Genomic DNA, 282,219 nt, shown 5'->3' with positions numbered 1-282,219 from the left:
TCAAAATCCATTGCTTTTACCATCATTAAGGAATAAAAAGAAACCAAATGTATTCAATGCTAGCAACAAACATAGGTTATGTTTAGGATAAAAAAACACCTTAAGAGTGCCTATATTTAGCCTTGGTCCAAAGTGCCTGAAGACCTGGCCTTCATGGGTGGTCTCACTGTTTCACTGGAGTTTGCATGCAGTCAAGTCTCCAAAAAAGTGTGATTCTCTATGCAACCATATGACTTGCAGAAGTGGTGTCAGAGGCAAGGACCAGTCACAATAAAGATCTCTCTCTGTTGTGGCTGGTGTAAGGGATGAGTAAACTTTTTGGACTTCTGCGTCTGAGAAAACATTGTAAAATGCTTTACTTAGAATACATTTTCTTCTTGGAAAGTGTGTCAAAGTTCAAACTGCTTGTCCACTATGAGAGAACTCTTTCTTTTGAGTGAACTCCTTGGCTCTTTGAATTGTCCAGCACCCAGTGGATGCCTTCTCTTATTACAGCCAGGACAAAATATGTAATGGATTTTAGCAGATCCCCTCCCACCCCTGCCGATAGGTAAAGGAGGCTAATACTGCTTGTGAAAAAAAAAAAATCATGCACATAGTTTCTCATTCTGATCACAAGGCAAAGCCAAGTATGATGGAAGCATTTGCATTTTCCCTCTGAACTGATTTGTTGTATATATATTACTGTTTGCAGCAACAAAGATGCCATTGTAATGTAAAAATGTCAGTCATCAGGTTGAATTTGTAGTTGTAGTTATCTGATTATATAAAAAGAAATGCTGAAGAACTGTAAAACTCTCAAATATTTATTCAGCAAAAAAGCTGAATCCCATAGACTCTTCCTTCACCATGCATGCACATGTGCATGTTTCTTGTATACTATTCAGTGTGTACTGCTTTTTATAGCATAGTTTGTGTAATTTGTTAGTTTGATTTACTGTATTATTTCCTGTGTATGGAACTATCCTGAAGTAAGTGCCATTTTGTGGGTAGCAAAGTATTTGAGTGCATCTCACCACCTCCAATGTGTCAGCTAGATCTATTGCACAACTATTAATGGCATGTTCAGAAGAACTTTTACACTAATATTGAAATTCTTTTAAGACCATATTTAGCTTTGGCAAATGTTTCCCACATGTCTTTGAGAGGCAGTCCATCTTTTGATGTTTATATTTGCCATCTGGATATGTCAGCTTTGTGCAACAGAAGTATGAAATGGTGCAAGTAAATCTCAAGAAGTGGAAAGAACATTTTAAAAGGTTTACAAACAAATGTACCCATAAATAGTATATAAAAATGAATGCATAATGGTGTGGACATACTTTTTTGGCAAGTCACTCTACAGTCTGAATTTTTAAAAAATCTTATTGCTACAGATATCCCGAAAGGAATTTTAAGGAAATTTTATAAGAGAAAGAATATACATTGTAGCTTTTTGTTTGTTAATTTTATGCATATGATCATATGTTCTGTATGATCAAGCTCACATTTCTTCCAGTACTTCTTATAAAGAGGCAGATTTCCTGATTTTCATGGATTTTCCCACACAACTTTTGTGGAAAATATTTGAACAAAGGATAAACTACATATAAAACATTAAAAAATCCTTGGTTCCTCAGACAGGCAAATGCAAGAGTTATGCATTATGCTGTTGCCATTACTCTTTGTACTTACAAGAACTGAATGCAGAATCTGTTTTCCTTGTACTCGGCTACAACTCAGATAAGCATCAGGAGGGATTAAATATAACCGTGTAAAGGACGTAACCTCCTGTTACACTGCAGTAGGTTTGTTTTGCCACCAGCTACTGCAGGATAACATGAAATAACAGGTAAAACACATCCAGTTGAACTTCATAATTTCTGTAATGTGGAATATTTGAAGCCATAGCCATGTTAAGTATAATTAGATGCAACCAATGGTTGTACACCACACAACAATTAGCTTGCAGAAAGCCTGGCTGGCTTTCACTAGAAATGTGTTAAAGTTCTTTCCAGTTATTTATGCTGTTGAGATAGGCAGAGCCATATACAGTTCTCAGAAGTGATATGCATTCATCTGTGTTTATATCATCAGGAAAGGCACTGCCATCTGCCCTTAGCAATTCTCTCTCTACTCTTTGCTCTTTGTAAGATGAGCCCAGCTTCAATGTCATGTTACAATTTATTGCTAGTGATCTGCTTTGAGTTGTTTTCTGGTCACCAGTAGTTTGTTTGGATTCCATTTTTTCTTGTGTGTTGCCTGGTGTCACTCTGGGACTTGGGCTTGTCAGACTTATTTTATACATCATTAGCTCAGCAGTGCAGGGGATGATTACTTTCTCATAAACAAGTAATTCTTTCTCGGAAGACATGTGTAAATCTTGGCTGTTGAGACAGTGCTTTTTGCAAATTTCCTTGAAAGTCAAAAACTCAGGATTTTATTCTTCATTGCCTCACACCTCTCGCTGTCATTTAAACTCCTGCCAAAGAACATCACTGAAGCAGCAGCTCTGCACTCTGCATCTTCAACCTTTGAGACTGCTGCTTTGTAATCTTGATGTCCTTGTACACAAGACTTGTTTACTTTTCTTATGTCATCCCAAGTTCATTTCCTTTAATGATCAAAAGTCCATGGCACGGTTTAGCCCTGAAAAGGACTGATACTACAGCCCTTGCTGCATTGCTCAGTGTAACTAGGGCAGAGGCCAGCTGGGCAGCAGCCAGTGCCTGGCTCCAGCATTTGAGAGCTGGGAAGCTCTAAGGTGAAACATTATTGGACACACTTGAGAACTAGAGGCTGTAAATAGAATAAAGCAAATAAAAACATTCAGAAAAATGAGAGCCGCAAGAACTGGGCTCTTTCCAAACACTCTTCCTTTTTTGTTTTTTTACAAAGTCTTCATTTCATTTGTAGGGTAATACAAGTTCTAGATCTTGGCTCTGCCCTTTCCACAGCACAACATGTGCTCAATTCTTCTTCTGTCCTATTTCTTCTTGTGATATAGTTTGCTGAAAGGCTCTGGTATGTAGCTGTTAAAGTTCATAACAAAGTGGCTGGTGGGTCAGGACACAGCAATTTTACAAGTGTATTTGGTGGGCCTCAGTGGTCATCTGCCATTTGTGCCCCAGGGGACTCATTTTCATAATTTGAGAGCTGCTCTATCATTGAAACTTATAAGAACTTGGAGCATTCACTGCTGCTCCATATTTCTCCAAAGAGAAACAATCAAAGTTTATTGTAGAATAATTTCTCCAAAGTCCTGTTCTGTTCCTGTTTTGCTGGTGTTCTCCTAGTACAGCAGTGTCTGCTGTTAATAGGGAACCCAGGCTCACAGGGAAACAGGTACATTGTGGCAGCAGCAAAGTTGTCAACCATCACTCCACAATCCAAACTCGTCAACAAGCTTGTATTAACCAAGCTGTCAGCCTGACTCAAAGCCTTTTCCATTCAATTTTTATGTCTTCTTGATTTCCCAACTTCATTTTTCCACAATGAGCTCTCCCCGTCATTATCAAGAGCAGCACTTCCTGGAGTAATCTGGAAGAAACTTTGTGATTCCTTTGCCTTCCATTTATAACATTTTATTTTAATAAAAACTTGATTTTTTTTTTCAATCTCCCTTCACTGTAGCAATATCATTGAAGGAATGTGTGTTCTACTCATGTAAGGGAAAATTGTTCCTCCTGTCATTTATTTGTGAAATTCCAATAGTGTTTGCTTTATTTAATGGCTGCACAAATTACCTCCCAGGGGAGGCTGCAGATTTAATAAATCTTATGTCCCTTGGCATAATTAGCTTCTCTCTTGGTTTCTTGTTAGCCATTCATCCTTGTGCAAGGTGTATATCCACTTTTAGAAGGAGTATATATTTGGGATTCAGAAGCATTTTACCTTCATGCACAAAAACTTACAGTGACCCTAAAGCCATTCCAGCAACACTGTACTTCTGGCCAAAGCTGTCTTTTGGTGTGACCCACTTGCAGAGGTGACTGGCATACCTGCAGTGTAGAACTACACAACCCTTCCAGATGTGCACTGGCCCTACAGGAATAGACAAGTCATGATGGAGAATCAAAATCCTTACCAGTGGAGACCAAGCTGGTAATACCTAGAGCAACACTTCCACAAGCACTTCAGAGAAGTTTACACCCTTAGGTCCCCATAAAGGACTTTTGTGGTTGAGATTTTGAAGGGGACAGAGAGTCCCTTGGTGGAATTGTGTGGGAGTGAGCATACATCATAGCCAGTGGGTTCCTACTGTGATGGAAACAGGACTCAGACCACGACTCCATGAAAGGAATCATCAAGGCACTGATAACTGCAGGTATTTGCATCTCTGACATTTGTCTCTGTCCCTGCCAGTGCTGCTGCAGGCTGGCCCTTTGGTCTACCAGCTTAAAAAAGCAATTCTGGGGGTAAATAATGTGCTGACTTTTCAAAGCTGGACCAGTTTTTCAATCACTCCCACAAAGAGCTGGATTGGCCTCCCAATGGAGTGTTGCATTGTAATTTGGGGACTGGAGACTTGTGATCAAGATGGATAGAGAAGGATAGAGAGGGGCTCTGTGGTTTTGCAGCCCATCTTCTTGGTGGTTATGTTCCAGATATGGAAACATATTCTTACTGAAGCAGATTTACTGGGGTGCTCAAGAGAGAATGACTGTTCTGCAGTCTGTGTGTAAGGGTGAGTTACCACATAACATGCACAGGAACTACAAAATGAAATATCCAAATGTATGACTGCCTCTGTTCATCCTTAAAAACACACTTTAAAATATTACTTCATGAGAGGCTGCAAGAAAGAAGCCAGAGCAAAAGGAAAAACTGGAATAATTCACAACTGTCAGTTAGAAAGTGATGCAGTATGTCAAAAAAGTAGAGACTTTATGAAAGCCAACTACGCACTGCAGTCATTTATGCTTAGTAAAGCTTGTAACTATTGCTGTACATAGAAGGATAGCAAATAATTAACATAAAACTGGTTAGTTATTACTTGGGCATGGAGCCAAAGCATGTTATGGCTGATTTACTGTAAAGGCTTATCTGCACTCGAGCTGTTCCCGCCCTTGCTCTGGTACCAGCATGGCTTCACTTGTGGCTGCAATTGCAGGAGCTCTTGTTGGACCAGGCAGGGGCACTTTTACTGCCATGTGGCCCAATCTGCTTGTGCAGCCATGTGTGCAGAGAGCAGTGCACGGGTCTGTGTTTTACAGCCTTTCCTTAGAAATGGCTTTAGTATGCACACCAACAGTCAGCACATAAAAATAATTTCCATCAAGTGATTTGGGGATATAGGAAAGACAGATTTCAAGGCTTGTTATTATGCTACTGTGATGGGCTTTAAAAAGGAAACATTTTTCCTAGCATGTTATAAATATCTCATCATGCCATTATGATCAAAGACTAGGAAACCATCACGGCTGTGCGTGAGAAAGGCAACATTGCAGTAACATAAAATCTCTCACTCTCTTTTGTTTTCCTGGTGGATTGTTGCAAGAAGGAAAACTTGCTAATGTCCAGACATTTTCTTGCCCTTTTTTAAAAATCCGATTTTTTTTCTTGTTTACCTTAGAAACTGGGGCTTTGTTTATGGTGTGTTCTGTGCTGTGAAGCACATGGAAATACAGGCAGTCCCTGCTTGAGCAGGCTCCTTACTCACTGATCTACTCTAAGGCTATATACCCACAGGGGAACCTGGGCTTGGGTTTGGTGACAAAGCCAACACATGTACGTGTCTCAGAGGACTCAGGCATTTGAGAACATAAGCTTAAGTTTCTAAAAGTAAGCAAGGAGTTAAACAATAAACCATATCAAGTAGCCTGTTTATTACCACATGGCCGTTTCCACTGCTGTTCTCCATAAAGTTGTGCCAGCACTTTCATTTTAAACATTGTTTTTCATTAGTTTATATAATACAGCTGTAAATATTTTTTCAGGCTCAAACTTGGAATTTAAAGGGAGAAACTAGGAAAAAACCACACCCCTGACTACTCTGCATTTGAATGATATAAAAGTGAAACTGCTGGGAGTATTGCATGGGATGGGTATGTCCATGCCAATAAAAGCTTTGGATAAACAAGTGGAGGATGTACAAAGCCATCTCTGCAGATGTCCTCTATGAGGCAGATGTCCCAGAAAAGACCAGGGAATGAGCCTGTATGTTGAATCTTGAACTAGAATGGAAGAGCTCAGTAAACAAAATACCAACACTGTAATGCTGAAGGAATATAATTAGTCACCACATTCTTGACTTGTGCTCTCTGGTATTTCCATTGTAAACATGGATTGTTTTCATCAAGCATAAGGACAACCGTGGATACAACCGTGTGTCCTTGTGTAAGTGGCAAGCATCAAGGATCTGATCACTGAGGCTGACATCCTACAAGACAACTAAACCATCGAACAGCCCAGTAGGAACCTAGCCTCTTCTTTACCCAGCCTGCCTAGTTTCTACCAGGCTAGTGAGCTCAGTTACTCTGGTGAAGCCTCCAAATGCTAGAGCCAACACAAGTGAAATGGCTCAAGCAAAGACCCTCTTGACAGCACCTACTGATGTAGCTCAGTTTCTTTGCATCACCAACCTGGGAACATCTTCCAAGGGGGACATTTTGTTGGTAGCAGTGCTGAGCAGCTGTTTCCCCTTGCCCTGCACCCCGTGCCACCTGTCTGAGGGGCTGGCACAGCTGTTTGTGCAGCCAGGCAGTGAGCTGTGCCAGGGAACATCCCTGTGCTGGCTGTTTCCTAAGGCTCTTTACTGCATGGTTACACAAATTGTCGGGCTGGTGCAACTCAGGAGGCTGCAGGGAGGCACGACTGATCAGCTGATGGGGACAGGGTAAACAGCAACTGCTAGAGCCAGTTCCAAAGCAGTAGTGAGACCAAAAGCCAAACCACAGGCTCAAGTTATTTACAGTCCTTTCCATTGGCTTCAGTGAACAACAGTTAGTCCACCTGTTGCAACATCAAATCCCAGTAAGACTGAAATCAGTGAACAATCCTTTTCCCTATGATTTCAATTGATCTATACTTAGAGTAAAAAACTTACTGAAGTTTTGATGTGATCTGTGAAGGTCCCATCTGAGGGCATTTGGAGTGGGTACTAAAATATCGTTCGGGTAGCAACCCATAGATTTTTATCCCACTTCCTGGCTCATTCACCATGGTCTCTGTTGTGACTAGGGATGATGTAAAATAATATGAAAGCAAGTTCCTTCAATCTGAACCATAGGGGAAATAAAAAAACATGGCTGACAGAGGCTCCTATGCATCCAGCTCAGCTGAGAACACAGGCTGGGAAAAAAAGCACCTGATATGTGGGACATGTCCACTGAAAGAGAGCATCCAGTCTTCCTCATGCTACGCCACATACTCTGTGATGGTGTTGTTTTAGCAGTTGTGCAGAGAAAGTCCCATGCGGGGTCCCTAAAAGCCATCATGGACTTGACCACCTGGGTAGGTCAGTACATTAATAAAAAGCCTCTTGCATTAAACTGAAATGAAGAGCAGCTCTCCAAATCCATCAAAGGAAGTCCAACACATGGGTGTTAAAACAATGGGCCCTTTAGGTGCATAGCTCTTGTCTACAGCAGGATTACTAAACCTCATTTATTTTTGACTTGTTTTGAATCTAGGTGCCCACTATCCAGGGCAAGTATTAAAGTTTTGGCCAGGAACGCCCTAGGTGTGGAGATACCAAATTATAATTCCTGCATCAGCCTGTGAGGGCTTGGTTCTTTAGAAGGAGGTTTCAAGCACCCCTAGAAAAAAAATTAGAGAAAACAACTTGATGTCTTTGGCAGGAAGATTTGTTTTGCAGTCCCATTTTTCCCATCTGAAAAATGCCTACAATTACACCTAACCTATCAGAAAAGCTCTGAGGCTTGATTAGTGTGTGCAAAGCCCATCAGTGTGTACATGGAGAAGTCTGTAGCCCTGAGAAAGGAAGGAATGAGGTGGCCCAATAACTCTGCAGTGAGTCAGTAACATTACCTAATCTATAGTACAGCTGTGGCACACAGGATACTCTCCATAAACACACTGCCTTATCACCTGCTTGTTGGGAAGGGTGAGCTGGTTCAGCTAAAATAAGAACAGGAATAAACCTGTGTCCAACAGCACTCCCATCTTACCTCCGGTTATGCTCCAGTGCTCCCTGTCCTGAGTGAAATGAACTCCCAGAGGTTTTTTTTCCTTGAGGTATTAATTATTTCATTGAACAAAAGGAGGGAGGATGAAAATAACCCAGAGAAATGGATGTTTGTGCAGTGTTTACACCAAGGTTTCCAAGCTGATATACAGCAATAAATATCAGGGACCAGCTGCTTCCTTTCTTACGAGTCCACGTGGAGATGGCGACTCCCTCCAGATCTCCCCTGGGAAACACTGGATCAAAGCATTATTTTAAAAAAGAAATAAAGGATGTCAGCAAACAGAGGTGGACTTTGCATTATTCCTGTCTTGTTTTCCCTTTTATAGTCCACCAAGTTCCATGGCTGCATTCATGGGGACTCATGAAACCATCTGGCCCACGGAGGCTTTGCCTCCACTGGAGTTACGTCCTGCTTCCCACCACCCTGTGGAAAGAAGGGGACCAAACATTGAAGCACAGCACAAGGGCTCAGCAGATGTTGGTTCTCAAGTCTAGGGGATATGTTATGTGTCCTGTGTCACATCACTGTAGCTCATGTGTGGTGTGAGGGTAAGAGCACCTTGTCACCTCTGAAGAATGCTCCAAACTCCTTAGAGCTGGGTAGGTGGAAGATCACAGAGAGAGATGCTTAGGAAGTGCACGACTCCAGACATCTTAAGACTGCAGGCAACGAGTGCTTTATGTATTATTTTGGTTATTATATGGCATTTTATATTGCAGGAGAGATCAGATGTGCTAGAAATTATACAAACTGATAGGGTAGTACGGTCTCTGTCACTAGGGAGCATTTTTAAAAAATAAAAGAGATGAGTCTGGGGGAAGGTAATACTCTGTCTTACAAATACGTATCAGAGTAATGATGAGAGTTCTTGCACTTGCTCATAGATCTCACCCAGAAAAATATACTTGTAGCAGAATTGTTAATCTGGGCTTTCCTGCTGGGATCCGTTTTGTTTAGAAATCCAGTTTTTTAACCAGAAACAGATCATCAGAATAGAAATGAGAAGGAGGGGAAGGGCTACCTAGTAAGGGTATAAGAAAATAAGAAAATGGGAATAAGGAAGGAACAGAAGAAAGAAAGAAGATAATAGAATAGAAAAGCTTTTCATTTGAGAACATTAGCATAGGGAGATTACAGAGTACAGAGTTAGGAAGGTGCAGTTGTAAAGTAGGGACAATTGCCATTGGTAGTTTAGGAAAAAAATTAAAAATAGCCAGAATTTTAAACATGTGTAAATGGTGGCTTCATGAGCTCTAGAGGCATCAGAAAAAAAACTGGTGACCACTGGGACTAAGACTGGGGCACTACCTGAGCAAGGGCAGAAGAGGATGCTGCTACCCCTTCCCACACTGCTTCCCATCAGTTTTGTTAAGTCTGTTCTTAGAGTAGTTGCTCCTAAGACCACCTGTCTTGATCCAAGCAGTCTTGCACGCCAGTGCTGAGAAATGTGCAAAATACAAAGTAAATCCATTTGCAGTTGTCCTTCATTTCAGTGAAGTCCCAAACCAAATCTGGGTCTATGCTTGAGTTTTAAGAGGAACTGATGCCAGGGACAAGCATTTCTTAGGTGCAGTTTTCCTCACTTACTGAATAGCTCTCCAAAGTCATTTTTCCCTGAGCAGTGTTCAAGAAAGCCAGGCCTGTCCTTCCATAAAACACCACTCCCAAATCTTAGTTTCTTCCTTGCTTCCACTAGAAATGACATACCATCTCTTCTCTGATTTTTCTCCTTTCTTTCCATTTCCTATGCACATGCACCCTTCGGTCTGCAAAGAGTCCTAGAAAAGCTCTTTGTACTCAGTGATGCCTCCTGCTTGGGTCACTCTGCATCCCCACTGCCACTTCAGAGGTATCAACCATTCAAGAAGGAATAAGAAACCTCCAGGTGTAAAGCAATACTCTGAACCTGGGAGACTGGGAGAGGGGGAAGGAGAAGCATGGTCATTTTTAACCTGGATTGATTCCCTTGCCCACTTCATGCTGCAGCCTCACAGACACTTGCATCAGTGGAGCAGGCAATGGCATGGAATTGGTGGGTGGGGGATCTGTGCTGCTGGATGTTCCTTGCCAAAAAGACAAAGGTGGTACATGGATGTGCTCTGCCCTGCTCAGCCCATCCCTGCTGGCCGGTGGCTTCTGTTGCACTTCTCCAAAATGAACCCTTCCTTCCTCCTTTCACGTGGGGAGTTCATGGCAGCTGGAGTTGAGAGTTTTTAATTCCCACAGAACACCAGGGGTGTATAAGCTCAAGGTGACACTGTTTTAGCTGAGTTGTGTTGGCCCATCACACAGATGAGGGTGTGTTTGACTGTGCTGACTGCTCTTACAGCATTATCTTAAGTTTTGTCACATCAGGTGATGTTGGTAGGGGGCAGTTGTTGAAATCAGATGATCATATGTTAATCCCAGCTTTCTTTTTCCTTTCTTAAAGCAAGCTTGTGGCAGCAAAATAAGGGAAGCCTGACAGCATGGCACAAAGCCTGAAACATTTGAAGACCCATAAAACACATTTCAAATGAACACATTTTGTAAAATCTCATTAGTTTTTGAGGCTTGATTCATGACAGCTGAATCCTCAGGACTGGCAATATTCATATAATGTAAAAGAGCTATAAACATTAAAGAAGTAAAAATGCACAAAGCTTCTACATCAGTCACCAGCTGCAGCCAAGCTATGGCTCATTGGAATTTATTGCAGCGTCTTCAAGCGGAGCAAGTGGTGAAGTGCTGCTATTACTTCTGATTACAAATGGACTGGGTAAGAGCACTGGTGCTATAAACACCCCATTACAGAATGGGCTGCACAGTACAACACCTACTATATTAATAACATTCAATTCTTCAGATTCGAAAATAGTGCTCTTAGGAAGAAAAGCAATTGCATTCTAGTCTGACACCTAAAAGGAAATGTGGGAAGGAAATAACTGTAACTGGCACAGCTAATAATGGATTATGATGTTACCCTCCTGGGAACTGGAGGGAATTGTCCTGCACTTTAGATTGGAACTAGCCTGCTTTCTCAAACATAAATCTGCGTTAATCCTTCTAAAAGCTAAAAAAAAAAAAAAAAAAAAAAAAAAAAAAAAGCCCAGGTGAGCTTTTGGTTCCCATGGAGCTCCTCTGTGCCATTTTGATGAAAGAAAAGGATCAGAAAGCTGCCACTGTGGTTCATCTGAAAGCACCCCTCTGACAAGGGAACCAGAGACATCCCTGCTACCTCCCCCACACACAGTGTCTCCACACCTGCTGACAACAAGAAGAGGCTGGAGCAACATGCCCTTTGGTAGGCTTTACCTAACACAATGATCCCTCAAGGCCTTTGGCAATTCCAAGATTAGAGGGCTCGGCTGAACACAGAAGCTGCACCAATTTAACTTATATCATGGCTTTGATTTGCATTCCCAGAGCCAGCTCAAGGTGTGGTTTCACAGGTTCCTCTGTTCCCATCCCCTTGCCAGAGGTCTGTCTCTCCCAGCAGAGCTGGTGGCCATGGCCCTGGGTGCTCATCTCAGCTGGTTTTGTGCAAAAAACCCCACAAACCTTCCCACACACCTGCCTTCATCAGCCACCCGTGGGAGGGCACTGGACTTTTGCCCTGAAGGAACTGGGGCACAGGGAGGCTCGTTTCTGCCAGCTCACAGCACGATGATGATGACGGCAGCACAAGCGCTGAGTAAACACCTGAGGAGGGGACTCCTCCAACATAGCAGCAAGGGTTGTCAGACTTTGGCAGTCAGCACAGCTGCTCCACAGCCCCTGGGAGTTCAAACCCTTCCTCTCCCACACCCCAGCATCATGCCAGGCCACATGACTGTGGGATAGCAGGAGAGGAAGGGAATGCTCTCTGTCTCATCCCATGATTCTTTAACTGCTGAAATTCAGGCAGGAGGAGCAAAGTGAGGCTTTAGGTATCACGTCCCACTGGTGGATCTCAAAGGGGTTTTGGAAGTAGATAGTTTTAAACCCATTGCATAGACACTGCACCGATGGCATTGAGCAGATGGCTGATGTGATGAAGGCCATCTAGCAAGCAAATTACAGAGCTGGGAAAAAATGTTACCTTAGACCCTTTCCAGTAACCCACTTACTTCACAGAGCCTCCAGCTATGAACTCCTCTGGCAGAGACAGACCATAGTTAAATGCTTGCATCTCCCTCCTGTCCCCTATCCAGGCATCAGCCTTTAACCAAACCTGCCCTATCCTTGCCTAGGCCCCCTTCCACCACCCAGATCATGCACAAGTGGCCTTACATGACTGCACTCACCCTCATACACCCTGGAGGAGTGGGACGGGACATATTCATGCTTTTAGACACACCGGTTTATTCATCCCAGACCAACCTTGCATATTTGGTTAAATTGATGAGACATTATACATGGGCTACAACAAAAAACCCCATAACCTCTGGGAAATAAAATGGCTGAAGAGAGGCCTAAAGGTTTGTTTAAACCTTTGTCCTGTCATTTTTTCAGACTAAGTAGTGCATGAGCACAGCTGAAGATCCAGCCTATTTTGTAGCAAGTGTAGATTTAATAAATCTGTCTCAACTCCAGTTGTACAATGAGAAGCTGTTATAATAGGAGGAAATCGGCTGAGCTCATATTCTTCCCTGAGACAAAAGTTCTGGGCACAGCTAGATGAGAAAATAGCTACAGCTTTTTCTAAAGAGCCAGTGAAATAAAATCACCAGAGGAAGTACTCCAAAACCCTTCAATACAGCAAACTATGTAGGTAAGCAGTACAAGCAAAGATTACATCATTGCCAGAAACAACCAAATAGCCCCATCAAGGTAATTACAAAGTATGAGGCAAACAGCTGGATCAGGGTATGAGTAAATATTGCTAAACCAGAATACTGAACATGTTATCCTGGAGAACAGAATGGGAGCATTTCAAGGCATATGTTAATTCATCAGCTCTCACCAGTATTCTTGATCAGAAGTGCTTGTGTTTCCATAGTGCCTTGGGAAGCTGTGAACATCAAAGCCCAGACATACACATACATCCAGGTCCACCAGCTCTACCAGGCAGGGATGAATCTCCAGCAAGCAGATGATAACAAATAGCAGGAAGCCCATGAAAATACATCTTAAGCTAGCTCTGGGAACAGGAATCAAAGCCACAGTTTAAGCTACTTTGATTCAGCCTCTGTGTAGAGACTAGAAACTGAAAATCAAAGTGGGGCTTGGTACCTTTTTAAAGGAGCCAATTCATCACAGCCTAAATGAAAAGAGTTAGTCGCTCCCACAGAAGTGCAGGTACAATTCTCAGCTGAGATGTGAGAAGCTCTTTTCTCTTTTCAGAGCTGGTTACACAAAGAAATTTACTTTGAAACATGTGGTGCCTCAATGTAATTGCTTCACATAAACCAGTGTGCAGGAGCAGCCTCCAAATGAGCACAGGGCTTCTTCCCGAGTCATTGTTTCTGCTTGGAGAAAAAGAGCGAGGATGCTTCAGCTGGACACCAGGGTACCTGGTGGAGTAGCTAGGTGTGGGATAGCTACAGTGGCACCCAGTGGGGCAGGTGACAGGGCATAGCCAGAAGTCACAAATTTCCACCCAGATGTTCACACCATCAAATCTCTGTGATTCACCTCCTGGGTGTTGTCATTGTTCAAGTTACCAGCAAATCCCTATGAAGAAACCAGCTCTCCCCAGAGTAACTGGGGGTGGTGGCCATCACTGTGGGGACACTTGGCATACCAGTGGCAGACAGCTGCAAGTTTTCCAGACAGGCACTACTCTTCCATGTAATTTTAGCTGCCATTTTCCCAGCTTCATCTTCCTCACCCAGCAGCAGTGCCACAAGTACAAGGATGCAGAGGAGAAGCAGAAGGAGTTCAATACAGTTCTCTTCTGGTACAAGTGCATTTCATATGTCTTCCCTCCTTGTTGTGAGCTTGGGAGAATGGAGAGGAGTATGCTGAGGGCCACCACTGGCCCACAGAGCGTGCTTCAAGGTGTGAAAAGGCACTTTTCTCTTGTATTTGCAGGGTTCCCCAGATGGAGGAGGAATGATGCATCTGACTCCATGTTCTTAAAAGGCTAATTTATTATTTTATGATACTATATTATATTAAAGAATACTATACTAAACTATACTAAAAAATACAGAAAGGATCTTACAGAAGGCTAGAAAGATAATAATGAAAACTTGTGACTCCTTCCAGAGTCCCAACACAGCTTGACTGTGATTGGTCATTAAGTCAAAACAAATCACATGAAACCAATCAAACAACCAGCTGTTGGATAAACAATCTCCAAACACATTCCAAAGCAGCAAAACACAGGAAAAGCAAATGAGATAATATTGTTTTCCTTTTTCTCTGAGGCTTCTCAGCTTCCCAGGAGAAGAATCCTGGGCAAGGGGATTTTTCCAGAAAATATGACAGTGACACTTTTCCACATGCAGTTACCTGAGAGATATTGCATCAGACTGTCTACTCAAAAGGACACAGCCATCACCATCCAGAAAGGTGGTGTCAAGGCAGCATGTGGAAATCCCCAGGTCTTGGAGTATTGTTTGTGTCACCTGTGAGGATCCCTCATTTCACTGGCCTGGCACAGCCCTTGCTGTTGTTATGCCTGAGCCAAGGCTTGCTCTTACCAAATACAACCAGGTGCAGGTATCTGGGTGCAGCCCTGGCCTCGATGGGGCAGACTACCCAAGAACAGGATCACTCCTGCCTCCCTGGACCAGCCCCGTCTTGGGCTATACCACTGATGGTACCTCAAGCCCCACAGCTTTCCAGTACAACTTCATGTGGGAGTTGTCTGCTCTGCTTCAGGCCTTCTGAAAACCTCAAAAGAGGTCTTGGCTTTACAGTGTATGCAATTCACCAGATTGTCACCTGACTCCACTGCTGGAAAAAAAGAGGACTGACATCCCACCTAAAAGTGTCATTAGCACTGCCAGGGTTTCTTCTTTAGTTTTAGAAGGTTCTGTGAACACCCTCTATGTGTGGCTCAGTAAGGTGTTGGTGGGACATCTGGGCCATAGAAAAACCCATTTAATGACTGCAGGAGCAGTGACAGGCCAGCAGCACAGTGCAGTTCCCCACCACTACAAGCTGTGTGGAGACCCCAGCCAGGCTCCATGAGCTGAGGGTGATTGCTCCCCTCACTGCACCAGAGAGAGAGGGACTGGCCTCAGCTGGAGACCAGGGTTTAGATGCTATGAGGCTGGCTTAGCAGCCTGTGTTCATCCATCAGAGTGGCACTTTCCAGAGCATGTGTCAGACAGCCCTCCTCCACTGATGCTGAGAGCAACACCTTGGATACAGGCCTGTCATAATACTGGGAATATTTGTCATGATTTATGGTATGCAGTGTCACTAATACAGGGACATAAACTGATGAGCTCTGTGAGACCTCTCCTTTGCTATGATGTGCAAGTTCTGCATGCTTGGCAAGCTTTTATTATTTTTAAATAAAATGGGGGATGTCAATTAACTGTGGGAAATATGTCAGCCTTTGTTAATGCACTTTGTACTCCTTTATTAATTTTTCATACTGCCATGGATGCAAGTCTGCTTGGGGAAATACCAGTCCTACACAGTGCATTTCCCTGCAGGGTCCTATGTTGGGAGGAGGGAGTGGAGAAGAGGGGGAGGCTCTCTGTTATTGCTCAGTAAGACTTTCAAAGTGCCTGTGTACACTCATGGGTGTATAAAACTGGGCAACTTGTGCATAATCAGTTTGAGTGCCTGAGTCCTGGCCTGTGGGGCCTCTCTCCCTGCCTGCAGCATCATTCTAAAAGCTTAGGTTCTTTTCTAGGTCATGATCAATTTTATATATTGGATTACATGTTGGATAATGCTGGTGCATTAAAAAAAAGTAAAATTCAGCTTTAAAATTACAAATATTAGAAAAAAGTTTATTCTCCCTGGAAAGTGCAGTGCTTTAATGCTGTGCAAACGGAGCAAAGGCAAGGGGCTTAATAAAGGACAAAGGAGATTCTGGTATAAGAGCTGAGTGCTCTTGACATGCTGTGGGGAGTCCTGCAGTGTGTGTGACCAGCTTTCTTTTCCAGGAATTTTGGAAACATGTGGCATGGTGTGACGTGGCTCTGTAATCTGCTCACAACATCAAAGGTGGATCCACCTCCATGAACAGTTTTTGCACTGGTTCTTTGACAAGGGGGAGATCTTTCTTTCATTCCCTGGACTCTGCTCCTCCCAGAGCATCACACCCCTGTCCTGCACATTTCCACATTTCTCTGGGCTCAGATAAGGTCACCAAATGTTTCTTTCTTTGTTTTTCCCTTTCTTCATTCTCAGGTCCTCTCAGGCCCAGATCTTGAGATCTGTGATCTCAAGGAGTGTGAGCCTGGAAAGGAGCAAAGTCAAAACCCTGAATTTTGCAAGAGTGAACATCCAGCTCTTTAAGGAGTTGGTGAATAAGATTCACTGGGAAACTGTCCTTAAGGACAGAGGTGATGACCAGTGCTGGCAGCTCTTCAAGGCCCCTTTTCTTAGAGTGCAGAAGTGCTCTTCCAGTGTGTAGGAAATAAGGCAAGGCAGGCCAGAAACTGACATGGATTAGCTCCTCAGACTGAGGTGTAAGAAAGAAATGCACTGCCAGTGGAAGCAGAGACAGGTGACCTGGGGAGAGTACAGGGACACGGTTCATATGTCTAGGAATGGGGTCAGGACAGCCAAGGCAAAGCTGGAACAGGACTTGGCAAGAGATGTAAGGAATTACAAGAAGGGATTCCATAAGGACATAGGTCAGAAAAGAAAAGGCCAAGGAGAGTGTAGCCCCTGTGATAAGAAAAAAGGGTGACAGTGTTATGGAGAAGGCTGAGGTAGTCCATGAGTTGTCTCAATCTTCACTGACAGTCAGGCTTCCCACTTCTCTCCAATCCCTGACCCTCTGGGTGGGTAGGAGGGAGTGAAGCCCCTCCCTGTATAAGTGAAGATCAGTTCAGGATCACTCAATGAAGCTGAATAGCCACAAATCTACAGGATCTGAGGAGATGCATCTCAGGGTCCTGAAGGAACTGGTCAATGTTGTTGCTAAGCCACTCTCCATCATATTTGAAAACTCATGGTGGTCAGGTGAAGTCCTTGGTGACCAGAAAACTGGAGACATCACTCCCATTTTTAAAAATGGGAAAAGGAAGATCCAGGGAACTACAGAGCAGCTGATCCTGGGAACACCATGGTGCAGAACCTCCTAGACAATCTGCTAAAGCACATAAAAAAGAAGGAGGTGTCAGCCAGTACATCTCTACTGAGAGCAAATCACGCCTGATCAATCTGGTGGCCTGTGTTGGAGTGATGGCAAGAGTTGATAAGAGAAGACCAAAAGACATCAGTTATGTAGTCTTCTGTTAGGCCTTTGGTATGGTCCAGCATGATTTCTTTATCTCCAAATTGTAGAGACATGGATTTGATGGGTGTACCATTGAGTGGATAAGGAATTGGCTGGATGAATGCAGCCAGAGAGTTGTGATCAATGGCTTTGTGTCTAGGAGGAGGCCAGCAAGGAGCTGTGTCCCTCAGGGCCCTGTCTTGGGACCAGTGCTCCTCAGCATCTTCATCAGTGACACAGACAGTGAGGTCAAGCTCACCTTCATCATGTTTGCAGATGAGCTGAAGCTGAGCACTACAGATGACCCAAAAGAAGGACAGGGTCACCTCCATGGAGACCTGGACAGACTCGAGAAGTGGCCCATGAGAACTTCCTGAAATTCAACGAGTCCAAATGCAAAGGGCTGCACCTGGTTCAGAGCAATCCCAGATATAAGCACAGATTGGAAGAAGTCATTGAGATCAGTCCCACAGCAAAGGACTTGGATGTTCTCAGGGATGAAAGCTGGGCATGAGCCAAGAGTGTGTGCTCACAGCCCAGAAAGCTGACAGCATCCTGGACTACCTCAAAGGAAGTGTGGCCAGCACATCAAGGGAGGCAGTTCTCCCCTTCTACCCTGCCCCACGAGGTCACCACCTGGAGTACAGCTGAGAAGAAAGATATGGACCTGTTAGAGTGGGTCTAGAGAAGGGCCATGAATATGGTCAGAGGAATGGAGTACCTCCACTACAAAGACAGGCTGATGTTCTGCCTCAGCAAGTTGGAGATAGTAAAAAATTGGGGAACCCAGAGAAGGCACTGTGCTTTGGGCACCTGAAATGCTGCCTGCCTCCCTTGCAGCCCTGCTCTGAGTCCAAATGGCCTTTAATGCTATTTTTTCATGAATCTAAAGGCTCATGGAAGTAACCTTATCAAAGCCTTACCAACAGGACTCTGCAGTGTATGTCCTACTTGGACTCCCTACACTTCTTCTGAGAGAGAAATATCACTTAAAAAATGTTAGCAATAGGTAAATGGCATGACAGGACAATGAGATGGCTCAGGAGGGTGAATGCCAGAGTGAAGGATTCAGCTTTAACACAACATGGAGGTATGGGAGGAGGCCCACAGGGAACCACCAGTTGCCACAGGGCAACTTATCCTGGAGGGTTATTCAGGGTTCTCTGAGTTGCAGTGCTCTCTATAGGTGTAGATGCCCTCCTGGCCCCAAAGTAAATGTGTATCTGTAAAAATACTGTGCATTTCATAGGTGACATTGCTGTAAGGAATCATGCCTTTCAGTGTTGTGCAGTGTTTGGATGGCCTAGACACCTGAGAGATGCTGCACAGCCTGCTCTGTGAGGGCTTTGTGGCAAGATCTTTAAATGTCCTGGCCTCCACACGCTGGTATTTAAAGGTCAGTTGTATTCTGAAAAGTTACCTTGATAGGCATAGTGAAAATTTGTCTTTCTAATCATCAAATTTCCCTAGCTAACAACAGAATATGTTAATTTCCAGATGTGCCAGTTCAGGGTAAGTTCAGCAGAGAAAGCCAGAGCAGCTTTTTCTGCGTCCTCAGTAGTAAGGTCTGTGTAAAAAAGGCTTCCAATTCTGCAAATGTGACTGGAGTAGAAATGTGCTATCTTGGGTGAAGAAGTTCTGCAGCCTTAGCTGGCATAAAATGTAGCAAATCCTTATTTTAGCGAGTGAATTCCCCAGATGTGCCTGGGAACAAGTCAACTGACTACAAAAGATCTATTTATCCACCATGACTATTTAGAGTAAAACTGCACTTTGAAGTTTGGTAGGCACTTCTGCAATAGAGGGGTTTGCCCTGATGTCCTTGGCCAAAAATAGTGGCTTATTTTTGTCCTGCTAACACATGCCAGCTGGCTGCCACCCTCCATTCCTGACGCAGCTGCATTTCAGTTCTGCTGTTTATGTAAAGTTTGTGCAGTGTGATTTAGGGTCCTTTGGGATGAAATGTACTATGTAAATATAAACTCTTATTTCCAATGCCTTTCTGTAGCCATTGAGGGCCTAATTCATCCCACCACGCAGGGGTTTACACCAAGACTTGGCCCAACAGATGCAGATCCCAGCACTGTCTGGCACCCAGTGGTTCAGTGTCTGGGGGAAGCTCCCCTGAGCAGCTTCTGGAAACACCACGGGGCTGCTCAGTGTCCCAGCACCCAGCCCCAGCTTGGCCCAGGATTTGGAGCATCCGAGTGGAAAACTCTTTGGAAGACAAGGGTTTTGTTTGGCATTTTACTACATAAGCTTGTTTTTTGCTAACAGATTAGAATCTCGATTTGAAGCTTTGCATATTCCTTCACACTAGGCTGTAGGATAGTTTGGATTCATGTGGTTAATTTACCAATACAGCTGAGCAAGTGTTAAGGAATAGGGTAGGCTACAGCCATGTAAGTGCTTCTCTTGCAAGGTCAGATATCCCCATAATTGGGAATAGTGTGCAAATATATTGCTTTCAAGCAAGTAAACAAAGAAACAAGCCCTGCTGAGGAATTGGAAGAACTGTGAACCTGGTCCAGTTTGATTATATCTTGCCATCTCTTGACAAGTATGGGCCTATCCCAGACTACATGCAACACATATCCATAATTCACACTACACAATACCAAATGCAACATTTGCAACATAGCAAAGCAGATAATCTGCAAGATATAGCTGCCTATTTAAATAGTGTCCTGAATATTTATCCATAAGAATTTCCATGTCACTTCAGCTGTAGAGAGAGTGGAAAAATGTGGGGAAAAAAAAAAAGTAAAGGCAAAGTTTGAAAGTCCAGGATGGAAAACTCAGGGGTCTAGGATCACCTGCCTAACACAGCCTCCCAGCAGTTTAGTCAGGGATGTTCAGCATCCCCTGACTGAAGCAGAAATTACTTTGAATAACAAGAGGTTTCCCATAGATTTTAGAAGCTACAAAACATGGAGCAAACTTCATGTGCCTTAACAGCAGGTGAAGTTGAAATTTCACCTGTGCCCAGCCAGCAGCAACTTCTACCAGCCCAGACAGAGCCTGTGACATGAAATCACATCCCCATATTTGTGAGTTGATAAGCAGAATGGTTTTCAGATTTCCAGCTACACCTCCTGCAGATGATTCAACTCCAGTGAATGTCTCTGCCTCCAAGAGCAGCAGAGTGGGGCAAACCTGAAAGTGGGTCTCTTTCCCCATAAGTCTCTCTCCTTTGTAATGAATTCAGTTTTCACATGTGCAATAGCAGCAGCACATACTCTCAGGCTGAGCCTTTCATGTGCACTTTGAATTGGCACTGCAGCCACACAAGGGGCAGGAAAGGGGAGCTGCCTCAGACAGAGGCTGCTGAGGATCTCCTTGTCAAAACTCAAACATGAAAGGACACTTGTGGACTTCTGTCCTAGGCAAGAAAAATTACAGTCAGAAGGAGCTTGCTATGCCTGGTACAAAATGCTGATATTTGCTCATTAGAGCAGGGAGGTGAGGTCTCCTTCTTGCTTCTGGGAACACCTTGGTCACCCACAAAACTCCTTGTAAGCATTGGGACACCATTTTGAAGATGACCAGACACCTTTTTCAGACAGGCTACTGGGACTTCACAAAGCAGGTGGGAATATTGCACCAAGAATTAAAACCTGGAGCAGCTGAATTTACAACAACCAGTAAGATTACACTGAACATTGAAAATGCAGAGTAAATATAATCCAGATCTCCAAGCCAGAGATGCCATCCTGCTGCATTTATGGGATGATGCAGCCCACTCCAGCAGAACCTGTCCCCCTCCTGGAGACGGACTCACTTGTCTAAAGGCAGAGATGCCATGCCCATCAAACCTGGATCAACTCCACCTGCTGTCAAGTCCCACCAAAGCCCATGTAATCACCTTTTGCAGTTTCCTTGAGCCTGACTGGATTCCCATTGGCTCCCACAGTATGTGCTGGAAGGTGAGATCTGCTCCCTGTGCTGTTCTCCACCAGCAGGACACACTGTGTCTTGTTTTCCCCTTGCAAATTCAGGGAAAGAGGGAAATTATTGGATTTCTTCAAAGGTGCCCATGACTGTTTGAGGTTACCTGGTCCCAGGGAAAAAGATGGAAGTGTTCTGTACCCTTTCCCATTTTTCTCTGTATCTCCATTGCTGCACCAATCTTTGAGCATATTAGCTAAAAAGGAATTGCAGAGGAGCTTAGGAGACTATTTTGAGTCCAAATGAGCTCAGAACAGTGAGGAGCAGACACTGGCTGCAATGGTGATGCTCACAGACCTCCAGGACTGGGGTGACTATGACTCCCATGCTGGTCCTTTGGCTTTAATCTGGTACTGTGAAATGTGAACCGGTCCTTCAGACAAAACAAAAATAAAATTAAGTATTGCCAGAACCCTGTCATATCCAGAGAGAGATGAAAGACTGTACTGCACGTTACCTGTGCCTTCCTGCTACAGAGGTTCACAGTGAGCACATCACCATCACTGAAATACAGGACTGGTGCCAACATGACACATTTTTAGCAGAAGTGCACAAAAGGGAATTACCTCTTTTAAAAAACCCCTCTTCCTCTCCCAGGAGCAATCCTAGCTCATTTTTTGTCTCCAGGATTCCCTCTCCTCCTTACACTCACAATGTTTTTACCTTTTTTTTTTCTCCTGTTTGGCAAAGAAGAGTTGTTAATCCTCACGGGAGTTATAGGGCAGCAGAAGGTGTACCAGAGGCTGCCGAAGGGGCAGTGGTGTGTAGTTTGCCTGTCTCTGGTGTCAGCTGGGTTTGGGATGAGTCAGGAAGATGAGTTAGGTAACAAACAAGTGGGAGAGCTAATAGACCAGTTGGTAGCAGCAAGGGTGCGTCCGCTGCTGACTCAGAGACCTAATCAATGTCTTATCATTTCTCACGCCTTCCAGCTCCAGCCTCAAACCTCCAAGGGTTCTCATCAGGGCATTAATTCCTCCTTCTCATCTTCATCAGGAGCATGCACTCGAGCCCTCTGCGTGGGAAACAGACACATCTTCTCCATGAGGCAGAAACACCCAGCCATTGGTTGCACCCATCAGCTAATGGATGGACAATATCCCAGCCAGTTGTACCTAGGTACAGAATGCAGATTTATTATCCCCAGTTGCAAGCACTATCAGGAGCCCAAGGAATTATTGGATATATTTTATAATGAAATAAAGAGATTGTAAGGGAAATGGAACCTCAAAGGAAGAAGTTCAGACATCCTAAAGACAACAAGCAGAGGTACCTAGGAGGATGCATATTATGCTTAAACACAAGTCCGTCAGAGGCAGCTGAGTCCCATGCCACAGAATAAGATCACCTCTTATCACACACCTTGGTGTCATTCTAGGAGAGCTGTGAAGATTCACCTGAAGATCCATTGTGAAGGCTGGAAGTCATATTGTCAAAAGACTTGTCCTGAGCAGAAAGACACAGGATGAATTCTAACCCAGTGCTGTGCACGTGAACCTTCTTGTCTGGAAGGGAGCCATGCTGCAAGACTCCCCAGCACCAGGCTCAAGTAGGGCCCTCTTTGGCTCCTTGGTGGCACACATGGGCACCTCCTCAGGCTCTTTTCTTGCCCTTGTCTTTTTCCTCACCTGCTCTCTGTGGCCCTTCACTCTGGGCAGGGTTGTGATGGTTGCTGATTGCTGCTGGTCATTTCAGTCCTTTTAGTTCCCTCAATGTGTCTGACCCTGCCCTATCCTGGACACGGCTATGAATTATGTTCCTTCTTCATATCTTGCCCCAGCTTTAATTCTATTTTCTCTCCCTCTCCCTCAGTCTCCAAAGTGCTTGGCATATGTCTTTCATCTACCTGGTGTGGGCTCCATGGGTATGCAATGGGCACAGAAGCTAATTAGTGACTGATGGGTTTTAAATTTAACCTCATGGTGCAGCCATGCCTTGAATGTAAATGAGGCACGTGCTTTTGGGTGAACATGTGGGGTCCTTTGAGAGCACTTCAGAGGAGACCGACCTGCTGCTCAGGACAGGTAAGACCTCTGCAAAAAACCTCTGAAATACTCAGAAGACTTAATGTGTGCTACTCACACACTGCTCTGAAAACTTCCCTCTGTGCTCAGCTACTTGCAGCAGCAGAAGTGCATGAAAATGTGAAAAGTGAAAAATTTACTATGAATCTTTAGAAAGGGATCTATGGGCAAATTTGGAGGAGTTGGTCGAGCTTTTAGATGTCATCCATTTCTGACCCCCCTCTGGCCCTATTTACTCAAAGAAATTGAGTTTGAACAAAAGGAGTAAAATCAAGGAAAAGATGCTTCTAAAGCGAAGCTATTAACAATAAATAAAATGAGAAAACAAATCAGAATAAAGTAAGTGCATCAAGATGATCTCAATAATCTCAACACAAAACCAGTTAATCCTTCTAAGCGTTAAGAGAGGCTCTTCAGGAAGCAGCTGTCCCTTTGGTTACAAACACACTAGAGTCAATTTAGCATGGAAACTGGAGCTGCTTAAATAGTTTACTTTTGAGACATTACTATCTAATGTTCACATCACAGAGCCAGTTATAAAGCTCCCGTCTTAGATTTCCGTTCTCACATGGAAGGTAACCCTTTCCTCCCCTCTGCCAGCAGATTCCAACAGATGACACATTGCAACAGAACAACTCTAATAAACAGATTTTTGACAGGTCATATTAGCCAGAAACTATCTGGGGCAACGGCAAGGGCTCTTTTAGCACAAAATATTTTTTCTTTATGTGCCAACATTTAAATTTAAAATATTTTCTTCAGAGTACAAGTTTTAGGGACAGACACATGCATGCATGCACACAGCAATGCTTTCATAGCATAGAGTGAAGTCTAAGAAAGTCCAGAAATTTCCCAGACATCAAACACACACAGCAAACATTGATAAAGAAGCCACTTCCCAGAGGACTGGGCCTGGAGCTGCAGTCAGGGACACAGCAGATGTCCTCTTGGCTCAGTGCTTCTCCTGCACAGACCTTGTTTGGGCACTGGCTGGGAAGCAGGAGTCAGGGACAACACAATCAGCAGAGTTTTGACAATGTCTCTTTAAAACAACTGTATTTGGGGGGACTGGAGATCCACTCTTCTCTCAACAGGCTCATTGGCCTTAAAGGTGAGATATCCCAGCCTGGCCCTTTGGGCTGGTGAACTTTGCTTCCTCGGCCTGGTGACACCTCCCTCCCCTGGCTGCAAGCAGATCTGCTGCAAGGACTCATTTGGAGCTACCCCAGATTTGAACTTAGCAAGTGGCAGGTTGGGGAAAATCCCATTTACATCCACAGAATAAAAAGCATTTGCTGCCTTATAGAGCAGACACTGCACGTCTACAAACAATTCCCTTCCCTAAGCCTTCGTTTCCCTCTCTCTCCCCTGTTTTGTAATTAAAACAAATTGACATGCAAGATGTTTCCTGAAGATTTTGGCATAGTCTTATCTGGATAAAAGGTCTCATGATGACTCTGTTGCCAACTTATAGAAATTTCAACACAAAACTATTCTATAAAAATAGCTGCTTGCCAGGGTTTGTTTGTTTTCATCCCAACCACTGCTTGACATTCCCTCATCTGCAAAAATAAACGTGTACAATTTATTACTTCTGTCATCATTCTTCTCCTAAAGAAGGCAACTTACAGTCAGCGTTCTATTTTGGAAACAAGCTAGAAGTCAAGCACTTTGTCTCTTGTACACTTTGAGAGTAGCAAAACTTGCTAGTTATTTCTTTGCTGACTTAGCCTCTGAGCAATCTTGGGCAGGCTGCCTGAAGCTTCCACAGCTGATTCCAAAACCTCTTGTACCCCACCAAGAGGTACAGCAGCAGCCCTTTGCAGAAGGAGTGGCCTTGGGGTTTCCAAGGGGCTGGGATCTTACCACCATCCCCTGAGGAGACTGGCCTGGCTGAAGGGCAAGGGACAGGGAGCAGGGGCTGAGCCCTGAGAGCTTTGCCCAAGGGCGATGCTTCCTATTCCTGAGCACAGCCCTGCTGATGGGCACTGTGCAGCAGTGATGCAGTGTCACCCTGTGCCATATCCTGAGGGAAAGGCAGAGAGAGAGAACAGAGCCATCATGTTTCCCCCTCCACAGCTGGCTGCCCTTCTTTCCCACATTTTGGAGAAGCAGTGATGATAGCACCACTCCAATACTGTTATTATACTACAATATAATAAAAATGTTTATTCTGTGCTCTGGAATCCTACATTCTTGGCCTTGCCCTGCAGGATAGAATCCTTGTCTCTCATCCAGACACTTTGGAATCTGAGGGTGAACAATTCAGTGGGTGTGGGTGGACTCACTTTTCTGTCCTCCATCACAGACTTGTTTTGTGACAAGGAAAAGATGTTCAGAGCTACAGAGCCCAGTTGGCTCATCCTTTGAAAACCAGACCCTAAACCTCTTGGGCCTGAGCTCTCCATCTTCAGTTAGTGAAAGAAACACTTCCCTGTGTCCTGTTGAGAAATGTATTCAAGACTGAGGAGCACTTGGTGGTGGGGACAGATGCTCCCTGTAACCTGGGGTTTACTGCCTTAGGGTGTCTGGGTGCTCTTGGTGGGTCAGGACCACCCCCACTGGTGGACCCTGAGCCCCTGCTGCCACTCTGGCTTTGTGGGGCCACAAGGAGCAGAGGGATTTGGTGGGTGAAGCAAGGGGCTGGAGGTGAGCTTCACCCAGGGCTCATGGCAAGGGCAGCCCCAGCAAGAGGAAGCAGGCCCACGGCTTCCTCACACCAAAGAGGAGGGAAAGAGAAGATTCAGAACCAGTCACCTGCTATAAACATTAAAGGGATTTTGCATGCTTATGTTTTTTTTCCTCAGAGGAAAATTATGCTGCTTTAGGTTGCCATGGTTTCTGGTTTCCCTGGTTACCTCTCAGTATGGAGTAGGGGATGAGAGATGAGGGGAGGGAAGGAGGAGCCAAAAAAGACAGGGGCCAATTACAAAGATCCTGAGCAAGGCAGATGATGTCAGCAGGCCTTTTTTCCCAGGAAAAAGAACAAAAAGAATGGATGTTTCTCGGCAAGGATGGTGGCTGTGTTTTTTACCCTTTGATGTTTTATAATTCAAAAGGGGGAGAAGATTATACAACAAAATTAATCACCAGTGAAAACCTACAGCCTAGTGTTTAGTACCTCCTTAAACTTAGAAGCAAGAGGACCATTGGTGAGAGAACTATGATGGAAAATAAGAAATCACAGCAATGGGAGTACCTGGGACCATGTGCAGACCGGCAGGCAAGGCCAGGCTGCTGGTAATGGCTTTTGCAATGAACCATTGCAGCCAGGCAGGAGAAAAGTGTTAATGCAACTCCAGCTCCAGAGAGCTCCAGCACAGCACTCCTGGCCAGCCCCACCTGCAGAGCCTCATGCAGATCATCTCCTTCCAAAAATCAACAGGACAATGTATGCAAGAAAGGCTTCCTTACATGGCCAAGTCCCCAGTCCTTAGTGAAAGTCCCTTGCTGCTTTCAAGTGGTCAAGCTTTGAGTAAGGACTAAACCAAGCCTGTGTAAACCCTCTTTATACAACCACATGTTTCAGTGGCTGGACAAGAAATCCAATCTGATCCCAGTGGCAGGATGCCAATAATCCTCTCACCTTTCTCTTAATATCCTGTGACTCAGTGATATATGTCAGGCCATTTAAGCCCCAGCAGCAGAGTTCAGGTGCTGTGCCAATTATATTGAGTGGATGGGGAGATATGCTAGTTGAACAAGAAATAGGTCAGAGGAACGATTTGGCTAATAAATTATATTAATGAAAAGTTCTTTTGGGAGCTGTTTGGTTTGTAGTTCTGCAGAGGAGAAGAGGGTCAGCAGGAGCAAAGAGAAAAATGGGAGGACCTGGCAGTAGACCTCAGCAGAGCAATGAATGGGCAATGGAGAAGATGGGAAATAGGATGAACTGAGCACATCTGGTCCTTGTGGCACAGACCCTGCTATAATGGCACTGAACAGTCTCCACAGGGCACAGAGGTGCTTGGGCTAGCTTGTGTTGAGGGCAAAACTGCTGCCCTAACTGAGCTTCTCTGCCCAGGCCAAAATAGACAGTTTCTCATCAAGGCTACTTAACTGGGATTCAGTGTCTAACCAGCTCAAGCAATATTGCCCTCCAGCCCAGGCACTGTCTCACTTAGCACTGGGCATCTTTGTACAGAGCTTCATTCACCCCATAGAAACATCTACATCCCTGTCCAAAATCTGCTCATGTCAAGTCTTTCAAAGCTGGGCTTTGAATCAAATCCAAGTCTGGTGTCTAGATATAGAGTTAGAAAAACTGAAATAGCTGCCAGGAGCACATAGAATCCTTAGGTTGCCTTCATCAGCAGCTCACTTTGAAACGATTCCTAAGGACCGCTCTGTTGTGTTCTAATTGATGGGGTTTGGAAGTGCAGGAGAGAGTTTCTCTGCAGACTCCTGTGGCTGTTTGTGTTCTACCTGTAGATAAACCAAGACAAAACACACCTTCCAAAGGTACTAATGGCAATCTATTGAAGGTCCTACAGGGAGGACAAAATGTTGGACAAAAATTACAAAAATTAGTAAAAAAGGTATCTTTGGAGTTTCAAAGTTATGTTGTCATCACCACAAAAGAAAGAGTAGAGATTAGTGACATCTAATTTTAGGTGTTTTGAAGTTAGATGACTGCTGCCAGCATTGAGAGGAGGGCAGCCGGGACTGTGCACCTTCGAGCTGTCTCTCCTGGGCACCTCTTGTAGATTGGGATAAAGCCTCTCCTGGTGGTGCCTGTTTCTTTCCACCATTTTCAGACAAAAGCCTGTTTCTTTCCACCATTTTCAGACAAAGCCCAGCAAACTGATTTTAGTTATCTGATGTTGAGTGCACCATGTCAGATGTACAAGGTCCACCTGTACATTCTGTGATGGCTGTTGACAAAGGAGCGTCCCCTGTCCCCAGAGCTCCTGCTGATTATGCCCAGGCCTGAAACTCCTCATGGCAACCAGGGAGAAAACTGATGCTAGCAGGAGATGGGCAGGGAAAGGAACACCTCCATACAGAGAAGATAGTCTGGATTTCTAGTTTCTCATTTCTGTCTGCCATACAGCATCCAGTCCACAAAGTTTATTGCATATTGTTGGTGAATTTAATTTAGGGCTGATGCTGAGTGAACCACAGAAACAGAGGCTTCATCAGAGCACTTATTTTTGTAGTGAGATTTGAAGAAGTAGTTTGAAAAATAATCTCCAGCATTCATGAGCTGTTATAAATTGGTTCTTTTATGTATTAGAGACAGGGCAATAAATGCCAAAGGGGATTTACTGGTTATTGCTGCTCTGATAAAAGGGTCATTAAGAGTTGTAAAAGCCTAAACGATAATGGGGAGATGTTGTAAATGCTGTAAGTGAATAGAATGAAAGAACATGATATACCCGTCAGCTGAGGTCACTTCCTAATAGTTTATAACCCTCCTCCAAACACTGAAGAGAAATCTGGGTTTGTCCAGCCAGGCAACTGAAAATTCCCATCAGTCACCCCAAGCTGAGCTCCTGGAGCTTCCTAAGCAGCAGCTGACTGACAAGCATCCTGAAAAAGCCCAAGGCAGCAGAGTAAGTCTCTATACCTTGTGGGAACTGCTCTCTGAAAGGGCAAGTATGGGGCATGGGGGTGTGTCATATGTGGTACAGCACCAGGGGCTGTTCTGAGAAAGGCCCTAAAATGGTTGTGTGGAAGAACAGACCTACATGCCCCAAATCTTCACCTCTGATGCAGACAAGCCTCATCCTCCTCTTAACCAGCAGGTCTGCCAGCTATTTGCTTTATCTGCTCTGCACACAGCATCTAACCAATAAATCCCATCAAAATTTAAATGTGAAAATCATTTTAAAATGAACACCATCAATTCCCACAGCTTGTTATTAGCAGCACTGCTGAAAGCATCTGTTATTAAGGCCTTCAGCATGTCCCTTAGGAGCCTTGTTTTCTGTTGTTTATGATTTTGTCAAACTTGAACTAAATTTTTTCATTCTGAATCTCTGTCTCCTGCTGAATTACTGTCGAACATTTCAGACAGAACACTACAGCTGTGAGGCTAGAGGAAAAGACATCATTTTGTCTGTGTTAAAGTAAGACACTAGGTGACTTTTTCTTTGAGGAGGGCTAATTTTTCTGTACTCAGAAGTCTGTCATGATAGCATGATTTATTTTCAGTAATCTGCTTTTCTGCAATTTCACAGGGAAATCAGGGAAATTATGTTCTTTGGCAGTTAAAAAAATCAGCAGTACATGACATCTGATTTGCTGGGTGTGCTCCAGCCCAAGGTGGCCATGACCTTACCTGCAGGTACAGGAGAGAATGTCAGTCCAGCAAGGGCTAGATGTCAGATCTAAGGGGAGATTGTAATTTTAGATCCCTAATACAAGCTGTGAATGTAGCCATAAAGAAGAAGTCGCCCAGTATGAATGCAGAGCTGTGAGAGATGATTTACATCTCTCTTGATTTACAGAATATAGGTGGGATAAGTTGTGAGGAGAGATAGAGGAGGTTTACATCAGGGCAAGAAATTGTGGATGGAGATGGAGAGTCTGTGCAGGAGGCTTTGAATTTGCTGGTGAGTTGGGTGGGCTTCTCTGCAGTAGCACCCGAGGGAACTGCCCTTGGTTTGCCCTCCCCACTCCCTTGTGTGGGTAAAACACCCCCTCTCCTACCCCTTGGGAGTGTTATTGCAATTGTCAGGTCAAACAGCTGCAGATGGGAAATGATGAGGACTCTGCACATCTTGTATTTTGCTGAGCTACTCCAGCAATACAATCGTATGAAAAATCCTGATAGGAATAAGTAGCAGTCTCCAAAGCAGGGTTTGAAGAGTGTACACTAACCAAGGGCTGGGCACACTCAGCACAGAGTAAACAAACAGCTCATCCTGAGCACCAGGGCAGGAGAAAACACCAGTGGGTGATCATGTGGCTAGAGATAAATATATCATAAATCATTTGCTACCAGGAAACAAATGTCAGTTGAGTAAGCATCCTAATTCTGGCATTTCTTAAATTTTCAGTGTTTGCCTTTGCAACCTAATCATGCTTTTGGCTTCTGTGATACATTTGATATCACTGCATGTTGAGACACTGCAGACTGTCTCTGACCTAGTAAGTGAGGCACGTCAGATTTATTCCCATAACAAGCCTTGAGCAGGCACACTGCAGACCTGTTCTCTGCAGCAGATGAGCTAAGGAGCTTGGCATTTCACCTGGCCTTAATTCCCCCAGACCAGTCAAGGCTCCTTGTGACACCTGATGGAATGCAGAAACTCTCTGGAGCCCAGCTTGGTTAGTAACTTGTGTGCTCTGGGAGGTACTGTAAGTACCTTGAAATATCGATTTCACACACGTAAACTAATCTGAAGAGGATTAAAAGATTGGTTGGCATTTGAGCAAACAAGAAGGATAGTTTTTTCCTAGGGGGATCTATGAGTCATCTTTTATTTGACAAGACAGACAACTTTCAGATATTACAATACATCTTGAAAATACTTTTAAAGCCTTGATTTATTTTAATCCAAAGAGAACTGTTGTTGACTAAACCTGGTCTTAAAATCTTTTCATGTTTTGGTCAGGAGCAAGTACAATGATGCATTTTACAGCTTCACTATAGAATATAAGGAATAAATAATTGCTGAATGTCACATGAAATGAGAAGTTATTCTTTGAATTATTTAAAGAATACTCACAAATAAGGAATTTGTGTAGAGAAAATAGGGACAACTATGCATACACAATAGGGGAAAAGTTTGTCAATAAAATAGTATGAACAGCTATAAATTGTAAATAACTGTAAACAACATTTTAAAAACAAGTAACAGTATCAGAGGTTTCTCAGACAAATATCTTCAAGTAATTGACTAATTATGACATCAGTCAGAAAAAAATCAGACCAGTCCCAGCCCAGCAAATTATCAGCATCCTCAGATAGGATAGCCTCATTTCCAGGGCACCACTGAGAACAGCCAAACAAGTTGGTTCTGTTTTACATTTAAATTTTGTTTTCTTGTTGTTATAAATTGTATGCTGTTGATTTGGTTTACAGCGCTTATGGTTACGCTACTTACAAGCAGCATGACTGTAACTTCATCCAAGAAAATGATTGTGGATTTATTTACAAGATATTCATTTACACTTGTGTAATTGAGTAGAGAATTCTCCTCCAACCTGTATGTTCTCACCTGGCATTCTTCCTGTTTGCTTGCTTTTAATTACTTCTAATATGCATACTAATGCTCTTAATAACTTGGCTCATGAAATCTACATCTGCAGTGGGCTTTTAATTTACAGCTTGAGTGGTATTGTTTTAATTTCCTTCTTTCCAATAACAAAGCAGCTACTGATGCTTCAGATGTGATCAGAGGATTAAAACATTCCTTGGGTGTGCAATGGGGTGCTCGTTGCTGTACCAGTACCTTTCCTGGAGTGAGGCTGGAGCACACACAGGACAACCCTGCACTTGTAGTGGTCAGCACTTCATCCACTGACAAGCCCTGAGAGTCCTTTGTGCATAAATGAACCTTGTTCCAACAGCTTGTTCTCTTTATCGTGTATGCTTCTTGACTCCTGTGTGCCTTTCCTTTTCCACATTTAAAACAATCTCACAACCTTCATGGAAAGCCATCCACCACCTCTGCCCCAAGCCCTGCCTGTGGCTGCTGTTTGTCCCTTTACTCAGGTGGCAGTGTGGCTTTCACAGCCCACAGCATAGCAGGAGCTTCCCAGGCACCAAGGAACCTCTCATCTGGGCATTGGCTTAGAAGGCAGGAGTGTAACATAATGGGGATACATTCGCTTTCATGGTTTCAAGTCTTTCCAAGTTTCTATCTAATCATGAAGGTTGGGAATTTGCTTGCATTTCTTTTTTTTTTTTTTTTAAACAGAAGGCAAATCAGAAGTATAACTGAGATTATTCACCAGGCACGTGACTTCTGGAATGTGAGTTAAAAGCAAAACATAAAATGAATATAATGCTTCAGAAGTCAAGAGAAGTAGAACCACTGCAAAGAATAATTTGTGGATTACTTTTATTGTGTTACACAAAAAATAATCAATAAAAGTAAATGAATTCTGAGGTCACATAACAAATAATGATTGTGACAGATAATCTACACTGTAAAAAGTTCTAGGTTTGGTCCAGATTTTTAAATATAAACTAGTTTTCTGAGAAACAATGTTTTATATACATGCACTTTAAAAGCTCTTTAACTCTGCTGTACTATGTGGAGTAAATAAAAATCAGGCTCTGTATTTACATACACTGAATGTGCACCATAATGTGTTTTGAGAGTTAATAATGCATGAAGGGTGCTCAAGGTAGAGGTGGAAGCTTGGCCTCTGGTTGCTGAAAACTTCTGAGATGCAAAGGGGGTCATGCAGGTTTAACTGTTACCTGAGAGCTTCTTCTGGGGTTTGCTGGTTTGTTGTTTAAAAATAAAACAATTTTAAAAAGTTTTTTAGAAAGCAAAGTGAGAGAAAGGTTTCAAGTGAAACAAATACCAGCGTAAAGAAAGATTATACCACAATGTAACAAATTTATATTTATTTTCCTTCTACATTAAATATATTGTAATTAAATAAAATAAATCTCTTAAAAATAAACTACTGAGAAGATGTTCATAGAAGCTTTGTGAACTACTCCATCAATAACATACTAGACAATGCATGCTGTATAATCTCCTTAGCCCCCTATGTACCCTTGACCAGCAATCTGTGCTTGCTGGTGTTAAGTCTTTTTCTCTCTTTCTAAGCCCCGAAGTTGTGTTCCTCAGGCACAATTCACGTGGTTCCTCGCACTTTTGCCAGCCAGCTCCCTCAGAACGGGGTGAATGACTCCCAGGAGACTCCTGTCCCTCTCCATTTGCTCAGGGGGAGCCGGGATGATGAGCTGGAGCAGCACACAGGCTCTCAGGATAGGAGAGAGGAATCCTACCCCTCCTCCCAGTAACTCTCATTTCCTGGTTTTCCCGGGATTAAACAGTGCTGAACTGTTTGGCCCCAGAGGAAGAAGGAGGAAACAGAACAACAAAGGAGAAATCTGATTCCAGTGGGAGCTGTTGATGAAAAGCATTTAGGCAGAGCTTTAAAAGGGAGGTAGAAATACTCACTTGTGTCTCATTTCAAGTGACACACATCAATAAAGCAGTGCAAAAGCAAAGAGATCTGCTGACCTTCAGAGCAGAGCTTCCATGGGAAACACATTTTCTGATTTGGCTCAGGTATGTCAGGAGTCATTAAATCAGGAAATTATAAAACTGAAGGCTGGTGCTGTTGGGAATCAGAAGGGAGCACAAAAATGGAGGAATTCTGTACTGATCAATTTAATAAAAAATAGTTGCAGTTTGAGAGCTGACAAGCAATCAAATAAGATCAAAGTTCTCCCACAATGGCTGGCATCAGATGGGGCATGGAGTTTGCTAGGTGGGGAAGGCTGCCCTGCCCTTCTCCACCAGGAACATGTTTGTTGACAAATATATTAATTCAAGGTCCCAAATGACTTCAGTATTTCAGGCCACTAGCCTGATCCTCAACTCCTGTTGAAGCTTTGTTTATCAGTGCTAACAATCTGTTTTGCAAGGCCAGCCTTTATTTTGGCTGATATACTGTATTCCCAAAGGCTGATGTAACATGGGTCACAAATGTCTGGTGACAAATCTCTTCCATCCTCTCTAATTTCCATGTGAAATCAACTTACATATATCTCAGATTATATACAGCCAAGCAAGGAGACGGTGTCTTGGCACAAGCACGTTTAAATCCCCCAGGTGCAAGGAAGGAGAAACACAGATTCATTAGAGTAATAATGTTTCAGCCTTCTAGGGATGAGGTCAAACGAGAGCAGCAGAGCCCTGGCTAACAGGAGAGCAGATCTTATGTACACAGGAGCTATCACTAAGCCTTCTGACATGTGTCTGTTGAGGGAAAATATCCACCTTATCACTGAACATTTCACAGGGCAAGAAATGTGCATTGGACAGTGTCGCATGAGTAGGATTTTATTTTTTTCAGTCTAAATTTGCTTTCTTAGCTTATTTACCTTTGAACCTGGTCAGCAAGTAGTGAGTTCTGTCAATCTGTATGTTTACACCAATTGAAAAATGCTGTATTATTTTGGCACTTAGCAATTGTGTATTTACTGAGAATCCTTTCTTTGTAATGATGGAAATTCAGTGTTTAGGGTAGGAACTGTTCACTGGAATCAAGCCTGGAAACTGCAAGGGTGCATGCCAGAATGCTGCCCACTTCTTTAGAGTCAATGAAAATGTGCATTCTCCTTAATACACTACCACACATTAGTATGGTTTTTATAGACTAAAAGCTGCTGCTGAAAATGACAAAGCAAACTGAAAAGTGCCTCTAATATCTAGGTTGGAACGTGTTGCCAGAACATTCCTGAGAAACTGGAGCCTCCTGGGAGCAGTGTAGGTGGCATTTACTCACTTTGGAGCCCCAGTGTTTACACCAAATTGCATTTCCTTGCCACTGCGCATGCCAGAGCCTGCCTTAATTTAGACTCTGCCCTCATAAGACCCTGAACTCCCTCCACTGCTCCCTATTGCAGGCACAAGCAGCAGCCAGAATCTTTCAGGACTGGTCTCAAAAGCCTCTTTCCCATTCACTCAATTCAGCAGAATTTCATGACATATACATTAACTTGGATTTAATTTGATACTTCTCCAAATGCCAACTGCAAAAACAGGGCTGAGGAGGAGGAGGAGGGAAGAAAACTCCACAAGCAAGTGTGATACCTGCAGGCCAACAGTTCCATTAACCTTCCCAGGCACTCTTGTTTTCTAGCAGTCTATCAGTTTTCTCCCTATTTATATGTACTCTTTGCCTGGGTCATAAAGTGTCTAAATGAAAATTTGTCGCAGGGACTGGCTATTGATTTGCAATCCTGCACATCTGGAAGACATGACCCTAAAAGAATGTCCATTCTTTGAACTAATGAAAATTTAAACTCTTGCATAAAATAAATTGTTTCAGGATAAAATTACCTGACATTTTGAATGAACACCGGGTTTGTTTTATAGGTAAATCCTCTTTACAAAATACACCAGAGAAGTTTCAGTGATATTTGTGGGGCTGATTGATTGAATTCAGTGAAGCCACACTGGAGGCTTACAGCAATTAATGACACCCTCCTAAGTTTATTGCAGAGAATGGTTACATGACAGCTGCTTCTCAGGGTCCCTGATGCCAATGGGATGGATACTATAGTAGTCTCTCTTAAGATCCAGAATTTTTTCTGTGAATGAAACAAGCTAGTCCATGACCGAGCAATTCAAGTAAACTCTCCCTCTGGGAGGGAGTCCAGGTTTCTCCCTCTGTCACTTTGTGTTTCATTCAGTCAAATCTCTGCCAAAACCACAGAGTTCAAGGACTAAGCGTAAATTTCCTGTCAATTCCTGTCCAAGTCGTTGCTGCTGACATCATGACTCACTGAAGAGGAAGATATTATCTACCTTTGTCAACAAACATCATTCTTCTTGCAATTCCTAGGGCAGGACCAACTCTTCTCCTGTAAAGTCAGAGTTATGTAAAGTTGGGAAGGATATTTAACAAATTACTTTAACATGATGTACACAAGAAAAAAAACAGTGCAGCCAGCTAAGGCCAACTACAAAGCCTGGTTTCATCAGATTCTCCCATCACAAGAACCATACAAACATTTGGCACTTTCACTAGCACTGTGCACCAACATGTTGACTCTTTGCTCATCTGAACTGTACATAAATTAATTTCTCCATGAGTTTCTGTCCTAGGCTGATGTTATGATGCTTGTATCCCCATTCATGTGTTCTGTTTATGCTGGCTATCATGTTCTGTGCCTTCAAGACTGGCTCTGAAGAGTGAAAGTTTTGTTTTGGTTTCTTATCAGCCGCTCCCCCACGGCTGGCGAGACACAGAGACGGGGCAGTACATAGTGCTGCTTTTGCTTTTATGCTTTTGCTTTTCGCTTTGCTCTCTCTCTTGCTCTTGCTTCTGCTTTGCTTCTGCTTGCTCTTGCTTCTGCTTATTAGCTAGTTTAGCTAAACAATCCAAATTTCTTCCTGGACTGTTTCTCCTTTCCTTTTTTTGGACCTACTTGAACCTGCTCCAGACTGGGACCTGGGAACCCCGAGAGTTTGCACCCTGTGGCTGCAGCAGCTGCCCCAGCGCCGGAGGGACTGAGAACAGAGCGACCACCCCCGAGAGAGACTTTCTGAATTTGTCATCTTTTTCAGAGCGGTGAAAGAGTGGTGTCATCTGGTACTGTTCATTTTGTGTCCTGGGGGTGCTGTGCCTGTTAAATAAATAGGTTCTTTCCACTTCCCTCCAAGGAATTCTTCCCAAACCAGTTGTGGGGAGGGGCCATGTAGGTTTGCTTTCTGGTGGGCCCCCCCGCCCTCCCCCTTTGCAGATTCTCTCCCAAATTTGCCCTAAACCACAACAATTTCTTAATGATACATCTTGTAGAAGCTCAAAAAGAAATATGCAACTGCAAAAATGAGCCCAAGGTGAGTGGCATAAAGGGAAGGAGGGGGATACTTCACATGGAGGAGGAACAAAAGAGTCAAATCATGGTTTGTATGCACAGATTTGTTACCCCAACTGATAAAAATGCATCTTTCAAGAAGAGGATGAATCAGTCTGCAAACAAGCTAGTGATATTCTAGTAACACTGTGAGACTTGACAAGTGGAGTAAATCATTCCACTTCTTCAGACAACCCAGTTTTATCACTGGATCTATCTCTCATCTTCATTAATTACTATTGAAATTGCAGGCAGTAATCCATTTACATAGAACAAGCAGGAAGCTGAGTATTCAAAGTGTGATGAATCAGTGCTTTAACTAGCCAAAACATGACAGGCAAAGCTTGCTGCCGTCACTGGTGATTCCCAAGAAAAGCATCTATGTAACTGAACAGTTATACATAATTACACAGTGACAGGCATCCTGCTCACACACTAGGTCTGTTTGTTCTCTGCATTTCTCATAGTGCCCCGTGTCTCATAAAAGCAGTTATACAGGCTGATACCGGTAAAATTAATAATTTCAAATGGGGTCATTCAACTCAGACAACTCCTGGCTTGGAAAGCATCAGCTCTGGAAATGAAGTCAAAGCTTGGCAATGCTGGCTGGGATTGAAAAAAAGCTGAGGAAACTGAACTGCCCTTCTAGAGGAATCACACTTCTCTGTAACAAATGGCCTGGCTTATGTTTCCTCCTTGGAAAATTACAGCTGGGATTATCAGAGCTGCTTCAGAGTCAAGAATCTGCATCCCAGATGGAAGTTGCGCTCTCCCATCCCTTGCCAAGTATAGTCCCATTCACTTCTTTTTCTGCTGTCTAGGAAATCCTAGCAGACAAGCAGTAGCTTGGTAATAGCTAACCTGCCTGGTAGGAGTGCATTTTGCCTGTGCTGGAGTCATTTCTACTCACTCCAGTGAAAAGCAGCACCAGCTGCAAAGGGCTGCTTCAGCCCAAGCTGTTTTAATAACACTAGATGCAGCTTTTGAGAAGGGATCTCATGTCTGCTTAGTGTTTGGACTATGACTTGTATTACTGATTTATAATCTTCAAGTATCAGGCCAAATTGCTTCCTGCTTAAAGTTGGAACCCCATCAAAAGCAGTGACATCGCCCTTTCTTCTGCCAGCTGTAACACGGTCAGACAAGAATGTGGGGCTAAGACTGCTGGTTGCTATGTTGGGATAGGAGATGTGCCTGACCAGTGTATTTAGTAAGACATTAAGATACATTAAAGATCATATTGCTCCACTTCTCTGAAAAATACTTATATAAAAAAGGCCAGCACAATATCTCAAGACCAATTTCCTAGATGCAATCAGTCATTCCTGCTGATGTCAGTACCAGGGATGGGGTTTCAGTGACTCCAGTCATGCTAGGCCTGCCCTTCAGGGACAAGAGTGCCTGAAAAGAGGCCTGAATTCTGGTGCTAGCTTTGTACCAGCTGAAGTGTTTGCTAAGCCCTCATCATCAGCACCTGTGTGATGACACCAACTCTCTGCCATTACTCAAGGTGTGTTACCACTGGAAGCTGGGGAATGTGCTGCTCCTGGTCAAGCAGCTGATGAATGGTGAGGATGCTGCACAGGGAGGCAAGGGATGAGGCTGCCTTTCCATGTTGGCAGGGCAGGCTGTGTGGGGACCAGCACCTTCACCCTCAGAAATACAGCCCAAACAGCTGGGCACCAGAGACAAAAGAGCCTCCAGACTCTGAAATCTGCAGGGGATGTTTAAAGAAACAAAGAGTATCAAACCCGGGAAGAGTGAGAAAGGGGAAATACAGCTCTGACCAATCATAGAGAAAACAAGCATAGCTCTGACTCAGCAGAAATTACAGTGAAATCAAAGATGTGGGCAGCAAGGGTTGTTGTCATTAGTAATAAAAAAAACCCTAAGTGCAGTTTAGTAAGAGCTGACCAATATACTAGGTGGCAAAGTATGAGTCAAAGCAAGTGCAGAGCTGTGAGTCATCCACCTCAAAGGGCTTTATCCTTGGATAAAAGTCAAAGAGACAGCTCAGGGAGAAAAAAGGAGTGTAGGAAAGGACAGAGACAATTGCAGAGCAATGGGCTTCCTCACAGAGCAGAGGCCACGTGGAGGGCAAGGCAGCTATCAGCCAGTAATGCTTCCTTACTGTTATTTCTGTATACATTTCACAAATACAGGGGTCAGCCTCCTTCTCTGGGGAACTTCACCTGCAGCACAAACAAGAAGTAGAGCAAGATCAGAAAGAGGGAAGTGGTACAGAAAGCAAGTCACATCACTAAGGGTGTGTGTTTGTGTCTGTGTGTGTTTGAAGGAACAAATATTTATCAGGACTTTTCTCCTGCAGTCCATTTACCAAGACTTTATTACTGATACAGTGCTCTGCAGGAGCAATACAGCAATTAGTCAGCTGACATGGCTTTGTCTTATAAAGTAAGATGAAAAGCAAGAAACTAAATTACAGGTCAGATAAAGGCAACTGTGATAAGGATCAATGCCATTTAAGAGGGTGAAAACACAGAGAAGGAACTCTTTCAGGTGGGATGGAGAGAGGAAAAAAAAAGGGATGGAGAAGATGATGAGATGGTTAGAAGGACGTAGAAGAGAAAGTGCACAGGATGAGAGGCTGTCGAGCATCACACATGTCTAAACACAGGGTGACATGAGTTAGTTCTAGATTACAGGGAAGCACAAGGAGTGACAGGAAGAAGCAAAGAAAATGAATATGCAGGATCTCATGCTGCTTCAAGGACAGTAAATACAAGAGGCAGGGTAGAAAGAACAGGAAGATGGTCATGGCAATCACATCTGTAGTGTCTTCCATCTGCGGAGGGACTGTTTAAAGAAATTCCAAAGGCCTTAGGAGAAAACAAAACACAGATTTACCACCAGAGGATTGAAGCTAAGAGAGAATTGAGACAAAGCATGTTTCCATGTCCACAGCTCAGTTTCAGAGTCCAAATCTAAATCAGCTCCCTTGATTTAATGAGTATTTTCCATGTTTTACAATACAGCAGATGACCATAGAACCTGGCTCACTTACATCCTAGGCAAGGCAGGCATGAACTCAAGCAATCAAAACCAATGGAGGCTGTGCTGAAATAAGATAGGAAAAAAATTAAATAGGTGGGAAAAAATCCCAAAGGTTCTATATATTTTGTGTAACTTAATTTTCTTATGACCTCCTAGGTCCAGTTTTCAGTAATGCTTCCACATTATCACTATCCCTCAATATCCCCTCACTTATTCCCTTGCAGTCCCTGTATCAGGTGGGAGCGCACACCTTTCCAACTTTAAGCAAAATTCTGGTCTCACAAACACTTTTGTAGGCAGTACTTTTTTACACTTTGATAGAAGATATACAGCTTTGGGGAGAGAAGAATGTGAAATAATTAAAATAAGGAAAATCTTTGGATACTGAGAATCCAGAACCGTAAGTTAGCAGCCTGAAAATTAACCCTACAAAAGGCTGAAATTAGTAGAATGGGTGAAGTATCCACAGTTGTTACCTGATTATTGAAACTTTACAAATATTTTTAGGCACGGGATTTTTAACATACAAAAATATAACCTGGTTTGTTTACAAAATAAACAACTACATATTTTTAAAAAATTCTGTGTAATAACAAACATGCCCAGTATTAATGCATTACACTAAGGTCTGTATCTGTCTCCTGTCAACAATCTCTAAAGGAGAGAAAGAATGATTGTTAAACTGGAAAGCATCAGTACCATGAACTTGTAAATAAAAAGGAAAATTATGTCTGCAGGGCTTAGAAATAATATGTAAACAGAGAACAAATGCCATCATGCAGATACATGATGCATGTTTGTACAGAGAAAGCTTAGAAAAAGAACACAACATCCTCGTATTTATTCATTGTAATGTATTACAGCACAATGTTTAGGCCACATAATAAGCTGTCAAATGAAATAACTTTCATATATTAGTTGAGGAACGTATTTTGGAAGATTGAAGTGCAACAGTAATAACATTTTCAACATTACCTTAACAATCATTTCAGCATGTGCATTCTGGGAGAAAGAAACTTGCATGAAAAATGATTTTTGATTCTCCCACCTTCAAATGTGCAATTTTTTTCCTTAGGAAAAAAGGAAAATTGAGTGAGCAGGCTGGATTTTTCACTTCTCTGCTAACTATGCATGTAAATAACTTGATATGCATTTATAATTTTACTGAAATCAAGGTGTGGGATGATCCATATTGGAGCATCAGAAGAAAACTGAAGTTGCACAATAAATGCAACAAGGTACACTATAAAACAACAGGTACAAAGAAGGCGTAAGAAAAAACATCTAGAGGACAATGGAGCAATTGTTTATTTTATGTCTGTCCATGTACTGATGGTCTGAGCACAAATATTTGAAACAATTACTGTTCTTTTCATTGCAATGATTATGGTTGCTTATTCCAGTAACTTTAAAAAACCCTACACAAACAAACAAAAAACCCAGCTTGAACATGATGCATTAGAAATGCAATGGATAATTTGTGGATCATTAAAAACATAAGTAACTCCTTTCACTATTCAATAAATCAACAACTGCAGAAGTATTTTAGATTTTATTAAAAAATCCAGGAAACTTATAAATCTCATTTTACACTCCAACAGGACACACATATTGGTTTAGTTTTTCCTTGCAGCTGCCAGACAAGCAATCAGTTTTCCAGCAGCTGCTCAGCCATTGGCCTGACTGTAGGTCAGGAGACATGCAGCATCCAAGGGGCAATTCCCACAAACCTCCAAGGGACAACTCCCACAGACCTCCAAGGGACAATTCCCACAAACCTCTTCCGTAGAAGAGTGACCAGTTCTTTAATCACAGAATCAATTAGTTTTGAAAAGGCCTCTGAGATCATCGAGACCAATCTCTGACCAAACACCACCATGTCAACTAGACCCGGGCACCAAGTGCCCCGTCCAGTCCTTCCTTACACACCTCCAGGGACACTGATTCCACCACGTCCTGGGCAGCCCGTTCTAATGTCTAATCAGCCTTTTTGTGAAAAATTTCCTCCAGATGTCCAACCTAAACCTTCTCTGGCACAGCTTGAGGCCCTGTCCTCTCCTCCTACCCCTGGCTGCCCGGGAAAAGACGCTTCCATGGCTACAACCTCCTTTCAGGCACCCGTAGAGAGCCTTAGGGTCACCCCGAGCCTCCTCTTGTCCACGCTCTCTGGAGGCCCGGTCCCTCTGGAGCGGCACCAACCGCGGCGGTTGGGGCTGCGCGGCGGTGCGGGCAGCGGTGCTGCGGAGCTCCCGCACGGGAGCCCTGAGGCCGCCCGGCAGCGCCCCGGTGCGCCCCTGCACGTCCGCTGTGGCCGCTGTGCCCCGGAACGCCCGGTGCGCCCGCTGTGCCCCCGTACATTCGCTGTGCCCCGGTGCAGAGGCGCCCGGCGCGCTCGCTGTGGCCCTGAACGTTCGCTGCGTCCCGGTGCGCCGCCGCTCGGCTCCGGCCGCCCGCCGCGCTCCGCAGCCGCAGTTCCGGCGGTGGGAGGAAGCGCGGGGCCGCTCCGCTCCGCTCCGCTCGCCGGGGGATGCGGGAGCGCTCCCGCCCCCGCGGCCGGCGGGAGGCGGGCGGCGGCGCGGGCGGGGCGGACGCGTCGCCCCGCAGAGAGCGGCGGGGGGAGCCAGCGGCGGGCTGCGGGCACGGGCCGGCCATGGAGGAAGGTGAGGGGCGGCTCCTCAGGCCGCGGAGCCGGAGCCGGGCGGAGGCGGTCGGGGCCAGGCCAGGCCGCGGGCTCGGGCCGGCGGTGTGGCCGCCCCTCGCGGTTTGTGCCAGGGCACGGACGGAGCTGAAGCACTGGGCTGCAGGACACAGGCGGCCTCCCGGGCCCAGCCCGCCCCGGCGGCCCCTCGGGCCCCAGCCCAGCCCGAGGCAGCCCGTCCTTTGCAGCCCCAAGAGGGAGGCCGGGCCGCTCTCTGGGGCACTTGGGGTCTTTTTCTCTTCCCTCGCCTGGCATTGTCTGTGGGCAGAGCGCCCGGGGCAGCATCTGTGGGCTCCGTGGATGCTTCCGTTAGTGTGCTTTCTCTTTGGGCATCCTTCCGTATGTTTTAGTCAGTCTTCTTTCTCGTTTCGTTAAGTATTAGAGAGCATCCAAAAGAGGGCTGCGAAGGTGGTCAAGGGCCTTGAGGGGAAGCTGTATGAGGAGCAGCTGAAGTCACTTGGTTTGGTCAGACTGGAGAAGATTGACGGAGACCTCCAGCTTGCTCAGGAGGGGAAGAGGAGGGGCAGATACTGATCTCTTTTCTGTGGTGACGAGTGACAGGACCCGAGGGAATGGCCTGAAGCTGCGAATGGAGGGTTTAGGTTGGTAATTAGGAAGAGGTTCTTTACCCAGGGGCGGTTGGGCGCTGGAACAGGCTCCCCAGGGAAGTGGACGCAGCACTAAGCCTGATAGAGTGCAAGAAGCGCTTTGACAGTGCTCTCAGGCACATGGTGTGATGATTGAGGTGTCCTGTGCAGGGTTAAGAAGTGGACTTGGATCATCTTCGCAGGTACCTTCCAATTCAGTGCATTCTGAGATTCTGTTTCATTTTAAGCCCCTACACAAGCATTTTTCTCCATGTCTTTTCAGTGCAAACCCCCTTTTTAGGGGTTATGAGATGGCATTTAGTTTTCTTGGAGAAATCAGCAGAAATAAAACTGTTAATAGGTACCCAGAAAAATGCAGAAGCAAAACAAGCATATGCAAATCTGTCCCATGGCATATTCCAGCCTCCCAGCTGTTCTCAGCAGGGGTACTTTCTGAGTTGCACATGGTTTCTGTATGTTTAGGAGTCTCCAGCTGCTTGTCCTCCACAACTGTGTCCGTATTCTTATGAATCTGTGCAAACTCTTGGTTTACAGAACATTCTTTCAGTAGGAGTGTTCTGCGTGAAGGTGATGTGCAATGAGCTGGTTCTTTTTAGCATGACTCATTAGATTTGTTTGAGAACTTTTTGTATTAGAAAAGGTGAATCACTGCTCTCTATTCAGTGTGTTTGTGCACTTCACTAACTAGTAGACGTCTGGCATGTTTGTGTTGGTCATCCTCTTTTCTAGACTGAGGCATCTTCAATTTGCTTCCTTGTTCCTTGTATGGAAGCCATTGCACAACTTAAATCACCCTCATGGCCTTTCTCTGAATGTTTCCCAGCTCTATCTTACCATTCTTTAAATGAGAAGACAAAAATTACAGACAGTGCTCAATTAGTAGGTGGAAAGTAGATAAGTATAGTGGCACAAAGTAGGAATGAGTTATATTTTTCTGCAATAGAAACACAAAAATAAGTGGAATGCATGTTTTCTGAACAAGAACTTGTTCAAACTGGGGACTTACAGGGAACTGTAAGTTCCCTGTAAGCAGATGAGAAGCAGATGAAAAATTATGTGCTGGATAGAGAGTTACTAGAGGCTGTGTCATCAGTTCAAAATTCTAGATAATTCTTAGTTGTTACCTTGTTTGACTTTCACATCACTCTGTTTGAAGGATTTGTTGAAGTGAAAACAGCATTTTTCTTGTTTGTGGCAGCAGCAAGAAACAGAAGTAACTCACATCTTTTTGTGTTATTGCTTTGAGGCAGAATATGTTGAGCAGTCTTCAAAACCGAGGTGAAGATCTTTTGCTGATTGAGATGTTGTTTCAGAAGTAGAATTTTAAACTGTTACTTCCTTGGGAGCTTTCTCTTACTGCTTGAAATGCTATACTTTATAAGTTTGTTACACTTCTGCTATGGTTCACTTCTCTGCCAGAGAAGCAAAGGCCTTTTCCTCCAGTGATCTCAGTGCTGTTGCTTTGGTCATAACTAGAATGACAGGGGCACTCACTTGTCATTCCAAGCACATATCTGCCCACTTTTGTGATCTAGGATTTTCTTCCAGTGCTTTATTTTGCATGGTACAAATGATTTTTAACTGCAGTGCACTTGGTGTTTGCATTGCTGATAAACTTCTCATATACATGTCATGAAGAGATGCTGGTGTACATTTCATTTTGGATTGGCATGAAGATAAATGTGATACTGAACACCCTAAGCCTTGTGTTGTTTAGACTCTTTCCAGTTCTTGTCTTGTTTAAGAAGGTAGACATTTTCTGTTCATTCATGAAAATGTTACCATTGAGATCTTGGTTTGCTCAGAATGATTTATAATTTGCTCTGTTAAGACACTGGTGTCCTATACAGGCAGACATCACTTTAACCATTTATATTTCTCTCTCTAGTTTCTAACTTTTAGATTTAATAGCCGGGAATTAAAAATAGACTGAATTAGAATTGAAGTAATTAATATACAACCAGAGTACTTAAAAGCTTTGTTGTGGGGTGTGAAGATTGACACTTCAAGTTTGAAGTTGGATGGATTTATGAAGGAGCTGTGTTAAGTCCAGAGGAAAATTGGTGGCTGCAAAATTTCAAGCAATGTTGGACAGTAGGTCAAGCAGGAGAGCTAAAAATTCTGGAGCGTGAATTACAGTTAAATCTTTACATTACACTTCCAGAATGATGTAAATGTTGTGGAATATCTTTAATATAGGAATTATAAAATACTTTTTGCAATGAGTCTTTTTGTATTCACAGACCTGCAGTCAGTGAATTAGCCTCATTGCCTTTCAGACTGTAAAATAAATGGACCAGGACTTCAAATTGCTGCTGCTCACAAAAAAGTGAACAGAAGCCCTTGGTCTTGTGATGTGATCTATGTGACTGAACTAACTGGGCTTTTAAATTATGTGTTAGACTAAATATTCGTAAATCTGCTTAGTTCCAGTAGATCCAAAAGCAGGAAAAAAGTGATATTACATTTACTTTATAAAAGCCTTTGCTATATAAATAATAGGCATCTCAATTTAAAAGTAATGGACTAGTCAGTTTTTGTATTACACTGCTACAGCTGCAGAAAAACTAGGATGAGGAATTGGCACCAGTTTCTCCCAGTGTCTGCATCAACTTATCTAAACTACTGATTTTCTTCATTTGTGTTCACCAAATGGAATAAACCAGTTAGCTTCCAGTTTGGCTTTTGGGTAATCCCAGAGTGTGGCCTCAAGAGAATACTGTCGTTTTTTCTAAGGAATAACATAAGAATTGATTTCTATGGTGTTATATTATTATTTTAGTTGGGCATATGACGTCCTTTAATTGAGTCTTTGTCACATATATCATCCATGGGATTGAATCAGTAGCAGCAACTGGCTGCTACCTGCTGCTGTGTGGATTTCCCAGTGTGATTTTATGTATTGTGTTGCAATAACTTAAAAAAAATGTCTTCAGGGGCAGCAGACCTGCGACAGAGAAAGAAACAAAACTGCACAGAATCTGACAAAATGGCTCCAGAGGAGAGAAACAAAGAAAATTCAAAGCTGGGAAGGTCGCCAAAATGTAAGCTACAGAATTTTTAGCTGACTTTTGATTGTTTTTTTCATTATTCTCTTACATTTTATGGGAAGATATTTGTAGCACAGTAATTTATAACACACTTACTTTGAATTAGGTTTTTGAATATTTTGAGGGAAAACAGGCATGCACATTGGAGTTCTTTAATAATGACATTTTATGCGTTGGAGGGTGAAATGGTAGTCTTGGACTGTTTCAGGCTTGAGGAGGTAGAGGCAGGGGAGTTAAGAAATTTATTATTACTATTTGCATACAAATAAATATTTTTATTGTTTCTGGAATGATCTTCTGGTTGGAAGCTGATACCATGAAGTAATGGTACTGAAACAAGAACAGACAAAAAGTCCTTAGAGCTTTTCAAGAAACAGAACTAAAACTAGGTATAAGTTTAGGCAAGTGCTCACCAAACTACCAAAAGCTTTTATGTTAAAAGTACATACTAACTCAAAGGAGATACAGGTGTAGTAGACACCCTTTGAATGAGTTTGGTAAAATTCAGATCCGTTTGTTCTTATATTCAAAAACAGAATGGAAAATAGAATGTCTCAGAAATTATGTTAGATGCAGTATACCACCTCTGTCTGTTAATGTCTTTAAGTTTGTGGTGTTTTGGGTAGAATCTAGAGTTTGCTCTGTTTATCTGGAAGAGGCTTTTCCTTCTTGGAATTCATTTGACAACAAAGCTTGCTGGAGAAAATTTGCAGTGTAGTGTGTTGAATATTTTGTCTGTGAAACAATGATAACAACTGGGAAAGAAAACTACAGGACGGGAGTAACAAACCAGTTTTCAATGTATCTGTGCTGCTGATGGTATGATAATTCTCATGCCAGTAGGTTCACTTGTTGTTCAGAAGTAAGAGTCGTGTTTAGGCTGTGCTGTTTGTTTCTCAGTGCTCTGGACTATTTTATCTTTCCCACTGTTCATTTTCAGATATGTTAATCCAGCGTTTTGCAAAGCTTTTCTTTGGCTGTCTCGCGGCAGTCACCAGTGGGATGATGTATGCTGTGTACCTCTCCACATATCATGAACGGAAATTCTGGTTTTCCAGCAGGCAGGTAAAGATAAACTACTGAAACAAAAGCCAAATTGTGTCCTTGAAATCAAATCTGATCCATGTCATGTTGAAACTACTTGCAGTCCTGTGTCCTTCTGCTGAGGCCTCTGTCTTTGAAACAGCTTCTATTTGTCTTCTTTATTTTCTTTTTTTTCCCTCCTGCTAACAGTTGTCGTGGTTTGTCATGCTTTTGTATGTTTTTCCATGTCACCCTTTATCCTTAAAATACCTTTCTAAAATATAAAAAAGTAACTGAAGCATACTGGGATTGCAGAAGCTACTCAACAGGAATATGTGTTGGGCTTTTTGGGGTGTTTTTTGTTTTGTTTTGGTTTTGGGGGATTTTTTGTGTTTTATGGTTGGTTGGTTTGGTTTGGTTTGGTTTTCTTAAGAACTCCATTATTAAGTGAAGTATAGAAAGTTGAATGAAATTTGGGCTTGTGGATATGAAAAGATCCTGTGGATTTTGTGCTGACTTACAATGTGGATTTGAGTTGCTCTGATTCCAAGCATGTTTGCTAAGTTACAGAGAGTATTATGTACCTGGTAGAAATGCTGTGAAGATTAATGTTTTGTGGAATATTTTGAAGATGTACAGTGAAGTCATAACCATGTACCATGTTACAAAACTGGTCTATCTGGAAATATATTGTCTTTGGAAAGAGATTGCAGGAGATTAATTTCTTTTTTTTTTTTCCTAGGAACTTGAACGAGAAATTACATTTCAGGGTGACAGTGCCATTTATTACTCATTCTATAAAGAACTGCTAAAGGCTCCTTCCTTTGAAAGAGGTACAAAACTCATTTGTTTTATTAGCTTTGAAAAGTCCTGTTCACTTTGAAGACAGTAAAAAACTCCTGCAGACTGGGGAGACTAATTTTATTCTCTTATGTAGGTATATTGGTCAGATAAATGAAAAACCACACACTGTCCTAACTTTTCAGTGCCTTTTCAAAAGCAGTATTTAACTATCCTGTATTCCAGCAGATTGCCTTTAATTGATACTCTAGGATAGGGTTAATAATACTCTTATTATGCCCTGTGTCAGAATTATCATTGGGTTTGCCTGTGTCACAATAGTGGATTTTTCTGCCATGTAAATATAATTTATGTTGAATTTGGGAATGAGGGATGAAAATAACTGTTTTCCATCCTCTGTCAGAAGACAGAACAGTTTCTGTCACAAGCTGATCCGCTCCATCCTGTCCCTGCCAGAAGTTTTTAATCTTGTCAGCTGTGATGGATAGATGCTGATGAGCACTGAGTGGTGGGGACAGAAAGGAACAGGAAGGAGAACAGACTGGATGACAATGATCTCTCCTTCCTTTGTGCTCCTGCTCTTTACCCTGCACTGGGTAAAGAGCTCTGGAGCTCTCTGGCCCTGGGTCCCTATACCAAAAGGAAACTAAAGCAGTGAAAAGAAGGAGCACTTCCATGCTTGTTCAGTGAGTTCAGAATGCACTGCACTAGCATGGGACTGGAGCTCAGGAGAGAAGAGGATGGACTGCCCTATCTTGCAGTGGTCTGCCACTGAATTAGTTCAGTCCTTTTGTGAAACCTCACTGAAGCCAGTAAAACTAAACTTTGTGGTTAGTGTTTTATTGGTTGAACAGTTTCCCAGCTGAAATGTAGCACATCAGCAATATCTGAAGTCTTTGGTACACTGAGTGCCTCATGTCCTCTGGGGATATTGCCCATGCTGTGAGTGGGTGGACTGCAGGCCTCATTCAGGGATGCTGTCTCTGCAAACAGGTAGACTCGTGTCTACAAGGTATTACAAGGCATCTAGTCTTCAAGAGTGTATTACAGCTGAACCAGTTGTAAATCCTGAAAGACCTGGTTTGGCCTACAGAGAACCAGCTGCAGACCATACACCAAGATAGGCTCAGAGCTGGAAACAGTTGTCTGTTTGACTATTGTATTGTTTTTGAGGCTTTTGTTCTCCTCCCCCATATCTTGATTTGGGTTGGTTTTGCTCTTCTCTCTATTGTTCTAAGTATTGACAAGTCTTTTCTTTATTTATAACATTTTGAAATGATCTTGGAATGATCCTTCAAGTATGGCAGCTTCAATTCCACCTTAACCCCATAGAAAGGCACATTGTGTTTGGTGAAGGATTCTTAGAAATCTCAGAAATGCCGAGCTGAAAGGGGTGATGAGGCCATCATACCTCACATCCTTCTGGAGACAGGTTTAACACATCCTGCTCATCCCTGTTAGATCTCACTCCTTAAGGTCTTCCTGTGAAGGTGATCTCTAGGAATGTAGTTCCAGGACTGCATCAATGTGTTACTGAAAAGGCTGTGCTTCAGATGATAAGTTTTGGGCCTTCTATTTAAGGACTAGATGAAAAAAGGGTAATAGCTTTCTAGCTAGATCAGTAGGTGGAATGACATCTAACACAGAAGTTTCTCCTTCCTTTTAAACTAGGTGTGGTGAATCAGTCCCTGCCTTTGAATACACTTTAGCCTCTTTTAGGAACAGCAGTAGTAAGTGATTCCAGGAATAATTTTTTTTTGTCTGTAGGTGTTTATGAATTGACGCACAACAATAAGACAATATCACTGAAGACCATAAATGCTGTCCAGCAAATGACTTTGTACCCAGAGTTGATTGCCAGTGTTTTATATCAAGCATCTGGTAGCGAAGTATGTGCATTTTTCCTACTTTCTGTACTTGCATTATGATTGTGTCTCTGTGTGTGTGTATGAGACTTTCTGTGCTGTATCCAACTAATTCATACATTTTTTGTTGAATGAGTTGAGCTAAGGCTCTCACCAGGTCCAGATTCTCCTCAGTCTCAATTCTGATCAGTCTCTGGCATAGGACTTTGGGGGTTTAACACTAAGCAGTAACTTTTTCTCCTATTCTTTACTTCTACAGACTGCTTAGAAATGTCAGGAGTATTTGTGCTATCCATTAAAAACAGGAAAGTTAGTTAACTCCTTTGGAGTACAGAATTCTGTTAATAGTGGTACCTGTCTGCCCATTCTCATAGGGAAAAACACTTCTGTAGATGAACCTTTTGTCAGTTTCTACTCTACTCAGGCTTTGTTCTGCTTATGCTGTGTACTTGTGTCCGCTCTCATTATCTTTCCTTTTTTATTATTTACTTTTTTTGGAATAATTTTTGCCACATCTTTACTTCTTCAAGTTCTTCCCTTTTATAACTTCTACTAGTAGTCCTCTGAACTTCATATCCCACTGTAGGCATAGATTTATTAAATCTGACACATAGAGTGTTCAAGCTAAAGCAAATTCAAAAATCATGGCACTGGCAAGCTGAGTCCTGAAGTGTGCACTTAATTCACACTGCTTTGTTCTTCCCCATGTTTTATTTGAACCCCAAATGAAGGCATGCCCAGTACTTTTCTAAAATAGGAGGCATCTCTTACCTGTTTGTAAAGCACCTAGCACATTGTTAGCAGTAACAAATTGTAAATAGTAATAATTTCCAGCTTCAGCTCAGTTGCCACTATGTCTCTTCGTTTTTATTTGTAATTTCAGGAAGTTATTGAACCAGTGTATTTCTACATTGGTATAGTTTTTGGACTGCAGGGAATTTATGTGACTGCATTGTTTGTAACCAGTTGGGTTATGAGTGGGACTTGGCTGGCAGGAATGCTGACTGTAGCATGGTTCATTATTAACAGGTAAGAAAAACATCTTTATACAATCTAGTTTGTCAATAAGGAATTTTAAAATATTAGTGGATTGAAGTGATTTTAATTAGTGGATTGAATTGCTTTTATTAGGCTTTGTGTTCTCACTGTGAGAGCAAAATCTTATGGTGAATAGAAAACATTTCTAAGAGATTAATTGATTCTCATGATGATTTTTTTAATGGAAAGGCCTCCTGTTGTCCAAACCATCCACATTACCAGTTGAACTGACTTTATGTATGTGTTTGAATACAGGAGTATTCACGTACAATTTCATTTTTCAAAAATATTCCTCAGAAGGCTTAGTTTTGTGCTGATGAAGAATGAAGACAAATACCCAAAACAGCTGTAAAACAGAGCTGCACTCTCTGGCCAGCTCTAAATGTTTTGGCAGTTTTCTGGTAGCATAGAAAGAAATGATCAAGTTGCATTTTTTTGGTAAAGAATATTTGATTTTTTCAAAATCTTCTTTTTGTAGTGGGTTTTTCCTGCAAAATGATATTTTCTTAGATAATCTTAATATCAAGACTTTTTTATTTTAAAACAACTCACTTGGAATTCCCCTTATGAAGCCCCACAATAATAAGGAGCCTCATTTGAGCAATGAAAACCTATGATCATGCTCTTGATTTGTCACCATGGAGCTCTGGGGCTTTCTGTGAACTTGAGAGCACTTGAAATAAAAGAACTATGGAGCAAAATGTTAAAGATATACCTTTAAAGTTGAACTGTTGGGAAGCATCTTCTAGGAGTGTGAAGTCATCATGACAGAATCTGTGATTAGTAGCTGAAAATACTGTTCATCAAGCTGGTGTGAACAGTGGAAAGTAGGAAAAATGGTGAATAAATCTGTAATTTTTTTCAGCAGTGAATAAGATTAAACAGTGTCAACAAAATGAAAGGTTTAGTAGTTAAAAAAGCTTTGAATATGCCTCTGTAAGAGGCTTCAGAGGAAAAAATGAAAGGTAATGCTTTTAAATACCTAAATGATAAAGGAGCTTGAGGCTCCTTTTTAAAGGCATAGTAGACACAAAGCAGACTATGTACCTCTGAGACTGGTGCCTTTGAGTACATTTGAAGCGTGGCTTGTGCTTCTGAGTCACTTTAGCACTTTTAAAAACTTTCATCTACACCTCTAATTGTGTGGATACTGTCAAGTCATTCCATGAGAAAACCCTGCATGCTCCCCATCCGTCTATCTCTTGTTTTGCTGGGCAGAATTTTTCCCTTTAGACAAAATATTTGCTGCTGCTGCTGTGAGGGAGCACCAGTTTGTATCTTATGTTGTGATCAACTACCTAAACCACTTGTTTAAAAGATATTGTATGAGAAATGAAAGGAATCTATTCTCTCAGCTATGAGCTGATTTTCATTGCAGGTCAGAAAAGGCTTGAGGCAGATTGTTTTGCCTTCAGTCCTAAAAATGCCAGCTAACATGGAAACCTGCTAAATGGATGAGTAAAGATTGGGCCTTTCGTGCTGTTAATAAATTGGTGAACTGTATCAGCAGCAAAATTGTGTCAGTGTTACTTTGCACCAAAATCAGGAAAAGTTTGCTTGCAAGGCCACATTTACAACTAGAAGTGGCATTTAGGCTTTCCTTGATATTCTTGTACAACAAATATTTTAATATTTTTGTTTCTTTGTACTTTATTCTAGAACAGACACAACAAGAATTGATTATTCCATACCATCAAGAGAAAATTGGGCTTTGCCATATTTTGCATGTCAAGTAGCAGCTCTCACAGGCTATTTAAAAAAGAACCTAAACTGTTCTGCTGAGGTAAAGCAAAATTAGTTTTTTAATAAAGAGCTGTGGGTAAAACTGTACTCTAGGTTAGTTACTTCTGCTATTGTTGCCCTTCTGGGCAGAAAACAGTAGAAGTTTTGTTTCTTTTTTTCAAAAAAGCCAGTTGAATTTCACCTAGGCATGTGCAGTTTTTGCTAAACAACTTGTGCCCTACCTTATTTTGTCCTCAGGAGGGTTCAGAGAGAACAGTGTGGTAATGGGCCATGTGCTGCTTGTTTTTGAATAAACAGAGGCAGAATTTTTCTCATGTAAACTGTTTTTCTTGAAGAAGATCGTTCTTACTTTCTTACCCCGACTCTGTCTTTAAAATATTTCTTCTGATTGGCTTGAAATGTTTTTGAATATTTCAGTAATTACTTTCTTCCATCTGAAAGTTAAGCATGTCCAAAGTCAGTATTTTAATTATTTCCCTAAACAATAATTAATTTCTGTAGTTTATGTTTTAATGACCTCTCAGTTACTTGACAGACATGCATGGGTACAAAATTAATGCTTTTTCTTTTCTTTTTTTCCTTCTAGAAGTTTTGTTATCTTCTGGTGAATGCCTCAACATACACCTTCATGATGATGTGGGAATACAGTCATTATCTCCTGTTTGTCCAGGCTGTTTCTCTTTTCCTGCTAGACAGCTTTGCCCTAGCACAGACAGAGAAGGTATTGGAACTTCTCAGCCTCCTGACAGCTGGGGACTTAGAGGCAGCCTCTGAGGTGCCTGCCATTCCTACTGCACAAGGCTGAGTGACGAGTGTCTTGCAGCCTGGGCCCAGCTGAAGTGCATGTGATATCCATCAGAAGAATAAAATAACTTCAAACTAAGTCTCTTTTGGACTGCTGTGTTTGGGATAGAAGCTAAACAAAGCTTCTGAGACCTAAAGCATCCTTGGAGAGCTAAAAGAGTGATGAATGATATTCCTCCATTTTGGGCTAGCTGCCTCTTCTCTCTCCTATTCACAGAAGGGTGGGCAGACCAAAGATGTTCTTTGTTGGCTCTGTGCAGTTAAAGGGCTCATTTTCACCCTCAGTGGCCTGTCCTGCACTGCTTTGCCAATAAATAGATTTGACAGATGTTGAGGGAAAATTGATTTTTTTGAATACAAGAAAGTATTTAAATTTATTCTGCAAAATGGCTCTTAGAAATGTTGCAACAATAAGGTGTTCTTATGCTGCCTGTTGCAGTTGTAAATATGCTGTTTTGTACATGCATGCTTTTTGGTTTTGTTAGATATCAAACTGCATGCAATTCTAATTCTTCACCTCTTCTTTCAGTTTCTTTTTATTCTGTTCCTCAGCAGTGGGAAATGTTTGATCTATTGTAGTTCAAAGCAGAGCGTATAAGGGAAAAAATGGGTATTTTGGTAAAAGTCTGAAGAATCAAGCATCAAGGTTTATAACATCTGCTTATCAAGTAGTAAATAACAGCAAGTATAGATAACAGTCTGAGAATTCATTCCTGAGACAGGTTAATGAACAAGTTATTTTGAGGGCGAGAAAACCACCTGTTTACAGATGAGCTCTGTCACAAACTGTGTGTTCTTACTGGTGCATTGTAGTTACTGCTTTGTGTGCTTCATTACTAGATGGGGAGACCTCCTAAAGTACTCCTGCTTATGGTGTTTTTACAGAATTACTGTGAAGTGATTGTCCTTTAGTTACTGAGGCTGACCAGGATCATTTTGATGTGCAATGCTTTCCAGAGCCCTGCTAGATTCATGAGTTGAAGGATTGAGATCCATTAATCTCCTGATTAACAGGGGAAGTGAGCTATCTACTGGTCTAAAAAATAGGATTTATATCCACTGTAGTTTTATCTTATTGTTTCTTTTTTTCTTCAACAGGTGCACGAGGTATACAGAATCTACCTGTTTTCTGTCATTGTGGGGTACCTTCTGCAGTTTGAAAATTCAGCCTTACTAGTGTCACCATTACTGAGTCTTGTGGTAGCTTTAATGCTCTCCAAATCCCTTCAGGTAAGTAGACTTTCTTCTAATGCTGAGTCTAGTTTTAAAATTTAAACTGAACTCCAAAATTATACAGCATTCTTTAAATATTTTTGCAGATGAATATGAAAAAAAGCACATTTGTGTCAAGATTGCTGAAAATAATGTATATTTATTTGGTACTTACAGTAGCAGTGACACTAAACTTCTTATTAAAGGTAAGATTCCTCTGAAAAATTGATTTTAATTTCAGAATCTAAATTAAAAGTTGCAGATACATCTTGAAAAAATATTTTGAAATGTTGCTTACCTTATTGATATGACAGTTCATAGCTTAATTCATAGTTAGTATGAGTCCTAAAAATTGAATCATTTTGTAGCAACTCAAACAGCTTCGTCTTGTTGTGGTTTTGGTCTTCTGGGTTGAAACAGTTTAGAAATACTCTTTTAAAGGACATTTTATCTGTTTCATAAATATGTGGTTTGCTATAACTTGAATGGCCTCTACAGACTAGTCTGAATATTAATACAATATTCTTGGGCATGGTGACACAATAGCCAGGAGCAAGTATGAGTGGTCCTAGGGTAGATAATAGTTTTCAAGTACATTTCAAGTAGAACATGGGAGCAGAGGCTTTCCCTTTGTGTAGGGGTCAGTTAGGAATTGAGATTACACAGTGGGATTTTAGCCTGGTCTTGTATTTTGATTAGCAATTCCCTCTTGCTGGCCTTTTACACATATTATTGTGTTTTTCTTCTATGCCTCAAACTCATCATGGTTGTGTTAATTAACAGTATGAACTTAAAAGTAAAGAAACTACTGAACCCTAGAAGGCTTGAAAGAATGCTCACATGTAATTATTTTCCTCTGCCATTCAGAATGACTAGCCTTGCTGTATCTCCAGGAAAATAAAATCCAACCTTGAAATATAGGAGTTAAATTACAGTTTTGAGTAAGAGGAGTAAGTTACAGAACTTTAGGCAGCTCAGACAGTCTGTGTGAAGATTACAAATGCTCATGACTTCTGCTCAGCTGCAGTTTTATTTTCTAGTGGAGCCAAGCACAGCACTCTTAGGCTTGCTTGGGAGTAAGTCTGGGCCTGTTTTTCATGATCATTTTTACACTGCTCAGTAGTCTTTTGACAACTTATTGGCAGCTTTTCACTTGTCCTCCTGATGTGGTATGGGAGTGGAATGAAGGGAATAATATTCTCAAGGAAACCCTAAATGTAGATTTATTGAAGATTACAATGCTATACCAGTACCTTAATTAGCACACTTAATCAATTTTGTTAGTTTTAACTAAATCTTGAATAGTTGATTGTTACCTGACGTTTTGTAATTTGAATGACTGTGAAAACTGTTTCCAGCATTTTGTGTGATTTTTCTCTGCTAAATTAATTTTCAGATGTTCATTCCTCATAAAGAAAATGGGCATTTGCTGAAGTTCATTGAAGTAAAACTTGGCTTAAACACAACTAAGTAAGTTTATTTAAACTCTTTACACTTCCCAAGATATCAAAACTTTTGAAACTGCTCTGAGAAGTGTAACGTTTCAGTGGCTTGTGAGAGTTTTATAGAGGAGCTAGGGAAATAGTTTAGTTATTTGTTGTCTGGTAAGATTGAAGTAAAAAAATATGCACATACAGAATTTACTTAGGGTATTGAGGTTTCTGAGGCACTTCAGTATTTTTCATGCCTTAGGGTGAAAGCATTTCATGGATTTTTGTTCTCTTGTGATGTTGAAGAATGAAAACTTTCTGTATCCTGTCTAGTGTTTCTAATAAGACTTGAAAGCAAAGATAATAGGGTAAAGGTGGCAGTATGAGCTTTTTATAGCCTGGAAAAAAGGCTCTGGAAAGAGTCATGAACTATTGATACTATCTCAAAAGAGGCTTGTGTTTGTGGGTACCCCCAATATTCCCTTTATGTTTTGGAAGAAATTAGGACAAGGGACATCTTAATAGTCAGAGGGAATTGTGATTCTAAGAAAAAACATTAGTATCTGTAAAAGAGTTGGATGTTGGACTGCAAGATGTCATGGCAACAGATTTTCTGGAAAACTTCCAATGGAGTGTTAGTAAGGACTGACACACTCCTGGACCCAAGCCAAGATTTGCAATTCCATGCAGGAATTGGAACTCTCTCTGAAGAACTGCATCTCTCTTACAAAAAGCTACTTCACAGCCTTTCAGGGGAGCAAGTGGAAAATGACATCACACCCAACTGAAACTGTTGGGGAACTTTTGGAGGACAAGATGTAGGGATGTTGACTGTGATGCATCGTTTATCACACACACATACTCATTCTTAAGTGTTTTGCAAGAAAACAAAGGACTCCTGGTCAGGATTTCAGTTTATTCAGCTCCCAGGTATTTATAGATTTCCCTCTTTTTCCCCCTGTGGCCTTGCTAATATCACTTTACAGACTCTGCAGTGAAGCCAGAGACTGAGACAAACTGGGTGCCTTTACGCTGGAACACTGTGTAACTATGTATTGGAATTATGATTTGCAGCACAAGAGCTTCAAGATCTCTCTTTTAAGGCCAGCTGGGACATGCCCACCTGTTAATCTTTAAACTGATTCTGTCTAATTGAAAGTGGTTCTGTCCTCTAGTCTTCCCTTGGGAGATAATGAAAGAGGGAGGGAGGCAAAACACAGTAAGACAAGAATGCATTCCCAGCACTGCGTGCTGCACCAGTTCCAGTTGAGAATACACACTGACAGTGCTTCTGAGCAGAGGGTATTATCTTCCTGCTTGCTAACTGAGGAAGAAGAATGATGAAGTGGCTTCAGCTACAGAACTAGAATTTCAACATTAAAGATTTTATTCCTGGCAGTGTCTCAGGCTTCTTTGTGATCTCAGATGACCACTTTCCTTTCTTTGTCTCCTTGTTTGGAATGAGGACAAGCATACCTTCTTGCATCAATATCTCTAAAATCTTAATCCACCGTGACAACAAGATTCTTTTGGTCCCCATAATGGAGTTATGTAGGAGGTTGGGCTTTTGTGATATAAAGGATTTGTAGTCTGGTCTCTTCAGATCACAGATACTTTTTGGGAAGATGGACTTTTGGCAGTTACTTTAAAGAGTATTTGCAAAGCAGTTTCAAATGATAAAAAGATAACGTCAAAGATGAATTTCAGATAGTTTCCTATGACATGAATCGGTTAAACTGCAATTGTTTTGTGCTGGGTTGTTGGGGTTTTTTTCCTAATCTATGGGATATTATTATTGTTTTTAATGGAATGTTTTTGCCTTACTAGGAATTTTACAATGAATTGGCTCCTTTGTCAAGAATCTCTTCAGGCACCCTCCCAAGACTTTTTTTTGCGACTAACACAGTCATCACTGTTGCCTTTTTATATTTTAGTATTAATTATCTGCCTTTTTTCTGTAACTCAGGTCATTTTTAGGAGAATTTGGTAAGTAACTTGTTTATGTGAAAAATAAGTTAAAAATAAGAGGCTCCTGGATGCCTCAGGGAATGGTAATCATGTTTGTTGCTCCAAAGTTTATTTTACCACTGAACTTGTCAGGGTGTGAGTGCCAGTGGGAAGGCCCACAAGAGCCTCCTAAAGAAAAGTCTTTTAGTGAGGAGGTTCTTGAGCAACCCTCCTGTCAGAACAGGGAGTTGTCATTGGTTTGTTTCCCTGCAGATGTAATTCCTGCTGAGCTCTGGCTAATGTTTGCTGATGTGTTTGTCTCTTCCCACTGACAGAGAAATATGTTATATCTGTAATTCTCCTTCCAACAGCAAAGTTATCTAATTGTTGCTAGAATTTGTTTTTCTGTATTGCATTTGGGGTTTTTGGGTTTTTTTCAAGTTTACATGTTGAGAAAGATGAGATGGGTGGAGCTGAGAGGGCTTTGGATTTCTAATGCCTCACTGTTGTTTTTTAAAAACACTTGTTTACTGTGATAAAGTCCACTAGCCTTTGCTGCTTGGAACAGAACTGAAGTAAAACTGACTCAATTAGTTTTAGCTTCACAGTGATTCACAGTTGCCTTGAGAGGAGGGGTAGTGGAACTGTCCTTGTAAAAAGACTAAGAATACCAACACTGTAGATCCTAGTATAATTTGTCTTGGAAACTCAGTGGTTAGGAAATTATCTCTTCCTGGTAGAAGATGAATGGTGTAACTTCTCAGATACTGGAACGAATTTCTCACTTGTCTGCAGCAAAAATCAATAGGTTTATTTCAAGGATGAAGGCTTCTAACAGATAAAGATTATGCTGCTGTAAATGAAAATGTTTGTCAGGTTGGATGTGTGATAGGATATTCAGAACAACAGAGCAAACTTCTTATTGTTTGCTAGTGGTTGAAATAACTATTTATTACTTTGTAATGAGCAGTGACTACATTATGTCCAACACCTTTTTAAAGAAAATCTTAAAATAAACCTTTTCCTCTCTCTCTTTTTTTTTTAAGTTTTTGAATCAGTTAATAATCTCAAAATATAATTTCTAATTTTCATAAGGAAGCTTATTATAAAAATGTAAACAGAAATCACATCATGGTAGAAGGAAGTGTTATTTATTCTATGCCTTGCTATCTTGTTAGTAGAAAACCTTTCACTGCAAGATTTTGGCTATGATTTTTATTTATTATATATAATTAGACTTTATAATAATGTGACTATAAGCTACTTTTGTTGTCTTTGTTGTACACATATTCCATACACAATTATCATCCTGCAGATTCTATAATTCTTTACCGTGCTATTGGTAAGAAGGAGTGTGAAATGCATGTTCAGCATGATTTGTCTGAATGTTTGTAGAGTGTACATGCTCTTATATTAGACTGTCTCTTGGTGCTGGATTACCTTAAAGTAAGATTTGTAGTCATAAGCAGTGATCCCATTGTATTAATTGACAGCCATTGCTTCAGAGAGGTTGCAATCTAAATCAAGGGACAGTGGGTACTGATAGGTCAGTGATCAAGAACAAAAAGCAAGTGAACAGTGCAATAATATTATATGCTATGATATGGAATGATCTCAGTGCACTGCTGACTTAAAAGTATTTTTATTGGCACCTTTTCCTGGGATAATATCTGAATTAAGTGATGTCTCATTTTCTCCAACTGCAGTGGTGAACCACTGAAAGAGACAGTTAAACTTGAGGATGGTCGAATTGGAGAGAGGCCAGAAATAGTTTATCATGTAATTCACACAATTTTGCTTGGTTGTCTAGCGATGTGTTTGGAAGGGTAAGTCTGATTTTGATGTATCTCTTTTGAAATCAACAGAGTTCCTTGCTGGACATGATGCACTGTTTACCCCTTTGAAATCACCCTTTTTCAGAAATAATTTTGGCATAGAGTGATACTACTAAGGAGTAGTCAAAATAATTTTGATTATAAATTTGATATGGCTATATGAACACTTGTGCTTGATCTCTTGAACATGTTTTCCAAGCTTTTATGCAGCCAAGGTCCAAGACATTAATTGAATCACATTTAAATCACTTTCCTTATGGTATTTAGTATAGAACTGTGCTGTAATTATTTTTAGCAAGAACTTGTGTAGTGTTTTGATGAACAGAATAGTGCTGGAATATTGGGACGTGGAAGATTCCTTATCCATCTTCTTGTGTGTAGGCTACCATGAAGTGTACCTCTGCTTGACACGTTAAAGCAGTAGCAGAACTAGTTTCAAAAGTATTGTGTTAGTCCTTAAAGCTAGAGAATCTGATGTTTGGAAGACATTGTTGTTCTAGTCTTTTTATCAGCTTAATCAGCTTGAAGATGTCAGACTTGTGTTTTTATTAGGCTCCTCATCTTAAAATCTAAATATTCACAAATGTTGCCTAAAGTGAGCAGACTGTTTTGTTATCCTGTAGTTTTTCTAAGTTGACTAGTCTACGCTTAAGAGTTAATTAAATATTTTCCTTTCCTTTCTTCAGGAAGTCCCTTATAGTACATTGTCTGTACAGCTTTGTCAAATAGCTGCTTTTTATCCCTTCTTGGCTGGAAAAGCAGCCTAGTGACTCTACTATTCTCTTTGTTTTTCTTTCATCCTCCCCTGAGCTCTGTGAAGGATTTTGTCATCTTTTACCTTGGATCTTGCTCCTCCATCTCACAGCAGATAATCAGGTGCCAGCTCTTCTGCTAGAGATTTCTTGGTTTACCCTCCAGTACCATCAAAGTTGACCTCAGATTGTCTGAACATCCAGACTGTTACTGGCATGAGAAAAAAATCAGAATGTTTTTATAATAGTTTGAGTACAGAGGCATACACAGGGTCCCAACTAAGTTATTGCAGTGTTTTTCAGAATGAAATATCTATGGACACCTTATGTTTGTATGCTTGCTGCATTTGGTGTGTGTTCTCCTGAACTTTGGATGACGCTTTTCAAGTGGCTTCGACTGAAAGCTGTGCACCCAATACTGCTGGTGAGTTGCTGTTGCCAAAGTTGTGGAAAATACAGCTAGCAGGTATATAGCTTGGCAAACAAGAAGTACCTAAGACCCATGAAAGAACCCATGAAAGCAACAGGTTGTTCTGTGAGCAGTGGATTGCATATGGTCTGCTTTTTCTGTCTTTTCTTCTTAGTGTCATTTGCTCTCTGGTACCTGGTGATAAAGTTGCTTTCACACTACAACCTTTCCTCATAAAAAGCAGAGCTGTCTTCATCTGCCTTTCACTCTTCTCAATTTCTTTTAGCAAATATTTGAGACCTCAATCTCTCTTTCATATCTAGTTGGGATTGGTTAAGAAGGTCATGCACTTTTTAGGAGGAATGCAGGAGAAAAAGTACTGGTGCACAGGGAAGGCGTAAGCTTTGTTTCACTGAGAAATGGGTCTTTAAATGGTGTAGTAAGGTGAATATAACTGCTGAGAGTAAACTGCTTCACAAGAAATGGTAAGTTGAATTACTTTGTATAAGATTTGTTCATGTATGGCCATTATAGAGCAGTGTTGTGACTGAAGATAAGCTTGTGTTACAGAGCAAACAACTCCCCTGCTTCCAACCCTAGCTTTATTCTCAATATGACAAAAGTTGCTTTGTGTGATTTTTAGCAGATTTGTGCATTGGTTTTAATAATAAAATAGGGATAGGATATTGTTTACCCTAAATTCAAGAGGCTTATAGGAATAAATATATTACACTTAGATGTTCATTATGTCTCCTGTGAAAATACCATACACTATATCAGAAACATTGACTGTGTTCTTTCAGTCAAGGAGTAACAATATGTTCAGCTACATGGTAAGCACATTCTTTTATATACTTTGTGTTTTCCGTGATGTAGACCTGTTTTTTCACTATTAACACAGTAGATGTGTTAGTAGCTTAATATCAAAGGAATGCCTTGTGTGCATTCCTTACCAAATGTTTTCTGTACCATAGAAGCTATTTTCTCCTTGCAAAGCAAAAATTGCATCAGCTAGAATGATGGTATGCTGAGAGATGGGTTTCTGGGTCTTGCATATCAATAATGCTAATCTGAACAAGATCAGAGGTTTGAAATGCTTGGTCTCATAGCATTTGAATGTGAGGTGTTTACCTTCTTCTGTTCCCTACGTCATGTGCACATGGAATCATTGTTAATTACTTCAGTAGTAATTAACTGTCCCTAAAGTTGATGGTAAAGTTTTTGTGAGTCAAATGAAGCCTTCCATGGTAAATTAGGCAAAATCTTGTTTGAGGAAATTTTTTTGCCTGGTAGAAAACCACAAAGATTCACCTACTGTCACTCTGAGGTTTCAGGCATAAATATTGCTATAAATATTGCTCACTGTATGAGCAGAATCAACAGACACCTCAGAGCTGGAGAGTGGTGCATAATCCATTTTCTCTAACATGTACTTTCTAGGCTCTTATTCTGAGTATGGCAGTTCCCACTATAATTGGATTCAGCTTGTGGAAAGAGGTAAGAAAAGTTCCTTTGTGGAGTTTTCTTTGTATGTTGGCACAATATGAGTCAAAATGATGAGCAAATATAATGAAATGTACTCAGTGAAATTAAATATATGTGAGGAAATTGAAGGTGTCATCCATTGAAAATATGTTTCATTTAAAAAAAAAAACTTCGCTTTTTTCAGTATAAGGTATTAACGTATTTGACAATTTAATTTTTTAATGATCGCTTATTGTAATTAAATTTAAATGAAGACTTTATTATAGTCAGCTGTTAAACTTTGGATGTATAAACTGACTCAACAAAGAAAATGCTGCCAAATGAAAACTCAGGATATTGAAAACTATGTTGCCTCAATCTTAGTTTTAGTGAAAAGACATAAAGTTAGGTGAAGTAAAATTACAGGAGGCTATATGCAAATAAACTGTTTGCAAAGCTCCCATCAAATTATAATGGAGTTAAATTCTTTGTGCAGACCATTCTGTCGAGGTGTGTACCTACTACAATACAGGGGAAGAAAAGACACAGATGTTTCCACGTTTAAAATGAATACTTTATTGCAAGTCACAGACAGACTGGGAGCGGAGTATTTGGAAATTATTTTTTAAGCTCCTGTGAGTGCAAAAAATATGTGAAACGTCCCATGAAGTGTAATCCTCTGCTATACTGGCACAGCTTTAAAATAGTTTGACTAGTCTGAGAATTCATATATAGAAGCCAGTATTGCCCGACAGTATTTTAACAGATTTTGCAACATCTATCTTACATTGCAACTAAATTTTCTATTGTAGCCTGACTTTTTACATGTTTTTGATGAAGCAATAGATACTGTCTGTAAAAAAAGCTAGAGTTGCTCAAAAGAGTTATGAAATCTATTACAATAGAGGAAACGAGTGTAGTTACCCAAGTAATTCCTTTCCAGATTGTTTTAATTAAAGCAGTAGCAGTGTGGGGTTTTGGACTCTAGAGGGCTTCATCCATTGTTGATCCAGCTTCTGCTTTTAAGCAGTGGTGGACAGTTTGCTCTCCAGGCTCACAACTCGTCCCTGTGGTTGGGAATGTTGATTACAAGTAACAGAGCAGCAAAAATGCCTTGAGCATGATCTGTTACCATGGCTATACAAGGCTGACTGTATAGCTCAGTATCTTTTTGCTTGGCTGCCTTCTGTCTGTGTCTGGCATAGTCCCTCCTCTAACTAGGTTTTTCCAGGTGCTGTGATGAGTGAAGCAGGTTCTCCTTGGGGTGGCAGTTGCAGTTCCTCTTTCCATCCCTCTGTTCTGGGAGTAGTTCCAGTGTATGTGTAACAGCAGTGCTGTTTGTCCCTGACACAAACCTGTGGCAGGTCTTCTTGTGCTGATTGTAGACTGCTGCCACTTGAGAGCTGAGTTGTCCAGGTAATGGGGGTGGAAAGTCCTCAGTTAAAAGCAGGCTCCCACTTCTGTCTGTCCACTGTGGCTGTCCCAATGTAAGTTGTCTCTTTAATATGGCAGAGTCTGTAAACATCATTCTCTTCCAAAAGAGCTGACATCCAGAACTCAGCATTTACAACAGCATGTACATGTACCTGTTCCAGCCCCTCAAGGCTGGCCAGTTTCCAGCCATGGCTTTTTCAGATAAATGCACTAAATGGCTCAAGGACTTAGAAAATTTCCCATCTTAGTAAAGAAGGACCTCAAACTTGACAGGGTAGGGAAGCCATGATGCAGGGCTGCAAGCTGGCCTGGTTTGAAAGAGGTGGTATTCTATCTCACAGAATCCCTCCTTTTCCCAAAATGTTTTTCAAGAGCATAAACTGAGATATCCCACTTCACACAATGTAATGTGCTCGTCTTCACTGCAGTGATTGAAGTCAGAAGCGAGTTTGGGAACATTACCAGGGCTCTTCTAGGAAGTTTCTTCTCTTCTCTCTTGCTTGCATAACACCTTTCCTTCAAGACACAATAGTCCAATCCTTCCTGCTCAGGCAGGTTTACCATGAGAGATTTATCATCTTCTTGGTTTAGTGCCCTTATTTGTAGACATTTGCATATGACCACCTGAACTATGGTTTTGATGCATTTAAGGCCTCTTGATGTTCATGAAGGTTGTTGCTGCTACTTATTTATTTATTTTTAATTATAAGTATTCTAATGAAAGAGAGAGAGAGAGATGAGAACTTTGGTTTAACATACTTATTTTGGAGAGGGACTTCTGCTGTCAGGTAAGTAAATGTAAGCTGAGTTTTGCAAAATATTCAAGCAAAAGTACCAGTCAGGGGGAAAACTGTTGAAACCCATTTCTGTTGTGTCAATTAAAGCCTTAATGTAATGTGATGCTCTGTAGATAATTTTTTAAACTGTAAGTAACCAAAAACATTTCCATCAGTTTTTCCCTAGAATAATGACAGAGCTTACAGAACTGCAAGAATTCTATGATCCTGATACAGTAGAACTTATGACATGGATAAGGTAAGCATAGAGTCCAACATTTCTATTTTACTGCTTTTTGTAAGGGTATTTTTATCTCAGCAATTTGTGGAGCTACCTCTGTCAAGCTGGGTTTTCCCTTGGCATTCAATGATACATGGGGGAACAAGTTTTCTATTTTAAGTGTGGTATTGTTCCCATAAAAGAAACTGGAGTTTATTATGGATTACAAGAGAAGATCCTGGAACACACAAGCAAGTCATGTTTAATGTTGTTGCAGACCTAGTTTCTAAATAGCAGGATCTTAGATCTTGCTAACATTTAATTAGATTACAGGATTCATGTTGATTGTAATGCCAAAAGCCCTGAGATGTTATGTGCCTGAGCCAATAAAATGAAATGGCTGAATGTGAGGATTTAGAGACTTTTGTCAGGATACATGTGTTATTCAGACTTCCCCTTTGACCACAGCTAGTATGGAGCTATGTTATACAGCTCATACTGAGCATATACACAGCTAATAGCAAGTCAAGTTATTTTCACAGATTTATTTTTTTTACCACCAAAGGTTTCAGAATTGCATTCTGCCTCATTCAATTTAACTTCAAACTATGTCATTAGGAACTGTGCTTTTCTGAAAATTAGATCCCTTGTGTTCAGATAACTTAGCTTTAACTGTATTTTTTAGAATATTGCTTTTTGTATTTATGTAGTCTTTAATGTCAACCTGTTCATCTTCACAAAAGGCAGGGCTGGTAATTAGTGTTCCAGCCAATTTCTTCTTCTTGTTGTAGTAGTGTATGTTGTTTGTCGCTGCTGTAGCTCTTCAAGGCAGCAAGTGGAATAATGCCAAGTACCTAATGGCTTTTATGTTAGTCTGCATATACTTCAAGTACGTAATTAATCATGGTGAATTTCATTGAGATTCACTCAGCTACGAGCAATTTGACTACCTTATCTGTAGCAGCTGTTCTTATTTTTAAAGAAAATAAGGATTTTTTTTTCTTATGGATATACTTAGCTATCCACATTGAAATTTTAATTCAATGTCATTATTACAGTATATTTTCTCAAAGTCTTCTCTCTGATAATACAAATTTAATTTGAATTTTCTCTACAGAAGTTGCCAAAGTCTGTAATAAAGTGTGACAATGACTGTTTTCTTTCACTAATACAGAAATACAAATAGTCAAAAAATACCAAACCCAGAAACCTGATTACTGTAGACATTATTCTGCATGCTGACATTATTTTCTCATAGATGATGAAGTACATGATCAGAGCTTACATATTAAATACATACTAGAGATCAAGTTACAACAATCACAAATCATTCCAAGATAACATCATGTTGTTTCTCCTTGTACCTACCCCCTCTCTCCCAAGCTTGTTTTGTCACGAGTTGGCAGCCATTCAGAAACGCAGAACTTGGATCCATTCCAGGACCACTCTGAATGGTGCTCAGTGGATTGCATGAGGGGAGAACAACCATGAGCCCTTGCCCCAGCAGGAACCCCTCCTTTCAAACTCCTATTGCTGCAGGTCTGCCCTTTCCCTCGCAGAAAAAGCACTGCCACAGCAACACCATCACCAGCTGTAACGAGAGCCCCAGTGATACTTGCACCTGCTCCAGTTCATTCTGCAGCCCCCTGGCAGATCCCACACACAGTTGATAAAGTTGTTGGATGAGTGCATGCAGTACTCAGGTTGTGTTGGTGTTGCTTTTGCAGACGCCAGGCTCCCGTGGCTGCTGTGTTTGCAGGCAGCCCACAGCTCATGGGTGTGATTAAGCTCTGTACAGGATGGATGGTGTCGAGCCTGCCTTTGTATAATGATGATGATCTTCTGAAAAGAAATGAGAATGTGAGTATCCAATTCCACAAATGTGGCATCTCACAGGAACTGTCTTCCTCTTCACTCAAATATAATGCAAAAAAATCGAATGTATTAGAAGGGAAGAGGACATAGGAGTCCTGTGGACATGGAAGGGATTATCAAGTATATTATCAGTTCTTCACTCTGCACAGAAACAAATCATTATCAAAATATCATTTCTGAAGACTTTTCAGGCCACTTGGAGTATGTAAGATGAGAACTTGCCATCATCAGAGATAAATACTTCCCATTCAGCTGGCCATTGCCTCACTGATTTCAAAACCAAACCTTTTATAACTTGTGTACATATAGTTTGTCATTGCAGATAGGTCATTTTGGGGGGTGTGTGTGTCCCACAAGGTATCACTGATTTTTGCATTGCATGAACATGTTTTCTTAATTTATAGATTTATCAGATCTATTCAAAGAGGTCAGCTGAGGATATTTATAAGATACTCACATCTTACAAAGCCAACTTTCTGGTTATTGAAGATTCAATTTGCAATGAAGTGGGACCTGTAAGAGGATGTAGAGTTAAAGATCTGTTGGATATTGCTAATGGTCATGTAAGTATTGGTGAGAAGAAATGAATGTTTGAATGCATAAATAATTAAATTGAAAATAAATCTTATAATGCTGGTCTTATTTTTCTTATTGTAATTGACATGTAGACAAAACTCAAGTTTTAAAGGTGATCAGTTAAGTTTTGGATTGTCTATAACTTGTAATCTTACCTGATTCTATTAACTGCCCTAATCCCTCCTAACACATGAGTATCTAGCTCTGCTGCTTTTCTGACAATCAGTAAATACCATTTAACTATATATAAATATTCAAGACTGACACCTGAATAGGTTGTTACAAAAGCAGTGAAGTCCTGCCTCAGAAGGCCTTCTTTAGTAGCTTTGAAGATGAAATTTGGATAAACTAAAATGGATAAACTCAGTTCTTCTAAAACTGGCTGGCATTAGAACCAGCCTGCCATTTAGTTCAGTACAGACTGTTTGGTTCTGATGAGGGTGCAAGTCTATTCAGTTCAGCCTTGCAGATGGGTTAGCACACCAACAGATAGTTTAAACCACATCTGCTAGAAAGGCTGGTTGAATAAACTGCACCATGAATGCTGCTTCAGTCATTGACATGTTCTGTCTGTCTGGATGTTGGTGTGCTGCTCTTGCTGCTTAAATAGGGAGTAGGATGGGGTTTATAAGGTGATCTTACTGCCACTTGTTCATTGGCTTCTTGGAAATCCAGCAAAAATTTTGGTTTTATAAAGGCAGGGGGTGGCCTTAAACTCACTTAGAATTTCATTGCTCATTCTCACATCAACAAGAGGGAGTTGCCAGTTACCTCTAAGCAATATAGGAGTGGTATGTTATTAGGGGGTTACTCTATATTTCCCCAGGAATCTACAGCTGGTGTCAGTTTCATTTCTAGGTTTCCTAACTACTTTATCCAGGAAGGATATTGTCCCCATTTTTCTTTTAACTTCCTTACCATTGCTGAAATCTATTATTTCTTTCCTAGTCTTGCTGCTAAAATCATGTATGCTGTGATTATTGCTGCTAAAATCATGTATGCTGTGATTATTCCAGGATATATCCAATATACTGTACCATAACTGTGTGTGTCTGAATAACCTCCATGTTTGTTAATCTGCATGTTACCTCTCAGTTTCTTCTCAGATCTGTGTTTGCATGAGTAAGTTCCTGTTTCCTCAGGATTCCATGCCCACATACTCCTGCATCTCTCATCTCCATGCTTCCTGCATGCTTCTCTCTCACACATAAGCTTGATAATCCTTCTTGTGTTTTCTGTTGTGGTTTTTGTTTTTGTTTTTGTTTTTTTTGTGGGGAGTGGTTGGTTTGGGTATATTCGGGTATTTTTCAGAAAACTGACATAATTTGTTCTGTAAAGTTAATAAAGTTTATTGTCTCAGGAAGCTTTAAACAAATCTCTCAGTTTGCTTGCTAACAAAATTTGTTTGAGTCATATTGGAAAATTATCAAGATACTCCAAAGTAGTGGAAGCTAGTGAATACATATTTGGAAACTGCAGTGCAGCATTTACTTACTCCCAAAGTAGGTGAGACAGTGGGCAGACAGTGTGTTGACAGGTCTGTGGATGTGTTTTGAATTGCTGTGTTTAAGAAGATAAGTACTGCTTTATAGCTTGTGCTATATCCTGTATCCTAGTCCAATATCTTGTTTCTGACACTGGCTGAGAGCACAGGTTTACTGATAGGGAAAGACAAATGTTTTCCAGCAGTCTGTTGCTGAAGGACTGTAGCTCAGGGCAATTATCTTTGTGTTTGGAAGCCACTGGTGGATTTTTCTTCATGAGTTTGTCCTACCACGTTTTTTTTTAAACTGTGTAAATTTGTGGCATCAGAAGGAATAATGAAGGGATTTCTTCAGGGATATCAGACAGTAGATCCTAGAATGCAGTTTGCTTCCAAGTCACTTGGTTGGAAATTGTAGGGAGATGTGTGTGTGTGTCTTTGGTCTTTATTAGGGATGTCAAACTTACTTGGCCTGGGAAAGGTAATTGGGATTTTAGTTTCCTTCATACTGGTATGCTCTGTGCAGGTCAGGTTTGAACTACTGGGAAAACAGGGCGTGTGCATAATTTCCACTGCTGTTGTTCTTTATAATATGAACCAAGTACACTGGTTTTAATGTCTGCTACCTTGATAAAGGGATTAATTCCTTTGTCAAGGTAGCAGACATTAAAACCAGTGTACTTGGTTCATATGATAAAGGCTTTTTTGCGTGGTTAAACAAATTACAGGGGAATATGTTTTCAGTTTATTGGAACTGTACAATGTGGAAATTAATTGTCTATCATAAATGAAATTTACAGAATACAAAAGTTAATTAAATGTTCAGAATTACATTCTGTAATCACTTATCTTCAGTACTGTAATTAGGTCTTTTTCTTTCTGACAGGTGGTTTGTGAGGAAGGTGACAACTATGCCTACTCAAAGTATGGACGATTTTGTCATGAAATCAAAATGAACTATTCTCCATATGTGAATTACTTCACTCGAGTATACTGGAATAGATCCTACTTTGTATATAGAATCAACACTGTGATATCCTTCCAGTCCTGAAAAAGCATGCAAGCTTCTTTCTGAGGATTGATTGTGAATGAATTTCAGTTGGAAAAGTTCCTTTTGAGCAAGGAAGTCTATTTTTGCAGATAGATGTGTACACATGCGGTGTACTGACAACTTTACTCTACCAAACTGAAATTCTTTGATCTACAGATCAGCTGACACATATACCATCCTTGAAGGAAATGGGAACATTTATCAGTTTTACAGTCTCTACAATGTGCTACAGTCTTCCATGTTTTTACGTTTTTCTTCCCATTAGAAATCATCTTAATCTTCATGTAAATGCGATTTCTAACTTTAGTGTTAGAGAGTTGATATGCATAGACATCAGTAAATACAGAAAAATTATTTAAAGAGCTTGTTACAGTCATATAGCTTTTAATTTTTAGCAAGAAAGCAATCACTATCCCAAGTCTTTTCAAGTAAGTGTTTGGATTTTTAGTTTGGGATTTCTTTTTGTTTTGTTTTAATTCTTCCTGTCTTCCATGGTAAACATTTCTGTGTTTCTCAAACACACATTATACATCTTATGTGTAGCTATATAGTTTTTATAAATCATATAAGGAAGATTTTACTTAAACCACACTTCACTGATTAAGGCACTGATCTCTACATTGTTGTCTCTGTTGTCTACAGAGACATGTTGGTGGAAATGCTAGGAATTAGACCTAGCAATGGGAGCCGACAAGCTCAGATCTTCAGTTTGGAAAGAACTTGTCTTCAGCATTTCTCTACACTTAAGTGTTTGTGTGTGTATGCATAAGTGTGTCTTTCTTAGCAGCCACCAGAATGGGCCAGTATACCACAGTATGCCACACTTGTTTTCAGGCAAGTGTAGCAGGACAACCAGGTTTGCTACTGAGACTTCTGCACTTCACTTTCACCCCCTGTGTGTGTGCTGGTGTGTGTGTGTGTGTGTGTGTGGACAGACGGGTGATACTCATTTCATTCAACTTATTATGCAATAGCTATATTAAGATTGTGCCATAACTGTCATTTAATCTACTATAATCACCACCATTAATAAATAATGGTACAGGTGTTCATAGCTATTTTTATATCAATTATGCAAATACACAGATCTTTGAAAATTTGGCAAAGTACTCTGCGGTTTTGCTTTCCTCTAAAATTTGTTCTATGCCCCTCTTTGCCTCTACAACTCCTTTTCTTAACAAATGATCTGTTCATCCTGTTTGTTGCTGGCTGATAGACTTTCAAGAAAATGAATGATGTTATAATTACAAGTCTGGGCCTAAACCTAGTGTTGAGAATGGAAACTCCAATAAAAGGTAACAGTAGCTTTGCTTAATGTAGGTGTAACTGGACAAAAAGACAGGACTAAGTTTTGGAAGAAGTTGCTCACCCCTTAGGAGTTACCTGCAGTTACAAATTAATGTAACACCTGGCCCAGAGACCAGTCTATCAGGCATGTGGGAATGATTCTTTGGAGCCCAGATGTCTTTAATGAAGGATCTGGGAAAATAGGATGAACCCTCAGCTGAAAAATCTGCAAACCATTCTGCAAGTGGAAGCTGCAAAACAATCCTTAGTGCAAATCGGAGATTTTAACTCTGAAATTATTAGGAACTGCAGCATGTTGTTGTATGTGCATGATTCTTCTCTGCTCTATGCAGATACACTTGCTTATTTTACACTGACACATAGTGCTGAGATTTTTTTAAAACTTGTTATCACTTTTGGAGTGATTTTAAAGAAAAAAGCTTTATTGTTGTAAAAGCCAACATGTCTGTAATCTGTTTTTTACTTTCAGTTATATTTTTAGGCGTATGAGTCTTGACAAAATGTTAAATTATGCATTTTATTTCAAAGAATAGATAAATCCATCGAATATATGGGATGTCACTGAGAGAAACACTTATCCATATAACTGAGTTACAAGTTATAAGTAAATATCCTTTCTGGGCATACAGACATCATGTTGGAGATAGTGTGTACCTGTGTGTCTGCTGGAGTGCAGGCTGCATGTATTTGCTTGTGCACAAGTGCATGTTTTACTGCACTGGGCTGTTTCAGACTGCTCAGTTATCGTATACCAACAGAAGCCTATGTATTAACTTGAGCTATGGCAGGCCTGCAGGAACCCCTTCTGTATGTGTGGATATAGATGTAATATTTGAAAGTAAGTTTACAGTTCCTTTTCCAGTTTAGGTTTATTTGAATCACTGTCAAGATATTACATGTCTGTGTGTTGGTCATTTAATCTCTTGAAGTTAGAAATTCATGAATATCACTTCATATCAGCAATAAGGCATTCCAGGTGCAAACTTCAGGATTACAACTGTAATTGGGTAGATGAAGTTGCAGAACTTCTGGCTTCATGCCTTAGACTGCCATGCTGAGCTGTAACATTCAGCTGTCCTTGGCTGCCTGTTGTGTTTCACTGCAATGTTGTGTGTGTTACCATGTAGAACATAGTTTGAACACATACATGTAGAGCACACATATTAAGAAAACCACAACTGAGGCCACCCACACATCTAAACAAAACTGTCTTGTATCATGTTGGCCTTTATACATGTTTAAATGAATGAGTTGAACTTTATTTGAACTGTGACATAATTACTGTATTAATTTTGTCATAGTTTTTAAGATGTATTCTTGATACTTCAATTGATTCTGCTTTAGGAGAATCATTTAAGATTTTTACCTTGCTTTTTATATTAGAGAAAATTATATTGCAGCACCATTGGCACAGCAGCCTTAAGTAACAGAAGGAGCCTTTTATTTGGGACAACATTGTGGTTGTTCCTGTAAAAAGGTAGAATTAAAACAAGTGACTGAAAGAATCATATTTTACAAAGAAAGTGAATTAATTTCTTATCCAGCCATGGACTAGCAAAAATACTGTCTAATCTCTGGCTTCTGTGAAAAATAATAAGTTCCAGTGATATCCCTCAGTGGGACAACAATAGGGCATAATTACACCAGACTTGTGCGGACAACCCTGGCTTGGTTTTCAACCAGAACACAGGTTTAACTCCCTGAAAGAGTTGTGGGAAAGTTTTACAAATTTTGATCTGCTTTGCTGTAGATGTTGCAATTCAGTTGAAACATGTGCCTTGCAAGCTTTTATTAAACAAACAAAAACCTCAATTCATGTTTCTTTTTGTGAAGATTTTTTTTAAATTCCTGTCCCTCTGATTTCTAGAGTTTCTGTTGTGTCTTAATATGCCAGCCTCTGAGGATGCCCAGGTGATGCAGCTGGGATGTGTTCCAGCCATCTAACAGCTGTTCACTGGGAAGAATGAGAATTGGAATAGCAGTTTGTGTGACTGTTCTGCTGGCTTATTTCCTCCTTCACATTTCCACTTTCTGATATACTTGATCTTAGTAAATGCAACAAAATTACCTTGAAAAAATAAATTAGTATAGTATTTTCAGGCACCCACCTGTTATCCTTAGACTTGTGAATCAAAGTTTGACCAACCCACAGCTAAACTAACATACACAGTTTTGTCTTAATCTTAAAAAAATGCTCTTTCACTTCCTAAATTACCACATACTTGAACTCAGATTTGACAGGAGATGCTTGAGACTAAGGAAAGGTATTTCTGAGCATAAACTTCTATTCATATTATTTTAAAAAAACATTGGTTTAATTTCTTCCAAAGTAAATGGAAATGCAATTTAATACAACACAATCTTAAATACATTTTCCATGGGGGTTTGGGAATAAGAAGATACACAAATGTGGAAGAAAGAGGGCCAAAAGGTTTCACAGGCATTGAAAATTCTTCCAACTGTTTGCTCTGGTGGCATTACTATATACTGAAAGGTAGAGGCTAGGGACCAAATCTTGTTCTTACCACCTTAATTTCACTAAGTCATCTTCAAGTGTCCAGACCTTGTGACATTCCATCAGCTTTTCCATGCGATTCACATGAAAAGGAGCTGCAAGATGAGGTTGTAGGGATTGTTAGTTATCCTTGAAATACTTATTAAAACTTCATATAAGCTGTCCTTCAACCAAAACTCCAACAGGAGAAGGTGTAGGCTGTGCTTGTGAATGCCTGGGCGTGTGCACACATGATGTGTTTGCATCTATAGGTGTCTCTTTTACTGTTGTGTTTTGGAGATGGAATGAGGAACTTCTCTTATCCCTAATGGGGATTGAATCTGTAAGTCTGGTAAATATTGATGGGCAGGTGGACTCTGGAGTAGTGTGGTATTGGAGATGAAAGAGAAGCAGAACTTTATTCCAACACAAGCAATATTTTCATGTGAAGTAATACCTCAACATAAATCTGCAGAATCATGCTTTAATATTCTTTTTAAAACCTAACTTTAGAGGGGAAGAGTGGGAATTCTAAGACATGCCTTGTGTGTTATCTTAATCTTTTCTACTTCATCAGTACAGTTAAAAAACACCATTATGTTGCTGCACTCTATGCCAAATGCAGAGCTAGTGATGCCTAAAGGTCTTCTGAATTGTATTGTACCTCAACAGTGTGTTTAAATGTAATTAATCTGGCAATGGTTTTGGTTTCAGCACAGTTAAATGTATGTATTTCTGCCTTTCAAGTGATGTTTAAGGTTACCTATTTATTTGAGGGGACAGAAGGTTTAATGCCTTTCAAAGATTCAAACTTGTTTACTTCAGTAATGCAGAGGAATTATTGGTGGTGCTTTACTTGTTCACAGTGACGTTCAGCAGTAATGTATGTGGCATATGGACTTATCTATGTGCAGCTATTTAATAACAAGTCTAAGGAATACAATTGCTTTTATCCTGTTTGTTGTCTTGGACAGTTTTTTATCAAAATAATGTATACATAGTAAATATTTTTCTCTTGTAACAATTTTTTTTTTCTGTAGAAAAAAAAATTCAATAAAAGCCAAGTCCAGAAAGTATGGATTGTTTGGGACACAAACCATTTTATCCTTTGAGAAATCAAGGGAAGACTGTGCAGCATGGCTCAAAAGTCTGTCTTGACAGGCATCATAAACAGTCTTGCAGCTCTTGAGGACAAGCAGCCTGCTCAGACTGGATCCATATGTCGTGCTGACTGTGGCTGCCTGTTGAGACACACTTGTGTGATGATGAACAGCAAAATGTGAGCTGCTTCATATGGAATTACTGAACTCTGTGACTTTCTCTCTAAAGATCTTCCTACAGCAAGCACGTCACCTGGAAATAAAGTGCTATGCAATGTCACATGCTTACTGATTTAATTTTTTTTAATCTACTAATGTATTATCTGCCTTGAATTTTTACAGATCATGATTACATATTTTAGAGCCCTCTAGTGTTTTATACAATATTATTAGTAGGAATCTTTGAATGAATATTACTTTGTAATAATTTAGCATGTAATGATACAAAATCTTGATTTTTTTTTTTTAGTTAAATTCTAAAGACGGTACAAATACCCTACAGAGCATATCTCCAAAACCAGATCATTTAGCACCTGAAAAAGAATCACATATTTACATCTTTAATTTATAATGATTTTGAGTTTGAGCATTTATCAGACTGCTTTGTTTTAGGCTAGTCAGGAAATGAGCTGATGTTGAAGTATCCAAGTTTAGCCATTCAAGTAACAGGCTCTATGGTTGCTTAGCTCAAAGGGGAATGGAGCTTCCTGGCAGCAGGAAATTCATGTTGGTATCTGTGTACTTTTCTGTGCCTTTATGCAAAACTGAGACTGTAGTTACTAGCTGTGAAACAGAGAACATTCTGTTACATATAATACAATTTGTATTGGTATATGTCTATAAATAGATGTTTTATGTGAGTCTGTATCTCTGTACAAAATACATATTCTGTTTATAATCAGTGATTCAGAGGTGTTAGGTAAAAGTACTGTTGGTTTGGATTATTTTCCACCTAAATAGTGGTTCTGGAATCTGCTTGTTGGACCTAATTTCCCAGATTTTTCAACTTTTGCAGTGACCCAGCCTATCATACTTCAACCCTTGTATGCTTTCAGGTTGCTTAGGTAATAAATGTCATTGATGTTTTTTAATGGTGATGAGATGCATCTTGTTATGAATTAAACTGCATATATAGAATATACCAACATTAAGCAATCCTGAGAATTACAGAACTGTTCAGTGGGTTGTAACACACCATCAGTACATTTGCTTTCAGAACCTTGAACAGCTTTACAATGCCTTAGAATTCTTCTGTTTCACAGTTACACTGTACTGTCTGCTGTCAAGCCATGACTCCTGCTGCTGCTGTACTGACTGGGAATGGAAAGACCCAAAACATGTTAAGATTGACTTTATTTTTAAACTGCAATAAATACCAGAGAATTCTGTAAGGTGAGGGTGAATGTAAAGTGATGCCTTAAGCTATTCTCCACTCTGAAGCAAGTTGGAAAAGGACAGGTAAGAATGCAGCTCCATTCTTCACTGCCTCATGTTACAGTCTCCATGAGACTCTGAGCACAGAGGCTGTGGTCTCCCTGGAGTTAACTGCTGGGTGCACCTCTGGTTTCCCTGGCTGATCCGACTTCAGCTCTGGGCAGTAAGACAAAATCACTGCAGCAGAAGTGACTAAACCATTTATGCAATTTGGAAAGGTACATTAAAATCAAGCCTGTTTTTAATTTCATCATGAAAACCTCTTCCTGAAACACACACAGTCCTGAAGCACTAACAGTCATTTTCATCTATTTCAGCATTGTTAACACTTTGATAAATGCTGCTCCTTTCTTTTTTCCTTTCCTTTTTTTTTTTTTTCTTTTTCTCTCCTCCCAAGTTGGCCCATTTTATGACAATCTGAGCTGCAGTCTGAACTGCTGGCTGTATTCCAGGGGCTTGTCCCAGCTGTGAGGCAGGGACAGAGAAAGGCTGTTGGGCTTGCTGATGTTTTGGCCTCAGAATGGCAGTACTTAGATTTAGTGATTGCAGGTCACAGTACTCAGTTCACTAGATCAGCTTTGTTTAAGAAGAACCCTAAAACTAAATTTCACTATGATTCTTTGGCAATAGAAGCTGACACTGTCCTGAAGGTATCTGTGTTGTTTCAGACAATATCGAAGGAGTTTATTTATTTGTATTTATTACTTTTCTATATTGTTTCCTACTGAAGCCAAGAACCATCTCCACTGTCTTTATTGAGAAGTTCTTTTGGATTAACTGTGGATCAGTCTCTGTGGATTCTGCTTCAGTTTTGCAGGAAGAGACAAGTTCCTTTAGAAAACACAGCTACACTCAAGTGTGTTTGCATCTCTAAATGGCAGGGTAGGATCTGTGGCCACAAATATCTGTACATTTGTTTTGTTGTCACACAGGTTTTGTGTAACTGGATGTCAAAAATAACACAATTGTGCTAGTGAGTATCCACAAGGTGAGCTTGGCTCTGGTTGTGCTCTGTGAGGTGTGCCCTAAATTCTGGCAATGGGAGTGACATGCAGGAAAAGCCTGAAATTCCATCACCAAAATGCTGTGTTAATGTATTAGAAATACATTGAGTTCATAGGGTGGGAGGGAATACTGTGAATAAAATATAGTTTGTATCTTCCCAGGCTGTAGGGGAAACTGCATGTTTCTACGTGCTTGAATAGAAGAGAATAGAAAAGGTAGTGTGTCCTGTAATGTAGGCTAAAAACAGGAACTTGATTTTGAAAGGATTTAATTTGCTTGTAGAAAGTTGTGTAAGGATGAAATGCACTTGAGGAGAGGGAATGCTGTGCTGTGTCTCCATACAGAGCTAAGCTTGTCCTAAACTGAACACTTGTTTGCATGGTCTGGCTAGCTCATTAAGTGTTTTAAATTAATGAGCTTCTAGTGCCTTTGTGAAGGAAGGAATTAGGGCACAAAGAGCAACCTTAGCATACTCAAAGCTTGCTACAGCACATTGACCAGGTAGGGCTCTGGATGGTTACTTTCATGTTGTTACTGGTAAACCATTCTATAAAACTGTTTAGTTTTACTTTTTGCCTTCCCAGTCTGAAATCTTGCATTGTGCCACATTTTAGAAACTGTCATCCTTGAGGGGGTAAAAAATAAAGGTTGGCAGTTTGTAATAATGGGATGTGATCTCCCAACAATTACCTCTCCTTAAAACTGGTAATTCCCCAGGTGGCACAGGTGCAGGTCTAGCAGTTGGTTGTCACCTTTGACTGTTTCCTGTAATATTTGACTAAAGACAAGTGAAATGGATTCTGGCTTTCTTGAGCAGAGCTTCACCTCCAGCCTAGATAGGTCACCTCTGAAGTTATAACACAGCTGGTAACACCTCTGCCTTCCTTACAACCTTCTGGTAAAACTAGCGAGCCTGCTCAAAGCAGGAAGAGGGAGCATTTCTGATGGAACAACACCTAACACAGTTTGACCAGCTGGATGTGGAGACTGCACAAAAGGCTGCTCCTGAGCTGTTACCATCACTGTGTGAAGGGAGATACTCTTGTTTATTAACAGGAAGATGCTGCTGCTTGGAGTGATGAGAAAATGAGTACTGTTTGGTTTGAGGAGCAGTGGTTGACACTGCAGTGGTCTGGCTTGTATTCACACTGCCATTGATCACAGACTAACCAGAGTGATGAGTTCCATGCCCAGATTGTTTTTTGCATATTTAGTGGGACTGATGTGTTTGCTCAGTACATTCAGAAGGAACATTTCAGTCTTGCTCTCAACAACAGCACACACTGTTATTGTCCCAAAAATATTGCATCTTTCCTGAAGGAGCAGCAACCTGAATGTGCACTTCTGAGAGGCTGTGCTTCCCAGACAAACCCAGTTTATGACAGAGGAGCATGTCTGCTGAGTGATAACTACTCTTATAATTCAAGGTCCTCTCTCCTTTATGCAATAGTGGCTTTTTCCTCTGTTTCTTTTATGGTGGTTCTTGTAGCTTGGCTGAGTGGATTTTTTCATACAGCCTCAGGAGAGGGGGGGAGATTGCCCATTTTCCCCCAGGTCATTCCCCCGGGAAGTGTAGTTCATCCTGTGTCTGCTCAGCTTGCAGAAGACCTGGAGGGAGCAGCTGGATGCATGTGGTGGTTTGACCTCCGTTGAATGGCAGGCACCCATCAAAGCTGCTCTGTCACTCCTCTCTGCAACTGGACAGAGGAGAGAAAATACAACAAAAAGTTCACGAGTCGAGACAGGGACAGGGAGAGATCATTCACAGATGACCCTCACGGGCAATGTGAAAGGGGGGAAGATGAGGCATTTGCCAAGCAACATTGTGCGCTTTGCCACAGAATAGGAGAAAGTGAGGAATTTGCGCTTCAGTGTTGCGCGCTTTGCCACGGGCGGGCTCCCCGCTCGACCAGGCGGGGCGGGCTCGGTCCGTCCCCGCCCACGGCCGTGAGTGGCTGCGGGACGGGCCCGGGCTGCCCGTGCCGTGTGTGCCCGCGGCGGGAGCGGCGCAGAGCCGGGCTGCGCTGCGCTGCGCTGCGCTCGGCGGGATGGGCAGGGCGCGGCGGAGCGGCTGCGGGCTGCTCCCGCTCCTGCTCCTGCTGCTGCTGCTCGCCGGGGCGGCGGGGCTGGAGTGCGGTGTCTCCCCCCGCCTGCTGCGCTTCTCCGGGCAGGTGCCCGAGAACAGCCCGGCGGGGACGCGGGTGCGGGGTTTGCAGGTGCCGCTGCGGAGGCTGCTGGGCCCCGGGGAGCCGGCCGGGGAGTGGGCGCTGGAAGGCGACGGCGCCTCCCGCTTCTCCCTGCAGCGGCGGCCGGGCGGCGGCGGGGGGCTGCTGCTTCTCCGCACCGCCGAGCCCCTGGACCGGGAGGCGCAGCCCGAGTACGGGCTCCGGCTGCGGCGGCGAGCGGGACGGTCCCCCCGGGAGGCGCTGCTGCGGGTTCGGGTCCTGGACCGCAACGACCACCGGCCCCGGCTGCCGCCGGCGCGGCCGCTGGAGGTGGACGAGCTGGTGCCGCTGGGCACGGAGGTGGCCCGGCTCCGCGCCTCGGACGGCGACGAGGGCGCCAACGCGCGCCTCACCTACCGGCCCTGGCCGCCGGGCGCCGGCAGCCGCCTGCTCTTCGTGGTGCCCCGCAGCGGGCAGGTGCTGACCGTGGGCTCGCTGCTGGGGCTGCGCCGGCTCCGCCTCTGCGTGGCGGCTCTGGACCACGGGCGGCCGCGGCCGCTGCGCAGCCCCGCGCGGTGCCTGCGCCTGGCCGTGCGCGGGCGGGGGGCGGCGGGCGGCGCGGGGCGGCGGCGGGGGCCGCGCTCGCTGCAGCCGCCGGGGGCCGGGGCCCGGCGCTACACGGCCCGCCTGGCCCCCGGAGCGCGGGTGGGCGACACCGTCTTCACCGTCCCGAGGAGCCGAGAGCGGGCGGCGGGCGGCTGGTTCGAGCTGGCCTCTCCCGGTGCCACCCCCGTGGGGATCGACAGGACGTCGGGGCGGCTCTACCTGCGGCGGGAGCTGCGAGCGGGCGGCCGGGCGGAGGTGCTGGTCAAGGTGCACCGCGGCGGCGGAGGAGGTAGCGGTCCGGGAGGGGTCGGCGAGGGTGGCCGGGATGGGGTCGGTTCTCCCCGCGGCGCTGCCGCGAGTGGGTCGGGATGGCCGCAGAAGGAACGGATGGGCATGAAGGGCTGCCCCGAAGGAGGGGGATGCTGACCAGGCACAGCCGTGCCGGGCATTTGCCGTTCGAGGAAATGAAGCCGCGGTGATGCTGCCCTCCGTGGGGCGTGCAGAGCCTCAGGCGGCTGCGGGAGCTGCGGCTGTGGGAGCTCGGAGGGTGGCGTGGGAATGTGCTGGCTCTTCCCCGGTACCGCCCGCAGAGCTTCGGCCTCCTGCCTTTGAAGGAGCAGCTGGAAATGAAGGGAATGGTGTTTTGGTTATGCTGTCTTGTAAGGAATTGTTGTCACAGTAGGTTCACTTTTGTGGGAGCAGAGGCGTCTGCTCAGGGATTAACAAGCAATTGGGGCCCGGTAAAGAAGGGGCCACGCCACAACAGACGGCTGGTTTCATAGTGGGAGCAGCCAGCAGGGAGCCTCTCCTGCCGCTCTGGTTCTGCTGGAAGGAGCGGGGAAGGAAGAGGTGACGCTGTCCTGGGTCTGGGCACTCACAGACATGACACCCTGAACCGCACGGAATGATGCTGGGAGTCAGGCACAGCACTGGAGAGCAGCGCACGGGAAGGGGAAGGACTCGTTACAAAAGAGATGTCAACGAGCCTAGGACAAGAAAAAGAAAAATAAATATAAATCTGAATTAGGAATCCTAGGAGTTGGTGTAGAGAACTAAATGGAGATACTGTAGTTACACCTGCATGTCAAGCGTTCATATACTGTTGTGTACGGTTTTCCTAGTAAGACAGCAAAGAGAATGGCTAGACTTGATAAACTTCTTAAATCACATTAAGCTTGAGGTGTGTTATGGTTGCAAGAGCCATCCCTTCCATGTGTTGCTTTCATCTTAGAGTAAGATTTAGAGTGCGTTTGTAAGTGCAGCTCAGGTCTCTAATAACGTAACAGGTTATCATTGCCTTGGGTTTATTTTGTATTGTTTGCTTGTCTTTTTTCTTCAATGCTTGCAACTAAAAGAGGGAGTATTTACCAAATTGCATCAATGAATTTTACAGTCTAGTGCTCAGGAAATGTGAAACATAGAGCTGGGAGGAAAACAAATGTGTTGCAGCATGCTGGGGACTGTGATCTTCACCAGACTGCTGTGTGCAATCTGTGAGCCCAGAGCTGCCTGCCGGAGAAACTTACTCTTGCAGCAATGGGATGTGCTGTGCAAGTGACAAACATTTAACATTAGAAAAACTCTGCACAGTATTCCCAGCTACTAACTTTAAACAAATCACCTTATGTTTGAAGTAGAACTTCTCATTCAAGCTAAAGATGGAGCTGGAAAGGAGACACACAGCTTGACTGTCTTGCTAATTTATAATGAAAGCAAATAACCTTGTGAACAGTGTTCAACATATGATTGTGTTGTCCTCTCCAATCTGGTGGTGCACATCATGTTTTTACCACTGTCTGTGTGCTAATAATGTATTGACAACAGATGAGCCTCAGGGAGAAAGGAATTCAATGATCAAGTGGGACAAGGTCATTTAGGCACTCCTTTAAGCTACTTTGAAAATCAAAACTCTCTCATAACTTTGTACAGCAACAAACTTGGGATATTTTCCTGTCTGCTTATTTTACACAAGTATGGTGAAATGGTGAAAGGATTTGAGCATCCATTTTTTTAATCTGAAGAGACCTGGTGAACTGCCAAAAGTCAAACAGAATTGACTTTGGTCTGCTCCTCATTTCTCCTCATGTCTCTTACTAAATGTAATTAAAAATCACTCACAAAGCAATCAATATTATGGAACATGTGCCAAACTTTTAATAACCTCTTTAATTGAAAAACAAAGCTCTCAGACCTTTTTTAATTGCCGTCTCTTATGTAAAAAACATGAATGGACTTAGGCATTTCACAGGTGCTGCTTCTCCAGGGAAGTGTGTGTCTTGGGGTTTTGGATGCATTTGCCTTTTTCAAGAAAAGAACAGCTTTTTAAAAAATAAGCTTTAAAAAGATTAAACAGTAGGTCACATAGTAACTTAGAGCACTGTTTCCTGCAACAGCAGTCCTAGGAAGACAAGGTATGTCTGTGTGCAGTTGAAATACTGAAATAAAGCTGAGTGCAGAGTACAAAAACCTTCTGAATCTTCCCAGCTGCTCAGTAGCACACACAGCAGTGATAGGGAGGGGGCTGCCATCTGTTTTGTGGGGACCCTGTAGCAGGCACTGTGAAAACACAGCTGTTCTCCCATTGAATATACACGTGGTACGTGGACTGTGAATGGTAAAGATGTTGGCACAACTTCTGTGGCTTGTCTTATTTACCTCCACAGAGCAGTTTGCATCTTCTTTAGGAATCTGGCAGCCTCCATCTGCCTGTGAAACCCTTGCTGTTCTGGGCTCTGTGCATGGATAGTTATGGATTGGACCTGGAGTTTAAACAAGTCCCATCCTCCTAGATTGCTTTCTTCAATTCACCATTGTTTACACTTTTTGGGCCCAAAGCTGCAATGGTGTCCTTGGTTCTCAGGCTGGAAAAGGATTGTTTTCTCTAACTAAACTGTGAGGAGAACTTGCTAACACTTTATATGAAGTTCACAGTTATACAATAAAGCAGTACAGAATCTGAAAAATATGAAAATATGAAGAATCTGAAAAATATGAATCTGAAAAATATGAAAGCTAAATCTTAAGGCATCAATACAAAGGTATGAGTTGCAGACCCAACATTTCTCATCCAGATTTCCTTTTGGGACATTTCACATCCTGGAAACACTGACTGCACCATCAGAACAGTGGGTGGCCAGAGCATGGAAAGCTGGGGGTGGTGAGGAAGAGCTGAAACTCCCTTTCTCTCCCATGTCTCTCTCTGTTCATGCACACCTACAAGTACCTACACAGGTTTTCATCCTTCTCACACCAACTTACACAGGGTGGGATGTGCAGATGCTGTTTTCTCTTCTGCCCCCTCAGCTGCCCTCTCTGATGCTGACAATAGGTACTGGTGCACACTGTGTAGAATTTTGAGGTTTAGGACTTTGTCTATCATGCTTCCTACCCCTGTTCTCCAACTCTAGAAGACTTTTAGTTCTCTCTTTGGTTTGGTTTGGGGGCTTTTCTGGTGTTTTCTTTTTTGGTTTGGCTTTGTTTTTTGGTTTGGTTTTTTGTTTGTTTTGGTTTTTGTTTGTTTGGTTTGGTTTTTTGTTTCTTTAAACTTAAGAGCCTGTCACAAAGGGCTTACAGAGTGCACACTGCCTTGGCTTGGAGTAGTGAGCCCCAGTGGGAGATGTCCATGTCCCTGCACACACTCACACTGCAGATACACCCCACATGCTCTCTAACTGAAAACAACTGTGTAAGAAGTCCATTATCTACAGAGGGTAATTTTGTTTGGCAACAGTAGGAACTCAGAAAAAGCATGGCAAGACAAATCTCTTCCCCTCCCATGTGTGTGCAGTGCACTGAAAGGTTAAAGGGTCAGTGTTAGCAGCCCTTTCACTCTGGGATGCCTCAGGACATCAGAGAGGGGTGAACACCACAGGTAGTTTTAGACTGAAGTGAGTAAAACAGTTGCAACTGTTCAGTATTTTCCTGGCTTTGGAGGTGAGATGGATACCTCATTCCCTGCTCTCTTTCAGGTGGGATAGCAACTGTTTACTACTGTGAGTGAATTCCAAGGAGATGGATCTTAAATCTGACTGAGGAGGCTGTAGCATGGTGCAGTTCCTTCAGTGCAGTGTCTTATGGTAGAATATGAGCAGTGCTGAGCTCTAAGGACTCACTGGAAGCAAACTGCATTTTAAAAAGGCTCCTGTCAGATCTTGACATTCCTGTAAATACTGCACATGGAAAGAATATGTGGTTTGAGTCCCTTCCACCAGGATGCCTGCTGGGACGAGAAACCTTTCAGTCCATGTAATACAGCTTTTGTAAAAGCTGACAAGTAATTAATGTATGTTGCTGGCTGTGATTTCAAAACAAGACATAGCTTAGGTTTGGGGATCTTTTTTATTTTTTCTTTTTTCAACAGACCCAGAAATGTCCCACTGCTTCCTGGCACCTCCTGACATTTTTAGAAAATAAGTCTCACTCCAGAAACACAAACTTGACTTGATCAGCTATTGAGATCACATTATATGCTGCCTTTTTTTTTTTTTTTTTTTTTTTTTAATTTATTTTCCTGGGGGTCAGGGGGGTGTTTCCTCCTGGTATCAGACTGATTAAAACCATCTGTGGATGCCATTAGTGTGCCTCCAAATTCAGGACCAACAGAAAAAGCTTGCTTCATTTAACCCATGAAACCACTTTAATGGCCAGGGCTCACTGGATGAAAGAGCAAGCTCTGGGATGAAGGTTGTTACTTTACCATGTCTGCAAATATCTTTGGGAAAACCTTGCTGTTAAAAAAAAAAAAAAAAAAAAAAAAAAAGAAGAAAAAAGTAAACATGCATAATGATGCAGAGGCTATAAATTAGTCTTAAGAATGTCTGACAAAGTCATTAATTTTGAGAAGCCTACAAAATGCTTAGAACTGGAGAGGTAAATGTAAAGCTTATGTTACAAGTATTCTTGTAAGTTACACAAGCTATTTAAACCATGAGAAAACCTCTATCATAACAAATTTGAGAGAAAAGCAGTGGGAAAACTTAAAAATAGAACATTCAGCCCTTTATTCTTGAGATTAGCATCTTGAATCCTTTTATACAGACTATGATTTAGTATTTCTGAGTTTCATTACATTTCAACAGCAGGAAGGCATTTAAAAATCTGGTTTTAGACCCAGACCAAAGCTGCACCATGCCAGAAACAGCCCTGCATGCTCCTGGTGCTGTCTCACACTCCAGGAGCACTGTGCAGTGCCCAGCAGTATTTGATTTTCATTTACTGGCAGGAGCCAGCTGACCTGGGGCTGCCTTTACACACCTGCCTTTCACATGGGAGGCCCAAAATTCACACATACCACGTTTGCTCAGGCACTGTATCCATATTAGCATGGAGAATGTGCACAAAGACCCCTCTTTGGGACCATGACTGAAGTGGAATTGAGCTTCCTCCTGCTCCTGTGTCCCCAGTGGGCTTGGAAAGCTCTGTCCTCCCCAGAGGGCAGTGGCTTCCCAGCTGCTGCTTTGGGGCAGGCACTGGGGGCTCCTTGCAGTACTGCAGGCTGAGCACTGAGGCTGGCCTGACGCTGGAAACTGCCCAGAAGTTAAGAAAATGTTAAAGCAGAAAGGTTAAGAAAAGCCTTTAAAAACCTGACCTGATGGTGGAAAGGACTTGGAATTCTGCTTCTGCTATGAATGTTGCTGATGGAATGCCCTAAAAGCAGTGCTTGATGATAACAAAGTAAGGAGCCGTTGGTTCCTGTGGGTGGACACCACCCCGTGTGGCATAGACACTGATCTGGGAGAGAGAAGCAGCAAAGTGCCAAATGGCCATGCCTGTGGAAGAGGATCTGTTTAGAATCTAGAACAAAAGGAGAAGTGGAAGGTAATCCAGCAAGTTCTCATTTCTGAGGGCACAGCAGAGCAGCCAGCAGAGAGCTCCTTTGGGGGCTGCTGCTCCAAACACCCCAGTGGCTGCTGCTGCCCAGCCTCTCCAAAGGGGCTCATGCTGGGGGTCTGAGCTGCTCCTCACAACTGCACCCAGGGGGGTTAAAGGGGTAAAGCTAATATTGCAAAGCTCTTTGGCACCTTTTTGTACATATCAAACACATTTGCTGTCCTAAAATGATTGTATTTTGCTGGTGGCATGAACTTTTTAAGTGTTTGGAAAGAAGTTAATAGATTTTAAGTATGGTCATAGGAATAGCTCTTACTGCATGAAGCCTCAGCAAGCTACTTTTTATTTTAAAAATGTTTGAAAAACCTTCAGGGAGAAGAGACTTAACTATGTTAAAGGACAGCTGATAAATGCCTGTAGTTTTTCCACAGGAAAACTGAACATCAAAGCAAAGTGATTCCTAACCACTCTGCTACAGCCTCTCATTAACAAAGATGTTTTTTATGTCCCACACAAAATACTTTAAACTTAATAAGTGCCACTTGAATGAGGAAAAGCAGGTGCTGTGCTGGGTAGGATGACAAGAAGACATGATTGTAGCTGTGTCTTACTGCACTTTCCTTCTTCAAAAGCCATAAAAAATCCCCCAAATGCCCTCTGTGCTGTTCACTCCTCAGCTGTTCTTACTATGTTGGTGTGATCTGACTTCCTCATCAACTGATGTGCCTGCAAATAATACATTTTTTATAGTATTTAATAACATTTTTACTGAGGATTGGTCAGCTGTGAACATGGCAAACTGTAATAAAAACTTGTTTTATGTGGAATTCTGCTATATGGAAGCTTTTGAGATCCTGTAAATTGTTGTGCCTCCTACCTTCTCTGTGTCTCTAATTCTCCTGATTTTGTGGTAAGGAGCAGCTCTTGGCAGATACAGTGGATTTAAGGGTTGAGGCAGAAATGCTACTTCTATAATCACAGGTCTGAGAGTGCTTCAGAGCTTTTCTCTGGAAACAGACAACAAAATTAAAACAGATTTGAAAAACTAGAGGAGGGCACCACAGGCAAGATGATGTGATAGCAGTAAAAATACAATGGATTTTGAAGGCCTGCTCCTATAACTGCCTGCAGCTCTTCCTGTGGTGTAGAGCCTGAGGAAATGATCTTTGCTGCCTGACAAATGCTGTGGTTCTGACACCCCATGTGAGGGAGGTACCCACTGCAGCTTGCACTCACACAGAAAGGGAAAAATTGGCTGAAGATTTTCCTTTGCTGTCCATGTGTGCAGTGGCACCTGCACCTGCCTTTCAGCCTGACTCACTGGGTGAGTCCAGAGGTAGCACTGAGAAAAGCAAGACCTTGCCTCCTAAGCTGGGTGAGGATGTGTGTACATAGAAAATGTGTCCCAGTGCTGGTGTCTATTAAGAAACATGTAATAGATACAATGCAAAATGATCTCTGCAGGCTGCTTTTTCAAGCTTGCTGGTTGTGGTTAACTGAGGAGAGGAAATGGAAAGCTTCAGCTGGGGCAGCTGGCACAGTCCCATTGCCCAGGTGTGCTGTGCCTGTGGGCTCTTTACCCCAAGCTGCTGCAGGGGTTTGTGAACTTCCAAGGGAATAAAGAGTCCTATTTCCAGAACTGATGGTGAGGGTATTGCCTTGCCTTCAGGACACAGTACTCACTGCTTGGTCCAACATGAGTCCAGTCAGTGCCCTCATTTGTTGCAAAGGAATGTGTTACTCCTGGGCATTGTACCCAAACCTTAGGAGTACTTGTGAGACACCAAATCTGTTAATTAATGAAAGCATCACAGCCAGGAATCTCTCATCAATGTTTCAGTTGGAGGTGACCCATCATGTTCATGACAGCAGACTAGCTGTACTAAAGGTGCTCCATACAACTTTTCTTAAGGGAGGTGGGGAAAAGAAATAAATAAAAGTAAGCCTTCATTTTTGAGGGGGAGATCTGTGTTGTGGAGGCTGTCCCCACTGTGAGAGCTTCTTCATGCCCCTGCACTTCTCCCACATGCTGTAGCTGGGGCAGAGGCACGAGGATCATAGGTGCTGCTGACTGGATTAGTCCTCAAGACCCAGTTAAAGCTGCTTTCTCTTCTCCTTTACCTCATACCTTTATTGGGGGTGCTCATCTTCGGGCCAGCTGCTGATGTTTGAGCTTGTAGGAATAATTTACCACCAGATTTGAAAGCCCCTTGGGCAGGACAGAGTGGCACAGTGGACAGCATAACTGTGGAAATGTCACTAATGATATCATTAAAATGCAGGGGAAAAAAAGCATTTCTGAAAGTGATGATAAATTCTGGTTAAAGACCAAGTACTGCCACAAGGAATTTTGGTTTAACTTTAAATATGCCCAGGTAGATTAGCCAATGGTCCTGAAGATGACAAGGGGGGGTTTAGCATTTAACCATTTCTCAGGTGGAGATTTCCTGGCCATGGCTCAATGATGAGCCAAAGCTCCTGATGTCCTGCCCTGCACTGAGGACTCGTGCTGTGGCCTGAGTGGGGGCTTTCTAGGCATCCCACCTTGGACTTCTGTTTCAGGCTGGGCACTGCAGACACTTCTTCACATACCACACTCCCTCTTTTTAATTCAAATGATTCTTTTTGCCTGAGGGGGTAGAAATAAAATATAAACTACCATTTTTTTATGCACATTTTTAGTTTTTAATTTTCCAGCATTAGTCCCCTCAAACCCACATCAGTCAGTGCAGATCTAATTCTAATCTTAGGAAAAGACATTTCTCTTCTCTTCTCTTCTCTTCTCTTCTCTTCTCTTCTCTTCTCTTCTCTTCTCTTCTCTTCTCTTCTCTTCTCTTCTCTTCTCTTCTCTTCTCTTCTCTTCTTTTTCTCTTCTTTCTTCTTCTGGTGAGGGAGGAAATGAAATGATCAAAGGAGTGAAATTGATACAGGCTTGCAAGAATAGCCACTTGCAATTTCAAAACCCTTTCCAATTCTTTCTTTGCTTTCATATTATTGTCCAAGGAAGGTGTGGGTGTATGTGCTCTGATCTGCTGAATAATGTTTAGCCCTCCAAGACACAAACTTAGCATCTCTTCATTCCCTCACTCTTGCACTTGCTACATCCTAACATTTTACTTAAGGTGCTCTCAACTGGTGATTGATTGACATCCCTTTTGTTGGCATATCTTTTTTAGATGTAAGCAGGAGGTAAAGCTGAAGCCTTGGGGATACACCAGTATCAGGAGAATCAGCACTCCTTAGTGTTCTCTTCCAGACTGACCTTACCAAGACTCTTTCCAATGTGTAGTGCAGAGGCCAGGCCATCCTGTTGATAGTCTGGTTTCCTGATTATTTCCTTCCTTGCAGTGGATAATTCATATTGACAAAATTGGGTGAACTGCAACATCGCTGGGTGATGTTGCATTCTGATTTAATAGGATGCTGTGGTTGTGTCAGGAACAAAATAAACCACTATTGATTTCAGAGGCTTGATCTGTTAATGCCTTTGCAGCTATGACAGTTGAAAACCCAATGCGTTCCTGGGGAAAAACTCTACTTTGTCAAGGCTGGTTTTGTTTCACTGACTTGTTTCAAGACAGTGTGATAATTTTACACAGTGTCTGATTGCCATGAGTCTGAAACACCTTAAAATCCTTGAGTTTCTCACACCTGGTGTGCAAAGGGGAGTGACCAGAACAGAAATGTCCCTACTCATAGTGCTGCTTCTGAGCAGCCCTTTCTGCATGATAGGGGAAATTAGGGAAATTAGGGTTAATCAGTGCTGTTTGTCTGACCTCCTGTCAGTCTCCAGACCATGTTCAACACTGCTTTTTTAGGGTTTTGGATTTGAATTGATAAAACCTGTTCTTTGTAACTATATTTTCTTCCATTTATGCCTTGCTAGAATTAGAGCTCTGATCTATATAGATATAACCTGGACTGTTTTGTCAGCATGCTTGCAGGTTGCTTCAATTTAAATTTTGTTACTTGCATGGAGAAAACAGCTTTAAGTCTGAAAATCTGAAATAAATGCCGAGGGCCTGAAGGAGTGAGCCAGGTCTCAGCTGCAGAAAGATATTCCACCCTATAGCTGAAGTTTATTACCCCTGCTGCTGTACTACAGCCCTCCAGGCTTAGCTTCATCCCATGTTTTTCCTTTCATGTGTGGTGCTGGATGTTTCTAGACTGCCATTCACTCCTTTTCTCACTTCTTACCCTTAAGCAAACAGCAAAGATAAAACACAAAGTCCAAAGAATGTTGATGTTAGAAGTTCCTTGAAGCTGCAGGGAAATGAGTGACATGTGGACATATATGCCTCAAAAATCAATGAGATGCAAAAGCTGAAGGGCAGGGAGATTATTGTGTGATGGAAAGGATTTAACAGTCTTGCTGGTTCTGTGCCCCTGCCTAGGGGCAGGTTTTGTCACAACAAAGTGATTGCCAGCAGATATTTGTCTAGTCAGGTCCTAAAGATCTCAGTGCTGGAGGCTGTCTCACCTCTCAGGCCACTATCAAGGGCTCCATTGTCCTTACAATTAAAAACATGCTGAGGGATTCCGTGCCCAACATCTAATGCCAGTCTTTTCCTTCAGAATGAGAGCTAGTTATTTTTTGGTTTGCAGGTTACAGAACAGCTGACTGACTTCATACCTGAGTCCTTAAGCCTCTTATATCACTGTTTGCATGTCTCTTGCAGTCTCCTGAAAATCTCCAGGTCTTTTCACCTCTCTTGAAGGGCATTCTTTCTGGTTATGCTCTTGGCTTTTCTCTGGACACTTGCCAGCTGGTCCATGTCTTTCTTGAAATCCAGCTCCTAGAACTTTAGTTCACTGGATTGCCCAGGGAGGTTTTGGAGTCTTCTTCCTTGGAGATATTCTGAAGCCTTGTGGATGTTTTTCTGAGCAGCCAGCTCTGGGTAGCCCAGCTTGAGCTGAGTGGTTGGACCAGATGACCTCCAGAGGTCCTGCCACCTTCACCCATCCCATCAATCTGTGAGCTGAGGCTTTGCTAAGTGTCACGGTTTTACCAAGGTCCAGTGAGGACTGAACATGAGCCAGCAGTGCCCAGGTGCCCAAGAAGGCCAGTGGCATCCTGGCCTGGATCATCAATAGTGTGGCCAGCAGGAGCAGGGCAGGGATTGTCCCCTGTACTGGGCACTGGTGAGGCCACACCTCGAGTGCTGTGTCCAGTTCTGGGCCCTCACTACAAGAAGGAAATTGAGGGGCTGGAGTGTGTCCAGAGAAGGCCAACAGAGCTGGGGAAGGGTCTGGAGCACAAGTCCTGTGAGGAGAGGCTGAGGGAGCTGGGGGTGTTTAGCCTGGAGAAAAGGCTCAGGGGTGACCATATTGCTCTCTGCAACTGCCTGAAGGGAGATTGTGGCCAGGAGTGGCTCGGTCTCCTCTCCCAAGTAACAAGTGATAGCACAAGAGGAAATGGCCCCAAGTTGTGCCAGGGGAGGGTTAGATTCAATATTAGGGGGAAAATTTCTCACAGAAAGGGTTACCAAGCATTAGAACAGGCTGTCCAGGGAAGTGGTTGAGTCACCATCCTGGAGGTATTTGAAAGACATGTGGATATGGCATTTAGGGACATGGTTTAATGGAATTGTAGAATTCTTAAGGTTCAAGAAGACCTTTAGGATGATCAAGTCTGACTGTCAACCTAGCACCAGCACCATGTTCACCATTCAATCATGTCCTCAAGTGCCATGTGCACATGCTTTTTCAACATTTCCAGGGATGGTGAATCCCAGGTTTAGTTGTTAAGTTGGCAGTACCAGGTTAATGATTGGACTTGATGATCTTAGAGTCTTTTTCAATTTAAATTCTTCTATGTTTCTATTTAAATACACCTTTCATAGAGAGGTAAGGTGAAGTGTTTGTAAAAGTACAGAAAATTATGGTTAATTTGAGCAACACAAATATTTTCCCTGACATGCTGTCCTGAACTCAGTGAAATTTGTTCCCTTGTCTGTCTTTTTTAAAACATAAATCTCTGTTTTACTGCTGACTTTTGGTGGGTTTTACAATACCTGCAGCAGGTTTAGGACCTCATTATTCATTGGTACTTAAAAATTGGATCACCTACATGGAGCAATATTAAGAAAAATCTGTATAATTACAATTTTTTAAATAATTCTCCATGTTTCACTATATGGGAAAAATACTTGACTAGATATTCAGTCTCTGCAGAAATTAGAACTGCCTGAATTAGACCAATAAATGAACAAAATATCTTTAAATGCTCATGCCTACAAGTTTTCATCCCTTTACTAGCAAAATAACACTGTCTGTAACAGGCTGAATTAGGACATGTATTTGTCAACCCTCCTTCTTGGCTATAGATAAAATAGTGACTGCTCCAGCTGCTCTTATGAGCTACCACCTCATGCTATGGGTTGTGCCTTGTCCTATACAGCAATACAGAGAAAACAAAAAGTGAACCAATGTTCTCCTGTATGAAGTGCTGGAGAAAACCAGAAACCATGTAATCTAAGAAAACTAAGGAAGCCATGTCTTAAATGATTTTAAATACTATAAAACCCCACAAAAATTCAGTAAAGTTTTTTCCTTCCTGGGAATGATTATCTCTGGGAAATTTGTCTAGCATGTATTTTTACTGCGGGGTAAGGCTACTTGTAAGTACAGGTCTGGTGTGTCAGGGAATGTCTGTCTGTGGGTAGCCTTTTATTTAGTATCACATCCCTGAGACACACACCTAAAATTGTTTGGAATTTCTGGCTTTTGGTGCTGGTTTTGTCCACGTGCTCCTGCCTTCTTCCATCCATGTGTGAAATGGCCTTCTTGAAGGCAGAGTTGAAGGGTTTCCTGTATGAGACACACATACACCTGGGTGGATCTTTCATTGTGTCGTGATGTAGCCCTTAACAGACCTGCAACCTCAGTGCAGTTTGTTGAAGTATGTGATCATATTTTAACAGGCAGAAAACGTACATTTCTCCTATGTACCTTTCTACATACCCCCTTTCTACATGTAGTTTCTCTTTTTATTCAACTTTATTCCCTACATTCCATAATATATTCTTTTTAATTTGTAGTCAAATCTTAAGGCCACTTTTAGAACACAGATATTCTTAGGAAAATTTCTTCAAGAAGCCCATATATAACTTTAGCATCTGTTAGTGACTTGCTGTGAATTAAAAAGGCTTGAAAATAGGTCTCCCTAGAGGTGAAAAATAGTGTGATTAAATCTCTACATGTCCTTTGCAGTGGAAGCTTCCTTCTCAGATACTAATGGATAAGATCTTAACGTTAAGCTGGTGACCAAGCTGTCTAGAAATGGGTGTGTGTTTTGCAGATGATGACTGGTACCTGTGCCACGTGACTCTCCTTGCCCCGGAGGAGGAGCTGCTGTCCTGGGCCATGTACCCGTACCCGTACCTGGCGCGCGTCGACCCCGATGCGCGCAAAGGCGCGCTCGTCTACCAGCTCACCGCACGTTGCAGCAGCCCTGGAAACACCTCTGCTGCCATAACCTACACTCTCATTGCAGGTAGGGCTGGTCTGAACACAAAAGGTGAAATTCTCTTTAGCTGCAAATGTTTCTTACCAAGTTTACAATTTCATGGGTAAATTTTTCCCTTGGGGAATCCTTAAAGATACAACAAGTACAGCAAACAGAAGCTGGAAATGCTGTAAGTAAAAGTTACATGGATGGGAATCTTTCTTCTTGCCATTTTCTTTGCTTATTTTGAAATTGATGGCAGCTTTACTGTTAGCTTAAGGCTCCATTTCTTATTTGTTCTTGTCTCTGTTACACTGCTGGTCAACAAAACAGTATGTGTGAAAGATAAGGTGGACAACTGGAAAGGTAAAAAGAAGTGCATACAAGGACAGAGGTGGATGAGTTGAGGATGGCTTACTTTGAAATGGTGGAGGTGCCAATGTTCTTGCTGTGGGGCATGTCTCAGAGCAGCTTTGTGCATGTGTTGGTAGGTGGTGACGAGCGATTCCGAGTGGATAAAGACACTGGCATGATCATGACCACTGGTCTGCCTTTGACGTGGAACAAGGAGTATGTGGTGACTGTGGAAGCCTCTGATGAGCAGGGCAACAGAAGCCCCTACGCCTCTGTTTCCATCCTGGCCGGCTCCCGCCCTCCACAGTTCACAAACATGTCCTACAGCGTGTTTGTCCCTGAAAACACTCCAGCAGGAGAAAAGTGAGTTGGACTTGGTTGGGTGACTCCCTCCCTGCAGTCTGAGAGGAGCTTCACAGAGCACAAGAGGGTGAAACTGTTGTGATTTGCTTCTTAGGGCCATGCATATGCATTTGTCTATCACACTTTAAAAATAATGTTGTGTTTTCTAAAAGAAATTATGCCTCTTTTGATGTTTCTCCAGTATGACATGAGTCTCCATGTGTCACATGTAGTCTGGGATGCTGGAATTATTTTAATGCTTTTGGGATTTTAGTGCATTGCATCATGAATTAGAACAGCCGAACTACTGGCTATGCATCTCCTAGGGATTTAAACAAATGCTTGAAAAATAGTCTTTTAATTAACCAGATCTGGAGTTGTTTGTGTCCTGTTTGACTTGTATTTAAATTTCTAGAAAGACAAGTAATTTCCAGAGTCTTGAGATAACAGCAGCAGTGTGAAGTACAAAGAGATAAAGCTCAGTCTCCAAGGGGCTCTGCTGTTGCATGGAGAGTGGCTAAGCCAAGCCACAGTGGGGAGATGCTCTCAAGCTGGCTCTGGGTTTATTGCCACTGTTCAGCTACTTGAGAGCAGAATGGGCTTTAAGGCCTTAAGGAGCAGGTGGAACAGTGCCATAAGGCCTCTAAGGAGCAGGAAACCTCAAAATAAACTGATGACCTAGGAAAAAATTGCTGGAGATGTGCCACTAATCCTTAAGAGAGACTGAATGAGAAGGAGGAGGGAAATTTCTCTACTTCGCAGGAGCTTTCAGTGAGATGAGCTAAAAGTGTGTTATGCTGGTGAAAGACTGGTGTGAGAGGTGGAGCTTCAAAACATAAGTCACAGCAGGGAGGCAAATATTCCTTTGATATCCTGCCAAGGTGGACAGCAGGATGTGGAAAGCTCTGTGCTCCATGGGTTTCCCATCCATGTCTAAACCCATTTCTTTTCTAAATAAACAACTACAGAGAAACTCAGAAGTATAGTAGATCACTTATTTCTGAATAACTGAGAAACTGGCGGTAAACTAGTAACTGCTGTCAAGTATTTAAAAGGCTACAATAGGAAAGAAAAAAGCGTTTTATTGTTAGTGGGGGTTGAAATGGGTTGTTATTTCAGCACTGCTATGTCAGTGAGTAAGTTTGGTGAGAGAAGAGAAGGTAGATGGGCTCCCTGTAGCAAAAGGGGTTTCCAGTCTGGATACAAAACTGAGCCAAACATTGACAGAGAGTGAGCAAGACAGCTTTCTTCATCCTATGCTCCTCTAGGTGCTGAGGAGACAGCTTTTGTTGTTATTGTTTTGAAGCAAAGGGTTGTTCTCTTGTTCTTTGCAGAGTAGCAGTTGTTGAGGCTGTTTCTTTCCAGAGCCAGCCTCTTTCCTACACTCTCCTGACAAACCCCTCTGGGCTGTTCCGGGTGAGGCAAGAGAGTGGAGAGCTCAGCCTGACCCACCCCGTGGACTACGAGAGCGAGCACCACCTCTACCACCTCCTTCTGAGAGCCATGGAAGCTGAGAGCACTCTCAGCAGTGTGACTGAGGTACAGGAATCTCTTCACTCCTACCCATGGTCTGCAACCCCTTGATCCAGGACCAGTTACACAGATGGATAACCCAGTGAGGATGCTGGGCAGGGGGGAGCCTTGTAGTACAGGCAGAAATCTGGGTTCACATCTGGGCTCTGCAAATACCTCTCGTATTACTTTGTGGCTTTCAGTCCCATCTTGAGAGTGGAGGAGAACACACTTCTCTGTGTGTTACAGGAGTAGTGTGAGAAGAATAGCATCAGAGGTGTAAGGATGGGACAGCAGCAAAAGCACTGAGTGCCACTGCAGTGTCCAGAAAGAGGTGCTCCTTTAGGAGCTAAAATCCACTCTCAGTGTGTCCTTTCTCCTTAGGTCATGGTCCATATCACCGATGAAAATGACTGTTCTCCTGAGTTCCAGCGCTCCATTTACAGCAGAGACAACGTTCCTGAAACCATTCCCATTGGCACATCTGTTCTGCAAGGTGGGGACCATCCTGTCATCTCTCACCTCAGTCCTGCCACAGACCTGCTAGTTTGTTGCCTTTCCATGTTCTGGCCATGAGGAAGTGCTCTCTTCCACAGGCACTGCCTTGGTAAGGTGTGGATGGCAGCTTTCCTGGCACTCTGTGGATGATTTTTAGCTAGCCTGGAAGTAGAGCTGTGAGTGTCTTCAGGTGAGGATCACTGCACTGTGCCCAAGGAGAGATCCTGTGGTATCCAAGGGCAGTTAAAGCAGCTGATAGGAAGTGACTTCATTTCCTTTAAATGTTGTAGCTGTCTTTTAACTCATCTTGGTAATCTTTTTGTGTGCCAGAAGCAGCTACAATTAGTTTTACTTTCCTTAATGTTAAGAAAAAAAACTGGGCTTTTTAAAATGGGCAGCTAGTTTTGTCAAATAGGCATTAACGCTGTATAACTGACTTGCAAAGTGTTAAAGAAAAAATATTTTGAAAGCCTGTGAACTTAAATTTATGGTTGTGGCTTACCAGTCATCATCCCATGTTTGTTTTTAACACGGCCATGTGTCACTTGCATATAAATCCTGAGTGCACAGGTGACATTTTTAGAGGCTAAAATAGTATGCTAATAAAAGACTTCAGGGGGTATGGACTCTGAGAAATGAGTATGTGCCAAGGCAAGATACTTAGCAAAAAGATGAAAATATAAATTTCCCAAAGCTGGAGCTGAACTCTGCAGGTTGCAGAGGTGATAAGTCTAGCTTCCCTTGTGTAAGGGGGCTGCAGAGCCTGCTTTCTCTAAACATTTGCAAAGAGAGTTCAGAGCTTGTCAGACTTAATTTTTAGATTTAATTGCTCTTGGGAAGAAAGAAATTGATCAGAATAACCAAATCCTAAAATTCCTAAGCATGTGATTCTCCTTAAAGAGATGAATATCCTTCTGTCCAGAGGACTTGTAAAGCTCATCAAAATTCTACTTGTGGGGGAAAAAATTTATGCCTCATGTCCAAAGAAAGCAGAATGTCAAAGCTGTGCAATTGCATCCCACGTTGTTGTCTTGCCACATGGTGTACATTTCAAGAGGAACAGCCATCTTAGAAAAGAAAATGTGAGGTGGAAGTATAGTGGCAGTCAGTGGAAATGGGTGTGTGAAGACTCACTTGCTGTGGAAGGGCTGAGCAGGGTTGTTAGTGGCTGCAAGGGAGCTGTACCTTGTGCAGATGAGACCTGGGCCACTAACTCTGACTGCCAAGGCCAGTGCCTCAGGAAAAAAAGACAAAGAGCTCTTACCCTCACTGTAGCTCCTTGAGGGATGGGATGTTGCAGCCTCAGAATGACCCAAAAACAGAAATAAATGCAAATATGAGAGCTTTTGCCATTCTGGGCCTGCCTGTATCTGTTGGTGGCAGTGAAAAAGGTAGTGTGATAAATGCTTTTGTTAAAACTGTGGGCAATGCCAATGTAGGTTTCAGTTTTCAGCTGCTTTTATTTTAGCACACTCAAAGTCTGGAGCACGGAGGCTGCTCTCAGAAGGATCCTCAGCCTTCAGCTGCACCACTGTGCCAGCAGAACAAGGCTTGGAGCTGTAGCTGGCAGCTCAGTCAGCTTTTGAGCCAGAGTTAGCTTGCACTAAGCTAGTTCAGAACATGTGCAAAGCCAGCACAGAGCTGCTCATGCCTGGCATATGATCCTTAAAATATCCTTTGCAAGGCACACCAGTTTCCAGGATGGAATGAAATGGAGGGGAATGGGATTCCCAGGTGCTATTGGGAAGTAAGGCACATTTCTGTCATGTACAAGTAAGTGCCACATTCCCTATTTGCCAGAAAACATCTGGGGGAAAAGAAGCATATCGTTAAGCACATAGAATATATTTCTGTGAGTGGTTAAATGGCTCACTAATGGCTGTAGATTAAATCTGAATTTTTCAAATCAAAAAAGTTTTTCACATTCTGCATGCCTTTCTAAAAACAATACTTAACCACTATATTAAGCAGATTTAAATCACTGTCATTTTAGTCTTTGCATTTTTAATATATTTTGTCTGTCAGTGCAGCAAGAGAGTGATTAACACTAAAGCCCTCGATTTTGTAGTCTGTAACACAAACATTTATTCACAGCAGTATTTGGAGAGATTTTGAACAAAATGTTACAACCACTCTAAATATCCTTGTAAACAATGACACAGACAGATGCAGTCAAAATTTTTTGCAACTAAGTAGAACAGTTCTTCAGTGTACTTTTGAAATCATTCTCTGCTCCTTTCATATTTTGAGTTAGTATTCTGATAGAGACAGGTTGTTTCTGCCACCCCTCTGTGAATGATGCTGCAGCTGTTTGCTGGGGTGTCCACACACTGCGATCACTGTTCTGCTTCCACAAGGCTGTGTGCTACCGCGGTGGCTGCATCTGGATCCTACTGGTAGAATAAGGAGTTTGTTTATTACCAGTGTAGGAATGATGTGAAGCCTCATTTTTAGGCTAGAAAAAATTGCAAGGTAATTGGAGAGGTGAGCTTCTGCTTTTAAAATCACTTTTGATGCTTTGTTGTGCTGGTTTGCTGCTCCTGAGCAGATGGGACACTCAGTGTACTGAATAAACACTTACTGGGGAAGAATGTTTAATCACTCTTCATACCTTGAAGCACCAGGTAATTAAAAAGTATATAACTAGCTGGGAGCTAATTAAATTTGAACATAGCATTCCTGGGACAAGTGAGGAACCAGTTTATGACTGATAATGTTAACCAACATGCATACTGACTGTGTGCTAATTACCAGTGTTGACTGCTATTTGTGCAAAGCATTTTGTGCAGTGCTGGGATCACAGCTCTTGCAAATTCACCTGACTGAGATCACTCAGGCTGGGTTGGAGCAGAGGGAAGAGCTGTTTTGATTTTTCACTCCCAGCCTCCTGGCTAGAGTTCCCAGATGCTAACCAGAAAAAACAACAACAACGCAAAAACAAAACAACAAAAAAAACACTTATGGATGAAACAGATTTAGGTGATGCCTATTCTCAAAAACTAACAAAAAACCAGAGTTGGCTTGGTGGTAAACAGCATAACCAAACCTCCTTTGCAGTATGACCATTCTGTTAAATGTGTTCTCTAACAGTGCTTGCAACAGACTGCGACTCTGGCTCCAACTCTGAGATCTCTTACTTCATCCAGAGCACTGATTTTTCCATCACACGTCACGGGGTCATCAATTCTAACCAGAGGCTGAACTTTGAGCAAGCCAACCACATGTACGAGTTTGTGGTGATCGCTGTGGACAGAGGACACCCCCCTCGCACGGGGACGGCGTCCGTGCGCATCCGCATGGCCAACGTCAATGACGAGGCTCCCGTCTTCTCCCAGGCCCTGTAAGCACCCTCAGCACCTGCTCTGCTCTTAAATGATGCTGTTCTGACACGTAACCTTTAGAGCACTTGGCTAAAGGGTCACTTGTTGTTTTGTGCAACTGTAAATACCGGTGAAATTGAAGGGTAATTTGTATACAGAAAGGCTTTAGGAGTTGGACTTTCATTTCTAGATTGTGTCTAAAAAAATACATCATTTGTGATACCAGTATATTGACTTTCTAGAGAGAGAACAGAATGAATCAAAGACCTATCTATACAGGGAATGATTTTGACTGTCTTAACTCCTAGGTCTCAAAGTGATTATCCATGTGTAAATAGGTGACAAATAAATATGGGAGTTAGCAAACTACTACCAAAATTAAATTTTAGCACCAAAAGATTGTATTGTAAGCTAATTTCATGAGCCCCTGCTTCTTTAAGACTCCCTTTTCTTTCCTGTCCTCAATCAAGACAATTTCTATTCTTTGCACAATTTTGAAGTCTGAACATATTTTAAATACAAAACATACATGTATTTATTTACAAAATTAAATACTTTTTTACATTTCATCTCTGTAGTATCTGATGCTTTCCATTAATATATAGGGGCATAAGAAACACTGCCTGGCAGATATTAGTCCTTTTACTCAACTTTAGTAGATAGATGATCCTGTTTTACAGTACAACATATTATGGTGCACATTGTTATCCTCCAAAGGCTCCTTCAAAATTATCTATACCAAAAGTACAGGATTACAATCCTAAAATAAGTACCAAATATTGAACAAAGAAGACCTAAGTCATATCTTGAACCAATTTAAGATTCCATGATTGCATGCCCAAAGCTTTAAAAAGCCATCCATAATGAGTTGCTGATGGTTAAGAGGATGATGGTTATTCTGATACTTTGTGTGCTGCCATTGCTCCCTTGTGTCCATCAGTTACAGGACCTTCCTTTCAGAAGATGCTGGGCCCGGCACCTTGGTGGCGACTGTTCGGGCAGAGGACCCTGATGGAGACGGGCTGCTCTATCTGATCACAGGGGGCAATGAGGAGGGCAACTTTGAGCTGGATAGCCAGAAAGGTAAGGAAAGAGGGTATAGAACTCAGGTATTTACTGTCTAATCTCTATTGACTCTGCCCCACATGTATGTCAAGAACCATAAGAAAGCTCCATATTTATATAATCTGCAGATGAGAATGCTTTGTATCAGTGAGCATTAGTTCTTTGATATGATGGCGTTGTTCTTCTATTATTTCTCTAGAGTCTTATAATGATATTATCAGATTTCTAAAGTCCATACCTCTTTGGTGTATTCTTACAGCTGCCAATCTTCACTGACTCTTTCTGCTGCATGCTATTCTCTCTCAGGCCAGGACTCCTCCAAGGCTCTCCCTGACTGGCTAACCTGCCCCCTTTTATCCCAGTCATCTTCATTGGTTACAGCTGCAGCCCAATTAAGGACATCACAGCTGCAGCCCATCAAGGGTAACTGGGACCTCTGGGGCAAAGCCTCTATACAGATATTCAAATACATTTCCTCTACTATATGATGGTTGTTCTTTAACTATCAGCCAAAACTTGGGATCCTGGTCCAAGCCTGTGCAGACTAACATGAACAGTTACTGTGCTTTGCTACCAAAATACAAACTGAGCCAGCAATACAGTGACAGAGAAATGTGATGCTCAATTGATTTTGTGTGTTTACAGAGTAAATTAACATGACACTTTATGCTTCCAAATTCAGGTATCATAAAACTCCGCAGAAACCCACCACCCAGTCTGAAAGGGCCACAGTACACCCTGAATGTCACGGCCATAGATGACAATGCCTCGGGGGGACCCACTCCTCTGAGCAGTTTTGCTGAGGTTATTGTAGGAATTAATGACGTTAATAACAACAAGCCTGTCTTTAGAGAGGTAAGATGTCTTCCTGCAGATACTCTTTTCCCATCTAAACTATAACTGGGGTAATAGTCTCTATTGCTATTGGTGGCTGCTGGTGGGCTGAAGGGTCTGTATGTGCAGAGCAGAATGAACTTGTAAGTGAACAGAAGACAGTTCTCTTCCTAGAGGAAGTGTAAAATCTTCATCCTCCTTTTTCCTTCCTCTCCCTTAGAGATTGATTTCTTTGTGTGCATAAGTAAGAGTAGTGATTTCCTTCCAAGTTTTTCCCAGACCTGCTGGAAGAAATATTGACACTGTGCAGCAGATTCACGTGACTCTGTGTAATATTTAGGGTCGGATGTTTGGGTGTGTTTTTAGTGTGCTTACTACAGTGACAGCACCTGGGTTCTGGAGAACCAGCCTCCAGGCACGCGCGTGCTGCAGGTGGAAGCCTATGATGCAGACCTTGGCATCAATGGAGAGGTGAAGTATGGGCTCATGCACCGAGATGGAGCTTCCCTTGGCTTCAGCATTGACCCAGACACAGGTCAGTAGCTTCATGTTACTGAGAAAAAATGAAAATGACATTGTATTGTAATGAAAATGCTGCTGTATCAGTGTGTTCATGTGGGCTCATGCTTAACCATGTAACTGCAGGGTTAGCTGTGACAGTTGATAGGATAAACACTGGTAAATACTCAGGGTATGTAAATACCCATGCACATAGATTAGATAGGATTGGATTAGATTAGATTTAATGAAGGTTGTAGTGATTCAAATCATAGTAGCATAGAATGGTTTGGGTTGGAAAAGACTTAAAAGATTATTTATTTCCAACACCCCTGCTGTGAGCAGGGACATCTCCACTAGACCAGGTTGCCCAATGCCTCATCCAACCTGGCCTTGGACACTTCCAGGGATGGGGCTTCCACAGCTTCCCTGGGCAACTTGTGTTGGGCAGTGTCTCACCACCCTCACAGTAAAGAATTTCTTCCTAATCTAAACCTGTTCTCCCTCAGTTTAAAGCCATTACCATTTGTCATATTACTATATGCCCACAGATCCTCTCCAGATCTTGTGTAGGCCACCTTTAGGTACTGGAAGGTGCTGTAAGCTCTCCCTGGAACCTTCTCTTCTCCAGGCTGAAAAATCCCAGCTCAGTCTGTCTTCACAGGAGATGTTTCCAACCCTCTGATCATCTTCATGTCCCTCTTCTGGATTCACAGATCCACATCCTTCTTATATTGAGGGTTCCAAATGCAAATTAAATAGGGAAACTAATCCCAGTTCAATAAGAAGATAAAAATGTGTTCTGTATTGCTTACCTTCTTATTTGGATCAAGGGTAGCTATAAAAATGCAGAGCAGAAAGTGTGATTTTTACAGGTTAAGTTTATTCTTCCCTATGATGTGGCCACAGTTTATTTCTTATTTCATGCACAAATAGGAAATCCAGTGCACTGCAGGCAAAACCTTCATACCAGAACAGGGCAATGATGTATTTATATAGAATTAATTTCAAATGAAGATGTTATGTAGTTGTTGATGTTTCTATAGTCAAAATAGGAAAATGGGATATTGTTATCTCCAGGACTGTGCAGGAGATTGGAAAGGACTACAACAGAGCTGAAGAACTCTGAGCATAGGAGAAAAATTGGTCTAGAAGTGGCCTCAAGAAGGTCAGTTTGAAATCTGCTAACCAGAAGAAAATAGCTGAGGTAGGGAGAGACTTGATTAGTAGGGAGGAAAACCTGAAGATTTGGAGAAAATGGTTTGATTTATCTGCTATATGATTTTACCCAATTTTAATCTGCTCAATGAGACAGCCTCCAATTCCTGTAGCAGAGGTTCCTTTGGTCATATCACTTGTGTCTTCTGTGGTGTGACTCTTCCTCAAGTAATAATGAACTGATTCAGTTACTTGGACTAAACCTAGAGAGGCCCTTCAATGAGAAGGAGAAAGTCCTGTGCTCCATGAACCATGAGATAACAAGATACTCAGACTGAGCTTCTTATCAGGGCAGCAGGAAAAAGGTGGCATGTGAGGAGAGGAGAAACAAGAGAACTGGAGTTGGTCTAGTCCAAGAATGCCTTGCAGGGTCAGTGAGGATTGAGCTTCATGGCTGTGCTGCACGTAGTCAGAGCTTCCTTTTGTGCAGGAGCTGTGCAGGTTGGTCTCTGCAGATTCAGTCCTGAGGCTGTGGCAGGCAGCACAGGAGGTGTCTGTGTTGGCAGGGGTCATCACCACCACGCAGAGTTTCGACCGGGAGAAGCAGCGGGAGCACACTCTGTCAGTCACTGCCACGGACCAGGCGCCGGAGCCGCTGATCGGCGTGTGCCAGCTCACCGTGCTCATCGCCGACCTCAACGACAACGACCCCACGTTTGAGAACAGCCGCTACCAGTGTGAGTGCCAGGCACTGCCTGTCCCAGCGCTGCCGCGGGAATTTGTTAGCAGGTTATTCCTTGTAACAGTGGGCAGTCTGTGAGGTCACCGATCTTCCTTTGTTGCCCACTAAGCCAGCTACTGTTTAACCCATCATCAGTAGAAATGAGCAGAATTAACCAGTGCTCCTTAGGCACTGCAGTTCTCTTAAAAACATTTACATACTCACTCCTACAGATGAGGCAGGTCTGATCCCTTCTCTTTGCAGCTTTTCTCTGCCCAGCTTTTTTCCACGCTAAATTTTTATTTGATGTCCCAAAACAAAACATGACATCCTAGCTCAGAAATCATCAACCCTGACCAGAAGTACAATTGTCATCTGTGTCTCTGTAGCATGGTATCTCTGTTTGAATAGACTGAAGTGGCATTTATGTCTTGTCAAACAGCACAGAATCCTTGGTTTCTAGGCTGCCTTTGGCTGGGAGCCAATGCCTGCTGTGTCTGTCCTGCTGAGCTAGCTTTTCCCATTTGACCTGGTGACATTCCCTTTTTCATCCCCACATGATATGCTTTATATCAGTCTTTTGTTTAATTTGACTTGATTCTTCTCCAGTAGAATCCTGCATTTCATTACACTTGGACTCTCTACATTAAATGTCATACTCAGTCATGAGTATAATCTCTAGCTGTTGGACTGGAACAGGTCCTTCCTTGCATAATTGCTTGAAAATGGAAAAAAAAATTGTTGCTGATGCATCTGCCAACAATTTAATGTTGGAGTTTTTTGCCACTTGTGTGGAAATGTCATGGAGGGCAAAGCAGTGACCAATGCCCTATTAAAATGAAGATGGCTTATAAGAAAATTGTCTTTAATATCACAGATGCCAGCATTTTAGAAGGATTCAAAAATAAGTTGGATGTTTATATTTTAGGAGTTTAACAAGAAGTGATCTGCTGAGAAATATGCTAAATATACATTCACACTTCAAAGTTATGTACAAGGACAGAAGGAAAATTGTGTTGCACCTTTTAAAGTATCTTGTAGTGACAATTCTAAGTGCCAGATTCATTAAAATATGTAGATTTGGAATAGCCATTTCTACAGTCTTACCAATGTCTTCTGCAAACCTGGCCAAAGCAGCACTGAGAAGTTGAGTATGAATGTTCTTTCTGGAGAGAAATATTTTTGAGTGGAGCAGACAATTCCTGAGGTAGAGGTAATGTTTGTGCAAAGATGAACCTTTCCATTCCACCATCACACGTGTCCTTCAGGTGAAACTGCCCAGGATTCTTTCTCAAAAGCTGTGAAGCTGAGAGGTTGCATTTGTAATTATGTTGGCTGCAGCACTTTGAGAAACAGGCAGTTTTTTTTTTCTTTTTTCATGAACAGAGGGTACTGGCAAAGGTTCTGAAGAGAGGCAGCTTTTTGAGATGGCAAACCTGCAGATAACGAGGTCACCTTATGCCTAGCACTTTCCCAGTGTCTCTACATAAGTAATCAATGCTTGAACGTCACAGAATTAAAAATAGCTTTTTCCCTAACAAGATCAAAGGCCATTAGTCATAGGTTTCTATTCATCCGGGAAACTGCTGGTTCTTTACTCTCAGCACTAGGATGTTGGTTAAATTCCTGATTTAGCCATGCATCTTATCATCTGTCTGCAAAACAGACATTAAAGAAATGCTAAACTGTAGTAGGGAGGCTACAGTAAACGTTAAAGTTGTGTCAGAAGCAAGCAAAGCACCTGAAATGAGAGACTACCACCCTTCCAAGTAACTTTGTCTTTTTTATTACAATGCAATTTAACTGAATTTGGCTGTTAAAGACAGCATAAATACACAAACACACACACACACAAGCCTAAACACAAAAAAGGAGAATTTTACAGTGATTTATGGCAGTTAATTCAATTTTCATTAATCTATCTTAGTGCTGGTAAATCTCTTGAGAGATTTGTTTGTTACTTGTCTGTTACTGACCTACCGAAGACAAGAATCCCAGGACAATTAAATGACACAGGGACAAGTGAAGCCAATTAAATCTCAAATTACTGCTCATAGAGCAAGTGGTTGCTGCTGTTTAAAGTTGTACTGCTCCACTACTACACACTGTAGGCATTAAAGGAGAAGACCAAAACAGAAAACATGACTGCTCCATAAGTAGTGTGCAGTTCTGATTATCCCACATCAAAAATGCTAAAGGACACACATATAAGGGAGATCAAAGATATGAAATAGTTTCTGGACAAGACACAAATGAACAGACTGACTGGGTTGCCTCAACCCAACTGCAACAGCCTTCCCACTGTCAGTTTTAATACACTGAGCTGGTGGAGCCTTAGTACAAGCAAACAGCTCAAAAACACAATCAGGCAAGCACACATAGCTACTTGAAAGAGGAATTGGCACTGGATGGCTGAGGATAGAGGGAAGAGCTGGACCAAAAATCAGTGTAATGTAAAGATGAGTGTGGAAGATAGACAGCAGGGATGTGATAGTTTCATATGAAACTGTGCTTCACAGAGTGGAGGGGAGCAGAAAATGACTGCTCATGATTTCCCATCATTTTGTTGGTGTCCCTTCCAGAAATCAGGCCTTAGGAAGACAAAAATAATTATTCTTCTGTGCAGTGGGCTCTTCAAATGCCTGACTTTGCCACCAGATTTTTAGATGACAATTATGTGAGCAAGTTCAAAGAAGGATTGGTTTCTCTAGAACTACAGGCAGAAAGACACGACCTCTGACACAGGTGGATTTCTGGGAACAGGGAGTGAAACTTAAGGAAAGAGACATACATAAAATGATCCTTACCCTTGCCCTGGGCAGCTTTTCCAAAACACTGTGGGGCTGGAGGCATTTCTTCTGTGACCTGAGTCTTTGTGCTTTGCAATTACCTAGTGTCTCCCACTGGCAGTGCTGCTGGCACCACTCATATTCAAGACTAATTCAATTCACACAGAATTCCCTTTGATACCAACCTGCTTTTATCATTAGCTGAGCCCAGCAGGCTGGGCTGTGATCCAAAGCAGTGGGCATGCGAGCTGCTGTGGGGCTTGCCAGCACCACCCTGGAGTGGCACCCGTGCTGGCAGCAGTAGCAGTGTCAGTAAATCTGCATCACCAGCAGCTCACTTAACAACCCAGCGTGGCAGGGGAGAGGGAAGGGGAAGCTGAAAGAGAACTATAGACACTGTTGGTGACAGTACTTTATAACCTGTTTCAGTACAGAAACATTTAATCTCCCATGAAGGGAACAATGATGTTTTACCGGGTATTTCTTTACAAATACAGCCTGCTAAACCAGAGCAGACCTGCTGACAGTATCTTTGTCTTTTCAAAGACTTCCTCAGCGAAGACACTCCGGTGGGGACGAGTTTCCTCCGAGTTGCAGCTCACGACAGTGACCAGGGTGTGAATGCTGCTGTCACATACTCAATGTTAGAGCATCAGCTGGAATACTTCCAGATCAACCCCAGCACAGGCTGGGTGTACGTGAATTGCCCACTACCCCAGGTAATGTGAGAGTCCAACCCCTCAAATCCATTGCAGAGGGTTAATTGCAATAGTTTTCAAGCATCCTGTGCCTCTGTTTCCCAGACAATGCGCATCAGCCGCTATATTGTAGCGACAGACGGCGGGAACAGAAGCAGCAGCGTGGAGCTGACGGTGACTGTCACCAGTGCACTGAGCCAGCCACCCCGCTGGGAGCAGAGCTCATACTGGGTAACCATCCCCGAAAACACCATCCGTGACACCAAGATTGTGGTATGTTAAAAGCTTGATTACTTCCCTCCCTCTTCATTTCCACTTCTTCCTCTGTTGTGCTCTAAGTCAGAAGTTCACAGATGCCTGCTGTGCAGCCTTACTGCATTGCACTGTGCCCTTATGAGCCTTCACTGCCCTGTACCCATTAAAGTTGCTCAGGTGTACCTGTCACAGAGTAGGGTGGCATTTCAGCTGGCAGCAGTTTTCCCAGTGAATTCTTACATTAATGGCCCTCAAGGTGTGCTTCCACAGGAGCAAGACTTATGTGCTGCCAGAGAAGGAAATTCTTGTGTGTTCCTGCCAAGAGCCAGCTCCTCACTCCTCCATCCTCATCCTCAGCGAGCTATGCTATTTGCTTGTGTCTTTCTTAAAGCTTTAAACTAAGTTTAGCACAAGAGTGTGGAGTGACATAGTTTGCTTTGGACTCTTCTAACTCAAACCAATTCCTTTTTAACCCATAGAGACTTAGTCTTTAAGGACAAAAGACTTAGTCTGCTATATATTGCCACATAATTCCTGCCTTCCTCCTCCTGCATGCAATATTCAAGCACTTGGAAATAATTTAGGGTTTGAGTTGTTCTTCTGTAACTTGCTGAGTAAAATGTACAATTCAGTGGAGAAATTGTCTCCTTATCCATCAGTCTTGCTTTGGAAGGAGGAGAGAGGAGGGATTTCCTAAAGCTCTGCTGCAGTTCTGACTTGGAACATTTACAGGCAGATGAATTTCCTGTTGATTAAATACCTGCACCAAACCTAGATATTGTAAAATAAAACTCAGCTCTGTAAATGTTTCTATTTTGTCTGTTACCCGAGTCATACAGGCGAGTATGTTCTTGGAGAACATACACGTGTGTATGTTTCTGCCATCAAACTCAACACCTGACACTTGCAACCCCGTGCTTCATGAATGTATGTGGTGGCTCTTTTCTTCTTCAGACCATCAAAGCCACATCCCCTCTTGGTGATCCCAGGGTTACGTATAACCTGGAGGAGGGTCAAGTGCCAGAGACTAACATGCCAGTTCGTTTCTATCTGAAGCCAAACAGAGCTGATGGATCTGCTTCTCTTCTAGTCGCTGAGCCACTTGACTTTGAGACTACTAAGTTTTTCACCCTGACAGTCCGGGCACAAAATGTAGCAATGACTCCTTTAGCTTCCTTTGCCACTGTTTGTGTGAATATAACAGGTAAGCTTTGCTGCTGTTCAGAAAAATATTATTTTTAGTATAATGCCATGAATTAAGGTAACATCCATGAAATGCCAAGCCACCTCAGAATGCTTTGTACATTTCTATGCTGTAAATAGTTCTGCAGTCATTAAAGAAGTCTGTCTGAGGCAATTCCTAAGTACAGCCATCAAATGTGGAGATGTGATAGTGCAAAAATGAGCTGTTTGAATGTTTAGGCAGCACTGTTCCTGATTCTGTAAAGGTACTTAGAAAGATTTTCTTTTGAAAGGAGGAAAAATCTAGTACTTGTTCCCAAGCTATTGAAAGGAGATGAGTATTACTGGAAATACTCTGTGCTATAGAAAGAGAAACAGCTCAGATAGGCTGGGTTTGTGCTGGATATCTGTTTAGGGGATTTTGTTACATTCAGTATTTTCCATTGCATACTGAGATCACAAGTACAGAAACAAAATTGCAAGGATCCTTATGATAAGTGCAATTTTCAAAAATTTGATCCAAACCTCCTTATAGTAGGATCTTTTTGTAAGGCTCTGTTCCAGTAGATCCACATAAAACTATAAATCTGATACTAATCCCTGCTTTTTGCAGGATTAGTGGAGTTACTTTTGTTAGGCAAACATTCAGATGAAAATAAGAATAAATGAAGTCTCCAGCAAAAACATTTGTCTTGCCCACCACCATGGAAATGAGAATGGGGTAGTAATTTGAAAGGGAATCCAACTTTCCTGCTTCACTTTATCCCAGCATTGTCCTGTCTTTCACAATCCACCAATGCAAAACCCCTCCAGGCTGTAGAGCAGGGTCTGAGCCTCATTGTAGGTTATGGACCCTGTCCCAAAAGGTTTTCCTGTTGTGCAGTTATTGGTACCAGAATTTGGCAGCAACTTTATTTTGCTCACAAGAAAAAAATCCTTTTTTTACTAATTTAGCTGTGGATGAAAGCCCTCCTGGTCCTGGCATTCATGGACTTAGTATATCTCTGGTCAAATCATTAGCCACTATCTCAGCTGGGATTAGGCCACTGTTTCCCAGAAACTGCCCAGTGTCTATAAAATGTCTCCTGACTGCTACCATGAGAATGGGAAAACCCAGAGCAGGATTGCTTATTACTATAATCAATGTAAGTTCTTCCTCCAAGCAAAATACAACTGTGGGGAAAATACCAAAAAAACACAGTAAACAAAAAAGTTTTAAAATATTTTCTTACCATGATCCTCATCACCTCCTTTTTCAGATGTCAATGACAATGTTCCTTTCTTCATGTCTTCTAACTACGAGGTGTCTGTGCCAGAAGGAGCAGATGTTGGCACGTCCGTGGTTCAGGTGTTAGCTATGGACTTGGATTCTGGCCTACATGGAGAGGTTTGACCTTAATCCAGTTCTTTTCCTCACCATACTCAAGTTGTGGTCCTGTAATTAGTGAGAATGGGCAGGGTAATGAGCCACCAGCAGTTCTTACAGCACTTGTCAAGCATTTGTGTGTCTTATGGCTGGTGTGCATCTCACGGGATGCAGGCGGCGAAGATGCCAGAAGTGACCTCAGGGTCCTGCAGCGTGGCAGCTCATCCTGATCCAGCAACCATGACAAAGCACTGCTGCATGATTCTCAGGGCTGCTCCCATCACAAGACCAGTGGATATGGCTGCAGGACATGTTTTCAAACTCCTGCCTCTTTAGCTCATTTTTTAATTCACCATCAGTGATTATTGTCAGTTATTTTCAGCCTTTTAAATATGGTTGATTAAACACCATCATTGGTCAAACCAGCATTTGACCATCATAGTAATAATGACCCAAACCTAGGAAAAAGCAGAATTCTGAAGGGAATTGCTCATTTTCTTTGCATTTTCCTGAGCCATTCTAAAAATCCTGCTAGCTCTTCTGTGAAGAAACTCTAGCTAGAGGAGACTCTGGGAACTCTGCTTTTCTGGAACTGTCATTTTGTAGCTTCTGAAGAGCAACCTGTGTGGTAGAACAGCTGGTGCTGCTCTGGGCATAACTTGGGAGTGGGGATGGAACTGTTGTTTTTTCAGAGAATGACTTTTAATAAAGGGAAAAATGTGAATAGCTTTCATTGGTGGAGGTTTTCATTTATTCAGTCTCATTGAACAGGACCCAAATTATTACCTTGTTTGTTTGGTTAGTTGGTTGGTTTTGTTTTGTGGGGGGTTTTGTTGTTGTTGTTGTTTTGGGGTTTTTTGGTTTTGTTTTTTTGTTTTTTTTGTTGTTTTTTTTTTTTAATCAGAAGCACAGTGAATTACTAGAAGCTGAGGAGACACCAGGGAAAATGCCAGTCCATACATTCTCTCTCCTGTTATTCATGATCTTTCTTAACTGCTCCTACTGGCCACTGTTGGAGATTAGATACTGGGCTTGATGGGCCTTGATATCACAAAAGACTTAGAAAAAAATTTGTTCAGGTGATCTGTCTTTCCTCAGAGTGTTGCTACTTTGCAGACACAACCAGGAGGCTACTGAGGAAGGGGGAGGTCACAGCACTTGGACATACAAATGAAAATTGAAAATGTAACCTCTTTTAACGATTTCCTTTTCAGGTTCACTACTTAATATTAAAAGATGCTAATGAGGATTATCAGTTCTTCACCATTGAACCTGAGACAGGAATTATTTACACCCAGGCATGTTTTGACAGAGAGAAAAGAGCCTCTTACCTGATTGAAGTTCAGTCTCAGGACTTATCAGAATCTGCTAGACCTGGTGTTCATGGGCAGCCCAACACAGGTAAAACTAAGAAGGAATTCTGTATTGGGCTTTTTAACTTTCACAGGCTTGGCAGGTATGTGAGCTGTTTGGAATAATGCAAGGTATTCCACCTCTGCCATTTCTACTCTGTGTGTTCCTCTTGCATGTCCTTCTCAGACACAGCCTACGTGAGGATTTTTGTCAGCGATGTGAACGACAACGCCCCGGCATTTCCTCAGTCAGTGTATGAGGTCAGCATGGATGAGGACAGGGACGTGGGAAGTCCTGTTGTGACAGCAACAGCAGATGATGAAGATGAGGGTGAGTGGCCCCTGCATGTCCTTTTAAGTCCTGTTCATGTTAATGTATGTTTGTGTGAAGGGCTACATCCTACATGGTCAAACAGCTCTCTGCACTCAGGAGATAATTCCACATTTCAAACATCTGGAAAAGTGGGGAGAGAAGTTCTGGGTGCATGTGAGTGTTTTCTTTAATTAGATGCTGAGGTTTGCAGTGCAAAGGTTAAGTTAGCTGGCAATGTCTTTGGGGCAGAATGAAATCAGCTGGAATCACAGCAGTGCTGTAACTTTGTGCTCACTCTTTCCAGAGCACATGCTTGCTTTTTGGTGACTCCTGTGCTTTCTTTAATTAGCTCCCTAGGAGTCAGTTCTATTTAGCACTATTGTAAAAAAAATCAAATGTGTGCTTTTTGGTGTGTTAGTGTGTTTAATATGCTTGTGGAGGAATCTGACAAACAGTGGAAAATGTGGGATGGCATGGCCAGAAATGAAGTCAGGAAGAAAGGGAAAGTCAGACTTTCCATTTGGGCTCACCCTGACACCAGCTCTGATGGTGTGAAGCTGCCCCTACCGTGTGGTGAGACCAGATGGACAGAGCCAGTCCAACAGCATGTACAACATGCTGACAACAGTCAGTCCCTGTCTTAGCATTTTGGTTGCTTTTGTGAGCTGGTCCAGCTCAACTTGCTGAAGAGAAACAAATCTGTTGGTTAAAAGAAGGCAAGCTGGTGACAGAGCCCAGATGAGAGCCAGAGGGATGTGTTTCTGGGAGCAGGTGAGAGCTGGCTGTTCCTTTCAGTGACAGTGCTGCAAAGCCTTTTCACTTTCTAGCATCCATGTTGCTCTAGTCTTGTCATCCACAGCTGACTCACAACTTAAAAAGCTGGATGTTCTTTTTGCTCCTAGCAGCTCACCTATTTAATTTAGGAAATGATTTTGTATACTGGAATGTAATTTTTTTTTACCTTTCCAAATAAGTAAACAGGAAGCACTAAACTATTTGTTGTTGTTCATAAAAGTTTTGCAGCAAACAAAGAGCTGTTGTTGCACAGGTGGAATGTTTGAAGATGAATTCTTGCTCAAAATAGAGGACTTCTGTTATATTTTAGCACCACCCAGTGGTTTAAAAAAAGTTAAGGAATACTGGCATTTGAAATGAGAGGCTTAGGAAACATTGAGTAAAAATAGCTTCTTGTATTTTCAGAGTATGTTACTTTTTTATTATTGGCAAATGAGTGCACGATAATTTAGAGGTACACAATCTCTCCATTATCAATCAACAAGTGCTTGTCTGTGTCTGTAAATTATACTTGTAAATATAAATGCAAACCTAGCCTCCTATCTACCATACACAAAACCTTCAAATTACATACACAGATCATTCTGTGTGTGTTTTTATGCTTTATCTCCACAACAATCTTGGAAAATAAGGTTTTTCTTGGATACATGTCCATCGTGCATAGCTGGATTGAGCATTTCATAGAGAGAACAGGGGCGAATTGTTTCTTTCTCTGATAGGTGCAAATGCCAAACTAAGGTATCAGATCACTTCAGGAAATGTGAAAGGGGTTTTTGATGTGGAACCTGAGATTGGAACTGTATTCATTGCTCAGCCTTTGGATTATGAACAAGAACAACATTATGAGCTCCGGCTTGTAGCTTCTGATGGAAAATGGGAAAACCACACCCTTATCATCATCAATGTTGTCAATAAGAATGATGAAGCACCAGTCTTCACTCAGAATGAATACCAGGGCAGTGTCTTGGAGGAGCTCACTGATCTGCCAGTACTTGTTCTAAAGGTAAAGCAATTTCCACAAAGCAGGGCAAAACCTGGCTTTGTGTTCAGCTCAATCCCATCCATTCACACAAATCCAAAAAGATAGTACATTTAGGGTGGGTGAGGTCTGGTATTAGAATGTAGCTAGCAACTTTCTGTAAAGACTAGAATAAAGTAAACCTGGTAATTTTTCGTTGTGGACTTGTTCTCTTCACCTACATAAATAGCGACTGGTTTTGATTTTAAGGGTTTTTCAAACTGATTTCTAATTATTGAAAAATGTGATAATTTCCTTTACAAAGAAGATTTGGCACATTTTGAGTAACTGTATAAGCACAGAATGGTTGGCATGTGTACTTCATGCATGTAATGGTTAAATTTATGCTACCAAATAAATTACCAGGGATTGTTCTTTGACTTCAGCTCAGTCGTCTTCATTGTTTTGTTGTTAGAGCAGCTCTTGGTAGGCCCAACTAGCAATCTCCTAAACAATCCCTGGATGCAAATCAGGAGCTGGGAGCTCTCTCTGGCCTATGCTGATCATCAGCTTGGATGTATGGCCTGTTTTCACAGCAGTCTGTAAACTCAGAGAGAATCAGCCTCTGCTTGCCTTTGTATTCCAGCTCAAAAACTTTCATAAGAAATATTTGCTCAGCAGAACTGTTATTATTTTCACTAGATTATTCCTACAGTTTTTTCTCTTTCCAAAATAAACAGGGAAGTAGAATGTATTAGTCTGTGGAAATGTCCTGGTTTTGTTTCTCTAGGCTGTCCATAATATTTATTGAAAGAGTACCTGAATGACTCAAGCCAATAGATGCTTGCTGTTAAAATTCACACTGTTCATTTAGCCTGCACTGTAGCAGCTGCCATCAATGAGAGAAGTGTGATTTCCCTTTTTTTAAACATAAACACTTGCCTGCTGTGGCTTGTTCCAGGTTTCTGCAATGGATCCCGACCAAGCAGCAAATCAAGCTGCCATTAGCTACTCCCTGCACGGGCAGGGAGCTGGCAGCGAATTCAGCATCGATGAGGGCACAGGTGAGATCAGAGCACACACCAGGCTGGACCGGGAGAAGCGATCCACGTGGCGCTTCCTCGTTCTTGCCACGGATGAGGGCGGAGAGGGCCTGACTGGCTTTGCAGACGTGATCATAGAAGTGAGGGACGTGAACGACAATGCACCCCTTTTCCTCTGTGTGTCGGATGGCTGTTTCACAGGCCTCATTCCTGAGGGGTCTCCAGCTGACACTCCTATCATGGAAATGACAGCAGTGGACCTCGATGACCCCAAGGCTGGTATAAATGCTGTGCTAACATACAGTATCATTCAGAACGTCAAAAACGAAATTAATTTGAACTTGTTCTCAATTGATTCAGTTAGTGGCACCATCTCTACAGTGCTTGGGTCCCTGGACCGTGAGAAGGAAGACAAATACCTAGTGGTGGTTGAGGCCAGAGATGGAGGAGGGCTCACTGGGACAGGCACTGCCACTATTTTGGTGACTGACGTGAACGATCATGCTCCAGTCTTCCTGCAAAGGATCTACACAGCATTTGTCTCCGAGAATGCGAGTATTAACACTGAGGTGGCAGTGGTGTCTGCTGTGGACAGAGATGAGGGAGAAAATGCCATGGTGACATTCAGCATCGTTGATGGGGACAATGACCGCAAGTTCTCCATAGAGACAGATGAACTCAACAACTGTGGGTTTATCCGACTACGCAAACGGGTCGACTTTGAGAAGCCTCATGAGAGGGTATTCAATTTGACTGTGAAAGCAGAGGACATGGATTTCTTCAGCATCACTCACTGTGTGATTTATGTGGAGGACTCCAATGATCATGCTCCTGTCTTCTATCCCCAGTTCTATGAAGTGGCTGCACTTGGGGAAGATGTACCAGTTGGCACCAAAATTATTCAGGTTTCTGCTGTGGACTTGGATTCTGGCCTGAATGGGAGGTTTTCTTTCCACCTGCTAAACAAGTCCGATCCAGGTGGCCAGTTCTCTTTGGCTAGTGATGGGTGGCTGATGGTTGCAGGATTGCTGGATTATGAGACGGTGGCTCAGTACCAACTCATTGTGATTGCCACTGATATGGGACAGCCCCCTCTGACTGGCAGTGCCACTGTTTTGGTGACTCTGCAGGATGTAAATGACAATGGGCCAGAGTTCGAGGCACATTATAACCCAGTGGTCTGGGAAAACACAGCTTCTCCACAGGTTGTCCAAATGAATGAGACCTCCACACTGCTGTATGCCAAGGATCGGGACACTGCTGTGAACGGAGCCCCTTTCTCCTTTCGCCTCCTCAGTGATTTGGATAGCCTGACCAGCTTCAGCCTGCAGGACCTCCACAACGGCAGTGCCGTGCTCACCGCCCTGCGCACCTTTGACAGGGAGGTGCACAAGGCGTTCCACCTGCCCATCCTGATCACAGACAGCGGGATCCCGCCCATGAGCTCCACCAACACTCTGACCGTCAACATTGGGGACCAAAATGACCACCCGCATTCTGCTGGCTACATGGAGTCTCTCATTTACAGCTATGATGGTAAATCACTCCCTGCTGTTTGCTTCCAAGTGTGGCACAAGGCCAAAAGAGGCAGCTTTAAGTTTTACAGGAAGACTCTGTCCTGTTCCACGTTAGCTGTTAGTAGAGGTGCTACTGAAGTTTGCTTAAACCCCAACAGAGAGCAGTAGGTATGTGGGGCACAGGTCTCTGGGCCGCTTGATTTGTAGAAGAAAGTGAGCCAGCCTTGAAGAAGGAGCATAACTGGCTGCTTTTCTTGGCACCTTTCTGTCAAAATCTGGTTTCAGATACAGTTTTTCAGCAGCATTAGCATATGAGGGGAGAAAAAATTACCAAAGTTCATAATGTTGCTGAGAAACGATGAGTCTTAATGCTGAGAACCTTTTTTCTCCTCCTTAAACCCTTTTCCTTCTCCAGACTGCATTGAATTTTAATGAATATGCTTAAACTGAACTCATATGTAAACTGCTGAAACATTCATCTAAGTCTTCAGCTGGAAGATGCTGTTATGGGGGAATTTTCTGTGAATGCTGGCTGCTCTCTGGGAGAGAAGCCTTCTTTCCCTTCTTGCTTTGGCAATTAGGCAGCAGTATTCTTGTGATTTGGTGCCCCCCATAATAAGCCCATCAGGAAAATAAAACACACAGGTAAAAATATTTTGGGATGCTTGCATCCATGTTGGCTCAGGGCATTCCTTCCTCTTCTACTCTGCTCTGTGTCGTATGGTTTGATAGCACATTAAATAGATTATCTGTTGTGGCACATTAGGAACTACTTCTGAGTAGATGCTGTTTATTTGTACTGAAGCCTTGTACTGCCTGTTGCATAATTACTCCAGTTCAGCTTCTTGTTAAATTGAAACCAAGTCTGTTTCTGTTTGCTGAGAAACTCTGCCTGTAGCTTAAATACCAAACATTTTCATTCAAGCCTGAATTCCATTTTAGTTGTTTCTTCCATTGGTACATCGGTTAATTTCTGAGAGGGACTATTCAAGACCTCAGATCTTTGATTAATTAAAATATAAAGGAGAGACAGAATCAAAAGGCTACTATCACATTGTATGTTACATTCATATCCTGTGGGAATCAAACACCAGGGCATCCTGCATACTGTCTCCTGCAAAATATCCAGTGAATTTTGCCACAGTTGCTAGAGGTACAGTTTCCTCTCCTTGCATTCAGTTCCTCGGTTGTCAGGGTCTGTGCTGCTCCTTGTCATACGGTGAACTCCTGCATTTATCCTTTTTGTGTATCCTTGATTCTTTACCCAGTAGGTTTATGAATTCAGAAAACTATTTCCTTCAGAAGTAAGGAGGAACCTTTCCTTCAGAAATAAGTTTTGTAAATCCAGAAAATACTAATTTGTCAGTTTTGCTGAGAGGATGCAAAACAAGCAGAACACATACTGCTTTTCATCTCACCCCAGTCTCACCATTTACTCAAAATAAGCCTGGCCACTGTATTTTGGGCATCCTCACTATCTTGCTGTAATTTCTATCTTGCTGTAATTGCTACTGTTTTTGCCCTTTATAACCCAGTCTGCATTTTGGTTTTTTGTCCTGCCAAACACCAATTCCTGTCTAAATCACTTTGTAAGATGGTTGAATAATGCAGATAAAATAGTGAAAATTCTCAGAGGTGGCTTTTCTTTTTAAATTCCCATTGCTTTTCATTTCAGTCACCTGTGGAATGAAATCTATGTAGTCATACAGCAAACATGTGACAATCAGGGCACCATGTAGCATTTGCAAACCAGTGCATATCTCTTAGAACTCTCTTGAGAACTACCACAACAGTTTTTGTAGAGGTCTTAGGCTTATGACACATGTGCTTAGACCAGAACATGTCTGTGTACATGTGAGAGCTCTGACTGTGCCACTTGTGTGCTATGTTGTTCCAGGTATTCTCCCAACGACTGTGCTAGGCCAGGTCAGTGCCCCTGATGCTGATGACTGGGATCGCAAAATCTACCAGTTTGAAGGGAAGACATCGAGGTATTTGGAGAGAAAAATGGAAGTTGCATAAATTTTATGGGAAAATTGAGCACATACAAAAGCATAGCAAGTTTTTACACTGACTCTTTTTTGAAAACATGAGTATAAAATCATTTTGTTGGTTAGATACTTCAGTGTGCAGATCTCCAAAAGCCCTTCTGAGTGTGAGGCTGCAATAAATAACACTGCATGCCTAACCAGTCTGCTGCCCATTGCCTCATGGGCCAGAATTCTGAATTCCTGTTCAGTCATTCTCACAGTCTGTATCAGTGAGCCGCTACAGGAAACATACCTACTAACTTCTAAATTCCTTCATCCAAGTTCCTGGTGTTTCCATGTCACCATTGGTTTCAAGACCTTTTTTATACTAGATGTACAGACTTGGGAGTGTCTGGAGTGTGACTGGAGCTGAGATGTCCATGTGCCATTCAGAGGTTTTGACAGAGGTGTCACTCTCAGTGAATGTATCTACACTAGAGTTTGCAATATTTCCAAAGTTATGGCTATTGCAGCTTAAGTTTTCCTACACAAGTTAATACAGCATAGTAGCAGGACAAAACCTTCATGATACACTGGTGAAGAGTCATTAGAAGCCACAGGAGACAATGTAAAAAAGTTATGTTCTGCTCTGTCCCTTCATGAGAGAACACATCTGCTTTCTTTGATAAATAGAAAGTGGTTCAGAAAAACCACCAGTGATGATAATTAGTACTTAGCTTTTGAACTTCTCATAGCTTGTTCCTTGGCTTAACTCTTATTACAGGTACTTTATCCTTAATGATAACTCAGGTTTGCTGACTATTAAAGAAGGAACCCCACCAGGAACATACAACATAAGAGTTAGAGTCATTGATGGAGTCTGGCCAGATGTTATCTCCACTGTAAAGGTTATAGTGAAGGAAATCAAAGATGACGCCCTCCGTAATGCTGGTTCTGTACGAATAAAAGGTAAGCAATGTGCTCAAGTACGGTCTAGGTCTGCAATGTTCCTGCTGTGATATTTTGAATTCTGCTTAGAATGCTCTTAGACATGGGATGAGAATTAATAGTTTTCCAGGTTAGGATTTGAAAATGCATCTTTGCATGGTCCTCTGATGCTGCATGTGAAGGGGCACCTATGGAGAAAATAGACAGCAAGGAAAAGTTGTCTGATTTCTATACCAACTTTTAAAAAACCAAGCAAATTATATTCAGAAGAAAAACTTTATTTGAACAAGTGTCTGCCCAAAAATCACCAAATCCTTTCAACCTTTGTGGAAAAGTAAAATCTTCTTAAACATGTTTCTGATTTTAAAAAATAATTTAAAAAAATTGGAAATCAATAAAAGTCTAAAAAGTTTCAGAACACACAGGTTTAGCAGAAGCAAGCACGGAAAATTTCAGAGCCTAAAAATTACTCCTGAATTTGCAGTTGAGTCCATTTTCTGCAACCTTATGATTTATTCTGTGCTGTTCCTCTCTTCTATTGCTACAACAGTTGCAAGAAATGGGTGTCAAATTTTCAACTGCTGTTACAGGTATCACACCAGAGGAGTTCATATCCCAGTCCCCTGAAAAACAAAGTAAATACTACCAGATGAAGAAGCTGCTTTCAGAAATTATCTCAGTTCAACTGGAAAATGTTCACATTTTCAGTGTACTGAATAGCCCGAGTCCAATCCGAGGGGTTGATGTTTGGTTTGCAGTTTATGGTCCACCTTATTATAAAGCAGAAAAACTTAATGGCAATGTAGCAGCTTCCAGAGCCTGGGTAAGTATCCATCCTGTGTATGAAACCACAGCATCTTCTCATTGTGTCTATTCAGGTAATTCCCATTGCCTAGTGGATGTGAACAATTAGAATGATTGAGAGAGTAATGTGTGATAGTTTTAAATAGATAGCTTAAATCAGTAAAACCAAACAATCCTTTTGCACTTATACTAAAAGTTTCAAATTCTAATGTTCTGAAAGCCAGACTCTAAATACAGATTAAGTCACCTAAACACAATAAGCTTTTAGGACTGTGAACACATTTTTCCTATTGAAAAGACTGTAAAACACTATATAAAGAATGTGTTTGGCCTTTCTACATGATGCCTTAATGTTTCAATTTTAATTCTCTAGTTGAAACTCCCAAACCAGCCAAACATTTCAAGGTTCTAGACTTAAAAGAGCAAAGTGGTAAAAGAGCCACTCTCCAGTACAAAACCAGTGGAATATGTGTTTAAAATTTAGTAAATTTCCTTTCCCTTTAGCAAAAAAAAACCCCAAAAGTAAAAACAACAAAACCACCATTGAAAAGAGTTAAATTATTTGCTCTGTTGGAAACATGTTGGTGCAGAGCTGTACGAACTCATTCTTGCCAGGAAAGATATTTCTTCACTATCCAGTGCCAATTCCCAGTATCTTTAAGTCAGAAGTTCAGATTAAAAATATAGTTTAGATGCTGTGTAAATAATGCATCAGAACTATTAGTGATAAAAAATTTATCCACTCAGTCTCTAATGAATATTGACAGTATTTTTGCCCTTGAAATGCTTATTCATGCTGTAATTGACTTACACCAAGGCTTTGGCCTTAACAGATGCCAGACCGAGCTGCCTTTGGCTGTATAGGGTGAGGTAGACATTGGAAGGAAATTGCACAGCAAGCAGTTTTGCAAAGAAATAAGACTTGGGCTTTTCATTGCTGTCATTGGTGAATTATTGGAAAAGTCAGATGAATGCAACTAATTATTCTTCTTCAGCTGGAAAGTATTCTGGACATAAATATCACCCAGACTGGCATTGATGAGTGTGTGACTGCAGACTGCACTCACAGCAGCGGATGCATCAGTAAGCATGAACAGAACCATGTACCAACCATAACCACAGCTGGAAGTGTTTCACTGGTGTCTGTGACAGTCCTCAGTCATGCTGTGTGTGGCTGTGCTGCTCGGGAGAATCCTCATCTTTCCTGCTCCTCATACCAGACAAACCCGTGTCTCAATGGTGGCACATGTGTGGACACTGATTTGGGCTACAGGTTGGTAAAGCTCCATAAGGTGTGCAAACACAGTGCATGTAGGAGTGCATACTGTAAGGAGGATGAGTCAAAGCTGCAGGAACCATCAACTGCCTGTCTTCCCACTGTGGCAAATCTAAGTTTTGTTATGCTTCACACACATGTCTTGCAAAAGAACCTCTATTCTCAAGTACATATATTAGGTACATACTTTTTATGTTCAACATAGTCTCCAGGAAAACCTTGGGAACATTCCAGGCTGCACTAGTTCCATTAATGGCCCCCTGCAAAATGCTCTTAGTTTGTGCAGCCTGCCTTAAACATTTTAATGCTGCTAAATGTTTTATCACATCTCTTATGTCACTTAATAACCTCTTCCCCATATTTCTTGCCTTATTTGTTTCTCCAAAAATGAGATCTCATATATAATATAGTATAAAGATGAAAAAAAAAATTATAGAACTGTACTAGCTCAGAATTAGCCTGATCCCATTCCAGAATGTGGCTTCCAGCATGTTTGCTTAAAAATAATCATCCCAATATAGGAAAGCAGAAACACTGGCCAGTGTCTTCATAGCATCCTTAGCAGAGGTGAAAGGACTCAGACTGAAGCTGCAGAAGCTCTTGTCACGCTAAAGTTTTTATTGCTACTCAGGTAGAATCAGACAGTGAAATTTTGCTGCCCAGAAACTCTAGGTAGGCTCTGTTGCCTATCATTTGTTCAGCTCTCAGGTTTCTTTGCTTTTGCTCCATTTTCAGTAGTTTTGGGTGTCATCTTTTCCTGCATCCTAGCCCCATCATTCTGCTCTCAAAGGTACTAGCAACCTATGGGAAACAGAAACTCAGAAATAGGAGCCCAGCTGATCTCCCTTCCTGTCTCTCTGCCCATTTCTGTTGTTCCTTTGGTTTCCCACTTACAGGTTCTGTTACTGTCACACTGTGGCTACTTTTTTCTACAGATTATTAAGGAAAGAACTCCAAGTGTCTCTTGTTTGATAGTGTAAAAGAAATAAACTAGCAAGGATCTTGCAATAAACGCAAAGAAGTCAAGATTTATGACTGCCACATCCCACTTTTTCTGGGTGATATTTCCTTCCCACACCCTTCCTGAGGAGACTCTGATTGGACACAAGCAGAATTTCTTTCCCAATGAGAATAATCAACCATTGTATTAATCTCCCCAGGGAGGCTGGTTGGTTGGCTGGTTGGTTGGAGGTGGTCTGCCCAACAATGGACACTACCAGGATGCTAGGCCATCTTGTCTAGATCATTCTTTTGCCAAGAAAAGTTGGACCAAATTATACTTGAGGCCCATTCCACCTGGCATTCCGTGATTCTGTGATTCCTTTGCTTTTCCTGTCAGCATTACAAAGTCTTCAGACAAGCTGATAATGAAGTGAAAAACATGTTTTTCTTTTTTTGTGCTGAAGATGTAAGAGGTTTTCATGGGCTTTATATATTACAACAGGTCCATCATTTACTCACAGAATATCCTTGCATAGACATAATTTAGCCTAAATTTATATTGTGTTTGTACAAACAAGTCAAAACAATTTTTGACAGAAGTTTTGCTAGTGCTTTACCTGTACTATGACCTAGGGAACATGGAGTCCTATGTTCAAAGTGGAGAGTCCTGTTCTCAGAAGAGATCTTTGTATTTTCTGTTTGCATGGTAGAAATTTGCTTTTATTTTTTATTAAATAGATGCAAATGTGCTGCAAAGTTTCATGGACCAGACTGCCAGCAGACAAAACACAGCTTCAGAGGCCATGGTTATGCCTGGTTCCCTCCTCTTCAGCCCTGCTTTGAGAGCCGCATCTCCTTAGAGTTTATCACTGAAGTTGCTGATGGCCTTCTGTTGTACCATGGACCAGCAGCACCAGGGCAGCCTGGAGAACAGGAAAGCTTCCTTGCTTTAGGTTAGCACCTCATAAAGTATTTGTGTTTATGTGAAGGTGAGATGCTACTTAGTTCACAGGTTTGGGGTTTTATTTTAAAAAAGGCTCAGAAAGTTACTTCTGGAGAATAAGGAGAATGCACAATAGTTTGCCTAATTCATATCTTTGTGTCATTGTTGGAAGCTGGACTTTTTTTAAGCTGTCTAAAGATCTTCTCCAACTAGATCTAACTGCAACAGTAATTTCAGCTTCATTTGAATGGGAACATGGTTACTGCATATCCAATAAGAGTCTTTCCTTTGCAGAACTCTCTGGTGGTGTCCCGTCTCTGACTGTGAGCCACAGCTCTGGTGAGCTTTTCCTGCAGCTGTCACAAAAAGTTAATGTTGCAGATCGCCGCTGGCACAATATTAAAATTATAAATGATGGAAAGGCAAGTGTAAATATGACACAGGCAGTCCTGTGTAAGCATTAATTTATTTATCTAGTTATTCCTTCCAAATCCTTCCTCCCTTCTGTAGAACTCAGTCAATCAATTTTCCATCATCTCTGAAATGGCAGGGGTAGGAGTTTGTCAGTTTGGACATCCTCTTAGTCTTGAAGCAGTGAAGCAAAAGAAGGCCTGGAGAAGTCTGATGCAGTTATGAAACTGGCCATGATATTTCCTTTCTTTAGTTTTCCTGCCTGCTGCTTAGACAACAGAGTTGTGATAATCCAGGGGCTAAATGCTTGCTGATGTGATTGGGTGAAATATTTGTACTTTATCTGAGTGAGAAGCCCTGCCCCAGCAAGAGACTTTAGATGTGTAGCACAAAGGAGGTAGATGCACTTCTGTGTACAGGGAATATCTTGCTGATACAACACTGCTGAAGGCATCTGCTAGGCTGCCCCTTCTCTCCCACATAAGACAAGCCAAAGGGCAGGTCAGGATCTGGGATGCAGCCTGACAGACCTTCTGCTCTGTTAGGTTATCTCTCTGTGTTCTGATCTTGCAGAAAACTCCAAGCTCCCTCTACTCCTATGCTCCCTCTACTATGCCAATGACTTGGCATGGTCATGGCAGAGTCAGACCTTTCTTTTAGTTACATGCCACGTGCAATAACTTTCCAGATTAGTATGTGGAGTATTTTATTATTTTAACAAAGTTTCATGCACTGTAATTGCTAGTTACTATTCTATCTTCTGAGAAGTGAAAGAAAATATGGAATTAAAATATATGCATGTCTCTGGATATAATTGTTTTAAATAATGCATTTTTCTAGGAAGTGAAGCTGATCCTTGACAACTGTTTGAATGTCTCAGTTAGAGACAATGGCAGTGTCACTAAGAAGATTTCCCAAATGGATCTGTCTACCTGTGAAGCCTCTGGAGAGATTGTGGCATCTCAAAGGTAAACAAAAAGCCAAAACAACAAACCAAAACAAAACAAACCCAAAACCAACCAACCAACCAACCAAACCTCCCCCCCCCCCAAAAAAAAACACAACAACAACAACAAAAAAAAATTGAAACACAACTACTCAAATGAGCTACAGAAAAAGGTGGGGGTGGGGTGGTAAAATCAGCCAAGCTGTTGTATTTTGCATGGCACTAATTCTTTCTTTCCCTCCCTCCTCTCCAGCATGGGAAAGCTCTTCAGTGGCCATCAGCCCCTGCAGCTGGGTGGAGTTAAGACCTTGCCTTACCGTGACTCCCAAAGGCACTTCAGAGGGTTTGTGGGCTGCATACGCAACGTCATCGTTGACAGTAAGGTAGGGCCACAGACATCACTTTTGGGTTTACTGCTGGTAATTGTAACCACCTGCTGTGATGGTTTTCTTTGACCTTTTCCAGGTCTATGATTTAGAGCACCCTGCAGAGTCCCTGAACAGCGCTCCAGGCTGTGTCCTTATGGATGAGATGTGTCAGAGTGGTGGGATGGCCTCCTGTGGCACCCATGGCAAGTGTGTTGGTGGCTGGGATTTCTTCCACTGTGACTGTTCCCCAGGATATGCTGGATTAGCATGTGAAAAAGGTACTGCAAGGGAAAAATTTATGGTGAGGATCTGTGGGAACAGCATCAGACCCTCTGTTCCAGTGTTCAAAGTCATCCTGCCATGACTTCGAACTGAATAGAATAACAACAGCATGCTGTACTCTGGGAAAGATTTAGATCTTCAAAGATGTAAAGATCCTACTAACTCTTGTTAAATAAATATAATGTCACAGATGAGGGTTGTGTTTAGAGCTGCTTTATTTTGCAGGGTAGGAAAATGGTCAGGTTGTTTTGTCATTTTTATCACCAACTTATTTCTCAGTGGTGAAAGGGGAAATACTCTGCATTGTGCCTTTTCCCTCTGCTCAGGCTGATCACAAAATGAAGTTTAATGAACATATGAAACCTGTGGGCATAACCCTCTTGTTATCTTCAGACCCCATTTCCCATTTGTGAAATGGTGATAATTGCATTTGCATCTGTCATTAGAATGAATTGCAAGGTGAGCAATGCCCCTAGACCACAGCAGTGGGTGTATGTGGGGGCATAGTATCAGGCTGCCTGCACCAAATGTGTTACCCTGTACAAAGCCACCATGAAATATGTATCAGAGAACAAAAGTTTCCCGTGGTGGATAATGAAAACCTCTGAGATGTTGTAAGAAAGTGGAAAATTTTAGCACAATTAAAAAACATAGGAAATAAATTATTTAACTCCTAGTAGCCCACATCCATGTTTGGGGTACAGGGGATATACACTTGAAGTTGCCTTTGTCCTCTCTATCTTAAAACCTTCATCAGCCAAGCAGGAATCAGAAGTGAGTGACAGATGTTTATTGGGACTTCACGGGCCTCTAGGTACAAGGTACAGACAACGTGGTTGATCATAACAGTTTGTAAAGAGCACCAGTGCCTCGTAACTCTGGGGGCTTTTGTTGGAAGAGAATTGTCCCCCTCAGTCCTGTAGTTTGACTGAGCTACAGGTGAGGATGAGCAGCAGAGAGCAGCTGGAAAGGAGTGCTTACAAGCTAGTGTTGGATCAATATGTTGGAATTAATGAACAGGACAATGGTGCATTACACATATCCTTTCAGCTCAATGCACTTAATTTTCCTTCTTGTATACAGAACAATAATACCCTATGCAGGCAGCCAGACCCTCTTTTCTTTGTCCATCTGCCACACAAGACCTAAAAAGTTTGACAGTAAATTACTGAGTGCAAGGCCTGTCTGTCCAATGAGGGGGAAGACTGGAATTGTAACTGGCATGGTCTAGGCCTGGAGCATTCACTGTTTAAGGTTTGCTCATAATGACCAAAAAATTGGTTAATATAGTTAAGCTATTTGTATTACAGACAGATATACTGGTTTATAAACATCTGCTTGGATTCAAATCACACTCTGTTTTGCATTATTTTTAAATACTGCTTCACAAGCCCAGCTGCTGTATTGGTTCTACCCCTCATTACTGTGGGACAAACCAAGGGCTCAGAAAGCAGTTGTTCAAAATCTGTAAGTCATATCCTGATGTAACAGAAAAACTTTGATTGGCACCAGCTTCTTCTAATATATTGGGCTGCAAAATGCTGGTGTGCAGCTGGTGCTTTATGCATGACTGTGACATTCTCACAGCAAGGAGCAGACAGCTGAGGACAGGAGTCACTGGAGCATCCCAGGAAAAAACATGCCTGCTCATCAGCTAGAACCTGTAGCTGCAGAGACAGTGAACCGGAAAGAACTGGGTTAAGAAAAATAATGTTGGGGGGAAACCTAGAGGAGAAAAGAAAACATGCTTCAAGAAAGGAAAGAGAGAAGACAAACAGTGAAAGGAAAAGAGAGTGCAGAAATTAAGTCTCTTGATCATTTGATATTTCATGTCCTGGGAACCAAACTAAATGCCCCAGGATGAGCTGGGTACTCTTTGGATTTCTACTTTCACAGCATTGACATCTGATGAGCTGTTGGTGACCCAGTGTCTGTCCTGTCTGTTAACTAACTTGAACTATCTCTTTATCTGGTGAAAAGAAATTTCTTTTTTTCAACTAAGCTTGGCCCAAAACAGATCTAGAATTGCTGTTAGCTAATTAGACTGAAATAGGTGCCTGCTCTGTAAGAGCATCAGGGCCTGGGTGGTTTAGTGGTGTTTGATTTCCACAGAAGTATGCAGTGCAACTTCATCAAACTCTGTGCTGGACCCTGGGCTCCTCAGAGGGATAGGAAACAAATAATTTCAGTACATTTTCCCTAGTTAAAATAGTAAACACTAACTTAATCTCCCTTGGTAGTTAAAAAAGTCCTGTGCCTTCCCTGAGGCTTTCTCTTGTGCCAACTGAAATGGGAAGTAAAGTGCATATTTTCTAACAGTAGGGGTTTTAACCACGGGACTAAACTACTGAAGGAAATATTTGATTCTTTTCTTTGGTTGGTTTTTTTGGGAGTTGTTTGGTTTTTGTATTTTTCAGATCAACATAAGCTACTTTCCTGGAAAATATGCTTCAGATCTAAAATAAACCCAAAGTGATTCGGGCACAGTGTAGGAGTGATTGGGTAGAACATATAGCTTGTAACAGGCAGACTGCAAGAGACAGTATCTAATTGTCCCTTTCCTGCCTAAATTCTGAATCCTCAATTTGTTGGTTTCCTCTTAATTCCCTTTGAAGTGGGACAGAGGTTGCTTTCCGATGAAGATACAATGAAGATATGCTTCATCGTATTACCAAAATTCCTTAAGATCTAAAACTCTGACATTCAGATCTAGTAAATTCTCCAAGAGCAGAAATCTGAGGGAGCAGCCATTTCTGAGGTTTTCACTTTGATTTTGTGTGCTGTGCTCAGTTCTTCCAGAGTGGGCTTTCGGAAGGGACAGCTGGATCCATTATGAGCCAAGGCGCACCCGCAGCGCTCGCAGCACGCGGGTCCAGCTGCTGGTGCGCACCCGCATCTCCCACAGCACCCTGCTCAGCCTGGCCTCTGCCGATGGCAATGGACACATCCGACTGGAGGTGAGCAGAGCTGCTCTGCTTGAGGCTCTCAGTTTGTCATGGAGTACCACAGCGAGAGAAAATCATGCAGTTTCTGGTTAAAGACACTTGTTCTGTCATGTAAAAAAGAGCAAGAATTTTCCATATGAGGGTAACTACTCTCATTTGTGTTGTCCTTCTCAGTATTACTCTTTGCAATAAATTCTAGTTTGCATTGCGCATAAAATGTCCATGTGATGCATGTGAATGAAGAACATTGTTTTGCTTGTCCTGCTTGCTTTTTCCCTTGGCCTCTCTCTTTCCCTGTCTGTCAAACTTGCCTCTACATTTTTGTTGCTGTTGAAAAAAGCTGTGTGGACTATGCTAGCCAGAGAGAGGCTAATTATTCTAATTGAAACAGGAGGGTCAGCTGGGAAGACTTAGAGGTAGCTATCAATAGGGAGAAGACTGATTAAAGAGTTCATGTGAGTTAGAAGAGTGGCCTGTGAAAAAAAGAGTTGATAATTCCTCCATCTGTAGTTTTCTTGTGGTAACTTTTATCTGCGAATAAAGCACTTAAAAACAAGAATGCCATTTCCATTTTAAAAACTCACATCCATTTCTTGAGGCAGGACTGTGTAATAACATTTAGAAGTGCAATTCTGTTATTAAAGATCTTTATCATCTTCTTCTAGGTGGTTGAGGGTTTCTTTAGTGTTAACTTCAGTTTGGGGGACAAAAACCACTCTTTGAGAATGAGAACATTACGTATAAACAATGGCCAGTGGGTTCTTCTGACCATGGAGCGCTACAACAATGAATTTACCCTGCGTGTTAACAGTGGTGGAGGGGATCAGGAAGTCACCTCTGTCTTGGGTGTGACTAGATGGTTTGAAATGGATTGGGCAAGCATCGTGCTAGGAAACCGCCTTCCCAATCATTCAGAGAATGATTTCCAAGGTAAGTGATATGATGGATTCCTAATAGGGGGGAATTAAAGCCTGAAAGTGGCATCTTTGAGTGTATTGGACAGTCTACAACCCAGGTAACAATTCCTATATGGACTACTATGCCCATCCTTTACTGGGGAATTCAGTGTTCAACCCTATGTGCCATTGTATCTGGTTCTAGTGAAGGCGTGAGATTTCCTGTAAATATTAAAAAAATAGGACTTCAATTTTTTGTTTCATAGAGTCATAGAATAGGTTGAAAGAGGTCCTAAAGATCATCTTGTTCCAAACCCTCTGGCAGGAGCACTTCTACTAGATCAGAGTTTCTCATGCCTCAAGCAGTGTACTCATGGTGTGATCTCCTGTTTTTGTCTTGGAAGGATCTAAGGAACAGGCAATGCAACTTTTTGCAGGAGGAGAAAGAATTACAAGGCAATTTGTGGTGCTCTCTCCATTTCCTGGCGTTGCATGCTGAGACAGATTGTTGTTAACAAGAAGACAGCTTGTTAACAACTTTTCCCATTCTGTTGCTCTTTATTCAGCCCCACTTTTAAGATTATATCTTAAATCTAGATTAATTTAGTGGAGCTGTTCTGATTCATAGCACCATTCTGCTGAACTGTGGTACTGGTACAGTGCAGCTCTCCTGCAGATGTATTGTCAATCTGCAGATTGACCAGAGCACAATAGACATATTTTCTGTTGCTCTCCTAAAATAAACCTGAGGAGTATAAGGATATTTTTAAAAGTATAAGGATATTTTTAAACAATGTTTTAAGTTTTCTTCAATGCTTTAAGTTCTCCCACTTATGTGCTGGGGGCAAGGCTTGAGGTGGGGAAGAAGCTAAGGGAATGTGCTCCTGTGCGTGCTCCTGTGCTTTGTTGCAGGCTGTATGCGCGATGTCCAGCTGGACGGACAGCCGCTCCTCGTGGAGGGCAGGAGCACGGAGTTTGGACTGATTTTGAGGCGGCAAGGGGTCACCATGGGGTGCCACTCCAGTGCCTGCAGCAGCCAGCCCTGTTACAGCCCCTTCCTTTGTGTAGACCTTTGGAGAAAATACGAGTGCCGGTACATGCAGCTTTTGTTTTCATCCAGGGATGGCTGGGAAGCTCTTTCTTTCCACCTTTGACCAGGCAACTTGCTTCTAACAGTGAAATTCCCTGTGGCTGCTGGCCAGAGAGAGACATTATAAGAACAAATTGTTCTTTCCATCTCATCTCCTGTCATGGACTAGACTTGCCTTTTTATGCAAGTCTGATATGCAGAAAAATTACTAATTACTCCACCTTTCTTTTCATGGTGAAAAGATCACCAGAAGGCCAGTGAGAAAATTAAATGTCCTTTAATAAAAGGTGGATTGCAAAAGCTTTGCTCTGTCCTCTGTATGAAAATACCAATATAGTGTATATATACACTTATAGTGTATATAGACAGTGTGTGTGTGTATATACACATCAATATATACATACATACATGTATATAAAATATATATATTTATAAATATATATGTATATTGCAAATACATATTTACATATATTTCTTGTAAAGAAGTTGAAATTAATAATAATTTGTATGAAACAATGAGACTTTCAAAATTAGATTGTCACAAAACTGGATTCTAGAATTGGCTTCCCAGGGCCAGAGCCAAAGCCCAACAGCTGTTCTCCTACACAGTAAGTTTCTTGGAGAAGATCTGCTATTTAAAGAAAAATTTCAAAATATTTATTAAAATATGCAAATCAAAATACAGGCATTTCTGTTTAAAAAATCCAAACACAAATACACACAGGACTGAGATGAGAAGTCACTTGAATTCTTGGAATTCAGATGAAATTTGGCACTTGTGAAGTCTGGTGATTCTTTGCTAGAAGAAATTGTGAGATTGTTTTAAGTGTGCTTGGGGACACTCCATTCTTCAGACTGCTTCTGAAAGAACAGTATGAAGTCTTTGCCATTTTTTCAGTACAATTTTTTCTTTAGATTGCAGAAAGAAATCTGTGACCTCACACTATACCTCCAGGGCCTCTCCAATTACATGCAAGAGGAAATCAATCCTAAAAGACAAGACGAGTCATTCCAAGGAGGTCAATGATATTTCTCCCCAGGGTCCAAAGGAACATTACTAAACTTATACCACGTGCTCACTAGCTCTCTGCCTATTGATCTCAGCTGTCCATTTTCTTTCAGGGGCTTTGATTAGAGCATGGATTGAGAAAAAGGGTTAGTCAGAAAATGATGGCTCCCTCTTTTAAGGAAAGAGTGAAGCTTTTCTGCATAGCTTCTGGATCAGGAAACCAGAACGTGTGTTCATGTTTTCCTAAGTCTACTAGCTCACTAAGTTAGACTTTCCATGTACTTCAAACTTGCAATGTGGATTTGTGGTTTGCTTGAGAATAATTAAACTTTACTTTAAGAAACATTAACAAACTTTGCACAAAACAACATACAGCTCCAGATGCTTTGCTTGCCTATAGGATATCATCTGCTTTGGTTGTTCAGGTGCCCAGCTGGGAAAGTAGAAGTGACTGACACCCTTACAGGGCTCAGACACTGTACCTCATCCCCTTGTGGACATTGGACCTGTAGGAATGGAGGTACCTGTGTGGCTCAATCCCAAGACAAGACTATCTGCCAGTGCCCTGAAGGTTACAAGGGAAGATGGTGTGAAATTAGCCAGGTGAAGGCTGGAAGACCTGTTGGACTAAGCTCTGGCTCTATTCTGGCAATCAGCATGTGCCTCCTTGTCTTCCTAGGTAGGAGATCATGTACCCTTTTTCCTTATTTTTAATCTTGTAACTTGTTCCACTGAATTAAGTCTGCTTTACCTTTGAGTGTTGTGATCAGTATTTTGCCTTTTCTGGAGATCACTATTTGAGGAAGCTAAGAGACAGACATCAGCACATAGTTACAGTTTACTTGTTTTGAGGACAGTTCTAGCAAAGTTAGGACTTTTCCAGTCACTTACTTTCAATCCTTCTTAAGTAAGAGCTTTCCATCTTTGTGTGCAGCCACATCCATTTGAAACTCCCACCTGCCCTGAGCCCTTACATTTATAGTAGGTAGAACCTACAGCTACATATGCTCTTCACATATTAGGAAAGAAGAGATCTAGAAAGTTCATGGTCTTAAAAGGCAAGCCTCATTAAAAGCATGGGCACAGAGAGATATTCACAGTGTGTCCTTTTTCAGCTGCACTTTGGCTGAAAAATTAGTAACACCATAAATTAATAATACCATAAAACTGTGTTGATAAACTGCATAGACATCTCAAAATAGCAACGACTCGAGGATTATATTACACTTGTAACCTTCATTAAAACAGTGGTTTACTTACTTTGGGTATCTTATTTACTCAGGATTGGTGAAAGGCCAGAGATTGGCCAAAATGCCTTCTATTTAAATGGATTCCTTTAGGTAAGTAAAATACCCTTTTAATGAAGTTTATGATGTAATATACATAGATTATTTTTACATTCATGAATTTTAGTTGTTTGTATATTAATAATACTCATTTCTTACCTGCAAATTTAGTTGTCAAATTAAGAGTTGATTTAATATCTCAGGAATTATATAACTACTTGTTTATCATGCAACATACCTTGTCATACCTCATATAACAAATATGTGTCTTTATTTCTTCCAGCACTCTTGGTTTCCTACACAGTGTGGAGTCAGTGGGGAAGTTCAGGGTTTCGGAAAGGAGGAATTTACCACATTCCTGAAGAGCGTGAAAGCTGGGAGGATGTTAGAGAAAATGTCTTCAATTATAATGAAGAAGGAGGTGGAGAACGTGACCAGGTATGATCCAGCTTCAATCCTTTGCAAATCCAACATCTCCTCCTTCCCAGACCTTTTAGTTAACTTCTTATCAAATTGGCTTTTTTCTTCTTCTTTTTTTTTTACCTGAAATCCTCTTAAGTGGGAGGCTTCTATTTCAGCCCCATCTGTACCTTTAATGATGCTGGTCATGTGTGCCCACTTTCATGGGTGGGCTTTGGATGCCTCATTGTTGATTTAGCTGAAAATTATCATTACACAAAGGGATTTGGTATGATCTGAACTTAGTCCTCTGAACTAGGCAGTCTCTTCTTCAGCTTGTAGAAAACTCACAGAATTCAGTCTTGTGTTGCCTTGTGTTGTAAAACATTTTTTCAATCAGTTTACTTTTGAGTTGTTTCTCTCTGATATTTGTATTCTCTTTGTTTCCAGAATGCTTACGATATAGATGAACTGAAGAAACCTCTCCATAAAATTCCCCGCTCCTCCTCGCGAGCAGCTGCTCCACACTCCAGGACACCAACTGGCCCAAAAAGAGATTCACTCCCCAAACATGCACATCAAAAGCAATCAATATCAGCTGTTACCAGCATCCCAGACTTCAAGGAATATGTTTCTCAAATCATACGGGATGCAGACAATGATCTAAAGAGTCTTCCAGCTGACACTATTCATTTTTACTGCTTGGAAGGGCAATGCTCTCTAGCAGGGAGCCTTAGCTCATTAGATTCCATCAGTGGAGATGAAGATCTGAATTATGATTGCCTCCAAGAGTGGGGGTCAAAGTTTGAGAAGCTTAAAGAACTCTATGCAGTCTCAAATGAAAATTTATAACCAGAGTCAAAGGAACTTGACACATTGTCATGACATATGGACACTACTTTTAAAAATGTCCTTTTTTATATATAAGTTACATCAAGTAACTTACATGATGCAAGTTTTTAGGTACAATAGCATGATATATTCACTTTTCCCAGGAGTGATAATCTGAATAATCTTTTTATATGCACTGTACAAAGTTATTTCATTATATAAGTGCAAAGACTTTTAAAGCATGAATTTTCTTGAAAACTTTGGAATGTAGGATAGCTATAGAATAGTATTATAATATCCTTTTTTATTTATGTAGACCACAGTGACTTACTAGAATTATCCTGGATGCAAGAACTTGAATTATTTTCTCCCTAGTATTAATGTGAAACCTATCAGGCAGATAACAATGCATAGGGCATTATTTTTTAAAGTTGAATTAATTTTAGACTGTGAAATAATTATTACCAATGTTAAATATAAAACATTTACTATTTCTGGTTTCTTGTCAGCTTTTATTGTATCCTCCTAAACTCTGCTCTTCCATGACATGACACACATCACCTCACTCACAGGCTGCCCAACTCTATGGAACTTTTCCTGTCTGACCCTATTTCTAACTACCTGTACCAAGGGGAAAAGAGTAGCAAGATCCCATCTGTGAACATGACTTTGTGACAATTTTACACTCTTAAAGGTAGTTGTAAGACCTGGAAAAAGTTTCTTTTCAGTAAACTTCTATGTCCAACTTTGCTTTTCACATGGAACCCTTCTTCAAAGTGTGCAGCTGGAAAACAGAAGAGCTGATAGCAGGTGTGAAGACAAGACAGAAGGGCATCCAGGCAAAAGTTGGAACTGAATTCTTTCAATCAGGACAATCATTGTAAAAGATGGGATCCTCAAAACAGAAAGCATGGGAAAACTAGCCTCTACTCCTTTGTCTTCTCCTGCTCTCCAAAAAACAACTGGTTTTAGTATGGAAAAAATGGAATCAGAAACTTCTGAAATCTGACATTGACTTGAACACTCACCTCTGTGACCATGGGCAAATCACTTTGTTCTTTCTCTCTTAACTCTCTGAAGCTGGGGCTCCCCTCTTGGGCAGCTCCCAATGCATGGGGTGATGTGTGACTATTAATAGGTGCTTACAGAGTGCTTGTAAGCTTTGAAGCACCAAGGGGTTTTTAACTGTTTTCAGTTCAGTGGGATTTTTTAATTACCATGATACTCAACATTTGTTTTTTTATCAAAGTCTTGACACTTGCTTTGATTTATTATTAATGTTTTAAAATTAGATCTTTCATCACTCTTCATCATTTTACTTGGCATAAAGAATGCAAATGTAAATTAATTTTGTACCTAGAGGGAAGATTTTGATACTATTAGAACAAATAGTTTAGATAAAAAATAAACTGAACAAAAGTACTGTGTGAACTGAATGAAACAATTTGCAGTCATTTAATAAAATTATTTGTGTAAATTACACTAAATTAGTAATATTTATTAGAAATATTTGGAGGAGTCACCATGAGCCACTCTTTCATGCCAAAACCTCACATGGCTGGGCACTGATCATTCTTACAAAGTCATAAAAAATAAATAGGATATATTAGCATATAGCCACATACTGTTTAATGTAAATTTTTCCTCCTTTCTAAAGATGTGTAGTGTTGTAAGAAACTACAACATTTCTTTCACCAGGGGATATTAATAAGTGATTGTTGCAAATGAAAACTGCTGAGCCACAGAACTTCAGTAACATGACTCTTACAAGTTTTGAATTCTTACAACAATTTCATGAAGTGGATATACATTTTTATTGCTCTTTATTAAGTTGCCTCTTCTGAACTTGGTATCAAGTAAAGCTTAGCATAATTATTGGTAAACTGTCTCTTCCAAAAGAGACTAATTTGAACAATGTGCTACAAATCATGCTAACAGACTATGATCTCCCCGAGGGTTATTTGGTAATTTATATTCTGAAACTGAACAATTTACATTTGGATACATTAAATAACTCAGGAAAGCTGAAGCAGTACTTTATTTTTTCCCTCAAAAAACTGAACATACAAAGTAACATGCACAACAGAAGATAAATTGCATTGAACTCAGGACATATAATGGACTTCTCTCTTTATGGAAGGCGAGAAAGAACTTTCCTCTGTCTCCTTGGGTCACTTATAGCAAGAATGCTTATAGCTGAGAGCTGCACATGATAGCCTCAAGAGGCAGACTATTTGCCTGAAAGCATGGTCCAAACACTTCTTGAACTGCCAGACTTGGTGCTGAAACCACTTCCCTGGGTAGCCCATTCCACTGCCCAACCACCCTCTGGGTGAAAAACTCTTCCAGTACTGTAATATTATTGTATGTAATCATATATCTACATTGCAAACCTCCTGTGCAGCCTTTGTGAACTCTTCTCTTGGTAAAGTATTACAGAAACTCAGCCAAATTACTGAAATAGATAAAAGCTTCTGTATTGGAATAAAGATCCCAATATTACCGGATGGAACCTGCCTGGGCTCGTCTGACCCTTGCTGCTGGACCAAAGGCGGCAGCTGTGGTGGTTTCACCTCAGAGACACCTTTGGCTGGCTGGATGTTGCAGCTGGGTGCTTGGAACAAGTCCAGGCAAGAAGGAACTCAGGTTTACCTCTAGTGGAAAGGCTTTAGGCGAAGTGAAGGAAAAGGAGACGGGTCCTGCTGGAGGGTTTTGATCCAGAGCTTTATTTGTAGCACACAGACCTCTGAAAGGCTCCAACAGAACACAAAACCGTGTGGTTGCTGTGTCTTTTAACCCTGGGGAAAGGGGGAAGGAAGGGGTAGGGATCCCACCAACCAGGTGAGAGGGGAAGAAGTCTCAGGGAACAAATGACATCTGGATACCCCAATGAACCCAGGGCTGAGAGGCTTTTGAACTTCGCCAATCATACAACGTCCTTGCTGGCATACCGAGATTGACGGACAGCTCTCAGCAGAAGGCAAGGGGAAGGGGAAGGGAGAAAGTATTGGCACACCTGGGAAAGGAACTGGGATAGCTGAAACAGGGTATTACATCACACTGCAACACTTCTGTAGTCAACCTGCTTCTCCCCAGGACATGTATGTTCTAAGAACAGGGATACCTGAAAAGCTTCAGAACCAGATCCTGGCTAGTTGCAGTTGAGAGAGTAGCACAGTTGCACATGGAGTGTCATGCAAATACTGACACCTTAATAACACTGGAAGCTGTTACTGCTAAGATGGACATGGAGCAAGTCCAGAGGAGGCCCATGAAGTTGATAAGAGGACAGAAGCATCCCCACTATGAAGACAGGCTAAGAAAGTTGGAGCTGTTCATACTGGAGAAGAGAAAGTTGTGTGGAGACCTCATAGCAGCCTTTCAGTATCTGAAGCGAGCCTACAGGAAAGCTGGAGAGGGATTCTTTGTCAGGAACTGTAGTGATAGCACAAGGAGGAGTGGATACAAATGGAAAGAGGGGAAATTTAGATTAACTGTTAGGAAAAAATTCTCAACTGTGTGCATAAAAGCCATGCTATGAAAAGCTAATGTCCATAAAGGAGGTGGAGGAGTCCTGCAATTTTATTCAAATAAAGGGAGAGAGTCACTAGGCCTATCCCCATGGGGTCTCTCTTGAGGTTTTGGAGGACACAGCTTCCTTTCATCCTAATCCTAAACTCCTGACCGCATGTTGCCCTCTTTGTTTCCCCACTGGCTGAGGTACTAGGAAGGTACAGCCTTCCCAAACCACCTACTACATATTCCCCCAAAAACATGTATCGTCATTTTACCCTAAAGTTGGGAAGTTCAGACTGTTTAGGTTCTGCAGATCCACCAAAAGTTCAGACCATCTGGGCTCTGCAATAGACTTTGCACAGATGCATTTCTCCTAATACTCTGAAGTTCAGGAATTCAAAATGTCTGGTCAAAACGCCTGGGTTCTGTCACAAACCCACACAGCGTGATGCTCCTAGAGACACATTTCAAAGACAGCAACACCCATTTCTCCTAAATCTCCTAAATCATCTTCTCATTAAATAATTTGTAAAGGCATTAGCACCCATCTTTCCTATCAGCTATGAGGGTGGTGAAACCCTGGAACAAGTTGCCCAGGGAGGTTGAGGATGTCCCAACCCTTCAAGTTCAAGTTCAAGGCCAGGCTGGATGGGGCCCTGAGCAACGTGGTCTGGTGGGAGGTGTCTGTCCACGGCAGGAGTGGTTGGGTCTCAATGATCCTTAAGGTCAGTTCCAACCCCTTAACATTCTATGATTCCGTGATTTAAATCTGCCTCCATGGATCGAAGTCCTCAATTCTTTACCCTTTCATGAGGCTCATGGGCAGGAGTATGGAGGGTGAGCCATTTATCGGCCTGAAGGCTCACAGGGAGCACTACGGGGACAGGACCGCAGTGGACGCAAAGGCAGAGGGACGGCTGCAGGGATAGGCAGGGATATGCGCCGAACGAGTGACTTGGTAAAGAAAACCACCGATTCCATGAGGCAGCCAGGCTGCTCTGCCGATAGGCCCGCTCCGCAGGGCCGCCCCACGGGGCCGCGCTCCCCGCGCCGCGGCGGGCGGGGCCCTCACGGGCCGCCTCCGAGGGGGCGCGGCCGGCGGCCATCTTGTGCGGCGGCGGCGGCTGCGGGGCTGGTGGGGGTCCCTGCCGAGCGGCCGGCATGAGCGCGGAGGCGGCGGACCGGGAGGCAGCCACCTCCAGCCGGCCATGCACGCCGCCGCAGACGTCGTGGTTCGAGTTCGTGCTGGAGGAGGCGCTGCTGGAGCAGCACCTGCAGAAACCCTCTCCCGGTGCGTGCCCTGCTGGCCGCCGCCTCCCCTCGGGCCCGGCCCCGCTCCCCGGCCCTTCCTGGGACCGGCTCGTTCCGGGGGCTGTGAGGCGGCACTGCGGGGGCTCTGCTGCGGTGCTGGGGGGAGCGGGGCAGAGGGAGCCGGGCACTGCCCGCGGCCGTGCGGCGGCATTTACCGCCGGCAATAGGGCGGGTTTTCTCATTTTACTTTATCCTTCCTATTTAGTAACTTAATTTCTTTGTCTTTCTTGTCTGGTTGATCGCTTTTCCTTTCGCGTATGTGAATGTTGTGTGCGGAAGTGTTGTAGTTTGTTTATTCGGTGGGAAGTGCTGCTTGTGCACATCATTGCAGTTGGCAGCTGGTTTTCTGCCATTGGAGTCCTGTTAGTGGCAGGAGCTGAAGTCCTCCGAAAGGTTCAGTGCTGAAATTGCTCTCTGGACCTGGAATAAATAGAAATCTCGTCTGATGTATTATAAGAAAGTGGCCATATTTAAAATTACCTGATCTTTTGATAGTCGTAAGTGGTAGTCATCTTCTTCAGCACCCGAATTCTGCGAGGAGGTGGAGGAAACAGGAAAACCTGGGCCGATGTTGCCTCTACAAAAAGTCAATTTAAGCAGAATCTGTTTTGTAATGAATTAAGTAATTTGATAATACTTGCTTTACGTTTCACAAAGTTCAGTGAGAGTGTAATAGCTATGGGTTGACCTCCTTTTTCAAAAGAGCTGAAAGGAGTTGGCTATCTTATTGTAAGGGAGAGATTGGGTGCTTTTTCGATGCTGCTTTTTAACCAATCTGAAAGTATTTTCTAAATGTATTCAGAAGTACCAGCAATTGCTTGTAAATATACTTTATGTGCAGAGGATATAGTTTTTGTATCTTGTCATTTCATTAGGCAGCATTTATTTTCAGTAGATGCAAGTATCAAAACATAATTAATACAAAATAGTGAAAATAAATAAAAGTGTGAGAGTGTGGTTACCGTGGTCAAGTGAACTTTAATGTTAAGCAAAGATATGTTGATAGTCTGATTTGAGTCACACATGCAGGACACCATTTGGGATTAGAATCTTCCAGGTAACAATGTCAGCACTATAAACACCAAGGATAAAAGAACTGTGTTCATAGCTAGGGAAAAAAATAATTTCTGAGCTTTTAAAGAATTTGAGGAATGGCTGTGTTTTCTTGCAGACCCGCCACCTGTGCAGCTGATTGTTCAGTTCTTGGAACAAGCTTCAAAACCATCAGTGAATGAACAGAACCAAGTCCAGCCACCACCTGATAACAAAAGAAACCGCATTCTAAAACTTCTTGCTCTCAAAGTTGCTGCTCATCTGAAGTGGGATTTGGATGTATTAGAAAAAAGGTATAGTCTTCATGCTAAGTTTACTAAATTGAAGTGGCCTGAGATATTTATTTTAAAAAATAGAAATTTGTCTTGCTCCCTTTTGGGTGTGATAATTGAAATCAAGTTTTGTTTTAGCTGTAAGTTACAAAACAGTTTTGATGAAGGCAGTGCATCTGAACAAATTAACAGTGTTTAGAGAGGAAAACCAGCATGTCTTAGATGTTAAGATATGTACATGCAAGCTTCATAAAGATGAATTTGAGGTTATGTTTTCTTCAGTGACAAAACTAGCGTGAGTTTCCTTATTCTGACATGCTTGAAATTGGAAGTCTTGCTCCAGTGTTGTTGATGTGAATAACTCCATGTATCTGTGAAATGACTGTGGTTAAAGTAGACAGACCCCAGCTTTGCATCTTTCCTTTGGAAATTTCAGCTGAAAAATGGTCTGATGAGCTAGAACAGTCAAGAACTACTTCACTTTGGCAGTGCTATGCGCATTAGGGAGCTGCACTTCACAGAATCACAGGATGGGTATGGTTGGAAAGAACCACAGTGGGTCATCTGATCCAGCCTCCCTGCTAGAGCTGGCTCATCCCAAAACGCACTGCACAGGATTGTGTCCAGGTGATTCTTGTTCACACTTGGCTTCCTGTTTGCACTTAGGTAATGGCAGAAGTTCCTTATTCATTCACACAGGTCTCTTGCCCCCTTTATCTGTAATTTAATGTAAAATCTAAGCGGACAATAATTGCCCTGGTTCTAACTTGCATGCAATTGTGGAATCATTTAGGCTGGAAAGGAGCTTTAAGATCATTGAGGGCAGCTGTTAATTTGACACTGCCAAGCCTGCCACTAAGCCATTCCCTAAGTGCCACATCTGCATATAATTGAAATCCTTTCAGGGTATGATGGTGACTCAGCCACTTCCCTGGGCAGCCTGTTCCAATGGCTAATCACCCATTTGTTGAAAAACTTCGTAAAATTCAATCAATTTCATAAAATTCAATCTAAACCTTCTCTGGCACAACTTGAGGCCATTTCCTTTCATCCTGTCATTTGCCTGGAAGAAGAGATTGACCACCCACTTGCTACAACCTCCTCTTGGGGAGTTGTAGAGAGTGATAAGGTCCCCTCTGAGCCTTCTTTTCTTCTGGCTAAACAGCCCCAGTTGCCTCAGCCACTGCTTGTAGAACATTTCTGATAGAACACAAGACCTAAAATTTGTTAAACAGATATCCTGGCTTTAGCTGCCAAAAGTGTAGTTTCACTGGTTGTTTTCAATACTTGTTGCAAAGCATGCAAATTTTTCACAAGATCAAAGGTACTTTGGCAGTAGCTGATCTAATTTCAAATAATGTCTAAATTAGTAATAATATTTTAGTTGTGTTAAATTATACCACAAAAGCTTGGAGCAGTGGAGTCCAGCCTGCATATCTTCTCATTTTATTAAGGAGAGTCCTGTCCCAGCTAATGTATGTTGTACTTACCACTATTCAAAAAGTTCCTAGTCTTAACTTTATGTGAGTGAAATTTCATTTGTGATGGAAATGGGGTTGCTTACCTTCAGGGAGTATGATCTGGGGCTGCTTTGAAAGAACTTCTTATTAGCTGGGTCGTGCTGTTACAGGTGACTGGATTATTTTGGTAAGGTGCCTGTGTGGGTAATGCAGTGGTGCAGAGTAGCAGTTCAGCTGAGCTACTGCTTTGGCCCATCCTCTTGGGCTTAATTTATGCAGCTAATACTGGTAACTGCTTTACATACCTCATCTCAAATGCTGAATAAACATCCCTGTGATGTTAAGTACTGAATAGTACTTAATAGTATTCAGTAAACTGTACTGAATAGTAGTGTACATTGTTTAGCATTCCATAAGTAGATTCACTCTATGGAGTATCTGATTCTGTCTTTTATTTTTTAATAGCTTGTCTGTTCCTGTCTTGAACATGCTATTGAATGAACTTCTGTGTATCAGCAAAGTTCCCCCAGGAACTAAACATGTGGATGTAGATCTGTCCAGCTTACCTCCAACCACTGCAATGGCAATACTACTCTACAACAGATGGTAAACTACTACATGGCAATAATATAAAATCATTATGGAACAAAGCAATGCTTTCTTCTATCTGTATAATTGTATGTAGATGGAGAAAGAATCTTAAAGTACTAATAAGTGTTGTGATCTGTTGCTAGGTTATAGTGAAGGAGCTGAGTCTGAAAAGCTGTTCTAGAGCTGGTTTTCTTCTCTAAAAAATAGTCAAGATAATGATTTAAACTCTCCTTACAAATATAAAAATCTTCATCTTTCAGCTTCTTATGGACATAAGAGCATTTCTTAGCTGCTAGATGTGCTCTTGAGTAAAGGATGTATTCTAATGGTATAATGTTTCTGAAATGGTAAACTGCTATTATCAAGAGGCCTGTAATCTGCTTATTACATTTCTGAGGCTAATACCATTCTTTACATATTTTTTCCCCTGTGTAGGGCCATAAGGACCATCGTTCAAAGTAGTTTTCCTGTAAAGCAAGTGAAACCTGGTCCACCTCAGTTAAATGTGTAAGTTACAGATATAATTAATTTGGATGTGATAGGTATTTTATAATCAGGAATGTAATTTCTAAGTGGATTGAATCATGATAATAACATACAGTTTCTAAAATGTCTAGTTGTTACATGGAAAACTTGGATTTATTTCAAGTCTATTCTCACTTTCCTGTCAGACATGCTTGGTACATGTACTTGTCTGTTGTTCCGCTCTGTCAATGTTATAATCTCTGTGACTTTGCCATGGCATGAAAACTCAAGAGAGGAAGAGAGGTGACAATTTCCCTTGGCAGAATGCTTATGCTCTAGTTTAGATGGGGTACATTTCTTGCATTCTTTTGCATCCCTAACTTTCAGTAGTTTGCTTAATACGGTTGTTTTATTACACCATTTTGAAGCATTGTGTGTGATAACCTTAGAAATAATGAAGTATTTGCTTCATTAGGCAATAATTTGTAATTTAAAATCAATTTTGCGTTTTGCCTTCTAGAAGTTGTGAGGCTTTAGTAACAACTGGTCCTTGACTTTTATGTTACAGATTTCTCCAAAATTTGGAAGTAATTAAGTGGTGCTTTTTATATGTTTTTCGTTCATTTTACATTCAAGTGTTAGACCATACTTGTTTGAGAGAGTCTGTTTTTAAACATATTCCTCTTCCTCCTCATTTTACCATAGATCTTATATTGTCCTATATGTATCAGAGTCTGATCCTGAATAAAAAAAAAATCTGTGTGGGAAAATAATTGAAAAATACTTTTAATTTTTACATACGCATGTGAACATGCTTCTGCCCCTGACATGTTTGAGAAGATTTAAATGTTGAAGCTTCATGAGACTTGAGGCTGTGGAAGGTTTCTTCATTATTGTTTTGCTGTTGAATTGGTGTTAGCAATCTGATCTTGAAAAAAGGCAATGATAACTTTGCAATTTTTTGTTTTATTGAACCACATTCTCATACAAAACTATCTTTTCATTATAAAAGTTCTGTATTTCAGATATAGGTAGATAAGAGCAGTCAGTGGTCCTGCATTATGATGTTCAAAATGTAGTTAAGCAATACCAAGCATGAATGAATTATTGTGATCAAGAACATGAAGTAATATGCAGATCTGCCTTATAACTGAATGCTTGACCTCTTGTGTCTAACTTGCAGTATGAATCATATTCAGCAAGAAAAGGAACTAACTGAAAATATTTTGAAAGTGGTGAGACTCTTTTCCCTTCATATTTTTGCTCAAATTTGCATGTAAATATGAATTTCTTTATTGTACAAGAAATGCAAAAGCCAATTCTACATTGTATAGAATTTTTAAAGGACTTTTTTTAAAACTATCCTTTTACTGAGCTGTTTAAAATGTAGCATTAACTGAAACCCAGAGTTAAACTCGAGACCAAGAGGTTAATTCTTTAAATGTATTTGAACTATTACAGTTGAAGGAGCAGGCTGCTGATTCCATCCTGGTCCTGGAAGGAGCACTTAAATTAAACAAAGATCTTTATGTCCATACTATAAGAACTCTGGATTTATTGGCCATGGAACCTGGGATGGTGAATGGAGAAACAGAGAGTTCCACAGCTGGACTGAAAATCAGTGCAGAGGAGATACAGTGCCAGGTAGCTAACATTTTGTACTACAGCTTTCAGTTTATACAGCTTTCAGTTTATACTTCTTTTTTTTAAAAAAAAAGTGTTAAGTAATAATTTTGAGGTAAATCACCGTTTTTTTTTTTATTCCTTGTGTTATTTTGGGTTTGGTTTTTTTTTGTTTGTTTGTTGGTTTCTTTTGTAATGCAGTGAAATAATACTGGCTTCATTTTTACATTAATAGAACTTTTTTTAACCATTGTAACTGTTGTTACTTCCCACTAACCTCTCACTTTTGCCCTCTCAAATCCCTGGAATAACCCATTATATGACAAGGACAGCTTATTGCATTGTTTTCAATGATTATGGGGAAATCATTCTTTAATTTTGTAATGCTTGTGCAGAATTACTCAGACTGATAAAGGGGAAGCAATTGAAGTATGTGAGGTAAGGTGTGTAGTGTATGCTGGTAAATTAGATAAAAGTAGGAATAATTTAAAGTACATGCAACGTTTGAGCTGAAATATTTAACTGACTTGGAACATGATGTCCAAGACTGTGTGTTTGATATCAGTGCTCTTTGCAGGTTTGCTATGATTTGGGTGCAATCTATTTCCAACAAGGATCCACAAATGCAGCTGTTCATGAAAAGGCTAAGGAAAAGTTTTTCAAAACAAAGGAGTTGATTGCAAAGGTAAGAAGTGTTCTTTTTGCATGTGTATTCAACTCTTTTCTAAGAAAACGCCTTGTCTAAATTATTGCTTCCTTCTTTAGCAGTTTAATAACTCTTAATGGTACACAGAGTTTTTAAAGGAACTTCCTGAAGTTTTGAGAGTAATTTTTTTCTCGTTGTGCCTGGTTTGAAATTATATTAATTGGTTGTAATATATTGCTGCTTTGTTCTACCTTTTGTAATGAATAGTCTTTTACACAAATTGTATTGATGCAAAAAATGTAGAAATGACATCTCCAGTGCTAATAGTAACTTGACTGAACAGTATATCCTGTGTCCATAGTGATGATGTGTTTTTGAGGAAGGTAACCATACAGCACTTCTTTTTTTCTTTTTTTTTTTAAATCTGACTTTCCCTTGGAAATCAGATTCTCTGTGTTCTAACCTTTTAAAGAAAGTTCATCTTACTTTATAAGTATGGTTTGCTTCCTTTTTTTTGTTTCATATTCATATTTTCAAAACTTCAAAATTCCAGTTTTTATTTAAATGAAGTGTGTAAATGTACATTCTTTTGTTCTTTTGCTGTTGGAAATTGTGAGTCTCTGTTTCTGAATTAAGCATATATTTCATAATACTTCAGCTACTAAGATCTGCTGTAACTCTTACTTTTCAGAATGGCTCATCATCACTTCATTTTACCATAGATGAAGAACGATTAGCTGGGTATTGTCAAGCTTGTGAAGTTCTTACCTCATCTGATGATGCATCTCAACAGGCAACTCCATACAGTAAAATCCACAGCTGTATGAAATCTGGCAAATACCAGGTAGAATGCCTAAACAAACCCATGTGTATATGAGGGGGGTTTTATCATTCTTTGTGGAGGATTCCACTTGAACTGGTATGGATTTTAAGAAATGTTAAATGGCAATTTAACCATTTACATACTGTTTTAAGTCCTATGTGTTCAGGAATATAACATAATCTGGTACATATTAGATTAAAATATCTTGGATTCCATACAATGGTAAATAATTCCTGCCAGCTGAGATAAGAGCTTTTCAGGTAATTCTTTGAGTCTTGAGAATTACTCTTTCAGCTAATTCTCAGGTTCTAATTCCTTGAGTTTCAGAGACTGTTGCTACTTACATGTGCAAGTTTGTTTTGGTTTTTTTTGGTTTTGTTTTTTTTTTTTTTATTTTATTTTTTTGATTATAAAGAACTACTTCTGTTACTTGACTCCTTTTTGATTATTCAGTTAATTTAGTATTAAATATGGATGTGAGATGCTTCTCTTAGTTTCCTCATTTTTACCAGATAAAATAATTTTCTGTCTGGTTCTTCTGCATTATGCATTCACTATTCCAATTGTTTTTGTTATAGGACTTAGTGAAGATATTCCTTGAAGACAACCTAACCCTCAGTTTACCTGAACAATTCAGACAATCAGTGCTGAGAGAACTCTTCCAAAAAGCTCAGCAAGGGTGAGACACTAAATTATAATCAATGTTCGGTGAAGATGAAGAGCAATTTTCATTGGTTATATTTTTTGTGGAAAGTATGTAAAATCTTTTAACAACAAACTACTTACATCCATGAAACTTCTGCCTTCATTTCTATTAGTGGTAGTCTAAACTACATTTTACATCACGCCACAGCTCCTTGGTTGTATCTCCCTGTGGCCATAGATGGAAAAATGTAATGCACAGTTAATTTTATGTTAACAGTTAATTTTATCACTTGACTGATTCTTTAAAAATTTTTTTTCCACCTGCTGTGATACCACTCTTTGTGTGTCAGAGCTGTCCTGTGATCTTCAGTTCTGTGTTCTTGCAGGAATGAGGCTCTGGATGAAGTCTGTTTCAAAGTCTGCGTGTGCAACACAGTCTGCGATGTATTACAAGGTCGAATAATTGATATTCAGTTTTGTCAACTGTTCCTGAAACCCAGCAAAGAGAAAATAGACTTCCTTCTTGAGGTAAAACTTTAACCTAAAATTGGAAGTGAAAATGATATTTAGTGAGAGATTTCTTGCCCCACATAACTATTATTATTGCAAGTGATGCTCTTTCTGAAGCAGAGAAAGGTCACTTCTCAAACATTATTCAACTTATTTGCAGTTAGTACAGCTCCACTCAGTGATCAGTTCTGCATCTGTTGTTCTTAGCTCTGTTTCCATCTGTCAGGGAGGATCTAGTGGAGAGCTGTTGCTTCAGGCTGTATTTGAACTCACTGCTATTCCTGACATTGTTCCACTGAAACAAATATTCAGCAATATCGCTACATAATTTAACAAAGAATCAAATTCTCCAAAACAGAGAGAATGAGTAGAAAAAGTACCTGTGGAAGGGGGACCACTTTTCCCTTATCAGCTTTGTTGTAGAAGTTAGCATGTGGTAAAGTGATCCTGAGTTACTGCTATGTGTGAGACCTACACTGTTACCCTTAGTGAAGCTTTTTAGGAAACTGATATTGCTTAAATGAAACTTAATCCTTTTATTGCTTTGCTGTTATTTTAATGTCTTTTATTAATTTGAGCCTAATTCTTTTGCTTGTCTCTTCAGTCATTTGGCAAAAAATTAACTGGTGTTACTCTCTACTACAGAGCAAGTAAAAGCTTACATCAACTGCTCTGATTGGGACTGAAACATACTTCTAAAAAAATTATTGCAAGCTGACAGATTCAACTATCTAGTTATTTTTCAACTGCTAGTTTAAACAAAAAACCCTAAGTCCTAGTGAATCTTATAATTTTGCACTTAGAAATACTTCATTTTTAAACTCGTGTGCTAAATGATCTTGTGTGGCACTCAGTGTCAGTGCTTCTGTATACCAGGGGAGTAGGAAAAAGGAGTCTGACAGAAGATGACAGTTGTCTGAAACATCCTGTCTTGTGTACAGGTTGAAGGAAACTGATCCATATGTCATGGCAGTAGCTTTTATCAGGTTTACTTCAGAGACAGTCTTATTTCACACAGTTGTGCTGAGATTTCTGTATCAAGCTTTGTCAGTCAAATCTTATCTTATTTTCTTTGGCTTACAAGAAACCCTTGAGAGCTGGTCTCATCTCTACAGTTAGAGTAACTGAGTCATGACAGGGTTACACAGAGCAAAACAGAAATATTTGTTTGATTCTAGATTAATTAGGGCAACCACCCAGCAATGCTACACTTGGTTCCCACCCAACAGCACTTAGCAGATTCAAAAATTGCTCTACAAAGTAAAAACAACAGACAGGCCAAAAGAGTTGGAATTGTTCAGGGTGGAGAAGCAAAGGCTCCAAAGGGATCTTGGAGAACCTTCAGGTTCCTCAAGGGGACTAGAAGAAGCTGTTTTGCATTTTGTTATGGGACAGGACAAGGGTAATAGGTTCAAACTCAAAATGGCAGATGAAATATTAGGAAGAAATCCTTTACAGTGAGGGTGGTGAGGCACTTGAACAGGTTGCCCAGAGAAGCTGGATGCTCCATCCCTGGAAGTGTTCAAGGCCAGGCTGGGCGGGCCTTTGGGCAACCTGGTCCACAGAAAGGTGTCCCTGCCCATGGCAGGGCTTTTAGAACTGGATGATCAAAACCATTCCATGATTCTATAACTTTGTTGCCTCACCTGAGAGAGAGGTTTACTGTCTGTTACTACTTGTGAGGCAGAAAGCTGGTCAGTAACACTGGCTGTAACTAAATATTATAAATGTGCAAGGGGGCTGCTTAGTTATTTTCTGCTTTCTTTTCCAGGTTTGTTCAGGGTCAATAAACTTGGAAAGTGCTTCTGAAGAATTGAAGAGAAGAATGGCAGCGTTTCTCAAGTATGTACCCATATTAAGATAACATGAATTTGCAAGCAGTATAATACAGCACAATAAATATTTCAAGAACTTATAACTGGAAAAATAAGCACTTTTTTCCTGCCTATGTACTAACATTTTTATTTGTTTAGAAACTTGTGTTTGGGCATGGAAGATCTTCAGTTTGTCTTCATGATTTCATCTCATGAGCTTTTCATAAAACTACTGAAAGACGATGAACGGAAGCTGCTCATTGACCAAATGCGGAAGAGATCTCCTCGAATCAATCTGTGCACAAAACCTGTCACTTCTTTTTATGATATCCCAGGTAACTTTCACAGCATTTTCATTAACTGCAGACAGTGTCCTATTTCCATGATGAGAACCTTGAGGTTACAAAGTGCAGGTCTGTTCTCAAAAAACTTTAGAATGTTTTTAGAGGCAGTACTTCCTGTTGTTGGTTGGTGCATGTCCCACTTGTTCAAGAATTTGGCTGCTACTTGCTTGTTTCTCAAGTTAGTGTAATACATAAGATCAAATGAATATGTCCTGGGTGACAGAGTGAGAGAGCATGGCATTAGTTTGAACAAAATGTGGCTGTGGCAGCTGTTCCCAGAAAGGGAACCCTGCCTTTGGACTTTACATACATTAATGATGACGTGACTGTGTGGTAAGCTGGACCCAGGAGTGCCATCTGAATGAAATTTTTAACCTACCAAAGTAAACCAGTTAAATTCCCCAATACAGCTGGCTGGCTGTGCAGCTGCACAAGTCAAAGCTAACAAGAGGTGCCAGATGGTGGCTGGAGCTGGAAAGGCCTTACCTTTTCTGATCTTGAATCTTTGCTCTGCTATAGCAAGAGTGGTCAGAGCTGCTGGAGTGAGGAAGGGGATTGCAAGCAGCCCTTTAGGTCAGGGTGAAGGTAGCACAAGGTATTTGTCAGAGGACACAAAAGGATGTCTGGACTTATGGAGGCATGATATATCTGCTGTTCTTACTATGTTCTGATTGAAGTGTTATATACTAAAGAATTGGAAGTATCTACATTGAGAAGAAATGTGCTGAAGACCTGGTTACTTTTCTTCCAGCTTCAGCAAGTGTCAATATTGGCCAGCTTGAACATCAGCTCATACTGTCAGTGGATCCTTGGAGGATTCGCCAGATCTTGATCGAATTGCATGGTATGACCTCAGAACGCCAATTCTGGACCATTTCTAATAAGGTAACTTAGCTCATGTGCTCACAAGAAACTATAATTCAAGGACAGGTTAGGTATCATACTGCAGTGAACAAGAAACATTTTCTCATAGATCCTCAGGGTGACTTATCTTTTCCCTCTCTGTATAGTGGTGGTTTAATAAGAATGATGATACATATCTTAACACACATTCTATGTGGAGAGTGTTACAAAAACCCTATAACCTTTGTTTTAAGGAATTGCTGGCTGTATCACAAGCTTTCCTTATGAGAAAAGATGTTTTTGTAGCTTGTGCTTTTAGTGTTCTGACTAGATAGCAATATTGTTTTAGATTAAATTTCTGTCATTAGAAGGTGGGAGCAGGAGAGAAGAGGACTTTGTTTAAGTAAAGATTTCTTGTCTTTTTTTTAACTCCTCCCTTTAATTACTGCATATTCAGAGTGTGAACAAAGGGTTATCGGGCGTTTTTATCATATTTCTAAATGAACCATGCATTACTTGTGATGAGATGTAAAGACAGGAATTGGCAGTAATTTTCAATATTTGGGGTTTGTTTATGTTGTTTTAAACAGTGATGTGAATTCTAAACTTGTTTCTGTGCAAATATCCTATGCATTTCTCTCCCAGTGGGAAGTACCAAATGTTTACGGCAGTGTTATTTTAGGAATCAAAGACAGTCTGACTAGGGATTTGGTCTACATCCTGATGGCGAAAGGATTACACTGCTGTGCCATTAAGGTGAGCAAGCCATCTGAGCTTACTGGTTGGTTTGGACAGTTGAATCTTAATAAAATGGAAAATTTTAAAGCCCTTTTTTAGAAAAAGAACTGAAAAATTGGGTGGTGAGGGAGATATTGTGACAAGCTCCATGTGTTGTGTAATGGATAAGGATTTCTGTCTCTCAAAGTTTCATCAGCAGAGCAAAGATGATGGCTTTCCAGTGAGTTGGGCCTGGAGATAATTTCATTCGTATAAAGTTTTGATTATGTTGTTCTAGATCGTGTGGCATCTACATCCAGTGGTGATTTGATTTACTGATATGAAGTGTGGTTCTTTTGAATAAGTGTATTACATAAGGAATTTATTGGAATACTCTTCTGTTTTCCTTGTAATTGACAAATTTGCTAAACTGCAGCTAAAACAAAATTGTACCAAGCATACCAGTAGTTGGTTCTAGCATGTTTTTGCTTAAACTCCTTGTTTTGTTTTCAGAAGATCTGGAACTCTTAAGCTTAATAGCAAGTCCAAAGGACTCATAAGTAGACACTGTGAGATACTTGAGCAATGCTGATGCTAATGGGTGCTGAGGCTGGTTCAGCCAAGATAGAGCTGATTGCACTTTAGCTGGTAGTATTTCCCCTTATGAATTTGTTAGGAATCATTAATGCATATAATTTTTATTGCAGGATTTTGTCCATGCAAAACAGCTTTTTGCTGCTTGTTTGGAACTTGTGACAGAGTTTTCCCCAAAGCTCCGTCAGGTCATGCTCAATGAAATGCTGCTTTTGGACATTTACACTCATGAAGCTGGACCTGGTGCTTCTGGAGAACGTCCTCCTTCTGATCTTATAAGCAGAGTCCGAGGATATTTGGAAATGAGAGTACCTGGTAAGTACATGACTGTCTTTCTGAGGATGCAGTAAAGCACAAACCTTGAGAGAATGGGAAAAAATCCACAGCAAAATAAAACAACTTTGTATTGCAGATGAACCACTTAGGTGCGTAAGTGGAAAAACAGACTTTGACACTGGTTTTAGTAAGTCTTCAGAAGTTTTATTAGTTTTTAGAATTTGGAAGTAAGCATGATGCCTACCTGTTGCTAAACATTGACAGTTTCTATTCAGTGCCACTTAAAGGACTTGAACAGGATAAAGATCTCTGCACTTCTGCTGAAGGGTTTTGCCAGTTGTTAAAGCTTTCTCCTGGTTTCACAAGAAGAGAGTAACATGGTACTGGTGTGATTAGGTGAAACCCTTGTTGCTTCTGATTTCCAGAGGTGAGGTCTCCCGTTGGGCTAAGCATCATATTTTCCTGTGATAGCTGTGGAGCAAAAACAGCTGATTAGAGGGAATTGGATATGCTTATTTTCATACAACACCATTTTACAACACTGTTCTCTCAAAAATAAAAAGTTAAACAAAGAATCCCTTTCCTTTTAGATATTCCTCTTCGACAAGTTATAGCTGAAGAATGTGTTGCCTTCCTGTTAAACTGGTGTGAGAACGAGTACTTGACCATGCAAGTTCCATTACCTCTGGTTCAGACTAATCCTTATGTGAAGGTAACAAGTGCTCAGTCTCAAGGCTTTCTCAGACTGTAATTGACTTTTTTTTGTTGAAGTATTTTGTACTTTTCAAAGCAAGTAGCCTTCTGCTTAAGAGTGTGGGGCTCTGTGGCTGTAATGAATTAAGTATGGGGTAGAACATAGTAGGGCTAAGCAACAAGCATGTTTAGAACTTGACAAAAAACATGGAAGCTGTGCTGCAGGAGCACATGAAATCTTGGCCCTTGTTGTCTGCCAGCTAAGGTTGGTTCCATCAGGGGTGTGTGGTTATGATCCATGGTTGAAAAGCTGTAGCACTTCCTAAAGGACTCTCCTCTCAGCTGGAATTCAGCCTAGGTTTATGTAAGAAGTATGAGAAGTGTGCAGATGTCTGTTTTCAAGTCTGGCTTTCTTTCTGTTCCTGAGATACTTGTGTTCCAAATGCACTGTAAGAGTTCTGGTTTTTTACCCAACGCTGGTGTTTGAATTTTTGGAGACATTCAAGCCCTGCCTTCTTTGAAACTTTGTTTTCAAAATTGTTTTGCACCAATGTTTCTACTTCACAGTTAGGCCATGGAGCAGAAGGCAGGTTGTATTACAGGACAGGTTTGTTTTTACCCTGCTCTGCTTACCTATGATACTTCCTAATTTCTGTTCTGAGGTTCAGCTTTTTTGTATAACCATTGTGCCAGTTTCAGTTAAGATTAATTACTATATGGAAGTTAAATGAGTTCTAAAGAGACAGTCTTCATTAACCCATATTTTATGGGGGTTAGGTTTTATGTAATTTATGTTTGTTTTCTGGAGCTTTTAATAATGAAATGCACACCAAGGAAGCTAATAAATGGAAAAATGCTCTGTTTAATTCCTGTTCTCCAGCTTCTTCATTAGTGTTCTCTGCTGCAAAATTTAGTCACATTCCTTTGTAGTTCATAATTTAAACTCACTTGCTTAGCCATTTAAGGGCCAGTAATTCCTTTGCTGTAGATGATATGCAGAGGAGCCTTAGTTCCTGTATTTTTTCTGTTGCATTGCATAGCTGGGCCAGTTGCTGGCTGCTACGTGCAAGGAACTGCCAGGTCCCAAAGAAAGTCGACGCACAGCTAAAGATCTCTGGGAAGTTGTTGTACAAATCTGCAGTGTATCCAACCAGCACAAACGTGGCAATGATGGAAGAGTGAGTTTGATAAAACACAGGGAGTCTACATTGGGTATTATGTACAGGTATGGTTCTGAAATTATTTTTGAAGATGGCTTGAATGGTTTGTTTGATCCCATGTTCTCATCAAAAATTGTCTGGATTCCACTTTTAGAGTGATGGCAGCAGCTAAAGATCTGAGTAAAAATCCTGTCCACTGTGGGAGTTGAGTATTAGGAAGGATGTGCTGGCTTTCCTTTTCAGAGGCAGAAGAGGAGTGTGTGGGAGGCAGCTCTCCCTGCAGAAACTGAAGCATATGTGGCTGTGCTCCCATTATAACCAATAAAGTCAATGGCATCTAGAGGGCAGTAGAGCTGATGGCTGGAGGTATCTGCTTTGCAGCAAATTGAATTATTGTGTATCAGTTTTATACTTTTATAGCTGTATCAAGCACATACCTCACAGCATGGGTATCTATACTTAGCTTTGTTTGTGAGTCTAAAGTTAAATGTTACTCAGTCTTGAAATGAAATTCTAATTCAGCTAAACTCTGCAGAGTAAGAAAATCAAATTACTCTGGTCAAGAGTCTTCTCTGTCAGACACCTTAGCAGCCTTAGCCTCAAATGACTGATTCAGGACTCTGATTTGTCCAGTGCTGGCATCTGATTTGTCCAGTTCTTGGCCTGTTCTGAAGTCTGAGCCTAAGTATAAGTTGTCTAATATGGTACAGTTTGGCTTGTGTGACTGTATTGAACAGCTTTCCACGTTAAAGCCTTGGGAGAGGTGCCTCTGTCAAACCTCTGTGTCTTTGCCTTCCTTGAGCTAATCAGGTTAAGGTGTGCTAAAGGCCAGCTGCGTTTGCTTACGCTGCTCTGGGGCAGGTGTAGGGGGTACCAATGTGCTGCAGCTTCCAGTTGTGTACTCTGGCAAGGAAAAGGAGTACAGCTGTACTCCAGGTTACTGAACCTTTCCTCATCCCTCTGATTCAAACAAAAAGGGCAAGTAAAGGGCAGTGACCCTGTTGTTATTATGGAAAAGAAGTAGTGAAAACTTTTCCAAAGGTTGTCCTTGTCTTGATTGTCCTGTGGTGACAATTTCTGATGTTCATTACAAGGAAACTGAAGTACATTGTAAGTGATCACTGTGTACCCTCTTCTGTAAGTGTGTAGGTCATTGCTGCAAAGCTAGCTTGGGGAATTGCGGTACAGTTCAATTGATTTCCCCTTTAGAGTCAACCCTTTGGTTGCCTTCTGTGATTTTCATGCCTTTTATAGCTTGGTAGAAGAACATATTTAACCTATTTTTGGTGTAAAATTTGCTAGTAACTGTAATAAAGTGAATGGGCTGGTCGAGCATTTTCATTTACATGCTCTACATTTGTAAACTTAGAGGTGAAGGGGTATTTTAGCAGGTGAAGAATTTTCTCTACTGACTCTTGTTTTAAGTGTGCATATATTCTTTATTGTGGATGATTACTTACACAGTTATTTGTGTCCCTAATTTAGGAGTGAATTGTTGTCCTTCATCAAAAAGCTTCGGGTAAGTCAAATGGTGTTGAAAATATGTTTGCAACCAAAGCATCCTTTTGGTGTAGTATTTTTCTGGAGTTTTTGTGTTAAATTCCAGAAAATCTAACAGTTATATGGGTGCTTTGTATGGCTGAAAAACGTCTGAGTTTGCTATACCTGGCATATAGCAGTGTGGAATAGCTTGTAAAAAAATTACCCTGAATTCTGATGGAGATCTGTTTACATTGGGAGTGTATTTTATTGCAGCTGTCACGAAGCAAAGCATTCCTTTTGGAGGGAGACAGAAGCTGCTACATGCATCATACTAAGCAGCAGAAGTAAGAAGGAGGGAAATTGTTTATAGCTTCTGGGTTTGTAAATGCATAGAAAGTTGTAGTAAACCTAGCTTAAGTTTAAGGTTAGGTAGTAATCACAGAAACAACATAAAGATGCGTAAAACAAAAGTAAAGTTTACATTCAAGGAGTCATTCAAGAAAATCTGAAGTAATTAAAAACTTTCTACAGAAGCATTCTTGCAGTATCCTTGTGTTGCAGATCTCTTAACAAAATATTGTCCTATTTCAATAGGAAACTGTAATGAGTGCATAACTTCCTACATAGTTTTAAAGCTTAGGGAAGAAAGTGGAGTTTTGTCAGTTCATGGGAATATTTTTTTTTCCCCTGCAGGAACCATTGGTTCTAACTACAATATTGTCCCTGTTTGTCAAACTTCATAATGTTCGGGTTAGTATATATTGGCAAAGTCTTTCTTGGTTTTCTTGAAATGTTTCTTGTTCTGATTTCTCACACCATCTTTCTTCTCTTAGGAAGACATTGTGAATGATATTGCAGCAGAACACATTTCTATCTGGCCCTCATCCATCCCCAAGTAAGATGATGATTAAAACCACTTTTTTCAAAATACTGTGTGTGATGGGTTTGGTCCCAGTTACTGTTACTGTGGTCTCTCCAAGTAAAGGCATCACTGCCCCCATTCTGTCTCTGGGAAGGTTGGTTTGAGGACATGGAGAGTTTTGTTCCTAGTTTGATGTCCTGATGGAGATAGGGGAAAGAAGAAAGAGGAGAAGAAAAAATATGGCTTTTAATCTGTGTGCTTTATTGAACTATATGTTCACTATATCTGAACTATATAATACTTTAATATGGAATCACTAATATTTTTTGAGATGTGTTTGAATAATAGCCAAAATCGGAAGTAGCAAATGGTACATATTGATTTATTCTGACTGTATTGAACTGCATTTCTCCACTGAAATTTAGAGGCTCTGTGGGGTGGGATCTCAGAATCTGGTTTAGTTCTGGCTTTTTGTTCAAGTCTGTGAAGGCTGTATTTGTTCAGTCAGATTTAGTGTATTGTAACAACAGTAGTCTTAGTCAACACAAAATCCTTTCTGGAGTTAGTTATGCTTCACACTTAAGGCAAGGTGCTTTGGACTTCAGCTAGAGGGGAAATCGTTAGTGATTAAAAAAACAAAGCATTAAGTTAGGAATTATTTTTCTTTCTTTTTCCTTTTAGTCTTCAATCAGTGGACTTTGAAGCTGTAGCTATTACAGTAAAAGAGCTGGTCAGCTATGCCTTGACTATCAATGCAAACAACCACTTCTGGTTAATTATTCAGGCAGATATTTATTTTGGTAAGTGAAACCAATGTCTGTGTTTAACATGTGTAGAGGAGCCTTGCTGCTCTGAGATTTGTTTGACATAACCTTCCTTGTATTTCCTTTTATGAAAAGAAGTTTAAGTGATATATGAGTTTAAAATCTTCAGATGCAGTGGTGTTGGTGGATTTGTCTGGGAAGGTGTCTAAGCCCAGAGATAGCCTGAGCTTCTGATAGGTCATGCAGACTTGCTTTTAGGGTAAGGAAAACTTTGATAGTTACCCTTAACTTCACTCTTCTAGTGCAGTTGGTCCTTGAGTGGTGTAATTGTGCAAAACCATGGCACTTCAGTGTTTTATAAGTGAATGGAAAGTTGTGAATAGTGGTTGCTTTTAAATGTGGAGATCAGCTTCAGTGGAGCACAAGATGAGCAGAGTGGAGAGGATCTGTATTTTATATAGGCAAGTATCAAGGGTTTGTGAATGAGGAAGTATGAGGAAGGGTTTGTAAATGAGGAATAGCTACAGCTTTATAACCCTTGGGGTAAGAGGAGGAGTCTTAATGCAGTGCTCAGTGCTGTCATGTTACATGTGGGAGAGTAATTCAGGGTTATAAACCTGTTTTCCAGTGTTTATTGCCTGTACAAAGTGCAGCAGCACCCCAGAAGGAGGACATTTATGCAGGGAGCCTCAGAGCTGGTGTTTAAAAGAGCAGTGGTTGGAGCAGTGGCAGTGGCCTGTATTTCAGCAGCCATGGGCAAGGAGGCTGCTCTGCCACAGAGCCCCAGAGGCTGCTGCCTTCTCTGCAGCGCAGGAAGGGATTTCTGGGAGTGAAGTAGTGCAGAGCCATGAGAGTGCTGTTCTCACTCACACCAACTCAACTCCTTCACTACCTGTGTGTGCTCAGCTCACTGAAAACAAACTTCCACTCTAAGGCTGATGGATTCAAGATCAACTGCCTGAAAAAAATAAAAAGTAATCTCCAAAAGGCAGAAATTTGCCTGTGGTGCTATTTCCCTGATTGTGTAGTTTTTCCATCTACCACTATGTAACCACTTTGTGTGTCCATGCTTTTTAAACAATGGAGCACAAGTCATTTTCCCAGTAGAATTCAGCTATGAGATATGTATCTGAATAATTCTATAAACAATTGATCTGAGTATTAAATAACTGCTGTATTTACTTTTGAGACCTTATTTTGCTTTTTTCCCTTGGCAGCAACTAATCAGTATTCAGCAGCCCTTCACTATTACCTACAGGCAGGAGCTGTATGCTCGGACTTCTTTAATAAGATGGTGCCACCAGATGTATACACAGACCAGGTGAGCTGAAGTGGGATTTGCCAAAATCTCTCTTTGGATTCAGTCAGCATCCTGATTCTATGTAGAGACAAAAGTGTCCAGCACAAACACTTTCCTGTAGCATGTGAGGTGTTATATCTTGATGCATTTAGGAACACATGTCCTCAGCAGTCCTTTTCTTTTTTGGCTTGTTGCTTGAAAGCCAGAGAAAATCTGAGCCTTCTCCTTTGCTGAACCACAGAAGGCTTTTCTGTTAGTTCATAGAGCCTGCAGAGCTGTATGCTGGGAAAGCACTGTGGGACACCAGGGCAGTGGAGAGCAAATGGAAAAGCCCAGAGCCCCATCAGTGTGTGGTGTGACCATCCCTGGAGCTGCTCAGAACAGTGCAGCAGCCCTGCCTCACCAGCAGTGCTCACCTGAGCTCCAGCTGCTGAAAACATCTGGATCCTACTGTGCTGGGAATCACTATAGTGATGAATAGGGATGTGCTAAAGCCTGGGAGTTTCTAGGGGGTAGAAGAATGTAGATAGCTATTTAGGTGGTTCCTCAAAGTAAAAAACAGTAAAAATTGCAGTTTGTTCCAAAACAAGCATTTCAGAATGTGTTTTGTTTTTAACCTTTCTGTAGGTGATAAAAAGAATGATCAAGTGTTGTTCTTTACTCAATTGTCACACCCAGGTAAGATGTGAAACATGGCATTTACTAAAAAATTTGCTTATAAATATTTATATAGGGGGATAAATTTAAAAAATACTAAATTCAACTTCCCTTGGAAATACAAACTCAGTAGAGTAGGCTTTGTTACCTTTGCTTCTGGGTCGGTTAGAGGACTAAAATTAGTGAGTAAATAAACACATACTTGGAAATGTAAAAAGTAGAAGTAGTCTTGGGCTGTTTTGCTCTACTTTTCTCTGATAATATAGACTTCTTTTTTTTTTTTAAAGAGAGGAGGTATCTGTGGGGTGGTGTTGGGAACCTGGCCTTGTCATAACTTAGGTGCTGTTGCTGATCCATGGGGTCAGTCATTCTCCAAGAAGTAACAAAGCTTGTACTGCACTCTAAAGCTCTTAAATGCACTTGGAAACCTGGAAGCCAAGTCACTCCCTTCTTGAGTCAATCCCCTTTTCTTGTAGCTGTTGCCACTGCTGTGTGAGAATGATCTGTGTTCAGGTGCTCAGAACTTGCTTGCCCTGGTAACAAGGTCTAGATTAGGTCTAGAAAAGGAGTGGAATGAACAAGGCATTGTGTGGAAGGTTTGTTTGTGGGGAATTGAGGCTGCCAGAATCACTGAGTCTTTCCTTACAGGTAGCTATTTTGTGCCAGTTCCTCAGAGAAGTAGACTATAAAACTGCTTTTAAGGCACTGCAGGAACAGAACAGGTAAATGTTACAACAAAGTTTATAGATGCCTAAACACAGTATGTGACTCTGTCAGTTAACCTGCTTTGTCTTTCAGTCACGATGCCATGGATTCTTACTATGAATACATCTGGGATGTCACCATCTTGGAATACTTGACATGTATCCTTTTGCTGGAATACCACACATGCTGGGATGTTGACAGCTGAGAAAAAGTCCATTACCTACCTAAGTGACTTTTCTTAACTCATCCTCAGATCTCCACCACAAAAGAGGAGAGACAGACAAGCGGCAAATAGCAGTGAGTTAACCCAGGGTGCTGGGACTTTACTTTTGAGTCTTTCCCTGTCTAAAATCACCTCTGCAAAGGTGGTTTCAGTTCCAGTATTAATTTCATCATACAATTATTTTAGAATCTGGGTGCTTACATAAAGTTGTGGCTGAAGGGGTGGGGTGATGGGGCATACAGGAAATAAATACAGAAATAAATCACCCATGGAACTAGTGCTGAAAGTGCCTTGAAATTAAACAGCTCTACTGGAAGGCCTCATGTTGGTTGTGTCTCCTCTTTTGTTTCAAGATAAAAGCCATTGGCCAGACAGAGCTGAATGCCAGCAATCCCGAGGAAGTCCTACAGCTTGCTGCTCAGAGAAGGAAAAAGAAATTTCTTCAAGCAATGGCAAAACTTTACTTTTAGGCTAATGCTGGGAGATGATTACAAAATGTATAAAAGTGGAAAAAAATCTTTCAAGACTTTATTATTTTTAAAAATTCAATTAAATTTTTGTACAACATTTACAGTCTAGTATCTTTCTTCTTAGAAATAGATGAAATCTTACAATAAACCCCTTATTTTTACAAACTGTACAGAAGGCTGGAAGCAACTGCAGCTAGTTCCACAATGGCTTGTTTGAGAAGACATGAATTCAAGTTTGCAAAGTTGTGAGTGTAAAGTGGATGTGGGTGGCACTTGATGCTCTAGTGCAGCCTCGTGGGCTGCTCAGTGTAATGTAACACTTGTCCCTGGGTGTGCAGCACGGATTGGAGCATCATGAAAGAGGGAAGATGAATGATACCCTTCTTTCCCAGTACTGCCCTTCATCACAGAAGTGACTCGGAGGTAGTGAGTATTCCGAGGAAAACACAGTAGTTAATGCTGTTTATAAACACTGCTGGCATACAGCTCCACAGTTTAAAATACTGTTCCTATGACGTGCGTGGTTGCAGAGTACCTGCGGCTCCCTTTGTTCCACACCTTCTCCAGTTCTCATGCTTTTCTTTCTTGGTGCAACGTGGCTGGCTGGGGACTGTACTTCTTCCAGTTAGGGTTACTGCAGCAGCAGGTTCTTTGCTGGTACTCTTACCTGAGGTCAGTGATACACTAAAACTGAAGTTCATGGCAGGCCTAAAGGGCCTTAAACACATCAGCCTCCTGTGGAGCTGAGGTTTGACAGAAGGCTGGCTGCAGTGTCCTGCACACATGGAGTGGTTTCAGAGACATGAACTGCTTACCCACAGGCCCCTGTAATACTGCACCTGAGCTGGGGGGACTGACTGACTGACACGAGTGAGCTCTGACCTTCCCAGGAAAAGAAAAAGGGTCAAGAAGAGGTAATACGTACAAGCTGTCAATATTCTCCTGCTATCTAACCCAAATTAAAGCAAGTCTGCCATATAAGCTTGAGTGGACAAATCTCGCCACCCAGCCATATTTAAAGATGTTCTTCAAAGTCATAAATTAAGAATTCAGTTCTCACCATTACGTCATGTCAGAATAGACCAAGGTGATCCAGGCTCTTGTGAAAGCAGGGTGCAATGCTCAGCTGAGCTCTTTTTGTCAAGTCTGTAGGAGGATGCTGGTCTGTTTCCATCTGCTGTGTCTTTTACTGCCCAAATCTTTAATAGCAGTGAAGAGCATGAGTCACCCTTAGTGTGGTCTTGTTCTGAAGCACCAAGTCCTGTTTCTGAATCTGTTCATGACAATTGACTGTATTTCATTTCTTCTCTGTGCTTTTGGGAGGGGTTATTATTCCTCCTGTTAACACAGGTGATAACTGCCCTGGGGCAGTAGACACTACTGCACTGTTCACTTCTTCCTGCATATTGGGGAAAGAAGACAGCAGTTAATACCTGTGACAAGGTCTCCTTTTTTGTGGCAGGAGGAGGCAGCAGTGCTTCCTCACGCCACTCACACAGCTCAAGTGCTCTAGAGTCAGGATACTGAGAAAACCAAAGCGACATTGCATAACAAAGATACAAACATCTCCCCTGTACTGGTAATGCAAGTGTGTGCTGGGAGTGTTAGGGTAAAGCACGTGTTGTTTGTTTACAGCAGCACTGGTGGCTGGGCACTCACTCCCTGAGGTGAGCCAGGCCGGGTGGCAGCAAGGAGGTGCTTTGGCCACTCAAAAGCTGCCTCAGGACAAGGGATGTGTAATGAACTCTCAGCTGCCCAAACTGCACATCCACAAACCACGTACCAGCATGTCCAGATAATTTGTGTGGGTCTGGATATTGTGTCGATCTTCTGCTGCAACCTTCTTAAAGTTCTTCAGCTTCACAGGGAACTTTTTTGCCACATTCACAAAAGGAACCATCCATTGTACACACTCTGAAATGCTGTCCCAATCTAAGCCTGAAGGGTAGAACACCAGAATATATTTAGAAATCATGAGGGAATTGCAGTGTTCCCATATGGCCATGAGTTAAAAAACACAATAAGTAATACTGCAGATAACAATTCAGGAACATCATCCCAGAAACAGCCAACATTTCCTTATGCTTGTTATTTAAAAGGGTGGTGGCTAGAGGGTGAATGGAGGGCACAAGGGTTGTTGCTCTCCAGGGGAGGCTGAAGTGACTTGTGGCTTGAACACAAGATTGTGGGTCATGCTATAAAAACACACTGGCTGTTGCTGACAGACATGCACGACTGCTTCAAAACTACATTTCAGGAGAAAAAGTGGCCAAATATATAGCTAATGATTCCCCAAACACTTGGAAGCCATAGAGCAAATATTAGCCCACAAGCAAGAATAAATGTTTCAATTCCTCAGCAAAAGCTTCACTGCTGGTGTTTCCTTCTTCTGAGTCTTTGTAACATCTGAAATAGTGATAGGAAGTGAAATTAGAAGGAAAAGAAGCACACAGAACAAATATTAGTGTCCATGTAGGTTTTGGTCTTTGCAGCTTAGTAAACCAATACCATCTTAAGCAAATTTGGGTCTGTGACAGCTTCTGGAATTCCCTGCCCCACAAGGCCAAGCTTTGCAGAGGCATCTTACCTGAAGCTTTCTTAACTATTTCGATTGAGGTATAGTGGCAGAGTGCTGCAGCAGCTAGTGTTCTGTACTGGAAGTCCAAAGAATTCACATCCAGAATACACAGGTCTAAAAGCTGAGGACATGAAGAGTAACAAGTGTTAACAAGCTGATACTCTAGCATGATCCTTTCTCAGAGAGAGCTATGCACACAGCAGTCCTCCTACAGCCTGTGCCCCAGAACAGGGCTGAGCTCCAGGAAGGTATTGTCTTCAAATTTAAACACTACCTAGTGCAGTATTTACACCACTGAGCTACCCGGCCTCAGTTAGCCTCTCTGAGGCTGGGCACAACACATGCCTGTACAAACAGAACCACAGCTCTTCCAAAATAGTCAAAACACTCCCCAGGCTGCCGTCTTGGCAATTACACAGAAACACTGTTAAGGGCAACACAGGTAAAAACAGCCTAGAGTCCAAAATGATCCACCTTCCTCTCAGAGCGGTCACTACTGTTTACAGAATGCTGGAGTGATTGAAGAAATAAAATGGTTTTTTTCTTTTTCCAGCACACAGAAAAGTCTTAAAGTATGTGAAAGCAGGGAGATGAGAAACATGGGGGTAATTGTCCGCAAAACTGAATTTCTTTGGTGGAGTCAAACTTGCACATTCCTTAACAAAGTAACAAACAGGTGAGGGGGAAACAAGGGAACCCTTAGGACAAAGTGGCTTTCAGGGTGTAATGTTCAGTAGCACTTGTCACTGCTCCAAGAACCATTTTCCAACATTTTACTACTTACCTGGGCTATTTGAATGAATTTTTCCTGAGAATACTGAGGTAGCAGTACTTTTGGAACATCTTTCAGAGCATCCACTTGAAGATAGAGGTTCAGCCAAGAGACAATTGTCACTGGACAGAGTTCCCATTTTAAAGCCTGCAAATATTTAACAAACAGTTAAGTGCCATAAACCACTCAAGGATAGTTTTGTGCTCGGATTTCTTCCTATACCTCTCCTGAGATTATTGCACATATCCTTAAAACACACCAAAAATTATTTACAATTTTAAGTACAAGTATTCTTTTTGGGTTGCATTCTCACTGCTTTTTGAAAAGGCTGTATTAGGATCAGCACAAATCTGTATCCTTTCACCTGTGCAGTTGGATTTTACATGTCTTCTCCATTCAGAAGCTGGGAAATTAATATTTTCTCAAGCTTTTGGGCTTGCTGTGTGAACGTACAGCTCATATCTATTAAGGAAGAATAAATATATAGAGTCCTGTGCTGGTAAAGATAGATCCTTTCCAACACGAGGAGCACCAAGCAGTGTGAAGTTTTTGCCTGTCTCTCCAGAGCAAGCCCCTGTTCCTGGACAGCAGGGGATGTTGGCACTGGATGTCTGCACTGTTGAGAGCTTTTACATTCACACAAGCATGAGAAACCTGCCCTTTTCTACCAGTCAGGGATTGCATCCCTGCTAGGGTGTCAGAGCTCCACACACACACAACAAAGGCTCCACTATTGTACAGAAACAGGGACAAGTTCCTTTTCCTAAGCAAGTAAGTGACATTAAAACAGAAGGCTCAGCTGGAGGGTCTTTCACCCAGCACTTACAAACACAGCAAATTATTACCTTTAACATAATAAGTTCCATTCTTACAATATCTTCTTCACTGCAAGCACCATCAGTGACATAAGCAAATTCCTGTATTTTAGGAGCGTAGATTTCCTTTAAAGGGAGAGAAAATGAAGATGAGTGTACCTTACAGTTCTAAGAAAGGTTGAGAAGATACTGGGAAATACTTTTTTGTCCATATTGACATGTTAACATTTCTTATGCTACAACAGTGGTTTTTTTCATTATATGAAAAAACTGACATAAAACTTACAGACAACCTACTTGGATTTTAGTATCTGTTGTACAGTGCAATGGATTATTGCAACCCTTTGAGCTTCTGGGGAAACAAATGCTGACCAAGCAATCAGAACACCCTATCATTTATAGATCTTTCTACTCAGCCATTCCAATGCTGTAAAAACATACATCATCCCAATTCTCCTACAGATGGCTGACTGGTACAGTACAACATTGTCAGTGTTGATGTAATTGCATCAATTAAAAAAAAATACAAAGAAAAAAGCTGAAAAAAAAGGAAAACATCCCACAACCAGCCACTGCAACTGTCAAAATCCATGGTGCAGAGATGGTCAAGGAAATTTGCTAAGCCAGTCATGCCAGCTGGGGCCAAGCATAGTTTGGTAAGTAGAAGAGAGCTTGCCAGCAAAAGTGCTTCCCTACCAGCTGGCTCTGTGACCACGATGGCCCCATGCGATTCCTTAAGATAGGAATGACTGCTCATATGTACAACCTTGCTTTGGGAACCACAGTGACATCTGGGGGTTCCAAGATAAACCCAAGTTCTCCTGTCAGTCTAGCCCACTATGCATCACACAAAAGCTCTTGGCCCATGGATGTAGCACACAATGTGAGGTATCACCGTTGCTGCCCTCAGGACTCACACTCTGCTAAATGGAGAATGTTGTAAGGGTATCAGCCTGATGTACAGGCAGTTTGAGACTTAGGTTTGGTTTTGTTGAAGTCCCACACCCATTCCTGAGATTGTCTGCCAACTGCTGTATATTTGGAAAAAGACAAGACAAAACAAAACTACTTCTAGCACATTTGCATGCCTTTAAAGTTTATGTGGTCTCTTCCCTGCTGCTGGAGAAAGGGAGGACAAAAACTACTCTCTGAGAGACTGACAAATGCACAACTGAAGGAAGAGAAAAAAATTTCCCCTTTTGACCTTCAGTGTTGTACATACACCCCCAAGGTTCAAAGGATTCAGACATTAAATAATTGTTATCACTGTCTTTTTAGTTACTCCAAATTCAATATCCTCCTCCCTGTAACAGAGCTTCTTACCTCAAGTTTGGAGGCAATAAATAATGAGGTAATTCCTATGAGCTGAAGCATGCTCTTGTTAATGTTCTTTTGTGTCAACATGAATCTATCAAAGAAGTCTTGAGCTAGGTAGAAGGTTTCCCGGTGGAGTGCATACACCTCACACACCTACAACAGGGGAAAAAACCCAAAAGTTCTGTTATAAAACTCTGTGTACACACACTGGAATATTCAAGCTTTAACAGCAAAATGCAGGTTCATCTTTTGCACACACAAAGCTTCACATACCAAGGTATGGTGTGATGCAGTGGTTAGCATGGGATTGGAAAAGGTATTTCCCATGCTCCCACCTAAATGTGAATTGCCTATGATGTACTAACAGACTTTCAAGAAATACTTTTTCCAAATTAAATAGCAACCATTTTTCCACTGAAAGAAGAAAGCCCGTGGAGGAAAAAACCCCAATAAAACAGCAACACCTACACATACACACACTAATTATCTTGATTAAGAATACTCTCCAAGCCTCAAGCTGAAGTCAAATCCCTGCTGAATTCCCAGTAGGTCTGTCCCAGGGCAGAGCCACTAAAAAATAAAAATCTTGGGCTCTACAGCAAAAAAGCCTGGAAGTTCCTGCTGGAGTGGGCTGTGCTGGCAGGCCAGGAGCACTGCCTGCAGCCCCTCAGGCACACCAACAGCCTCACTAAGCAGGAACAAAACTGCAGGAGCCGCCATCTGCTCCATCCCATTGCTGGTTTCCCTGGCAGGGAGAACTTTTAATACTCGCATTGTATCAAAGTGTTTCAAATGCCAGTTCAACAAAACAAGAAAGGAGAGTGCCCAGACCTGGAGATCTTAGGGAGAGCCCTACTTTTTCATCTAATCTCTAATTGAACTGGGAGGGGCTACCACATATCCAGCTCTTCTGCAACTCCATATCCCTTTCACAGCTAGAAAGCAGTTAGATATCCATTAATTACTTACAATCTACTTGCAGTAAAGAACAAGAACAGAAAAGAACATCCAAGGAATAGATCCCAGCCACTTCATTATTTTACTTGGATACAACGTCAGAATATAATCTTGCTACTACAAGCTATTTCTCAAGATAAGGTTGGAAGCTCATTTGCAAATTAAAGCCCTTCCTGACCACCAAAAATGCAACTGATTGGCAGAAATAGCACAGCTCCACTCTTTTAAACCTGATAAATGATGTGTTACTCTGATACTATTAATTAACAACTGCTCTAAAGAAGATTCAGCGCTAAAACTGCATAGACCAGGCCTGCCCATAAATTAATGGCAGAATTTCTATAGAAGTGTAATTTCCCAATATAATAACACTTGGTCATGTTAAGCAGTATCTGTTATAATGTTACAGAAGACTGTTGGGAACTACTGAAGAGGTCTCAAAGTTGCTGGGATTTAATCCACTGCAGCATATAGAACCACTGAGCAGGACAAAAGCAATGCCCCTGTTGATTGATTGGAAGTTGGATGATTTCCTAGTTCAAGATTTAAAAAAAAGCAACAAATTAATTTAATGGTGACATGTGAATTCCACATTAGAGGAACTAGTGAAGCATACAATTGGAATAGTTTTTTTAATTGAGTGTATTAAAAAAAAAGAGCTTTAATTTTTCTTGAAATTCCTTGCTAATATATTTGTAACCTTTTCACATAAGAAGCTGTCTGTATCAAGAACCTTTACCTGTCAGCCATTGACATATTCTGCTTTCTTCCTATGATAAAATTGAAAATTTGCTATGAAATCAGAAAATAGCATCATGGGCTGACACTCAAGAGCTCTTGATATGGTCAGGTCATAAATCCTCAACAGATGCAGTTTTCTCATGGCTTAGATACAGCCTACCCCGTAAGTCAGAGATCCATAATTTCAATACAAGTGTCTCAAAAACAGATTTCTCTCCCTTGCAGGATGTAGGGTGCCACGAGCAAAAGTTAAACACTGCTGCTTACTGTCCTGGGGGGAAGTTCAGTGCCTCCTGCCTAGGAAAGCCTGGATGTAGCTTACCAAGAGCATCAAAAGCAGTCACTTGTTCTGCTGCAAAATAGTTCTGCCATTTTTTATAACTGTGCATGCTACTATGAGATCTTCATGTAGAAGCTGTGCTTTTACCTGCCTACTTCACAGGCATAACACATGATAAAGTAACTAAAGATACACACCTCTAAGAGCCAGTCTAGCAGTATTGATCTCATGTGAGGTTGCAAACTAGAATGTAATGATGTGAAGTGTTTGCAGTGAGCATATCTGTTTTCCTTCGTCAGGATGTTGAGCCAGACATCTTTGGAATTGCCCCAGCTATGGAATAAAGTTACACAAAGCATTAGTAAGTATAAGCACAATTCACAAAAAGACCCCAAACAAACACATTATTTATTATTTACAGACATTCAAAAAGAAAAATTCCATACTATAAGATCCTTATGGTAATTGGAAAACTGCAGGAATATTTGGAACATTTTACATCACCACAACAGCAGCTTGGCAAGCTCACCAACAAGCCCAGTTCTACAGAACAGGCAGTAAAACTGAACATGTGCCACTCAAAGCTGCATGTGCAACTAGAGTTCCCTATTTTGCCTAGTTTGGTGGCTGTTCAGAGAGAAGATAAAACCAAACCCTTCCCCCTAAAAAAGAACAACATACTCCTCCTTAGGAAACATAAAGCATACATAAGCTTAGCTTGAGAAAAACTAGAGATAGTGTTTAAAAGTCACTCATCCATCCCTTTATTTTCTAGCTTACTTCAAGGCTTAGAAGCAAGCTATTTAGAGAAAAAATACATTCTTCTTTATTGCTAACTTATAATTTATTAGTGCTCCAGTCTGTTTGGGAAGATGATGCCTATATCATCAATATGGCTTTATTTGTAATTGTTACTATCAATCCATATGGGCTTTTTCTTAGATGCACTTCTCATCCTGCAGGTAACTAAGAGGAAAAGCATGTTAACCAATGAAATTATAATTTCCTACTGAAATTTTTAGAGTTATGTATTTACCTTTCCTCAAGCAGAAGGGGAGAGAGAGCTGATCACGGGTATTGCTACATATTTTAACCCAGGTCAGTTTCATTGTGTTGCCCTCATAAGTTAGAAGCTGGGGAGATATTTGCTTGTTTAATACACAACTCTCTCCACTTAGCAGACAGGCACTGAGAAATGAATTATGATCTTCTTACAGCAGTTAGGGAAGGCTGGAGAAGTAATTATCCTCTAATTCAGCTAATCAGAAAGGATGGAGTTCAGCTTTACCAGATGCCTGTCAACAACAGGATTAAGCACCTTGCATGGCTCTGTATCTGAACAGGTCTTTGAGGTAAAGCATCACCTGGCAGCATCTTAAAGTTCTGATCCAGTTTGGGCCAGCACAAAAAAACCACCAAGGTATATCTATAGAAAGGTTCTCTTAAAGTAATGCTACCTGTTCTGCTTCTCTTCTCATTTACCTTGGCAGAAGTTTTCCTTAACATGCTACAGTAAATTTACCACCTCTTTCATCAAACCCCAGGCTGATACAAACAGCAACTGGGTACTCCTCTAACACAGCCTGATCTGAGCTCTATCTCTTTGCAGAAGGGCAACTGTCTGAACTGTGACTACACCAAGCACATTGCATTGCATTAGCAAGCTACCTGCACAGTGATATTGCCACAAGTTTATTTGAACACTTTAAGTTCTTTAAGCAAATTTTGTTAAATATTTTCGGCCACAGTTCCAATAGCACTGAAAGAAGTTTAGTTTAACTATTATGTGCCTCTTAACCCTTAGAGTGTCCAGTGTTAAGTTATAAAAGGACAGCTCTGAAACGTGAAAACTGTCTGGTGTGTTTGTAAGATCAGGGAAAAAATATTCAAATAACCAAACCCAAGAAATTCTGTCTTTTGCTTGTACATCAAATTTTCTGTGAGATGAGGAGACAAGTAGAGGTGTGTATTACATAAGCACATACAAGAGATTTTATTAGAGTGGTTCAGACATTAACAGTTACTGCATCTGTTAAACTTACTTGAGTTCTGGCAAAGGTGATGGATTTATGAAGAGGTTCCTGAATCTGTATTTTTTGAATCTCGAGAAGTCAGTGGTTACTGACTCTTTGTGAGGTGTTTCAATAATTATGCAAGGTGAGATGCCTCCTGTTATCGTGGGGGGCCAACAACTCTGCAAAATAAACAAGGTATCTTTTAAATGCTTTGTTTACTATGAGAGCAAGAAAGGCAATAAGTAGATTACAGTAACAGCAACAATATACCTAACGTACATTAGTCTTTCTAGATCTCAGCATTGATTCAAGTACTGAAACCAAGAAAGAAGAAAATTAAATGCCAACAAAACCTTCCATAGCCAAGATGGAACATATATAAATAAATTGGATGCATTTGGGAACTCAGCTTTGAGGAAGATGACCATCTTTAGTTTATGAACCCACAAGTAGCCTATCCATTGCTTGAAAAGCTCAGTTACAGTACAAAAGGCAAAGATATTAATTGCTACTAAAACACAGGACATTAGGTTGCTAGTCCAATCTACTTATCTATTCAGAGGGAAAAGAAAGGAGGGGGTGGAGGTTTTACTGTCTCTCAGTGGAAATTCAGCAACTTGTTATCTTCCAGTTTAGTGCTCCAGAGAGGAGCCACCCATCTCAGCTCCAGAGCTAGATACCCACTGAGCAAGCAGCAGCTGTGAACTCTCTCTCAGCTTGCCAATGCCAAATATAGGATGCAGTGACTCCAAATGAGAAGACTGCAAAGGTATTCCTGCAGAAAGCCTTAGAGAAGGAATTCTAGATTACTTTGGTTAACTGTAACTTGTTTCACTAATGCTTATTTGGTTGTATGTAACCAATGAGTAAGGGGATATCAAATCCCTAGAGCACATGCAATGCTGTAATGGCTGACAGCCTTCAAAATGGTGTCACACAACTTCAACTATTCCCTGAGGAGTTGAGAGGGAATCCCATTCACAAAGAATGGCAACGCTTGTCCCTGAACACAGAAGCTTTTCCTATGCAGCTGACTTGCAAGGTAAGCTACACAGGATACCTCAGTATATCCAAACCTATTTATAGCCAGACTGAAGTACCCCAAGAGTGAAGTTACATACTCCAGCAGAACTGACCTTAATGAACACAACCAACAGAAAAGGGAGGTCCTACTCCTTCTTCTCTCCTGTGAGCATCACTGCCCAAGTTCCACTCCAATGCTTGCCAGACCCTCTGCTGGGTTGACTTAATTCACTAACCTGGCAGAACTTTAACTTATTTTCTAATGCCAAATTAGCAAGATGAACCTGCCTACTGCTTTGTTCAAGGAATGGAGCAAGGTTGGAGATGGAGTGCACAGCCAGCTATCAAGGAAGAACAGACAGGGAGACAGGGACACAGGATTTCCCCCTTTCAGCAAAGTTGAAACACTTAACACTTAAGCTTCACCCCAGGTACAGCTGAAGTACTTATGCAGCATTTTTCCCTACTCAAGATTTACAAAGAAAACTTCACAATCAGAAGAGTTTTGCTTCACCATAGCTGTTAGTCTCATTTACTTTACAAACAGAATAATTACAAACAATATTGTTTGCAAGATAAAGTTATAATATTTTACTAGTCTGCTTTACAACAGAAAACCATAAGGCCTGTTGGTTTTAAGAGCTTACTGTGTTAGTGAAAACACATTCCTAAATTGACTTAAATAATCAAAAGAACTGTTAAATGAAACTAAGGATGGCCCACATGGTTATGAATCTTAACTAAATGGCCATGAAACCACACCTAAAGTTAAAACAAGTGCAGTGATCTTGTTTAGACTTGCCTCTAGGCCTAACCTGCTCTGTATATGGAATTGTTCTGAAATATCAGGGGTCATTCTCTTTTTTTCACCTAATCTTACTCTGCAGTGGCTTTTACATTGAAGGATCTTTTATCTGCAATCAAGTCATGTGTAAAACAGATAAAAAGGTGCTAAGCTCCCATAGTTTCTAATATTTAAAAATACAAACTTCCCCTATTCAATACTTTCTGGTGTGGAATGCATGATTTCACACCTACCAACACAAACCAGACAGACTCCCTTACCTAGTTTGAAATGGTATTCACAACTGAATTACCTTAATTTCGTATTGATGTTTTTTTGCAATTTTTCCATCTTCTCTTTTCTTAATCTCCTGCTGAAAAGAGAGATACATCAATACACTGACAGTGACCAGCACACCCTCCTACAGCTCAGAAAATCTCTTGCTACCCCTGCCTCAGAAAATCTCTTGCTACCCTACTGCTTTGCCATTTGTAACATGGCAAAGTAAAGACTGTCCCATCCAAATGCACTGGAGAGCTTTCAGTATCATCCAACTTTCCAAGTTGCTCAAATTGCTCACCTCTGCTGTTCTCCTTTTTCTGGTCTGGAGATAATCTAGTGCTTGCAGTTCTTGTGGAGCCTCTTCTGGACAGGACAGTGGCTGCTGCTGTTTGGCTTGCAAACGACTACTGCAAAGAGTAAAAAGACATGAGATGTTAGGAGAGCAGCAGTTGCTAGATTAGTACAGATACTCTTAGTACAATGCTAACAGCTTACCTGCGCCTTGACATCTTCTCTGGGCTATGAGATCTCTACCTGGATCAAAGTAATAGGATAAGTTCAGTTAGTGTGTCCTCACAAAATCAGAACTAAGTTCCCTACTTTGTGTCATGAACTCATCACAAAGAGCAGCATGGTTCACACAGCTCAAACAGAAGGGCACAAGTATTCCCCTGGCCTGAGGAATGCCTAAGCAGAGCATGACTGGGGTGTATAAGCACACGCAGCTCCATGTCCTGCTGCAGGGTGCCCAGGTATGCCAGCAGTTGAGCTCAGGCTGCCTGGGGATGGGGGCAGGGAAGTTGTAAAGGGACATTTCCCACACAAGAGGGTGTGGGGGGTCCCTGGGGCTGTGACCCCTCTAGTCCCCCGCACCCTCCATTCCAGGCACCCACTCAGACACACGTTTGGACGCTGCCGCTCCCTCAGGGGCGATGCCCCCCACACCTGCCGGGATGGCGGGGCCGCGATGGGCCGGGCGCCGCCGCCCGCGCTCCCGCCGCGCCGGTTCCGCGCCAATTTCCAGCGAGCGGGGAGGCGGCGGCGGCCTGTGCCGGGGTCAGGCTGGGCTGGGGGCACCGCCGGCTCCCGCCTTCCCCTCCCGAAGGGCCGATCCGACACCCACCCGCTCCCGAGGGTGCTGAGGGGACGCGGGAGGGGCAGGACCGCTCCCCCGCCCCCCCCTCCGCGCTCCCGCCTGGCTGAGAGCGCGGCTCCCTCCAAAACCTGAGGGGGAAGGAAGGGGCTGCCGGGACGGCGCCTCACACGCGGGGACACCCACCCCCCGCCGGGACACCCCTCGGCGGGACCCCCCAGTGCAGGGACCGGGGCTGTGAGGGGATGTCCCCACAGGCACCCCGCTCCAAGGGCCAGGGCAGGGAGCCGGGTCCCGCCGGGGTGCGGCGCAGGGCGGGCGGTCGGGGTCAGCCCGCCAAGCTGCTCGGCCGGCATCCCCGCCCCCAGCGCGCCGGGCTCCCTCCAAAACCGGGCAGCCCGCCTCCCGCGGGGCTCTCCGCGCTGGGGCGGGGGGCAGCCGATGGCGGGATCTCGCCGGCACCCCGGCCCACCGCACTGCTCCCTCCGGGGATGCCCGTCCGGGCCATCGCTACTCTCCGCTCCCTGCGGATGGGGCAGCCCCCGGGGACATCCCCCCCCAGGCTCTCCTCAGTCACTCTCCCTCCAAAATGCTGCCCGGGCGGGCAGGCAGGCAGCCCGCCTCACCGCTCCCGGTCACGACTCCCGGCCACCTCTCCCGCCTCACCGCTCCCGGTCACCGCTGCCAGTGCCCCCTTCACACCCCCCACCACCGGCACCGTGTCTACCGGTACCGCCACCACCACTACTATCATCACCACCATCCTCAACACGGCCACCGCTCCCATTAGCATCGCTACCATCATCACTTATGCCATCATTAACATCATCATTATTAACATCATCATCATCATTATTATTATTATTATTATTATTATGATCCCCCAGCCAGCCCCCGTGCCCACCGGCGGGACCCCGCTCACCTCCTCCGCTGCCGCCCGGGCCGCGCTGCTCAGCTGGCGCCGGCGCCAACCCGCTATATAGCGCGGCCGGGCCCGCGCTGCGCATGTGCGAGGGCGGCAGGCGGCCCCCCCGCCCGTCCGCCGCCCGTCCGCCGCCCGCGCCCCGCTCGCCCCAGCGCCGCCCCTGTGCGGCGGGGCCGCGCCGAACCCCGCGCCCCCGGAACACCCCGGAACGGCCCGGCTGCTCCGGCTCCGCCGGCAGAGCGGCAGGCAGCGCCGGGGGGAGCGCTGCCATCGCTGCCCCCGCCCGCTGCCCCGGCACCTCTGCACCTCTCTGCCGCCCTGCCCCGCTGGCGGGGGGCACCCCCGACACCATCACCCCGCTCCGGTCCGCTCCATCGGGCCCCGGGCCCCGCCGAGACGGCAGCGGCTCCGCCGGCGGCCCCGCGCGCCCAGCGGCGCTCAGCCCGCCCGCCCCGGGGCGGGGCCGCCGGCGGAGCCGCCAATGGGAGCGCGCGGAGCGGCGGCAGCGTGCGGCGGCCCGGGATGTAAACACGGCCCCGCCCCGCCCGCCGCCGCCGCGGCTGTCAGCCCCGCCGCACCGGCCTGCCGGGCCCCCCGACACCCTGCAGGGCCGGTACCGCCCCGACACCCCGCACCGTGCACGGGGGTGGCCGGCGGCAGCCGCAGGCTGTCATACATCCCGCTGCACGATGTATGGCGGGGTGGAGAGGAGGCTCAGGAATGGCCTCATCGCTCCCTAGAGCCACCTGAAAGGAGGTTATAACCAAGTAGGGAACATCCTCTTCTCCCCGGTAACAAGGGACAGGTCAAGAGAACAGAGTCTTAGGCTGCACTAGGGGAAGTTGGGGTTGGACGTTACAGAGAATTTCTTCACAGAAAAGGTGATTAGACATTGGAATGGACTGTCCAGGGAAGTGGTGGAGACACCATCCCTGGAGGTGTTTAAGGAAAGACTGGATGTGGCACTTAGTGCCACGGTCTAGTTGACATAGTGGTGTTCCTTCAGAGGCTGGACTCGACGATCCCAGAGGTCTTTTCCAGCCTAATTATTTCTGTGATTCTGTGCCAGCTGGACAGGCCTCCCCCAAGCACAGCCTCCATGACATCACATGGACAAGCCCTATTCCCTGCAGAGCAGCTTTCCACACCTTCCAGCCAGGCCACCTCAGCGTCCCACCGTGTCCAAGGGCAGCAGGGCCCACTGCAGGAGCACCCACCCTGCAATCCCCTTCTCCAGCAGATGATGCTGAAGCTTACCCTCAGCACCAGCACACCTCCTGTTAACATCACTCAGTGGTTGCATGGAGTTTTCTTAATACACATTCCAAAACACCCCCCCCCAAAAAATCCACACTATCCCAAAAGCAACCAAACCCCACAACACCACATACCTAGCAATGCTGTAAGCAGACACTTTTCTTTAAAACACACAATGCAGGGCACCCACAGCCATTTTGCTGATAAGGAATGACTGGCACTTTCTCTCAGTGCTGAGCAAGTGTCCTGCAAAACAGCACAAAGAGAAGCCATGTCTGCCTTCAAGTAAATCTACATCTTCTTCTTTTTTTGTTCTTATTTTTCTGTTTCCAAGAGGAACATTATTGAAAAGTAAGCAATAAGGTTTGCCTCCAGATATGTATTCTAATAATTAAATACAATAACCAGGTGCTTCTCCTCTGGTAGCTTTGCCATTTTAAAGGGGGCAAGAGAAAAAGCAGTGCAGCCCACCAAGTCAGAGGTGTCACAGTAGGGTCACTGACAGCAGTTTAACAGGTCCCAAGTTTTGGGCACTGAGGACCATCTCTCAGTTGTGTGTCCTTACAGAACCTGATGAAGTGGGGCCAACAATTCCTGACAACTTGAAGTAAAGCACTGACATGTGCAAGATGGACATTGCAGTCAGCCAGCCACCTCAGCTCTGCAAAATATCTGTTCTAGACCTTGTCATGAAGAAAATCTGCTGGTTGTGGCTCAAAAGGAATGCAAAAAAGCCCAAAACGGTGTCATTTAAGCAATCTTTTGTCAACTGAATGTATTGCATTGGCTCATTGCAAGAAATCTAAGCCATGTCATAGTTCAGGATGCCTGCAGTAGACATGCAGGTATCTCTTTTAGTTGACTTCCACTGAAATCCACCAGCAAGATGCATCCTGCTGTCTGGAAGTTCATCTCCTACTCCACTGACTACAGAGGAAAGGCGGTCCCCTGAATTTGGGCAAACTTGACCTAACTGACTTCCTGCCTTTAGCTGACTTGTTGAAGTTGAAATACTACCATAGCTAATTTGTTTGAAACAACTGAAACTTCAGCTAGCAAGAGAAGAGACACAAATTATAATTTTTCCCTAAAAGTCCTCTAGCCTTCAGAGATGCTTGATTAGGGTTTGTTGGCAACCAGGCTCCACACAGCAAAGTGGGTTTGGTACATCAGGAATAAATTCCATGACACACTGTGAAAGGAGAATACTGTAAAGGGAATGGTAGCTAAAAATTGAATGGGTCAGGTTGGCCATGAAGAGGTCTCAGCAGAAAGACTGTAATGATTATGCTGCTCATTTTTCTAGACCTTTTGATGTGAGCTGCTGCAGGTCACCTGCCACATTGTTGTGGTTTTGATTCAGTAGTGGAATATGCACCAGGTCCCATGAGCATTCCTCATCCTGGCAGCAACATTTCCCATAAATTTTCATCAGTGAAAAAATCCCACAAAACAACCAACCAAACCAAACTAAAACCCCAGAAGCTAATGTGCAATTGAATCCTGCAGCAGACAATGAAATTTTGATTTTAATGTGAGGTAACACACTGACCTTTTGATGTGGCAATAAAGCTGAAGTGGGTTAGTCCACAATGGGACATTTCCAAGTGGATTGACACATAATACATCCTCTTTCACCACTGTGTGGATGCCTCCTTAGGGAAGATGAATGTAAAAGAAGATTTTTTAAGCTTCCAGAAATATACTACTGCTGAGCAGTGTTTGTGTTGGGATCTGGCAAGTCCTTTTAGATATCTAGTGGCTTTCTTTTTTTTTTTTTCCTTTTTTTTTCTTCCAATTACCACTTGTAGGTATATTCCAGAGAAGGTGTTAAGGCCTTCCTTACAAGTTTACACATCTGAGGTTGTTTTTCTTGGTTATCCTTTTATGGATTTATTTGAAGGACCCTGGAATCTACAAATGATCTAAAATGCACAGATCTAAAGCTATGAGGATCAATCCAATTTCTGTGTGCTCAATACTGCTCTTCTGCCAGGGAGCTTCTGAATCCATTTAGGTGTTCCCAAGAAAAGAAGCAGGATTTCATTAGAACATTTGTACACAGCTCCACTGTGATCTGGGCACAAAAATAACATGGAATATCATGTCCCATATTCCTCCTACCTTGCAGTTCATGTATTGTTATGGTCATCTGCTTGTGCTGTCAGGCTTTGTCCTTCTCAGTCACAGCCATTTTGTGAAAGCTGTTCTGTAAGGCAGTTAAGGGAAAGGCCTGCTCTTCTGTGGATGGACTTCACTGGTTTTAAGAGGAGTTTTAAGGTTATTTATGGCTTCAGCTACATAGCCTAAACAAAGCACCATTAAAGCTTCATACCTCCTCAAGAGAAATACTTTAGCAGGAAGTTACACCCTTCCATAAAGGTATTTTTTATGTTGAAGAGCCTGAGACAGCTTGAAACTCTAAGGTTTAAATACCTCTTGTTTTCTATTAGAGCATACGATGTTCTGCTTTCCTGCTTGTTTCATTCAGAGACCTTTTCACAGAATCACAGAATGGACAAGGTTGGAAGGGAGCACAGTGGGTCATCTGGCCCAACCTCCCTGCTCAAGCAGGGCCATCCCAGAGCACATGGCACAGGGCTGCATTCAGACAGCTCTTGAATATCTCCAGTGAGAGAGATATTTACAACCTCTTTATTTTTAAACAAGGCATGATGCAGTTTAATATGCATTAAGGAGTATTTTTAAGACCCTACAAGATGAACTAATTTTGTGGGTTTTTTTGTTTTTGTTTTTGTTTTTTGTGATTTGGTGGGGAGAGAGCTCATATTACTGTTACTAAGATCCTGTTAGCTAAAACATAGCAGAGTAAACCTTTAGTCATAAGCAAATGAATATCTCTTTCTAAGGCAAATTCCAGCAACAGAGAGCATAGGCAAAGACCAGCTATTGATAAGCAGCTTGTATGACAATCAAATCAGCTTAAGATATCCAAACTAAGAGTTTTAACTAAAACATAATAACTAAGAATTATTTTAATAATAGAGGAAGAAAACTCAAGTAGAGATCAAGAATAAGTTACTACTTCCCTTACAATTTACAGTGTCAAGCCTTGAACAGTATAGCATGATACAAGGATTTCCTCTTTGAATTAAGTTTTTGATGGCATGCTTTTAATGGAGGTGGAGAATCAGTCACCACCCTTTTAAACTCACATTCAGAAGGTAGATGCTGTCACTTCACAGCAGTTAGAAAGCAAACCAATGAACTATGTCCTTCTGGCTCTTATTAGTAGCCTCTTTCTTTCTGAGATCATGCACCTTTCTTATCAGAAGGAAGCTTGGAAAAAAACATTCTCTTGTCTGAAAGCCCTTTTATGCAGAAGGCACTTTATTTGTATCCATGAGAACTCATATTCATGTCAGAGACCCATAGCCTTTCCTGTACATAAAGATTTAGACTCCTGCTGTGAACACACCAAAGATGAAACACATTTAAAGAACAATTCTTACACCTAATCTCCTGAGCAGAGCCCACAGTCATACCCCAGTAGGGATAGTGTCTCTCTAGTGAGAAGGAGCACCTGTAGTGGTGGTTCATGTTCAGCTGCTGTCATAGAATCATAGATTATGGTGAGTAGAAATCATCCACATCATCAAGTCCCACTACTGGCCCTGCCCAGGGCACCCCAAGAATCACACCGAGTGCCTGAGAGCATTGTCTAAACAATTCTTGAGCTGTGTCAGGCTTGGTGCTCTGACCACTTCCCTGAGGAGTCTATTTCAATGTTCTCTATCCTCTGGGTGAAGAACCAGAATTTTTCTGATATCCAGCCTAAACCTCCTGGCTCAGCTTCATGCTGTTCCCTTGGGCCCTCCACTGGTCATGAGAGTGAAGAGATCAGTCCCACCCCTCTGCCTCCCCTCATGAGGATGTTGAGGTCTCCCCTCAGTGTCCTCCAGTCTGAACAAACCTACCTCAGCTGCTCCTAATAAAGGTTCTCCTACAGACCCTCCACCATCCTCGTGGCCCTCCTTTGGACACTCTCTAATAGTTTAATGTCTTCTTTGTGTTGTGGTGCCCAAAACTGCCCCCAGCCCCCAAGGTGAGGCTGCCCCAGCTCAGAGCAGAGCAGGACAATCCCCTCCCTTGCCCTGCTGGTGATGCTGGGCCTGATGCCCCTCAGGACAGGGTTGGACCTCCTGGCTGCCAGGGCACTGCTGACTCACATTCAACTTTCCACTGACCAGGACCCCCAGGTCCTTTCTGTGGAGCTGCTCTCCAGTCTCTCGTTCCCCAGGCTGTCCTTACATTTTGTTGCCCCACCCCACATGCAGAATCTGGCACTTGTCCTTGTTAAACTGCACACTGTTGGTGATTGTCCATCTCTCTAGCTGAGTTCTCTCTTCAGGGCCTCCCTGACCTCAAGAGAGTCAACAGCTCCTCCCAGTTTGCTGTCCTTGATAAACTTAGGATTTCTTTAAGCACTGCGTCCAAGTTGGTAATAAAGTTGTTGAAGAGAACTGGGCTGAGGATGGGGCCCTGCAGAACCCCACTAGGGACAGGTCCCCAGCCTGGTGTCACCCCACTCACTGTAACCCTCTGTGCCTGACCCCTGAGCCAGCTGCTCGCCCATCACACAATGTGTTTACCCAGCTGTGTGCTGGACATTTTGTCCGGAAGGATCCTGAGAGAAAGAGTATCAAAAGCTTTGCTGAAGTCCAAAAAGGCTTTCCTAGATCAGTGAGGTGGGTTACCCTGTTACAGAAGGAAGTCAGGTTTGATAAGCAAAACTTTCTCCTCATGAAGCTGTGCTTGGCTGTGACCAATGACTGTGTTGACCTCGAGGTGTTTTTCAATACCTCCCAGAATAATCTTTTCCATTATTTTACCAGCACTAAAGTGGGACAGACAGGTCTGTATTTTCCAGGGTTCCCCTTCTTGCCCTTCTTGAAATTAGGCCAATGTTCACCAGCTTTCAGTCAGCTGGGACCTCTCTAGTTCAAAAATCATCAAGAGAGATTTTGTGATGACATCAGCTAGTTCTTTGAGGATTCTTGGATTAATCCCATCAGGCCCTATAGATTTTTAGGGATCCAGCTGGAGGAGTAGATCCTGCACAAATTCAGGGTCAACTGGGATTTGATCATTGTCACAGCCATGGTCCTCCAGCTCAGAGCACTGAGACCCCCTTGGTCCATCATCTGTGTTGAAGACAGAGGCAAAGGATGCATTAAACACCTCTGCCTTGTCCATGTCCCTGTTTGTGAGGTGCCCATCCATATCCTGTAACAGGTGATATTATTTCTATGCTGCCTTTTGCCATTAATGTATTTGAAAAAACTTCTTACTGTCTCCCACATTTCTGGCCAGCTTCCAATCCAACTGATCTTTAGCTGCGTGAATTTTCTCCCTACAGTGGCAAGCTGCATCTCTTATTCTTCCAGGTCACCTGACCTTGCTTCCACAGGGCACACACCTTCCTTTTTTGCCTTAGACCCAAAAGAAGATCCCTGTACACCAAACCACCCTTCTGCTTGACTTCTGGGGAATTGCTGCTCCTGTGGCCTTGGAAGGTGATGTTTAAAAAGTGACCAGCACTGACAGACCCCAGCACTATTGAAACATTTCCCAGGGGACTTTTCTTACTAGGCCTAAAGTCTGCTCTCCTATGTCCAGAGTTGAAAGCAGTTTTCCTGCACTTTTCCTCCTGTCAACAAGGATTTTAAACTCAAACACTTTGTAGTTGCTGTGGCCAAGATGGCATCAGTCACCACATTGCTCACAAGATCCACTCTGATGACAAACAGCAGATCCAGGAGGGCACCTTCCTGAGTCAGCTCCCCCAGTACCTATTCCATAAAGTTGTTGTCCACATCTTTTAGGCCCAGGTTGTACCAGCTGTGTGATGCTCCCAGTTAGTTTCTGTCAGGTTGAATTTCCCCATAAGGACCAGAGCAGTGGATTTGGAAGTGTCCCTTAGTTCTTCAAACAACAATTTGTTGATGTCATCACCCTGCCTGACGACTCTATAGTAGACTCCCACAATGACATCCACATTGCTTGTTTGCCCCTTGATTCTTATCCAGAGTCTGTCAACTGTGCCATTGCCATCTGTGAGCTCCACACATTCCAGCCTTTCCATTACATACAGTGCTAACCCCTATCTCTTCTGCCATGTCCAACCCTCTCAAAGAGCCTGCAACCATCCAAACATGTCAACCTGCAGCCTCAGGTCCTTTTCTGACAAGCCACTTTCCAGCCACTCTTCCCCAAGCCTGCAGCACTGCACGGGGTGTTGTGATCCAAGGATCCAGCACTTGGCCTTACTGTATCTCAGACCACTGGCACTGGCCCATCAATCATTCCTTGGTCTCACACCACAGATAGAAGAGCTAGAATTGAAATCCATAGGATTAGGAGTAGACAAGGGGATACTTCTGCCCATGTCAGTCCTCCCTTTCTTGATCAAGATCTCATCTCTGTTTACCTTGCAAAAATTGACAACTCTTGGATGATAACCACATATCCCAAAAGCCTGAGGCCTCCCTTCTCTTTTCCACCTCTCTCTGCTGCTGATTCTCTGTACAGCCTCATTTCAGGGAATCTACAATTCTTTTAGCACTCTGATAGATTTATTTTTGTGCATAATGGTAATTTTTTTATTATATTGCCCAAGTCACCTTGCTTGGACACAACAATTTGAAATCTATAGAGGAAAAATATAGACCTATGGCACAGCCCATGTCTGCAAGCTGAGATCTGAAGCCTACTCCTGGACACTAGCCTAGTTTTGTTACTCTTAACTTTATTTGTTGGGGGAGGGGGTGTTATTGTTGTTCTTATTATTCCTTTTCCCTAGCTTACTCATGAAATTGCAATAGTTAATTTGCCTTATTAAGGTATTTGAGTGTTGAGCTATCAGTCTGCCCACAGAACTTTTGAACAAGTCAAGACTCTTCTGAAGTATTAGTTATACAGCAGTAACTCCAGAACAGTATTTTCATCAAGAAAAAGCTGGCTGCAAAAGGTATCCTGTTAAGTCTCAGTTCAGTCTCATTTACTCTAAGACTGATAGATCATGACCACACTGTGGGAACAACAGTGCCACAGCAGCATCAGCATGTTCTTTTGATGAGTCATTCCTACATGTTCCAAAAGCCCAAACCTTCCTTGCAAATATCACTCGATAACAGTCACAACATTTATTTGTGGCTATAAACATGCACCAGAAGTGAATGAAACAAAGTAAGCAGATACCAAATTACTTGATGAGGAACCAGAGTAGTAATTATGGTTCTCTCTGACATTTAACACTGATGAAGGCACTGTATCAGAGACATACAAGGATTTATATAGACAGAAAACTAGAGTGTAAATTGAGAACTTAAGCCAATAGTTACACTAATGCAACCCTTCATACAAACATTTCTGCTTCAGCACAGAGAAGTTACAAAAGACACTAGTTCCTGGTGTTTTGGAGACTGTCCAAGCTAAATTTTAAAAGTTGCATCAGGTCTGAAATAAGCACCCCCAAAAGGAACACTATCAGCTTAACTATGTTAGGCTATCTGCATAGATACAATAATACAAGCATAATTGATCAAACCTTCTCCTGAAGAATACTGTACAGCTCTCAGCATAGACTTGCTGCTTTGATAAATATACAGGACAAAATCTACATTTCAAAGGGAAAGATTTTACTCAGTTCTTGCTCTGAGAAGATCGATGCCTTGTTGCACAAATACCTTTTCACTGCTGTCAGTTAAACAGATCATTTTGTCACCCTGCTTGTTTGGTGGGTGAGAATTAAATCAGGAACTACTTCTAACAACTCAGCCCATACAAATCCATGGAAGCCTGTATCCAGTGTGCTGAGAGAGCTGGCTGATGTCATTTCAAGGCCAATCTCCATGATCCTTGGAAAGCCAGAGAGATCAAGGATCCCCAATGACTAGAGGCGAAAATCCCCACTCATTCATATAGTTTCAGAAAAAGCCATAACAGCAACATGGAGATCACTGAGCCCATTTCTTACATTCAAGGATTTCCTGCATTTCAGCTTGCACACACTGCCTTTTGTCCTTTCTAGGCACCACCAGAGAAGAGTCCGGCTCTGTTGCCTTTATTGCCCCCTTCAGCTGTTTATATACCTTGACAAGACCCCCTCTGACTTTTCTTCCCCAGCCTAAACAATCCCAGCTCTCATCCTCTCCTGGTTATTTCAGTCTTCAATCCTGTTATGCCCTGGCCTCCTGCTGGATACCATCTAGTACATGCATGCCCTCTCCTCGAGGGAGCCCAGCACTGCACGTGCCATTCAGATGTGCCTCCCTGGCCCAGGGTGGAGGTGCAACACCACCTCCTCCTCCTTGCTGTCAACACCCTGCCTGCTGCAGCCCAGCAAGCTCTGAGTTTCTGAGCCAGCTCCTTCACCACTTACAGGTGCATCCCATAAAACTGTGTACAGTGCATTTCTTTAAGCATTTTTTACCTTGAGACTTCTCATCCAAGGGCTGATCTTCATTGCTTTCACATTTCCCACATATGCCAGGGGCCTGCAGTCCCAAAGGTGGTCTTCCCAGTAGACACCAAGGCAAAGACATGGAGTACCTCAGCCTTCTCCATGTCCTTTGTCACATGGATTCTGGTCCCCCCCACATCCCTTGCCAAGTTCAGCTGCAGGTGGTTTTACTTTGCCTTCCCTAACCCTACCTGCACAGGGTCTCTGCCCCCTCACAGGATACCTGTACCAGCAGCTTTCCATACAGATTTTTTCATGGTGGTGCATGGCAGTGAAATGATAGGCAGTGGGGTATGAACTGAAACAAGAGAGGTTCAGCTAAGATACAGAAAAAAAATCCCCCCCCACAATGCACATTTCATGTGGGTTTTATCTCTGTCCTGTTCACCTACAGAGTTCCTGCATGTTGGTCAGGAAAGGCAGCAGTCAGCAGAGATCTGCAGCACTGCTCAGATGCACATTGTCACCAGATCAGCAATGCAAGCCAAGGCCCAGAGCAACTGCTGTACTAGAGCAAGCAGTGAGAGACACAGCACCTGCACAGGATGCTCAGACATTTGGATTTTCACTAACCTATAACATTAAAGAACAGACTGACAACTTTTAATAGGCCATTTTTTATTGAGTTAAGATCATGTTTCCCCACAGCGCGCAGAACGCACCATGAAAACAAAATACAGAAGATCACTTTAGTAAATACACACTGGTTAAGCAATGCTACCTTTTTTGGCAAAGTGCTGTATTTTGTCTGTTTTCAGCTTGTGTTAAACTATTAAAAATAAGAGCCACAGATTCTTCCATATCAAAAGGACTGCTACAAATAGAGAAGTGGCTCCGGAGAGAAGCTGCCATATATGCATAGACTGATGTACAGTATTAATCCCAACTGAAATGTCCCTTTTGAATCTTCAAGTTTGCTGTGTAGAAGGCACAGTTTAAAATGCAAATCTGTCCATTGACCAATACATATGAAAATACAATTTCAGCAAGATTCATGAATATCAATCAGTATGAGACAGTGCAAGGCCTCCACTTTTACAAGAAAAAACACACACTTTAATACAATTCAAAAAACCATATAAAAAGCCACACAGCTCACTATTAAAACAGTAAACCAAAACAAATCTAATTGCCCAATAGCTCCAGGCACAAAACAGGGCTAGACCAACATAAATATGTAAAACAAATTAACAAAAAGCCATTGATGTAGTACTATCTCACACAATAATATGGTTTCCAATATTACAAATTGAGAAGCACAGCTTTGTGCAACAAAATAGTTTATATCCTGAAAGATATAGGTTTTCATCACCAGAAAGTCATCTAGTAATGCAGTATAAAAAGATCAGTATCTCCCAATTCTAGGAGCAGTCTAAAGTTGCATTTACTTGCCTACTGAGAAGAACAGACCAAGGCTCTCATTTTAATGCCTGGGAGCCTTATACTCTCAGCTCCATCTCCCCATTAGGAGTTAAGGGATTACTTACTCCTTCCAACACAGGGAGGTGGAGACTCCATCTTCCTTCATTGCACTTTAAGAAAATTAAAGCTGAAGGAAAGTAGTTACTTTTATATAAAGAAAAGTAATACAGGAAAGCAAAGAATTTTCCTGAGCTAGAAAGTTGGCAGCAAGGATAAGGAAGTTTAAGCTAGACAAAAAGTTGGAGTGATAAAGGTAGGTAGATAATCTGAGGCAAGTAAGAGAGACTGGTGAAACTACAGCTATTTGCAGATAAACCAAAGTATTTGGACCACATGAGAATTGTTGTATGGACATGGGCACACACTGCTAAAACAGCAGTAACAAAATCTCTTTTGGAAAATCCTGGTGTGACCAATTTTGCTTTCTTTTAGTGTCCATGTGAATTCAATTTGTCAAAAAAAAAAAAAATCACCAAACAACAAAACCCCAAAAACTAGTGTATCCAGGAAAGCACCTCTTGCTTTTGTACATTTAATTATTTTCAATATCCCTTTGTGACAATCCTAATTGCAGTGAAGCAGCACATCTGCAGTGAAACATAGGTTATGAATGCTGTTCCCTGTATGCTAAGTAGGTTCCACAACAATTTCAGCTGCAGAACACACAACAGTACCCACTACATCAAGGTCAATTTGAATTGCTGGGGTTTTGCTTCAGTGAAATTGAAGCATCTGGCTGAATTTAAATACTTCATAAGTCTGGAACAATTCACATTATCAACCTTGTCTTATTTCAAGGACTCCTCACATGACTCCTTGTACCAATTTCTGTGTAAGGATTACTGGAAGACACAGCTGAGTGTAATGTTAACACTGTAATGCCCTAGGCACTAAACACAAGGGAAAACAGCAAGTCACATTAAGCACTGGCAGAAAGGAAGATAAACTTACTTTTGGTTTCCCCCTTCTCTCACTGAAGATTTCTGCTTCCTTACTTCCATTCCCATTTAATCCACTTCCCAGACTGATCTGGATCTATCAGGGTCCAGCATACCACTGGCTGCTGTGTAACACAGCTTTTGGTAACAGGTGAACTTTACCTGTAGTTGTAGTTGGCACTGCCTGCCAACTTCCAAAACATCTTGCTCAGTGCTCTTAAGAAAGCTACTTGATTGTTTTGAATGGCTTTTCTTTCCTGTTGGCCCATGGAATTGCTATTAAATCCTTCTGCCTCCAGTGGGCTAGGAGAACAACCACAGTTGATTGATCAATTTTTATACACTGTTATCACTGTGTTTAGCTCAGCATCCAATTCATCCTACCTCACACTGCCCTTCATTTCCAGTCCCCATTAACTTGGATTTCATTTTCATAAAGAATGAGAGAGAAAATTAGGAGAACTTTGAATAAAAGCTTCCTTCTAGCTACTTCTGAGCTACTCTCAATCTGTGAATATGAGACAATCTAATAGCAATTTGTAGCTCAGAAATAGCTGTCTATCAGCCTGACTTCTTTGAAGAGCAGTCAGCTACTGATAGATGGTGGACTGACCATTCTTTTAACCTTTCTCCTTTACCTAGACTAGAGATTAAATGAGATAGGGTAGGGGAAATACATGCTTCAAAGACAGAAATAGTTACAGAAACTCAAACTTTATCTGGTAAAGCTGCCAGTTCAGTTCTGTGTTGTGCATCTGCATGTTACCCAAGGGTTCACTTTTCTTCCCACTCCACTGTGAGGTACTACATCTGTAACACTGGTGCCATATTGTACTGCAACAATGTTGGTGGGACATATAACCCTCTTTCAATATCCATATCAAGTACCCAGCACACCTACACAGCCCCCACTAACACAGTAAGTTCTAGGAATTTAGGTGAGATGTCCTTCTTGAAACAGCTCAGCACAGCTATGTAATATCCACTGGCAGCTATAGAATTTCCTTGTCAGAAAGTAATCATATATGCTGAATACAGACAGATACACAAACTGTCAAGTACTGGTCATTAAAGCACATGACTAATTTTCTAACTTCGTTTTGATTAATGCAAAATGTAACTCATTTCCATCTCAGTTAAATTTCTTTAAAATACCAACTAAGAACCCATCTATACATCAAAGTTTATAAAACAGCACACAAACTATCATACTGATAGGCTTCCAAGACACTGATATTTAACATCAACATTTAGAACTTGATGCAAGATGATTGGAGACTTAGGAGTCTTTTGAAAATAATGCAACACTAGTTACGATTGTGTTTGAGGGATTGACAATCAGCTTCAGATTGACCACACTTACCTACACATGAAAACAAAAGCAACCTAAGAAACAATTAGGCCATAGATTAAAACCACAAGAGCCATCAGTAATTGAACTGACGCTGGCAAGGCTGGTGAACAAACAGTCCGTTGTGCTTGATTTGCCGAGAGTGGCAATCCCTGGCGAGGTTTTGGCGACGGAGACTGTTCCTGTTGAGACAGTGTCTTTCATTATGTTCTTTTATCCAGTGGGTAGGACGAAAGCTCTTGTTTTTTTCCAGAAAAGTTGAACTAGTAGCAAGAGCCGTGACATAGCAGTGAACACGCTGTCCCATTTCATTTGGGGCCTCCTGTCTAGAAATGTAACAAGCAGGTATCAGTCACCACTGAGGTTCATTGAAAGGACAAGCAAAACAAAGGGGAGAACGGGGACATCAGCATCCAGCACTTCAAAAGGGAACCCTTATTCTACTAGACAGAGATTTGGGCTGAGGTAAGGTCAAGCCACTTACCACACTGGTAAGTAACGTGTAGTGCTGCTAAATCACTTTCTGTGTGAGGGCCCCACAACAGCCTTAGGACTTTTGGCTCTTACCCTACTGTGCTCTTTCTTCCCCACACCACCTCCCTAAGCCCAAGATGCAACACAGATCAGAAATGTAAGGCAATGTGTGTCACACTGCTCCAGCTTTAGAAGACTTGAGAGTTTTCCACTAGGCAAAGTTTGGTTTAAAATCATCTTGAACACTGGTGGTTCAGCCTGAAAACAGAAGCTAACACTAACAAAAGTGCATTTCAATTGCCAGCCACACAAGTAAATCCAAACAAACAATGCTCATGCAGAGGAATGGAAAGGTAGACCAGTTGTGACACACATGAAAAATAACTCAGAAGGATTTTTCCTCAACCAGCCCCCTAAATGTCATGAGCAGTGAGTCAGCAGTTTTGGCAAACCCTTGCTTCATCATGCACTAGTGAAAAACAAACCAGCAGCCTATGCAAGCAGCGACTGACATATTGAAAAAGGACTTCCCTACTTGACAGAACAATCACTGGCATTTCCTGAAACTTCCAAAGTAAAGTTAAAAATAGCCTAGCCATTTTAAAAGCAAAGCAAAACCCTAATCTGAGTGCTACAGCTGGTATGAGACCAGTGGCAGCAGAGTTTCTTGCCTTCTCTCTCCCCACTCAGGGCCCAACAACCAGCTGTCAACTGGTCAGTCGTGCCCAGGAAAGATGGCTGCAAGACCAGGAACTTGCCCAGGCATGAGCAAGAGGTCTCTTGGGAAGTCTGTCTTTCAACATTAGCATGACTTTGTCATACAAAGTCTCTTCTGGAAGAGCTTAACTTGCAATTATTGTAGGATGTCTCTGTAGACGCAAGTCAGGTCTGCCATGCCCATGGTACACTTTGTAGCCTTACTCTGGGAGGCTGCAGGTGCCTGACATGAAGTAAGCTCTTCTGCCTCCTCCCACTGCACACTGGAGGGAAATACTCCTTGTCATCAAGGGAATGCTCTCTCCCTTATACTTTTTTCTTATTTCAAATATCCCAATCTTGCTTTTGGATCCTTGGGTAGTTTGATACGAAGGACTGAAGAGTAGAGACTGTGGAACAGTCATATGTGACATGCTGGTCTTCCCCTGTTTTTCACTGGATATTATCCTATACCTAGCACTTGAAATACCAAACAAAAAAGTGAGTAACAAGCACAGATCAATCCACAGTGCCTTGTAAATACATTCTTTGCAAATTACACCAGTTTAATTTACATGAGGGTACCTGCAAATATGGCACTACTATTTTCCTTGTGGAGTGATCCCTTAGTGCATCCAACAGTGCTGGAGGTGGAACTGCAAGTGAAGCCTTTCTAGGGAAAGCTATTACAGAGGCAGGAAGCCACACCAGTTATTGCAACCTGTATTTCCCAAGCATACCCTTAACTAGCAAAGGGCAGCAACTGTTAATTCAAACTGCTGTGGTTTTGTTATGGAAAAATATGACTAATCTGACAAATAGGGAAGTTTATACAACATCCTTTGGCTTTGAAAGAATTTAAAATGAAAAAAGAGATTTCCTCCACAAAAGGAGTAAAACTGGTTTAAACTTGCTGGCTGAAAATACTTTAGCTTTTTTCTCCCCCTCTTATCAAATACTCTTCCAGCAATGGTTTGCCAACCAACACTCTATTTGTCATCAAAGTGACACTGGGATAGCAGAGGTGGTTTGAATTAGCTAAACAGCCACATACTCTTCCAAAATGCAGCCTTTTGGTACCTTAGGTGCATTTGGTAGGCTGGCACTAGTGAGCTCCATGCACTGAGAGAACAGGGTTGATGAGACTCCCTCACATTGTCAAAATGCAGTTTTAGAGGGGCTGTGTCTTAAGCCAGACCATCACTACATACATTTGCTGCTGTGCTTCCAGTGTCTATTCTGCCAGAAAGCAGAAGTGTCCTGCTCATCGTGCTACACAACCACAGCTCACAAGAAACATTAAAGGCTTCAGACACCCAACCCAATCATTTCAGTAATTTTTCTGCACTTAGCATTTTGGCATGTTAAAGCAGATGTAGTTAGGCTTGATCAAGTAATCATTTGGCACAAAGGTTAGTCCTAAAACCAGTATTGCTTTGGCAGACAAGGCTCTAGAGGAAGCAGTGTTGCTAGCAGCCTGATCAAACAAAAAGCACTGTTCCAAAACAGTAGTACTTACTGTGCCAGTGTGCCTTAAGCAGCTTTTCTTGGCCCTACAATATTAAATGGCCAACCATTAAACCACTAGAGACTTCATAACAGCTTTTGAAACTTACCCTAGTATCAGTGTAACCAATGTTCCCAAATTCTGCAGTCTACCTCAGCTTTAGACTTAGTCTCACCCCAGTTATCACACAAAATATCCTGTACAAGAGCCTGGATCCTCTGACAAAGCAACAGCACAGAGTTCAGTATGAAGAAACTTAATTACACACCAGCTGAAGAGCACACCTCTAGCTTCCCCAGGCACTGAAGCAGCTTAACTGTGCTGTGTAACACAAGACAGGATCCTTCTCTGGGTGAATTTACATCAGGATCCCCATGTCAAGTGACTGAAAAGTCAGTATCCAACTTTTGAGTGTTACTATTCACTGCAAGTTGTATTTTAGATAAAGTCCTAGGGCATGTCCTGCAGCCTACAGCACTCTTGCAGATTCCTTCAGACTCTCATTTTAAAGGTGCTGTCTGCTCATAGTTTCCCCCAATTTAACTTAAACTAGACCCTGATGCTTAACATCCTAAACTGTCCTCCCCAAATAATTATACAAATCCCACACCAAGATCAATAGTATCAGCACTATATTTCAACATTATACAGCAGTATGTCATTTCAAAGTCACCTGGTTTCTTTGAGCTAAAAACTTGGAATATGGCAAGGGGTTGATTGGACAAGTCAATAGGCATCTACCTACAGCAACTCAAGTGCTATACTAATTTCTTCCTGTATATCAAAGCTCAGTATACTGTGATTTTTTTCTTTAATATCATTGTTTCTAAACTTAAGAACTAGATGTAGGAAAAGTCAGTCTTTGTTACTAACTGGGATTCACAAAACACCCAATTATTTCAAACCCAATGAACACACGGGGTCATAATGGCAAAGGAATCCTCTATTTGCATACAGCCATGTTCACTGTACTGAAACAGGGGCATACACCAACACCAAAGAATGGCAGGGCATGGCAAACATGCCTCTACAATAAACCCACATGGATAGATTTTCAGGACCCAAAAGCACTTACTTTGCTAAAAGTAGAAGGTTGCAGCACAGATTTTCACATTGAGGAGACTAAGTTTTGTGGAATCTTTCAGCTTACTTTTGCTCCACAAGCCACTTGCAGGCAAATTTAATCCTGTCCTTATCACTAGGTTGAGGAATGAAAAAAAACCCACAGAAGCCTCCCACCCAAACCCAAAGTCACTTCCCTGTCAGGATCATTAAAGGTCTGTGTTTCATCTCACAAGGTGACTGAAAGAATACTGACTAGCAGTTATGAAAAACACACATAGCTGTGAAGGGGGCAAAGTGCTTTCATATCTACATTACTGGCTATACAATTAACTGCCACCAGTTTACACAGGACTGGAACATACTCTGCAAGGGAGTAACAAGGCTCCATGAATATTCACTGCAGTGCCAAAATGCATACCCAACTGTTTGCCAACACTGTCATCTTGTACAACATTTTTCTGAGCAGGCAGGCACCTGACCACTCTACACACCTTGTGTGGTAGTCATGCTTTATTCACCTCCCTGAAATAAGCTGGAAAATTCAGTATTAAGTGTCTAAGCTGATCAAGGAGAAACCAGATATTTTGAGCACCAGAGCTCCTTGACAAGAGAATTCAGCCATACCTGGGGCTACCTGGGCTGTGAAACTCCTCATCCCCACAGGCAGCCTCATTAAGGCTGTGACAGGTGTTGTGGACAGCATACACAGACATGCTGGGATGCTCTATCAGGAGGTTCTCCATGGGACTGGTCTCCACTTTGATAGTGGTTAATCCACCTGCAGTAAAACATGGGGGAGGGGTAATAAACCAGCTCTCCTCCATAGGACATGACTCAAACTGGATGAAGCAGGACTCGCTGGCCTCCGGCAAGTGTTCCAGGGGAGATGATAAACAAGAGAAGACGGGTGAGCTGTCCGTGGCCGATGCTTCAACGAGGTCTGCTTCCTCCACGGAGCAATTAGTGCAAGTGTCTGCTGCAGGGGACCAGTCATCAGTGGAGAGGAACCACGGATGTTGGTGACAGCAGAAGGTCGAAAACAACACAGTTGCACACAGCCAGAAACGGGATATGAAATAATAATAAAAAAAAAAAAAACAAAGAAAAAGAAAAAAAAGAGCCCTGTTAGCACATACACAAATTTTTACTTCTTAAAAGCAGGGGAGGGGAAAAGGGAGCTCCCAGACAAGCCATGTTAGACACGTGAAACAACATTATCAGTACAGCTATATAATTGCGAAATAAGTCAAATAGATTTTATTTGTACAAGCGGTTCTGCTGAAGCCTGTGTCAGGCTTATAAACCTGACATCATTCTTCTCACCAATTTACACAACATGTAACATTTGTTTGGAAGACACCCTACACTCTAATCCCACACTGGTTTTGCTGATATAAAGTTTCCCCAATATGCTGGTTTGTTCACATGGAAGTAAGACAAGCAAGAGCCAGAGCAAGACAAAGGCAGAACTTATGTCTGACAGACATCTTACCTATAAAGTCAACCAGAATCCACTCATCATCTTCCTTCTCACTGAACTCTGGCTCTTGGCTGGACAAGCTGTCAATCTCTCCCACGAGCATGTTATTTAATCTCTGGAACATTTTTAAGGCAGGAACAAGACTTTGGCTGGTAGGTCTTTATATCCAAGGTTCAAGGCACAGCTCACACTACTAGCAGAGTGGTATAGACTTGAGATTAAAGTGCATAGATGCTTTATCAGCTTAGGTACAGGACATGCAAAACCATGACTTGTAAACAGTTTACGTGAAACCTGTAAAAAATGATGACAAGCGTCTTAATGACAAAACCACAGGTAACATCCCTAGGGAAACAAATCAGAAGTTAGTGCAGTCTGAGGTACCAATGAACATTTTTCCCTGAAGAGAGGCAGCTTCAGTGGCATCTGCCATCCCCTCCCAGCTAGATACAAACAAAAAGCACAATCCTAGGTCTCTCCTGGGAGCTGATTGCCTTTGTCTCAGACCTCCTTCCCAAAAAAAGTTCTGTTTAGGTGTCAGTCCCCCCTTCTCCTAAGGGAGGAGGTATATAGGACTCTTGTGTCTACACTCCCCCATCTCCCTCCATGTCAGAGACACACCAAGGGCAAGGGCAGGTTTTCTGCTCCATACAACACCTCCCCTGCTGACACAGAGGAGCCCCTGTGAGGGCTCCCAGGGAAGCCCAAAGCAGTGTTTCTTCTCTGTTCCACCCAGACTGCAAGTTAACACAGTAGCAAGGCACATCCTGTCTTGAGGTTCAAAGTACACCACAGAGTTACCAGCGAGATCATGTTCACAGCAACCGCCCAACTAGTCATGTATCCTAAGTCTAAGGAACATGGAAAAGTATTGGATGTGTTTAACTAAACCCAGTGCTTATTGCTCAATTCACTCCCCTAAATCTACATGTCATTGGTCACTGTAAGCCTGACCTCTGCATTTGGCAGTTAAGATGAAAAATCCCATTAGTACCAAGAAACAATGTTTAAACACCCCAGAACTGCCTTTGATATTCATATATGAGCCAATAAATAAAAGTCATTAAAGCGGGTAAAAAAAAGCAAAAACTATGGGGAAAATATTCACCAACTTAACAACAAGTTATTTTTGCCCATAGCAATATTTGAATCATTACAGCAGGTCAGAACTATTACAGATTAAATACCTGTTTGATAATTAAATAGGAAAGAATATATCCATGTAAGAAGTACCTGCATTCAGAAAGGGAGCAAGACACATGACAGTAGACAAACCCAGATACTAAAAGATACAACTCATGAAGAACATTATTTATATATAGATCAGTATACCTTGCTTTACCCTAGAACCCTCAGGCCACACCAAAGAGTCGTTTGGCCTCCTGTGTCACCTTATCCCAGGACACCAGACCCCATCACCCACTTATTCAAGGTAAGGACAAGCACTTGCTCCATGCAGCACTGCTCCTGTACACATTTATGCAGCTTCCTCCTTGTTCAGACAGCACAGAAGGAGAGGAGCAGAATTTAAAGTAGTCTTCAGAAGCAATATGAAAAGGTACAGTGAAACTCAAGGAAGTTATGCTCAAGAGAAATGACTGACTGCAGGAAAACACGAGACTAGAAACAACAGGCTCAGCTGCAATAGTGATACAGGTCTATTTTTAACAAAATGAAACATCAGGTCTCTCCTAGAGAGAGCTACAAAAATTATCAGAAGTCTAAAGAAAATCAACAAAATTTTAAAAATTGTAAAGCTTAATAGAGGGAAAGAAGAAAGAATTACGTGAAGAAAGAGGCAAACATTTATCGCCTTCTTCTATACCCAGAGCAAGCAGAAGTGGCTTTAACTGCAGCAAAGCTCAACTTTCAGTGGTTATTAGCAGGAAACACTTTTAACCATTAAGGTCTCTAAGCCCTGGATGGGTTACCTAAGGAAATGCCAAATGCCTACAGTGTTCCCAAGCACCTTCTTGGGAAGGTTTCAGTGCTTCAGTTACAGGCAGAGCTTACTATGGATAAGGAAATGAATTCTAAGTGGAAGCTTGAAGCCTGTAGTTTTCCAGTCACCTTCCACATCCTTCCCTAACTCTCCTGGCTCCAGGCCTATGAAAAAATGAGATTGTTTTTTCTTTAGGCTAACTAGTAAGCCATTGTGTGGCTGCTGATCAGCACTGGCTTTCCCTGTACTCCCACACACGTGTGTTGCCTCTTTCCTAGATGAAGCCTGGAGGTACCTTCAGGCAGAGGCTGCCTTTTTGTTCTCTGCAGAGGGGAGCAAGATGAGAGCTCAGACTCCTCTAGTAAGGCTCCCAAGGCATCACAGCAACATAAAATAATTACCCTCTAACAAGTAAGAGAGAGATCGCTGCTCCTGAGAATGTGAGCTAAACAAACCTCAGCTTTTGACCCACAAATGACTTTCTGTGGATCAAAAGCAGTTTGTCCCATTTTTCCCTTCCCCCAGCCCAAGGAGGATCCAAAAAAACATCTGAATCATTTTGTCCTGGTTTCATCTCCAGCTGGGCTTAAAACCACGGCACATTTAGAAAGTGGTTAATGCTTTGACATCCTTTTGGACAAGCGCCTTTAAAAAGGCCACACTCGTGTGCTATTGTGCAAGTCAGGCAGCACAAGAGAAGTTAGGCTGTTATCAAGGGCCATCGTCCGGGGAAGAAAACAGGACAGAGACCGAGAGAGGCTTTCGGGTTCTTAGTCAGGAACAGTTTGCGGCAGGAAAACACAAGCCTGGGAACAACTGACTCAGCGACAGTAATGATTGAGAGGCTGTTACAGATAACACACCGAATGAATGTCAACAATACAGTATCGCTGCAATACAAAAAGTATTTTTTTCCTTTTTTATGTTTTTTGTTTTGTTTCTAACCTAGCAAAGGAGATGAGGTATGTGCCAAGCAAAAAGAAAACACAACCAAAGAAGCCACCCCCCAGTCGGTCCCAGAGCAGCTCCGAGCCAGAGCCGAGCCGCCGATGCCCCGCGCCCCCAGCCCGCAGCTCCGCGGCCGCCGCCAGGAGGCTCCACACGGCCGCGGCCAGCGGCGCGGGCTCACCCGGCACAGCCGCGGCGGCTGCGCACCTTCCCGGCCCCGCTCCGAGGCTGCCCGGGGGGCGGGCGGACGAGACCGCCGGCTGCTCCACAGCCGGGAAATCGCCAAAAGCCCCCAGCCCCGGCGCCGACCCAGCGGAGAGAAGCCGGGATGGGCGCATGGGAAAACGGGGGCTCCGCCGCTACTGCTCTTCACCGCTCAGACAGTGGGAGCCCATCCCACCCGGGACACCGGCAGCGCGTCCGGTACCCGCAGCCCCCCACACACCGACTCACCCGCACCGCGCTGCCCCAGCCCCGCCGCCTCCGCGGAGCCCTTTGTTGTCAGGGCCCGGCGCAGCTGACGGACCGGCCGCCGGCCACGCCCCCCCGCCCCTCCGCCAATGGGCGCCGCCGCCGCCTGTCGCTAACGCACGTGACGGGCGGGCGGGGAGCGCAGGGGGCGGGGCCCTGCGCCTCCGCCCCGCCCCTCGCCCCGCCCCCGCGGCTTGGGGCGGATCGGCGGGCGGGAGCGGGGCCATGGCGGCGTTACCGGACCCTGCCCTGACAGGGACAGCTCCGCCAGACCGGGCTGCCCACAGCCCCGTACAGCCTGGCCTTGAGCGCTCCCAGGGATGGGGCAGCCACAGCTCCTCGGGGAAACCTCTTCCAGTGCCTCACCACCCTCACCGTGGAAAACTTCATGGTCTCCCTGGAGCCTTCTCATGGTTAAACAACCCAAACTCTCTCAGGGATTGTCTCTTCTTCATAGGAGAGGTGATCCATCCCTCCAGTCATCTTGAACTTGCTCCAACAGGTCACAGAATCATAGAACAGGTGAGGTTGGAAGGGAGCACAGTGGGTCATCTGCTCCAGCCTCCCTGCTCAAGCAGGGCCATCCCAGAGCACATGGCACAGCATTGTGTCCAGATGGTTCTTGAATATCTCCAGTGAGGGAGACTCCACCACCTCTCTGGGCAACCTGTTCCCATGCTCAGTCACAAGTTTTTCCTCATATTCAGGTGGAACTTCTGTGCATCAATTTCTGCCCACTGCCTCTTGTCCTTCGGCTTGGCACCACCATGAAGAGCCTGGCCTATCCTCTTGTCGCCTTCCCTTCAGAGACTGATGGACATTGGTGAGGACCCCTCTCAGGTGCCTCCTCTTGAGGCTGAACAGGCCCAATTCTCAGCCTTTCTTAATAAGAAAGATGCTCCAGTCCCTTGACCAACTTTGTAGCTCTCTGGTAGACCTGCCCCAGGAACTTCATATCTCTCTTGTGCTGAGGTCCATGTCCATCCAGGACTCCAAGTGGGGTCTTAGGGGAGCAGAGTATAGGAGAAGAATTACATCTCTCAACAGTTATTAGGCTGAAGCACTTTAGCTGGGCTGTAAAGCCCTAGAGAACTCATGCACTAGATCACTGACTCCATCTTTTAAGGAAAAAGATAGAAGAGGCAATGAATGTAAATGCAACACTTTTCATTTTAGCTGCTCTTTTCTCAGAAAGGAATTTCCAGACAGTGAAATTACAGTCCAGGAGAGCTGGTGTGGTTGTGCTGCACACCTTCAGCCACTTAATATAACCGGGTATATCAGAAAGTTAATAGTCACTTCAGACTGCAGTGAGTGCTGGATGGGCAAAGCTCTGTGTCCTTCAGAAGATGCTGAAATAAATCAGTGATATGTAGGCAAACAGCATTTTACATGCAGCATGTCCTACCAATTTAGGATATTTCACAGTTTCAGTTGTGCTGCGGAACTTGGTTTATTACAAAATAATAGCATTTTGTAATAAAATACTGTGTGCAGCTTGAGTGTGTCGGTTGCTAGAGTCCAGATAAACTTGATCTTTTAACCTCAATGTTTAATGATATCTTTTTTTCTACTTTTTTGCTTTCTCTTTTTTTTTCCCCCTTCATTTTCTGGTAAGGACAAAGCTTCTCTATGTAAAACAAAATAAAGTAGACTTTGGAAAAATGCTGCAAAGTGCCTTCCTGTGGCTGGGAATAGGTTGTGTGAGTTGACCAGGAGACTGCCTAGCTGTACAATCTGCAATATTTTTGCAAAAGCTTCAATCAGCTAGCATCTGATGATACTTTTCCATGCAGAACTAGCCATTCCTGAATTAAAAAATCAACTTTATTTTTATAACATCAGGACTATCAAGGGACATAAACAAATAGTATATTTGATTGAGTTTCAGTTTATAAGTTGAACAAGAAATGAGAATGCTTACAAAGTCTCCTCAGGTTTCAATGATAGTTGCTTCAGGAAGGGGGAGGGGAGAAGCAGCACATATCTGCAAATTCAAGATAGGCGAGACAGAAAATTAAATGTACAGAATAAATGCCCCAAAGGACTAATCTGTATTGCAAAATTACATTGTGTTAGAACACGTTAATTAAGGTGATACAAACCACTTAGTGTAGACAAGAACTGTCATGTTTGGCAGCTGGGTTACCTTGGGTCAACAACAACCAAAAATGTCAAAGCCTTAGTCTTTCTTTGTACTGACTGTTATATTAAGCATTAAATGTTAATCAATTAACATAATGTATTTTTCCAGTGTAGGCAAGCCCTAGGAAAGCTTGGGTTTTATTTGAGACACAGACTCCTAATGAAGATAAAAAGTCACTGTTTATATTTTTGAAAGTCCCCTGAGAAGTAATTGAAGGAATAAAAGCCCTCTTCTTCCTGTAGTGTTGCTCTCAAATTCTTCCATTTTCATTTAACTTATTTCTTAATTTTCTATTGTAACAAAATGGTGGAAACAAGGAACTTGCTTATTCTTTCTCTCAAATATCATTGCTGTTGGCAGGAGAAAGGCAGTTCTGAAAGCTACTCTCTTTCTTAGCCTGGCAACCATCACACTTTTGTTCCATATCTGACAAGTACTTAAGTATATGAATGGTTTATAGTGAAATGAATTGTGTGTGTGGACTCAAATATCTGCTGAGCAAGAGCTCAGGTATTTCATCCTGCACTCACTGAGGTCAATCATAAATTTTCTGGTGGTTGCAGTAGTGCAGGTTGTGGCCTTAGGTGCTTTATCCAAAGCCTTTCAAATCAATTAGCCTTTCTATTGATTCTAATGGTTGTTAGAGCAGGCCCTCAGCAAAAGAGATACAGTTGCTTGGACACAAAAATTTACCCAGAAACTGGCCTTCCTTTGAGGAATTTGATGCTTATATTTGTATTAGAAAAAATATTCGAAGAGATGTCTGGAGGAAGGGAACCATTCATATTTGCAGTAACACGTGCCCATGCATGATTCTGGATTTATTGGTATGAGTTAGCAGCAAGCCCGCTGTACTTTCTGTGTGCTCAGTGGCAGCTTAATGGCACAGCCATTGCTGCTCTGTGTGTCCTGGGAACAGTAAATGGCTGGGCAGCAGTCCCCTGTTATTTGAATTGTATTGATTTTTCAAGATCCTACACATTAATGCAAGGCATGACCTATTGTCTGGGTTCCCACTGCGATGAAATACTACAGCAGCATTTAGCAGGCACAATATGTGTCTAGCCATGGAGTAGAGAGTGACCTTCCTACCACAGGACCTGTGAGTTACAATGAGTGCATTGAGCCCACAACAAAGCACTGCCATGTGTTGTGCCTCTTGGAGAGGCCCTGATTCCACAGCCGTGCCTGTTTCAGGGGTATGTGAGAATGCAGATCTCTCTCTGCATTAGAAATACTGAGTAGCAGGAGGGAGAACCACACCAAACAGAGCTTGCACATACTAAAAAAATAATCTCCCTCTAAACCTTGGACAAGATATATCCTCCAGACAAAGATAAATAAGAATTCTTTCCAAACAATGTGTAAAAACCAGCTTGATATCACTCTGATTTACATAAACACACCCATTGTTCCCACACAGAAAAAACCTGGCATATCAGTACAGGAACCTCCACACCAGTCACCTTTGCTGATGTGTGCCATTGTTTTAAGGTCAGTCTAGCACAGCTACCAAAATGGAAGTTTCTGTTTAATGGTAAGTTATAAACTGATGTCCTGAACTTAACCCTGGTTAAGACGAACTCTAAAACCTTTTGCCCTACAGCTTCCATCTGGCTGTGGCAGAAAGTCCTTTGCTGTATGGGAAGAGATTCTGTGTGATACTGCAAGATCACAGCTGTCAGATAGATCCTGATCTGTCCTACTGAATGCATTATGCAGAAACAGCCAAGGTTTCTAATTTTAAAAATATCTCAAGTTTATGATTAACCACAATGAAATACTGTTGTGTTGGTTTGGATTTTTTATTTGTTTTTCCTATGGAGAAGATACTAGCTACTGTTCAAAAGAGCCCAAACTCTTCTGTCCAAATTTAGGTACAAACACTTCAAACCTGCTGTTTAAAGCATGAACAGTCTAAACAGATCCAAGCCTAAAAAAGCACAGTCTGACATTTGTATGCTTGTACAAATGTCAGTCCCATTTTTGAAGTGGACTTCGAGATTTAAACATCAGTCTCAACTAAAACAGGCACTGACTTTACTGCTCTTCTTCCCCTGACTTTATTTAGTGCAAAGATTTCTGCAACACTGGCTTCAAGATGACAGATTGATTGTTTCTGCTATAAGTCACAAGTTTCTAATGCTATTTTCCCAAACATCAAATTACAATTTGAGTGAAAGCAGGCCTTTCCAGACTTTTATGCAAAACAGGTGTTAGAGACCTGTTACTGTATTCCTACAGCATGAATTCAGCAAATTCAAGAATCCAATTTAGACATGACTAGAACACTCATGATTTGGCTGAGCAAGATCCAAGGAGGCAGAAATTACTGGATATGATCCTCTAAGACAGACTGAAAAAGTTGAGGGATTCCATTTTCAGAATAACTATTATCTTAACACAATCTGTTTTAAGGCAATCTGTTGCCCTTTTCAGCAGAGTGCATTTTAGGAAAAAACTCATTTTCCTTCAAAACTGTCAAAACACAAATCCTGCTTTTTGTATTGTTTGAGAGCAAAACCAGGTACAACTCTGCCTTCAAATTGCCATTGGCAGGAAGCCATTATAAATCATAGCCAGATTGAAAAAATAATGGTAAGCTTTAGCTGCACTTTTCTTCATGTCAAAATAAAAATCCTCTCAGAAGTGGTCTGAATAACTCTGTTTTTTTCTAGAGCACCCTCAGTGGCAGCATTTGAATTGTTAGCTTGGGCTAAAGTGTGTTGGGCATCACAGTAGGGAGTGCTGTACCACAATGGCAGCCAGCAGAGAGCCAGAGCCAGATGCCTCTTCTTGTCATTATGGGAATGATTTCTCTCCTGAGCCCAGAGGCATTCATCAAATATTTTCCATTGGGATTGTCTGTCCTCTCTCATATTTGTTTCTTGTACTAGAAGTCCAGTGCATTTTCACTATTCTTGCCTGAACCTGTCCTCTCCTTCAGCACTCAGTAATAAAGGACTCTATTGTACCTCTGGGTACAGCCAGGAATACTCTTCTACTGTTCTCTTCTTTGCCATGTGATTAGAGAGCCTTTCCAGAAGCAAACCTCCCACCTAACACAGCCAAGCAAAGTGTTCTTAACAACCAAAGGGGAAATGACCTGTGAATTTTTGACTGTGGCATTGAACATGAATTTGTTACATTTATTAAATTCTTGCACGCTTCAGATGTTGATGGGTTATTACCATGGTTATTAACCCTTCATTTTTTTTGTTCTTCATTTCTGTGGTGATGTCAGGATGATCAGCACTCCACAGTCAATGTATAGGCAAGTCTGCTTTATCAGTTAATACAGGTTGTTTTGGAGGAACTTGCCTTGGTCATATAATTTATTTTCCTCAGCTGGATATTTCTTTTAAAGACTGTCAGATAATGTTCAGTGAGAGAATAAGCAGTGTCTGTCTGTATTATATCTTTTGTTTAAATCACATAGGAAGGACGGACAGCGTACAAGATCACTTCCTCCTTAAATTGTCAGCTCAAAATGTGGTTTTTTTTGTGTGGCTAGCCATGCTTAAAACCCTTCCTTGAATTTTTTCTGCACAACCTCAGAGTCAGCAGACACACACTGCTCACATCTCTGAGGCATTTTTAGTCTCACCAGTGATCCATTTGTTGCCTTTTGGCTCTCCCACTGATTCATATGCTTCCTAAAATAGAGCTCACTATCTTTGTTCTGTTGTGACAAGTTACAAAAGAATTGGCAACATCAGTTTAGCACCAAGTAATATGAATCATATCATATGCTTAGATGTGCTTGAAGTTCAACTATAAGATTACATCTAAGTGTAAATTACCATTATTTTTGAAAAATTTCTTAGTCTTTTCAGGGTACAAAGCCACACGCCATAATTCTGCATTGTTATTCTTTTCAGCCATAGATGTTTCTTGCAAATACTGAGCCCAATGTTCCTCACCATAGCTCAGACCAATCCCAATTAAAAAAAAAAAAGTCCAAAGGCTTCTGAGAGTAGAAAAAATAATGTCTATTGCAATGGAGGCTGAGGTGATCATGGTGCATAAAAAAGACATGAACTTTCCTGCACCCAGGTCTCAGGCACTGCATTTGTAACAAAGCAGTCAATACTTCACAATGTCCTTAGCTTGCACATTCCAATTCCATTTTAACATGGGATATATACAAATATATATGTGTCTTTGTGTATTTAATATTTTTTTAATGCAGTGCATTACAGCATATATGCATGTTTCTGTAGCTCACACACAAGAACACCAGCACTCTGTGCCAGCTGAGTGTGGCTGAATGAATAAATAATGTGGGAGGTCTTGTCTGTGGGGTTAAGCATTTCACAGGAGCCAGGTGTGAGCATCATCCTTGCCTACTGAACCTCTGCAGCTCAGGATCTGGTATTACAGCTATTTTTTCAGATAGCATTTCAAATTGGTCCTGGATAATAATGAATTTATGAGGTCTTAGTCTCTTCAAGATTTGTGCTAATGAAGCCTTCAGGCAAGGGACAGATTGTCCCTTCCATGTGCCCTTCCAGCTTGGAAGAGGTAATGTTCACAGATAGGTTTAGCTTCCCTACATAACAATATAACTCCCCAGGTGACAGCAAAGGTTTTAGTAAAAGTCATGTTGTGCAGCCATTGCAGTGAGAGAGCTGTAGCTCCAGGTTTAGTTGCGAACCTGTTGCGTGGCTTTGGGCAGACTGTGTAACTCTGCCTGAGTTCCTCCTGTGTAGGATGTGGTCGGGCAGCCAGGCACTCCACTGGGATGATGCAAGAGAGCTGTTTGCACTTAACCCTTTCTACTCTAGGCTGCCTAAGAACTTTTCAAATGGCTGTAAGTTGCTGGAAAGGTTCTTGGGTAAGGTGAAGTAGAGCTGCTCCTGGGATAATCTTCCAGCTGATAATTCAGCAGGTGTGAGGTCCAAAACATAGAGAAAGTAAGTTAGTATTAAATTCTTAAACAAATACACCAAAACATGAGTGACAGTATGACAGCAAGTGACAACTTGAGAATGATGCCTGCCTAGCACCTGGTATTTCTCAGGACTCAGCCCCAACAGCTGATGTGGTACAAACCATTTGTCTCACCTATGCCAGTGCTTCAAGGCATAATACCAAACATATTTTAAAGATACACCTTTCATCCTGCTGTAGTGAAAGTGCTGAAGTGTAATAAATAGCTTTTTATGAAAAAATTTCTGGCTGAAGCAGGGCCTTTCAGTGTCTTCCAGGGTTTTTGAAAAAACACGAGTGGTTGTGACAGAGTGTGGAATGTGTTGTGAGAAAACAGGCAGTTCAAGAGAACAGATAAATAAAAGACTCTGAAGTTGAAAGAACCCTTTTTCTCTGGATCTGAATTTTGGAACGTAATATCACTCAAATGTCAGTGTTTGAGTTATTAAAATGGTGTAATGAGATGTAATGGCCAGAGCTGCAAGGACAGTAAACACAACTGCACTATTATCAGGACAAGCTGAACTTCCAATGGTGCAACAGGTCAAACAGCTATAATCATAACACCGTACCTGGAACATGCTAAGGGGAGGCTGCACATGAACATAATGTACCTGGGCTCTGGGACTATAAATGGAGCAAAATTGGAGATTTATAGATCCCAGGCATAAACCAGCATGATAAAGTTTAAAAAAATTTGAAAGTAAGATGGGAGAAATATAAGCTTAGCATTCAACCAAGCAATTTCACACCAGTTAACTGCATAGCTGAAAAAGATAAGAGGTTATTTAAGACTAGGAAATCCAATATTTTATGTCTGGTCAAGAATAATCCTCTGCAAGAAACACAGAGCAAATGAGTAGGGAGCAGCCCTGATGAAATATTCTGGATGTTGCATACTCTATCAAAAAAAGCAAACCACATAGTGAGAGGTACAAATATAAATAGAGGCAATAAAGCACATGAAGTGATTCCTCCACTTTCCCCAGTACTGGCAAAGATCGGTGGGAACTCAGCAAGCCTGGCTTGGGCAACCATGCTTGGGAGAGATAAAACATTCATCAAGCTACAGAGGAGACCAATGTGTATAATAAGAGTTCTAGAAAAAAATTACATGGGAAGACAGGACAAACAGGGGTGCTTGTTCTATTGAAGAGAAACCTAACAGAAATGTGAGAGCAGTCTTCAAAAAGAAAGATATTACAGATTAATAAGACATTCCATTGCAGCAGAAATAGGCTTTGGTTAGACATTAGGAAAAACTTTCTAAAAATAAGGCCAGTGGTGCATTAGGCAAGATTGCCTGGGGATTGTAAATCTTTTTAAAAGAGATCAGATAAAACTTAGTCAGTAATGACAGAGATAAAATTTATCCATCTGTAAAGAGTGGGATGGTATAGATAACTTCTTGAGATACCTTTTAATCTCTATTTTCCATGTTCATCCACAAGATGAGTGTTTGTTTTTTTTCAGACTTGCTTGTTTATTCATGCTAGTCACTTGCTTCTTCATCTTAGAAATGGAAATCCCATTATTCAGTCCCAGTCAGAGCTGAGTTCAGGTTTTTCTTGTACTCTGTAGCAACACAATGTGACTGTTAAAGGTGCAAAGACATAAAGACAAAATTTAAAACTGTGTTAAATTAATAACTATGAGCAAACAATCATACCAGACTTATCATTGGCTTCAAATCAAAAGAGTTTATGAAAACAAGTCCTAAGTCGTGAGTCTTAGGTAATTCACATGGTCCCTTTGACACTTCAAAGAGACTGTGATGCTTGGATGAGATGTGCAATTTTACTGGGACAGGCAAGGCAGAGTCAGGAACAAACCATTTGGATCCACTCTGCAAAGCAGCTGTTCCCACTCTTTCCACATGAGAAGTAGGAGATCTGCCATGGTTTCACTGTGCTGCCAGCACCACTGACACTTTTATACATATCCACATCCACTGCCAGCAACATGGAGTCCCTCTCACACAAAGGAGGTGGCAGGTGGATTTCAAGAGTGCTCCCACTGAATCTCTGGGGTCTTCAGCAGAACGACTTGAGATGAGCTCAGCAGCACAGACCTCTTCCTGCCACCATGGATGCCTTTGGTGGTTTTCTTCCCCCAGTGCTCCTACAGCAGTGGAATCAAAGCATTGAACAGCTGAGCCTTCTGCCTGTATTCTGAAAAATTTGATCAACATTTGACTATGTTTCTGTCTCACTGCTCAGGATCTGGTATGACAGCTATAATTTTGGTTACTACTGAGAGAATTTTAGCTTGGCATCAAATTATTTAAACTCCATTACAGTGATCCTTGTTGGGACATGTTAAGGCACTTACCTCCTGAGCAAGTGCCTTACCAAAAGGATAAAATGCACCTATCTATTATGATTAATATTATTTTGCTAAAGATGGAGGGCACTTTGGCTGCCCTCCCCCCAGGTTGCTACAGCAACACACATCTGCAAAGAGTCATTCTTCTAATTGTGCCAATTAGGCTTATATAAGGGTATTTCAGTGATCCAAATGCTGTGGAAAGCACAGTCTGAGGTCTGGCTGAAGACAAACCTCATGCTCCAAATGCTAATGAAATTATTTTAAACCTCCTTCTGGTGTAACTGCATTAGTCACAGTGAGCAAGGAGCAGTGTAGTAGCTCACTGAGCTGGGCAGGTTTGCTTTACTCTCTGAGGGAAAGAAGCACATCAGGAGACTTCTGAAATGCTTTTCTGAAACAGAGGAAAAAAAGTGAGCTTGCATTTTGTTTCCAAACATTATTTTGCTATCAAGAAAAGGAAATGAGAATGCAAACCCAGCATGTAAAGGGTTAATGAGATTAATGATTAATACTTTACATCCAAATGGTGCCAGATTAATGACTAATGCTTTGCACTATACATAACTTTTTGAATAAAGCTAAATTGTGAAATACAGAGAGGTGCTCAGGTCAGCAACAGTGAAAGTGCAGTAACTGTCTGATTGACCCCTTTGACTGGAGCAATGTGGAAGCTGCAGGGCCACATGGAAACTTTGCAGCCAACAGCAGAGTCTTTCTCATGCAAGAAAACTGCTATTTTCTACACAATAAAATTAAGCTAAGGAGTTTGTAATAACTTGCTGCTTATTTTATTAGCTTTATCCTCCAAGGGTGTTTTTGCAACCCAGATCATTATGTGTGAATAAGAAACACTTTTTGAAAACCTGGACTACTTGAGATGGTTGTCATTAAAACATTAGCAAAAGACACTGACTTGCTGTTATGTGACATTATAACACCACACTTGACGTGTTTTGCTGATGGTGTGACTCATCATAGGAGTTTCCTTGAGACTGGCTATTGGAACACCATCCAATTGCAATAACTGCTGTCTGAAACCTCCTGAAACAAAGAAAATGATATCTTTAAAGTGAGACAACTATGTCTAATTACAGCCTGTGATGGTCATAAAATAACTGTCCAAACATAACAGTACAGTTGTTCAAATATGCAATTATATTAATCCAAAAGAAATTTAAAAGGTTCAAAAATCAACATGCTGACTCTTTCCAATTCTCATCATCTGTAGCAATGGGTTTACTGGTCAGGCTGGAATATTATTATTGTGTAGAATATGGAGATACAGGCTTTGATACAATGTTTTCAGATTATACAGTCACAGAATCATAGACCAGCTTGGGTTGGAATGGACCTTAAATATTATCTAGTTCCACCCCCCTGCCCTGGGCAGGAACAACTTTCTATAGGAAAGTATAACAATGTCACTTTGAATAAAAGTTTATTCTCATTTTTTTTCCCACTAAGTTGTTGGAGGCCACAAAGTAACTCACAAATGCATATTTGTATAAGATGGACCTTGTAATGTCTTCACATTAAAAGGTGATAGTAGCTTATATAAGGTAAAAGATGACAAAAGGACCCCTTACAGGAGACAAATCCCAATGCTACCTATATTTAAGAACTTCCTAACTTTAGGCTGAAGTATGAATCACCATGTTGGAGCAATTTATTTTACCCTTGCATCAGGCTGCCTAGGGCTGCAGCCTTTGACTAGGAATTAGACTGGGGAGCTGAATGTGAAATGACAACGCCAAAATGTCCCTTTGTCAAAGAGGGGGTGAGGAGGAGGCAACATGGTGTAAGAAAGCAACCAGAGAGGTTCCCCAGCTTATCATTTCCAGAGCCAGTGCTGACCTACATTGACTTGCCTCCCAGAACCAAAGCTCTGCCATGCTGGTGCTGAAAGGATTACATCCCCATGGTTTTCAGTTTTCAATCTTCCAACCTAAAGCTCCTTTCTCCTTAAGATTCTCAATAATTGTTCTGCTTCAGCAACCAGAGAATCACCATAAATCACCTTTCTACAGTACTTTTCCCCCTTCTGTGCTCTCTCAGGGTGTTTTGTCATTGATCTTGTCTGCCCTGCAACTCTTTTCACTATTTTAGCTGCATTTAATTAGCATGGCCATTTATAATGCTCAGAACTGGAGTGTTTGTGGATTTGAAAAGAGCTGATTTCTAAAAGGTGTTTTAGAAATGCTTTGAGATTCCACATCACCAGAAAAATGTGGGGAAGTGAAAAGCAGGGCAGTAGCTAGGCACCTCATTCTTTCCAGCAAATGCTGTACTCTGCTAGTTACTATGGCTGGCTGATAAGGAACACTTTTGAGAGTGATTGTTTCTACTTACCACTGCAAATTTCAGTATCAAAATTCCTATGTATACTTGTGCTCTGAAGCCTTCTGCAGAAGATCCTCCTGGCTTCTGCCCAAATGTGTCCCCTCTCCTAGGCCCCCTGGATCTGACAAATTACTTTGTCCAAGCAGAGCTGAGAGGGATTCTCTTTGAGACTAAGAACTATAAGAATGCATCTGTAAGAATGCTCTGTAAGAATGCTCATGTGGATGGTTGAAAGAGTAGGATCCCACTGTGAGATGGAGCAGAACAATGTGACAGGGTGGAAGCACTCTGTGTAACCTCTGAGGAACCAGGCTGAGTTTCAGAAGGGGATGTTTCAGAATTTACACCTGAGATAGACTAGGCAGGAAGCAATTTGACTGGACAGTAGGCCCAGGTTGTTGATCTGAGGAGCTGGAACTGCCCAAGTTTTTGTCAGAAAAAATACTTAAGACACCCAAGATCCTGGTTCTGCATGTGGCATTATCTTGGTACAGCTGGCTGCCACAGGACCTCTGGCACATCAGCATCCCTTACTCACCTCAGGAACCAGGTCCAGGAAACCTCATATTCCCTCAGCAACCATTTAAAAATGAATACAAATAGAACAAATGCTGTCTCAGGAGCCTAGGCATGTCTCTTTACATTGTATTCTGCAGTACTGTCCCTACAGTTGTTCCTTATGGCCTACATGGTATAAAATTGTCAGATCATTTAAGGGTGTTTTAGTTGGGTTAGCAACCCTGCACCCTTGCACAATTGGTTTCAAAAAGAAACTTTTCAAAAAGAAGCTTGCAGGATTTGGGGCAGTCTCCTGCTAAGCAGCTGACTCTACAGCCTGTTCTCACTGGGACTGCCAACACCTGCCATGAGGGTCTGGGATGTACACAGGAGAGAGGAGGAGAGGCTAGTTTCATATCAGGGGTGGGGAAGGAGACTGCCACTGGGACAGAGAGCAAAAGTCAAGATGCAATGAATCTGTTTGTGTCCTTGCAGCTCTACAAGTTTTGAACATGTTGCTGCCAGTCATTGGTTACAGGTGAGCTTTTCAAAGCATTGTCTTATCCCTGGAAACTGGCACACTGCCTGGTCTGCAACATCCTAGGAGTGTCTTTTCTGCACAGAAAGTTTTCTCTGAGCCCTTTTACAAGCTGTTACAAGGGCCTTGGAGGCAGCAAGGGTGCATTGGTTGCTGTAGCACTGCCAGCAAACCTGTAATGTTTTGCCCAGCTGCCTGGCAGCACACCCAACCCTGAAAGAGTTTGGAGCCTGGTTAAAGTTCTTGGACAGGTCAGGGGTTAGGCTGAACTGACCATAATAAAAATGGATCCCCTCAGGCCACCAGTTTTTAAGCAGCAGAAGACATCAGAAGTTCCTGGCTTGTGTCTGGTAGAATGTATCCAAATGCCAAAACATGCTGTCATCTTGGACTCTGCCAGGGTAACCAGTTTATGAATTATCCTTGCTGACTAACAAGGCTTGTGCAGATCAGGTGAGGGATCCTTCCTAGCTCTTGCAGACACAGACCCCATATGACAAGCAACCAAAGGAATGTGGGTCCTAATCCTGTCCCTTCTTTTGGTGAAATGGCATTAGGTAAATTCCCTTGCAGGTCACTCCTGATGCCAAGTTCTACCCTTTACCTCATTCTAACACACAAAAGTAACAAGCCCCAGCATGCCTGCACAGGGAGCACAAGGCAGAAGAACAGTAGAAGAGGGAGCCACAGCAAATGCTGCTGGTCTCATCTGCCTCAGTTAGCAAAGCTGGACACAGGCCTGGAGAATCTTTCCCAAATGGGACAGCTCTCATACCACCCTGTATCCCCATTAATATGCAGTAGTGATGTGCCCTGTGCACCAAAAAGGCCCTTAGATGTGAACACTAAAGATGCAAGTCAGTTAAAATGACCTGGCCTAGGACCATGAATGGTCACCTCTCTCAGGGATGACCATTGCAGACAGTACAGACAGTACATGTGTAGCCACAGGAACTCAATGACAGGACTTCAGAAGCCCGGCTGCCAACTTTGTGCTTTAATTACTCAATAATGGTCCCTTCTGTATTTATATGTTCCTAAAAAAGAAAACATAGGGAAGTATGGAGACCTCAGTAGAACATGATAAGGTTCTGGAACAAGTTGTTCTCTTTACTGTTGTTGCCTTGCCCAAATGCCTGAGGCCTCTCTCACCATCCTGTATCTGCTGTCACTTCTTTCCAGGTTTGTCAGGGATAAGTCCTAGTGATGCAGTTTCTCATTACTCACCTTCCCTCCTTCTGAATGCTAGTCTGGCTAGTGCTAGAGGTCCAAGCAAAGAAATATAAACAAAAGCAGTGTACACAACAATTAGACCTGCTTTCAACACAACAGACACAACATTTAGGTCAATTTATCTTCTGGTGAAGAAACATTCACTTAGTGAAATCATTGTTATATTTGCAGTTGACCTCATCTGCATGCCCCAAACAAGTTTGCACACCCTCAGCTTCCTCTCTTTCTTTCTTTCTTTCTTTCTCTCATCTCCCTCCCAACAACTTCACAAGAATTTCAAAGAAAAGGCTGGCAACTTGTTGAAAGAACACAAAGACCCTGTCCTTGCTAGCCAGAGAGAAAGTGCTGCTACCTGTCTGTCAAGAACTTGTGGCTTTTCAGTTTGCATATTTCTTGCTAACAGTGTTTATCCAGGTAGCACAGATGGGGCATATCATTTGGCAAGCTTACCCCTAAGCTTTTTACAACAAGGATGATAACAGGTGCAAGATAAGGGATACAGACAAAACCAGGAGTTCATTACAAATGCATTTGCATCCAAAGCAGCAGTAGAAGGACTTGGCTTTCATTTATCTTAAAAGCACACACTTTGTGAATTCCATTCAAATATTCACTGTATTTGCATTTGATACTGTGTGTCACCCAGACAAACAACATGGAACCAAACTGTGTTTGTGTGGGCTTACACTCCTGTGCAAGGGTGGCCAAGTAAGTAATCTCTTCTCATGGCAATAGGGAAGTTTTACCATGGATGCTGAAAAACTAGAGACAGAATTCCAAGGAGAGTACATTGTCCCCCAGAGAACAGGATTTTTGAAGGAACTTGTTAGATTAATAGCAAAGGCTTCTTAAGGTCTTATTTTGATCCCAAAGTTGAAGTTGGACAGTTATGATGCACTAAAGACTTGAAAACTTGGCCTCAAGTTCTGCATTCATGTGTTTGTGAGTTCAAAGAATGTGGCACAGCTATGGAGAGGTTCCTGATCAGAAACAGTCAGTAATCTACAGCAAGGAGAGGGATGAAGCTGATTAGCTGAAGCTATTCCTTATTCTGAACTACTTTCTGTAGAAGTCCTATTTTAATCTACCGTCTGAAAAGAGATGAGACTAACCTATCAAAAGATAGGTATCAAAAAGTTGCATAAGACACTGTTTCACTCACAAGTCTGCATGCAGTCAGAATCTGAAGTAATTGGAAGTTGGTAACATCTGGCTTTTTCTTGATGGTGCATGTAAAGTGTGTTGATAGATCCATCTGTTTCATGGGAGTGTACCTGAATCCCAGGTAAAACCCCAGGAGGCTTGGGAATATCAGATGTGCAGCCATTCCCACTGAGTGCAGTGGTATATGCCCATGGCTGGCAAAGGTGCCAGGGGATAAGGAAAAATTGCTGTTTCCTTCCCCTCTGCAGGACAGTTGCTGCAGCCCAGTCCTGCAGCACAAAGCCGAGGAAGCTCGCAGTGGTTCTCACTCTCCGTAAATCACTGAGACCTTTGTCTCCCACTGCTGTTAGCATGCCACCTTGTACAACCCCATTTGTGCTTGAAACTGGGAAGTGAAAAAGCACAATAAAAACAAGAAAAAAACAAAGGTTTACCAGCAATTCACCTACAGAGAAATGTACCAAAAATTAAAAATGCAGCAGCAAACAAAGATGAAACCCTTTCACTGCAATGTCCTTTGGGACAGCTTTTCATCTACTTCCTAATTAAAGACTGAGATGTTCAAAACATGAAAAATGGGGAAAATGTGTTTTAAAGTGGCTCAGTATTTATTACCACACACATGAATGTATTATTCTTTGACCAGGACTTAAATGACTGCCATTAAACTAATTTTCTTAGTGTTCTCCTTAAACAAAGATTTTGGTTGAATACTTTTAGTAGTTCAGGTAACAATAACTGCATATGCCTGTTCCCTGTAGCATGGAACTAGACAGGAAACACTATCGTTAGCACACACAGATTTCTCCTTAACTCTGATATTGGAATTAAGCCAGGATTATTCAGAAAGTGAGAGAGAGGGAGAATATATCCTTGGCCATGTGAGTATGGAGAACTGTCAGATCACTTTCTGCTCTTGTTGCTAGAGATGAGGGATCCCAGTGACTGTCCCCCACATCCCAGTTAACTCCCAAGCCTCCAGTCCCTGGATATGCTGGGGGAGATCTCTCTCCTCCCTGCTCTGTTCTCCTCAGCATGGAGACTTTTGTGTCTACATTAGTAGATGTAGACTCTCTAAACTTCAGCCTCTGTCTGGCCAATGGGACAGCTGAGGGCTCTTTTCCATTTCTCTGTTGACAAATTGAATCTGGATCTTCTTATAACAAGGGTGGGCTATAACTGATCAGTATTTCCTTGACACAGAACTTGGGGTTTTTTCCCAGAAATGCCAGTTTAGAGTAATAACTGAACTACCTCCGCCCAAACCAGCCATTGCCATCGCTAGCACTGCTGCCCAAGGATTTCAGAGTTTTGTCTGAGGAGTCAATGGGACAAAATATTCACCAAGAAGTACACATCAGAGAGGTGGTCACCTTTCAGCTTCTGAGAAATATTGAAAAAGGTGATGGAATGTGCTTTTTAACACAGTTAGATAATGAAAAGTAAGTTTGGAGATGACTCTTACAAAGCTTCAATCCTTTGCCAAATCCTTACTCCCACTGAGCGGGTGGCACAAAAAGCTAACTTACTAGAATCTATACAGTCTTGAGGAAGATTTTCAATAATTACACATGACACTTAAAATATTTGTTTAAAGAAAAAAGAAGTACTTTAATAAGAACAGTAAAGGTACAGAACAGTAAGAAACAAATGACCAAGAACAAGGTCAGGATTAATATTTTATATAAACATCTGGTTTATTCCTTTCTTACTATGAGTTTAAATCAGTTTAGCACCCTTTTTGTTCAGAGACTAAAAAAAGTTAGTATTTTATAAGATTTATTTATAATACCCTTGAGGTTTAGAGTATGTTTATGTAACCCTTCAGCCAGGAATTGGCAGCAGCTGAAAGAGCTGGATTCGTTTATCTAGGGGTTCTCCCTGAAAACTTAAACAACAGCAGTTTCAGCCTCCACCCAAAGCTAAATGACCTTCTTTGGGTGCCCTGACAAACAATAAATCCTGCTCAAGGCATAGCAAGGGTTTAAAACAAGGTTCAGAGTTTCAAGACAGAGAGAACTTTAGACATGAGAAAAAGGGAAGAAGAAAGGCTCAGAGTAAGCCCACAAGGGCCATTAATCAATAAAATAAATAATGTTAAAGTGTGATCCCTAACCTCCTTCTCTTCCTCGTCTCTGTGACACAGAATAAAGGCTTGCTCTGATTTCCAAATAGATGCCTTGTCCCTTGAACATCTCTGCCCACTCAAAACTCTCCCTGTATTTGCTGCATGGCTTCACTTTGCAGCTGAGCTAATGAACATATGTATTACTGCCCACAGCCCAGGAGAGCCCACCCTCTCCCCAGCCCACAGCCCCTTGCCCAGCTGACCATGCAGTGAACTAACTGAAGGCACCAAACAGGCAGAAAAAGAACTCATGAAAAATGAAAGTGAGCAGTGGATGTGTCTCTGCTGGTTTAATTCCCTGTGCCATAAAATGAAGATCAAAATTGGCACCAAGGAAGAGGATGGCATGGCTGTGGATAGAAAGAAGAGCCAGACTGCTTTTGTGCCTCTTCTTGCAAGAGCTAGATTGAGCTAGTTACTAATAGGTTGGGCTGGTGTAGTTTGAAGATGAAACTGCTGTTAAGCATAGTGCCATTTTTGTATGGCTCTGCAGTCTTATCCTCATATAGGCCAAACTTTGAGGAAGCTGTTCTGTCCATGACTACATGGCTAACAGAGCCATTCTGTCTCTAGTTAAAGTCCAGCCAGCCTGTATGGTGAGGAGGAAAGTCCTGCCAGCTAAGAGGAGGAAATAGGGCTTGTGCTGCAAAGCTTAAACACATTTTACCAAGGATGTGGCCCTGGGGCTAGTTTTGTTACCTGGGCAGAACTGCCTTTCTGCCTCACACAGCACACCTGTGGCTTTTCCCAGTCCCACAGCCACTCCTATGCCACACTGACCAAAACAGGGAGGTTTTACAATTCAGCCTCCTTGACTTTTTTGGGCACCAGGTTTAAAAACTTAATCACAGAATAAATTAGGTGTGACAAACCCCTGAGATCATCGAGCCCAGTCTGACCAAACACCACATCAACTAGATCAAGGCACTAAGTGCCATGTCCAGTCTTTCCTTAAATATCTCCATGGACAGTGACTCAACCACTTCTCTGGGCATCCCATTTCAATGTCTAATCATTCTTTCTGTGAAGAAATTATTCCTAATGTGCAACCTAAACGTCCTCTCTCACAGCTTATGCCAACTTCCTCTTGTTGTGTCACTTGTCACCTGGGAGGCCAGCCCCACCTGGCTACAACCTCCTCTCAGGCACTTGCATAGAGCATTAAGGTCCCCCCGAGTTTTTTCTTCAGGCTAAACACCTTCAGTTCGCTCAGCTGCTCCTCATCAGACTTGCGCTCCAGACCCTTCACCAGCCCTGCTGCCCTTCTCTGGACATGCTCCAGCTCCTCAATGTCCTTCTTGTAGTGAGGGGCCCAGAACTGGACACAGCTCTCGAGGTGCGGCCTCACCAGTGCCGAATACTCTCACTGCCCTGGTCCTGCTGGCCACACCAAGGCTGATGGATGCCAGGATGCCATTGGCCTTCTTGGCCATCTGGACACACGCTGGCTCATGTTCAGCCAGCTGCCGATTAACACCCCGATGTCCTTTTCCGCTGGGCCTTTTGCAGCCACGATGCCGGAGGAGCGGAGGGATTCGGCTCGGGAGGCGCTGGACACTGAGGCGCTGCCGGCCTGTGCCGGGCGCCATTCGCAGCGTAAACAGCGCCGCGCGCCCCCACAGCGTCCCGGCCAAGGGCGCCCCCCGCCGGCCCCGTGCGCCCCCCGCCGGCCCCCGTGCGCCCCCCGCCGGCCCCCGTGCGCCCCCTGCCGGCGGCCCCCGTGCGCCCCCCGCCGGCCCCCGTGCGCCCCCCGCCGCCGGCCCCCGTGCGCCCCCTGCCGGCGGCCCGTGCGCGGCGCGGCGCGGGGCGGGGCCAGGGCCATGGCGGGCAGCATGGCGGGCAGCATGGCGCGGGCAGCGCTGCGGCGTGGTGGGATCGGCCGCCGCCTTGCGCGGCCGCCGGCGCTCGGCGGGAGGGCGGCGGCGGCGGGCTGGAGCGGCCCGGCGGCCGGAGGAGCGGTGCAGTACTGCGCCGAGCTGGTGCGGTGAGTGCCCACCGCGGGGGGCTGCAGGCGCGGGGGTGCGCGCTCCGCAGAGCGGGGCGGTGAGTCCGGCCTGGAAAGGCTCGGCAGCGCTTCCCAGCCGACGGGAACCCTGACGACTTCCCGGAAAGGATGGCTGGGATTGCCCAGGCCGCCCTCGGGCTCTCCGGGCCCCGAAAATAGCCCATGTGGCCGGCGGCGGTGGGCAGCGGGACCGCGCCGCGTCGGGAGCATTGAAACCCAGCGCATTTTTAGGCCGCGTGGATGATGCACACAGAATCACTGATTGGTCTGTGTTGGAAGGGACCTTCGGAGATACCCAACCCCCGCGCAGGCAGGGTCACCTAGAGCAGGTTACACGGGAACGTGTCCAGGTGGGTGTTGAATGTGTCCAGAGAGGGCCGCTCCCCCACCGTCCTGGGCAGCCTCCCACGGCAGTACCCTCCCCCTCTGTGGCTGCGTTTCTTCAGAAGAACGGAACGTTCTTGTTCCCTTGTATCGGTGTTCTGGAGAGCGAAATCACCGAAGTGGGTGTTTAAAAACATTGGCAGTTTTCAAATCTTGGCTACTGAGAAATAGCCATGCTTGCTGAGCGCTCCCTGGAAAAACGGGATAAAGCAGAGGACATCTGACCGCTGGAACAGCTCAGTACCTTCTCTGTCGTAAACGCAAGAGGAGGCCTATGTTTCCAAAACATCCTTTTTTTTTTTTGTCAAACCCAAAATGCTCCAAGAGGAGCAGAGTGCAGTCAGATACTTCCAGGTCAGGTCACTTTTCCGTCTTGGACTCTGGGCTGTAAACAATGTGTAGGGCCCCTTGGCTGCTTTGGAGTTGCCAGGAATTCAGTTCTTTGTAAAGTAAGATGTTAACCAAGTTTCTCAGTAAAGACCTAGGTAACTTCTCTTTGGATACTGTTTTTCCAGATGATTGACAAAAGCTGGGAGAAGGTTTCCATGTGTGCATAGAAAGAGTGGAACAGGATTATCTTCTCCAAACTGGTGCTTGTAAAAAGACAGAAAGATGTGTGTGGTCTGCAGTAATGTTTGAGGTAGGAAAACTAAGGGAAAGAAATGGGACAATCTTAAGTGTTCAGTGCAGCAGCCAGAAGCTGACCTGTACAGATGTAACAGAATGCACAGCCACATTGCATTGTTCATGATTTTCAGAATACAGCTTTCTTTTCCTAGTTATTCTACCCAGGATTCATTTCCCTGATACTCAGGAGACCAGAGGCTGTGTGTACAGCCAATATACAGGTAAAGTTAAACTCTGCAGGTGAAATGTTTCCAGTAACAAGCAATTATGAACAGAATAGTTAGGTTCCAATGAGATGGTTGAATTAAAACTTTTTTATATGTATTTTTGTTAAATGATAAAAGGACTAATTAGAAAAATACACAAGCATTCAAAATAGTAAAATGAAAAGTGGTTATGCTTTTGGCATTATTTAATTGAAGCTGCTGTTCCCAGTAGTTCAACTATTGCATGGAAATAATAACTATAAAAAATAAGTGGAAGGGATTATTCAAACAGTAACAAAACACTTGGGGCTATGCAAGTGTCAGCAACTCCCTAGTGCTGAATTTGAGTCTCCAACACATGAGGAAGTACAACTGAGTTGTGCTTTAATAATGTATATTTGTTTTTGGAATATGGAAGATGCCCTTTCTCTTTGGTCCTCCTTTTTCTTTAAACAACTAAATTCACTTCAAGCTATTTGACTAAAAAAATGTTTTCCTTATAGATATGTTTTATGTCTCTTACTGTCAGGGATCCCTGGTCTCAAAGACAAGCTTGTGGGGATCGATAGCTTTATTACACATTCATTATATAGCAAGTCCAGTTATGACCAATACTAATTTTTCTTGTGGCTGTGGGTTCATATATAAGCTTGTACTTATTTGAAAAACCTCAACTTATTTATCAAAAAATTCAATACCTGACTTAGGGTCGTTCCTTCCTTTCTACATTCCTTACACTCATACATGAAGAAGGTTGGGGTGGAACGTGATCTACAGCATTATCAATTTTATTTTACTGAGGCTTAATGGATTTGATGCACTAAATTTTTGAGCTTGGAATAATTGAAAAAAAAAGCAACCAAAACCCCACCATATCAACAGCATTACCAGAAGGAAGACAATTTTCTCTAATGTGTTGCTCTGTACTTTGTGTAACATATTTCTTTGTTTCCTTTTTGAAAGAAGAGGCGGTTCTGTGTTGTGTGAACAACACAGACAGACTGGAACTAGGAAAATATGGCTATAAACCATGCAGCTCCATCTAGGGTGGACAATACTGGTATTTCTACAATAAGTCTTGAAAAAAATACTAGGCTTTGAGCTGATAATATTTTTCAAAAAGTATCCTAACTGAGGGAGATTTAACGTATCTGTTCTGTAATATGGTGTCCTTTAAAGCCTACTACAGCTCAAAAATGTAAATATTTTTGGTTGATATTTGTGTATTTGCATCGAGGTCTAAAAGAGTCTGACAACAGTTGTGGAAACAAAGCATTTGCTAGTTTTCAGCTGCTGTGTATTGTAGGGTTAAGCATCTGTTAAACTTCACTTCCTTTTTGTTTGATGCTAAAAGTAGCAACCCTAATAATCCTTGGGTTTAGTTTGGCTTTCTATTTTAAGATCATATTCAAAAGAAATATGGGTACATGCAAGAACAGCAAACTTAATGAAAATGAGCGCATGTGTTTTCCTTGACAACCTGCTTCTCCACCCTTCAGGCCAAACTTGGGAGTTCATCTTGTTCTAAGGAAGAATCAGGTTTCAGGCTTATCAGAAAGTACACAAAAATGTTGTTCAAGACAAGCAGTTTAGCTTTTCAGAGGTGGTCAGGTGTTTTTGTTAGCTGGAGTGATTTTGCAGTTCACGGTTCTGAGCACTGTGTTTTTAATTTTGTGGCACACCCGCGTGGCCAAACGAAGGCACATCACTCTGGGTTGGCAAGGAGTTACCTGCAGCAAAACTGCCAACTCCCTGAGGTTTTATGCTTTGAATATAGTTGCCAGTAAACAAAAACTTAATGGTTAAGCAAGCACTCTTCTGCCAAGCTCCAAAGAACAGTCTTTTAAAGAAATGTGGTTTCGTGTTTGGAACAGAAATCTGCAAGTCGGACAATCTGGATTCTATTTGCAGTTCTGCCACAGCCTTGCTCCATGCCTTTAGCCAGATATCTTGAGATGTGGAATTCAGAGGTGCACTGAGAGTTCAAGCTGCCTGCACTCTCTCTTGGAGTTGGTCTTACTTTAAAACAAGCCTAAAAGTTGCTACTTTTGCAAAGTCAGAGTTTTGAGCTATAACTTACTGTGACTCTTTCAGGAGTTCAGTGCTAAGGAATAGCACATCCAGTTGACTTAGAGCTATAAATAACAAATGTGCATTTTGATTCTTTTATAGGAAGCGTGACTATGAAGGGTTTCTGTGTTCTCTGCTGCTGCCTGTGGAGTCTCGAACCTCTGCTTTTGCCTTGAGAGCCTTCAATGTGGAACTGGCTCAGGCAGGTATTAAAATACATTTGTGAAATCTGGAAATTCAAAATAAGAATTTTGATACTCTAAGTTACACTTGTAAGTACTCTTTCTGTAGTCAGTGGTGTTTTGCCAAGGTTAACTTTTATACAGTCAAGGGTCATGAATAAATAGTGCAGTACAAACCTCCAGTTTTGAATGGCCCATGGAAATTACCCAGCCTCCCCTATTACTTTGTTTATGTGTATAATTTTAATGACCTTTTCTTTATGCATTTTAAAATCAAGTTATAGCAAACAGGCAGGGGTTCTTGATACTGTTATGTGATTGCATCTAAATCCTGGCTTCATGTGCAGTTAATGGGTAAAGTGCAGCTAAATCCTAGCTGTAAAAGGTTGCTCAAAAAATAGGATGCTAAAATCAGGACCAAGCCTTTGTTGGCAGAAGCAAGGTGATGAAAAGGCTGCAGGAGGGAAGTTTGTAGTTAGAGAGTTGTGGGAGAGGAGTGGCTGCAGTCTCTCTGATTTGCAAGGTGCCCAGAAACTGCCAGTGCAACCAGGAAGGCTGGCAGTGCTTGCCAGAAGGGAGTGATCCAGGAAATGAGCTGACCAGGCAAAATCCCTGAGCAGCTTCTGTAGGCTGTGCTTCTGGCAACCCATGGTGTGCTGTCACCTTTGCATTTATTCCTTCAGGGAGGAAAGCTAAAGTGAGGGTTACCCAGCACTTAATCTCTGTTGGTTTTAAATCAGGTTGTGGTGAAGATTTCGCATTTACTCTGTGCAGTGTTCCTAAGCTTTATGAGGAATAAATGTCAATTCAGAACTGAGCTCTTTCTCTGCTGAGTTTGACTGTGTCCTATGTCTGTCTTTTCAGCATAGATAGACCAAGTGTGTTAGAGACACTGAATTTCACTCCAGATGTCTCCTTTCCAGATTAAAGACTCCATAACTCAGAAGACGACAGGTTTGATGCGGATGCAGTTCTGGAGGGACGCTGTGGAGGACATATACAGCAATAACCCACCACATCAGCCCGTTGCTACAGAGCTGTGGAGGGTAAAATACACCTTTCTTATCCTAAAATCTGCTTTAATATTACTGTAGGAAGTAATGTCAGTGTTTTGTGTGTGCTGTGCGGCATCTGTTCTAACTGACAACACTGTTTCCAGCACAGATCCAGAACACAGCGCCATAAAAGTGCTGTGAGGAAAATTAACTCTATCCCAGCCTAAACCAGTACAGTATTCAGATAGAAGTTACTCTGATTCTGTGGTACCAATTGCAACTCTCTCCAGTTGCTAAGACTGCCAGACATACTCCCTTCTCACAAAACAGAAAATTGGTTTAGAAGTGGAAGAAGAATGGTCTTTGGTGAGATTTCACCTGAGGTATGATTCCTATAAAGGAAGACCAATATAATACATTCCAAACAAAACTGTTTGGAATAAGATGATGAAAAATTATTCAGAAAGTATTTTTAGGAGCTCTGATAGCTCTAAGCACTGCAGAGCACTGGAGTGAACTAACAATTCAATGTGACTTGGTAACTTTTGCAGTCAAGATGGGATTTTATTTCCTTATTTCAGCAAATACCCCAAGATGACCTGTTTGAAGCCCATAACTTCACAAATATGCAAGAATGTCATTGCAATTCTTAGAAAAAAGGATTTGGAAAGACACCTGAACTCAGAGGTATTGCAGAGCTGTTAATAGAATTAACATGTCTTTGCACACCATATTCTATGTATATTCCATTGTTGCTGTTGAGTTTATATGAGGACAATGTGATTTTCCAGAATAAATTTAAGTTATGATGCTTAAACATGTTCCTGAAGTTTTGTATATCCTAGAATACTTGCATGTAGGTTCCAAATTTTTATACACCAGTAAAGTAGACAAGTAGCCTTTAATAGTATTTCTAGAATTATTAATAGCTCACCTCTTGGTGACTTTAATATAAACTTACACAGCAACTGTATGATGCGTGATCTTTTCTGTCTATTTTGAACATATGAAAAGTGAGACTTAATTCTCTTAATTCATTTCCGTGGAAGAAGCCAATTTTTCAAACTTCTGAGAAATGAGGGCCCATGTGTTTGAATGAAGTAATGGATGTAATGTACAAATGAGGTAATTGGTCCTTTAAGTCTTGACCTGTTAGTATTCCAAGGATTTAATTTACAAAATGATATGTGAGGTGAACAAGTGAGACTAAAAAACAATATTTATAGTTATAACTTAAAATTTTCCTTTTGATATACCAAGTACTGTCTCAAGCAGAATATATAGAATCTAGAAGATCTGGTCTTGTAAAACCTTGAAAAATATTTACTAATATGATGGATGTAAAGAAGTTGAAAGTGAGCAATGAGGACTAAACCATGAGAAATCTGCTCCCTAAATTTTGTTTATAGATGTTTTCACATGTGATTGTAGCCTTTCTGAAAATGTGTTCTGAAAAATTCAAAGTGTGGAATTAAGAGGATTGAAGGTAAGTTGATAGAATGAAATGGTGCAGGAAGGAAGTCAAATATAAGACAAGAACAAAAAGAAGAATGTGTGAATATAGATGCTGTGCATTATTTCTTTAAACAATCCCATATTAATTGTATTGTTTTGTTAGCATTCTGTCTTTACAGTACATGTTGGTATGTTGTGCTGACACTTTCTTGAGAATTTACAGGGGAAATATTTTTATTGCTAGACTCTGGAGAAAACTCTGTTCTTTTTGGAAAGTGAACATAGTTATCTGCAAATATTTTGTGGGAACATATGACTCCAAGAATAAATTAATTTCATAAACATTTTTAAAGAAATGCTTTTAGTTTGCTGGCATGATGTCTGGTATTTCATTTTCTGGGTGCAGCAACTTGTTGTAAATGCCAGTTGAAAATTTTTGTATTTGAAGAAGATTCTCATTTTCCACTGACTTGCCACTTTGATTTAACCCAGTGAATACAATTCTTGTATTAAATACCTAAAATGTATTTCAGCCTTCAGAATGCACTACTACCATCACTTTGTATACATTGACCAGGAGGTTTTATTTTATAATTTTCAGGCTGTCAAGAGGCATAACTTGACTAAAATGTGGTTCATGAAGATCATAGATGAAAGAGTAAGTATTTACCCTTCAGAGACTGATTCTGGCTTTAGTCATATTTGGGTTTTCTTTTCCTTATTTTTATAGGTTTGCGTGTAAAAAAAAACTTATGTAATTTTCCAGACAGTAGTATTTCTCTTTAAAAATCATACTGCTACATTTTAAAAAATTCTCTCTTGATGGTACTCTTCATAGTTTCTGTTCTTTCTGCAAAAATGGCTAATAGAATAATTTGTTTATTTTTTGTCTTAAATTGATGTAGTTTGTGAATTCATGTGGATATAAAATCTCAAAATTTAAATGACCTATCTGAACCCTTCTGCCACACTTTCCTGCTACTCCTTATCATGGCTGTGGAGTTTTTTCTAAGCAGTGGTGTAAACTGGAGCATTCAAATCACATGAAGTTTAAAATAGCCACCTTTTTTCTTGGGAAAAACAAGGTTAAGAACATCACTGGTACAGTGATGTTGCTACAAACTCTGACACAAGGACAAGAATGAAAAGCAGAGTGCAGGAATCTCCTAAGCTAATTTTGCTGCTAAAGTAAGTGTCTCATGAAGCTATAAATTGAATAAGTTGATGGTCAGGTACTTGCAGAGGGTCATTGCTATGAAAGACTTCAGACTTTGTTAATGTTAAGACTTTTTTAGTCTTTAGAGTGGTATATTTTAAGCATAGAAACTGCTAGGACAGGAGGAATGCTGGAGGATGTTACAGTTTTGGGTGTATTTTATTATTTTGGATGTATTATTTGTTAGCACCACTAAGTTGTTCAGAGGGCTGGAACACTTCTCCTGTGTCTAGGCTGAGAGATTGGGGGCTGTTGATTCTGGGGAAGAGAAGGCTCTAGGGAGACCTTAAAGCGCCTTCCAGTACCTGGAAGGGGCTTACAAGAGCTGGAGAGGGACTTTTGATAAGGGAATGTAGTGATAGGACAAGAGAGAATGGCCTTGAGATGAAGAAGGGTAGGTTTAGATTAGATCTGAGAAAGAGGTTGTTTACTGTGGGGATGGTGAGACACTGGAACAGGTTGCCCAAAGAGGTTGTGGGCTCTTTATGAGGTGTTCAGGGGTTGGGTGGACCTCTGAGCAACCTGGTCTGGTAGAAGGTTTCCATGTCCATGGCAGAGAACTTTGAGCTACATGATATTTGAAGTCCCTTCCAACCCAAACCACTCTATGATTCTATGAATCTATGGGTTTTTACATGACTTTAACGCTTCTGTGCGTTTCATAGATTTATTTTATGTTTTTAAAAAATACAGTCCTGTTTATCTAAATTTCTCTCTGCTTCAGATGCAAATTAAATATTGACAACCCTATAATGTAAGAATACCATATGATGTTTTGGTTTTGCTGTTTCCTTTTTTATGGAGAATTCTGATTTCATATTGCAGAAAGTTGTATTTGCTCCTTGACTGCAGTTGAGCATAGTTATTTGTTAGGCTTGCTATAAGCTTTAATGAGTGCTCCTATCTGACTTTATACTCTCTCTCAGTCTCTCAATTTTGTCCTTTTTTCTTTTTGGTGGTGCATTGGATTGACATGGCTGTAGTAATAAGCCTGTACAAACAGCAGTTTTGTTTGCATTCTACTGAAGCTCCGTGTTTATGTTCCAGGAAAAGAATTTGGATGATCGGCCATACCGTAACATCCAGGAGCTGGAAACATACGCTGAGAACACTCAGAGTGCTCTCTTGTACCTCACCTTGGAAACACTGGGTAGGTGTTTTCCCCTTTCTAGGTTTTGCTGACGACTCATTAGTGCAAGTACAATATTTACTGATATTTCAAAAAGCCTTTTCTTTTCCTACTGGAGTTTAATTTCAATAAAAGCTGTCCTAGGTAGAATTTCAGATATCTTTTGAATGCTGAACTATAAATGTGGAATTGTACTGCAGCTGTCCTAGAACTCTACTTTCCTTGGAAGCTGCTCAGTGCAGAGCTCATTGAAGTGCAGTTTCCTACTGTTCTTTGTTGCTTGGTTTTCTCTGTTCTTGCTGCTCCTACAGCATGTGGAAAATTCAGCTCTTCACTGTGTTTCAACTATCCTACTTGTCAGAATACAAAGTGCTGTAGTACCCTGCAGCTGTTCTATATTGCAGTGATGGACACTGATTGTCTTGAAACAGCCAACTTCCCAACCGATAAACTTCCTTTGGTGATGTTGTAAATTTGGGTCTGAATCCTCCCCTCTTCCTAGAAGTAGGTTAACTATTAATAATTGAAGAGCTAGAAAAAAATGCAACAAAATGATCCCTGTGATCAAGAGCTACTGTCTGTGTCATGTCTAATGTAAGAACCACAGATTGGGAAAGAACTATTCATTTGTAGTGAAGAAAAGGGTAATTTTCATTTAGGTATCTCTTGCATTATGGAAGTATCTGCAGTATGAGCTTGGATGTAAAAAAAAAGTGAAAAAAACCCCAAGTTATTATTAATATTATTAATATTGTTATTATTATTATTTAGTGTTTAGTATTGTAGTAGCAGTATTTTCCTCTTGCTTGTCAGACTAATCTGATGAAAGGCAAATACTGATGTTAAAAGTTAAAAAAAAATAGAAAAAGGAGAAGTAAAAAGAGAGATGGTGAGTACATTCTTCTTTGAAAGAATTGAGGAACTTATTTCTTAACATCTCATGTTTGCTTTGTCAGTAGGAAGTCAGTGAAATGTTGCAAATATCTTTCTGAATCTTTTATTGAAGAAATGTAGGACCATGAGAAATGCCAGTGTCTTCCATTCTGAGAAATCCTGAATAAGTTCAGTCATGCTTGGATCACTCACTCCTTATACAAATCAGATAAAACTGTTTTTGAAAATCTGTATGGAGAGTCTGGATATTTTAAGTCTTCTATTGTCATATTTAACGTCTCTTAAATATACAAATGTAACAAAATACCTAAGCAAAAGTCTCCTCCATTGCATATTAAACAGTTAACTTTTGTCAATTTTCCCCACAAACTGAGAAACTAATCAAATATAGCCCCTTTCTTGGTTGCCCATCAGCAGTATTTTCTAGACTAGGTGGACCTGGTTTCATTCAGGTCATGTTTGCTAAATTTCTTGTGCTTTTTAGACTCCTTATTCCTGACCAGTCTCCTGTTGCATCTCTCCCAGTGTGTACTCTCCCAGTACTAGTGCTGTTATATTCTTGCTGATTTCAGGTTATTTCTTTTGTCAAGCTTATTTTGGCTGGTAATCCTGTCATCAGAAGTCCTGGTACTTCCTCTCAACTCCTGTAATTTAAAAATACTAATATTTGTGCTCTCTAACTAATTACTTAAGTAGTTAGTAAATAATATCCATTGATTCCTCCAAGCCACACTTTGCTTTCTGCTGCCATTGCTAAAATCAGTCCCTGTAGTGTGGGTATAGTCACTCTTTCACAGAGGATTCTGAGACCCACTGAAGACCCAGACAGGCTTCTGCAGTGAATCTGGAACCCCCGGTGTTATTTCCAGATGTCAGTTAGGCTCATTGATCTGTAATTGCTGTATCCTCATTGCTTTCTTTGTAGAATGCTGCTTCTGTTAAGAGTTTTTATAAATTTTAATTCAAATTTTCATTTTATCCCAGCTCAGTTTTATAATCAGTCTAAGCCAAGCTTGTATGATCTTGCCATGAAGAGCAATGGTGCTGCTCTGCCCCACTCACCTTCCTGTTTCAGTTCTCACAGTTTATGTGACTGTGCAGTAACTAACATTAGTTTTCTGTTGTTTTGTTGATCTGATTCAGTTTGCCTCATTGCTCCTGACAGCACAGGGGAAGGGGCAGAGATACGGGTTTGGGGGATGAAGCATAGGATCATTGCTCTTTGACTTCACTACACTGATGAATCAGCTGCAGCTAATCATGAAACCACACTGAAAGCATTAATGCTTGTCAGAAATCTCACACTTGAATGACTTTTTCTGGCAGGAAAAGCAGTTCTTGGAATACTGTTATCCTGGGAGAGGATATGCCAATGAAAGTGAGTTTGTGTACCAGTGTGTTATATCTGAATAGGTGCTGCTCTGCTAAGTACACCCTTTGCAGATACTGCAACAAGAGGCATCTTGCTCCTGAATGTAGAAATGAATGAATTTTCCTGCTGTTTTGCACCTCTGAGTTGAGATCTCAAGGCAGTTTATGCACATGAACAGTTCTATCATGGACCAATGAATGTAGCTTTCCTAAAGTATGACTGTGATACACATCAGAGAAGACCATACCCCTCAACAGGCCTGACTGCATGTTTCTAAACATATTGTTTCTGCAATTTTAGGTGTGAGGGACATCCATGCTGACCATGCAGCCAGTCACATTGGGAAAGCACAAGGCATAGTTACCTGTTTAAGAGCAACTCCTTATCACTGTACAAGACAAAAGGTCTTTCTTCCCATGGACATTTGTATGTTGGTAAGAGAAGCAAATAGTCTGGAATTGAACAGTGTAGTTTTTCTGTCTCTGTTTCTCAAGGCTAGGTATGAGATCATAATTTATTATGCCAGAAATAAATGGTATGTTTTTTCTTTATTTTTACTCATTCTTCTGTGTCCTGCTAATTGTCACAGCTTTATATCTTTTGGGAAGTGAGAGGAGTGATCTTCAAGAAACTTCAAGAAATTCTAGATTTCCCTTAGGGGTTTGTTTGTTATTATTAAATGTATTAATATTTTAGGTTAAAGGATTTTTTTCCAATAATGTATAAAAATGCATGTACAGAATGGGTCCTGGGAGTTTGTGTTTTGGAGTTGGGTATGGGTTTTTTCCTGTTCCACATTTTACAGTTATAGGCCTATATTCCATACATTTCTAGGAGATGGTATAGCCCTCCAATTTAAACTGTACATCAGATTTGCACTGGAATTTAGCAGATCTTTCAGTTTAGGTAAAATGAGATTAAATCTCAGAATTTTTCAATAATGTTCCATGGTTTAATCTGTAGGCATCTCAGCTATTAGTCCTTCATTTCCAGTCTTTATTTTTAAATGCTAATGCTGTTCTTTTTCAACTTTAACAAAATTTACACAATTCTGGTGATGCCTAAGGTGGTTGTGTTAGTATTTTCTGAATATAATTTTAATACAGTTAAAAATTTGGATTGGAAGTCTAGTAATGTAGGTAGCTGCAAAAAATGATGAAATGATTTTAAGGTACTAATATAGGTCAGATACTAAGGATACTAATATAGGTCAGGGTTATAAGACCACAGAAAGGAATTGCCCTCTCCTTTCAGCCCTTCTGGGACTGCATGTTATGGGAGGCCTTCCAAGTTTTCAGCTTTTCAAACATAGCCTGAAAATTCAGTCATTCCTTGCCATGGAAGGTATTCTGCAGTAAAAAACTGTAAAAACTGTAAAAACAGCTTGTATCCCTTCTGTGCAGACAATCTTGTAACCATTTCAGCTGTTGGCAAGAGCTGTGGAGTTCTCCTGAGTCTGTACCTCCTGGGAATCCTTTCTGCCCACCTTCATGCAGCTCTCACATGCCTCAGTGTGGTTGAGAGGAGTGGGCAACTGGTGCCATTCTGCATATGCCATATCCTGTCTTAACATTGGTCACGATAGTCAGAGAATAAGTTTGGAGTTGGCTTTGTGGCTCTTTTCTGGTGGTTCTGGGGTTGGTTGGTTTTCGGAGATGCTTTTTTGGATGTTTTGTTGGTTGGTTTGTTGGTTGTTGGTTTTTTGTGAGCCTGGGATGTTCACACCAATCCCAAGACTGAAAAGCTGGCATGGCTTCTGTGGTAGCTGTTACTGGCTTTCTTCTGCTGAATACTGATTCTTGGATTATGGTTATAAAAATTTGGTATCTAAACTGATCTAAATCCTCCAAACTTTGAAATCTGACTTTGTTATCTTACTTTTTAGGAAAAAGTTTTAGGAAACAAACTTGTGCAGAGAGTCTGTACCAACTGTTCTCTTTGTTTTCTTGATTTTTTTTTTCAAGTGACTGACCAAAAGAAAGGGAATTAAAAAATGAGAGAGCAGTGGTAGAACATTTAGGCTGTTTTGGTCTTTAGTCCTTAGCTTCATTGCTGGGACAGGTTTTTGAGAAGCAAAAATGGAAACTTGATATTTTTAGAGGGTTTTTTCTCTTTTTTGATTTTGGTTTTCCTCCCTATGTCTAGCATGGAGTTTCACAAGAGGATTTCATAAGAGGCAAGCAAGAGAAAAATGTGAGAGATGTAATTTATGACATCGCCAGCCAGGCCCATATTCATCTAGAACATGTGAGATTCCTTTCCTTTTATTTATCTAAATAAACATAACTGATGCTAGTCTTCACAAAGCATTTGTTGTTAGAAGACTTAAAGCTGCATACTTAATTTCAAATATTTTGCCCTTTTTTATTTTGAGAGTTTACATTAAAAAAATCCTACCACATTAAAGATTCAAACATTACAACTATTTCTGTATGAATATTATCTTTATGTACAGGAGACCGTGTACTCACAGCCAGGTCCAATTTCATATATATAAATGCTGCCTAAAAGAATTATTACTGGAAGAGAAACTAAGCAGACTTTTATAAATGCAGCTATATGCCAGCATGGGATGAGCACCATAGAAAGAACATCTGCATATGGATTTCACTGTGGAATGGCTGCCAGGAAAACAGAGCATGTTGTCTTTAACTGCTGGTTCGTGTGTGTGTGGGAGGGGGGATTCATTCCCTGACATGACCAGCCATGCCCAAAGCTATGTTGAGAAAGGTGCTTTCTGTTTATTTCTTTTCTGGCATGCAGCCAAGGCAATTATGAAGTCTGTTGGGTTGGAACAGTGGATGATGGGCCCTGAAGAACTGCAGAGTCCTACTCTATTTGTTCTTTCATGCTTTTATTCTAGCTGTATTATGAGATGCTTGCCTAATGCACAGTACAAAAGCAGAAGAATGTTTTATTGGCAATGCTTTGTCTTCTCTAGCTGGAAACCAAAGCCCTACAAAGACTTTCTTATGTCTACAAGTACATGTACACTTTAGGTATTGCACCCAGTGGTTCCAGTCAAGGTAGTCTGGAAAGATAGCACTTCAGTAAAGAAATGCCAGATTTATCTCTGCATTTGCACCATTAATATAATCCTCAATTACAGCATTACCTGTGATCACAGTATCTTATGTAATTGAAATAGGAGAGCCCTTCATCTTTTTTCTGAAAGTCAAATTTGGCATCCCTGGTTTGTTCAGTCAGTGCCTACTGAGCTGATAAATGTTTTTGTTTTATGTTAAGAATGTGTATATGTTATAACAGCCCTCCAGTACCTAAAGTGAGCCTACAAGAAAGCCAGAGAGGGACTTTTTACAAGGGCATTAAGGACAAGGGGAGATGGCTTTAAACTGAACAACAGCAGATTTAGAATAGATGCTCGGAAAAAATTCTTTACTGTGGGGTTAATGGGACACTGGCACAGATTGCCCAGAGAAACTGTGGATGCTCCATCCCTGGAAGTGTCCAAGGGCAGGTTGGATGGAGATTTGAGCAGCCTGGTCTAGTGGGAAGTGTCCCTGCCCGTGGCAGGAGGTTGGAACCAGATGATCCCTTCCAACCCAAAGCATTCTATGATTCTTTGTACCCTTTGGCTTTATTTTTCATCGACTAATTATAATTCACATTTAAGGCATTCCTGTTCATGTTGTTTAACCTGATGTCTCTGTTTTTGTGGTCACGTGTCCAAGAAAACTGTTTATTCCATTTAGAAGCAGGGAACAGAGACAAGGTACAACATCAAAACTGTCAATTATCTTTGTTCAAGCTGAAATATTTTGATTTTTTTTTTGTTCTCCACCCTTCAACTCATAATGTACAATGCATAAAACCCGTTGCCTTTTGGCTAAGAAAAATGCCAAATGCATGGCCTGAAATGCCTCATATCAAGGATGGACGACATGGAAAATAAGTAATGTGTATTTATGGTCCACATGTTTAAATTTGGTTGCTGGTATTGTATGAAAACTTTGGGATAGAAGCAGAAAAAGAATTTGGTTCTTCAGAACCTTTCAGGTAATTTGATAATTCATAGTGCATTGGTTCCCTAGTTCCCAACATGAACCTACCAACTTCTGAAGAGAACAGGCCTCCTTTCTTCCCACTTCATTCCTAGAGCCCTGCCCATGTTATGCACTGGGAGAGTCCTGTGGAAAGTATGCAGTGTGATCATGTAATTGGAGACTAAAGAGAAAAGTACAAATACAAAGAAACTAGATTAGGGCAGCATTAGCATTTTATTCAACTGAATGTTCATCCTGGCACTCCTCCCATTTTCTTTCCCCTTTGTATGTTTTTTAATGGGTGAATTATATCACCTTAATTAAATTTTTTTAAAAATTCCTCTCTGAATATTTTTTTCTAGTTTCCCATCATCAGTGAATTGTTGACAGTGCAGGAACTGTAGAGTGTTCAAACCACTTGAACTGGCCATAGCTGGCAGCAGTTACAGAATATTGGCCTCCTTCATAATCACATGGTCTCTGTTAATGCAAGGACAAGGATACTTTCTGCCTAATGGATGAAATGGGCTTTTGCTAGCAGCATTTGCTGGGTATTTCAGGACCTTAGGTAAATCTAATGGGTTGGTGCCTTTAAACGCATCTGTTCTGCTGTATAAAATCACCATTTTGTTTTGCCTGAGGGTCTTCACAGCCACTTATCCTTAGTTTTAGTTGGGATTACAGGGTATGGTAATGTTCAAACCTGCAGAGAGGTTTCAGCTATCTCAGCATTTGTTACACAAACCATGTATTTTAGAGGATGAGAGTAGCAATTACCACCCCTGTTTCACAGCCAGAAGACACCTAAATCTGAAATGCTGAATGGAGTCTCAGCCATGTTACATGAAGCATATTGTAGTAGCGTGGCCCTTAATCTTGAGAAAAAACTTTCTGGAGTATGTTCAGGTCTTCCTGACACTGCAGCTGCAGACCAGCAGGTGGCAAAATATGATAATGAAGATTGCAGTTTTCCTTAGGAATTGTGTGTTTTATCAGCATAAAAGCATATAAGGAAATGCTCTGTCAGTCCCCCAAAGTGTTCCCCTTGAAAGCCTACAAATACATTTACACATTCTTCTCCCTCTTTCTCTTCAGCACCCCTTCCCCAATTCCTCTGGTGAAAAAGGGTCTCCCTTTTGGCTTTCTGCATTTGTCTCTGTTGTCCTACATCATTATGGGACTCAGTTTATCACGGGAGATAAAATGCTTTCTGAATTACATGTGACCCATTCTGGGTTGAGAAGGTCAAACAAGACTACTTTATTTTTTCATCTTGCAATTAATAATAGAAGGGCAGAGCATTAGATCAGGGAAAAACATTTTTCTATTTTAGAAATACATATACACACACACGGGTGTTATTATAGCTCAAAATTTTAAAATAATTTGTCTTCTGAAAAGATTGATAATTTTTTCCTCCTAAAGTTTCAGGCTCATTTTCTCAGTTGTCTGGAAAGGTCCATGAAAAACTAAACTTTACAAACTCACACATTCTTATCAGTATTTATAGAGAGTTAGTTTGTTTTAACCTGTAAGAAAAGGCAAAACAAGAAGGGATTTTGTTTTTATAGACAGGCATTACAGGAAGACTTGTTCAGCTCTGTTAGATGTACTTGAATATGAGTTTAAACTGCAGATTTGATACAGCCATGCTTCAGATTTTTATATGTGGATACTGAGGAACTGAGATCATTTCAATGTCTCAGATACATAACCAAAGCATTTACAGATGGACTCCTGGGACTGATGGCAACATTGAACCAAAAAGATGCACTCAGAAAAATGCATTTCTGTTCTTCCATCATATCTGTCTATTGGGGAAAAAAAAAAAAGTTAAACTGTATGTACTAAACTAGATGCATCTTGGGACTTTGTTGGAACAAGGCATGCTAATTTACCTTGGTTTATAGTATGCAGTCTTGAGGTCTGTCAAATCATGTAAGGATTTTTGCAAGCCTCTGCCAGTATTACATACTTTCGTTTAACTACTTTTGTACACAGCTTTCATGGAATGAAATGTTACAGTTTCAGGATGTCAAAATAAAAAGGGGTAACGCTGGTTATGCAGTGTGTTGCCTCTAAGCATTATATATAGTACTTGATGTTTAATCAGAAATGTTAAATTCTTCTGATAAGTACTTTTTTTTGTGTTTTGTTTTTCCCTTCCACCTTACCCCATTTACTTTTAGGCTAGATCTTTCAGTAAGAAAGTTCCTGTGAAGGCGTATCCTGCTTTTTTCTGTACGGTGGGTGTGATATATGCACTCTTTGAGTGATGGACTTATAACTGTGCTGATGCATTTGTGAAGAGTATTCAAATTAAGCATGGGGAACTGCCACTTCACCTATCTTATTTTGGGAGGATGTAATACTTAAAACTCATAGAAATCATAATATGTCCCTGACTGTAGAACCTTACAGTTTTGATCAACACTTCTAATCCTTCCCTTTTAACTACATCATTCCACCCAAGATGTCTTTACTTGTAGACTGCTGTTCTAATGCAAAAGCCCCAAATCCTGTCTGTTTTCATAATTTGGTGTTTGGTCTACTAAAAGATAATGCTTCTCTTCACAAAACTTGACTTTTTTATATGCTTGGAATGTGATGATTACACTACCATTTAATAGCAAAGGCAAACTGTCGAGCCTTTTTTGCATTTTCTCATTCGGTTTCTTGTATTGCTTTTTAAACTTAATGCCTAATAATTACTTGTGTGCACCATGTGTATTAAGCCTTTTTCTTCTTTTCTAGGTTGCTTTAGATGATTATTTATATAACTTGCGGAAAGTGGACTTCAATATATTTCATCCAAGCTTACAAAAGAAGAGTACATTATTACCATTGTATTTGTATATTAGATCTTGGAAAAAAACATATTAAAGTTTGTTTGGTTATTTTAATATGGATTCAGAGTGCTGAGTTTTTTTCTTTAATGTCTTAGCTTGCTAGAATTGCAAAGTGTCTGACTTCACACTTCTGCAAAATGCTGTTCCAGGGAAACAGCAGATGCACATGAACTGTAGTTCTCAGCTTGCTGGCAGTAGCTAAGTTTCTTCTTGGAATATTAGGCTAATATCTCTTTTTCACTTGTCTGCCAAGTCATATGTCCTTGTCTGAGATTGCTTTTCTTGTCTTTCCTGTAATAACAGCAGTATGACAGAATTCTTGGAGAAATACTGTGCTAATGGATACTTCTGACAGTTCTGATTCTTTGCCGAGGAAAGGAAATAGAAAAAAAGACTGCTGTGTTTGTTCCCAAAAGCAGTTACAGTAAATGCCCTATAAATCAGCTAAGTAGTTCTATTTAGTGCAAGGAGCAGGCTTCCTGCAAGCAGTGGTGATGCTTCAAAGTTGGAAGAATGAGCATGTATATTTGAATGCAAGAAAACTGTCAGGAAAAGCTTTAGCAGAAATTATTTAACTGTGTGTTGAGATGGAGCTTTAGCAGAAATTATTTAACTGTGTGTTGAGCTGGAGCATTGAAGTGACTGTAGGTAGTGGGAGGATAGCTTTGCATCCAAGGAAGAGAGCCCATACGCTAATATGTATGGATCAGCATGGATAAAACAAAATACATCTTTTATCTCTGGTGTTTTCAATCTGCTCTTGGTTTGGCTGTATCTTCCTCCTGGCTTCGTGTCTGTTGTTGCCCACAGCTGTCATTGCAATGTGTTTTTGACTCCCCCTTTGTCCAGTATTCAGCACATCTCTCAGGCCATAATCCTGTGTGGCTTCCCTGAATTCCTTTTCTTTGGTATTGTGGAAACATTCCTGAATGTTTCAGGTAATGTTTTAGTCCTCTCTCTCTTTCTCTCTCTAAAGATACTGGTCTGAGCTTTTTTGTGGGAAATTACTAGTAGCTTTGTACTCAGCATCTCTTAGGATCAAGGTAAGTAAGTATTTCTGTTTGATTTGTTTTATGGTAAAATAATGCTTCCTAACATTCAGATTGATCGAATTGCACAAATCCGGTCATTTGTTCTGCCTTCATCCTAGTTCTAGTAAATAGCTGCTTTTCCTAGAGATTTTATTTCTTAAATCAGGGCAAATCACCCCAGATGCTTGGCTGTGTAACAACATCCTGTATTTTTGTGTAAAATGTTACATAATGAATTTCTGAGAACAAGATTTGTGGCTTTTTCTATAATAAACTGTCAGCATGGTAGAAATCTTAGGAACCTGACATTCAGTTCTTCATTTGGTGATTTTGCTTTACATGTTTTAAGTTGGCTTGTGATACAATCTTGGTTAATCTGCAGTTTTTTATTCCTGAGTAAGACATTTCTCTTTGAATTTGTTCAGCTCAGGATCCTGCTTTCTGTATTACTAGAGGTGGAATAATCAAGGTGATATAAAGCAAAAAGAATCAGTATGTAATGGATTGGGAGCATACTGGCTGTTTCCTTAATGCAAAATCTTTACAGGTTCTGTCCACTTTTCAGATCAGCTGCAGTATCATATCACTGATGTTTCTGAATGTGGCAAAGAGGTCTGGTGAAAAGAAAATGTTTAATTCCTATGCAGGCACTGCGACTCTTTGTGCCAAATGAAGAGCAAAGGCTTAGGCTCTGTTGCTGCTACCAGGCCAGCTGCACATTCCCTCTGTTTATTCTGTGATCTGGAGCAAGCAATACAAATGCCTCTTTCTGCACTTGGTCATGTTTTGTTCCAAATGTGCTGAGTCAGGCCAGTTGAGGCAGACCTGTCTGTCCTCTCAAAAGGAATCACTCTCCTGTAAAGTCTTCTCCCAGGCAACTAGTGACAAGATAAGAGGGCACAGCCTCAAGCTGTGCCAGGGCAGGTTTAGGCTGGACATCAGGAGGAATTTCTTTGTGGAAAGGGTTGTTGAACATTGGAACAGGCTGCCCAGGGAAGTGGAGGTGTCACCATCCCTGGAAGTGTTGAAGAAATGACTGGATGTGGTACTTAGTGCTGTGGTTTAGTTTACAAGGTGGAGATCAGTCAAAGGTTTGGCTCAATCTCAGAGGTCTTTTCCAACCTAAATGGTTCTGTGATTCTGTAATATTTCCTTTCTCATCATGGCAGGTAAACAGCAGCCTCCTCTGCCTTGACCATCTTCCAGCTCTTCAACGTAGCAATTTCCCAATATTTTTCCTCATAGCAATAACCTCTGAAGGCAGGTCTTCTCCAACCTTCCCCAATCTATCCAAAGCTGTAGCTAGGCCTGTTCTTGACCCTTTCCCCAGCTGTAGCCTAGGGTGGCAGCTTCTTTCCTACAGGGGACTGGAGTAACCTTGTAACACTGCAACTCTATGTATGCACAATTCTAACACTGGATTTTCAAAGAAATTGAGAAAAGCAAGTATTAGTATTTTGTCCAGGATGAAATTCTGGTCACTAAACTTCGGGTTAAGTCATCACTGCTGAAATCAGTCCTTTTCTGGTTCCTATACATAAAAACATGCAAACAGCAAACCAAAACAGCCCCACCCCAGTCCATCAAAAAAACTGCTAAGACATTAATAGCCAACATTACTAGGAGACTATTTTAAAATGTAAAAAGCCCTTTTACATTAAAAACTAGGAAGAGAAACCAGTCTCCTAAAATGTAGATCACTAAAAGCAAGAGGAACAGTCCGCACCAACTGTGGAAACAAGTCAGTCCATTACAGGCTGAATTATTTCACAAGCTAAATATCCCTCTCATAATTGTTTGAATTGGCATCAGTTAACAACCAACTGAATTTGCAACTGTACAAGTATCAAAAAATGTCCCACTTTATTATTAACAAAATTGAAATCAGACTTACTCTGAGCTCAGGGTAATCCAAAAATGCTCCCCATGTGTGAATTTTCTTTGCTTTCCCATCACATACTTGTGATTCTCCTTCCACCTGAGAATATTTTGCAGGAGCCATAGGGTGTACCTGCAAATCTGCAGTGATACAAATGTCTTAAGTCAGGATTTCTCTTTGTTTGGAATACAGTATCAGTGAAGTATCCCATACCTGGAATAGGCATGTCTCTGCAAAAACAGAACTGTCACCATATTTTCACTAGGAAATGCTTGACTTTTACTTTCTGGCAAAAGTCATAGCTCCATAAAAATGAGAAACTTGGATACAAAAAAAAATGCACTAAGGAAAAATGCTATGTTGCCATTACAGCACTGTACAGTAGAACTCCAAGTAATTTAGGTTAGGAAAAAAAATCTTCAATTGCAAACTTTAGGACATAATTGTTCTATTTCACATGTGACTCTGGGTCCACACTGCTTGAAGTACAGCTTTTTTACCTTACATTGTTCATTACTGGGAAGTTACTCATAGAAATGAAAGCCAAGAGATTATTTTTCAATTAGGTACTGTTTGAAAACCAAACTGCAGAATCAAAAAAGCAGCAGCTGCTGAAAAACAGTTTGGCCAGTATAACTAGAGGGGCAGCAGGATTATGCAAGAAACTGCTGATTTGGGAGAGTAACAATGGATTAAAGAAAGCCAAAACCTAATAAATACTGTAACTGTCCTTGGGAAGAAAAAAGGAGCTAAAGATCCAATTTGACTTGCACTTGCTATTTGAACCTGCATCTTCAGAAGTTTGAGGTCTTGGACAATCTGACATTTCCCTCTCCTTGCTTAGGTGTGACTGTTTAGGAGATGTGATACTCTTGTTTCTGGAAGGAGACTTAACCACAAAGATGACTTTCTTTCCATTTTGACCCATTTTTCAGTTGTCTTTGACATTTTAATATTCTTTCACGTGAATATTCTGGGGGGATGCAAACTGAACTTTCCTGGGAAAAGAAGGAAGAACACAGTTATCTAAGCCACTGAAATTAAGCTAAGAAGGAAATTCTGACTCATTGAGGCAAGTTTACTCTGTAATTCTCCTGACTCAGCTAACAGCAGGTAACGAACCATTTCTACACCAAGAAGTAGCTCTCAGGAAAAAAAAAACCAAAACCACAACAAATCAGCTTTCACAGCTAAAGCTCCCTTCCCAAACTTTTCTTGTGGACAGTTTGGGCTCAATAGCCATTGAAAATTATTGTGGCAAATCATAAAGACTTAGTGTTTCATGAAAAAAACCAAAAAAATTGAATTAATTTCAAAATTAGTTCAGTGACCAGCCTCCAAAAGCCCATCTATAGCATGTGATGAGGAAAAAGCAGAGGTACTTAATGCCACAGTCTTTAACAGTAAGACCAGTACCCCTCAGGGTACCCAGCCTACTGAGTTGGGAGAAGGGAACTATGTTCTTCCTTCTTTTCCAAGGAATTTTCCCCCTGGCAACATACAGTGTTTCACTGGATGCTGTCTAAGATTGATGAGAAAAAAAGACTGAGTGTTTATTACAGGTACTATAAGATAGTTTAATTTATCCTGATAGTGCTGATACCTCACACAGGCGTTTTAGGAATCTGTCGAGCATCATCACCCTGTCACTTCCCTTCATGCCTGAGGGCCCCAGGTTGGATTTGACACCTGAGGTGCAGAGAAACTTGTAGGAAATGGGTGTGCAGGAAATAGAGAGGTTGGTGACTAAATTGTTTGTACATGCATTTGAGCATGCACTGCAGTCAGCTTTTTTTTCTCACAGGCAGTTGCCATCCATTTGCGTTTATAATATGCTGCAGTACTGCCTGTTGCTGCAGAAAATAGTCTTCTAGAATTTCTTCTGTGGATGATTCCATCATGGGAGTGTGTACCTAATGTGGGTATAGGCAAGGTAAGGTATATCTAAGGGAAAAAATGTAATAATACCATTAAGTTGTGAATGTGACTGTTATCTGGGCTTTCAGATGAGAACTAAACTTGGTCATACTTGCACAAGAATTTGCTGGAGTTATGCCCTTCTGATTTTCCTGGGATAGAAACCTCATTAAACTGTATGAAATAACAGGAAAATCTTTGAAAGCAATTCTTCTGTTCTTTCTCATGCCACCCACATCAAAGCACAGATATATCTTCTGCCTTTTTTCCTCCTTCGTTTATTTACTTTCTTTTCCTCAGCCTCTGACTGGCATCTCGCCTTTGTCTTGTGACAAAGACTCATTCAGGACCAGTGTTAACCTGCAGTCTTTCAGTTTAAATCTGCGTTTCTAGCAGAAACAGTAACATAAAATATTTGTACTGGTTCACTCTAGAGTAAAGCACGTCCATCCTCTACCTTCCTTTTTGCCCCATGGTGATTTTGCTCATGTTTTCCAGGTGCTTCTTTTCAATGAATTCATCAACTGCCCCATGTCAGACACTCATCTCCTCCTATACCATAATGATCTTCTTACTAAGTCCTAAATGCCTTTCAGGAAATTTGGCACCCCAACAGAAATGGTGTTGATGTCTGACAAGATCTGACAGCTGAGTCAGGGTCTTGGCACATGTCTGGCTCTCTGCTATCAGCAGACTATGTAAAATCATGGTGAAGGATGGGACAAAGTAATAATGATAAAATCCACATTGTTTGATTACACATAATGCTTTGATGGATTATTTTTCTGCACTTGGCTGTGGCATGATGGAAACACAGTGACAGTTCTGTTCAATTGAAGTTCAGAATCTCCTCTTTAGACATACATCCTAGAAATAAAGTAATTGGAAACAATTGGCCTCAGACATGCAGAACAGTGTATCTTTTTGGACTTGTTAAACAGGAATTTTAGGGTTTTTTGGTGGTTTGCCTTTGCAAACAGACTACCTTGACTTGTTCCTGAAAGCAATTTTGGCCTCTGATCATAATTGATATAATTTCTTGCATTAATAGCAAACAAATCAAACCCTTATATTAGAAAGCCAATGCAATTCAAGGGAAAACAAAACATCAGAAAAATAAAACGAAAAACCAAACCAAATGCACCTTCAAGTCACAAGCCCTTGCTCTTGGCATGCTGTGGTCTTTTCAAAGTTTTCAAATAGCTGCATCCAAAGAAAGGTTTGAGTTATTTATGCTTTCTTTACTCACCTGAACTGCTAACTTTGTCCTTTCTTTCACAAGCTCAAATAGCTGCTTTTTGATTACTTAGAAACACAGAAGCTTCTCTGTTTGCTTTTTGTGTTTAGTTTTAGCTCATTCTGTATGCTTTGTTTTACCTTGTAGGGTCTACCTACTAGGCAAAAATCACAAGAGTAGCAAAAGTCCCATGTTTGTTTCACATTATTTCCTTCATGGAAATATTCTTTTAGATGCTCTTTGCTTTTTATTTATTATTATTTTTTACTAAAAGCTAGTTGTTTAATGACTAGAGCTGGTGCCCTTACGTGGAACTAGACTGTATAAATGGTGATAATTAATAATGCATGTGCTGTGATGTCTTGAGAACCTTGCATGCTGCAAGAATTGTGGTGTTCAATGTGTGTGACAGTGCACACATACGGCCAGAAAAATGGGTCAGTGCTTGTCTCTGGGACACCTTTATATGACTGCAGTTGTCTGGAGGAATGGACACATCCCGTGTCCATTGAGCTGCATGAAGTATTAAACACCAATTGAAGAGATTTCCTCTAAAAAATACATATTTTTCTCACTTTCTCCTAAATCAGGGAAAAGGAATTTAGCAGTATTTACTTAGAAGTTACTTACAAATTTGATATATGATCATTTAAACATTATTAATTTATTTCATATAAGGATAGGACTTATTTGTGTACTTGGTTTCATTGTCTGGTAACTGATTACCTGAGAAAAGAAGACTGAATATTTCTGTTGACTGAAATAATAATGTTACTAGAGTTCTACCATGTGCTTTCTGCTTGGAGTGATGGTCTTTATTTCCAGTCTTTAGCTGTATCAAATACATTAGCTGAGAAGTTGTTTTACATTTTCTGCTTAGGTCAGATCCAGGCCCCTTCAGTTGCTGGTCCCTGCTGAGCCTACTGAGTCAGACTTGCAGTTACCAACACAGAAAAAGGACTTTTTATTTTCATGGTTCTGGGTTCTGATGGGTTTTTTCCCCCCAAAAGATGTCAATGGCTGAATAAATGGTCCTAACATCATTGAGACAGATGGTGAATTCCTAGAGCCTTTGAGGCATAGGAGCCAGCCTGTGACTAGGAGCCAGCCTGTGACCTCTATGACAATGACACTTTTCCAGGACTGTAAATTTAATGCAAGTAAAATGAATGATAAATTCATTTTTAAATCCCTGCAGTTTTAGCAAGTAATAAATACATCCCATCTCCCATCTTCTCACAGTAGTCTCCTCTTGATGAACCATTATATACCATTTTCTGGCCTGAATTCCTGACTTCTCTCCTAGCCAGTAATTTCACCCAGAGAGAAGTTAGTGGCAGAGGTAATGTGATAGAAAATATTAACCCATTGGACTTGCACCATTTCTTTAAGCAAAGGTGTTCTGAAGACAGGCAGGGAAGGGTTAGAAATCCAAAAAGCCTCCATTTAAGTGGCAGTAGATGAGAAGGTGTTTGAGCTGCAGAGGTGAGGCAGAGATGCCACTGTCAGTTGTCTCTGTATGATTTTCCAAGGATCCTCAAACAACCTGGTGAGGTGTTGTGAGCACACAATATTGTCCTGCAATTGTGGACACAATTGCACCTGCAGGTTCAGGCCAACAACAGTAACAGCAATGAAAATTAATTTCTAGCTGTCAAAAAATTATTTTTTCTAGTCTGACCTACTTTGTTAGTTCATCTAGTGACCATTTGCAGAAGGAAAATTGTTGCCTCCTCCTTCTTCTGGTGGTGTGGCTACAGAGAGAGATTTGGCCTTCAAAAATGTCAGTGTTTAGTTTAATTTGGAGTGCTTTGAAATGTGGTTTATTCATTAATCACCAATCTCTAGTCACCTAGAGATTGGTGACTCTTCACTGTTCTAGAGAGTGGAAAAGAGACTGGTTGAAATATTAAATCCAGCCAGCTCAACATCTTCAAAGATTACACCAGTGAAATCCCCAAACCAGACAGTATTGCTGTGTAGCAGAAACTTCTGGTACTATTGAACTTCATGCTCTCAATTCCAGATCATATTCACCCATTAATTATAGATGGGCATTTATAGTGGATTGTAACCCCCAAAACCTCCTTAGTTTGGATAAAAATTAATTCATCAACAATGATTCTAATTATTGACAGGTATTGGAACAGTGTTTCCTCCAAGCTGAGGAACATCTCTCTCTGCTGAAAAGACAAAGGAACCTTTTCAGTGAGAAATATGCAGATTGGGGATATAAAAGACACACAAATGCTGAAGTCTTCCTCTTGAGCTTCTATAACATTTCTATTGTCATTATTCTGATCAGTCAGAGTCCTCCTCAGTAACACACAGTGCAGTAGTCAGTGAGCACACAGATTTGGACAATAAACATTAAAAATGGGTGTCAGGTACCAGTAGAGGCCAGTATACACCAGTTGAAATCCATCAGTAGGTCTGGTAGATCATAGGCTAGAAGGGGTGGAAGCAGACTGACCCTTCTGGTGTGTTCTACACTCACAAAGCAGCAGCTGTCCTGCCTTCAAGCAGAACCTTTCACGTGTTGTCAGGTGTTATGTCAGCAGCTGAAAGGAATTTGGTGTAAGCATATGCAGAAGCAAAAAAAGAAGCCAGACCAAACTGGGGAGGAAAAAACCCAGGGAAATGGTGACTGTTTGAATTAATGTAATTTATTTTGTGTGAGCAGATAAATGTAGCCTCAGCCTTTGGAGAGTTGAGCTGGAAAGCAAAGTAGCAGTGTCAGCTCTGGAGAGTCAAGGCAGCAAGAAAAAGAGAAAGAAAAAACAGCAGCAGCAGCACAGGAAGCAACACATTGGAAATGGAAGAGAACCAGAAAAGAGCCAAAACCACAAACGTGGGAGAAAAACAAAAGAAGAACAAAGAAAAAGATGATCAACAGGTGAAATCTCATCACTTTATAGAATGACAGAGGATAAAAGAATTACTTAATTTCTCATTCATCAGTTCTTCCATCCCTGGAGATGCGTGCTAGTTTTAGACATGAGGATCCATAGGACACACAAACCCATCAAGGCATGGGTATGTTCCACCTGGACTTGACACCATGGGACACATAGCCAGTGCATGGGGACACCCAGGAAACACACATCCCTCTGGCATCAGTCCAGCATTTACTGATTAAGGCAGAGACACAGTGGTGGAACAGTGCTGGTTGAGTGGGGGGGTCTCAGGAATGCTGGCTCAGCAGGCACAGGGTGCTGGGATGAGCTTGCCAGGGTATGGTCCCCAAAGGGGTGTGTATGTGGGGAGGATGGCAGGAGGTTGGGATGTAGCATGGGATTACAGGGTCCCTAGGTTGGAATCAACATCCTTGGAGAAGCTCTTATGTCACCTTGTGTCTCCCTGGTTGCCTTCAGTCTCTCTCAGTCACTCCAGGACCATTCCATAGTGGCTTTTTAACAGTCTCTCTTTGTGGACAGGGAGAACAGGAATTGCCCCTGTCCAGGGACAGCTGGGACTGGAGCACCTTGATCTAATTTCCAGCTTCTAGGGCTAGTTTCAGTCTAGTGTCCTCTCATGTGCTGCCTGAACATGACAGGATGTGACTGGAGCCACGAGGAGGCTGCAGGGACACCCCCTGACTCAGACCACCCTTGCTACTCCAGGCTTGCCCCCTGGAGCAGGCGCTGAGTCCCAAGAGACACAGAGTGCTGGTGTGGGAAAGCTGGGTTGAGGGCAGATCTTTATGGAAGTGCACTTTTACTGGCCTTCAATCCAAGAAGCCTTTTATCTTTTTTTTTCCAAAAAGTGTTAAAAAGTATGAGTGATAGAAAGAAAACACAAAACCAGGGCTCCAATTTTACACACTGTCCCCCACACACCACCCCCATCTCAAAACTTTTTGGTTGCTACATACCCATTTTCTTGCTTAGCTGTTGCTAATGAGCTAGAAGGTTCCCAAGCCTTGCAGTGTGCTTTACATCTTAGTCCAAGTCTCTGTTAATAAGTACAAGAACATCAGATCCCAACACATTTAATTTGCTCCAGCACCAGCCTTGATCAAAGCTTTTGTTCCCAAAAAGAAATTCTTGTGTGCACCCCATTTATTTTGCCTTCAAGATGCTACAGCCATACTTTATAATGAATTCATGAACTCATTCTTTTTTAAACATTTTGGTGTCTGGCAGCATCCTATTTCCATCACAGGTCAAAGTGAAACCAAAAATTATCTGAGCAATAACTACCTGTTGGAATCATCTTACTCACACATATCCAGTACCAGGTTTGGCCTCCACAGTAAATGCAGTCTCCAGACAGCTCTTTGGTGTCCAACTGGACACTGCTGATGGAGACTTACACTGCCCTGTGATGCTACCTTTGTTACAGGGGTTTGTTATAAAGATGGACTTTGCCTCATAAGCACTAAGGCTGAGTTGAAGTTCTGACCTCTTTGTTTGGCAAGTTGAAGTGGAATTCTCACACAAAGTGTCCAGGTCTTCGTAAAGCAGGATCTACAGATTGCAGTCTGCTGATGGCTCTGATTGCCAGAACCTTTCCACTGGCAAAGCCACCCATTAATGCCAGAAGAGTTCCAACAACTGAGCTAACAGAAAAATATGATTTTCATTCACTGGTTTAGTAAATTTTCTTCAGTTCCACATAACCATTTCCACTGATCCCTCAAAAAGGACAACGATTCAATGATGAGATGCTGATTTGCAAAAGAGTCATTTTAAGACACTAAATACAGATAACACAGACCTTGAGCTGATTTCAAGCTTAGTGAATTGTTTTCAATTCTCATTTAAAAATCATCTGAAATTCACTAGCACTGAATTACTACTTTTCAGGTTCAATGAAGGTGTCACATCAAGTTAAATAGGTTGTGGTCTTCTTTTCACAAAGATCAAGCACCTTCTATACAGATACAAGACATGTCCCACCTACAAACATGGTCTTGTTTGCTGGACCATACAGGAGCAAGAGCATCGATCTCATCCAGGAAAACAATTGAAGGTCACATCTGGCAGGCCTACAAGGAAAACACAGGAACACTGACATCAGGAAAACAGCACTGTATGAAAGGGAAAATACATGAAAAACATTATGGTTACAACAGCACTAGAACTGGTTAGTTTGGGGTTTTTTTGAGGGGGATGGTGGTGCTTTGCAAAATTTTCTTGTTTGCGTTATTAATATTTCCCAATACATCCCAAGACTTCCAGCCTCGCAAAACCCCACTGGAAAAGGAAACACTGACAGTCCCATTTCTGTGGAAGGACCTGACAAAACATGAAAAAACTTCTTCTTGAGCCCAGAAAATTAGTTACAACTCAGACAGAACATGTGGCACGTTTCAATCATACCTGCTCAAATAATAAACAAAACTGTCATTTATATTCTCCTACCCATTCACTCAGGCAGTTGACACATTTCTCATAAAAAAAGACTACTCCCCCTTCACCCTGGCTACATTCATTAGCAACTGTCTGGTGCCAGTGTCTTTCCAGTCCCTGGTGTACCATAGAATAGGAAATCTCTGCAATTAAAAAAAAAAAAAAAAAAACCACACAAGAAAAAATCATAATGGAAAAGTGTCTATTATAACCCCCATCCCTAAAACACACAGCTCAGCTCTCCTCAGCAAAATACTTCCTACACAATTCAACAAGGCAGCAAATGAAATTCATAAAGAGGATAATGTAAATGTACAAAACACTGAGAAAAGATAGTAACATTCCAGAAGGACACATCCAAAAGCTCTGACATACCAGCAGGGGTATGTCACACACAACACAGTGGAGCCAAACAAACTTCCAGTGCAGAAGCTGACACCAGGATAACTTAGAAATCACCAGTTCTGCATATTCATTCACATTTTCACAAATGGCAAGATTTGAGAGTAGAGCATTTAACTGCCCCTTAAATAGTGTTAAATTTCTGGGTTTGGTCTCCCTTTGCGGGTGATAAAGAAGAAGAAATCTAAAGCTGAGAAGATATTCTGCATTTCTGCATTTCCATCAGCTAGAAAAGCCAAGATGCTGCTACTTCAAAATGAATTTCATTTAATAAAGAAGCAAAAGACAAAGATATTCTTTTCATTGTTTGTAATACTTTTTAATTAGCACTTAAAATCCCATTTCAATATACCATGACTGAATTTTGCTGACCAAGAATATATCATGTTAATAATTAAATCTCTAATGATTTCATTTTGTAACACAACTCAGGTGTTACTCACCTGTAAGAAGCAGATGGATTCTTATTCTAGCCCAAGCACAAAAAACACTGCAAGGTTCTAGTTGCAAGTTCTATCTGCAAAACTGATGCTTGAGTGTTTGAAAAAAAACCCAGAGCTTGTGGGAGAGACAAATGGACTTCCATGAAGCAAACTGCAGTTGACTACCAGTAGGTAATTCATTGTACATGAAACTCTAAGGGAAAAAAATCTCCAACTCCAGCTTTTAAAGGCAAGAAACCTTTAAAGGATTTACACAGTAAATCTCTGAACCTACATATATGTTGGTTTCTATAATTACTTTTTCACTTCCTTAAAACTACTTTTTTTTTAAAAAAAAAAAAAAACCTCATTCAACAGTGCTGAAAATTTTGGAGCATTTTTATATGGTAAAGAAAGCTGCGACCTCAAAGAGGTTCCATCAGAACTTTGATGTCAACACAAAGGAAACGTTCACAGCAATTTTCAAATTGCTGGAGAGAAACCTGTAAGCCAAGGGAGTTGTAGACAGCCCATTACTGGAGGCTTTCATTAATAGTGTAAATGTCTCACTGACATGATGAAGTAAAAACCCTTACTGAAAAAACTATTTGCATTGGCTCAAGCCCAGACAGATTTGCTTCAATTTTCATGTGACCCTTGTGAAGATTTGAAGGGAAAACACAAGCCCTGATACAGCTGTGTGCAAACAGTGGCCATTCAAAAATCATAAGGCAGCACAGTGTAAGACATGTACTGCAGCATATCACTGCTATTTCATATTTTCTGAAGAAGATATTTCCTCCACCCTTAAAGCACAGCTCTGGCAAACTGACAGTAAGATTATAAACAGAGAGCAAAAATAAATGTCACTTTAGATTACACTATGTTTTGGAAGAAGTTTTTTTCAGCTAAATTAAAATTACAAATAAATAATCACTCTATGTGAAATAGTAAAGTAAATTAGTGTCTGCTTCTTCCAGTAGAAAACCCCATGACCTCCCATCCTTTGCCTTCTATGCATCTTCTCTGTACAGCCAGCTTTTTGCAAGAGTGCTTCTGCAGTACTAACAAAGCTGACATATAAGAGCAAAGATAGATAAATACAAAAACACCATTGAAACCAACATGCATGATCTGTATGACATTTCCATATAGTGAATACAAAGCAAGAATTACTGGCATTTAGCCGAGTTTTTGAAAACTATTTAAAAATTAGGTCAAATGTTTACTTTTTTTATAGATACTTAGGAAGAAGTGTTTGAGGATTTGCAAACAGACCATTTTCAGATTTATTTTCTCCTTTTGCTAAATAGAGTAAAAAAAATCCCATTCAGTAGGAAAAAAAGAATTCTGAAGATATAGGAAGATAACAGAAAAAAATTATGGCAGGCTTTCACAGCACTAAAGTTGCTTTGCATGATAACATTAAGTCACTTTTAGTTCCTAGCCTTCCTCAGACAACCTGTTACTTATGTTACTTATTACTTAGGTTACTTATTCTTCTCTTAACCCGAGTTAAGGTCTTGTGCTGATTTCCCATGACTACATATGGTAGAAAAAGCATCTCACTGCTGTTAGTTACACTTTGCAAGCCTTTCAGAAAACAATGTCAGTTTGCACTTCATGGTGAGACTTAAAACACAGACATGCAGGTGAAAACACTTGGACTGCTTCACTTTGCCTGTATCCAGCTTTCTCCTGCATCTTAACTCAGCTGGGTGTTACAAAATTATTTGTAAGCATGAAAGAAAATTTAATTAACCATGAAGCTGCTTCTGACGCCAAGAAAATTGATTTAGAGGACAAGTTAAATCTACAGAAATTTACAACACAAAGAGATCTTTTTGGTTCACAAGAACCATCCCAGCCCATACATAAAAGATCCTCTGGTGTGAAGATCTCTCTGCAACTGGAAGTCGCAAAATGAAGACACTCGTGGCCAATTTAAATATTGGCTGTGCCTGAATTCTTTACACATGGAGCACCTGCCAAATATACCCTGCTGCACACAATCTGAGATTTGTGGCTTAAGCCACAAGCACCCGTTTCCAAAAAACTCATGTTAAACAGCTTGGCCCACACCTTATATAAATCAGTGCATTAAGAGTAATTACATGACAGCTCAGGCTGACACACTGGATGGATTTGAGGGGGAAGTGGAAGACCAGATTGTCATGCTGTAGGGTGCTCAGACTTCCATGTCTTGCTCCCTTTTCTGTGTGCCTCTGCCACAGGAGGAGAAACTCAGCTCAGTGATGTGGGTCTTGCCTATCTGTGTCCCTGTTTGAGCTGGGATAGAAAAGTCAGCTGGAAGTCACAGAAAGTTCAGCAGTTTCATGATTACTACTGGAAAGCCCCACTACCTATTTTTAATCCCCAGAAAAGCCAACCACATTATTGCTCAATAATGTGAAATTTGAAAAATGAAACTGCCATATTACATATAAGTGAAATTTTCTTGAGGGAAAAAAAAAAAAAAAGCCCATTGGGCCATTTTTCAGCGCAGACTTTAACACTGGAGCAACATCATCGAAGTGAATGGTGCTGTACCCTCTTACCTCTCTTTGCTCCAAAACTCTTCAGAACCTTCCCCCCTCCCCCTTCCCCCCTGAATGCATCCATCAATGGCTGGAAACCCTGGAGGATCAGCTGAGCTGCCGAGCAGCCGGCTAGATTGGGGAAATACTGCTCTGGGTGACTCGATGTGTACACACAAAAAATTCTGACACAGAAGATGGAAGGGGCTCCTTGTGCTTACAGTGTTTCTGGTGGGAGCCCTTCTGCCATAGTTTCTCCAGGCTGACCAGCAACTCTTCAGACTGAAGAGTTACTAATTCCCTTCCATCTGCTGCGTAGAGAGAGGTGGTCAAAAACGTGCCCATCCTGAATTACCTCTGGGCGAGTACACTTAGAGCCACAGGCACAAACACAAACCCGCGATCGTCCACAAGGAACATCTCTTTAAAAAACCTCACGAGGCAGCTATCCTGCCTGGAGCATCGCTCTTCCACGAGGTGCCACTCATGGGTCGTGATCGGCCGAGCCGCCCCCGGCCCGCCCTCCCCGCTCAGGGCGGCTCTGAGGGCAGGCAGCTCGCGGCTGAGGCGCTACTCCTTCCCGCCCAAGATGGCGGCGGCCCCGCCCCGCCGGGCGGTGTCCCGGAGCCCGTCCCCCGGCGCGGGGTGTATGACCGCGGCCGTGCGGCGAATAGGGCAGGCGGCGGCCGGAGCGGGCTGTACCGGGTGAGTAGTGCTGTCCGGCCGTGTTCCGGGCGCCTGGGGATGGGCTTGGGTCGGGGCCGGCTGGGGAGCGAGAGAGAAACTTTCCTTGTGGAGCCCTTCTCCGCCGGGACTCCGGCCGCTCTCCCGCGGCCATGTTGGGAACCGGGGGCTGCCCGGGGGGGGGAAGGAGCTCTCGGTGGGAGGCGGCGCTGGGCTCCCCTGTCCCGCCGCGGGGCTGGGGCAGTGCCGCGTCCCGCCGGCAGGGAGGGAGGGAGGCGGCGGGGCGGGCAGGACCTGGGGAAGGAAGCGACGGCGGCGGGCGCTGGCTTGTCCCAGGGCACTGAGGGAGTTGAGGGTCTCGGAAACGACTTCGTCTTCGGGAAAGGGGAGAAACAACAACAACGGCGGCGGCCCCGCGGCGTTACGTAAGTGCCCGAAACTCCTCGACTCGTGACTCCGCCGAGACGCCTTGAGGCGGCGGGACAGGCGGGCGGGCGGAGGGCGCTTCCTGCCCCGGCGGGCTGGCGGGGCCGCGCTGCCCCCGACCCTTCGCTTGCCCGGTGAAACTCCGTGTCGTTCTCGGAGTCGCCCGAAAAATGTTGGCACTGTTGTGAAAAAAACAGCGGAACCGCGAGTCGTGCGGCTGCGAGCATAAGGTGCCTTTTTTTTTTTTTTTTTTTTCTCTCTATGAAATTCGCCTGTTTTGAGGGGACTGTAACTAGTCTGCTAGAGATACGTATGGCTCATAGGCTGTTTTCTGAAAGTAGCTCGAGAAAAGACAGCTGCATGTTTTTCCTCTCTCGCCTCATTTGAAATACTTATGTTCGTAGGCACCGATGTTTATAAATGGCAAAACTGCTCATCACGGCAAGAAAGCGATGGGTGAGTCTGCTGAGCAGCACGTCCTGGCATCGGCTTTGTCCCTACTAAGGGAAATAGCTGTAACTCGAGTTTTGACATGAAGCATCAGTACAATGGCTGTTGATAACCAAAAGGACGTTTTCCTTAACCAGAGATCAAGGATTGTCTTTTGGCTCAATTGATGCAAATGCTTCCAGAAGCATCATTAAGTTCTAATTCAAGCTGTCCTCAGGCTGTGCTAAGAGTTACTGAAAGGGTTGATGCTTATTTGAGAAACACTATAGCTGAAGCTTCAATGTGCCTAACAGCTTAAGGTCAGATGAGGTTAATACAGTAGGCAAAGTGACTCTAAAACCTGACCCACAACACAGGAATCTGTTTCAGAACTGAGACTGCAAATTCCTCTTTCTGTCCTGAAATAAGGAGAACTTAAATATTTAGATCTTAAATTCTGATACTTGTATATTGAATTATTTTAGGGATGCCTGTCTGAAGGAAGTATTTAAAGACAGCAATATAATCAGCGCTGAGATCCTGCAGATTAATTGCTTTGTGTGCAGTCATCAGCATGCAGAATGGAATCGGTTCTTTAGCTCGGAAGGCAGTGCTCTTGCTTTTAGCCTCTAATCTAAATACTGTTGACTAATTCCAGTGGGTAATAGGAATCCCAGTGTTGTTAAATGTCTTTTATATCAGCTCACTTTCTTAAATAATACTCTCCCAAGAGTTTTAGTGCCACCAATTTTGTTGAAAACAACAGTGAAAGTGAAGTGTTGTGTGCCTGAGTCCCAAATTCTTCCTTCTGAATGCAAATCAGCTGTGTGCCGTTTGGTATGTCTGAGTTTTGCTCTGCATAGAAGCCCGCATAGAGGAAGTCCCTTAAATGCTAAATGAGAGCTGGTGTGTAGAAATTTTTAGCTGGAGAAGCTGGTTCAGTTTTCTTGTTGTATTCTGTAGAAAGAGAGTAGCATCTTTTTACCTGAAAAGCAAGTTTTCATTAGATGCAGTGATGAAATAATTTTTCAGCTAAAGTTTTGTCCTGTCTCACTTAAATCAAGGGCTGAGCTTTAACGGTAGTAATTAGACATGTCCCCAGAGTGACAGAAGGATCTATCCATTGTGTCCTAAAGCCCTTTAGTTTACAAGAATTACCATTGGCAAACTGTTTGCTATATTCAAAAGGTACGGTAGGTTCTAAGTTTTGCTGTTGTGGTTAGTGGATGCAGGGTAGTTTCAGAGCAGTAAAGAGGTGGAACTGCAATTTCAGGCGAGGCACGATATGACAGAGCATTGCCCAAAGCCCCATGAGAGCAATTATGGCAGAGTACAAACACTGGTTTCATACACTTACAGCATTTTTAGTGGCTTGTCTTCACCAAAGAGGGATAGAGGTGTTTAAGTGAAAGCTTTGCATCAAGGCATGGCCCATAGATAAGGCAGAGTTGAATTTTTTAGTATTTGCAGACCTGATTTTCTGAAAATGTATGTTAGATAAAATGTTGGAAGTGGTGTCCTAGCAAACAAAATGGCATGCCAGTTTTTGTTCCTAAAGTGCACCTCTTAATGGGTGATGTCAAGTAAGGAAATCCTAGTATTAAAAACTAATACAATTCTTAGATCATGATAGGTAAGAAGTACGAAGTCTTGATTTTGTACTAGGAGATGAAGCTTTATTCTGTACAGCTTCAAATTGTAAAGGCATGTTTGTGACTTATTTCAAACTGTGTTAATATTCAAGCTTACTTTTTTCATTTAATTTTTGGATTTTTTTTAAAGTTATAGATCGTCCTTATATATGTATATTTTAGTACTTTCATGAATTAATTCAGTATTTGGATGAAAGTATGATATTCCAAAAGAGAATACATACAGGCAAATATGGATTTCTGAAATAGAAACACTTATTTAAAACTTTCTCCCTAATGCTGCAAGTGCCAAGTTTGCTATTGTAGGATAACTTTTGTCTTATGATTCATTGGAGGACTTGTTTTTATAGTTGAGAGGGGTGAAATACTACTCTATGGTAGAATATGTTTACTAAAGATTATTTTATTGTTGTCGTGAACTGTAGGATAGGATTATGTCAGCAAGTAGAGTCCTGCAAATTCAGGGCTGCAGGAGTAGTCCAGTTGAAATAAATGAGTCTGTACACATGAGAAGTGGCTTGATTGAGACTTGTAGGACAAAAATTCTCCTTTTATGAAAATAAATACTATTGTGCAGAAGTGTTAGGAGTGTACTGCCTGTTTTTCAGCCTGCCACTTCAACGCTGCACAGTCAAAAATGCACACATGTTGACTTCAGTTGCATACATTGGTAAGAGTACTGCTTCTTTGGACAAAAACATATTTTGATTTTTTTTTTTGTTCATTTGGTTGGGATTTTTTTAGCTTATTAGTGACCGTAAATAATTTAAGGATTTTAAAAATGTAATGGAAGGGAGTGACTTTCTATTTTTTCCTCTTTGCATCATTTTTTCTACAGTAAAAAACAGTGTTAAGCGTATTGTGTATGTAATGTGGCAGGATTTTGGCATTTGTCATTCTGTGCCAAAATCGTGCTACACATGCCAAAAGAAGAAAAAAAAAACAGTTGAAAGTTAAGGATTTTCATTACAGGAATGTTGTTGCTGCATCACCCTGCCCTCCAATCCCCAATGTAATGGAGGTTGTAAGAATGTGGATGAATGTAATAAGATGACGTGCAAGCAGTTATTTACTGTGTTGAGAGGCAGTCTCTTGAGAAATTTTACTGATTCAAGCAGACGCAGGGGCTGCTAAGTAGTGATAAATAGGATCTTTGTATCAGCAGCTTTAGCTTTTTTTAAGTGCTTCTTGTGCCTCCAGCATATAATCTAGAGGTAACTGTTTTGCTTTTAAGTGCTTAATATGCCTTCTGAAAAAGGAAAAGTTACAGCATGTTCTTTAACATCTGCATTTCTAAAGTGTACACATAATTTGCTAACCAAATTAACAGTGTACCATACATACAGCTGTTCAGGTTGCCAGCATCTTCCTTGTGTGGGTTAACTTCAGTGCAAACTTTTGTGCAGTTTTCCAATTGTCCTCTGTATAGTCTGTACTCCAGTTGCTTTCCATATAACTAATAAATCAAACACATCTGCCAAGCAGTGAAAGGGAAAAGGGCCAGTGAGTGCATTTCCCAGGAAGTCCATCACCTACAGTAAGCTGCTGTGATTAAGGGGTTCTTTCAGGAAATAACTCCTTGTTTTTACTCTTCTCCTTCTGCTTTAAATTTCTCCTGCCTTAGCTGTCAATACTTGGTAATGTAAAACTTCTGAGAGTGATTTTTCAGTGTACTTCTGTGCTGAAAGCTGTGTGTGACAGTGATTAGTTCCCCTTCCACCCCTCTCTCTGATCCAGGGTAACAGCATCGAGGGAAGTGAAATGCCCTTTTAACACACAGGTTATGTTTGAAAAGCCAGTTGCATTGAAGAGTGACAAATTTTATTTATGGTATCATTGCTATAGCTTTCCTTTTGGCTTTTATTAATAGCTGTCAGATGTCAGTTTTCTAGACCTTCATCATTCATCCATGTGTCACCAGGTAGCAGGATTTGATGTAAGAAAGGTCTTATGTCCCTTGCTCAGAAAGAGAATTCAACCCTTCACATATTGGTTTATGTGTTTTTAAATAATGCTGGATAAAGATATTTTAAATACTGCTAGGGATCAGCAGTGACAGGTCTGTGATTGCAGCACTTCAGTGTTGTCAAGCTTTCTGAAAATTGCATGTAGTTTGATTCCAAGCCCTAAGCTGTGTTTTGGCTGCCTGCATCTCTGGGATCTCCTGATGCCAGCGCTGCACATGGTTACTGGGGTATGAGCCATTTTTGGTACAAATTTGGGCAACTTGTTTCAGTGGTTTTAAATAGTAGGGAAAGGATTCCCTGCAACCAGTCATACTTGTCCTTAGTCCATTCTTGCTGATGAACTAGTGGTAGAAGTTACTTGGATCTTTTTTTAATTAAGGAGTGAAGAATTTGAAAGAGTTCAGTATGTCTATATATTCTGTTTTTCTTACTATAATATTGAAAATGTGCTCCAGCAGTGTTATGTCTGATCCTGTTAGGTCAGCAATCAGCTGCCTGGCCTCCTGAAAGTATTTCTGCAGTATGATATATTATTAGGGTTACCCCTCAAAGTAGAAATTTCTTAGCTTAGGTGGGTCAGGAGCAGGAGAAATTTGAGGTGGTTGCATCTGCTTAGAGAGGAGAAGGTTGAGTTTTGTTACTTGGCTTGTCTTGTTTAGTTTTGTGGAAATGCTTAAAATTACTGAGCTGATAAAAGAAACCTCTTTGTTTTGTAACTTCTTTTCCTATAACAGGATTCGAAGAACACATGCAGGTGAAAAAAAATGATATAATAAAAATGAAATAGCAATTATGTTATGCTGTGCTCGTAAATTGTGAGACTCCATGGGAAAACTTTGCTCTCTTTTAAAACAGGGCTTGCTAAAAGTGAAAGTCCTTTTGTGTTGTAGTACTTTGTAGAAAATTAATGGCTCTCATCAGGCTCTGACTACTTGGTAGTTCTCTCTAGTTTGGTCATGCTGTGAATTATTACCTGTCCTCTAGTCCTTGTTAGACTGTTAGTGAAGTCAGTAACTTCTCTCATAATGGTAATAAAAATGAACTGAAGAAAACTTAAAACAGAAAGCTTTTTTTTTTTAACACTGTCTTAAGTACCTGTGCATAATAAAAATACATGAGCCACTGAACAGGCTGCATTTGTAGGAAAATGCAGGTTTGCATTTGTGGGGGGAAAAAAAAAAGGAAAAGTAAATTCTGTGTACATGATGAAGGTCTTTGGAACATGTAGCTGGTCTGGTAGCTCTCAGGTGCTGAAACAAGCAGGTGCCCTGAGATCCAGGAGGTGCTATTTTTAATGTATACTTACTTGTGTCTTACAGATGTATAGAGATCTTTCTGTGAATGTTCTGCACTTGTCAGTTAAAGTTGCTGCAAGAAGCATGCTGAAAAATGCAATTTATTTCAGTCACTGGAAACCAAATCCTCTTTTTCACATTGACTGAGAGGTCTGGGTAGCCATTAACAAGTTATCTCCGTGTGTGCTGTAATAATCCACAACAACAACAACAAACCACACAGCCAATCTGGTTTTGCAAAATTGCTTGCAAGATGGATTTGGCAGTAGTTCTTGTAGAACAGCTGCATCTGTGTTTTTCTATACTAATGATGCTGTGTCCCCTCCTCAAAAGCATTTAAATAGGTCTTTTCTAAAACTTAAAATGTTGATGCAGTGGGTTCTCTTTGTTACGTGGGGTTGACAAAGCTGAAGCAGGCTCTAGCTTGCTCAGAAATTGGTCAGGTCCTTTTGGCTGGTATTTTTTTTTTAATGCCTCTCACCCAATGTCCATTTAATGTTAAGTGTGTATGTCTGTCGAGTAATTTGCTCGTCCAGGAGCGTGGCCCGGTGCTGCCGAAGGGGGCTCTCAGCATTAAGCTGTTCCTTGCAGAGCCGTGTATCGGATGGGAGGGGCACACCCGGCGCCTGTCCGGGCAGCCTGCAAGGGAGGGGCGAGTCCCTGTCCCTGCTGCCAAACTGCAGAGTAACATTTTGTGGGAGAGGCTCTCCAAACAGCTAAACAGTTGGAGTAGGGAAACGTTTAATTGTAAACAGAAAAATACATCCCAGTGTTTGGTATCGCTGCCTGGTCAAGTGATCTCTTAGGCACCGACTCAGCAGATGGGGTTTGTGTCTCCTGGAGTTTCTTGAGGTGGAGCAGGATCCCAGGCTGCTGTCCTCTGCACAGGCACATTTAAAGTGTTGATCTGTTGGCTATGTTTCCTCTGATGTCTTTTATCTACTTAGAACTGTGGAAAACTTCAGCTTTTTTAAACTTCAGGTCTGTGGAAATTGGTTTTGAAACTGTACTCTGGTGTATGTCCCCAGTGCTTTGGTTAAAATGAAAGATGCAGTTTGCTAGCACCAGAAGTTAAACTAAACCACTGACAGTGCTCTTAAATACCTGCAGATGGCAAGTCAAAATACTGAGGTGTTTTCCCATGACAACAAAAACTTGATCTGAATACTGAACTTTTTTAGTCAGTTGTTTGTTAATTAGTTTTAAAGGGCATGCTTGTGTTATGTAGTTTATTAATACATAATTTTTAGATATACAAAATATCAACCTTTTTACTTATCCCTGTTTTAGTATGCTGACAGCTGCAAGTATTTGCTGTGCCTGTAGTTGCCTAGATCTAGCTTTTTGTGCTTTGAGAGACAAGTTTGTCAAAGTTGAGCACTATTCATGGTGGATCAGGCCTGCCTGTTCATCTCTGCAGAATTCAAGCTTTCAGGGTTTTTGGCTGTGTGCTGTGTTTTTTTGTTGTTGTTTTTGTTTGTTTGTTTGTTTTGTTTGTGGGGTTTTTTGTGTATATTTTTGGTTGGTTGCTTTTTAAATAATTCCTTTAATTCCAGCTATTTCACATGCTCATGCTGGCAACCTTCTCTTTCACATCTTGAACAGTGTTAAGAATTTTCTCATCTAAATGTGGCAGCACCTCAGCTCCCAAAGTGCTGCTCAAAGCCATGCAAGCCTGTGTAGGTGCTTGGGAAATGCTCAGCTTATCAAGAGATGGGTAAGGACACAGAAGTTAGTTTAGATAGCTGCTCTGTTTGCTCCAACCCCTGACTGCCAGGTGGGGGATGAAGAATTAAATGTTTCTTCCCAGCAGCAGCTCTGTCTCTATCACACCAGAAGACAAAAACAGTACCAGCTACCATGGTTTATTGTAAATAGAAGCCTGACAGTGGTAATAAGCAGCTGACTTCATTAAAAAGTTGGGCCACTTACAAGAATTTTCCTCCTGGACTTCTGCAGTGAGGTATCTTCTCTCCTAAGAGGCATTCAGGGATGACTTCTGGTGCTGCAGGGGGACAGGAGGGAAATACAACCCCTTCCAATTGGTCTAGGAGTGCACTGAGGCACTTCCCTGTGGCACAAACCCTTTAGTACTGCTTGCATTTCCATCTTTCATGTTTTCCCCGAGCCGGAGAAGATAGTGGGAGCAGCTTTGAACTTGCTAATTCTGGATTTCTCTGTTTCTTTCATGGGTGCCACATGTTTCTTGCTTGGAGCAGGGGTGCTGCTATTCCTGCACGTGGCCTTATGGCCAAGGTGGTTCCTCTGATCCTTCATGCAGGGCAGGTTTAAAACAGGCCAGACGTGTATGGTGGGACAGCCCTCTTCCGCATGCCTTTCTTTGTGTCTCCTCTATGATTACTTAGAATTATAACCCTTCTGAATGTGGGAGTTGGACTTTCTGTTTACAAGCAGTTTAAGTTGGTGTTCTATTTCCAGCTGAGGTTTATGGTGTTAAATACCAAACCTTGTGAGGAGCTGAGGTGCAGAACTTGGATGGTTTTGCCTGTATACAGCAGCTCAAGGAGTGTGGTGATTGTTCAGCAGAGTAGCCTGTAAAGAGTAGTAAAACAGCTCTGCTCTGCTCTTACTGTGCTAATACATATGCTGCTTGGCAAAATAAATAGTCTTTTGCTAAGGATAGCTTTCTGTACCCAAATGAGCTTCTGAGTGGGTTAGGGGATGTAAGGTCATACATCTTGAAAGATCTCCCTAGAAATGATCTCTGTCCTGAAGATAGAATTGGCCTTTCTAGGCATTCTTAACTCAGGACTTCCTAACTCCTTTGGATAATGCAAACTTGAAAAGCAATGCACCTGCTGTGCAGGTTTGATAATAAAGTGAGGTTTTGGTTGTTGTTATACATTTAGAATTATTTACATTATATGAGCAATTATTACACAACTGGTGAATTAAAGGGAAAGAGCAGTCCTTGCTTGTAAGATGGAAATTAGAATATACAAAAATTAACTGTAATTTGTAGAAAGAATTACTAAACTATAAGATGTCAGCCAGTTAAAACAAGAATATCTACACTGTGCTTTCAAGAAGAATTTTAGTAGGATTTGGTTTGTGACTGTCATGTGCAGAAGTTAAAAACAAAACAGTTAATTATAGTTTGTATGAACTGTCATATGGTTCATTATAGTAATTATAGGTTTATAATGACATCTAACCAGACAAATGCATGGATTTGCTTTTATGACTTCCATGATGTAGTTGGACATGACTATATGCTGGACTCAGAAGTAATCTGAAGGTTTTTAAAGTTTTGTCAAGGCAGAGCATTCGCAGGCTGCACATTACAGTATGAAGTGATGTGGTTGCTGTTAACATATTTCCGGCCTGGTTTCTGTGGTTGATGCCACAGCACTGGCCAGCAGGTTGAGACAAATGAAGGGTTAAGATTGCTGGGTCATACTGGATATACCAGTAAGGGGGTGAGTTAGCTAATCTGTGTTTCCCCACACTGCAGCCATTGCTCCACAGGCTTGCACAATGCATGAAGATGTGTCTTCATGGGGGGAAGAAAAAATGCGTTCATATAGAAAATCCTAAAAATCATGAGAATCATAAAATGGGACTTGGGAGAGATCCACAGTAACACCCTCTTTCCTGCCAATGTGCTACTGATGGCTGCTTACACTCTTTCTTTATAGTGTTCAGAATAAAATGTTGCAAGCATTTCTGCATCTGTAATCTGAAGCAGCCTTGGTGTTGCCATCATCTTTTCTAGTGTTTTATCTTGCAGCTTTTTTGCCTTTATTAAATACCATTATTTACTAAGGGTGTGGGAAATGGTTTGAAGATTCAATGCTTACATTGCTGTAAGGAAAAGGGTTTTTTTGGTCTGTAAATCAAGTCAAAGTTTCTGTCCCACTATCAGTAGCTTTCTGAACACTGCAGCTATTAACCAGGTCAGTCAAAAGTGATTATCTGGATAAAGACTATGCTGAAGTTCAGAGGGATCTTATTGCCTCATTTCCTGCTATCATCTGCAGCTTGATAAAGTCTCTTTAATATCTCTGGTTTTCTTTCTTTTCAGTATTGGGATGAAGCTTTTTGTTGTACTTGATACATATTTGATATATTATTGGGGCTATCCTCTATATCCTTACCAGCTGGTTATGGTAATGATAGCAAGACTGTTTGTTATATACAGCGGTTTGGGGAATACTTTTTTGAAGAGAATCATTTAGAGAACTGCTTGTTAGAAGGCTGTATTTCTCTTTAAGTGAGAGTTGTTGTCTTATATTTTAAATAGCATCCACCTAGCTCCAGCACAGGACAGGCATTTAGTTGTTAGGCTGTCGTGTCAGCTTTTAGCAGTGATAAGACCTTTAGAAAACATTTGTCATACCCATATCTACTATCTACATAATATTTTTGTGGGTGAATTTTTTTTTATTTCACTTAACTTTATGCTCAAATTGGTCTTTTTACTATTTAATAAAAAACAAGTGGTAAATAATGCAAATATATAATTAACACTAAAAAAGCCATCAGTTAATTGTTACAAATGTATTTAAATAACTGTAGATAATTGAATGAAATACTAAGAAATTAAAAAATGGGTTGATGGATACTTAACACTTAATTTTCCTCAGTATTTTATTTTACATGCTAAATTATAGAAATAAAGTTTAATTAAATGTCTTTTTCTGTATTATGTTTAATCCAGCTGTTGTTATTGGCCCTACTTGTCAAGGACTGTAAAGGTGGCTTGTGCCACCTTTGAATGCTTGGTTTCTGATTACAGCTGATGAGATCTAAGTCCATAGAAAATGTAATTTTGCCAGCCAGGACAAGAGTCAATATCAGCCTTCTCTGGAAGTACTGAAGGATGCAGGGTAGGAGGTGTAACTAGTGAGGCTGAAGGAAGATTTCAAACATGCTGATTTGTCTTCTCACTTGTATCAGATCTGCTGTATGTGTTTCTAGTTCAGCGATTTTCCACACTAAAGCTATTTTCAGCATGTTAAACATGGACAAGTTTCCTTAAACAAGTTGCACTTCAGAAATTTACACTTGTGTTTTACTTGGCAGTAGTGCAAAATGTCAAATGTTGCTCTTAAGAGCAATATATATAATATTGATGGAGGTCACCATACTGTATAACAGTAGTGAGATGCCTGTATAGTTGGAAGTTTGTCCACAAAATCTAGTGATACTACTGTGTCAGACAGGGCTTTAAGTGAGGGATGTATGAGGGTTCTGGGTAACTTAGTTTTTGGTGTTTATGCAGCTGTAACTCAAATTAGCCTGTGTTCCTTGCATAGGTAAAGTGCAAGAGGAAAATTGTAGGAGTCTGATGTGATAATATATAATAATTACTTTAAACTTGTTACTAAAATACTTCCATATAACTAAATGACTGATTCTGCCTGATGAACTCTTTTTAGGAAGATTGATGTTTTCCTCTGTGAATATATTTTCCAAATAATGAGTCCTCTTACAAACCAGTCATTTAATGCACATTAGATACCTGGTCTGCAGATAGTTCTTGTCTGTCTTTAGTATACAATTTACTTGTTTCTGTCTTGCAAAAAAAAATTACCCTCTTCTGTACCTTTCATGTATATTTAATTTGTGTGATTTAAGTATAATGTATTTGTTTGAAATTTGTTTTATTCAGAACCTTCAAGTTGTGGAGTCAAACATGATAAAACCTGTAACTTTTGCCTGCTATTAAGAGACTTAGAAACTTTAATGAAGCATGTATGTTACCTTTAGGTAAGAAGGATGGTTAATTTGAATGTATGTGGTGTAGCAGAGTTCCTGGTGTTGTCCTGCAGGTGTGGGAGGAAGGCTCTCTATGACAACTGGATAATTATTTACATGTTATTGCGTGGCAAGGTATAACGTACTTTGATTTAGATCTGCTGTTTCTGCCTTTTTTTTCTTTTTTTTGTTCTCCTCCATTTCTGACTCTTTTCTATTCCCTAGATTTGCTTCAGTGCACCCATATCTAGATCTCACTTGGCCATTCTGATGGTGTGGTTAGTGACACTTTTTTATTGGACTTGTGTTACTGAATCTGCCTTTGAAACATCCAGGATCCTGCTGCAGCTTTAGGACTGGATGGGCCTCTTTGTGATCAGTTCTGAGCTCTTGTGCTTTTTGCAGCAGCTTAAATAAGCTTTTTTTCTTTAAAGCTGTCACCTTAACTATGAGTATTCATAGGAATGGATAAACTGCCTGTGTCCTGATACCATACTCTGCGAAATACGGACTGCCTGGTTTGTATTAATGCAATGTGTTAAATGCAGTTGTTAGCAGCCTAATAGCTAATTGCAAAGATGATGATAGATTAACTGACAATTATGACAAGGTCAGTAATATTTTTCTCCCTTGAAGGAGTGTTGAAGAAAAATAATACTAAAAATTAGATGCTTATTAATTAACAATTGTTAGCAGGGACTGTACACCGGACTTGATTTGTTCTTGCTCAAGCCGGAAGTAATGGAACACTGCCAGTTCTGTTGTCTTGCTGAAGAAACTTGGTATTTGGGTTGTGTCTCTCTCCTGTGCACCCTCTGTGCCTGTCCTACAGCCTGAAGGGAGTGCTGCTGATGGTAGTATGCACTCAGCTGGGATGAGGAAATGTTTTGTGCTGAGCTGCATGCAGCCTGCCTCACTGTGCCATAACAGCTTTTTCATCTCATTTCTCCCCTTCAGCACCTTTGTTACTTGTGGTTCTGCTTATGGTGCTAATGCTAACTGCTACAGTGCTAATGTACTGTAGTGAATTGGGTGTAACTATGTCAGCCAGGATCGCATTCTTTTTGGTTGACTCCTTATGTCTGTCCTCAGCTGCAGCAATTCTGTGCAGTTTAGTCTGGTCACTGTCACAAGCAGAGCTAGCATATGAAATAAACATTCTATTTTAAATAAGACCTGTAGAAGAAGCATTGAGCCCTGGGAGAGCATTGGTTTGGTCTCCAGGATACAGTGGCAGAAAGAAAAAATTATGTAGAAAGTGACTTGTCAGTGCACAGCAACCCTAATAGAATTATTTTCCTGATGCAGTAGTTTGGAATGTTAATAACTGTAGTAAGTGTGTGACTTCCTCAGCATGGATTGTGTTTTAGGTAAGTGGATAACTTGTTGGTTCTTCAAAAATTTCAGTGATGTCTATTGTTTGATCACATTGAAGGTGGTCGTTCTCACCAACAGGATACAAATGTAAAATTAGACTGAAATGGAGGAGCAAGATCTTGATATCAGAATTGTTCTTTCTCTAGAAGCTTCTTGTAGAGAAAATGGATATAACTTAAATGTCAAAAACAGTTCTTTATGTTGTAGAAGAGTTGGGGCTTTCTGTGTCATGAGTATTTTCTCACCTTTATGTAGCATATTATGCCATGGAAATGAAAGCCTTTGCCCAGAATTTTCATCATGAAAGGTACTAAGAGTGTGTGTGTGAAAGGGACAAACTGAAGGTATCGCAGCATTTTGCGAGTGAAGATTTTTTTATTTGGAATGGCTGCTAAACCCTGCTTAGGAAGTAGCTCTTTGTAGCTAGTTTTCTTACAAAGTGATCTGTTTGTGTTCTTTTGGTTTGTTTGGGGGCAGGTTTTTAAATGTTTTGACTAGCAGCTAGTATTGTGCTGCCATCTGAACACAGCACATGAATCTGATGGCTGTGAGGACCAGCAGTCCGTCACAAATGGAGTCCACCTTGCATGAAGGCCTCAGGACTTTCAGGAGTTTGTGTGCCAGAAGTGTGAAATCAGTCACATATGATAGAAGTGTGAATGAATTTCACAGCATCCATAAACTGAGACTATATAAGTGTCTTACTAAACTGTAAGACACTCTCCCCTTAAGTGGAGCTGTCTGACCTTTTATTTCGAAGCCTGTAGTTCTGGTTTATTCTTCACTTGCTTGAGGAAGGATTTGGGTATGTTTTCAGCAATTTGCCATTAATCAGGAATCGCTTTGTTTGATCAGGTCTTGACATCCTGCATCTTCAGGGCAGTAATGCAGTATCTGTTTCTCATGGTGGCCAACAGTAGAAACTTCAGAATAAAGTTTAACTGGAAGAGAGGAGGATATTGCCACCCAGTTCCAGGGCATGGTGATCTGCTATCTCTTACAAGATAGATCTGAATATTCTTTAAGATAAGATTGAAATTTTTAAAGACTGGTAATTGATAACTTTGTTTTTGGACTGTGACATCTTGGGGTTAAAAGTTCCTTTGTGTGTCCAAACAGTATTTAATTTAAATCTCCTTGGTCAGTGTGCTCATGAGAGCAAGAGGTGCACTTCTTGTAACTTTAGCTCTTGTTAGTTAGGGATATCTTCTCTTGTATTTCTATTTTTGTCACATTTCATGATTATTTGTAATCAGGATGTATTTTGGATAGTTTCCCCTCCATTTCTGAACTTACTTCCTTTCTTAGAAAAGGCTAGTGAAGGAGTATGAGCATTAGTGTGCATAGGATTTCAGATGTTTTTATAATTTTTAGTACTTTAAAAAACTCAAGAGAAAGATATCTGAATGCTTATTCTAAAAGGTCCAATCTGTTAGTGTGGGAAAATACAATTAATGCCTTGGAAAGGTGGAATTGGCAGTAGCAGTCTCTGGCATTTACAGGCTTGAGGCTGGCAGGTGGGAATGTTTATCCATCACAGAAAAAAGTTTCAATCTAGAAGAGATGCAATTTATCTTGTCTTTCATAATAGTCTTTAACTTTCCCAGGATTCTTGTTTAAGGTCCAGTTAGTGATTATTTTCACAACAAGCTCAGAATAGTCCTAGGCAGACGTTCTGGAGTCGTGTCTCTTGATTTCAAGCCATGATGATTATTAAACATTCCTGGTTGGAGTTGTTTTCTCTTAAATTGTCCTAGGGAACAGTTAATTAAAACCTTTAGTTTTTTCTTCCTTGTTTTCTTCTCCCAGTGACTTGTATTTTGAAAGGTTTGCAGTGGCCTTGAACTGAGTTTGCAGTTTATTGGCGGGGAGTGCAGTGGCTGAGTTGGAGCTGTGGAGCAGCAACTGCTTCCTACAGGTGGCTGTGACTTCACACCGAGAGCTTGCTTCACTGAAACCCTTCAATATGGTTGTGTTTGTGGGGGTGGGCTGGCAGTAGTGTTCCCCCCTGCAGACTGCTAAAAGCATGTAACTTGCTCTAACTTGCAGATAATTTGTATAAAAGTGTAAGTTCATAAGTGATGCATGTTGATTTGTACCTGCAGAAAAATGTATTTTCTGGGCTGTCTGCTTTGCATTCTGATGACTGATATCCTTTCCCACTTCATGGAGAGCATGGGATTACTAAATGACTTTAGACTGACCCTGTGACTGAGGCCATGCTTTTTAAGTTTGAAGGGCTGTTGGTTCAGTTTTGATGTTTGCAAAGGCTGTTGATTTCTCTTACGTTGTTAAATGGGAATGGTTGTTTGGCAGTTAATGGAAATTAACTGTTGTTCCAGATTCTGGACTTCAGCATTCAGGCACCTGAATTTGATTTTTGGAACCTAGGACAGCAGCAAGTACACATAAAAAGCTCCTAGTTTCTTTTCCGTTCCCTTCTTAGTACGTTTTACTTGGCAGTTTGTATTTTGTCTTCACCTTCTGCAGTTTAAAATTGTTTTGTATTTGGTGGCTTTATCCTAACCATAAAACCAGTTAATACATTACTCATGTATTGTGCTAATGCTGTGAGGCATGTAAAGAAAATTCAAAAACAGTGCTGAGAAATAACTTTTAGAGGTTCTTCTGTCTTGAATGTCAGACTTCAATACAAGATAATGTGTGCAGAGCTTAAAAAAGGTAGTTATATCTGTGCAAGCTCACTTGGCCAAACTACTTCAGTGTGAAACTAATTACACTTTCAGAGCAGTAACTTAAAATCTGTGTGATCACAGGTAACATATTTATTTAGATGAGGCCTGGTGAGATGTTTCATCCCTATTTTGTAAGGAAGTGTCTGTGCTTTGATTCATAGGAGGAAGATTGCCTGGATCAGGTTGTAGCAGAGCGATGGAGTCTGAGCTGAGCTGTGTCTCAGCGCAGTTTCCTCTCAGTTGTAGGCTGATGCTGTACTGATGGCAGGCAGTGCAGATTAATGAAAAAGTAGGTGATGTAGAGCACTTCCCAACCTGGGATCATGTTGTGAAGCACAGGTAGAAGGCACTGGAGTGTTTGCTGCTCTGCTCTTTTCACCGTCCAAAGCTGTGGCTGTAGTAAGGGGTGTTGTGAGCATCAGCCCTGTGTGAGGCATGGGGTAGCATCTTCTGTGTGCTGAGAAAGTCTGTCCATAGCACTTGGCTCTGCCAGATGTCTCACTGCTCCATCAAGCACAACAGTTCAGGTTCATGGCTGCGCTCACAAGGGGTTTGAAGGGAGCAGATCTGGATCAGGTTGGCAGGATTTGCCTTTGCCGGACTTCTGCCTGGGAAATTCTAGGGCAAAAGAGGCTAAAGAGTGGTTTGCCAAGGTATGAATCACTATAGTGACTTCTTAATTTTAGTTCCCTGTTATCTCACACAAGAAAAAAATCTTACTTGCTACTTGGGGAACAACAAGGTGGGGCTTTAATCTGTAATGGGCCCATACAGTTCATTAGCACTTCCTAAAATTATAAGTAATCTTTTTTAAACTTTGAGCTGGTGCAGGTCACTTAGTCTTTCTCAGGAGCAATTGTGAGCTGTGTGGCTTATCCTCTGGGTTGCCTGAATGTGATGGATGCAGATGTGGCTCATGTAGGTGAGGAGACTGTGGGACTCCTGCAAAATGAAGGCAGCAGAAAGCAGGTGATGAGCCACCAGCCGTGATTCACACCCTTTTCCTGGCTCAAGAGTTTGCCATGAAAGCAGAGGTAGTGGGGGGTGCAAGCTGTGGCCTGTACAAAATGTTTCCAGCAGGTAGATTCATGGTTTTGGCTCATGATTTAAGGTTTGCATACTGGAAAAAATTAGCAGTAGTGAGCTAGTTTGGGGAGTGTGGTTTCCTATGTGAACAGCAATTATATAATTTGTTTGTTGTGTTAAAACTAATGTGGGTCTCCAGGCTGCTCAGTTAACTTGATGTTTTTGTAGCATTAGAATTTGAAATGATGGATGATACTTCCTGTTGCCATCTGGAGGAGGTGCAGGAGGATATAAAGAGAAATATGAGCATTAAACCAGGGTACAGTAGCCTTACTAAAGAGGAACTGGTTTGTTGCTGGAGGCTTCCAAATGCAGTGCTGTAAGTGCTGTAAGTGCTGTCTGTGTGATAAAGATAGCTGTCAGCTGCATAGAACATTTTTGCTTTTGGAAAAAAGACTAATCGGTTGCTAAAAATTCTTAGGTGTTAATACTTATTTAAATCTAACCCAAGTCAATGCCTCTCAGCCAGCAGGTCCTGTTAGATATTTTAAGAAAGGCGGGGTTAGTACCTTCCTTGGGGAAGGCTGCTTGCTGTTGAATTCAGTCCTCTTGTAATAACAAACTTTTTTTTCTGATTTTAGGATACTTGTGAAAGATGGTGGATCGTTTGGCAAACAGCGAGGCAAATACTAGAAGAATAAGTATAGTGGAAAACTGCTTTGGAGCAGCTGGTCAACCCCTGACTATTCCTGGCCGTGTTCTGATTGGAGAGGGAGTCCTAACAAAACTCTGTAGGAAGAAGCCCAAAGCAAGGCAGTTTTTCCTATTCAACGACATTCTTGTTTATGGTAACATTGTCATCCAGAAGAAGAAATACAACAAACAGCACATAATCCCACTGGAGAACGTCACTATTGATTCCATCCAGGATGAGGGAGACTTACGGAATGGGTGGCTTATCAAGACACCAACCAAGTCTTTTGCGGTTTATGCTGCCACTGCTACAGAGAAGTCGGAGTGGATGAACCACATAAATAAGTGTGTTTCCGATTTGCTTTCCAAAAGCGGGAAGACCCCCAGCAATGAACACGCGGCCGTGTGGGTGCCGGACTCGGAAGCCACGGTGTGCATGCGCTGCCAGAAAGCCAAGTTCACGCCCGTCAACCGCCGGCACCACTGCCGCAAGTGCGGCTTCGTCGTGTGCGGGCCCTGCTCGGAAAAGAGGTTCCTGCTCCCCAGCCAGTCTTCCAAGCCAGTGAGAATCTGCGACTTCTGCTACGACCTTCTGTCTACAGGGGAGATGACTGCTTGTCAGTCCACTAGGTCAGACTCCTACAGCCAGTCACCTAAGTCATCTTTAAATGATGTATCTGATGATGATGATGATGAAGACAGTAGCGATTAAGGACCAAATGTTTTTCCATGTGTTGCAAGTTGTGTTTCAAACCATACGGAGCTGCTTTTGGGGAAGTCTGTAGTGAGGTTCCTCAGAGAAATCCTGTTCTAGCCATGAAATATGCCTGAATATCTTCAACTGCAATGTGCCTCAATCTATGAATTCTCTAGACAATAGTTGTTTTTTTTCTCCTCTGCAGGGATAGACTGATGCAAATGTTATTAGAATATTTTCCAACTTCATTTACTTGAGTTGTGTCTGGGTTAGACTTTTGTGGAAGATTGGAGAATGAAATGTACTTTCTTAATTTAACAACCCATACTTTCTAATGTTTCACATTGATATGTTATGTGGGATTTTTTTTCAGAACTAGGGAGGAAAACTAAGCATGCACGGGATGGTGATGTTTTTGTTAATCCTGTAGACTGTCTTATTTTTCTAGCCATGGTATATAATTAATTACAAAGTCATCCAGTGCACAAACCTAAATGTCACAAAACTTGGGAACTCTTTTTTTTGCTGTTACTTATGACTTCCTATGCCAAGCAGTGCCTTGAACCAATTGTGCTGATCTAGGAAGAAACAAACCTATTTTATGTCTGTATTTGCCTAAATGCTGGTATCTGAGAGATTGTTGGTGCTATTGAAAATAACTGCTGTGTTCAAAGTGGAGCTTTGACAAGGTCATAACTGTACCCCATGTTGGATGATGGACACCCAAATGTTATGTCCTTTATGTCCTCATCTGTGCAGGCAGGCCTGAAGACTCTGCAGATTCCCACAGGACTCAGCAGCTTTCTCCTTGCAGAAGTTCTGTTGTAGGTTGGGATCTTGAGATGAGAAACTTAAGAGATTCTTCATGGGGATTTATATACTTGGTTTTCAGAACAGTTTCTAAGTTTCAAATTTGGCAAATGCATACTGAAATTTTAGTTGGGTGATACAGCATTTGGGTGTGCTAGCCTACATATTTTTGGAAGTAATTCCCAAAGATGTCACAAGTTTTTTTCTTAAAACACTGGTGAGAGTACTGGGTTTTTTCTTTCCCCCAGGAGTTTTATTGGCTTGTTTAAAAATAACCTCATATTTTGAACAAGAAGCCTGCAAGTATCCTTGTAAAACTGGCTTTCCTTTTTACACAGCTGACCTCAGGATAAATGTGAGATTCAAGTTCATTTTAAATGTATACCCAGGACCAAGAGAGATGTATTTAAGGACTGTCATGAAATTGTCAGTGCAGAAAATGTCTCTATCATAGTGTTCACTTTAATTTCTTGAATACAGAAGTGTCATGTTCCCATATAAATGCAGAATTTACACTTGCAAAGACATGTTAAACCCCCAAATATATGTTTCTGTATTTTTATAATGATAACCTCAATTTTGAAGCAGAAAAACCTCTTTGAAATAGTTGTATGGATATAGTAGTGACTGACTTTATACAAAAAAATGTTAAAGCTTTGTATCTGTACATGACAATTTCTGCACTGTTTGCCTTGGTTGGCAATAATTGGGTTAAGTATTTATTGAATAAACAATCAATGCTGCATGTTGCACTAGTCTCCCATTCTGTATGCTGAAAGTGTCAGTCATATTTTTTTTATAAAATTTAGCAGAGTACTTCAGAGCCATATCCCTCCATGAGATTTCTGTTAGCTAAAGGTGCACTTAGCATCTATAGAGAGGCACTCAACACTCATACTTTGCAAGACATTGCTTCAGGTGAAAATTGCATCAGTATTTTTAGCTTAGACAATTTCTCAAAATAAGGCTTTCTTTAGAAGCACTGAGGAGTATTTGTTCTACTTGGAAATAAATACACAAAGGGAAATACACTTTGATACAGACTTGGGACCAGGAAGATTCTGTAAAATTGCCAGGTTGTATATATTGAAAGACTAGTGGAAATAAAGAGTTGCATATACTTTTTCCTTGAAAGATGAGAGACTGGGGACCCTGCAGCAGGGAAAATGGGCTGTTCTGAGAAGGCACTTTGTGTTAATAGTGCTTACTTTTTGTATCTTTTGGTATTTCTATTTTAGGAGTGGAGACTTGCTAGCTTCAGTTTTTCGATGGAATCAAAGTCCAAACATCCCTCGTACATACCTTCCAATGACTAACAATTGTTTTCTTCCTTATCCAATTGTTTCCTCTTTCTTAAGCTGTCAAATATTAACTTGTCTTATTAAAGAGTCCCATCTCCTTGTGTACTTTCCCCTTGGTTTCCATATGTTTTACTTTTCAGCACCCTTTGGTGGTGGGAAAAGGGTTTCTCAGAGTTAGATCACATCCTGTATTTTGAGAATGTACCTGTACCTACTTCATATATCTTTTTATCTGTGAATGAAATTTGCACTGTGCTGCACTGACCCCTGAAGCTGTAACCAAAACCAATGCGTGCGTGTGGAATTTTTCACCTGAAATTGTTGTATATGGTCCAAGCTTTTTAAAAAAGCATTAAAAAAGGTGTTTTATGGAAATATTCCTATTCCTCAGTGATATTTGTTTAAAACTTTACAAAATGGACTGAACATTGACTTCTCTTGTAGTTAAAACATTCTGAAAGGGCTCATTTCATACTTTGTAATCTTGTTCTGTCAAGTTATTTTATTTACAAATACATGGTATAGCTTCAAGTCTGTGTTTAATTTTCTTTAACTGTTGGCCTTCAAAGGTGAGAGAAAATAGGGCAGCTGGTATTTACATTGACATGTAGTTTAGCAGCAGGTGTTTTCACTGTCAGGAGATACTAATACACTGGGAGCATAAACCTGCAGAAGGAGTTTTAGGACTAATTTTGAAATAAGTGTGGTTATGGATTTAGATGCCAGTTATGCACTTAAGGAATGATTTAAAAGAAGTATGACCAAGCACATTGCAAAGGTTAGGCTTTGTTGGACTGGTGTTGGTTGCTGGAACTGACAGTTCCAGTCACTGGAAGAGGCTGGGGGCCCTGCACTTGGAGTGGCACAGCTCCAATGTTACAGGTCTCTGTTCTTGGTCCTGTCAGACCACCCCTGGGGACAAGACTTCTTGGGGTATCGAACAGGAGAGGAACTTGGTACTTTTCCCAAAACTGCTGCACTCTCCAGATCTTAAAATAGGGATTATTTATGGGCAGTCGTTGTATTTTGGGTACTTTTTGGTTGTGGTAGATTTAACCTCATTTTTTTTTTCCAAATTCAATGAAATAAAAGCAACAGTGTGCATGTCTCCTGCAAGGCTCTGCAGTCAGTTTCTGCTTTGTTGAAGATTCTGTATTGGAAAAATAAGTACGTGTTTGCTTTAGCTGAGTTCACATTTTGAACACTGTTTACCAGTACTTCATGGGTAATTTGCTGGAAATATTAAAGGAAAGGGAAAAGTCTTTCTTTTGAAGATTTTAATTGAACACTACTAATTTTAGCTTTTGTACCTAAACTGCATTAAGATAAATTCAGCTGTTCTCCCTTCAGATTTGATGCAGCTGAATTTGCTGTAGCTGTAATCTGAGGGTCAAGCACTGCTACTCAGTTGAAACAAAGTTTAACAAAATGGGGGAGTGGATTAATGAGTGCTGAGTGTGCAGTGGGGCTTTTAAGGTCCTGTCTGTAACAGGCAGATTATGAAAATCACATTCAGAAACCTTGTATTTATGTGAGGCTTTCCCCCCAGGGGACACGCTTTAGCTAATCTCTTAATGCAAATGCAACTGTGGTTGTAGTTGCTGGTTAATGTTTGTGTGGAAGCAGATTATGGATTGTATTGTGATTTTTGTATTTTCCTGTAAGCCCTGAACTGAGAGAAACATGCCTGGTTCTGTTAGCAGATACAGACTGAATTATAGTATTGATGTCCCCCCTTTCCCCTCCAACAGCAAATTATTGTAGTAAATATTGGAAAGTCTTTTGGCTCTCTATTGCATTTCATTTGGTGAAATCTGAGCTCCTTGTTTGTGCCTGCAGCCAGTCTCTTGCCAGAGCTGGCTCCCGTGACTCATCGGGTCTCTGCCGGCGCTGGGAAGAATCTGTGCTCTGTTCCCTTGCCGTGATGGAGTTGGGATGGAGCTGCTTGGGAGCGCAGCACTGGGTCTGCTGGACTGCACCGACCTGAGCATTCTCAGAAACTCACTCACCAGGAAGAAATCTGAACCTCAGTCTTTGGAATAGAGACTAGTTGTTATGTAAATTTTTCATTGTCCGTGAAATACTACATGTGCCCAGACTAAAAACCAAAATGTTTCAACTGTACTTGGACACATTTAGGATAAAAACTAACAGTGAATCAGTTGAGTTGACAATGAAATAGTACGCTAAGGAGCAGAAGGCTCCTTAGTCACTTAGTGCATCTAACAGGTCCTATCTAAGTAAGTGAATCTGTCCCTTGGGATGAAGTTTTGCATTTATGAAACTCACAGTTACTTGTACCTAGTATTTTTAAAAGCTCCATCTCAGGTTAATTTCTGCAAGCGTAGAAGGCTAACACATAACAGCAGCAGCAGCAAAGGCCAAGGTGATGCCAAGAGGTCTGATTGCACTCACAGCCTCCCCCCCTGCCCTGTTCAGGGTCATTCTCAGTTACACAGAAGGTAACTGGATTAAATGGTAAGAACTTCTTTAAAAGGAGCCTCCTTTACAAATCCTGTTAGACAAGATGATACCCCCAGACTAAATAATTGTTCAGGCAGAAACCAAGAGATGATTTTATTCAGATATTCTGAGGCATAATGCTAATGAGTTCAAGGGCTTAAATCTTTCAACAGTCAGATCTTCAAGAGCATTTGTTGACCTTTCTTAGGTAGTCTCTTTTGCTGATGAAAAGTACATGTGGTCAGCTCTATTACAGGTGTGAGTGTCTTACTGCTGATTCATTTTAGCATCTGGCTGCTAGACTTACTATTTAGATTTTTGTCTCCAAAAGCTGTTGCCTTTATGCAAATTTAATCATAGGCTGTGTTGTAATGAGAGTTAAGGCTTGCTGGCTATTTTATTTATAGAGCCTGGTGCTGCTGTTGAGCACTTCAAACCTCTGGGCTTGTATCAGATTTGCATAACATCAGCAGTCTCTGAGAAATGTGTCCAGCAGCAAAGGAAGGGGATGTGCTTTGTCTGTTGGAAATACCAGTCAGGTCCTTCTGGTACCTGTTTGCCCCACTCCAGGCTTGTGCTCTCTCCAGAATGACAACTCCAAAATTAGTTGGGATATCTGCTTCCATCTGTGTAAATATATAGGTAATTTCCTTCCTTCCCCACCTGGCTTGCTGCATACTTGCTTTAGCAGGGTATTGCCCTAGAAGATAAATGACTGAGGGCTGAGTCTGCCTCTCCTGGGACCAGGACAACTGAGTGCTCCTGTGGTGTTATGGCAGGTTGTGGGATGTGTAGGCTGTGCTGGGAATGAGGAAGACAACAGAGCTGAGTGCTTCACTGAGAAAACAAACACTGTCTGTAAGGAAGACCTGGCCTCTCAGTCTACTGACAGCATGTAAAATGCTGTAGTGCTTACTGCCAGATGCAGAAGGAAGGGCAACCAGCTTCAGGGGGAATGGGCATTGGAGGGTCTGCAGTCTGGAAGCTGAAGTTACTATTAAAAGAAAAAAAAGTCTGTAATAGCTCTGTGAAAGTATTACTTGTGTGCTTCTGACTTGAAAGTTACTTATAACTTGACTTTATGAATAGATGGGCTTTAAGTTTGGAAAGATCAACCTGGCTTTTAAATAAGAGTGTTGTGTAATGTTATAACAGTGCTGAAACAAGAGCATGAGGAGGAGCACATGAAAAAGTCTAGTTTGAATATTGCTCTCTTTGGTTTTTAGTGATGCATATAGTTTGTCTCACAGGAGATAATTGGAAGCAGAGGAAATTTACCTTCTGTTGAGGTACTTCCTAGTTCACATGTTACTTCCCTCGATGGAAATTAAATGTGGTAAATCCAAGAAAATCTCATCTTTCTGTGAATAAGCTAATCCTATCTGACTTGTTACAGGGAATATTTAATGCACATCAGTGAACACAGTGCAGTTCTGCTCATTCCTAAAACAAAGTCTTGATGTGCTGCATACTGGTGGGCTTCATGGTAACAGGTGCTGACAGCAGGTATTGAGCAGCACATGAATACACTGTTAACAAGGACCCTCCTTGACACCCTTTTCCAAGGGAGAGGAACAATTTAGAAAGAAAAAAGTTATTGCTGGTGCTGGTCAACATGTAGAGATTAATGCTGGCAAATTCAGTGTGTGATTCTTAGTGGCTGCAAATGCCTGAGGATCCTTTGATGTAGTTTTGGAGACAAGTACCTTCCTGCCATGCTGTCCCAAAACCACACATGGGGAAGGAACGTGCCTCATCTGAAGTGCCCTGTGCCTGCCTGCCCTGGAAGAGGGTGCCCAGCACTGTTGGGTGCTCTACAGCAGCTCTGCAAAAACGCAGTGAACCCTTGCTGCCCAGCTGTGCCCCTGCAGTCCCCAGCTGAGCGGGCTGGGTAACTCAGAGCTGGTTGGGGGTGCAGAGAGGATCACCCCAGCATGCAGGTGGGCTTGAAGTTTGCAGCTGGTAATACAGCAAGTGCAGAGAGCACAATCTGCTTAGAGCACAAGTGTCAGCATGTCTTGTGCCTGTCACTTGGCTCTGCTGGGTAGGTGTGGCTCAGCAATGAATACCTGGCACTGAAGCTGCTGGCTGAGAAGCTTTATCTGCAGTTTCTGTCTTGGATCTGGTGTTCTTTGTTGGTACCCATGTTAAGAGGCTGCTTTGGTTGTCAGAAGAGCGTCAGGCAGTTGTGCTGCTCGTGCAAGCGTCAGTGCTGGTGTACAGGTGACTAATGCTTGGTGCCAGCTTCTGCCCTGCCGTGTTTCTGGCTGCTGCTGTGTACCACAGCACACAGTGGCAACCTGAGTGGGGTTAAAGCTTGTTGGTCCACAGAATAAATACAACACAACTGCTGGCAGGACCAAGGGACCAGTGGTGCCACACGAGGTCCCTTCTGCTCCTCTGTCCTGTGTGCTGTCAGACAAGTGATGTGAGGCTAGGACTGACCCAATTCCTTGGCTGAAGAAAGATCTGTGAACTATTCTCTTGGTCTTGTTGTACCTGTGTAAACTGGGAGGAGAAGGAAAATGGTGTCTGTCTGCTACTTCCTGTGGAAAGTTATGGGACAGCTGGGGCTGGTAGGACCTCTGGAGATTGTCTTAACTAACCCCCTGCTCAAGCAGAGCCACCTGGAGCTGTTTGCCCAGGAATGTGTCCTGGCGTCTTTTTAATATCCCCAAGGATGGAGACTATACTATCTCTCTGGGCAATGTATTCCAGTGCTCAGTTGCCCTCACAGTGAAAAAATGTTTCCTGACATTCAGAGAGAACCTCCTGTGTTTCAGGGTGTGCCCACTGCCTCTGATCCTGTCACTGGGCATCACTGGAAAGAGCCTGGCTCCCTCATTGTACCCTCCCTTCAGGTATTTATATACATTGATAAGATTCTCCTTGAACCTACTCTTCTCCAGGCTGAACTTTTCCAGCTCACTCAGCCTTTCTTCATAGGAGAGATCCTCCAGTCCCTTTAAGATCCTTGTGGCCCTTTACTGGATTCTCTCTGACATGTTCATATCTCTTTTCTGCTAGAGAGACCACAGCTGGAGTGGATTCAGGTGTGGCCTCACTAGTGCCAAGTAGAGGGGAGGAATCACCTCTCTCTGTTTGCTGGCATTTTTCCCTCATGCATACTGTTTGCTGCCTTTGCTGCAAGGGCATATTTCACCTCATATAAATTGGATCATAAAATGCTGGGCGCATCTATAAACTTCTGCTAACTTGATTTTTTTATTTCAGGTTTGCTGGTCCCACCTGTGTAGTTGTGTTCCTTCTTCCCCCCCCGCCAAAAAAACCCAAACAACCAAGTTGTATTTTTACGTGTTTTGAAAGAGGAAGGAGGAGATTTTAAGAGTTGCTGGTATTTTCTTTATTTGTACCCAGATTTTTCACACAAGGATGTTTACCCTGTTGCCACCTCTTTGTTCTGCCATACATTCTCACCCATGTTTCTAGGTGGGAGAAGTCTACCCAACCTCTTAAATATTTCTCTGTTTTCTAGCAGAAGAGCTGACACTGCTTTGATTTGGCCTTCCCAACATAGTGTGAGAATTTGATTTGCTCCAGCCAGGAATTCCCATGCCAAAAATCTTAGCTGTGTTTAGGACGGTTCCATCCCAGCTGACGCGTGGCCGCTGCCGCACCTGTGGGCCTGCCTGTGACTAAAATAGCACATCTGTGGGTGTGGGTTCCATGGCAGCCTGGGGCGGCGGGCCAGGACTTCCCTCACCTCAGTGTGTTCGTCCTCAATGCCCAAAGCAGCTTCGTACAGGCAGAGGTGTGGTAGCTGCTGCACTTGCAGCCATGCAGAGGCTGGGGAGAGGATGTGGTTCAGAGCGTGAAGGCACCGAGAGAAGTGGGATGGGCACCGGCATCGGGCACCGGCCTTGGCATTAAACACTCGTGTGCCCTGGGGAAGGAGCATCTGCTGGTGCAGGCGTCACCCGGCTTGGAGCAGGGAGGCAAGGAGCAGGGACAGGGGGATGAGGAGCAGGTACAAGGAGGTGAGGAGCAGGAACAGGGAGGTGAGGAGCAGGAACAGGGAGGTGAGGAGCAGGGACAGGGGGATGAGGAGCAGGAACAGGGAGGCGAGGAGCAGGAACAGGGAGGTGAGGAGCAGGGACAGGGGGATGAGGAGCAGGAACAGGGAGGTGAGGAGCAGGGACAGGGAGGCGAGGAGCAGGTACAGGGAGGTGAGGAGCAGGAACAGGGAGGCGAGGAGCAGGGCCAGAGGGATGAGGAGCAGGGACAGGGAGGTGAGGAGCAGGGAGAGGGAGGTGAGGAGCAGGGAGTGGTGCTTCTCCGCCTCCGTGAGACAACACCCCACCCCGGCTATTACAGAAACAGCCCTGCATCCCTGCTGAGATAAGGGCTTCTTTGTTGCTTCACTTCATAAGAATGCCGAAACCTGCCTCTCTAATAAGTTTGGAAGAAAAAAGGGCAGATAAAGAAGAAGAGAAATATGAGTCACAGAGAAACAAGTGGTTAAGGGCAATTTGAGAGAAGCTCAGGGCAGGGTTTGGAGACTGCTGTGCTGTTTTCCTCTTGACTCACTTTCTCTGCTGTGTGCAGTTTTTTCTCCTCTTCGATCAGAGGTTTGGTAATCAAGCCTGACCCCACATTTCCCACAGAAACAGCACTCTCAGCTCTCTCAAGGAGGGAGGGAGGACAGTGCTGGGGGTCTGGGTGGAAATCTGTCTCACCCACAGCATGTTTGTGCACTGGGAGCACCCTCAACACTGATGTGGCTCCAGGAAGGTTGCACCAGTCTCCTCTTTGCCCCAGTCCTTCACTGTACATAGTGCATGACCGATACAATGGTGCTATCTGGATGTTAAGAGCTGTATTTTGTAGATATTGGGATGTGGGGAGCAGGCAGTGGGTACCTGCTAGTGACCAAGCAACCAAGGGTGTCTTTATGCATGGGAAAGTCAAAATAGAACTCCAGGCAAATTTTTCATGTAAGGACAGGAGGGGACCTGGACCAAGGTTAAATAATAAAGAAATGCTGCAGGTTGGATTTTCCTTTTACAATTTGTGTAACTGCTTGTGCTGGGAGTTGCAAAGGCCGTGGTGGGAAGGAGAGGGTTTCCCATGCTGTGCAGCTGGTGGCTGCCAGGGCTGTTGTAGCAGGTGGATGTGAGGGTGCAGCTTATGCTCTGCAAAGCTCTAACTGGGCTAAATCCCTCCTGCGTCAGAGCCTGCCTGGCTGCAGGCAGCATCTGCCCGGCTCCGCCGCCTGCGCGGCAGTGGCCGTGTCACCGGGGCGGGCATGGCCACTGCCAGGGATGTCACTGGCGTTCAGTGGAGCCTAGTTCACAGTGCAGTATGTGATGCAGCCTTCCAGGAAGATATTCAGGGTCTCCAGAGAGCTTCCCCAAATCTGTGAGTCCCCTGCTCTGCTCAGATTCATTCCTCTGTCAAAGACGCCATTGATCTCCCTTTCCCCTCGCTGCAGTTCCCTGTGCCTTTGCTCGGCACTGTCAATAACTTGAGCTGTGCTTGGTCGATTTCCAGCGCAGCTCGATTTAAGAGCAAGATGGGGTAACATGTGCAGCAGGAGCTGCTCTGGCCAGCCCCTGTGAAGGGGGGAGCTCCCTGGCCATGGCACCACAGCCACTTTCTGTCCTTTCCTGTGCCAAGGCGGGGGCTGTGCAGAGCTGCTTCGATGCGCTCCACTGAGGAGAAGGTATGAACCTCCTCATAACTGTGACTGAGGGCAATTCTTCCAGCCCAGGGAACAACCACAGATAAGGGAACACTTGAATCTGATACCAAGATGGACACTTCTTCCCAAGGGGTTCACAGTGGAGCACCTGTGAAAGAAAATTGGCTGCTCTTTTCTCTCTCACTAGCATGCTGTGGTGGAAACCAGGAAAGGTATGGAGGGGAAAGGAAAGGCAGCCAGTTTCTGCTGTTTGCCTATAAACAAAGAGGAAAACCTCAGTTTTTAGGTGCTGCCAATTATTTTTGCAACAAAATTCTTAGTACAAGTAACAATCAAGGCCCTTTTAAGGAACCATTATCCTTGTGGGTCCAACAGCAAACTAATGTGAATATGAATGCACAATTCAGTGGGAATCAGCGATCTTTTACAACCTTAATAATTCTATGAAACTCTGGAATATGAGCTCCCCCCGATAAAATGCTTGGGGTAAGTGAGTGTCAGTTGTTATCTGTCCCATGGGGAAGCTGTTTGGTGAGCTGGTGTTACCAGGGGATGCCAAGCTGTCAGTGACACCTGGCTCTGGGCTGTGTTTCTCCACCAGTCACTGTGGTCACTAATACTCAGTGGGCAGCCAGGCCTGTGCTTAAGCAGCATGTGGTTACTTTTTGGGTTTTGTGTCTCAAGTTTCAGCTCTTCACAGACAAGAAGCTTTAAGATGTCATTCGTGTTTTAGGTTTGCTGCTTGCAACAAGGGACTGCTCCAAACAGAGCAGCACTGCTCAGCCCCAAACATGTGCCATTCACAGGTCTGGGTTTCTCACTCTTATAAGTAAAAGTTTGCATACCCAGAGAAAAGTCATGTAACTTTCCAGCAGTCCCAAAGCACTTTGCAGAGTATGCTGGGTATTGTTTCCCTCGGGATGGGGACATCAATGAAGTTATGACTTGTTGAATGTCAGACTGAGGGCTGGACACAAACCTTTTCTGCTGTTTTGCATGCAGATGCTTTACATGAGGGACTGTGTCCCTCCTTCAGTGAAATGATGCCAGCAGTGAGGGAAGAAGAGTTTGCCTCCTCTTACCAAGAGCCACTGCCTTGCCCTGCAGAAGGGGCTCCCAAACCCATGGTGGTATGCAGAAACAATTGGACATTGGCTTTTGCTTGGTCCTCAGGTGACATCCTACCCTGGGGCTGGCACTCACTTTTGCAGAATCCACAACCTTTGCAGGATCCCCAACCAGGAAAGAGGATGTACCCCATATTCCTTCTTTCCTCTCTCTGTTTTAAGCCTGGGGTTTTCAGCCATGGTCTCTCTAGAGATTTTCTTTAGTCTGAGTCTTTATGAATGTGGCCCTTCCACTTGGTGAGGAGGGACAGGAGATGGCATCTGCTTCCTCTCCTGGCCAGAGTCAGCTCAGACAGCTAATGCTGCCATGCCATTGAACTGGGTTGCAGGGCAGAACTAAAGAGCAAGAGCAGAAGAGGAGCCAGACCTCAGCAGGCATCTGGCTCTTTCCCAGCACATTACCATGGTATGCAGTGGTGCAGCTGCCTCGCCTGTTTTTTGTAAAGTACAGAACTGGTAGCTGCTTATTTATCTCATGAGCTGAGGGAAGTGCTAAGAGAGCAATCTTTTCCCCTGCAGGCTGCATGTGTGGGAGAGAAAAAAGATTTGAAGATATTTGATCTGCACTCTAGCTCTGGGTTGGTTGAATATTTATTTTGTTGTACATGCAGTTAGTTATTGAAAGTCTTATCGTGAAAGCAAATCAGACAGGAGGCTCATGGCTGAAACCCAGGAGGCACCCAGACATGGAGAGTGCCACACAATGAGCAGAGAAACCTGCTGGTTGCCAAAAGCTCACCTACATCAGGCTTTCTGTGGAGCAAAGGGCAGCTCATGGTGCAGAGCCACCGTGTGCCCCGGGCCCTTTCTGCACGGAGCCCTCCAGCCTGCGGGCACCGAGAGCAGCCCTGTGGTGCCTGAGCCCTGTGTGCTGTGGGAAGCTGCTGCCACAAGAGAGATGCTGCCTGTGTTTCTGAAATGCTGCAACTGCCCAAAGCAGGAGCTTTACAGAAGCCCTGTGGACAGGCAGCTGTGTGAGCCAGCAGAGATAGGGTTCTGCTGTGGGATCCCCTGATGCCTGCTGCAAGCTGGCTTCCTTTCTCAGCCTATTCTGCCATGGGGGTGATGGCAAGATTTTTATTTACTGTTTCTATCTTCACAAGACTTCTGCAGGCTTCAAGGCCTCTAATTTTCCTTTTTCCCCCTCATTATGTTAAAATATGGTGGGCAGATTCAAATCCTGTTTAAGTATGTTAAACAGGAGGGAAAGACTGCTTTCCTCAGATGACCTGGCTAAAATCATAGTTCTGAGTCTTGCAGCACAAACTGGTAAGAAACCAAGAATGAGCAGAGCCCTTGGAGAAGGCAAGAATTTGGTTGGAAGCTATACATGGGGAGACCCCCAACAGCAGTGTGAATTAATTTTTGGGTACAATACAGTGCTGTTTACCTGACACGGAGCAAGGCTGGATGCCTGTCTGCAGGTGGGCAGGTGGGCTGTATTCACCCAGGGTGAGGGCAGTGTGCTGCTTCAGCAATGCCCCCCAAAAATCAGTGGGGAGTGAATGACATGGTTGGTTAATAACTTTCTTCTCAACCAGATTCTGCCCTTCTCATGTTTTACTGTCATTTTTTTGGGGGTTGGTAAGACTACACAGCATTCCTCTTCAGCAGAGAAGTCAGGATGGTTAATTTGCTCTGGAAATTAACCACCAGAAGAGGAACCCACAGAAGAGGAACCCTTTTGCTGGCTATTAGAATGGCAGCTGGCTGCAGAGTGCCATGAAAAAGGTGCTGCTGGCTCTTGATGTATTTGGTGTTTTATTAAAGCTCTACCTTCCCAGAGTAATATGAAGTACATCAAAATGTCAGGTTTCATTATGCAGTTAGTGGTTTGGGAGGAAAACTGAAACACAACCCTAAAGGCTCCCAATCTGAAGGAGAAGCCAAGTGCATTGTATGTAAATTATTGCTTTTTAAGCATTGAATTCTGACCTTTACATTCTTGAGAGCTGGCAGCTCTGTGCAAAGTGGTATGCTGCTCCTGCTTTTTATCATTGTTTGGCAGCTTTGGTGTGTTTCCTGGTTAAGCCACGGCGTAGCTGAATGGCTTAGGGGCTTTGATGTGCTTTCCAAAGCCTGATGCTGCTGCCTTGGGTGCAGCTCCACTCTCTACCCCTTGGTTCTCCCTGCATCAGTTCCTCACCCTTGGCCTCCTACAGTAAATAGTACAATGGTCTAAAAGTACAAACCCTTTAAGCAAGGTAGCCCCCTCTTCTTACTAATTTAGGAAGACCTTTCCTGGCCAAAGCTCTGTCAGTGAAGAGCTGGGGCTAGCCTGGGCAAACCCAGCCTCTCCATTCCAGGTGTGCTTGCTGCTGGAGGCACTGCCTGGGCTCCTGCCAAGGTCCAGAAAAGTGTCAGCTACTGTCTGCTTGGATGGAAACAGGGAATAGCCAGGAGCCTGCAATACAGCACGTAAACTTGCAAGACAAGAGTTACAGGAGGGCTCACAAGGCTGTCATCTGCACTGCTGAGTACTGGCAGCCACGTCGAGGGGTGATGGTTTACCCTGCAATACTGCAAGAAGGGAGGGGAAGACAGCTGGGGAAGGGGCTGCAAAGAGAAAGCAGAGAGAGAAAGCCCTGGAAGTGAGATAAGATAGAAGAGAGAAAGATCAAAAACCAATAAAGTAAAATGGATTAGAAAAAGAAGAACTAGGGTTTGAGAGGGGGTCAGGCTGGTCTAAGACGATTCTAGTCCTTCTGGACATTTCTGTTGATGGGGTACATGCCAGTGTCTGGCCTGCCTCGAACCAGGAGCTGCTGCTCAGACCAAGCCCTTTGCTGATGAGGTGATGGCAGAGGGGGGGGTAGTTTGGGATGGGTCTGGAATGGACATGGATTTACTGATGGGCACAGCCAAGTCCCTGGGGATGAAAGGTGCAGGAGAGGGGAGAAAGCACTGCCCACCCCTTGGAGAGGCCAAGATTGTCTTCATGCCACCATCTGTGGGACACAGTGCCAATGAGTCCTCTGGCCAAACAAGTCCTTTGCCACATCTGCTGCAAAACTTTGGCTCGCAGAAGAGGTTGCAGGGGTGAGCTGTCTCCAGAGTTTACAACAGAATAGCAGGATAATGTAGTAGAAATTGCTTAAAGGTTTTGGGTTTTGTAGTCTTTCACACTACAAAATCATCTATTTCACCCCTCAGCATAGGGTTAGCCCTAGTCTTGCACTGCCAGTAGAGAAAATTGGGCTTTAGATGACATCTGCACTTGGGAAAGGGGGGAGATGCCCAAGAATAATGAATGTGATATTAGCTGCATCTTGGAAAAAGAATCTGAGTCTGCATTAGTGTGTGATAGACCATCCCCATCCCCATTACCAGTTGTGTTTGTAGTTTGCTTTTGAGGTTTTTTTTAAACATGAACACATGGTTGCTGGTGGTGTGGCAGAGTGTAGGGAACCAAAATGTAATTTTTAACATCTATACCTGACTTAGCCTCATTCTTAGGTGTCTGGTCACTAATGAAGGGCAAACTGGTGCATGGCTAAACACCCAATAACCTTTCAGCACCCCTGAGTGTCTACAGCCTGTTTTGCACAGCTTGTGCAAAAAGTGTTGAGTAGGGAGGTAAGAAGCAAAATAACTGCTTGAGGCCATGGAGCAACTGACCTTTAACAAGGCAAAGCTAGATGTGTGTTATCATGCCCTAGCAGTCTCTACCTGTTTGCAATCTTCTTGAAGTTACAAGGATTATTGAGTGTGTAAACCCAGGGAAATGGCTCCAAAAAGTGTCATCTTTCATGGCACATCTTCCAAAATGCTGGAGAGCAGAGGACTGCTGCAAACAGCAGCTCCTTGGGGACAGTCCCCACATGCTGCCTCGGGGTAGTGGTGACATGGGGAGGGTCAGGGTCTCTGCTGTGGCCATGCAGCTGTGAGGCTTTTTAAATTTTGCATCCATGGCTGGACCCCACAAGTTGTACCATTGCTATACAAATATATCTCAGCAGTGAGCAAAAGCAGATGGAGCAGAACTTGCTTCTCTCTTAGGACAGCCAGAAGCACTTGACCATGATGAGACGGTCCCAGTGGGCAAGGAGAGCCAGACCCAACCCAAGGACCCTGCAATGCCTCCTGCTCCTGGCTGAGCTCGTTTGTCCCCAGCCTGGTGACTCGATGTTGAGGGATGAAGTGCAGTTGGCTGCTGAGAGAGGAGGGGTGGGACAGGGATGCTCCAGCACCTAGCAGAGTAGGGACAGTGCTGCCCTGAGCGACACAGGCATGTGATGCTACTAGCTACTCCACAATATTGCTGGCTTGGGGGCCACCGTGGGTCAGGCCTTCACGTGGCCTTGACTGGGACCCCTTTCTTTCCTTCTTAGCTATTAGCTATTATTAACTGATGGGTTTAGCAGAAGCTTAGCATCTTTAGCATAAGGAAGTACTTGGCGAGCTCTTTTGCATCCCCTACGGGCAAGTGCCCTCTGTCCTCGACCTCACTGGATAAACACTTTCAAATTGGAGGGACTCTGACAAATTCCCTCCCTGTTCCTGTCAGGAGTTTCCACGTGGTCACTGGATTAGTGGGTTGCCTTACAGGATTTGGGTGTGCTGGTAAAAGTGGGATGGAAATCTCAGCCCTGGCTTGCTCTCCCAGCCTTGCCATTTCTCTGGCTAACAAGGTAAGCCCCCTGCTCTGACATCCTGGAGTGAGTCAGCAGAGCCCACACAGCCTTCATAAGCCAGGTTTTAACTTAATTCCTGCCTTGCTGAGGGGGAATAAGCACAGCAGCTTATTCAGAGCTCAACTGACAGTGTTCTCTTACCTGGGGATCCTGCCAATCTCTTGCAGGCCTTTTCCTCAGCTTCCCACTTTGAAATCACCTCCTGGATCTGGGTCAGAGTCCTGGGTGCTGCTGTGCCAGTCCCTGCTGCAGGTTTGGCCTCATGGGAACCCCAGAATGAGCTGGATCAGCTGTAAGAATGATGCATAAGCAAGGTCATGGTGTAATCTGGTTTCCTGAGCCTGCACTGTGTTTAAGGGCAATGCCTATGAACACATCCCTGGGCTTCAGGTGCTGTATAATGCACCTGAGCTGCACAGTGTTTAGTAGATGTTTGCTCCATCTGGTTTTCCTTTGATGAAACAAAAGGACTGTTTGTGGTGATTAGGGCTGAGTCATAACCAGCCTGGCCTATTTGTAAATTGTCATGGCTCTAACCAGAAGCCTGTGCCAAGGGAAGCAGATGCTCATGGCTGCTGTGCTGGGAAGGTGACTGGAGCTCCAGGACAGCTGGTAGGGCAGCAATAAACCACCTTTTATTAGCTGCTGTGAAAACAGGTTCTCCCATCTGAATCCTGGCCAGATTACAAGCAACATGATGAATTATACCAGTTAATGTGCTCATCATAACTACTTCAAGGGAAATTACTAGGAATTACAAAGGCACTCTTCATTTAGATATTATTCATTTATTTTAACTTGCCGAAAGTGGGCAGGTGGGAAGGAATGCAGGGAGTAAACAGTGATTAGCTCTAATTGGCAAGGCTCCATGGCTTCATGCAGGGGGTGCCCCTGGATGCCAGGGCACGTCCTGTGCTCTCAGCATGAAGGAAGTGGTAATTTTAAATATCACAACCATCAGGCCAGGCACGTGTGACACGGGGGCTGAGAGCTGGAGCTGCCTGGGCAGCTGCATGGTGCCAGAGGGCCAGCTCACACCACCCTTCTCTAAGCACTTTGGGGTGAGAGATCCCCTTTAAAATGAGGGAAATAAGGTCCCCTATCTTGGTCTGTATGCATGCTCAGGCCTCTCTGGGCTGAATTAATTTTGGACAAATTTTAATTTTATCTTTGTTTCCAACCATGCAGACTTTCCTCCTGAGTGTTAGCCCCTCCAAGTCACATTAACACAACAAAAATCAGTTCTGTAGCTCTCAGAGGGCAGCTCACCCATGGCAGCACCACTCTAGAGACGCTTTGCAGAATTTCTGAGCA

At 42.0% G+C, this 282,219-nt stretch overlaps 7 protein-coding genes across 24 annotated transcripts; 5 read left to right on the top strand and 2 right to left on the bottom strand.

The window, feature by feature from the left end:
• The first annotated feature begins 41,995 nt into the window (after window positions 1-41,995).
• Window positions 41,996-76,029, top strand: DPY19L4 (dpy-19 like 4). Of its 2 annotated transcripts, XR_013184657.1 has the most exons (20): window positions 41,996-42,596; window positions 46,179-46,286; window positions 47,233-47,357; window positions 48,058-48,148; window positions 49,884-50,005; window positions 50,865-51,010; window positions 52,679-52,802; window positions 53,349-53,483; window positions 54,665-54,796; window positions 54,886-54,984; window positions 56,175-56,248; window positions 58,036-58,194; window positions 59,862-59,981; window positions 61,046-61,166; window positions 62,592-62,648; window positions 65,002-65,084; window positions 66,773-66,905; window positions 67,325-67,483; window positions 69,866-71,325; window positions 74,873-76,029. XR_013184657.1 is itself a non-coding variant. In XM_054640981.2 (19 exons), the coding sequence occupies exons 1-19, from the start codon at window positions 42,464-42,466 to the stop codon at window positions 70,028-70,030; spliced, it is 2,286 nt and encodes a 761-aa protein (XP_054496956.1). In that variant the 5' UTR covers window positions 41,996-42,463; the 3' UTR covers window positions 70,031-75,830. The 2 variants fall into 2 exon arrangements, 1 of the variants encoding a protein (XP_054496956.1); XM_054640981.2 differs by having other exon boundaries at window positions 69,866-75,830.
• Window positions 76,030-79,419: 3,390 nt separating this feature from the next.
• LOC129124614 (neural-cadherin-like) lies at window positions 79,420-134,765 on the top strand. The gene is made up of 33 exons (XM_054639683.2): window positions 79,420-80,431; window positions 93,272-93,466; window positions 93,910-94,135; window positions 95,449-95,653; window positions 96,011-96,122; window positions 99,215-99,464; window positions 100,385-100,527; window positions 101,192-101,364; window positions 101,710-101,878; window positions 103,566-103,736; window positions 107,056-107,228; window positions 107,313-107,480; window positions 108,417-108,666; window positions 109,904-110,031; window positions 111,225-111,411; window positions 111,550-111,693; window positions 113,190-113,473; window positions 114,390-116,007; window positions 117,886-117,979; window positions 118,743-118,927; window positions 119,497-119,729; window positions 120,706-120,983; window positions 122,667-122,881; window positions 123,166-123,293; window positions 124,123-124,250; window positions 124,482-124,611; window positions 124,694-124,874; window positions 127,669-127,835; window positions 128,489-128,753; window positions 129,632-129,812; window positions 131,244-131,497; window positions 132,388-132,542; window positions 132,954-134,765. The coding sequence occupies exons 1-33, from the start codon at window positions 79,420-79,422 to the stop codon at window positions 133,353-133,355; spliced, it is 8,604 nt and encodes a 2,867-aa protein (XP_054495658.2). The 3' UTR covers window positions 133,356-134,765.
• A 3,170-nt stretch (window positions 134,766-137,935) lies between these two features.
• On the top strand, window positions 137,936-159,250 carry INTS8 (integrator complex subunit 8). 2 transcript variants are annotated; one of them, XM_054630729.2, is made up of 27 exons: window positions 137,936-138,141; window positions 139,333-139,507; window positions 141,412-141,552; window positions 141,973-142,044; window positions 143,186-143,237; window positions 143,464-143,646; window positions 144,203-144,310; window positions 144,963-145,115; window positions 145,673-145,773; window positions 146,126-146,267; window positions 148,021-148,091; window positions 148,223-148,398; window positions 149,159-149,292; window positions 149,896-150,006; window positions 150,675-150,876; window positions 151,428-151,549; window positions 152,571-152,755; window positions 154,176-154,209; window positions 154,866-154,922; window positions 155,006-155,067; window positions 155,716-155,834; window positions 157,016-157,119; window positions 157,726-157,776; window positions 158,404-158,477; window positions 158,554-158,618; window positions 158,714-158,757; window positions 159,037-159,250. In XM_054630729.2, exons 1-27 carry the CDS (start codon window positions 138,012-138,014, stop codon window positions 159,151-159,153), a joined length of 2,985 nt encoding a protein of 994 aa, XP_054486704.1. In that variant the 5' UTR covers window positions 137,936-138,011; the 3' UTR covers window positions 159,154-159,250. The 2 variants fall into 2 exon arrangements, 1 of the variants encoding a protein (XP_054486704.1); XR_013184651.1 differs by lacking the exon at window positions 158,404-158,477 and having other exon boundaries at window positions 159,037-159,131.
• Window positions 159,184-172,691, bottom strand: CCNE2 (cyclin E2). 2 transcript variants are annotated; one of them, XM_054630740.2, is made up of 11 exons: window positions 171,213-172,691; window positions 171,016-171,124; window positions 170,749-170,808; window positions 168,656-168,807; window positions 166,811-166,946; window positions 164,642-164,788; window positions 163,349-163,444; window positions 162,516-162,650; window positions 161,741-161,852; window positions 160,937-161,091; window positions 159,184-160,552 (listed from the first exon to the last, which is right to left on the bottom strand). In XM_054630740.2, the coding sequence occupies exons 1-11, from the start codon at window positions 171,224-171,226 to the stop codon at window positions 160,451-160,453; spliced, it is 1,218 nt and encodes a 405-aa protein (XP_054486715.1). In that variant the 5' UTR covers window positions 171,227-172,691; the 3' UTR covers window positions 159,184-160,450. The 2 variants fall into 2 exon arrangements, with proteins under 2 accessions (XP_054486715.1, XP_054486734.1); XM_054630759.2 differs by having other exon boundaries at window positions 170,749-170,805.
• Window positions 172,692-183,078: 10,387 nt separating this feature from the next.
• Window positions 183,079-194,870, bottom strand: TP53INP1 (tumor protein p53 inducible nuclear protein 1). 5 transcript variants are annotated; one of them, XM_054644335.2, is made up of 5 exons: window positions 194,754-194,870; window positions 191,423-191,704; window positions 190,555-190,906; window positions 188,878-188,911; window positions 186,361-186,514 (listed from the first exon to the last, which is right to left on the bottom strand). In XM_054644335.2, exons 2-5 carry the CDS (start codon window positions 191,532-191,534, stop codon window positions 186,497-186,499), a joined length of 516 nt encoding a protein of 171 aa, XP_054500310.1. In that variant the 5' UTR covers window positions 191,535-191,704; window positions 194,754-194,870; the 3' UTR covers window positions 186,361-186,496. The 5 variants fall into 5 exon arrangements, with proteins under 5 accessions (XP_054499810.1, XP_054500142.1, XP_054499892.1 ...); XM_054644429.2 differs by having other exon boundaries at window positions 190,555-190,903; XM_054643835.2 differs by lacking the exon at window positions 188,878-188,911 and having other exon boundaries at window positions 183,079-186,514.
• A 19,014-nt stretch (window positions 194,871-213,884) lies between these two features.
• Window positions 213,885-231,526, top strand: NDUFAF6 (NADH:ubiquinone oxidoreductase complex assembly factor 6). 4 transcript variants are annotated; one of them, XM_077187776.1, is made up of 10 exons: window positions 213,926-214,062; window positions 214,983-215,107; window positions 217,473-217,576; window positions 218,476-218,598; window positions 220,604-220,660; window positions 222,266-222,368; window positions 224,914-225,047; window positions 226,759-226,860; window positions 230,807-230,863; window positions 231,372-231,526. In XM_077187776.1, the coding sequence occupies exons 3-10, from the start codon at window positions 217,556-217,558 to the stop codon at window positions 231,498-231,500; spliced, it is 726 nt and encodes a 241-aa protein (XP_077043891.1). In that variant the 5' UTR covers window positions 213,926-214,062; window positions 214,983-215,107; window positions 217,473-217,555; the 3' UTR covers window positions 231,501-231,526. The 4 variants fall into 4 exon arrangements, with proteins under 4 accessions (XP_054490811.2, XP_054490802.1, XP_077043891.1 ...); XM_054634836.2 differs by lacking the exon at window positions 214,983-215,107 and having other exon boundaries at window positions 213,885-214,062; window positions 217,473-217,572; XM_054634827.2 differs by lacking the exon at window positions 214,983-215,107 and having other exon boundaries at window positions 213,922-214,062.
• Window positions 231,527-246,783: 15,257 nt separating this feature from the next.
• On the top strand, window positions 246,784-267,550 carry PLEKHF2 (pleckstrin homology and FYVE domain containing 2). Of its 8 annotated transcripts, none has more exons than XM_077187765.1 (4): window positions 246,784-246,950; window positions 247,760-247,811; window positions 250,045-250,106; window positions 264,160-267,550. In XM_077187765.1, the coding sequence occupies exon 4, from the start codon at window positions 264,174-264,176 to the stop codon at window positions 264,921-264,923; it is 750 nt and encodes a 249-aa protein (XP_077043880.1). In that variant the 5' UTR covers window positions 246,784-246,950; window positions 247,760-247,811; window positions 250,045-250,106; window positions 264,160-264,173; the 3' UTR covers window positions 264,924-267,550. The 8 variants fall into 8 exon arrangements, with proteins under 8 accessions (XP_077043880.1, XP_054490405.1, XP_054490432.1 ...); XM_054634420.2 differs by lacking the exon at window positions 246,784-246,950 and adding an exon at window positions 247,362-247,585; XM_054634430.2 differs by lacking the exon at window positions 250,045-250,106 and having other exon boundaries at window positions 246,785-246,950.
• Window positions 267,551-282,219: the final 14,669 nt, after the last annotated feature.

The sequence above is a fragment of the Agelaius phoeniceus genome, chromosome 1, assembly GCF_051311805.1.
Source record: "Agelaius phoeniceus isolate bAgePho1 chromosome 1, bAgePho1.hap1, whole genome shotgun sequence".
Lineage (NCBI taxonomy): Eukaryota > Metazoa > Chordata > Aves > Passeriformes > Icteridae > Agelaius > Agelaius phoeniceus.
This window is presented reverse-complemented; position numbering and strand designations above follow the sequence as displayed.

Bases quoted from the DNA above. Each gene is read 5' to 3' on its own strand.
- DPY19L4 (XM_054640981.2), top strand. From the start codon at position 42,464: ATGCGGGAGCGCTCCCGCCCCCGCGGCCGGCGGGAGGCGGGCGGCGGC. The intron at 48,149-49,883 runs GTACAAAACTCA...TTTTGTCTGTAG, and splicing joins GGCTCCTTCCTTTGAAAGAG to GTGTTTATGAATTGACGCAC. The intron at 65,085-66,772 runs GTAAGCATAGAG...TTGCTTTTGCAG, and splicing joins GAACTTATGACATGGATAAG to ACGCCAGGCTCCCGTGGCTG.
- LOC129124614 (XM_054639683.2), top strand. From the start codon at position 79,420: ATGGGCAGGGCGCGGCGGAGCGGCTGCGGGCTGCTCCCGCTCCTGCTC. The intron at 128,754-129,631 runs GTAAGTGATATG...GCTTTGTTGCAG, and splicing joins TTCAGAGAATGATTTCCAAG to GCTGTATGCGCGATGTCCAG. The intron at 129,813-131,243 runs GTACATGCAGCT...TTGGTTGTTCAG, and splicing joins TGGAGAAAATACGAGTGCCG to GTGCCCAGCTGGGAAAGTAG.
- INTS8 (XM_054630729.2), top strand. From the start codon at position 138,012: ATGAGCGCGGAGGCGGCGGACCGGGAGGCAGCCACCTCCAGCCGGCCA. The intron at 145,116-145,672 runs GTAGAATGCCTA...TTTTTGTTATAG, and splicing joins TGAAATCTGGCAAATACCAG to GACTTAGTGAAGATATTCCT. The intron at 158,619-158,713 runs GTATCCTTTTGC...ACTCATCCTCAG, and splicing joins CATCTTGGAATACTTGACAT to ATCTCCACCACAAAAGAGGA.
- CCNE2 (XM_054630740.2), bottom strand. The intron at 168,808-170,748 runs GTAATTCAGTTG...TTTATTTTGCAG, and splicing joins AACATCAATACGAAATTAAG to AGTTGTTGGCCCCCCACGAT. The intron at 164,789-166,810 runs GTGTGTATCTTT...CCCCTGTTGTAG, and splicing joins TGCTAGACTGGCTCTTAGAG to GTGTGTGAGGTGTATGCACT.
- TP53INP1 (XM_054643835.2), bottom strand. From the start codon at position 191,534: ATGTTCCAGAGATTAAATAACATGCTCGTGGGAGAGATTGACAGCTTG. The intron at 190,907-191,422 runs GTAAGATGTCTG...GGTCCCCTGCAG, and splicing joins GATTCTGGTTGACTTTATAG to CAGACACTTGCACTAATTGC. The intron at 186,515-190,554 runs GTATGGCTGAAT...TTACATTTCTAG, and splicing joins CACAGCCCAGGTAGCCCCAG to ACAGGAGGCCCCAAATGAAA.
- NDUFAF6 (XM_054634836.2), top strand. From the start codon at position 213,899: ATGGCGGGCAGCATGGCGGGCAGCATGGCGCGGGCAGCGCTGCGGCGT. The intron at 217,573-218,475 runs GCAGGTATTAAA...TCTCCTTTCCAG, and splicing joins TCAATGTGGAACTGGCTCAG to ATTAAAGACTCCATAACTCA. The intron at 222,369-224,913 runs GTAGGTGTTTTC...CTGCAATTTTAG, and splicing joins CCTCACCTTGGAAACACTGG to GTGTGAGGGACATCCATGCT.
- PLEKHF2 (XM_077187765.1), top strand. From the start codon at position 264,174: ATGGTGGATCGTTTGGCAAACAGCGAGGCAAATACTAGAAGAATAAGT.